This window comes from Ictidomys tridecemlineatus, chromosome 5 (assembly GCF_052094955.1).
Source record: "Ictidomys tridecemlineatus isolate mIctTri1 chromosome 5, mIctTri1.hap1, whole genome shotgun sequence".
Taxonomy (NCBI): domain Eukaryota; kingdom Metazoa; phylum Chordata; class Mammalia; order Rodentia; family Sciuridae; genus Ictidomys; species Ictidomys tridecemlineatus.
Window position 1 is genome coordinate 39603007 of NC_135481.1, and position 283951 is coordinate 39886957.

The 283951-nt window shown below is 44.9% G+C and overlaps 9 protein-coding genes, 2 long non-coding RNA genes and 1 pseudogene across 34 annotated transcripts; 6 read left to right on the forward strand and 6 right to left on the reverse strand.

Moving 5' to 3' along the window:
• Positions 1 to 2124: 2124 nt before the first annotated feature.
• Knstrn (kinetochore localized astrin (SPAG5) binding protein) lies at positions 2125 to 14957 on the reverse strand. The gene is made up of 9 exons (XM_013358874.4): positions 12444 to 14957; positions 12171 to 12265; positions 8296 to 8428; positions 7580 to 7627; positions 6723 to 6828; positions 6458 to 6551; positions 5124 to 5179; positions 4349 to 4423; positions 2125 to 2883 (listed from the first exon to the last, which is right to left on the reverse strand). The coding sequence occupies exons 1-9, from the start codon at positions 12650 to 12652 to the stop codon at positions 2752 to 2754; spliced, it is 948 nt and encodes a 315-aa protein (XP_013214328.1). The 5' UTR covers positions 12653 to 14957; the 3' UTR covers positions 2125 to 2751.
• A 133-nt stretch (positions 14958 to 15090) lies between these two features.
• Disp2 (dispatched RND transporter family member 2) lies at positions 15091 to 29746 on the reverse strand. Its single transcript, XM_005316402.5, has 8 exons — positions 29607 to 29746; positions 23363 to 23692; positions 23060 to 23089; positions 22767 to 22890; positions 22377 to 22492; positions 22078 to 22205; positions 21627 to 21724; positions 15091 to 20253 (listed from the first exon to the last, which is right to left on the reverse strand). Exons 2-8 carry the CDS (start codon positions 23674 to 23676, stop codon positions 17008 to 17010), a joined length of 4056 nt encoding a protein of 1351 aa, XP_005316459.2. The 5' UTR covers positions 23677 to 23692; positions 29607 to 29746; the 3' UTR covers positions 15091 to 17007.
• A 2016-nt stretch (positions 29747 to 31762) lies between these two features.
• Positions 31763 to 36508, reverse strand: LOC120886847 (uncharacterized). The gene is made up of 2 exons (XR_013438833.1): positions 35015 to 36508; positions 31763 to 33960 (listed from the first exon to the last, which is right to left on the reverse strand). It is a non-coding gene; the product is annotated as an uncharacterized LOC120886847 (long non-coding RNA).
• Positions 36509 to 46070: 9562 nt separating this feature from the next.
• Ccdc9b (coiled-coil domain containing 9B) lies at positions 46071 to 55154 on the forward strand. Of its 5 annotated transcripts, none has more exons than XM_040274100.2 (11): positions 46071 to 46227; positions 47020 to 47133; positions 47362 to 47539; positions 48109 to 48258; positions 48349 to 48474; positions 49111 to 49310; positions 49601 to 49659; positions 50203 to 50256; positions 50353 to 50443; positions 51007 to 51049; positions 51133 to 55154. In XM_040274100.2, exons 3-11 carry the CDS (start codon positions 47471 to 47473, stop codon positions 51673 to 51675), a joined length of 1335 nt encoding a protein of 444 aa, XP_040130034.2. In that variant the 5' UTR covers positions 46071 to 46227; positions 47020 to 47133; positions 47362 to 47470; the 3' UTR covers positions 51676 to 55154. The 5 variants fall into 5 exon arrangements, with proteins under 5 accessions (XP_040130034.2, XP_005316457.2, XP_040130033.2 ...); XM_005316400.5 differs by having other exon boundaries at positions 47432 to 47539; XM_040274099.2 differs by having other exon boundaries at positions 47432 to 47539; positions 49111 to 49163.
• Positions 55155 to 60061: 4907 nt separating this feature from the next.
• Inafm2 (InaF motif containing 2) lies at positions 60062 to 63310 on the reverse strand. Its single transcript, XM_013360114.4, has one exon. The coding sequence runs from the start codon at positions 62697 to 62699 to the stop codon at positions 62238 to 62240; it is 462 nt and encodes a 153-aa protein (XP_013215568.2). The 5' UTR covers positions 62700 to 63310; the 3' UTR covers positions 60062 to 62237.
• Positions 63311 to 74639: 11329 nt separating this feature from the next.
• On the forward strand, positions 74640 to 94124 carry Plcb2 (phospholipase C beta 2). Of its 4 annotated transcripts, none has more exons than XM_040276288.2 (32): positions 74646 to 74993; positions 78167 to 78244; positions 78884 to 78952; positions 79584 to 79724; positions 79857 to 79936; positions 80020 to 80073; positions 80177 to 80252; positions 82891 to 82991; positions 83153 to 83319; positions 83424 to 83570; positions 83749 to 83906; positions 84159 to 84241; positions 84514 to 84598; positions 85149 to 85311; positions 85418 to 85530; positions 85651 to 85747; positions 86808 to 86892; positions 87023 to 87147; positions 87626 to 87780; positions 88266 to 88430; positions 89031 to 89130; positions 89652 to 89756; positions 89925 to 90019; positions 90157 to 90235; positions 90469 to 90510; positions 90634 to 90844; positions 90930 to 91095; positions 91186 to 91262; positions 91340 to 91435; positions 91966 to 92023; positions 92606 to 92692; positions 93058 to 94124. In XM_040276288.2, exons 1-32 carry the CDS (start codon positions 74910 to 74912, stop codon positions 93259 to 93261), a joined length of 3546 nt encoding a protein of 1181 aa, XP_040132222.1. In that variant the 5' UTR covers positions 74646 to 74909; the 3' UTR covers positions 93262 to 94124. The 4 variants fall into 4 exon arrangements, 3 of the variants coding, with proteins under 3 accessions (XP_040132222.1, XP_005316455.1, XP_077905940.1); XM_005316398.5 differs by having other exon boundaries at positions 74647 to 74993; positions 90466 to 90510; XM_078049814.1 differs by lacking the exon at positions 90469 to 90510 and having other exon boundaries at positions 74647 to 74993.
• Positions 94125 to 94215: 91 nt separating this feature from the next.
• Ankrd63 (ankyrin repeat domain 63) lies at positions 94216 to 103016 on the forward strand. The gene has a single exon (XM_078049821.1). The coding sequence runs from the start codon at positions 98862 to 98864 to the stop codon at positions 100026 to 100028; it is 1167 nt and encodes a 388-aa protein (XP_077905947.1). The 5' UTR covers positions 94216 to 98861; the 3' UTR covers positions 100029 to 103016.
• A 731-nt stretch (positions 103017 to 103747) lies between these two features.
• On the reverse strand, positions 103748 to 126532 carry Pak6 (p21 (RAC1) activated kinase 6). 5 transcript variants are annotated; one of them, XM_078049818.1, is made up of 10 exons: positions 126407 to 126532; positions 125223 to 125336; positions 114584 to 114792; positions 113088 to 113741; positions 108249 to 108746; positions 107971 to 108104; positions 107552 to 107678; positions 107344 to 107469; positions 106697 to 106831; positions 103748 to 105316 (listed from the first exon to the last, which is right to left on the reverse strand). In XM_078049818.1, exons 3-10 carry the CDS (start codon positions 114785 to 114787, stop codon positions 105149 to 105151), a joined length of 2046 nt encoding a protein of 681 aa, XP_077905944.1. In that variant the 5' UTR covers positions 114788 to 114792; positions 125223 to 125336; positions 126407 to 126532; the 3' UTR covers positions 103748 to 105148. The 5 variants fall into 5 exon arrangements, with proteins under 5 accessions (XP_077905944.1, XP_005316452.2, XP_077905945.1 ...); XM_005316395.5 differs by lacking the exon at positions 126407 to 126532 and adding an exon at positions 125802 to 125946; XM_078049819.1 differs by lacking the exon at positions 126407 to 126532 and adding an exon at positions 125605 to 125786.
• LOC120886887 (uncharacterized) lies at positions 125458 to 135806 on the forward strand. Of its 3 annotated transcripts, XR_013438835.1 has the most exons (4): positions 125458 to 126179; positions 128013 to 128069; positions 128504 to 131877; positions 134665 to 135806. It is a non-coding gene; the product is annotated as an uncharacterized LOC120886887 (long non-coding RNA). The 3 variants fall into 3 exon arrangements; XR_013438834.1 differs by having other exon boundaries at positions 128013 to 131877; XR_013438836.1 differs by lacking the exon at positions 128013 to 128069.
• Bub1b (BUB1 mitotic checkpoint serine/threonine kinase B) lies at positions 133221 to 220030 on the reverse strand. Of its 3 annotated transcripts, XM_078049815.1 has the most exons (24): positions 219786 to 220030; positions 217500 to 217646; positions 212471 to 212530; positions 211702 to 211846; positions 206587 to 206783; positions 198227 to 198396; positions 196445 to 196659; positions 196176 to 196267; positions 186173 to 186402; positions 181708 to 181820; positions 180533 to 180648; positions 179846 to 179895; positions 178802 to 178862; positions 178571 to 178676; positions 168547 to 168821; positions 166441 to 166574; positions 166010 to 166150; positions 165708 to 165808; positions 162432 to 162581; positions 161355 to 161497; positions 159820 to 159991; positions 159002 to 159108; positions 137622 to 137704; positions 133221 to 133314 (listed from the first exon to the last, which is right to left on the reverse strand). In XM_078049815.1, exons 1-23 carry the CDS (start codon positions 219944 to 219946, stop codon positions 137650 to 137652), a joined length of 3141 nt encoding a protein of 1046 aa, XP_077905941.1. In that variant the 5' UTR covers positions 219947 to 220030; the 3' UTR covers positions 133221 to 133314; positions 137622 to 137649. The 3 variants fall into 3 exon arrangements, with proteins under 3 accessions (XP_077905941.1, XP_040132227.2, XP_005316451.3); XM_040276293.2 differs by lacking the exons at positions 133221 to 133314; positions 137622 to 137704 and adding an exon at positions 150905 to 155644 and having other exon boundaries at positions 181708 to 181817; positions 219786 to 220028; XM_005316394.3 differs by lacking the exons at positions 133221 to 133314; positions 137622 to 137704 and adding an exon at positions 150905 to 155644 and having other exon boundaries at positions 219786 to 220028.
• Positions 147965 to 149267, forward strand: LOC101977325 (adiponectin receptor protein 1 pseudogene; annotated as a pseudogene).
• Positions 220031 to 256519: 36489 nt separating the features above from the next.
• On the forward strand, positions 256520 to 277934 carry Bmf (Bcl2 modifying factor). 9 transcript variants are annotated; one of them, XM_078049827.1, is made up of 6 exons: positions 257110 to 257159; positions 257359 to 257439; positions 259292 to 259588; positions 261131 to 261291; positions 267752 to 267796; positions 274039 to 277934. In XM_078049827.1, the coding sequence occupies exons 3-6, from the start codon at positions 259297 to 259299 to the stop codon at positions 274138 to 274140; spliced, it is 600 nt and encodes a 199-aa protein (XP_077905953.1). In that variant the 5' UTR covers positions 257110 to 257159; positions 257359 to 257439; positions 259292 to 259296; the 3' UTR covers positions 274141 to 277934. The 9 variants fall into 9 exon arrangements, with proteins under 9 accessions (XP_077905951.1, XP_077905955.1, XP_077905957.1 ...); XM_078049825.1 differs by lacking the exons at positions 257110 to 257159; positions 257359 to 257439 and adding an exon at positions 256520 to 256653; XM_078049829.1 differs by lacking the exons at positions 257110 to 257159; positions 257359 to 257439 and adding an exon at positions 256660 to 256889 and having other exon boundaries at positions 261165 to 261291.
• The last annotated feature ends 6017 nt before the right edge of the window (positions 277935 to 283951 follow it).

A 283951-nucleotide genomic window follows, 5' to 3' on the forward strand; every position in this document is an offset into this window, starting at 1 on the left:
CTGTATTCTTGCCTAGTTTCCCAAGACTAACCTGAATATCCCCTCAATTTTCTGGTCTACAAATGTTATTTATTCTCTTTTGAGCCATAGTCCACCTCCTTCATTGAGTCTTCCCCAAACTAGCCCATAGTTAACTACCATCAGACTCCATACCACCACAAGTCCATCCAGCATGCTGGGGCTCCCTCTATAGCAAAGAGAGAGAGAGCCCTGAGAACAGCTTGAGCAGAGCTTATATACTTTCCATGGAGAGGGCAGCGAGAGAAGTTACATTTTGTAGTTTGGCAGTTGGGGACAGCTCATTCTGGGAACAAGATTAGCAAACAGTCCACAGTTAGGGACAGCACATTTCTGAGAACAAGATTAGCAAACAGTTCTTAAGATTTCAACAGTGTTTTGTTAAGCATATAGAGAAATGGAGTGACAAGTGCCTATTTTATTAACCTTTCACCATCAGACTCCATACCACCACAAGTCCATAGTTAAGTATTGCCTTTTGTAATGTAGCTGGCATCACCTGCACATTTTGTTTCCCCAAATAGACAAATATAAGCATCCTTGAGGTTAGGACCGTGATGCTACCTTTGTTTCCTAACGCATCTAACACAGTAAAAAGTACAGATCAATATTTGCTGAATTTGGGGCTGGGGATATAGTCAGTGGTGGAGCACTTGTCTAGAATGTAGAAGGCCCTGGTTTCAATCCCCAGTACCACCAAAATAAAATGCCAAATTTATATAATGTATAAATATGGGCTCCAGAGCAGATTATGCACTCGGAACAACTCTTTTGTCGAGACCAGAGGGAACACACACACACACACACACACACACCAAAAAAAAAAAAAAAAAAAAAAAAGGCGGCACAAATGATGCTGGCCAGCAGTGCTAAGTGGAAGCCTGGGATCAAGGTCCCTTGTGATATCAGGTCATGAGACAGGGTCTTTATGTTGGAAAGGATGTATTTGTCAGGATCAGCACACAGATAATTAAATTCCTAGAAGTGAACTAGCAAGGCCTAGCAAGAAGTGAGGATAGCATAAGCAAGTGTCCCACTCTCTCCTTCCAACTATGCTTTTATTTTTGACAGAAATACCAATCACAGCCTGGTGCAGTGGTATAAGCCTTTAGTCCCAGTGAAGGGGGTGGGGATGGGATTGGTGAGGCAGGAGGATCCCAAGTTCAAAACCAGCCTCAGCAATGGCAAGGCATGAAGCAACTGAGTGAGACCCTCTCTCTAAATAAAAAAAATACAAAACAGGGCTGGGGATGTGGCTCAGTGGTTGAGTGACCCTGAGGTCAAGCCCTGGTAACTCCCCCACCCCTGCAAAAAAAGAAATACCAATTATAAATTTGGGTAAATAATCTTTTAAATTATAAATATCCTGAAAGTGGGTAGAAGGAAATTTTTAGCCTTTCTCATTGATGAGGTCCACTCCTCAAAATGAAACAATTATGCAAGGGCAAATAATTGTAGCCCTTTAAGCTAGGGTGACTTGTTACTTGGCTTTACTAGAGGGCTCTGGGACGACTTAAAGATGCTTAATAGGGGATTTGGGGGATGAAATTAGGAGGTGCAGAAAGAATGGGAGATGGCTCAAAAAAGTCTGTCTACTTTGACTAAGCAGGAAATTTGGCTGTACCTTTGGTAAACTTGAGGGCAGTCTATTGTGGACTTTGGGCAACAAACTGTATGATCTGTGGGACAGGGACTGGGCCCAGGGTTAGCTGTGGCAGGCAAGCAGCCTTTGTATAGGAAGAACACTGGCACAAGCCAGGTCAATGGAGCCTGTCACCCTTGGTACAAATGGGGGAACCACTCATTGGTCCTGAAGACAGAGGGCTAGAGTGAGTGCTCAGTGAGTGGAAAAAAAAATATTCTGGGTAAATCAAAATATCCCAAACTTGGGCTGAGGTTGTAGTTCAGCAGTAGAGCACTTGCCTAGCACGTGTGAGGCACTGGGTTCAATCCTCAACACCACATAAAAAACAAATAAAATAAAGGCATTCTGTTCATCTATAACTGAAAAAATTTTTTTAAAAATCTTGAACTTATTATAATAATGTTCAGTTGACATGTTTAGGTTAAAGCTATTTTCATTCCTCAGAATATATATAGTCAGAATATTTATATAAATATTTATTTCCAAAGTAGTACTTAAAAAAAAAAAACAGATGTGATTTAAATTAAAAGCTCCAAGATGTATTGTTTCAGGTAGGTGTTATTCCTTTCTATACCATCACCCCATTTGTTAAGCCAAGAACTTCCAAGTTCACAAATTTACAATGATGTATAAAAGCCCAACCAGGATGGAACAGTGTGTGTTCTAACAAGCACAGCTTATCAGTGATGCCTCAGGGAGCTCCTGTGCTCTACTGTAAAAATAAGGATTTCTTCCTGTAAACCTGAATGTGACCTTCTAGAGTCTCTGGCTGTGGCTGCTTTAGTCTCCTGATTCTAATGGTGTGCTGCTTTGTTGCCTACAAGGTTGAGTCAAGCTTCCAGGTCCATTCTTATAGGCCTCCATTATCTACATGTGATGCTCAGGAGAGTTGACCAATCTGAAGGTGGGGAAAGCTGTTTAAAGGAAGAATCTCCATTCCAGCATAATTTGCCCTTAATCCTACTGCAGAAACTGTTTTCACTCTGGGGATTGTAAGTCTTAGAAGATCATGGCCACGAAGATGTCTTAAGTGACTTTTGCTGAGAATTTTATCCCCAACAGGGAGCCATCTGACCACTTGTCTTTTATTACATTTCTAATAGCTGCTCCATTTCCTCCAGGGCTGTTTTAAAATCATTGACTTGACCATTACATAAGGTTTGCTGTTCTAGAAATCGAACCCTTTCTTCTTCTTTCATCTTCAACTTTACCTTTAAGGCCTGCAAGGAAAGGCATTTCAAAAGAATAAACATACTTAAAACTCTTGACTCATAGGAAACACAATATCCACACCAGAACATTATACTTCTATTCCACTGAAGAAGACCAACAAACATTGCATTTTCTATCTCAGATTTTCTTTATCTGTGCTGGTTTTAGCAATTGTTCTCTGTATTGCAGACTCCTGCATATAAACAGAGCAATGAAATATTTTCCATGAAATATCACCAATGGTTCATTCAAGCAATCTGAAGCAGTTCAGACGCAAAATTTTCTTTTTTATACATTTTTTTAAGTTGGACACAATACCTTTATTTTATTTATTTACTTATTTTTTAATGTAGTGCTGAGGCTCGAACCCAGCGCCTCACATGTGCTAGGCGAGTGCTCTACCGCTGAGCCACAACCCCAGCCCAAGAATCTGGATTTCTTACTACCAGTTTCTTTCTTGAGATATCAAACTTTCACAGCATGGATATCACATAGGTCTCAACTGTCAACTTTGAACAACCTGCTGTGCTGCCCACTGCCTCATGGCCCGGAGATGTGAATATTTCTAAGCATCCACAGGAACAGAAAAAGAAAGTTAGTGGGGAAAAAAATGGGAAGTCAAAATGAAGTCTTGGAATGTAGTTAACAATAATTCACCAGTGCTGGTTTCTTTTTCTGTCCTCCACCCCACCGCCCATATCAGGCATTGAACCCAGTAGTGTTCTACCTGTGAGCTACACTCTAGCCCTTTTTTCCTGCCTTCATTTTGAGATAGGTTTGTACTATGTTGCAGAGGCTGGTCTAGAATTTGTGATCCTCCTGGCTTAGCTTCCTGAATAGTTGGAATTATCAATGCTGGTTTTTTAGTTTTGACAAATGTACAATGGTGATGTAAGCTGTTATTATTATTATTAGGGAAATTGAGTTTTCCAAAATATCTTTTCTGAAAATCTAAAATATTTCAAAATAGTTTATTAAAATAAAGACAGGGGCTGGGATTGTGGCTCAATGGTAGAGTGCTCGCCTAGCACATGCGAGGCCTTGGGTTTAATCCTCAGTACCACATAAAAAAATAAATTAAAAAATAAAGATATTGGGCTGGGGTTGTGACTCAGCGGTACAGCACTTGCCTAGCATGTGCGAGGCCCTGGGTTTGATCCTCAGCATCACATAAAAACAAATAAAATGAAGGTTAAAAAAAAGGTACTGACAACTACAACTAAAAAATAAATATTGAAAAAAAATAAAAATAAAGACAGGCAGTGGTGCACGTCTGCAATCTCAGGGATTTGGGAGGCTGAGGCAGGAGGATCACAAGTTTGAAGTTAGCCTGGGCAGCTCAGTGAGACCCTATCTCAAGAAGAAATTAAAAAGGGACTGGGAATATAGCCCAGTGATAGAGTGCCCCTGGGTTCAATTCCCATATCACAAAAACACAATCTACACCTGCTTCAGGGTGATGGTTGCCCTCACCTGTAACTCCTCCATCTGCTTCTTGGCAGTTTCATTAAAAAGTTTCAATTCATCTTGCAAAGTTTCTAACAGCAACTAAGAGGAAAGTACAATGTAATAAACAAATCTTCATATGAATTAGATGGTGGTTAATGTTCCATTCATTTGTCAATTGCTAAGCACTGAATGCACTTGGCCTGGCTCTCTAATGGGCGTTCCAATGAACTCAGTCCACCATACAGATTTCCCCAACAGGATGTGCTCTGTGCTACATAGGCCTTAGCAACAAAATATGGCAGCCACAGAAGGGCTGACTAATAGCCTGAGGGAGCCAAGGAAGGTTCTGCAGCTAATATTCTATGACTAAGATGACGACTAAGATGACAACTAATCTTCCAAGTGAAAGATCATGCATGTATAAGAGGCTTGAAGTCCAAATGTATTACCTTCCTTTTGCAAGGAAGGAACCAAATAAACCCTGCAAATTCAAATTTAACAGGCTGAAACTCTGTATCACACAGTTCTCAATAAAGGACTAGTGGGGTGAAATTTGGTAAAGTATAGATTGGAGAGATCAGAAAGCTCTCTATATGAGTTCAACCTATCGTGTTTTAAAGTGGTACCTTTTCAATTCAGACTTTCTTATGTTTGTAAGCACAAAGCTACCTTTCAGGTTAAATATGCAATTGAATACACATCCTATTTGCTCTTCTATTATTGTGGATAACCAAAGGCTGCTGAGATCTACAGGGCCCCAAAGTCATACGGCCCTGCCCATTCACACTCACGCCCTCACCATAGAGTCTGTGTGATCCAGAGTAGGTTCCGGCTGTGATGCCAGGGTCTCACTGCCTAAAAGAAATGTATTCAACAAAGTCAGCCTCATTCTGGGAACTGCGCCTTACACAGAACAAAATAAAACTCCCTCCATGGACAAGAATCAGAGTATTTCCAAGGGAACTTTCTCCAAGTGTCTATTTCTATACTTTCTGCTCTGAGTTTTCACCTGGAAAGAGTCACTCATGCCTGCTCTTCAGAGCTGTATTTTACCTCCTTTCTCTTTAGGTCTGCATAAAGAAAAAAGCCAAAAATTCATTCTGTTCTTCTTAGCTCAGTGGAAAAATTTGTTCAGAGGGATGTATAGGTTGGATTTCTGCTTTGTTTACAACACAAAAATTATTCTTAAAAGTCTTTGAAGTCTTAAAATAATAATTTTTGGTAATAGTTCATTCACATATTAGAAATACACAAAAATGTTTATGGTAATGATAAAGATTATCTAAACTGGAGCTGGGAGTGTAGCTCAGTGGTAGAGCATATGCTTGGCAATCCCTAGGCTCTTGGTTCCATCCTCGGCACCCAAACAAAACAGCTGTACCCCCCCACCCCCCAGGTTAAACTTATCCAGTCCCATTTAAAGTTAGCCTTCCTTAGTGCAAGGACTAAGGCTCTTTCCCTGGTATTCTCTGGTTCCTCAACTGAGCCTGAGGCTGTCTTAGTCTTCTTTTTAAATTTTTATTTATTTTTTTATTATTAAAATAGCTTCTTGAGTAGCTGGGATTACAGGCATGTACTATTATTGTGGCTGGTCATCTTATAGTCTTTGGGCAATTCCTTCTTTCATTCTCTTCTTTGCTACAGAGTCTGGTCTTTGCTACTCAAGGGACAGGGTCTGAATAGGAGTCACTTTTTTGGGGGGTACTGGGATTGAACCCAAGGCTTCCTACATCCTAAGCATGTGCTCTATTACTGTGCTATATCTCCAAGCCATGATCACATTAGTCACCATGATATTGCTGATTAGCCAGATTTAGGAACACTAGAATAGTAGTCTCTTTTTCTCTGCTGATTCTCTCCTGAGAAAGGCATTAATTAAGTTCTACTTCTCTTCAAAGAAACACGATTTTTCAGTCTATTTGTGAGGTCATACCTGTTGGCACCAAATGAATAGCAGAGAATATTCAGATAGTAGAAGTAAACTTCTCTCTACAGTCCTGTGAAATTCTATTGGTCAGGCAAAAGTCAACATCAGATAATAATAGAAGCTTTCACGAATCTTTATGCCTTTGCTAAGCAACTCCTGACCAGCTGGGTCACCTGAAGCTATGCTGCCAAAGTCCATTCTCTTACCTGGGTTGAGGCCCTTGCTCTCTAAAATCGCTAAACAATTGTCCTGAAACTTCTCCAGCAGCTCCACCTTCTGAGTCAGGTCCTTCAGCTCTCCCTGTTGGAGTGTCACATAGATCAGGAGCTGTCCTCTGGTAGGTCTTTGCCTGAGCTCGTGGACAAGACAGCAAGAGCCTGGCTTCTTCTCCTTCTGCCCTTCAACAGCTTGCTCCACCCATCATGCGTAGCCCAATGACAGCTGATGACACAGGTCTGGTGGGTCTCTTACCTGAGTCTCAGTCAACTTCTGGTGCAGCTGCTTGTTGACAGCCTCTAATAGCTGATTTTTATCCTTGAGCTCTTCCTCTGACTTTTGCTTACTCAATGGTTTGTAGCTGCCAAAAAAGTTGTACTTTACATGAAGATGCAGAGGGGATGAATATAGGCTAAGGAGTTACTCAAACAGGTATGAGCCCTGTTTTCATTATATAGTAGTATATGACTCAGTGAGTTGCATAACCTCGTTGAGGCTCTGGGTACTCATTTCTAGAGTGAAGATCACACATTTCATAATATTATTGTGAAGAATAAAAGAAAACCCATATATAGTGTTTAGGCCAGATACTAACATATGATAAACATTTAATAAATAGCCACTGTAGTTATCATCAATATTAATCCTTCATTTTGAAATTCTTTCTTACTAGCATTTTGTCTTCAAAACTTTTAAGACATGCCCACCTAATAGATTTGGAATAGAACCTAGGTGCATAGGCTTTTCAGTTTCTCATTATCTGTTTCAAACTATCCTGAAACAGAGATGGGTCCAGGAGTTTACCATGTCCACCTCCACCACTGGAACATTTATTTCACTGTCACTAACCACTCCTATTCCAAACTCCTGTTGGTGGGCCATCAGCAGTGGTCCTGGCATGGAGCACAGAAAGCTCTTGTCTGAGGCTCAAGATGGTGGCACCACCGATTCTTGTACTGACAATGGTTCTCACTGCTGGCTCTGCCTTATCCCTGAAAATTCCACTCGGGTACCTAGACCATAATATATTAAACAAGTCCCATGAGTGACACACAACTGGGAACATGAATTACCCTAAAATAGTGGCCAGGTTTATTTACCCTGTAGCTCACCTCTTCTTCATGTTCCTCTTGATGGCAGTCTCTGCAGCCTTCATCTGCCTAGAGAAGCAAAAAACAAATTAATCCAGGAATCATACTATGTTGCACTGTGTTGTAAACAAGGCAGAACTAAGAGCTTGAACTTCTGAAGAAAGAATCAGAGATTAGGTACAAGGCAAACAGTACAGGCTTAAGAGCCTAAATGCCTATGCTCTTTGGTTTCACACTGAGAAAGTTTTATCATTAGGGAAAGGGTTGCCTTCCTGATTATCTCAACAACCTGACAGACCTGCTCATGCTCCAGATAGTGTGGCCATCCCATGCTAACTAAACTCACCTGGGAAAAGAACACTGGCTAGGGGACAAGCATATATCCTACACTGGGGCTGGACTTTGCTCAGATCAGCAACCTAGGCTAACAGCTAGGCCCCTGCAATACCATTTACATACTCAAAGCAAGTGTGAGAGAGGAAATACATCTTTTCATAATCCTTGCTGTCTCCCTTCAGAACAGATTAACACAGAGAACCCTGACAAACAGGTCAGTGGTGCCACAGGCTATCATTCAGGAGCCTGGTGCTCCTGAACCCCTAGTTTTTAATTCTTAGTACTGAGCAATTTCTAACAAGATGGTTTTTTGTTTTGTCTTTTGTGGTGCTGGGGATTGAACTGGGGCCTTGTGCATACCAGGCAAGGGCTCTACCTGGATACCAATGATCTGTTCTCACCCATTCTCTCGCTTTGGTTTGGTGATTTTTGTAATATCATTATCTGAACCTCCTGAATAAAGATGTCTGGAAACATCGACTTCTTTGGACTTAATAGGTAACAGACTCTTGGTAGTAGCTCGAGTTTGTGTATCTGCAAGGAAAAACGAGAGAGAGGGAAACCAAAGCTTTATGACCCATCAGCTGCAACCCTATAACATACAATTCCATCCCAAGTGTATAAGCCTTTATTTTCATACTGGCCAATCTCAGTTTGTGAAGACTAATTTCAAAGAGCAAGACTTCTGGACTAGTTGTCAATAGAAACCAAAATTCTTTAAATGTGATAATTTAGTGTACTTAACACATCAAACTGAAATGCTGGAGGAAATAAATATGAATGTGGAGACTGATATAAGTAATGGGTTAAATGAAAGGCAGAGTTAGCAGGGCAAAACCCCAGCAGGAAATCATCAAACACCTATGCAGTTATCCCATATTGTTAAGTTCCCAGAGCACTCAGCACATTATCCTACGGCAAAACTCCAGTGGCTTTTCATTAAATTTTTGTCTGTTTTTGTCAAATTTCTTCCTAACCACCCTAAAAGTCACCCGTGTGTCCTCTGAGCCTAGTAGAGCATCTCACATATGAAAAAAGGTCCAAGTACTACTGTTGAAATGAAAGGTTAATAAAATAGGTACTTGTCACTCCGTTTCTCTATATGCTTAACAAAACACTGTTGAAATCTTAAGAACTGTTTGCTAATCTTGTTCTCAGAAATGTGCTGTCCCTAACTGTGGACTGTCTGCTAATCTTGTTCCCAGAATGAGCTGTCCCCAACTGCCAAACTACAAAATGTAACTTCTCTCGCTGCCCTCTCCATGGAAAGTATATAAACTCTGCTCAAGCTGTTCTCAGGGCTCTATCTCTCTTTGCTATAGAGAGAGCCCTAGCATGCTGGTCTCCAAATAAACCCACCCTTCTGCTTTTGCATAAGACAGTCTCTTGTGGTCTCTTACTCCGACGTTTCGCCGGACCCTTACAGAAATAAATGAAATACTTCAGTTTCATGGGCTGTTTCATAGCCCTTCACCTCTAAACTACTGCCTGTCTTCTTTCCTCTTTTTTCTGAGGCCTCTATCACCAGCTCTTTTACTTTATTGATCCTTTGTTAAGTTTAGAGGTTCCCTATTTGGATTCTTTTTGATCTTGCTGGGTTATGGCCAGATAACCATGATATGGTCCTGCCATGAGACACTTGGTTCCTAAAGGGGAGCATATCCCCCACCTAGCCTTAAGCCAGCCCTTCACCACACATTTTCTATAATTTATATTTCATAGCAAATTCAACTAACTTATTCAGGAATTAAGACCCCCCCACACACACACAACATATACATACAGGCTTTCCTCCTTCTCCCCCACGCCTTCTTCTTTTTAGGTGTTGGGGAATGAACCTAGAGCCTTGCACATGCTGGGCAAGCACTCTATCACTATCCTAGCTCTGTCTTTTTTTTTTTTAATTTTTTTTAGTCGTAGATGGACACAATACCTTTATTTTATTTATTTATTTATTAGAGAGAGTGAGAGAGGAGGGAGAGAGGGGGGGAGGGAGGGAGAGAAAGGGAGAGGGGGGGAGGGGGAGGGAGGGAGAGAGGGAGAGAGGGAGAGAGGGAGAGAGGGAGAGAGGGAGAGAGGGAGAGAGGGAGAGAGGGAGAGAGGGAGAGAGAGAGAGAGAGAGAGAGAGAGAGAGAATTTTTAATATTTATTTTTTAGTTCTCGGCGGACACAACATCTTTGTTTGTATGTGGTGCTGAGGATCGAACCAGGGCCGCACGCATGCCAGGCGAGCACGCTACCGCTTGAGCCACATCCCCAGCCCCCCCTTTATTTTATTTGTTTATTTATATGTGGTGTTGAGGATTGAACCCAGTGCCTCATACATGCTAGGCAAGAGCTCTACCACTGAGCCACAATCTCAGCCCCCAGCCCTGTCTTTTCTAAATTATACTAACTTCATTTTGTTCACTGTAAAATGGCCCCTTTAAACTTGACCTAAGTTAAGAGCCATAACAATTACATCAGGTTGAAGAAATGAAGTACAAAGTGCTAGACTGCAGAGATTAGAAAATTTTTTATTTGTATACAAGATTTTATCTGAATAACTTTGGCTGCCTAACAATTCACTTGTCAAAATATCTCCCTAACCACCCTAAAAGTCATCTGTGTGTCCTCTGAGCCTAGTAGAGCATCTCACATATGAAAAAAAATCCAAGTATACTGTTGGAATAAGTGAAATACTTCAGTTTCATGGGCTGTTTCATAGCCCTTTACCTCTAAACTATTGCCTGTCTCTCAGGTTAACACATTATTTATTTAAGGGTGTATTTTTATGGGCACCTAACCTTCACTTCGGTTTTCTTTTTTCCCTGTGGTATTGAAGATCAAACCCAAAGGTACTTTTGAATTCAAGGGTGCTCTACTGATGAACCACATACACAGTCTTTTTTTATTTTTTATTTTGAGACAGGGTCTCTCAAAATTGCCCAGGCTGCCCTTGAACTTATGATCCTTCTAGCTGGGATTACAGACATGTGCCACCATTCCCAGATCTATATTATTGTTTTTATATTTTTAAAAACTTTTCCAGCTCTATTTTTGATACTCATAACCCAAAACAAATACTTATTTTGAGGTATCTGAAGTAAAAAGTAACCTTGAGGCAACATTTATTTTATCCTATTCTCAAGTATTTAAAAAGTTAGAAACATGAGCTGGGAATGTGGCTCAGCCGTAGAGCACTCATCTAGCAAGTGTAAGGCCCTGGGTTCGATCCTCAGTACCACATAAAAATAAATAAAATAAAGGTATTGTGTCCAACTACTTCTAAAAAATAAATGTTTTGTTTTTTTTTTAAGTTAGAAACAATAACAAATCTATCTCATTAAATAGGAAGAGAAAGCAATGAATTATTTGCATCTTGACTGGGAGAAGGCCAGTGACTGCAGCACCCCATGAGAAAGACAGCAAGGCTGTGGTGAGAGACCAGTTCTCCAGCTAAGTGCAGCCTCTGATGATGCCAGGATTACCATCCAGGTGTTGAAGCAGCCAAGACAAAGACAACAACCCTTTAAGGCTTGGAGAAAAGCCTGTTTACTTCAGACATCAATCTTGCCACTGCTTATCAACCAGCTGCATGGAATCATCTGGGAAGGGATCATAAATAGCTACTCCATAATCTCCCACAACAGTTTTCAGGTGTCTGGAGTTTATTCTATGCTATAATTTTTGGATTAGGCAGCTCAACCACTGAAGACCCTATGAGATAACTTTCAACCACAAGCAAAACAACACAAAGTAAGGCAGGAAAGCAATTAAGATTATGTTTTCAGTCATGTCTTTCTCTTTTCCCAAAGTTCTCAAATACTTTGGCTAGGCCTGACCCCTCTCATTTCACTCAACATTTATTGAAAATGGGCTAATGAAAGACACTGTGCAGATATTAATGTAAAAGTACCCTAGCTCTCTCCCGACAAACGTCCCACTCCTCAAATGAGTCTCCTCCCAGACAAGAGATACCAAGTTCGGAAATAAAATGGATATGCCTTAAAAAAAAAAAAATCCTAGTTTAATAATGTTGTACCACAACCAGCAACTTCAATCTAATTGGTGAAAGCGGCAAAGGTGGGGATGGGGTGTTACCGGTCCTACCACGTGGTTCTTCCCCTAGCTCCCATCATAAACCTAGACAACCGGGATCTAGGGGGCTAGCCCACCGAAGGGCCTCCAGGTTCCGCGCCCCACATTCCCAACCATCGATCAGATCCTTGTACTCCCGACTTGACTTCTACGGCGGGTCCACAGTACCTGGGTTGGGGCTGGTGTGTACACCCACCTGCCGACAGGCCGCCGCTCAGCACAGAGGGGGGCTGCACGCTGTACACTGTCTTAACCACACCGGTCATCGTAAGGAGGCGGCACGGCTGGGCCCTGGAAGGTGCAAGGTGAATGTTTTGCAGCGCCGGGCCCCAGCCCGAGCAGGTGGAGGGCAGGGGGAAAGCTTGACGCCGCCAGCCCAGGCTCGGGATCTGGGAAGAAGCGCCTCCACCCGGCGCCACCCCATCCGCCCCCACACCCAGCCCAGTCCCTCGCCCGGGGAGAGACGAACTCAGACGCTCGCCGCTCCCGCTCGCAGTCCTCGTCGCTGTTGTTCAGGAGAGGCTCAGCAGCAACGGCCAAGCAGCCGGTCGGATCTGCCGCCTCGGTTTCAAATGGAAACTTCCGGGAGCTGGGCGGGCGGGGTTGCAAGTCGCTTTCCGTAGGCGGCCCTGATGTGCGGAAGAGTCTGTCCCGCGCCGCGACTTTGGGAGCCGCCATGCTGTACGGAAGGTTCGAGCACAGGTGTGGGAGCCCCGGATCTAGGAGGGGAAAGGGGCGCACTTGGCAGGCCTGAATGGAGCTAATGAACTACGGTGTCATTCTGGGCAGGAGGCGAAAACGTGACCACGTTTAATGTCCACGTCACAAAGCTGTTTATTTGGTCTGTGGACGTTAGGGTTACTGCTAAGAGCATAGGTTATTGGGATGAACACTGAAGGCTCAGTGGGCTGCAATACCTAAAGCACCTATTTGGACTCCTAAATGTAATAACACTAATCCTTATTTAAATGGAGATTGAAAACCACTCCTATTAAACAGGGTAGAGTTCTCTGACGTACATTCATTTTATTCGACGAATGTTCACTGAGCATTAGGACTGAGCTTGACTTTGCCCTTCTGGAGTTTAATTGTGATTAAACTATGAAGAAAAGTATAAAATTTTATGAGAGAAAAGCAGGGAAGCTTAGTTCAAATTTGAGGATCAGGGAACATTCAGGTGGTGTTTGACTCAGGAAGAATGAGAGGGAGTTAATTACATGAACATAGGGGAATGGGAAGAAAAGCTAATGAAGTTTTTTTTTTTTTTTTTTTTTGGTACGAGGGATTGAACTCAGGAACACTCAACCACTGAGCCACATCCCCAGCCCTATTTTGTGTTTTATTTAGGATCTCACTGATTTGCTTAATGCCACTTTTGCTGAGGCTGGCTTTGAACTCACAATCCTCCTGCTTCAGCCTCCCCAGCCGCTGGGATTATAGGTGTGCGTCACTGTGCCTAGCTGAAGCTTACTCTTATTTAATATCAAATTTTATTTTTAAAAACTTACTGTGGGGCTGGGATTGTGGCTCAGCAGTAGAGCGCTCTCCTAGCATGTGTGAGGCCCCGGGTTGATCCTCATCACCACATATAAATAAATAAATAAATAGTGTCCAACTACAACTAAAAAATAAATATTAAAAAATATATTAAAAAAAAAAGCTTACTCTGGCTTTTAATGGAATTCATTCTGGAGAATGGACTAAAGATAGTTGGGAGGTTGGGAGGATATTGCTATGTTCAAGTTAGAGATGATGGCCCCTGGGCCATGGTGGTAGAGCTAGAGCAGATACATGTGCAGCAATTTTGGGAGGCAGAGTCTCAGGCTAGATGGGATTTAGGGAAGGGAGGGAGAAAAGAAGAAGATGTTGAGGATAACTCCTAGGCTTGAATAATTAATTGTGTGGATAGAGTCACAATTTTGTGGAGGCATGTGAGAAGTATTTGAGAGTTTAGTTTTGAACATGGAAAACTCTAAATACCTTTGAGACATTTCACTAGATAGGCAGCTGGAAATACAAGCTTTGAGCCCAGAGGAGATTCTGGGTTGTAGATATACAGTAAGCCCTTCATCCTTGAATTCCATATATATACATTATTTGGAGAAAGAAATTGCATCTGTACTGTATATGTGTACACACACACACACACACACACACATATGCTTTTTTCCTTGTCATTTTCCCCTGTTCCCTAAACAATATAACCTAAGAGTGATTTAATAGCATTTACATTGTATTAGATATTATAAGTAATCTAGAGATAATGTAATGCGTATGGGAGGATTGTGTAGGTTATATGTAAGTACTAAGCCATTTTTAATAAAGGACTTGAGCATCTTTGGATTTTGGTAACCTGGGGTTCCTGGAACCCAAACCCTTGGGATACCAAGGAATGACTGTACTTTTGGGAATTATTAGTATATGGATGTATTTAAAGCCGCTTTTTTCTTTCCTTTTTTTTTTTTTTTTGATGTACGTGTGTGTGTGCGTAGAAATTGAACCCAGGGCTTCATACATGCTATATGTGTGCTGTACCACTGAGCTGCTCCCCCATCCCAAGGCAGAACTTCTGCTCATGTGTTTGTGCTTATGAAGATGGATCATCATGTCTTTCCTGTGCCCTATTATCCCAGATAAGATCAGGGATGTCCTGGTCTGGCTGTGTGATAACAGAGAGACCCAGTCCATGGTGCAGAGAAGCTAGAAAGAACCCTGATGAGCAGATGTAGGGTAGAGAGGCTGAATGCTACTTGGACATATAGAGAGAGGTCCCTTAGACGGACAGATCCAAATTAAGTGCTAGTCATTGCCCCCTCTTCCTATGGCAGGAGTTACTTTCTTTTTCTTCTTCATCCTTGTCTTCTTTTTTTTAGACAGGGTCTTGCTATGTTGCCCAGGCTGGCCTTGAATTGGGCTCAGGTGATCTTCATGTCTCAGCTTCCTGAGTAGCTGGAACAGATGTGCCACTGTTCCTCGTTAGGAGTCATCTTGATTTATTTATTTTGCAAAAAGACAACTTATGTGGTCAGCCCTCCATATTTGTGGGTTCTGCATTTGTGCATTCAATCAACCACAGACTGAAAATATTCCGCATGAAAAAAAAATCACATCAGAACTGAACACATACAGACTTTTCTCTTTTTTTCAACACAGTGTAACAACGACTTACACAGCATATACATTGTATTAGATATTATAAGTAATCTAGAGACAATTTAAAGTATATGAGAGGATATACGCAGATTATAAGCAGATACTACACCATTACACAAGGGACTTGAGCATCCTTGGATTTTGGTATTCTCCATGGATACTGAGGGTGGGTACTAAGGGACAACTGTACTGTCTTCTCTGTCTTCCATAACTCTTACATCTCATTTGAATTTCTGCTCCACTTGTCATGAGCTATTTGGGATGGGAGGTAGGTCTTAATAACTAACACAAGAACACAACAAAATTAAACAAAACACCCTCTGATTTGCCTTCAGTTCTGTCACAGATTGTCTGTTTGGATGTGGAAAAATCTCGTCGTATTTCTGATACTCATTTGTAAAATGGCCTAGTTCTTTGTAATATCATATGCAAAACAAGTGTTCCATAAACATGCTGATGTCCCCTAGTGTTATGAGTTCTTACAGGGATGAAACCTCAGGACAGACTCTGCTTTGGGTAGGGAGAGCCAGGATTTGGTCTGCCCTAGAGAAACTCATTCTTAAGAAGCATGGGACCTGACCTGGGGAGCACCTTCAGGTTCACCCTTCCCCTCCAAAAAAAAGGGCAAGTCTGAATTCCCGGATTAACTGGATTCTGCTCAACCTCATCTACCTTCAGTACCTTTCCTGGCGAGGCCACTCTGCACACTATGACCATGGAAGAGACATGCCTCCGGAGCCTCAGAATCAGATCAGTCATGATGCCACAAGCCTGAAAGACATCTCAGAGGATTTCAGAGGGAAGCACAAAGGAGACAAGGAGGAACCCTAGGATCTGTTCAGAGTACAGCTTTCTCTGCAGATGGAGGCTCAAAGGGGAGGCAGGGTTTCCACAAAGACATCTAAGAAGGCAGATTGGAGGAATGTGCTAGAAGCGAAGGATCAAGACAGCCAAGGGGCCAATGTCTCTGTAGCAGGTAGCTGGATGGAGACTTGGAGTTATGGTAGAATGAGTCAGGATACTGCTCTGCCATTGACAGGTGACATGACCAACCTTACTTAGTCTCAATGTCTTTACCTGCAAATTAGGGGTAAGACCCTAATCAACTGCAGATCGTGCTGTGGTAAAGTAGTGAGAGTCCAAGGAGACTAACAGGTGTGGAAATGGAAAGGATTATTATTGTTTTTGTTTTTAAATGGGGGAGAGCACTGGAGCCTGCTTCCAAAGAGGGAGTCTTGCAATTTGATAATGCTCCAAGACTGATCATCCCACCTTCTCCTGCTTCACTCCCAGCAGCCATCTCTGCCCAGCTTTGGAGAACTTTCTGGTTAAACTGTGAATGTGAGCAGAGCAGGGCAGTTTAGGATAGAGGCCTCAGCCTAATTATGGCCCAGAGAAGCTCCCCCCAAAGTGAGAAGTGTCCTGATGAAGAGTCAATGAGAGGGATGAAACCTAGGAGGTTATGGAGGTTCCCAAGGGCTCTTCTGGTCAGTGAGGTACCCCAAAAGGGTCCCAAAGACAAAGTACCATAGTGTCACTGAACTTCTTGTTGGGAGGGGGGTCGGTCAGCCTCCCCTGATACTCAGAACTGCACACTTGGCCTCTCCCCTTTCCAGAGGAGGAGGTCGTTGTTGGCACTGTGGGAGCAGATGAGCCCAAGGCAGGTCACAAGGAGAGCCTGTATTCCCTTCCAAAGGCACTCCCTGTTGAATCCTCCAGATATAGGGGACAAGTCACAGACAGATCAAGGCTGGAATATCTGGCAGGGTTTAAAATCCATGATGATTTGGAGAATACTTTCACGTTGCAGCCTGGTGCTGCCCCTGCCTTATTTTTACTGACAAGGTTCTGCACTCAGGTCTGGCTTCCTTTGGTCTTCCTTAGCTGCTGTAGCCTGAAGTGTGGGTACTGGGCCTGCGGAGCCAAACATCTGGCAGATCTGGCTGGCTGTTGGGCAGCATCACAGGGCTGCCATCCCCTGGCCCACCGCGGCCCTTCCAGGAGGAGCTGCTCTGGTAGGAGTTGGGCAGTGATGGATCATACACCGTCTCCTTCAGTGCCAGCCACAGAGTGTCACGCTTCCCATTCAGCTGGCCCCGCTCGAGTATTGGCTGGTCAATGTCATCTAGGTCTTCTGGAGAGACACCCATGGAATCTGGTACACGGGCACTGGGCTCAGAGGTGCTTAGGCAGGTGTCATCTGAGACGCTTAGCCCCTCTAGGGTGCTGGTTGAGGAGCAAAAGCCATCAGGAAGATCTTCAGCCTTGAGCCTTGGGGAGTGAGCCGGGGTTTCCAGTGAGGCCTGCAGGGGCTCAACCTTCTGCCCTTGGGAATCCTGCCTGGCCCCAATTTTGGGGCTGGAGCCAGCTTGTTTATAGGGGGAGGAGGTCTGCAGGGCTGGGCACTGACTGAAGACTGCCTGGTGGTCCAGCAGCAGATCCCTCGGAGAGCCAGGGTCTAGTGGAATTCCAGAGCAGCAGTTGCCGTCATGAAGCTGCAGATCCTCTGAGAGTACCGAGGGCCGGTGGGATAGCTTGCTGGTGGCTGTGCTAGTGTCAAAGCTGGGGCTCCGGCGCCGTGCCAGGGGTTGAAGCTCATAATGCTCAGAGCAGGATCCAGGCATACCTCCTAATGGTCGTGTCTTTTCCTCATCAGGGTCCCCACTTCCAGCGTCCCATGGCAGGTGGGCACAGGGCCAGAGGATCTGTCCACAGTTCTTCTCTGGCCCAAAGAAACAGCACAGAGATTGGAAGAAGAAGCTGGCAAAGCCACAGCTGACGAACTTGACCATCATGATGATGATGCCCAGCTTGCGATAGAGCAGCACTGTGGCAGGTAGCATGAGCACTCCAGATGCAAACAGGGCTGCAGTTCCCACTGCTGTGGCACGGCTGGTCTGGCGCAGCGAGAAGGCCACGCGGCTCAAGCGGTCAGGGTGTGGGCACAGGTGATAGGAGATGCAATAGTTGATAGTGAAGTCTACTGAGAGACCCACAGAGGCAGAGAGAAAGAGGGACTCAGCAGTGTTGAGCTGCCACTCAAGTAGAACCAGAAGTCCTACCGTGAGTAGAACAGTGCCTGCCACAGCTGCCACGGAGAACAGGCTGAGTGGAACATTCCAGGTGCCCAGCAACAGTGTGGCAAAGGCCAGTGCCAGAGCCAGGCCCAGCACTACAGCAGGCTCAGTGCTCAGACTGTGCTGCAGGCTGTACAGCTCTAGGCGGCTGGTGAACCAACCACGGCGGAGGCCAGAAGGTGCCCTGCCCAGCTCTGCTGCCAGCCAGCGGCTGATCTCAGTGTAGAAGTGGTGGACCTGGTTGTAGTCTGGACTGTACGGGAAGTTGCTCTGGAACTGCAGGACCAGGGCAGCCAGGTTGCCATGGGCGTCAAAACGGAGTCCCAGGTCTCGGGTGCCATCGGGGCTTTGCTCCTGAGCCATCATCTTGAGGCAGTGCAAGAAAAGCTGAGGGGCCCAGGGAAAGTCTGACTGGCCACAGCAGACATTAGACCCTAGGCGGGCACAAGCCGGGCTCTCTACCCAGTGCTGGAGGGCCTCCATGAAACACAGCGTGGGCCAGCCCTCTGGCTGGATACCAAAGAAGCTCTGGTTGCGGACTCGGTGACAGAGTGCCAGAAGCCAGCGCTGGGCTTCTGGGCTGCTGGCTGAGAAGTCAGGGTCGGTCACTAATGAGCTGTTGCTGCGAGGGTCCAAGGGGTCGCTAGTGTCCACCGGCAGGATTCCCCACACCAAAACCACGGGCAATTGTCCGCCCTCTTCCGGAGGCAGGTGTTCAAACAGAAACTGCTGCTGATACTCTGCGTCAAAGCGCTCGAAGGGATGACTAGGCCTGAACACCTGACCGCCAGCTGGCAGCAGAATGGGGAGCTGCAGGCGGGGACTTACGCCGCCAATGTAGGCGCCCCCTGCAGCCAGCGCCGCGAACCAGCAGATCCAGATGTAGCGGAACTTGATGACGCCACAGGGCAGCAGACGCTGAAAGAGCAGGCGCGAGAGGATGGCAATGGCCCTCCGAAAGCCGCGGAACCGCCGGTGCAACGCTAGCAACAGCCGCCAGGGGTCACTACCGCCCCTCGGGCCTTGCGCCCGGGGTACACAGCCGCGCGCCAGGTAGCGCTCATGGAGTACTGCAGAGGCAGGCAGCCAGACCAGTGTGAGCGCCATGTGCACTAGCACAGCGGTGCCCATGAAGAGGGCGAAGCAGCGCACCGCCGGCAAGCGGCTCAGGTAGCTGCCATAGAAAGCCGCGCTGGTGGTGAGGCCCGAGACCAGCAGCAGGTAGCCGAAGTGGTGCATCGTGCGGCCCACTCGCTGCGCCAGACCCCCAGAGGGCACCTGGCTTTTGCTGAGGCGCCATAGGTCGAAGAAGATGAGTGTGTGGTTGACGCAGACACCGCTAAGCAGGATGAGGGCTGCCAGATTGACAAAAGGGAAGTAGGCCATGCGGAAGGCCACATGGTATAGAAAGAAGGCCACCAGTAGGGAGCCCAGCACCCCCAGCGTAACCATGAGCGTGATGAAGAGTGAGCGCAGGTAGAGGGCAATGCTGAAGAAGATGGCAACCAGGGCCAGCAAGGGGTACACCGTATCCACGGCCAGATAGTGCTTCAGCAGCTCCTGCTTGATGCCCAGGTCCATGCCAGTAATGGAGGTATAGTTGTCAGAGACATCCATGGGGTTGACTAGGCCATCTAGGTAAATGTCCATCATGGAGGCACCCTTTAGGATGGGCAGGAAGAGCAGGCTATACTTGAGGGAGGGAACCTGGTAGTCAGCAGTCTGGGGACTCAGAAAATCCCTATCTAGCAGAAAGTGAAGGAGCTGGTAAATGGCACTGCTCTGGGAGCACTTGGTGGGAATCTGGGCACAGTGTGGGGATTTGTCATGCTCAGGTCCCAGACAAGAGGGCTCCAGGATACCACGATGGTAATAGGGGGCACAGGCCCGCAGCAGGGCCAGTATGCGTGCTGCATCAGCTTGGGTAGTGTCCAGGCAGGAGGAGCGGTTGGAGAGCATAGCAAGATAGTTGCCCAGTGACCAGCTGGGACAGCACTGGTTGGTTGCTGTACGCTGACATAGAGCCCCAAAGCTGGGATGGGAGCGGATCTGTAGGGCACACAGCAGAAGAGAGCTCAGGGGCAGTTCAGGGACCCAGGTTTCCTCAGCCCTGTCCTAGTCCTCTCACCTTTCAGTTTACTGGGCAGACAAAGAAATAGCTTGACAGTCCAACAGAATTTGCTTGTCTCAAGAATTGCTTTTAGCTACTGGCATCTTGGCTTTGTCAAAGGGGAGCCTCAGGGATGCTGCCTGAGGCCTCAGCTTGAGAGGCCCTTCCCTAAGGACCCCAATAAGTCACACACTCGAACTCTGCACTGCCTGGGCCAAGAGTAGGAATGGAGGTAGCATCCACATTATGGAATAGGACCAAGGGGCCAGGAAGCTGGAAGCAAGCAATTGAAAAAGTAGGGGCCTGAACATTCCAGCATCAGGGGTACTGCCAAACCCCAGCCCCTACCTCTCTCCCTGGGCTGCTTAAATCCTCTTAGGGTCAGAGCTGTTTCTTTTTTATGCCTCCTTACCTCTCCCACCCTGTAATTAACATCACAGCAGTTGGTACAGTACAGCCAGTTCCAGCCTGGGAATCAGAGATCCTACTCTGCCACTGTCATGGTGATGACATGTTTGCAGAGCAATTTCTATTGCCAGTCATTATGCTACAGTTTCCCAGATTCTATTTTGTTTAATTGTCCCAATATCCTTATGAAGGAAGTACTATTATTATCCATATTTAACATATATGAGGGCTGAGAGTGTAGCTCAAATAATAGAATATGTGCTTAGCAGGTATGAGGCCCTGGGGTTGAGCCCTAGCACCACAAAAAGAAAACAACAAATATTTGGAGACTGAGGCAATGAGAGGTTAAGTCATGCAGCAAGGAAGCCTTGGAGCTCATCTTAAACTCAGGCAACTAACTCCAGAACATATGTTCTTAACCATTGTCTTTTGGTACTCTAGATATCCTGATGTGAGGCAGGGGACATAGGCTCCTGAGTGGTTTTCACACTGTTTTTAGAAGCAAACCCTCCTACAGATGTTATCATATATGAGCCCCAGTTAACATAATTGGATAGGCACTGCTTGAGTTGATGAGGGCTGAGGCCTTAAAGCTCACGGTCTCAGTCCCCTAGGCCAGGGTCTCCTCTACAGTGCTTAAGGTTCTTTTTCAGGAAATTTTGAAAATCCCCAGGCTTTGCTCAGGTTTTCTTGTGGCAACTGTAGTTTGGCTTTTCTAAAAGCAGTCAGTTCTTCCTTACCCACCTCAAACTGGAGCCTCTCTGCAAGGTTAGAATAATTTTCTAAACAGGGAATGCTCTTCCCTACTCAACTACGGCAGTCCCGGCTTAGCTCATCTTTGGGATCAGGCCCCTCATGTCCTTAGTTCCCCCAAATGCCCCTGGCACCTCCCCAGACAGCTTACCTGCTCCTGTTCCATGCGACACATAGAATGGATGGCATGCAGGTTCCATAGACTGCCCACTGTGGTGGACATGAACACCAGCTTTGCGTTGCTCTTCTCTGTAACACACCCACTTGGAGCTCAGCCCTTTGGGCCCAGGTTTTGGGCCCACCACCAAAGGGAAGATGCTCACCCAGGGCCACTGAAGGATCAGATTCCCAGGAGCCTGAAACCCATGCCTGGCTATTTGATCCTGCCCCTGTACCCTACCCCCCACCCAGCTTGACCCCACTGGCTTAGAGTATCTGGGATCTGCTTCATTCTCCCAACTGTAACCCAGGTTCTTTGACTTGAATGTGGCCAGCTGGCTGCCTTCACTTTCTCTCTGCCCACATTTGTTCTGGGTCTGCCCATCCTACTATGTAGGGCAGGGACCACCATGGATGCCAGGGCTGGCCAGCCTGTTGCTTACCAGGGGGGCCACAGAAGAAGTTCTCCTGCCCTCTGTCCTCAGGGGGCTCCACCATTCTCCGGGCCCGGACCACACTCTCCTGAGCCTTATCCCAGTGTACAGGATTCAAAGTGCTGTGGGAGTTCAAGCTGAAGTAGAGAGAATTTCTTTACTAGGTACCATTGGGAGTGGAAGCTCACGGAGGCCAGAGATCACTCCCCAGGGAGCCCCAGCAAGCACCTCTGACCTGCCTTTTGGAGGTCACTCAATGTTCCCTCCCTAGAGACCAAGTTCTTCCTCCCTTTCCCACCCTCAGTTACCTGTTCAGATCAAGGTCTGGGGAAAGGGAAAGTAGGTTCCTGGGGCCTGTGAGGGCCTGCAGTGCTTTCCACACCTCTAGCTTTCGCCCCACGTCTGTATCCCGAGGCTCAAAGCCCTGCAGGGAGGAGGGCAGAGAAGAGTGGGTAGGCAGAGGAGGAGCTCTCTATCTGGGATGTCCCCAGCTCTGCCCCTTTGGTTTTCTGGAGCAGGGAGGGCCGGCCAGCCTGCCTATGTGGACTGTAGATGTATGACCTCTATACTATTTGTAGCTCTCTCTGGAAGTCAAGAGCTCACCACCATTCCTTCCCTACCCCAACTGGGTCAACTCAGCCCCAGACTGAGCTTCAGTGGCCAGGCCTGGGGCCCCCTCCCTCCTTTTGACCTCTCACCAGTAAAGGGTTCGAGAAGTCAGGCAGCTGGCTTCCCAGTAGTCCAGCCAGGGTGCAGAGGAGGATGACAGCTAAACACACCAGCAGCACGGCCACTGGCCACTCAGCAATCAGCTGGGAATAGCTGGGAAAGAGGGAAGGAACCACATGAGTTGGTGTTAGGTGTGGTAATACGAGGCTGGTGAGCTTAGAATCCACTGAAAAGGGGTGGTAGAACAGAAAGCACATAGAGCAGGGTTAAACTGGACACCAGCCTGGTCACCCCTAGGAATCTGGGGGAGGCCCAGGCCTACCTCTTTGGCATCCGGAAGGTCCGTTCCTGCCTGTGGGAAAAGAAGAAAAGACACTTGTTTACCTGAGTCTTTATGTGGAGTATGTGTGGAGAGAGGTGGGGTGGGAGGGTGTGGAAGAATAGAGGATGGAGTGTAAAGGAAGATGGCATTAATCCTCTTAGAGCTTTCCCACCCCCAAGCTCTAACTTTTTCCTTCTACTCCATCAGAGGCAGTGGACATCCAGACCCCCAGCAATCTGTTCCATTTTTGAGCCCTGTCCTACCTTTCAGTGGCAGCTGACAGGCTGCTGGACCCCTCCTTACCTGACGCTGACCACATGCTGTTGCACAGAAGGTGGCTTCCAGACCCCATCACGCTGTGAGGAGATTGGAGAAGTATTGATGTTGGAGCTATGGGAGCATAAAGCTGCCTGGTCTCCAGTCCCTAATAGAGAACTGCCTTCTTGATATTCTTGCGGTTGCCGCGAATAGGTAAAATGACCAGGGGCTAAGGCACCCGTCGGGTCTAGAGCCTGAAGAGTGGAAGTTGGTGGTGGGGGTCCAGAAGAGCTGGAAGGGTCCTCAAGGGGACAGCTGTGGAGGGAGCAGCTCCTCTCTGGGCTAGCCTCAGGCGCCATGGCCTTGGTCTGGGACCTGGGGAGACAGCAGGCAGGAAAGATAGGGGTAGAGGATGGTAGTGGGTCATTTCATGCTCAGCAAGAATTATTCAGTTAAGGGAAGACAAGGAGACAGAGCTCAGGGTTGTTTTATTTACTAGTCCTGAGGAAAAGTGAGAAGGGTAGAGGCTCAAAGTCTGTATCCCCAGGCTTCTTCTTGGGGTCTGTTCTCTCATTCACTCACCATCCATGAATTCTAAAGACACTGTTGGCAACCTGCCAGACACTGTGCTCAACACTGAATGTGCTGTTACATATATGACATGTATTTTTTGACATGAGGTCCTGCTGTGTAGCTAAGGTTGGCTTCAAACACTACATCCTTCTGTCTCATTCTCCTAAGTAGCTGGGATCACAGGTGCATATTACTGTGCCCAATTTATATACATGATCTTATTTTCTCCTTACAAAAATCCCATAAGGGAAGCATTTTCTTCTTTTATAGATTTGAAAGCAGATTCCATGAGAGTTGAAGATCTGGAACTTGAAGCCACTTCTTCTGACTTGTAGCCCTGTATTCTTCCTGTGGTACTTGTCTGCTCATTCACTTGATAGACATCTGTTGAGCACCTAGCACTCTTGTTCCCATCTTAGAGCCTTTGAACCTTCTCTTCCTTCTGTTATATTGCCCCTCCCACCAATTGCCTGGTGTGTGTGTGTGTGTGTGTGTGTGTGTGTGTGTGTGACCTCATCCTTTTTTAAAAAATTCTGATCTCTGTTCAACTGTTACCTCCTCAGAAAGTCTTCCTTGACTACTCTCTACTTACCAGCTCTCTGTTCTATTACCCTGCTTGATATTTCTTCATAGCATTCACTGCAATTGGCTATTATAGAGTTGTATTTCTTGCCTGTCTCTCATATGTAATGGGAGGGCCAGGAAAAATAGGAACCTGGTACATTGGCTCATCTCCATATCCCTAGTGCCTTAAACAGTGTCTTGCACAAAGAAGGTGCCTGGCTGCTAGGAGTGGTGCTAGGATGAATAAATCCCAGCCCTTACTCTAGGCACTCACAGTAGTGAGATGCCAATAGTCGGACATGTTGGTTTGTGTGAGAAGGAAAAACTCTGTCATGAGCCATGCAGAAAGCAGAAGGTTTGCTCTGCAAGGGTGTGCACAGTTGGAAAAGGAAATTGGGAGCCCCAAGGAATGTGGCAGGGAATCAGTAATAGATTCTTCTTCCAAAATTACTTATCAGGCAATGTTCTGTGCATGGATTTACCCCTTGGTTCAGGGGAGATAGAGTCCCTCCTCAGTGGCAGGACTGCCAGACTTAGGATAGGGAAAGATGGCCAAAGAACAAACTACTTGAAGGCCATGATAGTTCTCAGGGGATTCAGGGTTTGGCACTTTGACAGAACCTATCCTTCCTGGCTTCTCAGCCTTCCAGAGCTTGCATGGCTCCCATGGGAGAGCCAGGTCTATGCTGAGCCAATCTTGGCTTCAAGTCCTACCTGCTGCACTTTGAAGAGGCAATGAACCAGAGTCCTGGCCACAGTGGCAGGTGGACATTGCCCATGGAGGCCAAGTGGAGGAATTGGAAAAAATAAGCAAGCACTGCTTCTTCTTCCAGGATGACTGGCTGCTGGGCAGTCTGGGAGATAGTGACCCTTATGCTAAGGGTAAAATGGGAGAGTAGTGAAGGCAGACTCCTGGATCTATTTCCCGCTGCTTTCCTGAGCTCTGTGGCTTCAGGAAATGCTCACAGTTCTGGAGCACTGGCATCCTTGTCTGTTGAGGATATGATAAGAACATCCACCTTTCAATTTTGATGTGTAATATAACACATGTGAGGTGCCTGGCATAGAGTTTAGAATGTTAGAAGATGCATTTTCTTTCTTGCCCTTTCCCACACTCAGTATTGCAGGGAGCATGTGCTTTAAGAACTATATTTATATTTAATTTGTCCTCTTTTATCATCACATATAATACATTTCCACTTCGGAACTTCTCACACCTTGAGAATTTCATATGCAATTATAAACACTTTCTTCTTTGTTATCCAAAAGCTGCATTGAAATTTGATCTCATGATTTAAATCATTAGTCTTATTTTTTAGTAGCTCAGCATTTAGAGAAATGAGATTTTTTTTTTTTGTACTTGGTATTGAACCTAGGGGCATTTAACCACTGAGCCACATCCCCAGTCCTTTTTTATATTTTATTTAGAGATAGGGTCTCACTAAATTGCTTAGGACCTCACTAAGTTGCTGAGGCTGGCTTTGACCCACAATCCTTCTGTCTCAGCCTCCCAAGCCACTGGGATTACAGGCAAGGGCCACCATGCCAGGCAAGAATAAGAATTTGACTAAAGTTGTTTTAAAGCAAGAACTTGGATGACTACATGAAATTAATGATGTAAACAACCAGTGTTTACATCAGCAATCTTTTATCAGTGCAGATAAAAGACCCTATAGGCCAATTCCTGTGGGACAAAGAGAAGCTAGATAAATGGCCTCCGTTATAAGTGAGGATATTTATTAATTAAAGATTTTTAATTCTATGGCCTTTTGTTTTGAGCACTTGTCATGTGCTCAGCCCTGTGCTTGGATCCTGAAGGCATGAAGATGATCCATTAGCCTTGATTTCCCTCTCCAGAGCAGGGCCTGCTTTCAAGAGGTAAGGAGAGTGGGACAGCAGTATAGATGTGAGGGACTTGTTTCAGCTACACACCCTGTAGAGCACTAAGCACTGGGCTTGTTCTAGGAGCCAGTTCCCCACTTAGAGTGTCCATATTTTTACAGTAGAGTTTGCCAGCATACTAGAGGTGCTGGAGGAGAATGGAATCCCCCTTCTTGTCAAACCTCCTAAACTATGCCCTTTCTTAATTGGTTCCTGTTCAGGGGGGAATCTAGGCTCCTTTCTTAGTTTGCTTCCATTGGGGTCTCCCTGGCCCCAGCTTCCTCCCTTCAACAACTTCTATTCTGACCTAGGATCAGCTGCTCCCAATCATATCCTTCTCAATTGTGTCCACCATTGTCATTGTGCCAGAATTTGAAATCCTCCACATTCTAAGTGCTGTAGAGCTGCACCATTGTTTCAGGACTCCCCATGAAAAGAGTCAAACTCCACTCAAAATGAAGTCTTTCTTCTGCAAGTGCCTGCTGTCCACTGATCTCAGGAGACACAGTAATCTTATAAGAGTTAAGCACTCTTGTCCTTGCATCCCCAGGGGATTTTCATTCTTACCTTCTCAGTTCTGAGACCCTGACTGGGATGAGTAACCTCCTGGTGGAGGGGCCTGCCTAAGCTCCCTAAATGACTGAGACAAGCAGGCAGAGAGGGGGATAGAAAATATTGACATTCACTCCACTTAGGAGGTCCAACATCACAGCAATCAGGGCCTTGCTGACAGGGCCCTAGATACAAAGCCCCAGTTTGGGCGCCCTATAAGGAACATATGTATGTGTGCATTAACCTCATTCCCAAGCCCTCAGAACACAGCCACCTGGACATCCATGTGATCCCACAGAGTGGCCAGGACAGATGAGGGAGCAGCTCACACCACTAGGAAATGAAAAGGTAATTTTATTATTATTATTATTATTATTATTATTAGGTACTGGGGATTGAACCCAGGGGTGCTTAACCTCTGAGCAACATCTCCAGCCCTTTTTATTTTTTTTATTTTGAGATAAGGTCTCATTAAGTTGCTTATTATTAATTTTTGTGGTACTGGGGATTGAACCCAGGAATGCTTTACCACTGAGCTACATCTCTGACCCTTTTTATTTTATTTTGAGACAAGATCTCCCTAAATGGCCAGGACTGGCCTCAAACTTGTGATCCTCCTGCCTCAGTCTCCCAAATTGCTGGGATTATAGTCATGTGCCACCACACCTAGCTAAAAATGCAATTTTAAAAACACAAACAATTATTTCAAAATTTTCTATAGTCAATGGGTTAAAAACTGTTAGGTGTGGCTGGGGGTGTGGCTCAGTGGTAGAGTGCTTGTGTTGCATGTACAAGGCCCTGGGTTCTATCCCTAGCATTGCAAAAAAAAAAAAAAAAAAAAAAAAAAAAAACCAAAACAAACAAACAAAAAAACCAAAAACCAAAACCGCCCAAACTGTGGGTGAAGTAGCACACACCTGTAATTTAATTTATTGGGGAGGCTAAAGAAGGAGGATCCCTTGAGCCCAGGAGTTCCAGGACAGCCTGTGCAAAAAAGCAAGATCCCATCTTAAAAAAAAATCAGGAGAGGGGCTAGAGATGTAGTATTTGGCATGTGGGAAGCTTAAAAAAAAATTGTGCTGTCTCTGTGTGTTTGTGTATGTGTGTGTGTGTGTACGTGCGTGTATCTATGTGTGTGTGTCTGAGTCATCATGTGTCCATCTCCGGGTTCTACTTAGCTCAGCAGGAACATATTTGTATTTCTTCTTCCTTTTTTTTTTTTTTTTTTTTGCAGTACTGGGGATTGAACCCAGGGTGCTTTATCCCTGAGATCTACCCCTAGCCCTTTATTTTATATTTTTCATTTTGAGAAAGGGTCTCTCAGGCCATTGTGATCCTTCTGCCTCAGTCTCCTGAGTTGCTGGGATTACAGCTCTGCGCCACTGCACCAATCATATTTGTATTTATTGAATTGAATTGAACGGAGTCTCTCTGCCTGCATAGAATCTGTGGTCTCAGGGAAATGCAGAGGGGGGTCAGAGGTCTCCGGGAATTGCTGGAAGAGAGCAAGTGATTCTTATTGGGGGGGGGGAGATGAGTGCACCAGACGGGGCTGACTGGACCTTGGCAAAATATACCAGACAGCAAATGTCTCTCCTGCTCCTTCTGGCTCTAGGCCCCTATTCTGTCCTGTCACTGCTTTTTCCTTATCTTTTGGTTAGGCCATAGCTACAGGCAGGTCCCTGATCCTGGAAACACATCCAACCTGTTTCTCACCCTTTTGAAGAAGGTTCTGTGCCTTCTGGACTGATATATTAAGAGGGAAAAATGTTTGTCTCCACTTGTGGGGCTTTCTCTTCCCTCTGAGATACAGAATGTGAATTTTAACTGGTGTAGTCTGGAGACAAATGTGTCTGTCTGCTTTTTGCTCCCAAAGAATATATATATATATATATATATATATATATATTATTTATTTCAGGCAGGAGAGAGAGGCAGTGCCACGTCAGTGGAGAGATTCTGGGGGCAGCAGAGCCAGACAGGGCACAGAAATTGCGCCATCTTGCTACCTGTCTGGGCTGTTCCATCACACATATGGCGGAGGAAGGCAGAGGAGAGGCATCCAGATCTGGGGACAGATTCTCAGCAAGAAAGGGTCCTTCCTGTCCCACTAGTCTGGGGCTGCTTCAGTGGTCATTTAGCCCACCACCTGAGTCTGCGTCTGAGAGCCTTAGCAGCTCCAGTGAACGCCAGTGGCTGCTACAGGCAAGGACTCAAACAGATATGTGCACAGCTGGGGACCATGCAGGGCAGGCAAGCAACTGACATTGACAAACAGGCAAGCAAAAGACGGTGACAGACAAAGACAGTCACTGACGTAGCTGCCGAATGTCTGCTCTCCCCAGGAAACTAGCCTTGGCGAGCCTGTTGTCCACGGTACATGCGCACCCCCATGCACACTGACACGCAGCTGGAGCCCAGGCTGACGTTGTTGCGGACTTGAGGCCTTCTGCGAAGACGCAGAGGCAAAGCCTAAAGGGAGGGGCTCGGGAGGCCAGGGGAAAGGGGGAAACCATGGCTTTAGGGAAAGGTAAGAACAGTGGGTGGGGCAGGTCCTCCAGACAGTGAAGGTGATGGGAGATGGCACTGGGGGATGTCAAAGAGCGAGTAAATTTACCTGGCAGGATGAGGGCATATCGATCCTTCCCCCCTCCCCAGAAGGGGCAAAAGGAAGGGATGGGCAATGAATGGGGCGACAAATGGCGACTAATGAAGATACCTGGAGCAGAGATGCTGAGAAGATCTTCGAGCCGGATCCGCGGAGCTGTTCCTCCCTACCTATTCCGAGGAGCTGCCGTTCGGGGATACGGAATCCCCTTCGGGCCTCTGCTCCTCTTTCGGACACGGGCTGGGAGACCGACTGCTGCAGCTGCTGCGGCTGCTGCCACCGTCCATGCCCGTGGGCGGCGCCGCTGTCCGAGAGCTGGTGCTGAAGCAGCGGCAGCGGCAAGCTGGTGCGCATGCGTCAGCGCCCGCAGACCAGTCGCTGGGCGGGGCCGAGAAAGAGCCCAGCCAATGGGCGCGGGGCTGGTGGGGGGTGCAGGGATGGAGGCTGCCAGCTGCGGCGCCGCAATGGGGACCCAAGGGGGGGCGGTTGTCTAGCAGAATGGCCGTGGGGCTAGGGTGTAGGCCCATCTACGCAGGCCAGGTCTACGTGATTTTAGGGGTCCGGCGGTCTGGCCCTTTCTGGGGACCTCGGACTTCTCATAAGGAACTAAGGAGCGCGACCCGTGCAGAGATCCCCACAATTTGAAACGCAGGTTTCCACCCCCGCGTTTCACGGCATTCTGGCGCAGGACGCTGAGTGGTAGAGAGGTCGAGCGACTAGTCCGCATTCCTCTCGGATCCACTCTGCTCCCCAGTGGGGCTAAGGGTCTGCTTAATTTGGGTCTTCCTTCCTGTCCGTTTGGACCTGGACCTGGGTCTGTGCCCCTCAGCTATGGAACCTGGACTCGGTTATTGAAGTGCGCAATACGGGGAGGAGGGAGGGAGAAGAGAAACGCCCAGAATGCTCAGCTCCCTTTCCTTACAGTCACCACTACTTCCCACCTCAGCCTGGGAGGGACCAGTTAGCCACTCATTCCTGGGCACTTGCCTGTAACCCATAGGGGAATAGCTCTGAGGGATAGATAGAAGAGCACATTTGGAGGTAATGGACCTGAGACAGGTCTGGCTAGAGGGTTGTAACAGAACTAGAATAGATAGCAATATGAAAAGCCTGAAGGCTGGGGAGTGGAGAGGGTCCTGGGCGTGGGATTTGGATAGACAGAAAGGGTTTCACAGCAAGCAGGCTGTCCAGTGCCTGGCTCTGGTGCTGAAAGCATGGGGCTCAGAGAGTCAGAACCCTTGTGGTCAGGCCCATGAGATGACTGATGCCATCTCTTCTTTGCAGCTTGTGATAGAGAAGGGGCGGTGTGCAGAGGAGGGAAGACCTTCTTCCTAATAGGCCTTAGGGAAAACTTCCTGGAGATGGTGGGTTTCTACTGGCTTGGAAGGCTCTGAAAATGTGGAGGTACGAGTCAGGGAGGGCATCCCTGACCTGGGATGTCTGACCCAGACAGAGAACTGCAAAATTCATGAGGTTGGAAAACTGTATATTTTCAGGGAATTGTGAGAAATTCACCTGGCTAATAGGGAGCTTTTGAAGGCTTTAGCTGTGTAGAATGAGGTGTGCAAGCTGGAACCTTGGAATGCCCACAAGATTTGGGTGTATGGGACAGGATAGAGGTGATGGGGCCACATGCAGGACCCTTTATGGTAGGGAGAAGAGTTGAGAAAGAACAAAAAGGAAGTTGACCTTATACAACCACCTGCTATGAGAATCACTGAGCCAAGTTCTAGAGAATACCAGACTGGTTATTCTGTTTTCACAACAGGGAAACCCAGAAACAACTAGACTCTTTGAGTGCCAGTTTGAATGTTGTGTTAGGTTTTCATCACAGTGGCCAAAATACCAACAAGAACAACTTGGAGGAGGAAAAGTTTTCTTTGGGTTCATGATTTCAGAGGTGCAGGCTATGGTTGACCATCTCAATGACGTGAGGCAGAACATCATGGCAGAAGAGCGTGGTGGAGTAAAGCTGTTCAGCTCATGGCAGCTGGGAAGCAGAGAGAGGAGCCAGAGAAAAGCCGTATAATCCCCAAGGGCATGTTCCCAGTGACCAGCTTCCTCCAGCCACACCTTAACTGCTTACAGTTACTACCCAGTAATCCATTCAAATTATTAACCCATCAAATGGATTAGTCCACCGATTAGGTTACAGTTCTCATAATCTAATCATTTCATCTTTGAGAATTCCTGCTTTATCTGTTACATGAGTTGATTGGGAGATGACTCGTATTCAAACCATAACAGATGAGAAGGAAGACAGACTCTTAAAGAATAAAACTTGGCCTCCAGGAGGCTGTTTATTAGGAAGAGAAGATTCTGGTCCATGTCTAGTGCCAGGTCAGGAAGGCAACCTTCTCAGGTTCCTCATCTTGTGTCTTTTTTTCTTGTTTCTTCAGTGGTGTGGACCAGGGGGATGCCCACCAGGTCCTGGGGGGTGGCCTCCCCCATGACAGTGCCCTGGACCATGACCAGGGGGGTGACCACCAGGTCCTGGGGGGTGACCTCCCCCATGACAATGCCCTGGACCATGACCAGGGGGGTGACCACCAGGTCCTGGGGGGTGGCCTCCCCCAGGACAGTGCCCTGGGCCATGACCAGGGGGGTGCCCACCAGGTCCTGGGGGGTGGCCTCCCCCAGGACAGTGCCCTGGACCATGACCAGGTGGGGGACCACCAGGTCCTGGAGGATGGCCGCCATGGCAGTGCCCCTGTGGAAAGCCAAATGACCAATGTCAGAATCTGAGGTCAGTGCCAATCTCTCCTGTAATCAACTCCTCTTCTTTCTCCTTCCCCAGGGATTCTGGATTCCTGGGCACTAGCAAGGAGCTATAGAGGAGGACTGGGTGGTAGGGGTGGCCTTGATGAAGCCCCTTGAATACTGAGCAGACAAGGGGAGGGACCTAGATTTATTGGTTTCCATTCTTGACCTGAGCTATGATTCCACTTCTTGGACTTTGGTTAATTTCATGTGTAACTAAGAAGCAAAATTATCTCATCTTCCCTGAGGGACCCTTGCAGAGTGATTCTAGAAGCTTTTCCATGCTAGAACTGCAGGCTTATTGTACTTAGGAGCAAGGGTGAAGCTCAGGGAGGCTGTAGAGGAGCTGAGGGCTAGGGAGAGATAGGAGCTGAGGAGAAGTACAGCAGCTGGAGGAGGGGCAGTAGACCAAGAGAAGGAAGGAAGATGAAGATGTGCATGTTCTCTACATAGGTAGTGGGTCCTTGTATATGAACAGGATGTATGCTGCATTGACATACATATAACTGTGTTTGGGTACATATACATAAGTGAGTGCATATACTTGCCTGCTGTGCACATAGATGCATGCATGGAGTACATATGTAGGTGGTGTGTTCATGAGAATGGGTGTGTGTGTGAGCCTATGGCATCCTTGAGCAGGGTGCGAGCCCAAGATATCAGGAAGACTAAAAAATAATGTCAAAGTTTTACTCCTCCAAAGTATAGGTATGAAGACACGAAGTGCTGTGAATATACTATATATACAACCAGAGATATGAAAAATTGTGCTCTATATGTGTAATAAGAACTGTAATGCACTCTGTGTCATATATAAATTTTAAAAAATAAATAAAAATAAAAAATGTTTTACTCCTTCTGTTTTCCAGCCAGAAGAAGACTGGAAAAAAGTGTGGTTTTACCTTCTGTCTTGACTACAACTACCTATGAGGCCCTAAAATGAAGGGAATTTCTTTGTTTCTTACCACAGGCCCAGGGAAGGAGAGAGAGACACCATCTTGCTTCTGTGCTAGACACTGAAGGTCTGGGCCCCTGTGGAGCAGGGGTGAAGCTATGCCCCTTTCCAGGGCTTCTGTTTCTTAGGGCATGGTAAAAGTTTGGAAGATCAAGGCTCCAGGGCTTTCCTGTGACTGTTAGAGCAGTTCCTGCTCCATCCAGGCTCAGTGATGCCTGGAAACAGCCACTTCCTACTCTATCTGCTTTTCCTTCTATGGCTCTTTTTGTGGTGGGGCCACAAATCCACACCAGGGAGCTGGTCTGCTGTGGTAGCTGATGTAGGAGAAGAGGGTGAGGGCAGACCAACTTCCTTTCTTGACAGAAGCCTATCTTGGGGGATCTGCAGTGTGGCTGGGGCTTGGGAGCAAGCCATCCATCCAGCAAGGCTGTGGGGGTAGCCAGGAAAGCAGAGCAGGGTAGAACAGGTGGGGAAGCAGCAGGAGAGAGGATGGGCTGCTGGGGCAGGGAGGGAAAGAGAGGAAAGGAGGAGACAGATGGGAAAACAGAGAGGAGAATGCCAAGGAAGGAGGCTGTAGCAGCAGGGGCTGGGTGAACTCGGCAATGCCTCACCCCATGGGGCTGCTGCCCAATCCTGCTCCTGACTTTCATTTCTGGAAAGGGGATCTAGGAAGGAAGGTCTGGAGGGCATGGTAGTTGGTAGTGGGGAAGAAAACAGGGAGAGGATTGGGGAACTTTCTTACCTTTGGACCTGTGGGAGGGGAAGAGAAAAAAAAAAGGAGCAACTTGGATCATTTGTTCTGCAGTTAAAAACCCTGTCTTCTCCCTGGCACTGATCTGTTCTCCTCCCCCAACAAGGCTCTTCAGACTTGGTCATTTGCCTGACAATCATTCCTCCATTCATCCACTCAACCACAGATTCATATTGAAAGTCAATACAAAGTTCCATTGTGAGTCCCTGTGTGCCCCAGACTGGCGGAGTCCTCCCAGGTGGCACAGGGCCAATTAAGAGGCGTGGGTTCTTGTCCACACTCTGTCAGCTATTTGTTCTCCTCGCCTTGGTCAAACATCATGGCATTAGAGAAATGCTCCACTGTGGCAAACTCTGATTCATCCTCTTCTGCTTCTGCCAGGGGCCCCACCTTAGTTCCCTCACATCTCATTTATCTCACCCAGTCTGTGCTTAGCCCCTCAGAGCTATTTGTTGGCTCCTGCTTTAACTTTGTTGGCTCCTCCTTATAACTCACATCTGGACCTTTGCTTATGCCTCCTGCTACTTGGAAATCTCTCTAGCTCAACTCTGCCTTGTTTTCCTGCAGGAAATCTACTTTACTCTGTAGGTCCAGTGGGCTCATTCAGCAATAGTCATCTGAACGGTCTCCAGTGCTCTGAAGCCCTCCTTTGGAAGGAATCACGTACTATTACTTTGTGCCTTTTAGGAGAGCCAGTGGCACAGCTACTGAGAGCTGTGTTCTGGACTCCAGACTGATCTTTCTGTGGTCTCACCCCAAGCAAGACCCTTAATTTCCCTGGGTCTCATGTGTAAAGCACTTGCCTGTTTTCCTCTTGAGGTTCAAGATCTATGAGATGAAGGATGTGTGAACATGTTTCTTAAACTGTGAAGTGCTCTACAGAATATAAGGGCTTGTTTGCATTTTGGAACCCTACTGCCACCTACACACACGCACACAGACACACTTTTTTTTTTTTTTTTGGCAAGCAGTAGATATGTCTGTCTGATTGGCCCTGCCTTCACCACTCTCCTTCCTTCTTTCACCCCATAGCCTCTCACCCATGTTGCTTACCTGGATCCATCTTTATGGGGCAAGAGCAGGGAGTGACACAAGAAATACCTGTGGTTTGACAGATAAAATTTTAGTTTATGGTGATCTATATCTTAAACTCTTTCCTTCTTCTCAGGGATGCACACACAAAGCCTCTCTAAAGGATGAAGGGGTAAGACTACTCCACCTGGCCTAGCATAGCACTCGATGTGGAGATGTCACTCTGGGTGTCAATACAGGCATTGATTGTTTGGAGGGGGTCTATCCACATGGAGAGAGAAGAGAGACAAGAGAAGTACTGTTTCCTTAGATCCACACTCTTACACCTCCCTGAATCCCCAAGATCCACATCCAGACTCATATCATATGTTAGTTCAATTCCACTTGGATCACCTTTGATCATGTTGAGTGCCTGCTATACGCCAGGTCACAGTACTCCTGTCCCTAGAGGTCCCTGAGCATAGGGGTTGGAAGAGCAGGGAAGGGCAGGATGGGTTGGTGGATAGGGATCTTTGGGGGACCCAGAGGATCCTATGATCCATGCCCTACAACACAAGTGAGTGAAAAGCTTTCCTGGGTCCTAGCTGCTTATTTCTGTTTCCTCCCTCCAGAATTGGAAGGCAGTGGGAACTTTGAGGTCTGAGCCAATTTGTCATTCACCAACAAGCTATGCTGTCACTGGATGGAAATGCTGAGGTTTGGCCTCTGCTTATTTGGGGCTGGCATGCAAGTTACAATGGACAACTCTAGGATGGACCCAGTGCACATATAGTACACTTAAGGATCAAATACGTGTCATCAGGGCTCTCTGGTACTCATATGGTTGTTGAGAATATTTGTTATATTTTGAGCAAATTATCACTCACACACACACACACACACACACACACACACACACCCCTAATATAACAGTGCTGGCCCCTTGTAGGAAAGGCTCCTGCATTTTTTTGAGCCACTTTTGTGTGTGTGTGTGTGTGGTGGGGGGGAATTACTTACACATGCAAAGCAGGTGCTCTACTACTGAGCTACCCTCGACTCTGTTGAGCTGCCCGTGGTTCTATTTACTCCCTCAACTTTTGCTTAGTTAGTGATGATGCTGGAAGAGACCCAGGAAGCTGGACTTGTGGGAGGGAGAAGTTATAAAAACCTTAGGGCCAGTTAGGATCTGGGTTAGAAAAAGGAGAAAAGATAGTCCTTAGAATATATCTCACAAATTCAGGTCTGGCTATTTGAGTTGGCAGCTCTGGAAGGGACCTAATGCAATCCCTTTGACTCTTAGCTAAGCCCCTCTATAAGTCATGGCAGAGGCTGTAAGTCAAAATTCAAGTACAGAGTGGAAGTGCAAGGGTTCAGCCCAGGAGTGGGACAAGGCAGACGGGTAGATATGAGGGCTTATACGCAGCCACACAGCACACAGACACATGTTGCACACATGAGAGACAGAGCACACACAGATGTACAACAACAATGATCAAACACATTTACCCAGATAGAGCACAAACAAACAGGCACATGAAGCACTCTCACGGAGAACCCCCACCCCTACCCCCACCCCAGCAAACAAAACCAGGTCCTTACCCAAGAGTGCAGAGCAAGAGCAGGAAGCCTGAGACTCTGTCTGTGCTCAGTGTATTTATATTGGATAGGGAGGGGCTGGCATGGATCAGGTGCACTGAGAGAGTCATGGGCAGAAGGTAAGTGAATGAGAAGGGATGGGCTACTCTGGGCAAAGAGCAGCTGGAAGCAGGATGTGTGGGCAGGGGAGGGGGGAACAGATGGGGAGAATGAGGGACAACCCATTATGAGATTGGTCTGTTAATGAGATGCCATAGAACCAAGGGAGGGGTTCCCAACCCTGGCAAAGACATTCAGCACCTAGTACTGGCTCTAAATATTCGTGGAGCTCCCACTAAATGTCAGGCCATGTGTGAGTGCTTCACATTCCGCAGTTAGCTCCTACAAAGGAGGCAGGATGAGTATCTCCCTCCAGCAGGTCGAGGGGATATAGTGACCCGAGTGGAGGGCCTGGTGGAATTCTTGCCCTGGGTGCTTAGTCCCAAGCCCAAGTTCTCAAATGTGCTGCTCAATCCAGGGTATTAACCTAGGAATAGAAGTCACACATAGAAAAGGAGACTTTCAGGATGGAATCTAGACAAATTGAGAAGGGACCCAGGATTTTGGAACCCAGGCAGTCAGCTTTCTCTGCATTCTGCAAGCCCCTCATGGGAGCCATTCCGTTGACCTTTGTGGCATTGGCTGTGTGCCACAACCCCTTGCTCAGTGTGCTCTGGAAGACAGGCCAGTGGCCCCTGCTACAAGGTCTCCTGTCTCCCTGGATGCTTTCTTCTAATGTATCTTGCTTCCACTGGCCTCTATGCTCTTCAAACGCAGGGACAGTGGTGGCTCTCTTTGTCACCTTTGTATTCCTAGGGATTAACCTTTAGCAATTCTCCTGGCATTAGCAGATGCTCAATAAGTATTTGGTAGTTATACAGGGGGTTGGAGTTAGTTATTGCTGAGTAATGGCTGGCTTCCTTTTCTGTGCTTTATATTTGTGTTTATTTTTTCTCTTTTATTTGCATATTTAATTTTTTTTTCTGCAAGAAGGAAGTGCCCTTCTCTATCTCACAATGTTGTACAAAACAGAGAACATCAAAGACTCCATCCTCAGCAAGGCAAAGGGTCTTGGCTGGCCCCCTGTTTCAATCAAAGAGGACAGAAGCCACGTGAAATCAGAAGCAGCAAGTTAAAGAAGCAATTGTTTCCAGGTTTGCTGTAAAGAGCCTCATGAGCTAGCTGCATGTCAGTGCATTAGATTATTTGTTTGTTTGTTGTACTGGGGATTGGACCCTGGGACACTTTGCCCTTATGCTATATCCCCAGCTTTCTTTTATTTTTTATTTTGAGACAAAGTCTCACTAAGTTGCTTAGGGCCTCACCAAGTTGGTGAAGCTGGCCTTTAATTTGCAATCCTCCTGCTTCAGCCTCCCAGTTGCTGGGATTACAGTCATGAGTCACCATGTCTAGCTGGATTAATTTTTTAAAAAATGCTGAGGATGTAGCTCAATGGTAGAATGCTTGCCTAGCATGTGTGTGGCCTTGGATTTGATCCCCAGCACTGAAACAAACAAACAAACAAAAAAGTAACACATACCCAGAAAATGAAAACATAGATTCTCATAAAGAGTTGTACTGAATATTCATAGAAGCTTTTGGAATGTCTGAAGACTGAGAACTTCTCAAATGTTAATCACTAAGGGAATGAATAAACAAATCATGGCACATTCATTCAATGGAATACTGTTCAATAATAAGAAAGGACAAGCTATTGATTCAGGCTAAAATATGATGAAATCTCAAAATAATTATGCTGAGCAAAAGAAACCAGACATGAGGAATATATATTGCATACATTTGTCTATAAAATTCTAGAAAATGTAAACTTACTGACAGTGACAGCAAACAAATGTTTGCCTAGGAAGAAGGTAGAGGGGGAGGGAGCGGAAGGAGACATTAGAAAGGAATATGAAGAAACTTTGGAGTTGGTAGATATATTCATTATCTTGCCTGTTGATGGTTTCAAGGAGCATTCATATGGCAAAACATCAAACTGCACCTTTTAAATATGTGCAGTTTATGGCCTGTCAATTTGACTTAAATTAGCGCTGTAAATCAAAAGTACCTTAACCTTCATCAGAAAACAACTTGGAAGATAGAGAGGAACAAAGAGTGATTCTTTGTCTCCATGGTGGGAAGAAAAGTATCTGCATGCCAAGCTCTTCTATAGTATCAGTGATCTCAGATCAGCTCTTGGAGGGTTTATGATCTTTTCCATATATATATATGATCTTTTCCTCTTTTCCTCTTTGAGATATTATATATATATGGCAAGGTTCAAAGATGGTAAGACACTTGAGGTGACTCAGTCATTGTGTAGTTAGCTCCAGTCAGGGACTGTGTGAATCTAGACCCTGGGCTCTTCTTCACATTAACTTATCTCCCCTTCTAGGAACTCTTTTCTGAAAAACTCCAGCCTGTCTTGGTAACATCCCAGGCGGAGGACTTTGGTTTATGACTAGGTGGGGTTCTATTACTCCATTTGGCATAATTCATTGCTATTTTGATGGGAGCAAGGACAGGGACAGCTGGTGGGCTGCTGGAGAGGTATAGAGTCCCAGGGGAAATTTTCAAAGGTGTGGTGGTGTCCTCCAGGCTCCCAGCCCCTGCTGGGTCGTGGGGGGGGGGGCACTTCTCATGTCTTCCCACACGCGACCCTCACCAGTGCTCCAAGCCCTCCTTTTCAGGGATTCTTTGGTTTCCCCTTCAGGGACCTTGACACTGTGATCTCCCACCCCCAGCCTCTGGCAGGAAGCTGAAAAGAGAGGCCTATGTTCTCATGAGCCTACAAGAAAGAGGTGTGTGTGGTGGGGGGATGATCAAGACCTCAGACTCCAGTTCTTGTCACCTCTGGAGTCAGGACTTGAGCCATAGCCCAGGTCATGAGGGGTGAGCAGTGGAGGTACTGAGGCCTTAGGTGGAGGAGACAAGCCCTGCCTGGCATGTAGAGAAGACAGGGAAGTTTGGCCTAGGGGCCAGGAGGCCCCAGAGAGGAGAGGAGGATGCCAGAGCATCAGAGTCAGTCTATAACAGATTCATGGCCTTGTTCCCCTCCCCAACCTTAAATTTTGAGGGCTAGTAGATCCTCAGCCATGTGTGTGTCCCTCTAACCTTTGACCCTGTGCTTCACAGATAGTAAGTGCTCAGCATGTGCTTGGACTTATTCCCTGGCAGAGAGAGGTGGCATCTTCCTGCCAGAAAGTCACAGAGTAGAGAAGAAGGGAACTGGGTGGAATAAGAGGAACCATTTGAGGAACTATAAAGAGGGGTGAGGAGCTGGGATCAGGGAGAGGAGAGAGGAGGACAGGAAGAGATTGAAGGTCTCCTGGACAGTGGAGGCAGTGGGTGGAGGTCTTGGGAGGGTGAGGATATGCAGTGAAGGTCTGAAGGCCTTCTCTTCTCTTCTCTTCTTGATCTTCTCTGTGACCTGTCAGCAGAGCCAACCAGACTACCCTGTCTCCTCAGCTGTCCTGCAGAGCAGGGAAGAGGCCAAATAGCCAGGTGCCTTTCCCTGGTTTGGTACGAGGGCAAAGATGGCTGCCCTGGGTCTGGGCTAGAGACCGTGCTGCAGCGCGTTCTTGTTAGTGATTTCAGGCGCAGCAGGGCGCAGTGCACCCACAGAGACCCCTGGACAGGTTGCTGACCCTGATCTCCATAGAGAAGCCAATAACACCAGAACTAGAAGAGATCAAATGACATCACAGGCGTGAGGGCTTTGCCAATGTTAGCTGGGAGTGCAAGGTGTGATTCGGGCCTGTGAAAGCACCGGTGACCTGTTTGACTCTCTGGCCCCATCATTCCTTCCCTTGCTCTGAACCGGGCATCTGCCTTCTGGATATGTCACTATCTTTGGCCTCTGATATCCACTGGCATTTCATGATGGACTCCTGAGACATGCCCTCCAGGGCCCACCCTCCCTCAACATCCTCCTTTCCCACAACATCCTAGTGTCCCTACAACTGTGTTTTTCCAGCATAGGCATTTTGGAGCTAAAACAGGGACAGTTCCAAGCAAACTGGGACAGTTGGTCACTCTGCTTCACTCCCCACTCTCAGGCTGTCTTCTCTCTTCCACAGTGACCAGGGTGACCACTGTGTCCCAGATCTAGCATTTTGGCCTCTGTTATCTCAGCCCTGGTTACCCTCTTCTGCCTAGAAGCATCTATACCAGGAGAAAGCTCCCCAATGCACCCTTTCAGCCACTTTCAGTCCCCTTCTCAGCTTCCTGCCATTCCTCAGTCTTTAAGTGGCTTCTGCCCTCTCTCCATCTCTCAAAACTGTGCCAAACCTTTCTCTCCTACAGGGTGTGACCCCACCCACACCTATGTCCATATGATAGGGCAGGGATAAAGCCCGTCTGTCCCAGCCTAGCTTATTAGTCCCTGCCTGCCCCCTCCAGGCCTAGAAGGAGGAGCATTCTGGGGACATGCAGCCCAGCCCTTTGTGCTCCCTGCTTCCAGAAGGACCCCTAGGACTGAGACCTTAGTGCCATTTGGTTCTGTGCCCACCTACAGCCATGCTAAAGTTCTGATGACTCCTGAACACTCTCCTGCTCACTCCTTCCCTAGACCTTCCTTTGCCCTGCCTGGCCCAAGTAGCTCCCTGCCGTGTCTGAACATCACTCACACCTGTCCCCACAAATTCTTGACTGAACCTTTTTGGCTTCAGCTTCCTAAACTGCCATATGACCTCATCAGCCCCTGTTGTGGAGCTGTCAGTGAGCCCCTGGACTACTTTATCCTCAGTCTGCCCTTCAGTGACCTCCTCAGTCTGGTTTGTACCTTTCTAACCTGATGTCCTCTTTTTAGAAAAGCCACCACCACTTCCCTGCCTCTTCCCATGTATTCTGTCTTGTGCAGGTCATGCAAAGCACACGGTAGGTGCCCTGCTGATGGCATGTGGCAGGTAGGGCCTGACAGGCACAGCATTTAATCTTTGGCAGCAACTCTGAGATGGGTCATAATGTAGGGTTCTGGAAAAATACTGTGAGCCCTCTTTGCATAGATAACAGAGGCCTGAACAAGGGAAACCCTAAGGGGTTCAGTTTCACACCAGTTTCACACTCTTACCACTGAGTCAAGGGCTAGAGAGCACATGGTGGTCCAGCCCTGGGTGTGTCCTACAGAACAAAATGGAGTGGCTCCCAGTTCAACCTGTCTCCTGCCTTCAGATGCCACCCTACTCTGGCATGTGTGTTCTTGGAAAGGTGGGGCCCAGACTTTGTCCTGGCAGCTGGAGCCTCCCAGGGCGGGTCCCTGTAGCCGCACCTCATGCACTCTGAGGTCTTCCCACCCAGGGCCAGGCCTGGTTTGACACACAAACCACTAGTCAAGACTGTTTCTTGAGACAGGAATATCCCTAATAAGGCATAGGGAGAGGAATGGGTATGTAGCAAAGGTACTTTAAGCCCCCTCTCTTGCCCTCCCATTAGGAGATAGTGTGGTAACTGGGCTCTCCAGCTTGTCCATCCTCTTCTTCAACATTCACCCACCCACCAAGAGCTGGCAAGAGACACTAGGGATCACTAAGGATTTAGCCCCCAGCCAAGAAGATGGTTCCTGAGTACTAAGATGTGAATCTGGGGGGCTGGGGATGTGGCTCAAGCGGTAGCGCGCTCGCCTAGCATGCGTGCGGCCCGGGTTCGATCCTCAGCAGCACCACATACCAAAAAAGATGTTGTGTCTGCCGAGAACTAAGAAAAAATAAATAAATGTTAAAATTCTCTCTCTCTCTCTCTCTGTCCCCCTCTCTCTCACTCACTCTTTAAAAAAAAAAAAATAAGATGTGAATCTGGAACAGCCAGAGGGGTTCAGAGGCAGGTGAAACACAGAGACTGCTTCCAGGAGCACCAGCGCTGACTGGAAGAGATGACAGTCAGAATCTGGGACTTGAAAGGGAACAGAGTATGAGGAAGGTAGTAGACAGAGAGGACATCTTGGAGGGATGGAGGGCACAGGAGCCTGGGCTTGCAGAATTTGTGCAGGAGACATGAAGGAAGGCACAGAGAGAACACTGAGGGGGTGCCTCAGGGCCTGCCCTCCAAGGTCTCAAATGATCCCCATAACCCGAAGTCCTCAGTGTGCTCAGGCCCCAAGGGCTGGGGGAGGCAGCCTTTGGGTCCCCCCCCCTTTTTTTATTGGTTGTTCACAACATTACAAAGCTCTTGACATATCATATTTCATACATTAGAATCAAGTGGGTTATGAACTCCCATTTTTACCCCAAATACAGATTGCAGAATCATATCCTTTGGGTCCCCTTGATGAATGCTGAGGGTTGGCTACCATGAAGTTACCTGAAGCCGGAAAAAAAACGACTTTGAGCCTGGCTATGTGTCACACGTTGTTCCAGGTATAGATGTCACCATGTTATTTCATTTTGTCTCCAAATGACTCAATGAGAAATGTGTACTTCGTTTTATAGAGGAAAATCAGAGAGATAAGAGACAGTGTCAGTAAGGAGGGAAGGGATTGAACACCATGCCAGCCTGCCTCATTCTAGGACAGGGATAAGAAGGGCAAGGACTAGAGTGCTGATATTTTATTGTTCAGCTATTCACAGGGACAGCCATTCTGGATGAATATGGCCTGAGTAGCCCTGTCCCCTGCCAGACCTGTGCTCCCAGGTCTGTTAGGTCTTTCTTCCCCAGTAGGCCTCTCGTCCCTTTTCTCCTCAGAGAGAAGGCATCTCACAACCATCTTGTCTCCAGGTTGGCTCTATGTCTGTGTTCTAATCACCATGAATCAGGTCCAGATGCCCTCTGCCACAGGGGTGAGGCTGTCGCCTGAGCTGGCCGGTGGTCTGGGAGGTGGGGAACCCACCAGGAAAGAGCTGTGATCCAGAGACCTGTGCCATGTCCTGGGATGCTGAGATGACTGGCCCAGCTCCACGGAGAGAGGGAGAACAAAGAGCGAGGTCTCAGCCAAAACAGCATTGCAGGGCCATCAGGGAAAGGAGCCCTGGGCAGGGAGGCACCAGCCCTGACTTCCAGGCTCATCTGCAACAAAAACAGGCATGGAGGCCCAGGCAGATGGCTTCACCTCTCTGGGCCTATTTTATCGTAAATAAAATGTGACTTCTACAACTGTGTGGCCTCTCTAGTCTGATGGAGTTGTGAGGTGGGCCGGGGGGCAAGTGGGGTGGTGACTGAGACTTGAGAGATGCTGGGGAGAAACAGGGGAGGATGTGCATCTCCCTCATCCAAAGCCAGGCTTTGTAATGCTGCTTCCCCCTAGTGGTAGCAGGGAGTAACAGACTTGGTCTTCTGGGAACATCACACTGGTCATTTCCCCTGCCTTTCCCTGCTTCCTGTGGACTTCTCCCCAGGACAGAGGGAGAGCATTCTTAGTGGGCTTTGACAGTCATTGGCTCTCAGGGCTGTGTGCATTCTATGTGGACAGAAAGACAGTCATAACCTATGCACAGCATATCCACAGCAATGCTTGGGACAGCACAGGTTAATTCACTCTGCAGGAGCTGATGGAGAGTCTGCAGCATGCAGGGGGCACTGTGCCAGGCCCTGGGGATCCTGAGGACTTGGCACATTATTCTTGCCCTCAGACAACCTCTGTCCAATTGGATAGCAGACAGGGAAAACTGCAGGTTCTAGAGAAAGTGGTAGAATGTGGGGGATGCGCAGAGGCATGACATATTGTATGAGTAACACTTGGAAGCATGTGGCCAGCAACAGTAAGTTCCTGTCTGACTGTGGATTTGCCTGGACACATGGGTCTCCAGCCTGATAGGCTACTAAGCCTTTGCCTCTAGGGTAGGGGTTTCTCTCCCTGCAAGGTCATCCCTCCTAGTAGGGCAACTGGATTTCTACCTGTGCCTGCCCACTCTAGTTGGGAATGGATGCAGCAGGGAATCAAGACCTTGCCTTCATCCTCCTTGGTCCAAATCTCTCCTCCCCAACCCTGCTCTGGGGCCCTGTATTCCAGAGAGTGTAGAGAGCATTAGGTCTCCCTCCCAGGCCAAGCTCTGGGGGTCTCCCAGCTCCAACAACACATTGTGGGGCAGATAATGGGAAGTTGAGGCTTCTGGAGGCTTCTGAGGCTGGGCTGGAACTCAGCCTGTGTGAGGCAGAACATAGAAAGGGTGAGAGAAGCAGCAAGTATGTGTGTGTGTGTGTGTGTGTGTGTGTGTATGTGTGTGTGTGTATGTGTGTGTCACACACACATACACACACACACACACTAGGGTGAGGAGTCTGGCTGCGTCACTGTTGCTGGGAAAGTAGCTGAGTCTGACTCAGTGGGAACATCCGGCAGGAAAGAAGGAAGAGCACAGTGGCATTTGCAAGCAGGATGGGAACTCTGGGGCTGCAGGGATGGGGTGGGGCCAGGGGTGAAGGCCTGAACAGGAAAGGGGCTGAGTGTGATGGAGAAGGGGATGGGCTGAAAGTGTGGTTCCAGGGGAGGAGAGGTGGGCCTCTAGCTGCCTGGGCTGATCTGGGAGGAGAAAGAAGGCAATGGTGCTTTTTGATCCAGACACAGAAGGGACAAGTTGTGGTGAGAGGTTAGGGAAACTGAGGCCTGGTCAATCAGGAATGTGGGGAATGCTGAGGTTTCTGACATTCACTCCAGGGCCTGGGTATTAGTGCCTTGTAACTACTGATACTGAATGAGATGCCAGGCACTCCTAAGACAGAGAGAGCATCCACCCCTCTCCCCAGCACCTCAAGCCTTGGGCCTCTGAGGTCCCAGGATGGGACTGCTCATTAGGCTGGTCCCTGGGCAGAGACACTGGCTTAGGCGTATGAGGTTGATTTAGGAGAGGTTTTCCTCAGAAGGCCTTTGTTCTCCTTTAGAGTTAGAGAGGCTGAAATGGTCAGCATCGGAGAGCAAGGCCAGGAAGGACCCAGTGTGAGGAACTGGAGAAAGGAAGGCTAAGGGCCTTGGAGAAAGGCTCAGCTTTTCATACAGAAGCTTGCCAAGAGTAGCTTTTCTGGGAAATACAGAGAAGACAATGTTCAACCTAAAGGGACCAATGACTAGTGGTAGCATTTTAGGTATGTGTAGTACGTGTTGGCCTAGGAGGCTTGATCATTTTGAGTGATGAGAGCCAGGGGAGGCATCGTAATGGGGGGGTGTGCGGGGGGGGGGTGGGGCTCAGACCACAGAGCTGGATGGACTGGGCTGTGTCCCATAGGCCTCTTTTACTAATGTGAGGCACAAAGGCCTCTGCTATCTACCTGTCTTGTCCACAGTGGGGTCCAGGATGGGGTCCTGTTGGAGCATAGGACCTTGGGTGAAGGCAGGTCCTGGGGGACAAGGCCTCCTGTGTGGGCTTGACCCACCAGAAAGAAGTCTCCGCCAGTCTGTCTGGGGACACTGGGGCAGGGCGGGGAGAGGTGCTGGGCAGGACCAGCTGTCTGCCAGTGCCCTGGTCCTCGCCCTCTGAGAGGGGAAGGGTGGGGGTGGCGGCTGCAGTGTTCCTGGCTGGGAGCCCAGAGGAGTCTTTTGTAATCACAACATGATCTCGTGTGCTGAGCAGCGAAGCCGGCAGGGAGAGGCCGGCAGAGGCCCGGCTCCGGTGGCTCCAGCTTCCCTCCTGCTCTGGTTCCCCCGGGGCTGTTCTGGAATTCTCTTGGTGCTCGCTGTTGCCATGCACTCAGCTGTGAGTGGCACCTTGCCTTTGGCGGGGGGCTTCTTGGGGCTGGGGAGGGCTGAGATACCAGGTAGCTACATTCCAGGGACAGCTGGGCCTGGGAGGAAGAGGACTGAATTGAGGCGGGTAGCGGGCTGGCCAGGGGCACTGGCTACAACAGAGACCCCGCAGCCAGGCAAGGAGGGACCCAGGATCTCGATGCAGGGACATGGTTTGCCCTGGAGGGCTCCCTGGCCGAGGCTAAAACATAGATACCCCTTTTTGCCTTGTCTGCCAGTGGCTCAGGCCTGGAGGGCTGGGCCCGTGGGAGCGGTTCTTTTCTGCGGGTTGGGGTTAGGTCCAGAGAGTGGGGTCCAGAGCCTGAGAGCCCAGGACCAAGCTAGAAGACCCTTTTTATCTGTGGTTTTGGATTGGAAGGCAAACAGCTCCCCCCTCGACCTCCCAAATCTCCTGGCAGCTTCCCAGTCACGGCAGGTTCCACTGCCAGAGCCATTTATAACTCCTATTCCAGGCGCTGCTCGGCAATGAGCTCCCTGGAGAGCCAGGGGGAGGGGCAGCTGCTGCTGGGCACTGTGGTCATGAGTATTAGACCCTCACCTGTACCCTGGAGGAACTGGGATGGAGGCTTGGGGACTTCTATGGACCACCTTCCTAACTCCAACCCTCATGTGTGGCCTGAACTATGAGTCTGGGGCCTGGTTCCCAGGTTGTTAGAATAAGGCTGATTGGGTAAATGTGAAAGGTGGGGTACAGGTGGGGTAGGCCCAGTAGTCAGGAGCGTGGGTTCCCTGCCCTTTGTAGGGGCCTCACAGAACTGAATCCCTGATGAGCAAGCAAGAAGAGAAGGATGCTGAGCTGGATCGCAGGATAGTTGCCCTGCGCAAGAAGAATCAAGCCTTATTACGTAGGTACCAGGTGAGTGGGCTGCGACAGGGCTGAGAGGACCAATTTGGCTGGTGCCCCTGGCTGACCAAAAGGTGGCTATCTGCATGACGGGCTCTCCCTGCAGGCTGGAATGTGTCTCTAGACCCAGGACCAGGGTTGGGGTGAACATGTTCCCTCTCAGAAGCTTGGTCAGGGTCTCAGGCACTTGTGATGTGGTGTCTTTGCCCTCTGGTGTCCCCCTGGTGTCTCTTCATGTAGGCCTGTCAGCATCTGTGTCTCTGTGCATCTGGGGGGCCGTGGCCTGTGTTGACCCCCAGCCCTCCCACAGGAGATCCAGGAAGACCGTCGGCAGGCTGAGCAGGGGGGTATGGCTGTGACTACATCCGAGCTCCTCCGACCTGATGGCCTCACCGTCACCATCAGCCAGATTCCTGGTGTAAGCTCACCCTGGAGATAGGGCAGGATGGCAAGGAAGGAAGTCCAGCCCATGTCAGGGGAGGACAACTGCCTCTGGCCCTCTTCTATTTACCATTCTGGATTCACCCATTAACTCCTCATGCAGTCCAGGTCGAAGCTAAAAGGACACCTAATAGAAGTCTCCCTATAGCCTTTCCCATCCCCACAGCCTGCATCTTTGCCTTAAGCACAGACTTCTGCTAATCCCCAGAGCCAGGTCTAAAAACCCTGCAGGAAGTGGGGGACAGAGAAGTTGGGGTTGAAAGCCAGGAACAGTTTCTAAAGGACAAAGCTGCATTGTCTGAGAGCTCTGGATTTCCCAGCTCAAAGATGACGAGCCATTGTGGCATCTTGAGCCTTGGGTGGCCCTGGGCCCTGGATAACCTAATGCTGTTGGCATGTGAACTCCCCATAGAACCAGCTTCTCTGGGCATTCCAGGGAGGGCCCAGGCTAGAACTCAAGCCTAGGAAATACCTAAAGAACCCAGCACCCAGGTCCTGCCCAGCACTGCTCATGTGGCCTGAAGGCATGGACACCTGATTCTGCAGGAAAAGCGGGTGGTCAGCAGAAACTGGGCAAGGAGCCCCCTCAAACCTGGAGTGGCCCATGAGATGCTTGAGGATGAAGATGATGGGGACCAAACTTTCTTTTTGGGGGAACGAGTGGAGCTGGCCGTGACCATGGAAAATAAAGCCAAGGTGAGCAGGTGTGGGGAGCATCCAGACCTCAGAGTAGGGGCAGTCTCCTGTCCCTGGCCCTTCCATGCTGTCCATCTTCACCTTCTCCAGGCCAAACGGATCGTAAGTGAAAAGCCTGCCAGAGCAAGGAACCAGGGGACAGATCAGCCACTTGGAGCAAGCCAGGGCCACAGCCCCTCCATGCAGATAGCCACCAGCTCAGATTCTTCACGGAAGGTACATTTTCAAGAAAGGATGGGGTCATGAATGTAACAGTCCCCACTTGGGGGAGGCAAAGAAGCTGAGTCAGACTCTCATCAGCAGGATATGACCTAGGTAGCACCTGTGAGAATTTCTGCCCCTCCATCCTTTCTGTGGCCAGTTTCTACTTTTGGTGGATTTGGGGGGAGAGACAGTTGAAGCCAGAGATCCAGCCCCCTCCCTATCTAGTCTGGCTGGTGGCGGCCAGTCGGGAGGGTGTGGAAGACTGGCCATGTGCCAGCTGTGACCTCTAGGTGGCAGCAGCCCCTAGTCCTCGTTCTTGCTCAGAGCCTCTGGATGTCCCTCCCACCCTGGGCCACTCTACACACCTCTGCAAGGACCCTATGTATGGGTGCTGTTGTTAGCCTCATTTTGTAGATGAGAATATGATACACAGAGAGGTTTAGTTACTTTCCCCAAACTCATATCTAACAAGTGGATGGAAATCATGGCCATGGCACATTAGTAGAGATGGAACAAATCTAATTTTTACATGGGAACGTGGAAACCTTGAGAAAAGAGTGGGTTAGTGGACCCTCCAGACAACCACTTCAATCTTTTTCCTGCTTCTTCTCCACCCCACTTCTGGGGCTGAGTGTCTTCTCCTTTCAGGGTGCTCGTGAACCCCGGAGTCCCGGCGTGGTCCCAGGCCTAGCTCCCAGAAGGCCAGTGGGGGAGCCCCCAGAGGTGGGCTGGGACTATGCACAGTGGAAGCAGGAGCGGGAGCAGATTGACCTGGCGCGCCTTGCCCGGCACAGAGATGCACAGGGTGACTGGCGCCGCCCGTGGGACCTGGACAAGACCAAGCCCACGTGGGTGGCAGGGCTGCAAATCTTGCTGGGCTGACATGCTAATGGAGCTGGGGTAGGGCTACGTGTGGGTGCTGCTTGGAGGGAGAGATCCTGCTTGGGCCCTCTGGTAAGGCCCTGGGCTCAGGGCTTATGTGGGTACTGGGTGCCCCCACCTCTCTCTTTGGCCCATCATCTCCCTGCTGCCTTCAGTTCTGGGGCTGGGGCTGGGGGAGGCTGTGTTAGTATGGGGCCTGAAGCAACTTCTGTTCACCCAGCCACCAGCAACCTGACTCCCTCCTCTGTCTACACAGGCTACAGGACTGCAGCAAGCCTAGGGACGAGGGCTCGGCCAGGGCGGGAGGCAGAAGGGGTGAGCCAACCCCACCTCATCCCCTGCACCTTGGCATTTCTCACTCTCCTCCTTTTCTCTGTTTCTTGGTTTCCTACTTCTTTTCAGAGCTGAAAGGAAGCATGGGAGGATATCTTCCTCCTCTCTTGCACCATCAGACCTCCTCGACTGTCCTCTGAGTCCACAGCTTTGCTGGTTCTGGCCCCAAAGTCCCCTGGAGGAGGTTTCGTGGAAGCTTGCCTCCACTGGGGTCTTTCAAGGCCTCAGTCTATACTGGGTGAAAGTCTGACTGGTCCTCCCCTGGCCTATTGCAGAAACAGCCTGTGGATTTCTGGTGCCCTCATGCTATGTACAAGGAGGCTGGGGCCCCCAAAGGCCAATCAGGTCATCTAGCCAGGAAGTGGCAAAACTAGCACAGGAGGCCAGGTGGGGGCTTTTCTGGGGAAGTAGAAAACCCACAACTGGATCAGGACTGGTAACTTCCTGGTACTAGAAGAACTGGTGTTTCTGCTTTTGATCATTAATCGCCCCACCCTTTCCCCCATTTCCTTTGTCCCTCTTTAGGACCCAGGACCCACTGGAAGATACAGCCCCCACCATTGCCACCTGATGGAAAAGGTGAGTTGGGGGAGAAGAAGCAGGATCCCATCAGCTGGTGAGATACCAATTGCTTCAGCCTTCTTCTTTCCTTAATTTGTGGACCATCTCCTGCAGGTCGGGGTGGACAGCTTGGCAGACCCTCCGTGGCGATAGCCACAGTCAGCAAAGCCCGAGGAACAGAAAGGCTGACTGGCAGAGCCCGAAGGTAATAGGTAGCAGGGGACAAAAATCAAAGCAGGCATCTAGTTGTCCTGACTTCTTGGACAGGGCTGGATCCAGGTGCCTGTTCTGTCCCCTGGGCCCCTGCCTCCTTGCTGGCTGCTGTTGCTGCAGGTTAATGAGATACCAGGAGAGACCAGCAGCAGAGGCAGCAGGAACAGAGCCTGGTGCTCAGGGAGGCCACAGTAATTACAGCAGCTCCCTTCCCCTGGGAAGTGAGGAGTGCCTTTCTCAGGCAGTGCAGGCAGGGACATGCCTGGAGTCCCCATAGGAATTCAAGGTGTGCAACTAAGGTACAGCAGGCTTGGCCATAAACAGCAGCTGGGGACCCAGGATGGGGCCAAGGTGGGTAGCATTTAGGGGAAATGGTTGGAGTTGGGGAACAAAGCCAAACTGGGAGGGAAGCATTCTGGAATTTTATTCTGGGTCTGATTTTTCTCTGAGAACCTTGGGCTTTAGCTTCTCTCTGGGCGACATGGGCACTGGCTGGGGTGATGTGAAATGAGGTAAGGGTTCGCATAGGGCCTGCCACATGCTCTGTTCCTACAGGTGGGACATGAAGGAAGATAAAGAGGAGCTGCAGAGTCATGAAGTGGGTACTTGGAGACTGGATGGGGTGGGCTGGGGACATAATCCCTGAGTTTGCCAGCCAGCCAGGCTATTCTCTTGTTTCAGGGAAGCCAGAGCTCCAGAAAGACATCCAGTGCAGAGGAGGAGCGTGAACAGAAGCAGAGCGAGACAGAGCCAGGCCGACTAGAGAGGATTCCTGCAACTAGCCCAACCCTGCCATCCCCAGAGGGGCCACAAGGGGACTCAGCAGCCTCCACAGCCAGTTCAGTCCCTTGCTCTCTGGAAGAAACTGACTTGGCTCCCCTTGACCTCTCTCTAGGAGGAGCCAGCAGTCCTGAGCCTGGAGAGAGCATTTGTATGCTCAGTCCAAGGCCTGAGGCCCAGGAGAGTTCTGTGTCCTGGCCAGATGGCTCTGAGCAGCAGCCCCTGGGATGGAATGCCCAGCAGTCTGGGCTAGATGTCCAGACTTGCTCTGAGCCACAGAAAGGAACCGGGGTTTTAGAGCCCAGAGAGGACAAGTCTAGCAAGGCAGGGGCCCAACAGAGACTGGTATCAAGAAGCAGGGCCCCCAGAGGAACAGGTCAAAGGGGGAGAGGCTCAGGTGTGAGGAGTAGGACAGGAGGTCCTGGCCCTTCAGGAAGATGCTGAGCATAGTGCATGGGAGATGGGGAGCCAGGCTGGGGAGAAGAGGAGGGAAGAACTCAGTTGAGAGTCTTCTGCATGATGGGCATCTGATTGCCAGTGAGCTTGTGCCAGTCTGACTGAGCAGTGTGGCAAACTCTGTGGCAGGGCCATCTTATGAGGGCAAGGAGTTGCCTCCTCCCTGCACAGGATGTACACATCTCTGTGCAGTTTTCATGTACAGGCACAACCCCTGGTGTATTCCTAAGCTGGTGCCTGGTGTCTAAAGCTGGTATCACTGACCTGGGCTGGGCCTACTGCTGCCCAAGCCACAAGTCTTTCCTACCTTTGCAAGACAGCAAAGCTTAGTAGCACCCAGCAATGGACTCTCTTACTCCCCATTGTCCCCTGGGGCCTGGCTGCTCTCTCCAGCTGCAGGCTTTTGTCTCTTCAGGTCCAGGTAGCCTCAAAACTGTCACAGCCAACTCAGGCTCAAGCCCTTTCCCATACCCCTGCCTTTCACCCAGGTGACCCAAGTCCCAGACCCCTGGGATGGCCAAACCAGGGGAATCTTGCCAGCCTCCTGTTTCTCCTGGAAAGGAGGATGAGATCCAGAAAGAGGAAGGTCTTGCAGCTGACAGGGATTGGATTGGGAAGAGAAAGGAAGGTGTCTGAAAAGGTCTTCTCTCTGCAGTGAAATGGGCTGGGCAGGGGACCACCTCCTGTGCCCACAGCAGGTGGGAGAGCTCACTAGCAGGCATGCCCCTCTTCAACACCCAGGTCAGACATCCCATGCACTCTGAATGGAGGCAAGGGCCTGGCCCTGCATCTTGGGGTCCTTTCCTGCCTTCTCTTTCTTTTTCTCTTCCCCCAACCTCACCACCGTGGACTCAGAGACTTGAAAGACAGAACACAATTCCAGCTAAGTACGGACATTAGGACTTGTCTTTCTGACTTAATCTCCATTCCTACCCCTCCCTGGAGGCCCACGTCTGGTGAATTATCCAGGCTCTGCACAAGCTGTGGCTTCCTTTCAATTCAGTGAACATTTCCTGAGCACCCTCTACCAGTAATCTACCCGGTGGGCGACAGTGACTCTGCAACTCAGTCATCCGGCAGCTCTAGGCTGAACAGCGGGAGCTGTTCTTGGCTGTAGGTGCCTGACAGTGCTGGGGGAAGAATGGTGGTAGGAGCCCAAAGAGAACCATTGCATCTATGCTTGGCTGAGGCAGGTGTTCCTCTCTTTTTTATGTGACACACGCCATTTATTCCTGAGTTCATGCCTGGATCTCACCGTGGCCCCTTCTGCTTCCTTCCTCTCTGACCCTACATGGTTATTCCTTTCTGGAGGGTTGTGGGCCTCTCATTGCCTTCTGAGGCTCTAGGGAGACTCCTGATCATATCCAAGGTGACTCCACCATTATATGTGAGGCCTGAACTGGGGGGTCCTAGCTCAGGCTTCCTCACTAGCTTTTGGCTTCACTCCCAGCCCGCCTACTCAGAAAGGGGTATCTCTTCCTGACTGTTTAGAAAACTCTTCTCACATTCTCATGTGAAGAGTCATGCAGATTCTAATGTCAGGTCTGGGGAAAACCTGAGAGCTTGCACCTCTCATAGGCCCCAGGTGAGGCCTCTGCTGTTGGCTCCTGAACCGTACCTTTTAAGTGGCAAGGGTCTGGACTATAAAATATGTTGAGGACTGGGGGCCATAGCCACCTCTAGATTCTAAGAATGGGTTACTGGCTTTGTAGGGATTGGGGGAATGCTACCCTTACCAGGTGGAGGGGGCTTCCTGGCTTCAGAGTACAGTGGGAAACAGAGGCTCCTGGGAAGATACTTTAGAGGGCAGTGTCAACTCCCTGGTACACCAAGAAGCAGCTGGTCAGGAATGTGATGGGATGAAGCTGGTGAAAGCGTTGGTGTGGGGTTGATCAATGGAAGTTTAAAAAGGCTTGGAAACATTCCTATGCATGTGGGGTGTACCTGGGCCAAGGGTGAAGTATCCAAACTCAAGTTTTCCTCTTGCTTTCCTAGTCACAATTATATGACTTTGGAGTGTGGCACAAGTCCTGGAGCCCATGACTCCCAGAGAATGGGACTTGGGTAGAGCAGGTTTAGGCAGAGCCCTTGAATTCAGATGTCTGAAAACTATTGCAATCAAGAATTTGATTTCTGGACTGAGGATGTAGCTCAGGGATAGAGTGTATGTTTAACATACATAGAACCCTGTGTTCAATCCCCAACACAAGAGAGAGAGAGAGAGAGAGAGAGAGAGAGAGAGAGAGAGAGAGAGAATTCAAGAAAGAGAATTTGAATTCTAAGAATCACAATTTGTTCCCAAGCACCAATACTTGTACAGATATGCCTTCAGTTCAGGTTATAGACCAAAGCATGTTTGACCATGGGATGAGGATGTTGAAATTGGGCAGAGCTCTGGTTCAGTTAAAAAGGTTCCTAAGCAGGAGAGAAAGCTGGGCAGATGGGCTATGAGGACATGAGGCAGAATTCTTTCCACAAGGTAATGTCCAGAAAGCTGTTAGGAGGAAGAATGTCCTAAGGGTAAGAGAAAATAGATACTAGTGTTAGATATCTTCATCTAGAAGGTAGTAGTACAGGTAAAAATCACTGAACTTTTCCTGAAACGGGAATTCTCTTCTTTGTGACAAAGGAAGCGACAGTTATAGCGGCCACCCCTCTTGCTCTAGGATAGAACCAGCTATGGAGCAGGAGGGAAGTGTAGTTAGGCAGGAGAGAAGTGTAGTTAGGCAGCCCGCCATAGCCCTCAAGGCCTTGGAGAGCTGACAGTATCCTTTCCTAGCTCCTTTGTTTAATGGCTTGGCTGATGGAGCCTTCGTTTAGGATGCCCTTTTCCTCTCCAACCACCAGACAAGACTACTCTTCAAAAGTGAAAGTCCATCAGAGTCTAGGGATGTGGCTCAGTGATAAGAGGGCTTGCTTAGCATGCTTGAGGCCATGGATTCAACCTCCAGCACTACAAAAAAGAAAAAAGGTTATCAGGAACCCAGGGGTATAGTGCTGGAGGAGTTGAGCAAGGAGGATACACAGAAGTGAGAAGGAGCCAGCAGGGAGAGTTCTCAAAACAAGGAGAGGAGGAGAGGCCAAGGCCTTTTTGTCTGGGGCCCATCTCACTTTGACAAAAGGGGAATACAATAGACCAGACTTCCAGAAAGGTACATGTTTTGATGACAAGCAGTGTGGTGGAGTGGAACAAACACAGGTCTTGCCCTGCAATAGACTGAATCTGAACCCTAGGCCTGTCATCTGTCAGATGGGTGACCTTGGCCAATTGTAACTTCTAAAAGCCTCAGTCTCCTTATCTGAAAAATGAGACTAGTAATATCCACCTTGAAGGATTGTTGAGAAAATTAAAGATAAGAGCATGCAAAATATACCTGGCATGCAGGAGCGACTCAAGTAGCAGTGGCCTGGCACATAGGAGACACACAGTGAATTTGCTGAATAAACAAAATGGCTATTTGGTGTAATCTCTGTCTCCTTTGTTCTCTCTTTCCTTTAACTTTCTCTTTTACCTTCCTCCTCACTGGGAACCAATGGATTCTCAGGCAAATGAGGCATGGTTTGTAACATTTATCCAGTCCTTCAGGACAGTTTTTTTTTTTTTTTTTTTTAAATCCCCTGGGTTGTCTGGTGGAGTTAAAAGCCTCACCAAAAGTCCCTGCTTTTACAGAGTCCTTTGTCCTCATGGACTGGCTCTATCAGTTTCCCCCTTAACTCTGCACATAAGCTCTCTGGCCTACAGTAGTTCCTCTGCTGTTTATATTAGGAACAACTTCATAAATTCATATCACAGTTTTAATTTCTTTAATATTTTCCCCAGAAACTAACCCCCTTGGGGAGTGTGTTCTGTGCCTCACAGAGTTAAAACTCGCCACCCAAAGGAGAAGTATGACTTCATTTTCTTATGGTCAAGGAACAGGTAATTGGGGATCTTTGGAAGCAGGAGATTCCCAGCTATCTAACAAGATGCAAGTCTGGGAGGTCTGATCACCTGTCAACTCCACATCTGACTGTGTCCTCAGGGTCAGGAACAGGAGGAAAGATGATACTAGACCTCATTAAAACAATAACAATAAAAATAAGGAAATGGCAAAATTTCCACATGGCTGTTTTTTTTTTCTTTTGTAGATTAAATTGGGGGTGGGGGTTGGGGGGGGCAAGGTAATAGGAAAAACTAAAGACACCATTTTACTTCTGTCTCTTATGTCATTTATCAGTGTCTACAGATTCTGCCAGCATCTCTTTCTGCACCAGGGTTAGTTATCAGGGTTTATGAGGAAAGGCTGATGGATGACCACTCCTCCCTGCAGGGGTGAACTCAGGGCTGGGAAAGGCAATGAGAGGAGCCAGCAGAAAGCATGGGGCGAAGCTGCTTTCTCTCAACAAGTCTGCTGAGCCTACGTCACAGCTCTCATTAAGCATCCACTTGACGCCAGGGAAGTGAAATAGCACAGACCTGGCACAGAAAGGACAAATGTGGCACCCACTGCTCCTTTTAAGGACTGGCTCGAAAAACGGCAGGCCCCAGAGCAGGAGGTGAGGCAAACACATCAGTACCTTTGAGGGAGAGGGAGGAGGACTCTGCCTCCTTCTTAACAAGCTCTCCAGGGCAAGTTCTCCTGCAACTGTCAAAAAATAATGGAAAGTGTAGGCTCTTTTCCCTTTTCTTACAAACTCCAGGGACACAATATTTCCTCTTCCCCCAGCAGGGCAACTGGCTTCAACAAAGCAAAAGGTCATAAGTCACACTGATGAACAGCTGTCAAAATAGAAATATCCTAACCCTAAGCTACAGACTCAGAGGAAAAGACTGGGATAGCAGTTCTCCAACTTCAGTGTGCATCAGAAACACCTAGAAGGCTGCTTAAAACAGAAGACTGGCCAGGTGCAGTGTGGCACATGTCTATAATCCCAGTCACTTGGAAGGCTGAGGCAGGAGGATCACAAGTTTGAGACCAGCCAGGGTAAAAAGTGAGACCCTGCCTGAAAATGAAAAATATCTAAAGGGTTGGGGATGCAGCTCAGTGGTAAAGTGCCCCTGGCTTCAATCTCCAGTACCAAAACAAACAAATAAAATCCAAAACACCAGAAGGCTGGGATCTACTTCCTGAGTTGCTCATTCAGTTGGTCTGGGATAGGACCTGAGGTGTCATAGTTCTACCAAGTTCTCAGGTGATGTTGTTGGTCTCAGCACTGGTGTCATGTTTACTACATACCCCTTCATATTTATTTCCATGCATCAATTTTACCCAGTGGGCCAGACATTCCTTTGAAATGTGTATACACTATTTTTTTATTCCAAGATGTCAAAGCCCTTTTACATTTCTGACTTCCTTTTGCTCTCATGAGGTTCCCTTTGGCTGGCAGAAAAGAGAAGTCAAGGGGTCTTGACAAATGCCACTGTTGAGTCCCCAGGTTTCCTATCTTGCAGTTCAGGGGTCCCATCCAAGAACACACTGCTTCCCCACTCAGATCCTAGTGATGCCATGAGCTGCCTGCTCAAAAGATTGGCTACTCTGACTAAATACTGCTCAGGACACCAGCAGTGAGCTTAGAGGGCTGGTGGCCTCCAGGTCACAAGTCAGAGAGACATTAACTAATCAATATGAACATTGAGGGAGCAGAGAAAGGTAAATTTAAAAGGAAATCCTTGGTGATTAACACGATTGCTTTTATTGAACCAAGTTTTTTTTTTTTTTTTCTTTTCGGGACTTTTGTGGCTCACTTGGCAAATGTATAAACAAATAAATAGTTCTTGTTTTGATAATAGTGGTTTATGAAAAATATCTCTTAAGATATTAGTTGGAGTCTTATTGTTATTTAACTGAAAACTATTGCAAAAACAGATTAGTTAAATTAAGAAAACAGGGCAGTTTAGCAAGGGAAGACACTTGTGAACATGATTATAAACTGTATGGTAATTTTCTTCACCCATCTTGTAGCTTAACCAACATTTTTAGAACTGAATGAGGCATAGGAAATCTGGCTTGGGTAGAGTGTTCCTCACTGACCAGAGGGGGTTCACATGCACAGTGTACCACATGGAGCCAGGACTATTTCTGACAGAGAATGGACAGCCTTGTAGAGTCTGGGTATGTGGCAAAGGGAAGCTTCTGTTTAATTAACTACTGGAGGGAACAAAAAGCACAACATAGGCTTTCTGGCAACCTTAAACCACAGGCTATATAGTGAAACAGATGTGACCCCAAACAAACAAACAAAAAACTGTTAACAGAGCAGCTATTTTTAGAACTCATCATTAGGACTGGGACAGAGAAAACAATGAATAGGTCACATAGCCTATATTGTGTCCATTAAGCACCACATAGAATATAACAGTAGACTTCTGGCACCAGGATAGTATAGGAAACCCAAGCCTGAGTCCATTGACTTGGAAATAAACTGAGGCCAGAGAGGTCAGCAAGGCTAAAATTTGCAGGGGTCCTCTTGCACCAGGGCTGTGGTTGGTTACACATACCCAAGTGGATTATGCCAGGGATGCCACAATGACATTAGGGCCAATACCATCCAACACAGCGATCAACCAGGTGTTCAATAAACTCTGAGTAGCTACTGTTTTGTGCTTGGAACTAAGTACTAGTAATAATAAATGAGCAAAGCCATTATAGTCCCTTCCTCCACCAAGGGAGGAGGAAAAAAAATGTACAACTCTGGCCCTTTTGTTACTGAATTGCAATTCCAGAAATATCTCCATTCTCTCTAGACAGGAAGGGGAGGACAATTATTACCCTTTTAAATAGCTGTGGTAGCCCTGAAACTTGGGACCTGACCTTTTAGTTCTCCTTAAAGAAACATGTAGGAACAAGTAGATGCTCTGCATTCAGCATTTCAAAACAGGATATAAATACTCAACTAAAAAATACACTATCTTAGAATTCCCCAGTGAAAACTGAAAAACAAGGTAGACAAAAAATCTTTCAAAACCATGGTCTCATACCATGTAGAAATCTTCAGCTGCTAGGAAAACAAATATTTCTTATACTTAACACTTCAGAGAAACACTTTTTTTGCACCTGAATATTGATAGAGGAAAAAAAGGTACTCTCACAAGATCAGCCCAAAGCGTTCTTTGACCCTATACCTTCTAGAACTTCCTTTGCAAAAAAGGATTCTCTCTTCTTTCAAATTTAGGCTGCCAGGCAATAAATGCACATATATGCAAATACCTAGAAATGGTCCTAGTAGCACTAGTGCAAAGGAATAGAAGGAAAATAACCCCATTTGCACAGATCTTTCCTTGGCTTAAAACCTAATGAATGATTTTCTAGCTCATTTCTAACTCTTGCAAAGCAAAAGCTGTTCTGACCACTGCTCCCAGCCAACCAGGCCCTGTCCTAATCTGTCAGTAGACTCCTGCTGTACCTACTACTCTCTCTGTGCCCAATGTGTGAAGCCATGTGCAGCTGCAGAAACCACTTGTCACCATCTGCAGAAAGGAGGGGCTGACTCAAAAGAGCCTGGAAACTCTTTCACTCCCCTTCTGCTCTGCCTTACCAAGCCCTCTCACAGAAAGCCATTGTGTAGGCTGAAGAGGGAAATAAAGGAAGGGCGGACTTTTTCCATGCCTCCCTGCAGACTACAAGGTGATGTAAAAGCACAGTGGCTACCCCCCAACAGCTCTGGTGAAGTACAGGCCTCAGGGGGCCCCACCAACACTGGCTTCTCACTCCGGATTTGTACCGGGTAGCATTGTCTAATAATGAGCTGAGCTCAATTGCTTACCATGTATTTTGCAGCATAACTAATCCCTTATATTTGTGCTTTTCACCCACATGTCTTTTTTGTTTGCTTTTAAGGGGAGGAAAATCTTACCTTTGAAGCAACCTATACCTCTCAGCCACTGGGCTCAGCGGTAGACAAAGCTCTGACCAAGTAGTGAAGCAGCATCAGTTTGTCTTTCCTAGTGTTAACACTTCCTGCCTGAGTTACCTAGGGGCTAGAGGTTTACCAGTGAGAACAGTGATGCCATCAGGCAGCTTATCCTCATCTCAGTACTGTGTCCAAAAAAATGTTTGCAATAAATTTTAATATCCATGCTTACTGGTCCTTTAGCTTTGTCAGACAGGCATCAGCTCAGAGTCCTTTTAAAGCAAAATCTTTTCATCCTTTTTAAGGTTAACAAAAGGTGGTTGAGCTAGATACCACTGTTCTTCTGATCCCATGATTGCTTCTTGACTAAGATGGAGTCTGCCACCCTTCATGAATCAATTTGGTCAAGCCATTGGGCATTGAGCACAGCAAGACAATTGCTTTTTTCTCCTAAACCTATTTATCACCACTCATATGCCACATCTCAGATCACCTCCACTCTTTCCCACAAAGTCGATAAGAAAAATGATCGATTTACACAGGCTTAGGCAGAGTTCTTAGAATGTATTTTTGTTCACCTGAAAAATAAAACTTTTAAAAAATATACAGGACTTTTTGAGTACAGGTATATTTTGAATGGCTGAATTATAAATAACGTCTCTGGTCATGTTCACAGCTAGGGCTGGAGCAAATGTCCCAATTCCAGTGAAGGCTTTAAAGAGTCAGGAGGCCAGCTGGACCCACGAGTGGTCTCACTGGACTCTCTGATCCATCCCAAAGTGAATTTAAACAGTCCAGAAAGCAGGGTTAGGGGGACAGGGGACTAGACTCCAGATGTTCTTCTGAGAGTCCAAAAGGTTCTTGGGAATAAGAGATCAATTTACAAATTATTAAAATATAGGACTAAAAATTCACACAGTAAATATAAATTACAGGCTATTATTGAAGTTATAAAGTGGCATTTTATGTTTCTTACCCCAGTCTCTCACCAAAAATTTAAAAAAGCCTCATAGGCTTCCTAATGACTGAAGTCTTAGTTGGCTGCTAAGAAACCTCCTCTAAGCCCAGGCTGTTACCAGCAGGGAGTTACCAGCCTGCCAGTAGGCTGCAACAGCTCAGTTGCTATTTTCTTGCCCACAACAGGACATGGCTTAAAGCAAGGCTATTGTCCTGTAAACTTGGATAAGCGCTAACTAGAGGGTAGGCCAGAAAAATGGAAAGACAAACTGTTTCAGGACTCAGGTGGATAAGTTTTCTTTTCTAAAGTGCCTCATTTCCCAAAAAGGAAACGCTAAGGGGTCTGATATCTTGTCACTACCCACACTCAACTGCCTAAAAGCAAGTGGCAGAAGGAAATGGAATCCAAATTGAGGAAGTATAATTCTTGCTGCCCCAGAGCCATACATGTGTCATTTCTCTGGATGTTTGTCACCTCCTCTATAAAATTATAGGCTGCGTTTAAATGGGGCTTATCAGGAAAGGTAAACTAATTCAATCTTCCCATAGCTGGTCTCTTAGCTGGCTATCAAAACACAATCTTTAAACACAGTAAGTAAGCACAATCCTGAGTTTGAAGCCTACCTTTCTGATTCTGCAGTCTAACTCAAAACCAGAGAACATGATCAAAGCTCTGGTTTTACAAGATTTTGTCCCAACTGTGGAGCAGCTCTGTTGCTACAGGCTCAGGAAAGAGGGAAGGCAAAGGTGAACAAGACAAGATCTTGAGGAGCAGGGGAAAAATAAATAATTAAATAAAACTCCTGACATTCTACTTACAACAACTTGTTCTTTCAAAAAGAAGGGGAGGGGAAGTTCAGGATTAAAGCACAATGGCACTGCTCTTTCCCTTCCATTGTCTCTGGCACACATCCAGATACTCAGAGCTGCAACAGGAAGCCACTTTGGTGGGGGCACTAGGGTGGGAAGAGGAGGGGATCAGTACATTCTTCACCCTCCCTAAACTGCTTCCACTTCTAAGGTTTTTTTGTCATGTCAACGGTCTAAGAATGATTATACTCTTGTGTAAGAACGCCATAAACCTATCTTTCTGAAATAGGAGGGCAACAGGGAAAGAGTGGGTGATGAAAAAAGCTGTTTGTGCCTTTCTGGCTAGGTGCACTTTGGGGGCCAGCAAATAGCCCTTGCAGGACCCCATCAGTCAGTAGCTACCCAGGGTGTGGGAGGATACATAGAATTCTATGTGATTATAGTTTCTAGTGCATATGTCAACAACTATGTACAGGGATCTATAAATTAAATGCATGTCTGGCCACTGCAACTAGGTTGACGTACCTGAGCTCCACTACTTTTGGTGCCCTCTTCCCTTTTGAGAGCTTCGGCTTATCAAAAAAGAGCCCCTACAGCTCCCTCCTTCTAGGGGTGTGGGGAAGCCCGAGTAACCCTGCATGTAGGATACACCAGAGCAGAAGGGTTCAGTACTAGGATCTCCCCCCCCTCCCCCCCATCCCCCTTATGGCTCAGGGCCCTGGCGCAGCACGGGGTCCTGGGAAGATCAAACCCCGAGTCCCGGCGAATCGGCGAATCGTGGTCCATTGGCTGCGGGCCACCCATTCCCGAGGCGAGCAGGAGATCATCTGGATGAAGGGGGGCGTTCGCTCCCGTAGGGGTCACTCCCGAGGGCTCCCCGCCCTGACCTGCTGCAAAGTCCAGCCTCTGGGCTTGGGGAGGATGGTTCCCCACCGTCCCCGGCGCTGAGGGGTTCAACGACTCCCGGCCGCTGCTGCAGATTCCTCCTCATCCTCGTCAGGCCCCAGCGGCCGCTCGAGCGGCCGGGCCAGGGGGCTGTCAGCAGTGGGGTCCGGGGGTGCAAGCCGCGCCGCCTGCAGCGGGGGCGCGTCGCGCGGCGCCTCGCGGCGGGACGACCTGGTATTGTTGGGCCCTGCGGCCGCCGCCCCCGAAGTCCCGGACGGGCCGGTGGCGTTGGAGCCTCCCGGAGGCTGGCCGGCTGCTCCCCCCGAGGTCCCGGCGCCCACCGGCTGCCAGATGAGGCTGTAGTAGACGGCGAGCACGATGGCGGCCAGCGACACGGAGAGCACGTAGGCGAACACGGTGGCGAGCCGGACCCACTTCTTGTTGGTCTTGGCCGCCATCTTCGCCTTCTTGTCCCCGGTGTAGGTGGCCGGCTTGCCCCGCTCGGCCGGGGCCGCGTCGCGCTCCTTCATGGGGGGGCCCCGGCCTTTGCCCCGGTGCTCCACGGCCCCGGCTGGAGGGGGCCTGGCGGCCTGCGAGGACTGGACAGGGGGCGGCCCGGCGCCCTCGGTTCCCGGCGGCTCCGCGCTCCGCCGCCGCTCCTCACGCCGCCCGCCCGCAGCCCGCCACCGCGTCGCTGCAGCCGCCGCCGGGGCCTGGGCCAGTCACCGCCGCCAGCGCCGCCGCCGCCGCCGGCCCGTCAGCTGCTTCCCCGCCGCCGCCACAGCCACAGCCGCCACAACCGCACGGCTCCGCGTCCCCATCCGCCGCCGCCGCGCGCTCCGCCACCGCCGCCTGCCCGGCCGCCAGCCGCCCGGTCTCCAGTGGCCGCGCGGACAGCGCGCTCGGCTCCAACCCGGCTCCCCCGCCTCGCGCGCCGGCAACAGGGGGCGGGAGAGAGCTGTGCTGGGGGCTGCCTCTTAAAAGGGCGACGCTGGGGTCCGGAAACGCTGCGTGGGGAGGCGGGCTGCGGTCGGGCGCAACGATCCCCCGCCTGGACGCCCAGTTAAGAGAGAATTAAGGGAGGCTGGTTCTTAAAGCAGCGACGCCGCGGCCGCCCCGCGCGGGCTGGTGCGGGGAGGACCCAAGACCGTAGCGCCTCTTTAAAAGGGGAACGACGCTGTTTGGGGCGGAGTGAGGAACTGGCAGAGGGGCGGGGAGGGGCGGTCGGAGCGCCGAACTGTCAACTCTAGCACCTCCCCGCTCCGCCCCAGGCTCCGAAGTGACAGGTGGAATAGCGGCCCGGGTTTCGCGACCCCAGGCCTCAGTTTATTCCTGCGACGCGCGGGTCACACCACTTTCGTGCTCTCGGCTGGCGCATGGCTCCACGTATCTCCGAACTGGTTTCCCAGGCCCCTTCACACCTAAAGAGCAAGATTCACGCCTGGGATAGGCAGCCAAGGAACCTGGAGCGTTCACCGAGGCCACCTCTGGTCGCGTTCCTTCTCCTAGGGGCCGACTGGGCTTGGGGATCCTATTGGCATCTTCCCAATTCCCTGTCCTCTTAGATGCCTTAAGCCAAGTTGCCCAGACTTCCCCAGACCTCCAGGACTGAGTTTGTTTTCCAGATTCTCCTGCCACCCTAGTCTTGAAGTTCACTACAAGTCCCAAGTCCTGCTTTTTGGGTTTTAGACTTCCAGACTTGATTTGAACCCAAGGGGCTTCACTGAACTGATGGAGTGTGGCTTCCAGGTTTTCCCTTCCGTAATCCTCTTTTGGCCTCAGAGCCTCGGTGGTTGTCCTCCCTTTTCCTTGTCCCCTTCCAATGTGAGATTTGTCTTCCCTGGCTCCAGGCCAGGGGCCAAGCAGTGGGGTTTGTGCTTGTTCTTTGGACCCCTTGAGTGCTGACAACCCTTCTCCAAGTTGGGACTCTCATTAGCCCCTTTCTTTGTGCTTCCCTCTATCCTTCCACCTGCTTGTGTCTTTTCCTTCCCCATCCTTGTTCCCTCTCTGTGAGACTTTCTAGAATTTCAGGTTCCCTCCTCCTTGAATTCTATTTCCTGTGTTCTCAGAACTGGCTGTATGGACTGCCTCCTGGATATCTGAATATATGAAGGAGACTGTGCCTGTGTGAGTGTGTATGTGAAAAAGGATTGTGGTCCTGAAGGGGGTCTGTAGAGAACCCTCACTATAGCTCCTGCAAGTGAGAGTCTGACCTGGTTTCTGACCTTGTGGGGTCCCCTCTTTCCTTCCCACTTCCCTTCCTCTCCAGGAACCTTTGACTTCCAGACCCCGGAGTTTCTCTCTATTATTACTGCCCTACCACCTCCTCCCACAGAAGTCAAACAGCTACCAGAGTTGAGTGTGCTGGTGAACTGAGCCTCTATCTGGGCCACTTGGTGAGTGCTGATGGAGGGTAGTTCTACCACTAGCAATGGACAGCTGGGTGCTATTTCAAGGAAAAACCTTTCTTTTTACTTTCTAAGAAATTTCAAGGACAATGGGAACTAGAAGTGTTTATTGCCTTCTGTGGGCTGATGGGGAGGAAATAACCCACTCCTTTCCCAACCTGCTCTCAGGTCAGCCTAAGGTGGTCTTGAAGGCAGCCTGTGCAATTAAAAATTCCTAAGTTAAAATCCATTAATTATCTCTGAAAGTTGTCCTCTCTTGTTTCCCCCTGATCTCTGGCTTTCCTGGCAGAACTGATCATACAACTATCCCAAGGTGAATTATTTTTAAAGATTCCAGGAACAGTCAATACAAAGTTTCCTTCGATCCCCTTTCTGGAATACACTCCATATTGCTTCACCATATTTTTGGTACAAATTAAACTTCATTTTTCTTGCTTGGTTCCCAGCAGAGTAAGAAAACAGCATGTAACTCTACTATACTAAAGAATAATATACTTGAAGCTCTTATTCAATTCCTCTTACCCTATTCTTCTCCAAACTAAACAGTGCCAGATTCTTTAACCTGTCATCAATAAGCCCTATTTATTATCTGGATTTATATAGTGTCTTTTACCCTTGGAACTCAGAATGCTTTCAGATATAATTGAGCCTGATCTCCCTGGTGCCTGAGCCATTAAGAAACCATTAGTGGATTCCTGTTGCAGGCAACTAAATGGCCCCCTAGTGGACTGAAAGTGAATATGCTTCTCTAAGTGCCTCTCCCCCATGAAGGGTAGGCACAAATCAAGAGAATCAAGGCAACTTGGGGACAGACTGGGCCCAAAAGGCCATTTTTGTGACTACCCACACGGACCCTAGAGCCTTATCCACAATATCCCCATAGAGCACTCTCCAGAATTGGCTAAATGACCATCTATATGATGTACCTTGTTGTCTGCTTCCTGAGGCAACTGTTTCAGGGCTTGGAAAGTTCTGACCAATTACAACAGCAACAAGAACCATCACTTAGAATGTGCTAGGCACTATCCCAAGACCTTCATTCCTTGTTTCATGGTCTCATAGCAATTTATCAGGTAGTTACTACTTGTCTTCATTTGGTAGAAGAAACTTTCTAAAAGGCTCAGAACTTATCCAAGATCACAGAAAATTTAAGTCTTTCTTATTCTAGGGCATTAGGTTTTTGATCCCTGCTCTACTCTAATAAGCTCAGCTGAACTTTGTCTCTGTAGTGGATGTTATGGGGTACCACCACCTAGGTTACCCTCAGCATGGAGACACTCATTCCCCCAGCTGCCAGCAGTGTCAGCTACTGATGGCTCATAGCTGAGACTGTCCCTGGAACTTTCCCTTAAGCATCAAAGGATTTGTCTTTTTCTCTTGATTTCTAAGACTAATAAATAGAGCCAATTTATAACAAAACCCTACTGGAAATGTGCAGGGTCCTGCTGGGAATGAAAAAGGCTATGTCCTAAAGTAGCTAACATGGAGTAGCAGGAGCCAGGAGAGGATGTAGAGTGTGGGCTGAACATTAAGTTGAGTTAGGGAGACTTTTCTTCTGCTATGAGAGAACACTCCTGTGAGGCAGGATTTAATACCCTGATAAGGATCCTTGGAGACAGGAGAAAGGCAATGGCCTACCAAAGTGCCATGGAAATGCCAGAAACATGATAACAGAAGGTAGAAGAGGAGCTTGGAAAGCTCAGAGAGCAGTCATGCTATGGTGGGTATTCTGTGTACAGTGAGAAATCACTTAAGTCCTGCAGGAGAGCCCAGTGAATACTATGGTATCAAGCAACTAGGAATGACTATGAGAGGGATACCAGAATCACTGAGCAGCTCCTTGGGCTGTCCTCTGTGGGTCAGTAAGAAGCCCTTCCAGAACTGGCTTCCTGATAGCAGTGGGAATGATAGGACCATGAGATAATAGAAGCTGGATGTTTACATAGCTATTGTAATGAGCAGCAAGTTGGAGAGGCATTGGGGGGTCTTGAATAGTAGAGGTATGGAGATGACTAGCATCTCTGGAGCAATCTCTGTGGGCAGCTGGTAATGGTATTGCTCAACCTATAACCTGGTTTCTCAAACATTTTGCTTTTAGGATCACTTTACACTCTTAAAAATTGAGGTCTCGGGCTGGGGTTGTGGCCTATTGTTAGAGCATGTGTGAGGCACCACATATGAATAAATGAATAAAATAAAGGTCCATCAACAATTAAAAAAATTGTTTCATGGTCTCATAGCAATTTATCAGGTAGTTACTATTTGTCTTCATTTGGTAGAAAAAAATTGAGGTCTCCAGAACCAGTCATGAAGTTGCACCTCTGTGGTCCCAGACAACTTGGGAGATTGAGATGGAAGTATCACATCAGCCCTGGAGTTTGAGACTAGCCTGAGCAAGCCAGCAAGACCCCATCTAAAAAAACAAACAAAAATTGAGGTCTACAATGAGTTTTGTTTAGAGGGATTATACCTATCAATACTTGCCATATTCAAAATAAGAGAGAAATTTGTAAAATATTAATCCATTTAAAATGATAATCTCATTACCTGTTAACAGATAACATGTTTTTATAAAAATGTATATGTTATAAAATTAAAACAATAGCACACAGACTATGAGGTTCTTGTTCTGCTCCCTGGTGGAAGTGTTCTCTTCTGAGAATCAGACTCTCTGAACCCAGAGGGCCTGGAACTATAGAAACGCAGGCAGTGATGGTAAGTGAAGTCCTTTCTATTTCCACCTCTGGTTTCTTGGACCTCAGTATTCCACATGTTGGGACACAACATCATATAATAATTAATTAGGATGCATACTTCATCCTGGAGCCTGTTATCACATCATCTCTGAAAGTTGCTTCAGCTGCACCCCTGAAAGGCTGTTCTATTACAGCTCCATTCAGCTGTGGCTTCTGGTGGTCAAGTACACAGTAGGCCCTGAAGATCCTGATCATACATACACCTACTCTTTGCTATAAAGTAAGACTCTTAGTCTTTTTTTTTTTTGTAGGTGCAGATGGACAGCATGCCTTTATTTTGTTTATTTTATGTGGTGCTAAGGATGGAACCCAGTGCCTCCCACATGCTAGGCAAGCACTTTGCCACTGAGCTTCAGCCCAGCCCCAAACTCTTAGTCTTATGCATTGTTATGTGAGATCCCATGTCAGTGAGTCAAACACTCTTTAAGCCCCCATAGAGTGACCTTTGAATAGAAAAGAAAAGACCATAGCCACAGTATATACCAGTTCAAGTAAGGATGAGTAGCACAGGTGCAATAATCTGTGTGTGTGGAGGGAGTACTAGGGATGATTTAATCCAAGGGCACTCTACCACTGAGCCATACCCTCAGTTCTTTTTTTTTTTTTTTAACATTTATTTTGAGACAACTGATAAGTTGTCCAGGCTAGGCTCAAACTTGCATTCCTCTTGTCTCAACTTCCCAAATGGCTTTTAGACATGCACCACCACATCCAACAAGAACCTCATGGGGTGATGGGAATGGGAAAGACAGTAGAATGAATTGGACATAACTTTGCTATGTTCATATGTGAATACACAACCACTGTAACTCCATATCATGTACAACCACACAATTGGTAAGTTATATGCCATGTATGTACGATATGTTAAAATTCATTCTACTGTCACATATAAAAAGAACAAATTAAAAAAATAATTGAGGTATGGCTGCTTTCTGTTCCTCAGACTCCTTGTGCCAAGAGACCAGCAGGCAAGAAAAGGAAAAACTTCCTGACGGAGGTAATTGATCCTGGTTCTTTGGAAGAGACAGGGCTGCTATTACATAATAGGGTCAGGAAAGACTGTTTGGCACCCAGGGCTTCACTGGGGTCTCTCTCCATGTACACTTGTGCAATTTTGATGGAAAATGGACACATTCTGCAATATAGTTTGAAAGGGCATGGGGATTAGGAGATAAGTGGCCCTACCAAGTGAGTCCCTTAGATCAGCAGAGGGACTAGTTGAAAGTAAAGAAAATGTAGGGCTGGGGGAATAGCTCAGTTGGTAGAGTGTTTGTCTCGCAAGCCCAAGGCCCTAGGTTCAATCCCCAGCACCAAAAAAAAAAAAAAAAAAAAAAAAAAAACAACTTTCAAGAAAATCTAGAATGGATAACAGAGAAAGAGAATGATGAATATCTATCGTGACATGAAAGCTGGCTGCAGCAGTACGCACTATGGTTCATTCCATTTAATTCTTAAGTTTCCCAGAGAAAGACTATCAGCATTCTTGAGGAGCTATTCCCAGGTAGAGTAAACTCATTCTATGAACTGATAGGTCCAAGCTATGCAAAGGGGCGCATAGATAGATACTTGTCCTGCCTTTAGAACTAAGGAACTTTCCCCCAAGTTTCCAGGACTCTCTTGCTGGGCATTTCCTTCAGCTGCCAAAGGGAACTGCCTTGCCTGACTTCATGAACTTTGCTAGAGGTAGTCTGCCTGATCAATGTGGCATTCAAAGGTCCAGCCCCTTTTCCTCAGTTGGAGCTACTTCTGAAGAGTCATCCCAACCCTGTAGCTCCCTGTGGAGGTGTTGTGTGTGTGACCTTAAGCTTGATCAATTTCTTCCTCTGTTCAACCTTGACTTTCCCTACCTCAGATGTGTTTTCTCTGAAAGCATTTCCCCAGAAACTTCCTGCAAGCAATTCTCTGTCTCAAGATGTTCCTTGAGAAACCTAAGTCACCTAAGATTCTAATCTTTGGGACCCAGAGAACAGGTCTTATCCTCCGAAAGGCTGTTCTATTACAGCTCCATTCAGCTGTGGCTTCTGGTGGTCAAGTACACAGTAGGCCCTGAAGATCCTGATCATACATACACCTACTCTTTGCTATAAAGTAAGACTCTTAGTCTTTTTTTTTTTTTTTGTAGGTGCAGATGGACAGCATGCCTTTATTTTGTTTATTTTATGTGGTGCTAAGGATGGAACCCAGTGCCTCCCACCTGCTAGGCAAGCACTTTGCCACTGAGCTTCAGCCCAGCCCCAAACCTTTGTCTTCTTTCTATGCTCTGGTTCACTCCTCTGGTCCAGTAGAATGTTATGTACATCCTGAATCCTGGCTGCTGTCCATCAAATGTCCAGTTTATGTGCTTACTGAAGTAAGGCAACCTAAACAGAACTTTCAGGTGTGGTCTGCAGGCTGAGAACGAAAATGGGACTGAGTTTTCCTTGGTTCTAGAGGGCTGGCTGCACCTGGCACCTGGGGTGAAGATCTATAGAAATCCAGACTAAGGATTCTTCTTTCCCTTTTCCTACCCTCATTCCAAATCCCAGTTTGGAGGGTTCAGGAGCAGCAAGGCATAAGCAGTGTTACTGAGCTTTGCAGGTGATTATGAAGTGATATTAAGATGAAGAATCACTAGCTTGGTATTCACTTCAATCCAGCAACCTGGGAGTCTGTCTGCTTTTATTGGCAGCTTTGTCATTTGACTCAGATGGAGCTGGCTGACAGCAAAAACCCTCAGTTTTATTCACACATGCTTTCGCTAAGCCGCCACTTCTCCACCCTGTCCTTGTACAGTCGGTGCCTTGGAGCCAAGCCCAGATCTCTCAGTGAAACTCTTTCACTTTACCTAGGAGGTCTGGGCTGTTGCTACTTTTGGTCTTGAGTCTATCTCCTGACATATTCCTGTCCTCATTGCTTCCTATTATACACAAAGTCAAGGGGCTTATCCTCTGAGGCTTTTCCCAGGTCCAGATGGAAAGGTGGACCAAGACAGGAATAAGGACAGAAGCAGTTGATCGATACTGAGGACATTTCCTATGTGCTATGAACTGTGCCCACCTTAAGAAAGACATCATCTAATTCATTTCCAACAGGCAGAAAAGATAAGTGATTATGTCCAAGAACCCATGCTGGGTTAGGTGTCATGCCCTTCCTGCCTCTACAACTCTCATCTCTATGTTGGTCATCTTTCAGAGGAAAGGGAGGAAATAAAGGTGACAAGCTTGGCCCTGCAGGTTGGAGAGAGATATTAAGAGCCAGAAATATCTTGAAATTGATGAAAAGTTTATCAGATCAGAGAGCATAGGCACTTTGCCAAGATCACACAGTAAACCTTAGCTCCAGTTGAGACTACAGTCTGGGTATCTTGAGGATGGTATTCAGTGGTCACTCAGCTACACCTCCAGGTATTTTGGATCCAAAATGGCACTGCAAGGGAAATAAACACAGGACTGATTCTCCTCCACTTTGAAGTTCCATATGGTTCCAGGGGTGCTCCTAGTGGGGTTCTCTCCTGCCTGAGGGATCAGGCCCACTGTGCCTGCTACCCAGCCTTGTCCCTGCCTGCACTCACTCTCAGCTCTCAGCATTGCAGAGGGCACTGGGATCCCCAGTTGGACATACCAATGACCAGCTCCATCCTTTCCTTAGCTATGGAGGCTGAGATGGTGTGAAGCTAGTGGGAAGCTGCTTATGATCTCATGCTGATTGGGGACAGTTGGCTTCAAGTCTATAGCTGGGAGCATCCCTGACAGCCTGCCATAGGAAGGTGAGTCTAATCCCTGATCCATACAACTTCTAGTAGGAGAAAAGCAAAATCAAAGAACAATTCAGTGAAGACACTTGGAGAAAGAACAGCATATATTAAGTTGCCCCATGGCTGGGGATGTAGCTCAGTGGTAGAGCACTTGCCTAGCATTCATGAGGCCCTAGGTTTGATCCCCCACACCACAAAAATAAATATATAAAAATAATTGCCTCTTAGTATCTGTGGGGTATTGGCTCCAGGCCCCACTGTGGATACCAAAATCCAGAGATGCCCAAGATCCTTATATATTTGCACATAACCTGACATATCCTCCCATGTGCTTTAAGTCATCTCTAGATTACTGATGAGGCCTAAAACAACATAAGTGCCATGTAAATAGTCATTATACTGTATTGTTTGGGGAATAATGACAAGGAAAACAAGTCTGTACATGTTTAGTTCAGATGCAATTTTTTCCACAATGTTATTTTTGTCTGTGGTTGGTTGAATCCACAGATGCAAAATCTACAGATTTGGAGGACTGACTATATACTGAGGAAGAAGTAGTAAGAAACTGCGCCTCTTCTGCCAGTGTCTGCTAATAAATATAGAATAAACAAACTGGGTGCAGTGCTGCACATCTGTAATCCCAGCGACTCAGGAGGCTGAGACAGGAGGATTGCAAGTTCAAAGCCAGCCTTAGCTATTTAGCAAGGTCCTAAGCAATTTAGTAAGACCATATCTCAAAATAAAAAAAATAAGTAAAATAAAAAGAGCTGGGGATGTGATTCAGTGGTTAAGTGCCCCTGGGTTCAATCCCTGGTATCCCTTAAAATATATATCAGTAAACAAATATTCAAAATAATAATAATAATAATAATATGTAGGCACTGTTAAATACTTTGTATTTCTTATGTTATTTAATCTTTTCAACTCCCTCAGGAGGCATTATTAACTCCGTTTTGCAGATGATAAAGACAGGGTGTAGAAAGATTCAGTATCACAAGATAAACCAGCTGGTAATGGCTGGGTCCTTAGAGTGTGAGTGTAACTGGGAAACAGACCCCAGAGGATGTAGCAACTAAGCCATCTGAATCCCAAAAGAGAAGCTAGCCATGGCCTGGGCACACACACAGCAGGCTCTGGAATCCCACTGTCCTCAGGCCAATTGTGGTATCAAGGAGGAAAATAACCTAATGGGACTCTTCCTTTGTTTGGCTGGTAACCGAGGTACCTGGAGATCTGAGTTCAATTTCTATAACTAAACTTCTCTGTTAAACAAGTTGAGAAACCATAGCCCAGCGTCTTCACACAACACTAACAAGTGAAAAGGAGAACTTGGGACCTGTTCCTGGGAGGCAGCAGTTGAATATCAGTTCTTATGGTCTTCTGTGGCCCGAAGCTCCCAAGCGCTGCAGCATGTGTGTCTCTGGGGATCACAAATGACACAGATCTTCCAGCAACTTCTCTGAAGATCAACTTCCCTGAGAGTTGTCTTTCCTGAGCCCACACCCTTTTCCCCAGGAGTCACCTCCCCATGCCACCCCAGTGTGCCCAGCAGGGGGCATCCTTGCCCTTCCACTGCCCACCCTGGGGGCCATTGCCTGGTGAGTCCTTCACCCATCTTAGCCTAGGAACCTAAAGCCAGTTTCCTAAACGGTATTTATGTGACTTCCCTGATTTTCTCCATACCTACTCTACTATTATTTACATATTTTTCTTTGTCAACATACATAAATCTTTTTTGTTTTTTGTTCTTCTTTGAGACGGTCTCACTGTGTTACCCAGGCTAGCCTCAAAATCCTGAATTCAAGTGATCCTAGTGCTTCAACCTCTTGAGTAGTTGGGACTACAGGTGTGCATCAAGTTGGGTGACTTAAATGTATTTTTAAAAGATAAAAGGCCTTTTTGACAAAGGTCATCTAAGCTGCTCTGCTTGCTGCCTGGACTTCCCACACTCATAGGTCTGGCTTTGCAGGAAATCAGGATATGGGCAGGAGAGGACAAGCCCCCCACCCCCCATGGAAGTCACAGGTGCGGTCATAAGAATGGTCCAGGCAGTGCCACGACTGGGTAAAGACATGTGAGGCTTTTTCTGTGAAGACAGGGCCTGAAATTGAAAGAACCAGAGTGAAGAATCCTGAAATGTTTGAAATGAGGGGAGTAGTTGTCCCTCACTCCCCCAGCCTGAGGGAGTGGGAGGGACTGTCTTTCCAGATAGAAGAGCAGACTGAGGGCAGCAGGGCAAAGAGGGAGGGGCTTTGTGCTGGGGCCAGATCCGCTGCAGGTGACAGGTGCAGGGGCTTTGGGAAAAGGCAGGGATTTCCCTTGCAAAATCCATTCAAACAGAGAAGGAACCTGATCCCAGGGAGAGAATCAGAACATGTGGGGAAACCTAAGGGGCCCCTCAAGACTGGAAAGAGGGAGTAAAGAGAGACCTTGAAGGGTTAGAGCACTGTCACCTGCAGGAGTTTCCAACCTGTTTTCCAGGAGGCTCAGTTGGGCCTTGCTCCAGGTTTCATCCCCCTGGTCTCGATTGCTTTTCTAGGCATTATTCCCATATTAGGAACCCCCTTAGTACTAAGAGATTTTCTGGTTCTTATTCTCACTCAAGTGTCCTCCCTCTGCCCCAGCCCCCACCACCCCTTCTGTGCTGGTCCTGACCTGCAGAGGCAGTTCCTGGGCAGGGCAAGGGTCTCATAATTGTTAGAGGTAGCACTAAGGCCCCTGATGGGACCTAGGGCAGAAAGCCAGGCCTGAGAGGAAGGAAGTCATGGGTAGAGCTCCTTGCCTACTCATAGGGTGATAAGAGGAGTAGGTTAGGCAAGAGGAAGTGGGCTGGGGCTGAGCTGGGCTGGGACTGAACTCCCTGGGACAGGGGCAGTGAGAGAGTCATGCACCCTAAATAGGGCCCAGAGCCGAGCCTCTCCAGTCTGGAGGAGCCATCCTGCCACAGGGGCTGTCACCCAGGCCCCTGGCTATGCAGCAGAGGAAGAACAGCTGGTAGTAGTGCTCAGTGGAAGCTGTAGCAAAGGGCTGCTCCAAGCTGTGTGAGATGGTGGCTGGTGGCTGGTCAGTGAAGGCTGCAGGCCTCACAAGGCCCACAGGGAGTCTTGTGTGAAGGGCACGATTGCCTCACCTGGCCCTCATTTTCATGGAGAGGAAGCACTGAGAAAGAGGAGCTTGGTGTACTGCTAATTTTGCTTAATGTTTTGCTAACTTTGCTTATTCAAAACACTGAATCCCAGCTGGACCCAGACCCCATCCCCACCGCCCACCTCCCAGGGTGATCCCACCCTCTAGGGATAGACCCCTGCTGGACTTCTCTTATGAACTCTCTGCACCCCCTCTTCAGTCCAAGACTGGTCAACACCATCCCCTCCAGGCGACCATATTGCTCTTTTTTTAGTCCTTTGGTCAAATCTGACAAAGGACAACTTCTGGGACTGAGAGGTCCTGGCTCCAGGCGACCAGACCGCATGACCTGCCTCTGGGTTTTAAGCAGCACAGAGAAGGAAGCCATAAGCAGGAAGTGCTGAGGCACAGGGTGAGGGCGGGGGCTTCAAGGAGGGGAGCCCAGCCTCCCTGGGCAGGAGCAGTGACTGCAGTCCCTTGCTGCAGGCAGGGTGGGAGGAGGCTGATTTACAAAGCAGATGCGCCTCTGACTGGAGTTCTGGGCCCTGCACCCAGCCACTGCCATCCCGTGAGCTATAAGAGCACCCAGACATCCAGACCAGCTCTGGGCGGGTGCCATATAAGCCTAGCCTGGCTCCCCCTCCTGTAGGCCTGCCTTTTTTTCTCCTGCCTGCTGTGTCTGCCCAGCCTCTCCAAAGAGGGACTCTTGGCACCATGTCTCTGCTGAACCCTGTCCTGCTGCCCCCCAAGGTGAAGGCCTATCTGAGCCAAGGGGAGCGCTTCATCAAATGGGACGATGTGAGTAGGCAGGGGCCTAGTCTGCTGGGGCACAGGGTGGCGGGGGCCTGGTTGCTAGGGGGCTCTGCCTGGGGTAGATGGTTGGTTTATGTCTGCTAGGACCCAGGCGCCTGTGTGGTTTGGCCAGGCAGCTGACACAACTGCTGGGATAAACAAGCCTAGAGATGAGGGTGCGTGGCCCTGGCAGCTGGGCCAAGGCTCATAGAAGTGGTTTCTTTGGTCTAAATCTGTCTTTCCCAAAGCCTGACGCCCCTCCCCTGCCCAGAGAAGAACAGGGCTTGGTTGCTCCTGGCTTCAGCATCAATAGGAAGAAAGTGTGCCCCAGAGCTTAGAGCCAGAAAAAGAGGTGAGCCAGCACTACCCCCAGCTTAGACACCCTGCTGTTGCTCCAGCAGAGGGCCCAGAGTCCCAAACCTGTCTTTTTCACCCCTCTCTATGGGATGTACTGGCCCTGTCCCATAGGAACGCTGCTCTCCCCTGAGCTGCTGTGGGGTCTCCAAGAAAGCCCCTGGACCCACGTGAGAACTGGAGGCTCCTTCTCCTAGGGGCCTGGGAAGGAATTGACTTCTGCTTCCTCTCATGGGCTCAGCCTTGCTCCATGACGCCAGCAGCATGTCTGCAGGGGAAGGGGAAGGCACTGTTGAGCTGTACCCCTGCTTCCACTGCATCTGCTCCTCCCAAAACTGGGACCTGCTTGCCAGCCTCTGGTCTTCCTGGACCCTAAAAACATTGCCATTGGTCAGGGATTCTCTTGGGCCAGAGAGAATGATAATATAGGGACTCTCCTTCAGGGAAGGGAAGTTGGCTACTGGGCTGGCCAGCCTAAGAGAGTGTTGTTGGTCCTGGAAAAGAAATGATGGTTCATCTCTGGAGGAGAGGGCCTTAAGTCTGGCTTGTCCAGCTTATGGGTGAGATGAGAAGATCTGGGCCTATGCCTTTCATAGGCTGAGGAATCTGGTCTTGGCTATGGGGAGGGGCCCTCGGGTGAGACACTTTCAATTTCCCTAGGAGTGTTGTGGTTCATGTGGCATGGTGGTAGCATGAGGATGGCATGTGCCAGGAGTCTGTGGAATGAGGGAAGTGGCTCAGAATGAAAAGTGATGTGGCTTCTCTCAGTTCCTCTGGACACTGTGCATAACCTGAATGGGAAGAGGGTCACCATGGGTGGGGACCTGCTATGTGCCCTTCTCCCCAACCTGCATCTGGTTGGCCCCTTCCCCTTCCAAAGGTGGAACACTACATATTCCCTGGATCCAGACTTGTTCGAGCAAAAAGTTCCAAGCCTAGTAGCAGGGCACATGCCCCTGTGAAACATGCCCCTTCTCAGACTGCTTTCAGCATAGTTAGCAGATGGTAAGGGTATGTTGTACCATGTTGAAAAAGCACAATGCCTGGGATAATCAAATCCTGACTCCAGTCTCTCCTTTCTAGTCTCTCGCAGTCCCTCCAGACGTAGTGGAGGGACAAGTTCTCCTCCTGGCTGTGTAAACAAACTCAGCTAGCCATGATACTTTCACCCTTAGGTAGTAGTCCAATGGTCATGATGGTCAAAACTTGGTCCTATTTGAGAAACTACTTAGAATCAAAACTCAGACCTTGTTTATCATTGCACCAGGCCCTCCAGGAATGGTTTGGGGCACAGGTAGGGTGGCTGCAGAGCCTCTACATGGGGCAAGTGGTGAGATTCTCTTTTCCTCTTCCTCCTCTTCCTCCAGGACCAGGTGAGGAAGGGGTAACAAAGTTCTTTCTTGAATGGTACTGGCTACTGGCATAAACAGGGTCAGGCATTCTGAGCCTGACAGAGGTTTAAAGCATTTCCCCCCCTCTATTGGACCCTTTTAATAATTCTTGCAAGACCCTCCATTCTGAACTGAGGTTCTCTTGCTTGGGTCCCCTGACATCTCTATTTCAGGCAATTACTTCTTTAGCCCTTTGTGGACCCTTTCCCCTTCCATTCCCCACGGACCCACTCTGGACTCCAACGACACACTTTCCATTCTTGGGGCATAGACTCATTCAACACACCAGCATCTCTCTGATCTGCCTTGCACAAAGTCAGTGCATGTCACCTACTTGGTGTCCTGGTCAGGAGGATGGTCCAGTCCATTATACCCCACAGTTGCAGGAGTCACAAGAGCTCTCCAAAGAGAGCTGAAACTCCTCCCTAAGTTTGAGGTGAGGGGTGAGGTACCTCAACCCTCCCTTGTGGGGGAAGGGACTGGAGCTTATAGCACTGTTTCATTCAAAATTGCCTGTTGCAAAAATCTTTTCCCCAGACTCTAAACACCTCTGATCTGAGAACATTTCTTTGATAATTTCCTTTGTAAATTCTGCATTTGTCTGTAGTAACTACAAAGCCTCATCGGAAACTTCAATTTTAATATATTGTTATATTCACATGCAAAGCCTGTTAAAAGTTAGCCTAGGTGCTCTGTGAATAGAACAGGGACTTAGAAGGTGAGACCATTCATGCATTCATTCACTTGCTCATTCAGCAAATCCCAAGCTCGAGCACCGAGCACCAAGCTCATGGTCTAGCTCAGGCTTATGGCCCTGGAGTCCATCCGTTCCTGGAATTTCCCTAGAAGTGCTTCTAGGTCAGTGAATACTAATGATTATAGCACACTTCAGAGAAGACTTTCCTGAGGGATGAGGTGTAGTCTGATTCTTGAAGGTATTTCAGGCTGAAGTGCTTCAGTTTTGAGGTGGGAAGGCACTTGGTGGCTATGGGGCCATTGACTGGGGACAGTCATGGATGGAGGATGGGTATGTGAGGAGTTAGGAAGCAGTTGGATTGTACAGGGTCTTGGTAGTGGGTTCAGGAATTAGGGTCCTTGATTCTCATTGTGTTAAGTTCTCCTAGGTGGAAGCAGGGAGTCTTGGGGACAGGCATTCTATCCCTTTACTGGAACCGTGATGCTTGAAAACATGATGAGGTGGGGAACAACCAGGACCTTGTTTGGGGTCTAGAGAGAACACTTCTATTTGGGGCTTAGAGAGGAAGCCTCTTGTCTTCTGGAAACGCTATCTCCAGCCCTCAATCCCTCCCATCTTAAGGAAATGCATTCGGATTCCTGGGACAAGCACCTTCTAGGAAGATGAACTCTGAAACCCTTGCCCTGGGCCAGGGAAACTTGGCCTGAGGTCTCAGGACAGACCCCTTCTCTCTGCAGGAAACTGCAGTAGCCTCCCCAGTTATCCTCCGTGTGGATCCCAAGGGCTATTACTTGTACTGGACCTATCAGAGTAAGGTGAGGCAGCCCCTACCTACCAAGCCCCTGGGCTCTTGCTCGTCCAATGAGACCAACCAGACTCTTGATAGTATGGGGTAGAGGCGTGGATGCTGGGGAGTAAAGAATGGCCTGAAAGGGTGGTTCTGGGGGCTTCTATACAGGTAGAGTTGTTCACTCTGGGAGAGAGAATATAGTCATTTTAAACACGGCTGCTGCAACCCAGTTGCTCCAACCTTAACATCCCCTAGAGAGACACAGGGGAAGGAAAAACAGCTGCTACGGAAGGGCTCTGCTTTGCCAGTGGCTCTGGATTACCTAAAGGCTCAGAGGTCAGAGAAGAGCCTTGGTAATCAGGCAGAAGGAAGGAACAGCAGTGTGGAGAGATACTAGGATGCTGAGGAGAAGCTTCAAACCATAGCTTCTGTGCCAGAGAAGGGATAAACTGAGAAGTAGGGAGGAAGGTCTTCATGATAGAAGAACCTAGTTGGTGGGAAGGGAAGGTTGGGGTCCAGGTGGCTTTAAGAAGCCTTGGTATCTAGAGAGGGTAGTTGGCCAAGATTTGAAGGGGTGTGGAAGCTCCTGGTTCTGTTTTTCATTCTCGTTCTGACCTTTTTGTCCCACATTCCTTCTTTGTTCTTACTGGGAGCTCCCTTCCAGGAGATGGAGTTTCTGGATATCACTAACATCCGGGACACCCGCTTTGGGAAGTTTGCCAAGATTCCCAAGGTAGGTGGTCTCAGAGCGGCCTAGGCTCATCATGGTGGCCAGATCCATGGGGCAAGATCAGGAGTCCCTGTGAAGATGAGAAGTCTGATCTCTGGAACAAAGGGAATAGTTCCTGGGCTGGGCAGCAAGGACCCAGCCAGAGCCAAGGAAGGGTGTGGCTGCTCCTGGGCTCACCTGGGCACCATGAGCAGAGATAGTGAGAGTGTGGGAAGAGAGGGGATAGCTCCTGTTCCCAGAGTACCCCAGACTGCCCAGGAGGTATTGCTTACACCTAGCCCCATACTGATTTGTCTATATTTGCCTAATGCTGGTAGGAAAATTAGAGGAAGGGATTAGAGGGAAGCAGGATTCTCTGACTCTGGGAGCTAAGAATCCATCTTCAAACAAAAGTGGCAATCAAAACACAGGACTCACACTGCCTTAGCTAATGTCCTCCTGTGGGCCTCTCATTTTTACCCTTTCTACTCCTTTCTACTAGAGTCAGGCTTTGGGAGATGCCCAGGCCTGGTTCCTAGGATAGGGTAGGATTTTGCTCTAGTGGGCCACAATTCAAGTGGATGAGGGGGAGGGACAGGGAAGGCTCATTGGGGAGGGATGAGAGCATGCCTCCAACCCTCATCACTTGTAACAGAGCCAGAAGCTCCGGGATGTCTTCAACATGGACTTTCCAGATAACCACTTCCTGCTGAAGACACTCACAGTGGTGTCCGGCCCTGACATGGTGGACCTCACCTTCCACAACTTTGTATCCTACAAGGAGAACGTGGGCAAGGTGCACAGAGAATGCCTGGTCTGGGTCTTGACACCTGGGATAGCCTGAACTTCCTGAGAGACATAGGCTATGGTGTGGTTAGGGGCACCCTTGTGGTCATGGGCCTGACCACTGGGTTCTGTGGTCCTACAGGATTGGGCTGAAGATGTACTAGCTCTGGCCAAGCACCCGTTGATGACCAACGCCCCCCGCATCACCTTTCTGGACAAGATGTAAGTGCCTGTCCACCTGGCCTTAGCTCTGGGGCCAGGCATGCCTGCCCCCAACCCTGATGGGCTGCTTTCTGTTCCTCCAGCCTGGTGAAGCTCAAGATGCAACTGACCCCTGAAGGGAAGATTCCTGTGAAGAAGTGAGTCTCCCCAACTCCCTCCCCATACTTCAACCTAGCTCCCCAGGCCTTCTCTTTCCAGCCATGACTCCTCTTTGCCTGGTGCCTTTCTCTGCTTCTTCAGTTTTTTCCAGATGTTTCCTGCTGACCGCAAGCGGGTGGAAGCTGCTCTCAGTGCCTGTCACCTGGCAAAGGGGAAGGTGAGTAGTTATCCACCCGCAGCCCATTCACCAAATTCTCACTCCCACGAGAGAACAACTTGGCTAAGAATGATGGAAAGTGGAACAGTGTAGAAATGGCCTTGCAGTGCCACCAATAACCCCCAATAACAACTAACCCTAAAGCCATTGGTTTCTTATACTAGGCACAGATGTGGGACCAGGGCAAAAAGGATGAGATGCTGGGTTCAGAGCAGGTCAATGTGTATCCCACACCTCTGGATGGCAGAGTTGGGTTGCAGCAGTTGATGGACTGTTAAGGGTCAGCAGTAGAAATGGTCAGTGTGTTTTCAGCCTGAAAGAGTGAGATAAGGTCAGCTGGGGCAGGAGGCTGCCTGCAGCCATCTGACAGCTCAGGAAGAGACTATTCTGCAGGGCTCTGGAGAGAGGACCAGAACCAAGGGTGGAGGCTGTCAGGACACAGACTTCAACTCAAGATAAAAATGAATTTTCCTCTTTCTTTTTCATTAGGTAATTAATTTTTCATTACAAGCTGCAAGCAGATTCACCCCATGAGGTACCTTATGTGAATTACCAAAAGGGATCCCTCCAGGCAGATATGGCTCTGAGTCAGGGTTCAAGCCTGGCCAGGGAAGTAGATCTCAGTCCTCTGTCCCCTTTGGCCATGTAGGTCATTACCTGCACTCCATGGAGTATTTTCTCTTAGTAAGAATTTAGAATATTATAAATAAATAAAATGAAGCCCCTGCTGGTCTCCTCTCTTTATGAAATCAGGAGGAGCTTTTCCCCCACAATCACATAACTGTGGAGTTGGTGACACCCAAGTGCAATCAATCACACTGGATTCAAGAATGGGGTGGGGGAGTGGTGGTCCTCACAGCCTGCACTGCTTGTCTGTGGGTATCAACTCATCCACTCTCCTTTTCTCTTCCTTCCTGAATTAATTCTCACCTTCGCTATGTCCTCCTTATTTATCTGCTTTCCTTCAGTCCCAGTTGAGGCTATTGATCAGTCTTGGCTTGGAGCTGCAGCTGCAGAGGCAGAGAAGAGCTTGGGGAGATCTCGTCAGGCTCTCTTGCTCATTCCTTCTGCTCCAAACTAAGACCAATATTGGCTTTCCAGTGTGATCCTGAAAGACAGGATTAATTTTGTTGTTGTTGTTGTTCTTGGAGGGGAAAGGGGACAAAATACAAAGGCACAGAATCCATGATTACTACTAATTTCTTTTCTGCTTCTACTTTTATAGATTTGCCTCTTATGGACATTTCACATAAATGCAATCATACAGTGTGTAGTCTTTGACATCGGGCTGCATTCAGTTAGCATAATGTTTTCCAGGTTCATCCATGTTGTAGCACGTCAGTACTTCATTCCTTTTTATTATGGAATTGTATTCCATTGGATGTATATATCACATTTTATTTTTTCTCTTCATGAGTTGATGGACATTTTGGTTTTTTCCACTTTGGGGCTATTATGAATAATGCTGCTATGAACACTTGTGTACATGACTTTGTGTGGATTTGTTTTCAATTCTCTTGGCTATATATGTATGGGTGAAATTGTTGGGTCATATGGTAACTCTATATTTAGCATTTTGAGGAACTGCCAGACTGTTATCTAAAGTAACTGCACCATTTTACAATCCCACCAGCATTGTACGAGGGTTCCATCTTTCCCACATCCCACCAACGCTGTTACCGTCTTTTATTTCAGCCATCCTAGTGGGAGTGAAGTGTATCTCATTGTGGTTTTCATTTGCATTTCTCCAATGACTAATGATGTTGAGCATCTTTTCATGTGCTTATTGGTCATTTTTATATCTTCTTTGCAGAAAGATCTATTCATATCCAGTGTCCATCTTTCAATTGAGTTGTCTTGATTGTTGTTATTATCTCTTATCAGATATCTGCTTTGCAGTTTTTTTTTAAATCACATTCTGTGGATTTTCTTTTCACTTTCTTAATGGGGTCTTTTGGAGCACTAAAGTTTTAAATTTTTATGAAGTCCTTTCTTTCTTTCTTTTTTGGTCCCTTATGCTTTTGATGTTCCCAACTATTGTTGAATTATCTATTTCTCCCTGCAGTTCTGTCAGTTTTGGCTTCTTGTATTCCAGAACTCTGTTGTTAGGTACATACATGTTTATATTCAGACTACTTCTTTTTTAATTTTTAGTTTTTAGTTGTAGATGGACACAACATCTTTATTTATTTATTTTTTATGTGGTACTGAGAATCAAACCCAGTGCCTCACACATGCTAGGCAAGTACTCTACCACTGAGCCACAACCCCAGTCCCTCAAACTACTTCTTTTTGTAAAATTTCCTTCCCTTTTTTAAAAAAAGAAAAATATAGCCCTCTGCTCTGGAAAACAGTCACTCACTTCTCACTTCTCCTTGCTCTGGTCATTCTTAGTTCCAATTCTATTCTAGCTAAGGAACTAGCCATTGTCCAAAACCAGAGTCAAAGTAAACTAGCTAAGCATGCTATCTGATCAGTAATCAGGGCTTTTCTCAAAGGTGCTGAGGATGTCAGTTCTCTGTCTGTCTAATTTGAGTACCTTCTCTGATCAAGTCACCTTGCCCAGAGCTGGGCTTAGGTTGTGGGTCTTAGCTCTGAGTAGGTGGGGACAGAGATAATAAAGTGTCTGTTCCCTCAGAATGATGCTATCAATCCTGAGGACTTCCCAGAATCTGTCTACAAGAGTTTTCTCATGAGCCTCTGTCCTCGGCCAGAAATAGACGAGATCTTCACTTCCTAGTGAGCTTCTTGGGCTGGGCCCCTCTTGGGGAGGAGTGGTGGCTGGCAATTGCCTCCTCCCAATTGCCCTTTTGGGAATCAGGAACCTTCACTGGAGAAGTGGGTTATCAAGCATCCAGGCCCAAGGGATATGGACCTGTGCTCTTTTCTCTGGACTGCAGCCATGCTAAGGCCAAACCCTACATGACCAAGGAGCACCTGACCAAATTCATCAACCAGAAACAGCGTGACTCTCGGCTCAATTCCTTGCTGTTCCCACCAGCGAGACCTGAACAGGTGCAGGGCCTCATCGACAAATATGAACCCAGTGGCATCAACGTGCAGAGGGGTGAGGACTAAGGGCCTGCTTCCCCTGGCAGCTGGACTGAGCCCTGGCAGCTGTCCTGCCCTGGCAGCCAGGATGCAGCCCTGATAGCTATCCTCTGTCCCCAGGCCAGCTGTCACCTGAGGGCATGGTCTGGTTTCTCTGTGGGCCAGAGAACAGTGTGCTGGCCCAGGACAAGCTGCTGCTCCACCATGACATGACGCAGCCTCTCAATCATTACTTCATCAACTCCTCACACAACACCTACCTGACAGGTGGGCCCTGGCAACCTGTTGCTGACCTCTCCTTTGACAGGGCCTGCTCCCATTCCCTAGTTCATCTTCAGATGTCATCCACATGCCACTGACCCTGCCAATAAGACAGATCATGATGGGGAGTGGGGGCTTGCCTGCCCTTGAGTGATGCCCCTGCCCCTTCCCCGTCCTGGCTCAGCCGGCCAGTTCTCAGGCCTTTCCTCGGCTGAGATGTACCGCCAGGTGCTGCTGTCTGGCTGCCGCTGTGTGGAGCTGGACTGCTGGAAGGGGAAGCCCCCTGATGAGGAGCCCATTATTACCCATGGCTTCACCATGACCACAGACATCTTGTTCAAGGTGAGACTCTGGGTGGAGGTGGTAGCAGTGGTAGTTGGGAAAAGTCTTTTTGAGGCTAAGAGAATGAAGCTAGACAGGAGGAATTCTGGAAAGTTTCAGATCGGTGTGGAGACTACAGGGACAGAGGGGATGGGGGGCGTCAAGAGAGGCCATCAGTCTTATGTATGTATTGAGACTGGGGAGTGAGGAAAGGTACCATGGGGAGGGGCAGCCAGAACACTGACCTCTCTGCTGAGCCCCCTTCTCCTCCAGGAAGCTATTGAAGCAATTGCAGAAAGTGCCTTTAAGACCTCTCCCTATCCCGTCATCCTGTCATTTGAAAACCATGTGGACTCGTGCGTATCCAGGCCCATGCAGCTTCATTCTCTACCTGGTTCCCAATCTCTGCTTGCAATTGCCTCCCTAGCTGTCCCCGGCCTCTAGCCATCAGTCTGGCTCTCTCCCAGATCTCAACAGTTTCCTGGGAACCCCAGATTCTCCAGTGTGTGGCCCTGCCCCCCCCCGCACCTCCTGGGCCCCTGAACTGGGTCATCTAGGGAAGAAAAAGATGGACAAGAGGGTTGGGGCTGAGCTGTTGAACTCCCATTCTCACTTCTGCTTCCTACAGACCCCGCCAACAGGCTAAGATGGCCGAGTACTGCAGGACGATGTTTGGGGATATGCTGCTCACAGAGCCCTTGGAAAAATTCCCAGTGAGTGAAGTCTGCTGTCAGGCCTCTGGGCCTTGGGACAAATGGGTGCCAGGTTAGGGAAGTGGTGTCTCCAAAGACACTGGGATTCATTTGGCTGGATTGTGAGGCTCGGATCCTGTCATATGTCAAGTGTCAGGCACTGTGCTAAACTCTAAGGTATATTATCGACCAGTTTTTTTTTTTTTTTAACCCTCTAGTGATGGGATGGGCAAGTGACCAGGCCATCACACCAGTGGTTGTTATGGGGGTGCCTGGGGCATACCTGCTCTGGTCTTAGGGGATCAGGGAAGGCTTCCTAGAGGAATGCTGGCTAAGCTGGGACCTGAAGGACACAACAGGTTTAACTCAGTGAAGAGTGGGGAAAGGGTGTTCTAGGTAGATGGAGCAGGTGAAAGAGAACAGCATTGCTGGGAACAGGGATAAGTTTGGCCAGGTAGGAGTTTAATACAAAAGGGCAGGGGTGAGAGGTGACGCAAGGAGAACAGTGGATGGCAGAGGGAACATGGCTTGGCATTGGGGAGCTCAGTGTATACCCCTCCCCTCTACACAGCTGAAACCAGGCATCCCTCTGCCCAGTCCTGAGGACCTCCGGGGTAAGATCCTCATCAAGAATAAGAAAAACCAGTTTTCTGGTTCAGCAGCCCCCAGCAAGGAGCCTAGTGGGGAGGCTGAGGGCAATGGCCTGCCCAGGGCCCCAGTGGGCGAGGACACAGGTAAGTTACGTGAAAAGAGTGGGGTGGGGCCCGGGCATCTGGAGTAGGAGAGGGTCAACACTTGGCGGAGCCTGCCAGTGGGTGCTGACAGAGCTGTGTGTGGCAGTGTGGGCTGGTGAGGAAGGGTCTGAGCTGGAGGAGGAGGAGGTGGAAGTGGAAGAGGAAGAGGAGTCGGGAAGCCTGGATGAAGAAGAGATGAAGAAGATGCAGTCAGATGAGGTGTGTGGGGACATCCCAGCCCCTCTGCCATCTTCTGCTGCACAGCCCTCTGGGTGGGGCACAGAGCTGTAATCTGGCCTCCGTACTATCCTCTTCTCCGCACTCCCCTCTGCTCCCTAGGGCACCGCAGGCCTGGAGGTGACGGCTTATGAAGAGATGTCCAGCCTAGTTAATTACATCCAGCCCACTAAGTTCATCTCTTTCGAGTTCTCTGCCCGTACGTTAGCATGGGGCTGGGGGTGAGGGGAGGACTGGTCAGGTTCAGGAGAAGATGGTCCTCAGACCAGTGCAGCTCGACGGGTGGGATTGGAAGAAGGGGGATTTCCCCTTTCCTTGGATTTGGGGCCCTGTCTATAAATATCCAGTCAAGGAGTCAGGCAAGGCTTATTTAAGTGGCAGTGGCTCCCAGTCTCCCAGCACTGTAGAGAGGAACTTGGCAACAAACAGAATGTTCTGGAGTGTGTTGGTGGCAGGCAGGTTGTTGTGACAGGTCACCTCAGTCAAAGCCTGCCTAGGGCTCCTGCAGTCTTCTCTGGGTTTTGTGGCTTCAGGGTTGAACTGCAGCCAGGGCTGGCCCAAGTCCAGAAGTCCTGGCCCTGGGGGATGAGACATCCCGGGAGCAGGCAGAAAGTAGAGAAAACTGCCCATGCACACTGCTCTGTTTACCCTTCCCATTTTGCATACACTACCCCACCACTGTTTTCCATGATCTTCCTGGGACGTATGCCCAACATGTGCCTCTTGCCCTCTGTGCATGCCCCCAACATGAGCATCTTTTCCGAAGACTTCCGTGCACAGTTGGGCCTCTTCAACATTGACTCCTCATCCCTGATGGCACAGCCTGCACCCCCATCCAAGCACATCCACGGCATACACCATGGTGAACACCTCTCTTCCATGTGTTCAGCTATTGCCTACATGCCTCACTCCCTGTGCACATCACGGCATGTGCTCATGCTTTGCATGTGCACAGACAAGCGTGTACACGCAACATGCTCAGGCATACTCCTGACACACTAGGCTCAGAACAAATACATTCCCCACAGCCTCTTGCATCCACACATGCAGCCCTCTCTCTCTGGGACTGTGACACCTTTCCCATCCCTATGCTTGTCCACTGTGAAGACCTTTTACTCCAACACACAGTTCCCTATACATTTCTTCCAGAGGTCAGTCCCTAAACTCCCAGGTTTCCATGGAAATGCTGGGTTAGAGACATCTCTGTGTTGAAGGGATAGACAAACATGGACTCCCCTTTCCCTTTCTCCTCTTCATAGAGAAGAACCGAAGTTATGTCATCTCCTCCTTCACGGAGCTCAAGGCTTATGAACTGCTCTCCAAGGCCTCTGTGCAGTTTGTGGAGTATCCTTGAGGCTTTAATAAGCTGGGGGTGGGGCGCTCTGAAGGGAGGTTTGGGAACGGGACTCTCTGTGTAGGCTGTTGGGTCCTTTTGGTGGAACAGCCTTGGCTGGGCTCCTATACTCAGAGGCAGCTACAACAAGCGCCAGATGAGTCGCATTTACCCCAAGGGCACTCGCATGGACTCCTCCAACTACATGCCCCAGATGTTCTGGAATGCTGGATGCCAGATGGTTGCCCTCAACTTCCAGACGATGGGTGAGGAACTCCCAGCCCCTGAGAACTCTCTCTGGGGCCTTGCCTATTTCACCTTTGCCCCTCCCTGGGGGTCTTAGGAACAGACTGTGTGTCCAATGCACTTGTTTTGGCTCTGGGAGCATGCCAGAGCACTTGGGGGTGTAAATACATTGGCTCATGCCAATGCGGTTGCTCGTGTGTGAACAAGTATGTGAAGAAACCAAGCGGCTGGCTTGGGTTCTGGACACTCTGCCTGGTTGTGTCTGTGGGAACCCCTGCTTCACCTGCCCCAATGCCCACTGTGAGCTTGCAGCCTGGTGGAATCATTGCTTCTTGCTGACCCCAAGTTGTGGACCCTTCCTGAGAGATCAGATAACCCAAGGAACTAGGCTGAAACCCAATCTCCCCATTCTCAAGACAAGAAGGGCTGGGAAGTGCAGGAGACAGGGCACAGACCAGGGCCAGGCCTTCCTCACTGTGTCTCCTCACTTCCCCCCAGACCTGCCCATGCAGCAGAACATGGCACTGTTCGAGTTCAACGGGCAGAGTGGCTACCTCCTCAAGCATGAGTTCATGCGTCGACTGGACAAGCAGTTCAATCCCTTCTCGGTGGACCGAATTGATGTGGTGGTAGCCACCACCCTTTCTATTACGGCAAGTTCAGAGGTGGACAAGTAGCTGGGAGGGCTGGGGTCTTTAGGAGAATGGCCCAGGAGCCCACCCCTCTACCCCCCAGACCCCTCCCCTAATATCTGGAAGACTTCAACCCAGCCATTTCTTGCAGTAGCAAGTTGCCTTGGAAACTGCCTCCTCCTCAGTACTGGAGGCTGCCTCTTGGTCCCCATGGAAACCATGGGGAAGGGCTGAGGCTGAGGTGGGGGAGGGGAGAGAGTGGGCAGAGCAGGCCAGAGCCCAGGGGGAGGTGGGGTGCACACCTCTTCCCTGAATGCTGGGAGCACCTTGGTCCTCAGAGCTCAGCTGTAACCCTTGATCCACATGGCTGCTTCTCCGTGGCCAGAACTGAATGGGGCTCTTCACAAGAAGGAATTCTTTAGTGTAAGGAGCCAGAGGCCTAGGTACTTAGGGAAGAGCCTGGGTGGGGGATCTGATGCTGGCTTCCCCTGGGTCCCCATTCCCAGGTCATCTCTGGGCAGTTCCTGTCAGAACGCAGTGTGCGCACCTATGTGGAAGTGGAATTGTTTGGTCTTCCAGGGGACCCCAAGAGGCGCTATCGCACCAAGCTGTCACCCAGTCCCAACTCCATCAATCCTGTGTGGAAAGAGGAGCCTTTTGTTTTTGAGAAGGTGAGGGTAGGGCAGGGCAGGGACTGGGGTCTGCCCCTAGTCCTTGACCTCTGTTTATAGATAAGAGGAAATAAAGGGGTCTCCTTGATCTTCCTCCTCCTCTCCCTGCCCCTCACCTGTACCCTCCTGAGTTTCAAGAATCCCAAACTCAGATTTACAAAAGCTTGCTTGGCTGGCAGTTGCGTGTGTGTGTGTGTGTGTGTGTGTGTGTGTGTGTGTGTGTGTTGGTGGGGGGCAGGGGCGTTCATGTGTATATGTTAGAGGCAAAAATGTAAACTCTCAGTTCAGGGCTCAGGAACCTGGGCTCAGGATCCTGGAATCTTTTGCTCCTGTTGAACACCAGTTGCAAAGTTACTAAGAATTTTCTGCCCCAGGCTCTCACAGCCCTGGGCTGCATCTCCAGTCCTTCACTCTGTGAGACCAGTCTTGCATGAACTGTAAGGATATCTATGTACGTGACTGAGGGTGCTCTCTGTCATCACCATATCTGGTAACAGCTACCATGTTCTCACACTGACATTGAAACTTCTGGAGCCAGGGAGGCGGGCAGCTGGATTCCCCTGTCCCCTCCCAGCCTGACCTGTCCTAAACCCTCCCTAGATCTTAATGCCTGAGCTGGCTTCCCTCAGGGTGGCTGTGATGGAGGAAGGCAATAAATTTCTCGGCCACCGCATCATCCCCATCAACGCCCTGAATTCTGGTAAGGAATGTGTTTTCTGTTTTCATTCTTTCCAGGAGTCTGCATCAGGGGCCAACCCACAGGTGGGACAACTTTAGGGAGGAGGCCCTGAGACCCTACCTAGCTTCCTCATGTTATCAGCTCTAAGGAGTGGGATAGGAATGGTATCTCCCCAGGAACCTGACAGGTGGAAACTCTGTCACCTAACAGAATGTTCATAATTTTCTGGAACTACTGGCATAGTTTTCTGAGCATCTGACACTTATGGAGACTTAAAATGTGCTAAGGGCTTATAACACATTTTAACTCAATCCTCACAATAACCACATGAGGCAGACACTATTATCCTATTTTGTAGATGAAAAAAAGTCTCAGAGAGTTAAGTAACCTGCCCAAGGATGCACAGTCAGGGAGGTGTAGTACTAGACTCAGAATTGTCTCTCTGATCTTAAAGCCAGAAGTCTTAAGTGCTGGACTTTTTTGTATGTAGTACTGGACAGGAATGGGCTCTGGCTCACTGTTCACCCCACTCTATCCAACAGGATATCACCATCTGTGCCTGCACAGTGAGAGCAACATGCCCCTCACCATGCCTGCGCTGTTTATCTTCCTGGAGATGAAGGACTATGTACCTGACACTTGGGCAGGTAGGAAGCCCATGACATGCTAGGAGACCCAGATATCCATTCCTTTTCCTCCCATTAACCCAGCCTCAAAAGTGGAGTGGTACAGGGGCTCCTGGGGTAGGCAAGGACAGGGGAGGCTTCCAGGTCCATCTTCACACACACCATGTTGGTAATGCCGTATGCTCCCAGATCTCACCGTTGCCCTCGCCAACCCCATCAAGTTCTTCAATGCCCATGATAAGAAGTCTATGAAGCTCAAGGAGGCCATGGGAGGTGTGCCTGAGGTCTGTGTTGCCTGGATCACTGCCAGGGACCCCCAGGAGCTTTGCCCCCTCTTTGGGAGGTTGGAGTAAAGGTAAAGTACCCGCTTAAGGAAAGAGGGCTATTGAAGCCACCTTTCTAACTCACTCTCCCTATGCAGAAGCCCTTCTCATCCATAAGTCCAGTTGCTCACCAAGTAAATGGAGCATCAGCTGCCCCAGCAAGCAACGGGTCAGCAGGTAGGCACTTTGGGGTCTGATTACCTTTTGGAGGGGCCTCCACCTCTTGGACTGCACCTATAGGCCACAAACGATGGAGATTTTCACCTGGGGAGGGAAGGGCTGAAGCCTCAAGACTGAGAAAGTACACTGCAGGGGTGCCCATACTGCGACCCTCAAGGAGCAGGGAAGAGCCTAGTTGAGCCAAGGGATGCTCAGGGCATCTGCCAGTCCATCCTGTGCTCTTACAGCAGCCACGGCCAGGGCCAGGGAGGAGGCCCCCAAAGAAGCTGTGGGTAAGACCTGCTGAGCTCCTGTGTTCTTGGGTATGAACCCGGGGAGGACTTGGGGCTCCTGGGGGTTCAGCAGGCCCCCAGGGGCGGTCTGAGTGCCTGTGCACCTCATCCGTGCTTCCGCAGAGCCGCAGACCACTAGCCCCGAGGAGCTGCGCGAGCTGAAGGGCATCGTGAAGCTGCAGCGGCGGCACGAGAAGGAGCTTCGGGAGCTGGAGCGGCGAGGCTCGCGGCGCTGGGAGGAGCTGCTGCAGCGCGGTGCGGCGCAGCTGGCCGAGCTCGGGCTGCCCAGCACTTGCAGCAAGCTCCGCCCGGGAAAGGGCTCCCGCAAGAAGAGGTAAGCGCAGCAGCGGCGGGCGGCACGCCTCTCTCCATGAGCCACCACCCGGGACTCAGGGCCTCTTCCCGCATGGCCTCTGCAGGACCCTGCCCTGCGAGGAGACTGGTGGGACCGCCCGGGGTGAGGGCACTGAGGACGCAGACTCACGTGTGCGGGAACTGAAGGACAGGCTGGAGCAGGAACTACAACAGCAGGGCGAGGAACAGTACCTGTGCATTCTGAAACGCAAGGAGCAGCATGTGGCTGAGGTGCCAGGCAGGGGACAGAGCACAGTCCAACCAACCTCACCCACTCCCAATCAAGGGCTTCTCACTGAGTCCATGCTTCCTTCCCCACAGCAAATGGCTAAAATGATGGAGCTGGCCAGAGAGAAACACGCTGCAGAGCTGAAGACCCTCAAGGAGAACTCAGAGATGTATGGCTGCCTCCTTTGCACACCTCTCCCTGCTCTCTGGGCTGCAAAACATCTCCCTCATGCCTGTCTTCCTGCAGTGACACCAAAGAGATGAAGAAAAAGCTGGAGGCCAAGAGGCTAGAGAGAATCCAGGCCATGACCAAAGCTGCCTCTGACAAGATGGCCCAGGAGAGGTGAGCCTTGGAGGGGAGGCCCAACCCTGAGAAGACTCCACTCCCTGTAGGGGAAAAAAAAAAAAAAAAAAAAAACTCCCTACAAGTGGATCCTAATTCACTTCCCGGAGATATGCCTCTTCCTTAGCTCCTGAAGAAGATCCCACCTCTTTCACCTCCAATCAGAAAGTGTCATTAGGCAAAACACAGATGTCAACACTACTTGATCAGAGAGGAGCATTGGAGGGAAAATCAAGCATGCAGAGAGGGAGGTGAAGCCTTGGGACATCAGCCTGTCCATTCTGGCAGCTCTGCTCCCCACCTGTGCTTCCCGTGGATGCCCTGAAGGACATTATGTTTTAAGAGAAAGTTGTCCCACCAGAGAGCCCCAGGGCTCCATGACCCCCTCTATCTCCCTTGGGTTCCCAAGGTTGCTCCTCTGCTTGTTCCTGGCCCTCTGAAGTTCTCATTGCCTATACCCTGAGAGTTCATCCCACCCTCCTTTCCACAGGAGCCTCCTCCCCTTTCTAAAATTCCCATTATACTAACAGGCTGAAGAGAGAGATTAACAACTCCCACATCCAGGAAGTGGTGCAGACCATCAAGCAGGTGTGTAAGGGTTGTGTCCTTCCTAAACACCCTCTTGATAGATGGGGTAACCATAGGCCTTTCCTTTGCCCTTAGGACATGGTGCCACCCAAAACTGTCTGTGCAACCCGGGATGTGAGGGGGCATCCCATCTGGCTTGCGTGTGGAGGCTGGGGTACCAGCTTAAAGGGCTCTGCCTCCAGCTGGCTTCCCTAGGTGAAGATTGTAGGAGCTAGCTGGCCAGGGGAGGTGTATGAGGGGACCTCCCAAAATACCAAGGAGAGGAAAGAGGAAGGAAAGTCCTGCTAAGATTGGACCCAAAGCTTCTCTGGGGATTGCCAACCACAGAGACAGAGCAACCATGGGCCGTGTCCTGAGTTTATACCAGGCTGCATGCCAGGTGCTTCACAGGAGCTATCTCACGTAATCCTTCACAATCCTGTGAGCCAGGTGCTATGAGCTCATTTTACAAATTGATAAAAGTACCCAAAGGTTAAGCAACTTGTCTCAAGTCTTACAGCTATTTAGCTGGGATTAGAGCTGGATTCCAACCCAGGTTGCCTGCCTGTGCCACCCTGATTCCCTGCCTCTCACTAAACCCAGATGACTGATACCCTGGAGCGGCACCAGGAAAAGCTGGAGGAAAAGCAGGCAGCCTGCTTGGAACAGATCCAGGACATGGAAAAGCGGGTAACAGGACCACTGGCTTGGTTCCAGCAGAGATGGATAAGCTCCAGGGTGGGAAGGGGCCCTGTTCCTGGGGGAAACTCTGGGAGAATCAAGGAAAGGGAAATGTAGTTCCTCACCAATGGGTCACAGACTTGTTTTCAAGGGATCCCAAAATGCTTTCAAATGAGGCAGCTCTGCAGATCTCTTTGCTTGATCCCTCTCCTGAGAGACTCCCTGATAGGCTCCACTACCCATCCCCCCAACTCCCAACCTAGTCTTCTGGAAGCTCTGAAGAGACCAGGCATCTCCTTGTTCCACTGTCCAGAGTAGGGAGGGTGGACAGGGCCCCTTCCTGAGCCAGGCTGTGATCCTTGCTGTCCCCACAGTTCAAGCAAGAGGCATTGGCGGAGTATGAGGCCAGGATGAAGGGCCTGGAGGCTGAGGTGAAGGAGTCGGTGAGGGCCTGCCTCAGGGCCTGCATCCCCTCTGAGGCTGAGGACAAGCCTGAGACAGTCTGTGAAGCCTCCAAGGAGCCATGTGGCCAGGACCCACTCACAACCATGGCAGACATCCAGGAAAGCCGCCTCTGATGTCCCCATTCCTTTGGGGGCATTTATCAAGGATGTTCAGACCTTTCTGTAGGATATGGGTCCATCCTCCAGGAGGAAAAAGCTCCAACACCTTAAACTGTAGGAAGCCAGGGTTCCCTTGCATGTTGCAGCCCTCTCCTCAACAGCCAGGCTAGAGGAGAGGCAGGAATCAGGTCCTATCAGAGCAGGGGCCCAGCTGAGGCCTAAAAGTCTTCTCTAAGCTGATTTCCTACTAGATATTCTTTCCCTCACTTCTTGATGAGTGTTATCTATTTGTTGACTATGGACCAGGAGGTGGGATCCCTGGCTACATTTTACCTTTCCTAGTGTGCAACTGGTGCTGTCCCACTTGGAATTCGGTTTTCTCTCTTGGAGGGATGGACCTGCCTACCTGGAACCTCTACTCTTGCATCTGTGGTTCAAGCAGGACCAAACCCCAACCCCTCCTGCCATAATGAGGGCACTAGGCTTCTAGGCCACATCTTGAGTAGGTAGTGTGTGGTCAGCTCCATGAGATAGAGCCTGTTACTACCTTAAGAATCCCTGGAGACAACTGTTTCCAGAAAGTTCCTGCCCTTATCTCCTGCTTTGGGGAACAGGAGGCTGACAGGCAAAAGCTACCTCAGCAGACTGGCCCTCAGCTGCTGAGATACGTGGGGCTGGGGCTGATGTTGAGAATGGAGGTTGGCCTCCAGGGCTCCTACCCTGAACCTGGCTCTCCCCTTTCCCTAGACCTGGGGGTGGGTACTTCCTACCATGCATTCCACTAAGGTTGCCTGACAAGGTCAGCATCATTTTCCCTTCTGAATTTGTGGTTTATTTATTTTTCTCCTTCCTACTCCTACTAAAGAACCATGACCCAACATTTCCTGCCTAAGCCTGGCCTCTGTTCTCCATCTAGGAAATGGGGGATATGGGAGTGGAGTATTCTTGAAATGAAGTTGGCTGAGGAAAAAGAATTCCTTGGAAACTGAACCCAGGGTGAGGTCCCTTCCAAAGCCCAGTGGAATGGCCCTGCCTCTGGGCTTAAAGAGGAGTAACTTCCCCTTCTTGCTGGCCTGATGCCACAATCACTGGAAAATCATGTCACTCCCTCTTCACCCCCACACAGATATGGCACTTCTTGTCTCCACACTCAGGACTGGAACATGAGGGCCTAGTGCAAAAGTGCCTAAAGTTTTAGGCCACCTAGACCTCTTTGGGAAGACCTAGAGTGACCAGATGCATAGCCCTGTGGCAGCTGTATTTGACCCAAAAAAATTGTTGCAGAGGGTCTGTGGGAAGCCACTCTCTCTACAGCACAGTACCAAATCCCAAATGGGACAGGCTATGGCTTGGGAGAAGCAGGGTGGGGGTGATGCTGGGAAGAGGTTGTTTTCTTAACAGAGTTACAGCAGTGCCATTAGTGGTGAGCACCTGTGTCTCTGGAAAGTAAACAGGGGCACCCTCCCCCTTCCCATCTCTCTAAGGGCCTGGCCTCTGGGGTCCTACCTATCCCAGCTGCAGGATAAGAATGGAAGACTGCTCATTCACAGAACCCCTGGCACTGACCAGTCAGCAGACACGCTGGGTACAATGGGGGTAGACACCTATCCTGCAGGGCAAAGCCCTGACTTCAGTCCTCCAGGCAGGCAGCCACCCCATCTCTCCTCTCCTCTCCTCTCACCCCTTGGGGAAGAACCTCTGGATGAGGATCCAGGCCTAGAGGAACTCATTGAGCCAGGCACACAGGCACAGCCAGAGCCAGAGCCAAGATAGCCACAGTCTTAGCAATTGAAGGTGACTGCTCAGGAGAGACTGGTGCCCCTTTGTAGTTAGGAAGCCCAAGAATGGGGAAGGGGATGCAGTCTTTCCTCCTGGGGGGATCTCTGCACAGCTTTTCATGAGGCCAGACCTAGATACCCACTTCCCTGATTTCTATAGTCTATAAAAAAGGGCAGGAGGTAGGCAGGCTGAACATCTGGGCAAATGCAATCTCTGGACCCTAGAGATGAATTAACATCAGGCGATATGCAAAGGAAGAGTTGATGTCCTCCCTTTGGCACTGCAGCAGGTGAAGGGCACTGGGTTCCATCCCTGCTGTACATCTGTGAGGCTAGAGTCAGGTTCCCTTGTCATGTCTGTCTCACCACTGCACAAAGAAAAGGGTCCCTACCTATTGCCCAATCCCCTTGCTGACTCAGTGCCAGATCCCCTGCTGACTCACCCACCCCCTGTACCTCTGGCAGTTCTCTGGATCTCCCAGACACGTGCTACCAGACCCAACCCTGCCAAGCTAGTGCAACGTGACAGGGTGAGGGGGCTGGTGACACTTGAGGAAGAAAGAAGGGGGGGCCTAGGAGAGAGGGCAGTTGCAGACAGAGTGACAGACTTGCAGACTGAGGCTCCTCTGGGAGGAAGACTTTTGCCAACCTGAGGCCTGACAGCGGAGAGGTTGGGCAAGTGGGAGGGGAGGGGGTGTGTGGAGTGCCTGCCTGCCCCCTGCCTGCCTCAGCTCCTTCTTCTGTCAGGCTTCAGCTCTCTAAGCGACAGCTTCTAATTCTGGCTGCTGGTGCCTCTATGCTCTGCAGCAAAGTCTCAGCTTTTTTCAGCTTTGCTATTTCTTTTCTGTTCAGAACATACTGAGCCCATAGGAAAGGAAGTCAGAGCAGAGGCTCCAGGACCTGAGACCTGGCACCACAACCCATCCCACTGTAGGCCTGGCTGGGTCAGCCATGCCATCTGGGGCCAATGGAACAGGCTGTACCTTCCATAGAGAACCAGCTCAGGCAAGGTGAAACCCTAAAAAGTGGCCTTGCTGCAGCTCCTCCTCTTCCCTGGATCTGTCTCCGTCCACCACAGGGAACTGAGGTATAGAAGAAGCTGAGTTGGCTCAAGGAGGCTCAGGAAGGAGGGGCCTGGCTCTTTAGGACCCAGTGCACCTCCTTGGTGCAGGCTTTCTCCTGCTTCTATTCTCCACTTAGGGGGGGGGGAGTACATAGCCTGACCTATCACACATAGATTCCAGAGGTACCCCTTTCCCTGACCCTGGAAGCAGACAGGAAGGAAAAAAGCCATTTTCCTTATGCTGTTGAAAAGGGAAACTGAGTCCTAAAGAGGGGTGGGGGAGGCTTTCCTCTGCTGAGTAAAGAGGGAAAACATCCCTGCCTTACTGAGGCTGGAGAGTCTTGCTTGGTATGGAATGAGGGGAGTACTGGGCTTTAAGGGTTTCCATGCAGTGCTTTTCCATATACTTGTTCCCTGCTCTATTGTGGAGCAGATAGAGCTGGTATTAGCATCCTTTTGCAAACGAAAATGTGAAGGCCTGGGGTCACCCTACTAGCACATTCCTCTAGGCTGGAATTAACTTTGTTATCAAATACTGTGCCCTTTCCATAACGTCATAAAAGAAAACTGGCAGACCCCTGGCCAAAGGCTTTTTTAAAAATGCACAAAGAGTAAGGGGTGCTTTTAGCATGTGCAGAAAACCCCTACTACAGGGCATGGCTGGAGCACAAGGTGAGTGTCCATGGAGCCTGGGACTGAAGAGAGGTTCATGGGCTCAATATCTTCCCAGCAGCACCTGCTCTCCTCACCTCATAACTTGCGAGCACACCTCCTGCACAGCATCTTACCATTGCTCTGCTTGGGTGGCCTTCATTCTTCCCTGAATCTCTTGTCTTTTATGGGACAGGACATCTTAAAGCAGCTCTCAACACCGCCCCCTACAGGTGTTTTCCTGTTTCAGTGCCTTTGCCTCCACAGTCCCCTGTCAGAACTGTCTCCCTCATTTCTTAGGAGCCAAGGACCAATTCTGCTCCCTATCTTCAGAAGACCCAAAGCTCTCCCCTCCCCACAATTCCATCTTATTCAACCCTCAGATGATAACAGGAGCTAGTTATATCCTGGCATTGTCTTCCACTTTAGAGAGGAAGTCTCTTTCTTCCAGAGCCTAGCTTTTACCTCTGTATTTTTCACTGCTCATGAAGCCTCAGTAAATTCAGTACTCGATGCCTGGTTCACTCTTACTTTGCAACTATCCGTTCCAAGCCTACTCACCCTCTCCACACTTCCCAGCGCTCTGAGACACCCTAACTTCCCTCAACCTATGCCTGTGGTGTTCCCCTCCCCGGGGCTGAGCAGTAGTGGGCAGAATGAGAGGAGATGGGGCAGTTTTTCCGCGTATCTAATGGAAGATAGATCTCATGATCTCCTCTTTTCCTTAGAGGTCAGTTAGAGTCAGGGCCAGAATCCTGTGCTTGTGTTTCTCGCTTTCTGCGGGTGGCGGCAGGTGCTGGAGGAGCTGGGAGGTAATGCTGAGGAGTCCTAACGCGACTGCAACACTCTCAGGTCCTAGGGCTTCTGCCCTGGGACGCCACTGCCACGGAGTCTACGCCCTGCCTGCTTCGCTGCAGCCACTGGGAGCTGGCACGCGGGAGCGTTTGTCAAGGTTGGAGACGTCTGAAATTGGAGAGCGCGCCCCCCTCCCTGCTCCAAGTGAGCCTGTGCGGGAGGCACAATTGTGTGTGACGGCGTGATCCGCTGCACTTCGGGTGGCAGTTCCCAGCCACACTGAACTCCCCCATTCCGCGTCCGCAGCACAAGTGCCTCATTTGCCTTTCGCCGCCACCCACAGCTTGTGCATGGTCTAGTTCTGCCCTGTTGTGGTACGGTTTCCTTTCACCAAGGACCGCTGGAGGCAGCTCTCAATTTTCCCCGACGAGCCGCGGTCCCGACAGTTTCTAAGGAGCCTAGGGCACTGACTCCAGTGGAGGCGGAGGGCGGGGAGAGAAGACTGCAACTTTGGGATTGGCCCGGCCGGGTGCATGTGCCCCCCTGCGAACATCCCCCGCCTTCGCCCCGCAACCACCGCAGCATTCCCAGGGGAGCGCGGAGGAGGAGCCGCTCCCCAACTTTACGGCCCACAAAGGGGTGGGGGTCAGGGGCGGTCTCCCCAGCCCGATCTGTCTCTGCCCTGACGGTGCAGCACGCTTCTTGGACAGCGATTGCCATGGAGGCCCCCGAGGCTATAAAGCCAGGTATCCAGGCGGCCGGCTGCTCCCGCGCCGTTGAACCCCCTAAGTAAGAAGCTAGCGCCCCGGCGTGGCCCGGCCCCCGCAAGAGGGGAGGAGGCGGAGGAACGGCGCCAGCAGCTTGAGGAGCGGCGCGCCCCGCCTGGGTTGGAGGCAGGCACGCACGGCGGGCGCCACCGTCTCAGCAGGGGAGCGGGGGCTGCCCGGTGTGCGGGTGAGTGGCGTGGCTCCAAGCCACAAGGGACCAAGGGGGCGTCGGACATCGTAACAACGTCAGGAGACTCAGGAGGGTACCAAGCTTGGGCTTTTGTCTAGTGGTGGACCAGGAGAGGACCCCGGAGTAGCGAGCAACCCACACCTCCAGGGGGGAAACCTGGAGAGGGAGCAGCGAGACGCCAGGCGTTTGGCTCAAGAGCTGCCCGAGCCGCTGATATATCGGGATAGGAACCTCGGGACCTCAGCCTCAGCAGCCCACGCGCGGAGGAAGCGGTACCGGAGCGCGGGCTGGGGCTGTAGCCCCGCGGGGAGCGGGAACAGGGGCGCCCCCGTGCGGACTTGCCGGGCCGCCCCGGCGCGGCGGTCGAGATCATGCTTAAGCCCAAGGACTTATGTCCCCGAGCGGGTACGCGCACCTTCCTGGAGGCCATGCAGGCGGGCAAAGTGCACTTGGCCCGTTTCGTGCTGGACGCACTGGACCGCAGCATCATCGACTGCCGCGCAGAACAGGGTCGCACGCCGCTTATGGTGGCCGTGGGGCTGCCAGATCCCGCGATGCGCGCGCGCTTCGTGCGACTACTGCTTGAGCAGGGTGCGGCGGTGAACCTGCGGGATGAGCGCGGACGCACGGCACTCAGCCTGGCATGTGAGCGAGGCCACCTGGACGCCGTGCAGCTGCTGGTACAGTTCAGCGGCGACCCCGAGGCAGCCGACTCAGCAGGCAACAGCCCTGTGATGTGGGCGGCGGCGTGCGGCCACGGGGCTGTGCTTGAGTTCCTGGTGCGCTCCTTCCGCCGCCTCGGCCTTCGCCTCGACCGCACCAATCGTGCGGGCCTCACAGCCCTACAGCTGGCCGCAGCCCGTGGCCATGGGACCTGTGTGCAGGCCCTCACCGGGCCCTGGGGCCGAGCCGCAGCCGCCGCAGCGGCCCGGGGCTCCAACTCCGACAGTCCCCCTGGCCGCCCGGCCCCCGAACCCAGCCCAGAGCGTCGACGACCCAGCCCCCGCCGCCTACCGCGGCCTCTACTGGCGCGCTTTGCGAGAGCGGCGGGCGGCCACGGCCACGGTCACGGCCACGGCCATGGTGGTGAGCCTGGCTCAACAGGCAAGGGCTCGGGCCGGCACCGGGCACAGGGCAGCGAGCGGCCGGAGCTGGGCCGGAGCATGAGCCTGGCCCTGGGTGCCATGACCGAGGAGGAGGCAGCACGTCTACGGGCGGGGGCCCTGATGGCCCTACCAAACTCACCCCAGTCTTCGGGGGCTGGGAGGTGGCGCTCACATGAGGTGCTGGAGGGAGCGCCCCCAACCTTAGTGCAAGCCCCCATTGGCCTTAGTCCCCACCCGGAGGGCGGCACCGGCTCTGGCCGCTTGGGTTTGCGACGACGTTCCACAGCTCCAGACATCCCTAGCCTGGTCGGGGAGGCTTCAGGGCCTGATAGTGGTCCGGAGTTAGAGGCCAACGCTCTGCCCCACTCGGTGCCTGGGCCGAAGCCTTGGCAAGGGGGCTCAGAGGCTGTGGTGGTGCAGGCTCAGCGATAAAGATGAAGGACTAAGCCCTGCTCCCCTAATCTCTTGTCTGCTCCACTGGGATTTCTCCCTTTTATCCAGGTCCCTTACTTTCCAGCAGCCTGTTCCTGGAGTCCCCCCCCCCCCCATCTGAAAACCTGTCCCCACTGCCAAGGCAAGACTTTCATCAGAAGGAAGGGACCCCTCGTTTGTGCTCTTTGGTATTCCTTGTCTAGATCTCTCACCTTTCCTACTACCTGCCTTTTCTATTATCAGAAGGTGAGATATGGAAGACTGGTTCATAGCTTCAATCTTCTTCCAGGAAGGTGGACCCTCACTCTAACCCCAAAGATTCAGTCTGCCTAGGTTTCTGCCGGGTCCCTTTCCCCTGGTGAGTTTCTCAATACCCTGGTAACCAGGCAAATGTCAAAATTGGCTTTGGAGAACCAAGGCCTAGCCCTCTTTGCCTACTGATGCTGAGGATAATGTGAAAGCTACCAAAATCTCCATTCCTCCTAAATTAGGGAAGGGGGAGGCCCCAGGGCCTCCAGAGTCTTTATGGACACAAGGCTGATTAAGATCTGGCTCTTTAAGATTTTCTGGGATAGAAATTCCTGCATCTTTACAAAGCAGTTTTTTTTTTTAAGGGGGGACAAGAGCACCTCTGATATTAGTCACCACTTGTCCCCTGAGCCAGTTTCTAGGTAACAAACTCCCTCTGCCTCTGTCCTAGGCAGACCTGGGATTCAACTTCTTTCACGGTTTAGGGTAACTGTCCCCCCCAAAATCCTACCCAACTCAACTCTGCCTTCTCAGCTCCAGATGCATTTAAATTTCATCTTTGAAGTTCAAGCCCTGACTCCTCCTGGCCCACCCTTATATCCATTCACTCGAAATGGAAAGGACTTAGCACTTCCCCTCCCCCACGCTTTCCAGCTCCCTGCGATCAGCACGTGGGTGCTCCGGCAGGGTAGAACGGTTGCGAAGGCTTTGCTTAATTGCATTTTTTCCAACCCTCAAAGAACTCTTGTTTTGAGTCTTTGTATATGAAGCATAAAGCAGCAGGTCTGATCCGAGGCTTAAGAACCTGACAATATCTCTTTAAATAGAAGCTCCGCGAGGGGGATAATTGACTGAAGTGTTTGCGACGTTAAACGGCAGCGCGCGGGAGTCGGGAGCCCACACGAGCCGCAGGTCCGGGTTTAAATTACATCAAACTCGGGGGAGAGCTGGAAGGAGCCTGTTAAACGTCTCCTGCTTCTCGCTGGGCTGTTAATGGAGGGCAGGGCCGATGATGGATGGTAGAAGTCGAGACCAAGGACCCCTGCCTTTGCCCCACCGCGTGGGATGCAGGCCCCGCGCAGCTTCCAGCTTTTATTACTGGGCAGATTAGTGAGTCAGAGGCCACCGCGGAGACATGGTTAAGGGCCCTTTCCTGGTTAGGTCCTTTGTCCCCTCCCTCCCTGCCTCCGTCCTCCTACTCTTTGTACCCGCCTAGCCAAGGGCGGGAGGAGGGGGTCAGGAAAATCGCCGAGCCCTACAGCACACTGTGGAAGCGTCAGCAAAGGTGTCAGTGCGCCCAGTCTGCGGGGGGGCGGGGGGCGTCAGGTGGGGCTCTTTTTGTGAACCCCCATGGCTGAGCGTGAGGCTCTTCACCTGTCTACGATGGGATCTTTTCAAGATGTCTTTGTGGAACAGAAGGTTTCTCATCAGTAACTCCAAACGAACCGGTCAAAGAGATAATGACGCTGAAAAACTGGGTCTGGGATTGAGGGGTGGAAAGGGAGTCAGGTGGGGCCTTGTGCAGGTGTCAACGCTAATCCTTACACCTACCCCACCCCCCAGGCTTCTCCAAGGCCGCGCGAGCCCATACACTGGACGTGATTCCCGGTGCCCCCTGGTGGCAGATCTGTCTCGCTGCGTCCTGGCTCGGGGCTCAGCCTTCTGATTTTATTTGGGATCATCACCGCTGTGTACTTTTCCCTCGGTGGGCATTCACCCGTGGAATCCTCTTCCTCTTGTAGAAATTAAATCCGGATACTTGAAGTCACTTCACTGGGACAACGGGGAAAAAACTCACACTGTAGCATGCGCCAGACCCTTCACTAAGACCCCCAAGTTAATCCTCCAAGTTAAGGCTTCCAGTCTTAAGAGCTCCTGTTCTCTTCCCCCCAAAACTGGAGCTACCGACCTTTCCCTTATGGTTTCTGAATCTTGGGACATGCCAATTATGCACTGTTTTCCTATGATATGCCTCTTCTCAGTCCTCTTGTCTGGGTGGTGAGTGAACAAATCAGAGTGTCCAAAAAGCCTGAGTGAGTGAGTCATGGGGGATAATTGGACACCCAAGTGCAAACTGCTTCTTTGTGGATCTTTGCTTGCTCAACTTATGCCCTTTTCAACTGTGTTAATTAATGAAGCTTTCAGTGGTGTGAGATTACAAGTATTTTGACTTAAAAACAGCAAGAGGCCTGGGTCACACATTGTATCAGAGGTACTATCATCTTTTCAGTGCCACTGACTGAGTTTCTGGGTGAATGTCACCTCAGGCCCTCTTTATTGGGTAAACAGCCATGAGGGTTTCACTCTATGGAGTGGCCAAGAGCTTAGTGGTGAAAGTGATGTTTCTAAATAGCCACAGCAGATCCTCCCTGTCTGAACTGTGTCTGCCTGCCTTGCTGTCCTTGCAAACTCCTTTCCAGGTCCGTCTCTGTGCAGAATTTCCATGTCTCACTACACTTAGCCCCTTCAACGTCCTCTCATTGTCAGCCTGGAACCATTGAGGTTGGGGTCCTCTCTAGCTCACTCCACTGTAGAAGAGACTTTGCTAGGTATTTTGCTTTTCCTGTTCTTGTTGCTTTCATCTTTGTGAAGAGTCACCCAGGCCACTAGAATTCAGTACTGATCTGTGTGGGAGACTAAAGGACGTTTGCACACCTTTCTGGAGTGATACTATGTGGCAAAAAGACTAGTGGAATTCAAAAGAATAGTTAATAAACCCAGTGTTATTCCATTGTGAAACTGGCCTCTCTTTGCCTTACCACCCTCTCTTGACTCCCTTTGGAGGGAGGAAGGGTATACTCGCTTCCTGTGGAGGCTCCTGCCTTCATCAACTCCCACCCTGCCCATTCTACTGTGGTAGGCTTCTGAAGGTAGGTCACAGGGGCTGCTTCCAACTGAGCTGGTGGTACTGGGGTTGCAGTCTGGGTGGGAATGCTCTGGGGAGTGGGAGACAGTCTGCATGACCCCTTGTTCCTGGCTAAGCAGTTTCAGTTCCTGGGTTGGGCATAATCTCTGGAAGGAAGGGATGGAATTAATGTTGGAGCCAGAAGTTGAAAGGTAATTTTACCAACCTCCCACTCAGGACTAGATCCAGGTTTCTTGATTTCTAGCCACTTCTCTGCACAGTTTCCTTTGGTTCTGAGAAATTAAACAGGACTGCTTTCTCACTGGCAACAGTTTCAGGCCACTTCCTATGAACAATTTGAGGTCCAGGGCAGAAGAAGGGAAAAGCTGATGCAGAAAGGATCGTCAGCTCTGGGAAGGAACCCTGTCTGTTTCTTGTGTTTCAGTCCCAAAAGCCTTTCACTTCCTGTTGCCCTACTGTACCTTTATTTCTAGAGCCCATAGGTCAACAGGGAAATTGGGTGTCCTGTGGACTCAAGTGACTGCTGGGAAGCCCACCAGATCCCCACTGCAGGGCATTCAGCTCCACGACAGCCTGGCTCCAATACTAGACAGCAGGAAGCCCAGCGGTTTAAACACTCAGTTTAATTTAAAACAGGCACAAGTGCAAACAATTCACAAAAATTTCTAGGGAAGATCCTTTTGTTTTTAAAACTCTGACCCTTAAAAAAAAATGTCCTTGCAATTTCTTTGCCCTAAAGCTGATCACTAGGGGACAGAGGGATCTAAAAATATTATCTGGAAAGGGTCCAGACACCCGGAATTCTTCCCTGGCCTTCCCTGTCTCACAATAGCCTAAAAGGTGGAGAGGGAAGGAGGATAAGGGGGCAAGGGTCTGACGAGGCAGCTGGGGCAGCAGGTTCACACAGATGGGGTGCCCTTCTGATGTGATGGACCCCCAGGAGGTGGTATACCTTCTGTCCCAGCCTAGAGTCTGAAGGACGGGTCCCTGATGACCTGGTTATTGAGATGAAGCTGACAGGAAAACTAAGTTTATCGCCTTACTATTCCTGTCTCTGGCTCTCAGACGCCACAGTATGGAAGAGACTCAGGAATCTTGTGAGTCCCCAGCATTGGTGGACTCAATTCACTGATTGAAAAGAAACATGGGACTTGAGAGGTAGGGAGCCAGGCCAAGAAAGGGGGTCCCTTCAGAGTTGAGCCTAGTGGGAGAAGAGGTTCGGATAGCCCTCCTGAAGCTGGCTGCGGGTAACTGAAGGGACACAGGCCATTGGGTCCTTCCTCCCCTTACATATACACATACTCACACGTGAAGTTCTCTCCAACCTATAGTGAGGCCACTTTTACCGCCAACCCCATTCTTTCTCTTTCACTCAGAAAATGCCCCCTTTCCCCTCCCGTGGCCTAGAAGCAGGCCTTTCACAGTTCTGATAGGCTGTGTGGGGAGAGGCAGTACAGGTGGGGCAGGGAGCAGGTATAGGCAGGACTGTGCCTTTAGGAAGTTAGACCAAGGGAGGAAGTAGGGTTCAGGTAATAAAAACCTTCCCTGTGGCCCTCTGAGACCCCAAGGCTTGAAGGTGGAGCTGAGAACAGCAAGTATCCATGTGAAGATGGGAAGTTGGCCCTCTTGGGTGGCTTGAGATGCTAGTATACAACTACTTTTAAAAAGTCTGCAGCAGCCTTTTCTGCTTGCTGACCACAGAGGCTAGGAGTGCTGGTCTCTGTTTCTTAGAAATATCCCTGTGCAAATAACAAAGGGTAATCTTGCAGGAGGGGGTCTCCATCATCCCAAAGGCAACTGGGGATTCTTTGGGGAGGGAGAGAGACCAAGGGGGCAGGTCCGGCCTGGCCCAGTGGGCAAAGGGGCAATAGGATAGGGGTGGAACTTCACATTCAATCTTTGGAGAGAATACTGAGAGAATGAGGCAGACAAGCCCTGCTGGAGGGCTGGATGCCCAGTGTCCCCTGCCTGTGGGGCACAGGTGGCAGGTGCACTCAGAGTGGGCTCAGCAGGTGGAGGTCTGCTTGCGGTAGAGCTGGATCAGGGGCACCAAGCACTCAGGCAGCCCTGTCTGCAGCAGGAAAGGGTGGTCCAGGAGCTCCTGGGCCGTGGCTCTCTCTTGGGGATCCCGCACCAGCATCCGCTCCAGGAAGTCTCGCAGCACTGGGGATACCTGTGGAGACAGGGCAACCAGGGGAAGTCATGGTTTACAATTACTTTGGAATGACCTGACTGCCTGGCCTATTATTGTTTGAAAGTTTCGAATTCTCTTATTGCTTACTTCCTGGTTCCTCCCAGGCTCAGAGCTTGTTTGATTATCAAATAGGTAAATGAGGATGCATCAGTCCTGGAACTGTGGCCAGTTCACCTGTAATGGGAGTTGCCAAGCAATGGAATTAAGATGTCTGGGACTCTAGGAAGCTGGGTCCATGTACAGCCCACTCCACTGGCTGGCTTCACAAAGCTCTCAGCATTCAGGCCCTGTGACTCTGCAGAAGGAGCAGGGAACTGGCATCAATAATCCAGTCCTGGGTCCAGATCTATCCCTGATCTCAGGCAAGTTGAAATTTTCTCCAGACCTTAGTTTTATCTGCAGAATGGGCTAATGATGAAGAATGCCTCTTTTGTCTGCCACATAAGGCTTAAGTGAAGACTAAAAAAAGAGGACAGAAATTAGGGAGTACTTGAAAAATAGAAAAGTACAAGCTGGGACCTGAAAAGCTTTCTTTGTTGTTCTAAGGCAGGGCTTGGTTCATTTTGAACTGGTATTTGGGGATGTTAGGCTGCTAGAGAAGGCTACCTCCTCTGGGGAATTAGATGTGGAGGAATCCTCTATATGCTTATATTGGGTTACTAGTACAGGTTCCAGTTGTCTTGGAAGATGTTTCCTGTTGGTCCTCCCAGCCGACTGTCTTTGGGGGGGGGGGGGGTCACAAAACTGCTGATTATGGACTTTAACCCTCTGGGACAATTCTTGCTCTAACCACCAGATGGCAGTGCCATTTGGCAGTCCTGTGTTGAACTGCCAGCAGGGGGTGATCACAGGTAAGGTCTGCAGGTTTGGGGATGGATTTGGCAGGAAAGGCTTAAATATAATACACATTTATACTGGTTCTAAGGGGAAAGCTCTATCTCTGGCTGTGGTCAGAATGTGCCATAGGGAGGACAAGCCATTTGCTATGATAGACAGGAACACTGTATCACGGTGTGGGTCCCGACAAATGGGGTAGAAGGGCTGATGCTCAATTAGGCTTCTCTGGTCCCCCTCCACCCGCTGCCCTAGAAAGAAGAGACTCTTTACTTTCTCTGCTTATAGGTGCCTCTGGGCACCTGGCAGTGCCTGCTGCAGGGCACCTTGGCTGCTGTAGCTGGGAAACTGGAATGAACATAGGAGTATGCGTAAATGGGGCTCTGCATCCAGGTGCAGGTTTTGTGTGAGAAAGATACTGAACCCTCTGGTTTTGGTGGAGGGAGAGGATGGGATTATAGGCTGTGGTCCTCTCACCACAGGAAGAATAGGGTCTATGGGGTCACATGTTATACACCAACCTACCTTGTGAGAGTTTTTCAGCTTGGGTGGGGGGTTGTCCCGGAGCCTCTTCATGGCTTGCACTGGGGAGTCACTGAAATAGGGGGGCTCCCCATCCACCATCTCAATCACCATGATGCCCAGAGACCAGATATCCACCTGCAGGGGAAGAATATCCCTGATCCTACTGCTGTAGCCTGGCCCTTGGTGGCAGCATGCTGCATGGGAAGAAGCAGCTGGTCTCAACTCTCCTTGGTGTCTTTGTGCCTATCTCCTTCCTCCCCTGATCAGCTGCCCAGTGGTTTGTTACTTCCTGCATTAGTGGCCAGAGACCATAGGGATAGAACTATAAGCCAGTCTCTGAGAGAGGGCATCATGATTGGGGAAGCCTGGCCACACCCCACTTTGCTGTTGAGCTGGTGGAGGGGGAATAGTTGGAGGATCCACTCCCAGCAGTGAAGTCTAGGTTACAGCAGCTCATCAGAAAGGGTGCCAGTTACTGACTGAGAGGTTACCTGAGAACCAGAGTTACTGTGGCTGTGACTGAGCTCCCAGAAGCAGGGCAGGGAAGACAGCTAGGGTCAGACAGCGTCAGGGCAGAGGAGTTGCATGTTTTCAAGCCTCTTTGGAGTTGCATGTTTTCAAGCCTCATTGGTGGGCGGAATGGTTACCTCAGTGGCATACAGAGACCTTGAGATCACTTCAGGAGCCATCCAGTAGGGGGTTCCCACCAGGGACTTCCTCTTAGGGACATCTTTGCTGATCTGAGCACAGAATCCAAAGTCCGAGAGCTTCACCTGGGGTTGAAAGGGGAGTAGTTGGAGGGCCAGGAGGACCAGGAGGAGAAATGCAAGGGAGGAGCAGGAAGGGAGGGCCTACCCTGCCGTCAAGGGTCAGCAGGATGGAATCACTCTTGATGTCCCGGTGGATGACACCTTGGGCATGCAGGTAGGCCAGGGCCTGCAGCACAGCCTCACACACAGTGGCGATCTGCTCCTCATTCAGCCTGGACAAGGTCAGCAGGGCCACGAGGGAAGAGAATGATAACTTTAGCAGGGCAGCTGGACTAGGAAGAAGGGAATCCTTGGCACAGGGCCCCACATCTCCTAGGCAATGTGTCCAGCAGCCCCCTCAGGCCCCAGCCTACTTTTCTCTTCTCACACCCTTGAAAACCCTGGATCTCAGTTACCTCAAACAGGTAGGGGGTCCCTCAGACAATATGACAGGCACCACAACCCCCCTGCCAACGAAGTGGTGGGGAGAGCCTCCCTCAGGGCCCCAGCTTCCCAGCTGCCCACCTGACTTGGGAGATGATGTCTGTGAGGGCCCCGCCCTGCAGGAACTCCATTAGCACCCACAGCTCCTCGCCCACCAGGTAACTCTTGTACATCTCCACCACGTTGAAGTGCTGGTAGTCCCGCATGATCACCACCTGGGGGTGAAGGGGAACCTGAGTGCTGGCACAGTGCCCCTGAGGCATGACCACCTGACCACTCAGGCCCGCAGATGTCCGGCCTGGTTATGTGCTCACTTATCTCCCAGTTGCCCCCACCCATGTCCCATCCTGTCCTCCCACCTCATTAAAGAGAAGCTCCCTGCGCTGCTGCTTCCTGAGGTCCATCATCTTGACGGCCACCTGGCGGCCAGAGTGCTTCTCTCGGGCTAGGCAAACAATGCCCGTGGAGCCCTCGCCAATCTTCACGTAGCTGTCCAGCAGTAGCCGGGGGTCACCCTGGTCCACCACCATCCTGAGTGCAGCCTTGAACTGCTCATGTGTCACAATGCCCGTGTCCTCACTAGCCAGGGCACCCTTGGCCACTGTGGGGTCCTGGGGCAGGTACAGGTTGCTGGTGCTGATCTGGGCATGCCGGGTGCGGGGGGAGCCCGCCGGGGAAGACCGACCTGGAAGTGGGCCAGTAGCTGGGGCTATGCGGAGGGACTTCTGGGGGCTGCTGGTGTCCGAGGTGGTCAGAGGACTGAAGGTCCCCATGGGTTGTTCTGAGGGCAAGGATTGGGCCTTGGCCACCAGGCTTGGAGGGGAGTCTTTCTGTGGTGGTCGGAAAGCAGAGTTGGGCTGCAAAGAAAAGGAAAGAAACAGGTAGGGACGTGGCTATAGGAGATTTTGGAGCAAGTTTCCCAGAGGCAAGGGGCAGCCACTGTGATCTCTGGATACAGGCAGGGCTTCAGAACAAGCTGAGGAGATATTGTGAGCAAAGATTTTCAAATGAAGCTGAAGCCCAACCAGTCGTACTTAGGAAACAGCCCCATTCCTGCCACACTCCCAAGTGAACAGGCCAACAACATTCTGCTGCTCCTGGGAAGGATCCAAGTCCCTGGGGTGTCGTCCAGCTGGGTATTTCTTCCTAGGTGAATGACAGCTGGGCCCCAGGGAGGCTACTGTGAGGCAAAGTCCTGCTTCTGTGCTCTGGAGCTACTCTGAGAAGTTGGGTTGAGGCTTCCCATGTGGGTGGAAGAGGTCCTGGGCAGGGCCAGCTGTGACTGGGCTCCCAGAAGCAAGGCTAGGGTCTGACAGCTTCAGGGCTCCACTCCCTACAGTTCCTGGCCTTGCCAGGCGGTCAAGCAGGTCAGGTGCCCCTGTAGAGAAGGGTGCTGCCAGCAGAAGGCTATGCTGTGATGGTTTTGCATGCCCATGCCTGCCTGTGCACCAAGGGGGCACCTACCTCTGACAGGCTCAACCTTTGCAGGGCCAGAGCCAGAAAACCTCCCAGAATTGCTTGGACTTACTCTATCCCTGGTGTGCATAGTCAAAGAGTAAGGCCATTCCTTTGCCAGCAACTAACCCTCACACTCTTTCCCTCTTTACAATGAATGAGCGGGACTTTTGGCTGGGGCATCAGCATCTAAGCTTCAGTACTAGTCTGCTTTAGACAAGCCACCCTTTCTAAGCCCAGTATCCTCCCGAAAACTGAAGGGGCTATGTGCAGTGACCTGGGGAGCTAGATAAACTGCAGATTTCTGAGCCTGATTCAGATAGTCCTTAGAGTAGAGATGTATTTTAATGGCCTCAGAAAGCTTCCAGGAGTTGTGGGAAGGGGATTTAGGTAGATATGGGTAGATGTGGGTAGGTGGAGGAGGGTGGGGAAGTCAAGGCAGCACAGCCAGTACAGAGTCTGTGATGTCATATCCTAAAAGCAGAGGTTACATGAGATGTCAAAAGATCAGGGAGAGAAGGGGGGGCCACAGGCCTCATTTTATCACACAATCACCCTTGCCAGCCCCCAGAGGTTCTGTAAAAAGGCTCAGGGCTAAGGAGGTTGTCTGCTGGTCTGCGAATATGGACTTCACTCAGAAAATATGCTCTCTGATCATCTATGTGTGGTGGGGTAGAGCTTGAAGGCCACCTAAAGCTCCTCTTCAGGTTTCTCTAATGGCCCTTGTCCTCTCTCCATGGAATTCCTAATAAAGGCTATAAATGATGTCCTTCACCTCTGGCCTCCAGAACTTCTGCAGAGGCCCATGGACCACAGTTCTGTGGATGTGTGAAGAGACAAGCCACATGGAGGAGCCAGGAAGAGGGTTCCCTCCCTCTCCTCTCTGTCAAGGCCCCTGTGGTGATGCTACTGCTGGTGCTGGCTGAGTTCAGGGACAAAGCCTGCATCTTGGGGCCAGGGGTGGAATGGTGCAGTCAAGAGCCCTATATCAACATAGTTTGGGCTATGGAGGTAGGGCTGGATAGGTCTTCACTTATCAAACCATGCCAAGAAAGGAAAAGGGGAACACATGATGGAATTGTTACGGGCTCTGGATTGATGGTTTCTAGTGTGACTGAGACCTTGTGGAAAGGAAGCTAATTGAAGAGACCTTGACATAGGCTTTGTCCCTGAACTCAGCCAGCACCAGCAATAGCATCACCATAGTGATACTTCCTTTCCCTCCTTGGCCCTTAGGTCTCCCACTGCCAGCTGAGTGGGTTGTACCATAAGTGCTTAAAGGCAGAGGCTATATCTTAACAGTTTTATAAAGCAATAAAGCCATTCATGGAGGGCTTACCACTTTGCTGTGGTCCTGTTGCTGCCATGTTTCCTTGCTGTGAGTATATGGTACATGTAGGTGCTTGATCAATGTTGCCCTTCTGATTCTAAGTGGAACCACTTTTACATCCCCAAAGCTCCTATCTGTCCTTCTCATTTTGCTCTTTAGCCAGTGAGTTATTACAGACTGCTCTGCCAGGGGCTGAGAACAGGAGCCCTGAGGCTGTACTCAGACCTCCCACAGCCATGCCTGGAACACTAGGCCTTAGTAGCCTGACAGCCCAGGGCACCAAGACCTGGCTGTTGCTGTGGGAGCTACCATGAATGTCCAGAGCCAGCTCCTGGGTGTCTAGTGCAGAGGGCTTGTGGCCTGGGGTGGATGGGAGAGCTTAATGTTTCCCATCTGTGTTGCAACTTAAACCACTGTTTCTCAACCAAGGACAGGGAGTGTGTGTGTGTCTGATTTTTCTGTAGTATCTAGAGGCATGTTTGGTTGTCCAACTGGAAGTGGCACTATCATCTAGTGGGTTCCAGCTATGGATGCTGCTACAAAGCACAGGGCAGCTTTCATAACAAAGGACTATCTGCTCTAAATGTCACTAGTGCTTTCAGAGCAGCTCAGAGGTCTGGCTTGAGAGCACTTATCTAGAAAGGTAAGCCTGAAGCACCCAGAAAAAACACTCCTCTGGATTTGGTACTGTGCTATCCCCAAGCCCAAGATGACCACTATCAGCTACTGTGGAGGCACCCAGCACACCCAGCAGTGGTGGCCCATGGTGGTTCTAAGCATGTAGGGACAAACAGGCCTGTGCCTGGCTGTGGGGTATTGGCCGCAACCAACAGATGCAGGTCAGTGCACAGTCTAATTTTGGCACTCCTTTTCTTCAAATCCCTGAAGCCCATCCAGCAGGACTCCCATGAGAGGGATCAAGCTCTGATTCTCACCTCCCTAGTGGTATGCACTATCCTGCTCCTACCTTAGTTTGGAGTGGGGAGATATCTCCCCATGTGCACAGCCTTCCAGAGACCCTTAAGCTCATAAGGATCTGACATGAACACTTCAAACCATGTCCTATGCAGAACCCAAACCACTGTCCTTTGTCCTAGTGAAACAGGAACTGGAGTGCATGAAGCCCAGAACCTTCCCTGGGTGCCTCAGCCGGCAGGAAACTAGAAGTCTGTAGTTCCTGGACACCTCCCAAACCTCCCACCCCCATTCAGGCTGGAACGCATTCATGCCATGGCTAACACGGGAAGCAGGGACTTGTTCCCAAATCTAGTTCCCAAATCTGTCCTAGGAGGCAGGAGTCACACTATATCAGCCACTGTTTCTTTGGCCTGACTGAAAACCCTGTTGCTGTAGCCGCAGCTCATTCTTCCTGATGCTCAGGACCTAGAAGACATCTGGCTGCCAATGGTTATAAAGCTTTGTAGCCAAAAAAGAGTCCAGAGGTCCCAGGACAGCATGCACGGTCCTGAGCAAGTTCTCTGTGTTTCCTTCCTTGACTCATTGGAGACACTAAGTAGGTCCTCTCATTTGCCAAATGGGAAAAGATGTGATTGTGTCTATGGACGGACAATATGCCATAGGGCAGGTAAGAAGCAAAAACATGCTCCAATTTGCCTGCAAAACAGTCACCACTGGGACTCCCTCACTCTTTCCTTTCTCTGTGTTTAAGGCCATCACAAGTGCCAGGAGTCAGTTCTCCTGAGGTTTCCAGATCTGGGAAAATTCAACTCTCTGGATTTTCAGGTAGCATATATGCTAGAGAAGAAATAACTACAGAAATATGAAACAAAACAACTCCTACCCAAAAGAAAAGGCTAAGGAACAAAGGGAACAAGGTAGAGTGGCAGGAGCCCTCCTCACTGGAGGCATTACTGTGCATACTTCTGCCACCTGAGGGAGATGCATCCAGGAAGCCCCTCCGCAGGTCTTGGGGGCATGCTGGGGAAGAGTTCTGAGAAGAGGGAGGCAGATGGGGCAGGAGCACACACCCAGGCAGGAGCCTGGGGGCTTGCTGGGCATCGCAGGTCAAGATGGTCTGCTTTGGGCTTGTGGTTAAAGATGCTACTTTACCAGGGGAGTGTCTGCTTCCTGGAGTGGTCCTCCAAGACCCCACAGGAGTGTCAGCCAGGGTACCCCCACTCTTGTTAGAGGACCTGGCTTACAACCTCCGACTCTCACACGCTAAGCCTTTGGAGGACAAGAGCTCAGTTGGTTCTGGGTACAATCCTCAGCTGAGGTTGACCTAGTTTGTCGATCATTTTGATTCCTCACATTCTTCCTAACCCTGACTCTATATAAAGTAGGAAAGACCAGGCAGGTCCTGTGTTTCTGACACCCATTCCTTGTGGCCATTTGCCAATCCAGGATCCTTGTGCTCCTGAGTAGCCCCAGAAGGAAGCTCCACTTGACCTACCTTGCTCTGTGGTGGAAGGCCTGGCTTGCTGCTGCTTGGAGGTGCCGTGGCAGGAGTGGAGAGGAACATGCTTCGAAATAACCTGCGCTTGAGGCTGTTCTCTTGGGCCTTCGGGCTAGGGCTGCCTTCGCCACCTGGCCTGCCTGTGGCTGAGCCCACCAGGCAAGACTGTGGCCGGGCTTCCTCAGAGCCATGCTTGGCAGTCTTCACGCCCCGCCTCCCTGTAGCCATAGGGGGTGAGGTGCCAGGTGGGGAGCTCTGCAGGCAGGCACCCAGCTGCAGGCAGCGCTGTGAGGCACCCTGGAATTCAGCAGGGCCCAGGGACTGTGCCTTGGTGGCCAACCCGTTAGGCAGGACCCGTGGGCTCTGTGGTTCAGGCCATGGCATCTGCCTGTAACCTGCTGGTGTGCCCCCGTTGCAGCTGAGGTAGAGGCTGTGGGGGTCAGTGCGCTCAGACTGGGGGCTCTGGAGGTACATGTCCGGATCATTGGCCCAGTGCTCATCCCCTAGCAGCCCCAAAGACTGTGCCCGCCGCCGGTTGGTAGGGCTGCGACCACGCAGAGTATTGGAACTGATGACTGACAACTTCTGGATGTCATTGAGCAGCCCTGAGATGTAGCCATCTGTTGGCACCGAGCTGCCCCGTACCACTGTCTGGAGAGTGAAGAGAGAAGAGTGTGAGCAGCCCCTTCAAGGCAGGGAGGGCTGGCCTGGAGACCAGGGTCACAGCCTTCTCTGGGGCCTTGGGGAGGAACACCTATGGACCTCCTTTGTATCATCCATCCATTCATTGGTTTTTCAGTCATTTACTAGGGCCCCAAATGGGTCAGGCCTATGCTGGTGCAGTGTGCAAGGATACAGGGAGAAGGTCTTTGTCAGCAGGACAGGCAGGTGGGTAACCATGGGGTTACAACATGACAAGTAGCGTGGCCTGCTGAGCATGGGGAACTGAGGCGCACAGGGGGAGGGAGCGCCATTCTCTAGTTCTATCTGTGGCCTTCAGAGTCATATGCAAAGCCCCCTGCTTAGAACTCCAGTACCAGTCCAGGGGCCCTTTCCACACTCACTAGCTTCATGGCCTACCCTGACAGCGCCCATGATCCAGACCCCAACCAGGCTCTTAGATATACCCATCTGGACCTCCACAACTGAATTGCCCCAGTCTGTGAAAGCGCCAATCCCTTTGAGGTTATAGGTCCAAATATCGCATGGAACATATTTGTACTAAAGACTATTATCTAAAATTCAAATTTAATTGGCTATCTTATACTTTTATTTGCTAAATCTGGCATCCCTATCACCATGCAAAGGACTCCCCAGACTCTGCCTCCCTGGATCCCCAGGGAGAGAGACTGATTACCAGGAAATTAAGACAGCTGGCTCATCCACGCTGATAACTAGGTGGCTCCTCCAGGTGCCTCTGGGGTTTTACCAGCCGTTTTTCTGCAGAGTGGGAGAGGCTGAACTTGGCCGCCATCCATGCCCACCCCCTTTACCTTCATGGGCTGGAGCTGCACTCGTGTGATGCGTGAAGGGTCCACCACGGGCTTGGGGCGCCTCAGTGTATCCAGGATGTTCTGCCATTGTGGTGGGAGGCCCACAAACTTGCCCTCTTTGGGGTCGAAGGAGGTGTGGACACGGTGTTGGAAGTTCTGTGGGGCTGAGATCTCTGGGCGTTTCTTCTTTTTCTTACGGAACATGGTGCCTGCAAAGGGAGGGTCAGGTTGAGCTTTGGCCCAGGAAGCACGGGGTAGCTGCAGTGGGTGCTGGAGTGCCAGGCACAGAGCTCTCTCCTATTCCCCCAGCAGAACCCATCCCTAGCCCTTTGCTGTCATTCCTACCTCCTCAGGGAAATGGCTGGTTCCCAGCAAAACAGTCTCAGGAACCACAAAAGGGCCATAAATAAGCCAATGCAGACTAGGAACAAGGGAAAGAGGTGTCTATTTGTTGGTCTGTGCCAAGTCTCCTGCTGAGGAGGCAGACTCTGGGGGTGTGTTTTTTAAAATCCAAAGCCCATTACAAATATCATTCTACTGTCAAATAATTAGAAAGAGGGAGGAAAGCTGGCAGACTCATTTTAAGAAGTATGACCCTGATTCTTCGATCAGATAAGAATACAAGAGGAAAATTTGAACCAATCTTACTTAAGAACATAAATATGAAAACCCCTGAACAAAAGTAGCAAATTGAATCCAACTGTATGTTAAAGATTTTGTTTATCACAATCTGTCTGGGTTTGTCCCAGGATGGTTCAACAACAGAAAACCTGTTAATGTGATACACAACATTCATAAAAAGACAACTAACTAGGGCTAGTTGCCCAGATTGGGACCATGCAGCATAGGATCAGGGACCCCCCAAGGGGCTCCCATACTTCCCAGGTACTTTGTCTCAACTCCAGAAAGGCCCTGAGCCAAGGCGATTAGCTTGGGGTGGGTTCAGGTCAGCCATCCTAGAGTAAGCTCTCCTGGGAAGTCAGACAGTCCCGCTTCCCTAGGGATTCCTCTCTGGTCCTCAGAACTCTGACTGCACAAAACCTCAGTTGGTGTCAAGCCAGCATCCCCTCATCTTGCTGATCTGGCATTTGCCTGAGGTCCTACTGAGCCTGCAAAGGATAATGTGACTAGCTCTGAGAGAGAGAAACTGGAAACCTAGGTGGGAAAGTGACTTCCAAAGGGCTCTAGCCTTGCCACATGGAGAGTCCTGAAAGGGAACCACATATTGATGGGAGACAGGGTCAGGGTGCCTACTTGAATGCTTTTGGACCTAAAGTGATTAAAATAGTTCAGTGGATTCAGGAAAGGTCACTTCCAGGTTTTAAGAAAAAATGAAATGTGTTTCCATTTGTGTGTGTGTGTGTGTGTGTGTGTGTGAGAGAGAGAGAGAGAGAGAGAGAGAGAAAATATGGTGCCTCACTATGGGCATTTCCCTGGTCATTTTCACAGATCTAGAGAGTCACAGGTCCAAGAGGGTGCTGGTGTCCACTCAGAAAGACAGAGAACCTGAACAGCCCACCACTTCCCCACTAGAAACCCACCTGGACTCATGGAACACTTCTTGGAATGCCAGTCACTTTTCAGGACCTTGAGGTCCAGGAATCTCCCTAACAGTCTCTAAAGGCAGAGCTATAGATGTGAGACCCCTTATAGCCCAAGGACTTTGGAATGAAATGTACCTTTTTGAGTTGTAAGGAGTCTCCCATGAATTTGAAGAGACTAAGAACAAGTTAATTAGATAATCTGAATCTCAGGATTCTTTGTCTATCAAATGGGGTTCATAGAAGACAGGGTTTAGGGAGTATGAAGTAAGTACAGTCCCATTAGACTGTATCTCTTGCCTCTCTTTACATACCTGCCTCTAAGCTCAAGGCCTCTGGATACCGACACTTGAGGGTGCTGCCAAATCCTCTCCGATTTATCTCTCAAGGGTAATGCTTGATTTCTGGGTTTGGGGATCCGGGGACCTTACCATATCTCCATTATGCAGACTCTCCATGGTTTAGTAAAATCTGAATGCCTACCCTCCAGCTTTTGCTTTTTACTACAGAAGGGTCTTCATCAGCAGGGCTATTCTTGCAGTCTCTTGGACAGACCCTCTATCCCTGGATTAGTTAGCAGAACTTTTTTCCTCCTCCTTAACTCTGTGAAGACTTCTGGAGGTGCAAAGACACACCTAGAGCTGAAGAAGATCTGGCTGAGACTGTGACCTCAGAACAACCCTCTCCACCAACTACCTACCCACAACCAAGTTCTTGGCTCTTGCTGCAGTAACTCATGGGGAGACTATCTTTAGCAAGTGGTCTAAGTGATAAGAGAATTCCCCTCTTGAGTTCACTCTAATAGCCATTTCAGAAGAAAATCTCCCCAGAGTCAGTAGGAAAGACCTGAGGAGAAAGAATAGCCCAGAGTCCTAGGTCCAGGGCTTATGGTGGTGAGGGTGGCAGAAGCAGTCAGTTAAGCTCAGGCTTTGTGGGAATGGATGGAGATTTAGAAACCAGCAGTCATTAACTATTGTGAAATTAGCAACCTAAAGAAAGGCTGCTAGGACCATTTGAAAAGTGGTAAGACCAATAACATGTAGACAACATGATTGTATAAGTAGAACATACAGAAAATTCTATATATGAATTACTGGGATTAAATAAGTAAATTTGGAAAGTCCTTAACTCGAGGTGAACATAAACAAGTCAATTAATTTCTACATCCCAGAAACCAAAAAATAGAAAATGAAATAAAAAGATACCATTTACTATTTTATTTAAAAATATAAAACATAGGAATAAATCTAATGAAAGACTTGTAAAATCTTTACATTGAAAAATACAAAGATTAAAGATATTTAAGAATGTTCGTACACTGGAAGATTCAATACGGCAAGGATGTGTCAATTACTCCCAAATTAACCTACAGATTTATTTCAGTCTCAGCAGATTTTTTTTTTTTTTTTTTTGGGCAGAAATTGACACACTGATTCTAAAATGTGCAGAGAACCAGGAATAGCCAAGGCAATCTTGAGAACAGAGTTGGAGGATTATACTAAATATATATCAAGATTTATTATAAAGCTACCATAATTAATATAGTATAGAATTGGCATAAGGATTGACAAAAAGACTAATGCAAAAGAAGAGAAAATCCAGAAATAGACCCATTCATATGAGGTCACTTGATTTATGATGAAGGTGACACTGCAATATGGTAGAGGATGGATGGTCTTTTCAATAAATGTAGCTGAAGCAATTAGATGTTCATGTGAAGAAAAATGAGTTCATATCATATCCTCAAATTAACTGCAGATGGATTATAGACCTACATATGAAAGGTAAAATAATAAATTTGATGGTAGGAGGGGGCATAGTCTGGCTGTTCCCTCCCCCCAGCCTGGAGTGATTAATTCCATTGGGCCCAAGTTTGGTAGGCTTTCTGAGACCCTTGACTTTCTGGGACCCAAACCTGTCCATATCTATGGGTCCCAGAGACTACCAGGATTTTCTTTGTTCAAGCAGAATTTTTTTTTTTTTTTGTACCAGGGATTGAACCCAGGGGCACTCAACCACTGTGCCACATCCCAGCCCTTTTTATGTTTTATTTTGAGACAGGGTCTTACTAAGTTGCTAAGGCTGGCTTTGAACTTGTGATCCTCCTGCAGCCTTCTAAGGTGCTAGGATTTCAGGTGTGTGCCACCACACCCAGCTCAAAGCAGAATTATTGATGGCATAGGTTAGGAGTAAGGGCTGTTCAGAGGCCCTCAACTGGTCATTTCCAGGGTTCCCTTTTCCAATCCAATTTCCAAGGGTCGTGGGGGTCCTGAGTGAGGCAATTGCTGTATTTACCATGAGGCAATGGCATCAAATCAGGCCTCATGCCAGCCTGTCAACTGTTACCCTCAGTCTCTCTGCTCAGCATCCACACTCCATCCAGCAGAGGAGTTGTCAAAGATACCACTGAGGAGGAAGAATGGAGGAGGAGGGGCTTGCCTCACACTCCCTTCCTTTCCTTCTGACTAGCCTGAAAAAAACAAAACAAAACAAAAAAAAACCCCCCGCTATAAGCCTCAGACTAAGGTAGGAATGGGCAGAGGCAGGGGCCAGCTCAGGCTTGGTTGGCCTTGCTGCTCCTGTCTAATACCTTGCCCAAACCCAGGGGAGGGAGTCTGCTTCCAGGATTGGACCCTGGGCTAGGAATGCACTATTGTATTTGAGGAATGCTTTGAACTTTCCTCTTCTGCGGTTTGCAGACAAATCTTCTGGCTGGCTGACCCAAGACTGGGTTAGAGGGAGATGCTCAGTGCTGAGCAGGAAAGGTCCAGCCCAAACCAGTTTAAGAAGGAAGCTCCCCTGGCACAAGTCCAGCTGTGACTGCTTCCTTCAGCTGGAGCTGGCAGAGGGGAGTCAGGCAGTTCCTTGCAGAGGCTTTCTGGAGGAAATGCTGCCACACCCAGTGAGCCCAAGGACAGAGCTGTGGGGAGAGTTTAGGAGCCACAGTTCTGGGAATGGTGTGTGTGTGTGTGTGTGTGTGTGTGTGTGTGTGTGTGTGTGTGTGTGTGTGTGTGTGTGTGTAGCAATAGACAGAAAGGGCAGGAGCTTTTCTTATGTGCTAGGCCCTTTCTAAGGATTAGTAGCCCCGAGAAGTGGAATTTATTACCCAAGAATCCAGATAAGGGTCAGAGAAGCCAGATAACTTGCCCAAAATCACAGGACATGACTGAGCTAGGCCCAGAATCTGGATTTGATTCCAAAGGTCCTGCCATCCAATCTATATCAACCCTGGAGGCAGTTGGGCTGCTGATCTCTTCCTGGAGGTCTTCATGAGCCAGGAGGGCTGACAGCCTAATGCACTCCTTCATTTGGGCAATGGGAAGACAGGCTGTTACTTCACTAACCTGCCCAGTTCTTTCCTGGCTCAACTGTGAGGTAAAGCCTAGGGGCGCCTGGAGCTGTCTTAACTTGTAGGCGGACCCTTCTTTGTGGAACCAGGATTTTTTTTTTTTTCCCTGCAAGAGATGAATAAAAATGTTCCAAAGGGGTAGTGTCAGGGGCTGTAGAGGTCAAGCCTGGCATATGTGAAAAGCAGAGCCCCTCTGGAAGGTCTCAGAATGAACCAGGCAACCTGTAGGCTTGGCTGAAGGAGTAGTGGGCAGGATCCAGTGACTGATGCTATGTTCCAGTGACTAGGGAGAGCCTGGTTTGGCTTTTCTAGCATCCATGACAGGGGTGAGAAAGAAGCTGTAGGGTGTGTGGGTCACCCTCTCAGACTCTTGCTTCTCCTCCTCCCAGAAGATATCCATGTGCTGGGGCCTGGGATGCTAAGGCTTCCAGAGCTGTGGGGATCACAGACCCAGGGCAGAGGTACAGAGACTTAAGTTCATTTTAAACGTATAGTAGCTTGCACATTCAAATAAGCCTTGCCATTTGAGGCAGACCTCTTGGGAATGCATCTCTCTATTCTAAACATGCTCTGGTATTCCTAGAATTCCCCTTTGGGAACCATCTTTGGGGCCTGTCTTGAATCAATGTCAGCAATTCTCCTAACCTCTTATCTGGGCTTTTCCCAGAAGTGGCAGTGTCTGGACCTGGCTTTGAGTGAGTTTGGGTTGTTTCCACCCAGTGAATCCCTTTCATGGCAAGGATTCTTGGCTCACTAAATGGAGTCAGGAGAATGCACTAAATTTCAGGTATGGTGGTATACACCTATAATCCCAGCAATTCAAAAGGTGAAGCAGGAGGATTGTAAGTTCGAGTCTAGCCTCAGCAACTTAGTGAGACCCTAAACAACTTAGTGAGACCCTGTCTCAAAATAAAAAACAAAAAACGGCTAGAGACGTAGCTCGTGGTAAAGTGCCCCTGGGTTCAATCCCTAGTAACCACTGCCCCCATGCCCAAAAAAAGGGCTGGGAAGGTGTCTTCCAGAAAATAAGTCTAGATGGATTTGTAGCTCCTTTGAAGGGGTAGGCTTTGGTCTTTTGTGTAAGGTCTGGGATGTTGGTAAAGTGTCTGCTATGAATGAGACTGGTGGGATTCCCCACCATTTCCCAGCAACTAAGAGGAGAAGAGGCATCTGCCAACGGGGCTGGTTCCTGGCTCCCAGAAGCGGAGAGAACACCCAGCTCAAGATACCAGTGAGAGTGGGGGAGGCTCAGGGAAGTTTATCAGAGCTCACATTCTGGGCTATGAGGCTCAGTGTGGGACCTTGGGGCTATGACCTTGGTCTATTTTCCTTCTTCTCTAGGCCTCAGCATTTCCATTAATGACAAGAGAATGGACTCATTCACCTCTGCCAGCTTTTCCAGGAATAATGAAGGGGAGCAATAGCTTCTTGCTCAAGGAGCAGTTCTGGATATTTTTAATAATCACCTCTCTAAGAGAGCCTAGCACAAGACTCAGGCTCTGGACTGAGAGTGTCATATGTGATCTCCTGATCACAAACCCACGAGGAAGCACTGTTACTATATCTGTTACACAGGAGAGGAACCTGTAGGCCATACAGACTGAGTGATTTACTCAAGTGCAGCAGCAAGGAAGGGACAGAGTTTGATCCAGACCCTGAGATGAACTTGGCCACAGCCAGCCATCAGCATTCACTACTTCCACCCTGTGTCATTCTGAGGGTGATACTCTAGTGCCTATCCTAGAATCATAGCGCCAAGACAGAGGTAAGCCCCCCTGACCTCGACAGAACTTAGAAAAATATCCATGTTACTACAACCATCCAGTCCCAGAGTGGCCTGCAGAGGAATCTGCCTCTTCCAGAGCTGGGTCTCTTCACCCTGAGATATAGAATAGGGTTGCTTGACTTCTTTTACCTGTCTTGGGAATTGTCATTCTCCCTCCTATGAGGAGGGATGGGCCTCATCAGCCCCCTGGTTGAGAATTTCCTTGAATAAAAGATAGCCTTTCATAGGAATAAACTCATTAACCAGGGATATTTTCCTTTTCCTCAACCTTTACTTTCTGGAATTTGTTTAAATATAAAATTTCATTATTGGGCTGGAGTTGTGGCTCAGTGGTAGATCACCTGCTTGGCATGTGTGAGGCCCTGGGTTCAATCCTCAGCACCACATATAAATAAATAAAGTAAAAAGATCCATTGATGGGGCTGGGGATGTGGCTCAAGCGGTAGTGTGCTCGCCTAGCATGCACGGGGTGCTGGGTTCAAATAAAGATAAAGATAAAGAAAGTTTGTCTGCCGAAAACTAAAAAATAAATATTAAAAAAAATTCTCGGCTGGGGATGTGGCTCAAGTGGTAGCGCGCTCGCCTTGTATGCGTGCGGCCGGGGTTCGATCCTCAGCACCACATACAAACAAAGATGTTGTATCTGCCGAGAAAAGGAAAATAAATATTAAAAAATTCTCTCTCTCTCTCTCTCACTCTTTCTCTAAAAAAAAAAAATTCTCTCTCTCAAAAAAAAAGATCCATTGACTATATATATATATATATATATATATATATATATGTGTGTGTGTGTATGTGTATATATAAATATATTTATATGAATTCATTATTAATTCCTTTACTCAAAAGTATTTATTATGGCTGGGCACAGTGGTGCATACCTATAATTCTAGCTACTCTCAGGCAGGAGCATCACAAGTTCAAGGCCAGACTCAGTGACTTAGTGACACCCTGTCTCAAAACAAAATAAAAAGGGTTAGGGATGTAACTCAATGGTAGAGCACTTACCTAGCATGTGTGAGGACCTGGGTTCAATCCTCAGTACTTTAAAAAAAAAAAAGTATTTATTATGTACCTGCTCTACTCTAGACTCTGGGAGCAAACAAGACAATATTCTTGCTCTCTCTGGGCAGGTTAGTTTGCATCTTCCAAATAGATGTTGCTATAGGCCAGCCTGTGCCACCTTAAGAAATGGTAATACAAACACCATGGGGTTCCTCAGATGGGCTCCTCTGCCCTTGCCTAAATTCTGTCCCTCTGTGGCAATTCCCAATAGGAGCCTGCCCATATTCTGCTTGCATATGTTTATCAGTAGAGAGCTCCTGCCCCTTCCCAAGGCCCCTGCCTTCTGTTCCCTTGGTCCCCTCGCTGCTTTTCCTTTGTGTGGAGCTGGATTCTGTCTCTCCTCAGTCTCCCTCAGGTATAGGTCTGCCATCTGCTCTTCTTCATGTGACATGAGAGGCAAGAAAGACAGCACCCCAGACCTTATCCTGGCTCCAAAAAAATACACCACAGGGAAGGAAATTTCATCTACTTTTCTGCCTGATTGCCACATGCAGGATAGGAGATCTTAGGTGGGGCCATGCCCTCTGCCCCATCACCCATAGACTTTGTAGACTTTCTCCCAGGGCCAGTGTGCTGAAGTGTTGGAAGTCCCCAGAAGACTGGGTAGTACCCAGAGGTTCTGTTGCCCCACTCAAGTGACCCAGGAAGAATGAGGCCTGTGCCAGGATGGTGGGCACTGTGCATACAATCAGCCAAAATTTCTGGGTTCCCTATCCTTACCACAGTTCCCATACCAGAGGACCCAGTGAATCACCAGGGAAGAGATAATGGGGTGTTGTTTAAAATTGTAAAAATACAATGATGAAGCTCATTGAGTGTCTTGTGTCAACACTCCAGCTGAATGACAGGCCAAAGAGCCAGGCTGGCCAGCGGAGGAAGGTCAATATTGACGCAAACTGCCTCTCAGCCCAGCTCTAGCCACTTGGACATTGCTGCAGTCCAGCAGGGGCTCAGGCCAGTCCATCTCTTTGACTTCTGTTTACTGTGTCTTGAATCCTAACCTGTGCCCACCCATCTCTGGGTGTATAGCATTGGGCTTTCTGGGCATGGGGTTGTCTCCAAAGGAAAACTTGAAGAATTACATTCCTTGAAGGGTTTAGGGTCAGGGACCTCCTTAGCCTCTCAGATTGCAACAGTCTTCACATGTAGAGACTCAAGACCTTAATATCTTGCCAGAAAGAATCTCCATAGTCCCTAACTACAAGACTCCCTTTTGTTTTGACAGCCCTTAGCTTTCCATATCTATATTTTGCTTGCCTCCTCACTTTATATACATAAAACCACTGTGAGATAGTTTGAACCTGATTTCTTGGGCCCATTTTAAAGATGGAAGGTGGATAGGAAGAGGAAGCAGGTGACAAGAAAAAGAATATACACACAGAAAGTGCCTGCCCCATACCAGGTTCTGCGCTAGGTGCTTCTTATTAGTACATCTAATGGTAATGGTAGATATTACAGGTTCCATTGTTAAATGAAGAAACCAAGGCTCAGAGAAAAGCAAATATCTAAGATGGTCAGTGTAGAACTGGAATGCAAAGCTCTGACTCCAAGCTCATTCACCATACCCAGAGCCCAGAGAAAGCAAATGACTTATCTTAGATCACACAACTATTTAGAGCGGAGATGAAACCAGAGTCCTTGAGCTGAATGCTCCCTCTACCCCAGACAGCACCCATGATAATGGTATAGTCAGGGTCACCCATGAACATGTGAACACATGTGACATGTACTGAGGGTGTTGCTACTTCTGCCACTAAAGCCAGAAACGGCCCCTTCCTTGGGCCAAAGACCCTGAATTAGGGTCTTACACACTATTCATCTTCCATGAACCCTCTGCCCTTACTTTATTCCTACTGCTTTTTTCTATCACCCTCCAACAGTGTCTTGCCAAATAGCCAGACCATTCTCAAAATCCTCCCAGAGAGGAGGACTCAAGGGTAGTTTAAACTTTTCCAACTGGAGGCCAGTGAGGTGGCCTCTGGGGCTGAAGGACATTTATCATTACAGTTACTCCTCACAACTACCCTATGAGAATGGCAATCCATCCTCATTTTACAGTTGAGGACATTAAAAAATTTGGAGAGAAATAAAACAAATGTGCCAAAGGAGTCACAGGCAGTTAGGATTCAAACTCAGCTCTTTTTGGTTAAAAATGTTCTCAGTCACTGAGAACCAAGAGGAGAATTAACAGCATTGCAATACATACTAAACCAGACACAAAAATGACCACATAGATTGGAGACCCCACCCTGCCCACCACCTAGTAAAACAAACCCAAGGAGCCTAACAAACACCAGATGGGGGTGTGGGGGGATACAGAGAATACACCACCCCAATCTTGGGAACTCTCATGTCTTAGCCCTTGGTGTTCCTAACAGCATCCACACCCTATATGGAAAGTTACTTCCTGGCTATGGGAAGAGCTGGGGCAATTTTAGCATGTCTGGGGGTCTGGGGATCTGGGGAACCAGCTGGCAGACTGCAATGTGCAGAGCAGGGGCATCTCTGCCTGGGACTCCTGAAGTCCCCACCTCTTGCCCTGCTAAGCACAGATGCCGGTCTGCTACCGCACTTTCTGTTTGGAATCCTCTTCTGCAAGCCTGCGTTCAATGCAACTGGCCTGGCTGACGCTGCCTCACCCCAGACAGGCATCAGACCTGATGAAAATCTGAAGCTTGTGCCAGGACAGGGACAGCCATTTGAAGCCCTCATGACCTATCATGGGGCTGAAGTGGTGTGAGTAACTATATGCAACCACTAAGGACTGAGAAATCACAACTAGCAGGGATTAAGCCACTGCCTAACTAGGAGGGAGTCAGTTGCCTGACCACTGTTCCTCCCAGCCTGCCCCTCAGGAAGGTATGGAGAAGGCTCCAGGGCTACATGTTCCTCACTCACCTCCGGGAGGCCTTCCCTGACTCCTCTTCCTTGGGTCTCCTCACCCTTCAGCAGTCAGCTCTCTTGGGCACCGAGGGAAGACCAAGGACCTTCCAGGGCTAGTCCACCGCAGGCCTAAACAGAAACACATAAGAAATAACATTGTGACAAATGTAGTAAGTGTCCCCCAGATTTCGCGACTGGCTGGAGTCTAAGACGTTGCGAACTGCTCCACGCCTCCCCCCCCCTGAGCGATCTGAGGTGCTAGAGGCTGCGGCCGGCTCCCAGCGGGGCTCTGGGAGGAGGGGCAGGTGGGCGTAGCGCAGCTTCCGGGGTGGCCCCTCTCCCCACCGCTGTCGGACCCCGCGCGGCCACCGCCTTGCTGCGCCGAGTTGGCGCGCACGCAGAATAGGTTGCGCTCCGGGGGCGCCGAGCCCGCTGTGCCCGCGCGTAAGGCCACTCTGTCCCGCTCGGGCCAGCCTCGAACTTCGGGGACTGAAAGCCGGGGTAAGGGAGCGCGCTTGAGACAAGGCCTGTCCCTTCACCGCGGCCCGGGCCGGGAGGGGGATCACCGGCCTTTGGCAGCGGCCAAGCACCCACCTGCCGAGCGAGAAGCCCGCGAGCGCTCGGAGAGGCCGCGGGAACCAGGCCCGCCCTCCGCGGGAGGGACCTCGGCGCGGGGAACGGCGAGGAGGGGCCGCGCTTACATGTTTGTGCAGCGCCGCTTCACCTGGCCGCGAGTTTGATTTCAGGGTGTGGCCTCAGGTAGGACATAGCGAACGCAGAACAAGGGAAAAATCGCGCAGGGGTGCAGGGGCAGCAAGGCAAGGAGCCCCGCTGCCGAAGGAACGACCCTTGCCCAGCGCTTTCCCTCCAACCTCTTGGCTCCAGCTCCCACCTACCCTGACACGGCCGCTCCCATAGCTGTCTGCCCGCCACGCAAAGACCCGACCTGGATTATCCGCTGAGCACCGGCTGGTAATTAACTCATTAATTTATCTTCCAGATGCACGCTGTGGAGCCGCAGGCCCACTCTTTGGGACCTAAGAGGTGCCGTGGGTGCCACCCACACATCCTGGAGAGCCCAAGCTGCAATCCTAAAACCTGGCACCTTGGCCTGTCTGCCCCATTCTGAATTGTTCTGGGATAACCGCCTTGTACAGGCAGAAGGGCAGGATTTAAAGGAATGCAATTCCCCATCACACCTTGTTTAGTCCTGTCAATGCTCTGGCCTCTGGATTCCAGGGTGGGAGACTTTGGGGGACTGAAAGCATCATAGGAGCACAGAATCCTGAAACAGAGGAAGGGGTTCATACAAAACCTCTCCGTTTCTGTCCCAGAGCCAGCATCCCATCCTTGTACCCAGCAATGCCCTGGTTTAAGATCAGAATGGCATTTCCGGTGACTCATTCCTGACTTCCCATTTGGGGTAGGTTGGGACAGGTTACCCTGCTTCTTTGGGACAGAGGATAGATTTTATGTTGAGCAAAGGGGTTGGGACCACTTGTCTGTGTCTAATCCAACAAGGAAGTGAGAAGACTCTTATTGTCCTCGACTTGGGCCCCTAGAGAGGGCTGGGTGCTGGCTGAGTGCTGAGGGGATTCTGGCTTGGAAATTCAGTACATCTGGACCCCAAATGGCTGCCTTCAAGTGGTGGCTGGGTAACTGCCAGTGTCAGTGTGGAGATTTTTTTTTGTGTGTGTGTAATTAGGATTGAATTTTGGGGTGCTTAACCACTGAGCTATATCCCCAGTCCCTTTTTGTTTTGAGTCAGGGTTTTATTTTGAGACAGGGTCTCACTAAGTTGCCTACCACCTCTGTAAGTTGCTGTGGCTGACCTTGAGTTTGGGATTCTCCTGCTTCAGCCTTCTGAGTTTCTGGGATTACAGGCACCAATGTGCCCAGTGATTTTTTTTAAAACCCTTATTGGTTACCTCAGATTTAAATTATTGAGGTCACTATTCCCACATAATTTTGTTCACTGATTCTTTTGACTAGGACAATGCTATTTGTGGATAAATCATTACATTGTGGGCCCTATTACTATGCATAGTTTAAGACTTCCACCAAATAGAAGGTGATCCATGGGAATTCACCAGTCACTAACCAGTCTGTACTCTATATCTTTCTACACCAGAAGCTCTGATGCCCTCAGCTTCCCTAGGGAAGGCTTTGTGCCAGGTAACATTTCCTGGTCCTGTGTTCTAAGGAGGGCACCCCAACACAGAGATGAACATTTAATTTCCATTCTTCTTTCCTTACTGTATCTCCTTCTCCTCTCCTCTGTGTCTTTTCCAGGTGTATCCTTTTTTCTTTCTTTTTTAAGTTGTCAATGGACCTTTATTTTATGTATCTATTTGCAGTGCTAAAAATGAAATCCAGTGCCTCACACAAGTTAAGCAAGCACACTGCTATTGAGCCACAACTTCAGCCGGCAAGGTGTATTCTTTTTCTTTTCTCTGACTGGACACTGTTGGCCTGATTCTGTTAGACAAACCATGACCTCTGGTGGCTGCCCAGGAAGCTGACTAGTTAAGGTCCATGCAAGGAGGACAGGGCAGGTGGTACAAGTATGGCTTTCCCCACATATTAGTTATCCAGGAACATGGATGTGGTGGTCTAATACTGACTTTGAGAATTTGGATGTGCTGTATAGAGGGAGGAAGTAGAGATTAGTTGCTAAGAATTCAAAATGAACCACAAACCAAAGTTAGAATGAAATGTATTATGTGATTGAATTTAGAATCAACATCCTAAATTACTTTATCGTGACTCACAAATGCACATGTGAATTATTTTCTTTTAATATAGATGCCTATGTACCAAAACCATAGTTCCAAGCACTACCTTTGAACTATAAAAACTACAGTAAGTGTGAATATTATTAAAAATGAACTGGTATTTAATTTATTTGAATCCAGGATTGGGTATCCCAGAATAACTACTGGATAAGTCCTTCACCTTACATAGAGTAAATCCCAGAACCCCTAGATTCTTCCCACCTTGGGAGAAAACAGTTGGGCTTGGGTATTTAGAGAGGCACAGAGTCCTGAAGGAGACTGACCCAGATTAATATGCCAGATGTGCCAGAGAAAAAAATTCCCATACAAGATATGAGAGTAGACTAGAGAACTCTTGGGCCACCATAGTACCACATTTCTGAACTTCCAGTCCCTTCTACATGTGGTTCAGGTGCACGAGGTTGGATGTTGCCCTACATATTGGGATGACTAGGACATACAGGGTGGGTCCTGAGTGATTAATTCCTATGTGTGACTCTCTCCTCTCTGATCCATATGCAGCTCAGCTCTGTTCAGGAAGAGAGCAGAAGTGTGGTAAGTGTCAGGAGCAGTTTTGGGGACAACACTTCCTCCTGTGTTCCCATGCCTCTCTCTGGCCCCCTTCCATACTGAGCAAAGGGATGGGGCAGGCACATGCCCCTCTGATGAGCCTTGTCTGCTGGCTGAGGGAGTTTTCCAGGCACTGCCATTCTATACACTGGCCTGGAGCCCTGGACGCAGGCACCAAAAACAGACATTTCACCGTAGATGGGGCTTTTGGAGCCTTGCCTGCTCTGGGGCATTGGCTGGCCAGCATGGTCTGCAAGGGCCTCTGGGCAGGCCCAGGGTGGGGCAGCCACTTCCCAGTGTTCTCTCAGACTGTGGTTGTCAGAACTGTTTTAACATCTGAGCACTAGCAGCCAGGGCTGAGAGCCCAAGTTAGGGCCAAAGAGGAAAGATATGGATCAACTTGTGGTTTAGAAATACAAACACATTATCCTCTCTCTGCACCTTTCTGCTCACGACTTGAAAAGCTTCCTGGGGATCAGGAACCTGCTAACAAGCTCTCTTATGTCTTACAGGGCTCCTTCCTCTGGATGCCTCTGCTGTCCTTTGATAATAGTAACAATAATGCCTGCCAATTACTGAACACTTCTGATGGGTCTGATGGGCCCAGCCCTGTGCTAAACTGCACATATTATCTCAATCTTCACAGGGATCCTTGGATATAAGCATTATACTATTGTTATTCTTGTTTTACAGATGAGGAAACTGAGGCACAGAGTGGTTAAGGAACTATCTTAAGATCTCATAATTATTACTATATACAGAATGTTTGTGTACCTCCCAAATTCTTATGTTGAAATTTAATCACCAATGTAAGGGTATTAGGAGGTAGGGCCTTTGGGAGTGATTAGTTCATGAAGGCAGAACTCTCATGAATGGGGTTAGTGTCCTTATAAAAGTGACCCTGGAAAGGTCCCTGGCTCCTTCAGCCATGTGAGGTTATAGTGAAAAGAGCCATTTATGAATCAGGAAGTGGACCTTCACCAGATAACAAATCTGCCAGCATCTTGATCATGGACTTTCCAGCTTCCAGAACTGTAAGAAACAAATTTCTGTTGTTTATAAGTCACCAGTCTATGGTATTCTGTTTACAGCAGCCCATTTGGACTAATTTGGACTAAAGGACTAAGCTAGAATTTGAATCTAAGTATTGAATTTGAATCTTGACTAGCACATGCAAGGCACTGGGTTCGATCCTCAGCACTTCATAAAAATAAATAAAGGTATTGTGTCCAACTACAACTAAATATATATATATATATATATACAATACCTTTCCTTTATTTTGTTTTTATTTTTATGTGGTACCAGGGATAGAACCACATAAAAATATATATTGGCAGGTGCAAAGCTCCAAGGCCTGGCAGGCTTGGCAGGCAGCAACTGCCAGGCCCAAGGAGCCCTTAGGCAGGAGGGAGGTAGTATCGAGACTGTAGCCCATTTGTCTCTGTAGACTTATAGCATGCCGTTAGCCTCAATTTCTTGTCATGCATAACTGGAAAGAGCATCTCCTCCCTTGGGAAGGTGGTGGAGTGATGAAGTCTAGAGCATTAGGGTACAGGGATCCTGAGGACCAGTGGCTCCAAACAAGGTAAGCATAGCTGCTGAAGAGTCATGAAGAAAACTCCTCTCCTCCACCTGTGCACATGCATGAATAAACACATATACACACCTGCCACAGGGAACAATCAAACTCAGTTTGGTATACCACATAGCAAAATCCCAGGATTCTTCCAAAAGACAAGGCTACCACTTGCTAAACCAACCCAACAGGTCAATCCACTTTGGATCCCAGAGAGAAAACCCTGGCCCTGTCTAGGGCCCAGCTAGGTGTTTGGGAAAAATCCATGGGTTCCTGCCTGGCTGCTGGACGGATGTGTCCTGCTCATACTCTGAACCACGACAGAGAGAAACTACTATTCTCAGAATCTCAAGCCTCTCTCTGCCTGCCTCTTAAGTTCTGAACTGTACTAGGTTCTTCATGCTAGTGGGAATAAATGGGACTACCCCATGAAACACAAACTGGTATCAAGGGCCAAGCTTGCCTCATAGTCCCAAAGAGACCTGGTAACTTGGGATGAGCTGCTCAGATGCAGGGATCACTGCAGGCTATGGCACCCTTCACAGATACTTGAGGTACATGCTGAGCTGTACTGGGAAGGTTTGGGGAACAGAAAGAGCCACCTCTGCACTGAGGACAGTCATTTTGTAGACATGATGAAATCATTTAATATCTTCTCACAGAGCCAGGGTTGTGGCTCAGTGGTAGAGTGCTTGCCTAGCATATGTGAAGCACTGGGTTCTATCCCTGGCACCACATAAAAATAAAAACAAATAAAATAAAGGTATTATGTTCATCTACAACTAAAAAAAAAATTTTTTTAAATTACAACTACTCTGCAGCCCCCTGCTCTTAACAGCTTCCAAAGTTCTATCCAAATGTCTTTTGCTGGCATTTTAGCTCTCTGGCTGGCATTATTGCTGGCAGGGGGTAATCCCATTTATTCCCACTGGCATAACAGCTGGAAGCCTCCTTAAAAGGAAACTCTTCATTGTCCTCTTCTCTCCTGAGCCTCCAGTAGCCATTCCAGGTCTGAGGTTGGGGCAGGGCAGTGCCATGGAGCCCGGGGCCTGACTTTCAGGGAGGACAGGAGAGTATTGGGGGAGCAGAAAACCTGTGCCTGACCAGGTAAGAGCCAAGACCCAAGTTTCAGGGGAGGAGAGAGCCCAAGGAAGCATGATTTTGGCTATCCAAGCCCCATCTCCAACCCAATGGGCAGAACACCTTAGCTCTAAATGCACACAAGCTGCAGCTGTGGGCTCTGTGGCCTTCAGGGAACACTGCATCTGCCCTGGATCAGTGTTAGAAGGCATGGCCTGTCTGCCACTTAGTTAGTCTGTGCTAGGCTGCCATCCCCTTTCTGGGTCTTTCCTTCCCCAGCTCTGTTGCACACACCTTAAAGAGCCCTAGACTATGACAGAGGTAGCTGGCCTGTTGGGACATTCCTGTGAAAGCTGACATGGCAGGTCATGGTCACACCACTGTCACACCCTCACCAGTCACCAGTACAATAACCCGTGTAGGGTTGGTGGGTATCTGGGGGCAGCTCCTCCCTGCCACTCTGCCCTTTTCCTCCATAGGAGCTCTGAACATCTGCTTAACCAAGCCTGGTGTTCCTGCTCCTAGGCCTGGTTCCAACCTTCCCTAGGACTGAGACTTCCACATCTTCCCACCTTTCTGGATCCCAGACAGCTTCCTCCAGCAAGATCCACTCTAGTGGAATATAAAAGTCTTCTTGTCCCACCTGAACCTGGTGACAGAGTGAGAGGTAACTGCCCTCCTACATTTGGGAACTGACATTTGATGTTATCTAGTACACATTTAAATTATTGTCTAGGGGGCCTGGGGATGTGGCTCAAGCGGTGGCACGCTCGCCTGGCATGCATGCAGCCTGGGTTCGATCCTCAGCACCATATACAAGCAAAGATGTTGTGTCCATCGAGAACTAAAAAATAAATATTGAAAAATTCTCTCTCTCTCTCTCCCTCCCTCCCTCCCTCCCTCCCTCACTCTCTCTCTCTTTTAAAAAATAAAAAATAAAATAAATAAATTATTGCCTGGGGTTAAAAGTATATACCAGTGAGAAGACCACCTGAGGCAGAGGGCCTCTTGTGTGCCTCCCCACCCTCTTCCCAGACTCTCTCATGTCTAGACACTGTTATTATTCTCTTCTTGGGTTTAAGGCATTACCAGTCTATGGTTAAAATGTAAGATGCTACCTGGGACACAGAACTTGATTTATTTACAAATTAGTTAGATCTGTTTATCAGAAAGTGACCCAGTACTGGGGGACAATTCTGTCCTTGGGGAGCCCTTGGTTAACAAGCATAGGCTGGGTTGGGACTCTATATTAAACAGGGTGCAGGATGGGAGAGCAGAGACAGGAAACATAGAAAAGGGATAGGGCCACTGCTCTCAAGCCATCAAGCTACCTAGCAGTTCTTACCTGCTCCTGTGTGGGGGACCTATTGATGGACAGGCAGCCTGGGCAGTAGAAGAGAACTGGGCACAAATTGGAACCCCTGGTCCTGAACCACCCCTTGCCCCGACAAATTAGCAGTGTCATCTCAGTACTTACTTTCCTTCTCTGGGCCTGTTTCCCTCTGTAAAAATGATGGGATTTGGACTAGACATTCTCAGAGGACTCCCTGTGGCTTGAATGTGCTGTAGCAAGCAATCTGAGATGACCAGTTCCCTTATGGTAGCCTTTCCTCCTCTGAGCTCCTCCCTGCTGACCTGGTACTGTGCTGGGCCATACAAGGAGACTCTGGTGTAACTGGTCCTCTAACTCCCTTTACTCCTGTGCCTTCCTCTGCATAATTCCATATGGAGCCTTATTTGAAACTGAAAGAAAGAAAATGGAGCTGGAGATGCTCCAGGCTAGGGAGCTGAACCACAGAACCAGTCTACCCGGTTTTAACTCTACTGCTGCCATAATCTTCAGGAGCCCCTTCACCAGGCAGGCAGGCAGGCAGGCAACAGGAGACCTTGACCAAGGTGACTGGTTTGTTGCTATTTGCCCTGGGGAGAGTGAGCTGGGTCCTGCTGCACTGAGATCAGAGGCCAGAACAAATGTACCACATACCTGCACTTTCTGCACCTGCTTCTCTGAGCACCAAGAAAAGCCTCCTCAGGTCCTGGGCAGCCTAAGTATGTATGAAGGACAAAAGTCTGCTTCCACCTACTTGGCCTGAATGGACTGAAGCTGTGGGCAAACCAGAGCACAAGTCGATTATGACCAGGGCAGAGACACCTGGATTTGCTGATCAAGGCACCACTTTGGCAGAATAGGTTACCACAGAGAACCCACAGGTGTGCAAAAGTAGTCATCATTGTTCCTCTGTAAATACTTGGGTCTCTGCACTGCCTGATGTGTCATGATGAGGTTTTATAGAAAATGCTGGCCAGCATGGGTGTTCCTTTGTAGGAATGAGGCCCATGTGACCTTTTATGTAGTTATAAGGGTACTTTTTTTTAATATTTATTTTTTAGTTATCAGCAGACACAACATCTTTGTTTTTTTTTTTTTTTTGTATGTGGTGCTGAGGATTGAACCCGGGCCGCACGCATGCCAGGCGAGCGCGCTACCACTTGAGCCACATCCCCAGCCCCCCTTTTTTTTTTAAACATGATTTCGCTCAGAATTTGAAAGCCTGTTATGTTTTGGGTTTCACTTTTTTTTTTTTTTTTTAGACTGAGGGATTGCTTTTCCTAAATTCATAGGACAGATAAACTTTTGGTAAGAAAAGCAAAGAAAGTCTGAGACTGAGCCTTGTGATTACTAGGCATTTCCAAGTCACTTGCCACAGTAGTCAAGGAGCTCTCAGTGCTCTCCAACTCCAGTCCCTCCACATGCAGCACCTCCAAGTTTTGTGCTTTAGATGGGGGTCTTTAGAATATGGTTATTCAAGGAATTGTGGATACCATGTGACAAAAGAGTCCAGGTTCAAACAGGAATGGGACCAGGGCCATACCCAGCCTTTACTATGTGCAGTCCAGTCCAAGTATCCACATTTTGAACTCCAGACCCCCATAAGGGGGTCTAATAGTCTTAAGTAGCCAGGCACATGTCTATAATCCCAGCTACTCGGGAGGCTGAGGCAGGAGGATTCCAAGTTTGAGGCCAGCTTGGGCAACTTAGAACCCCCATCTCAAAAAAAAGATGGGGAAACTGAGGATGTGATGAGTGGTAGAGTGAGCCTGGGTTCACTCCCTAATACTAGAAAAAGAATTAAATCTTTAAATTAATTCCTGAGAGAAACTCAGTGAGTAAACAGTTTGCTACTGGAAGAAAAATGGACCTGGTATTGCAATTCTTCCTAGCTTGGATGGGCATAGATCTACCAGCATTCTGAGAGCTTCGCTTTTCTTGAGGGAAGGGTTCTTCTACAGCTACCTCCTCCAGGAAGCCTTTCCTGATTCTCTTAAACAAGGTCTTTTCCTCATGGCACCTTGCTCCTTCAGTAATCTTAGCAGCACCCATATTGTTTTACTTAATGCTGTTTCAATAACCATATCACATAGGTATTATAATTATCTTTGTTGAACATGTCAGGAAATCAAGACCTAGAGACATGAAGTAACTTATCCAAGTCACCAGGAAGAGGCAACGCCAGGCCTGAGGCTCATCCTGCTGACTACACTGTTAACCCCATCATCCTGTGTCTTACTACATGATGTATCTCCCTGAGCACTCATTTTCCGCTAGGACCTGAAGATTGAAGCTTCTTCCACAAGTGTTTTTCATTCTTTTTTTTTTCCCCCTTTGGTCCATCTGAAGTCTATGTTAAGAATCATCTTCTAGTATTGGTTTAATTTTATAAATTATCTGGACTGGATGAGTCATGGCTGACAATTTCAGTGATGAGTTTGGGGCCCAGAGTGGGCGGAAGGACAAAGCCACCCAGTTACTGATTGTGGCTCTGTGGTTCAGCTTGTTTCTGGTGGGGTTGACCCCATGCTCAGCTTTCCTTTACATTGCTCTATCAAAGGATTATAAGTGTCCCTGGGGCAAGAGTTCTGTCCCATTTATCTATCAGCACTTTTCCCCACCACCCCTCTGGCCACCAGTATTTTGTACTTAATAAACACACAATCCCTATCATGGGCCTGGAAGTCAGGTATCCAGAAAAAGCACTGACTGGATCCCACATCTTGACAAGTGTTGTGGTCTGAATGTGTCCCCCAAAGTTTATGTGTTGGAAAATTAATCCCCAATGCAACAGGGTTAAAGAGGTGAGATCTTCAAGAAGTGTTTGGGTCTTGAGGGCTCTGCCCTCACAAATGAATTAATGTCTTTACATAAAAGTTTATTACAAAATTGAGTTAGGCCCCTCTCTCTTATTTGGGGGCGGGGTTACTGGAGATTGAACCCAGGGGTACTTAACCACTGAGCTACACTGCAGCTCCTTTTTATTTTGAAACAGAGTCTGGCTAAGTTGCTTAGGGCCTCACTCAGTGCTGAGGCTGGCCTTGAACTTTGATTTTCCTGCCTCAGTCTCTGGAGTTGCTGGGATTACAGGTGTGGGCCACTGTACCTGGGGAATTAGGCCCTCTCTTGCTCCCTTCACTCTCTTGCCCTTCCATTGTCTGCCATGGGATGATACAGCATGAGGCCCTTGCCAGATGTGAGCTTCTCAATCTTGGATTTTCTAGTCTCCAGAACTATGACCCAAATAAAGTTCTACTGCATATAAATTACCCAGTCTCATGTTGTAGCAGCACAACAGACTAAAACCCAGGAAAGATAAGATTCCCTTTACCTCATATCTCCCATTTCTCAATTTAGCTCCCTCTGGGCCCTAGGACTGAGTTCCCATGGGGGTAGAGGGTGTGTCCTCACAAGGCACAGCCCTCCAGGACCTCTAGGATGGGCTGCTACCCTGCACTGAGTGGGGTTTCCACAGAGCAGGCCAGAGCCCTCCACTCCTTCCTAGACCACCAGCTAATACCCTGCTGGTTTGTGGTTTGCCTGCTGCTTACGAGCCTCTGCCATTGTGCCCACCAGTTGGATACCATCACTGTGTAGTTCCATGTACCTGGAGGCCTCCCAAGTTTACAGTCACTTTTTTTTTTTGGTACTGGAGATTGAACTCAAGGACATTCAACCACTGAGCCACATCCCTAGCCCTATTTTGTGTATTATTTAGAGACAGGGTCTTACTGAGTTGCTTGGCACCTTGCTATTGCTGAGGCCAGCTTTGAACTTATGATCCTCCTGCCTCAGCCTCCCAAGCTGCTGGGATTATAGGCAGGCACCACAGTACCTGGCTAGAATCACCTTTTGAGAGGAAGAAGGAAATACTGCCACGGCTGGGTCATTTTCCTCATCCTGGAGCCAGGTGTAGGAAATACTTATGGGCTCCTTCTGACCTTGTCCTATGTATTCTTCCAGGATAGGAGACATTGGAGGTTATCCTCAGGAGTGAATAGTACAGAGTGGGCTTTGCCCTGGGTGGAGACCCCATTAGTTGGTATCTACCCTGTGCCTGTCCTGTCTCAAAGAGCTCAGAGAACTCAAAGAATCAATCTGTTATTGAGGACTAGATTGACCCTACTACCCTTCTCAGGGATGAAGCTTCCACACAAATCAGTTTCCAGAAAGGCCTGCTCCTGGTGCCAACCCTTTCCTGGTGCTTTTGTCACTAAAATTCCCAGGGCCTAGTACCAGGACCATTACAAGGAAACCTGCCTAGAGAGGCTACTTGCTTGGCCCACAAGCCCCAGTGCCCCCTAGGTTAGCCCCCAGGCCCATAGGCTAGGGACCACTGAGCTTTGAATTGGTCCTCTACTCCTCGATCCCATTTCCTATCAGAACCAGCTCAGGGAAGACCCTAAGCAGAAATGCAGGAACCTCTGACCTTCTCATGTAATGCCAGGGAAAGAGCAAATGGGAGACTGCACTGCATTAGCCATGCAGCTTTGGGGAACCCATACTTTATAATCCCCAGTTCACTGAGCCTGATGTCCCTGAAGCCCATGTGGCCAGTAAGCCTGCAGGAGAGGTAAGGAGCCTGAGGCCTGTGAGGAGGGAGTACACTCAGCCAGGTAGCCCCCTGACCCTGGCCTGACACTGAGTTTCAGAGTCAGAATCTGTACCAGGTCAAGCTCAGTGAAAGAGCATGACTCAGAGCCTGGGACCCAGCGGACGGACGCTCCATAAATATTTGTGGAATGAATACATGAGGGGTGAGATGAGAGGGGCCTCCTGTAGGGGCATCCTGGTAGCACTGGCTTGGCCTAGCCCATGCAGGAAGTAAATACAGGCACTGCAGAAACAAGCCTCTCTCCTGGTAAGGGGGCCAGAGGCCAGTGTGGATTGGGCTGTTTCAAAATCCACCTAGAGAAGGGTGGCAGGTTGGACAGAGCATGGGACTCCTTAGCCCAAGGACCCATAGCTTCTTCAGGAACATGGAATCAGCCTTCCTGTCCTAGGTGGGAGTAGCCTCAATGCCTCAATCCCCAGTCCCCAGTTCTGGAAGCCACAGCCTATAGCAGCAGCAGGAACCTTACCTTGGCCGCTTCTTCAGGCAGCTGGGCCTCACTCTCTCCCACTGCAGGCTGGCACTTGTCTGGAGCCCAGGAAGCGGCGCTCCCTTCAGGCAGAAGAGGAAAAAAAAAAAAAGGAAAAGAAAAAGAAAACCTCAGTGCTTTTCTTGCCCAGCCTCTTCTCCTGAAGGCTCCTGTTCGGTGTCATCCTGCCTTTGTGGGCACACAGCCTCCCTCCCTCCTGCAGCTTACTCACCGGTGTGCCCAAGAGGCTGCCAGCTGTGTGGGGGAGGTGGGACCCACGCCCCTCTGCCTGACACACACTGGGGCATGCCCTGTGGGTGCCAGGGTTCCCAGATGTGCCCTGGCCAGCACCCTTCTCACTGAAAGTGCCTAGGAGATCAGCAGGGGCCACATAGGTGCTGATTAGCCCTGCATGGGAGAGTGACAGGATTCTTGGTAGGAAATTGTTTCCTTGGTGCCCAGGGCTATCAGGAAGAGGAGGGAACTTGTGGACTAACCAGGCCCCTGGTGGGTTTTGCTCCCATCCTTGGCCAGCCCCACTGGACCACTTCCTACCTTGGCATCTTACTGGGTCTCTGTTCTGTGGATCCAGAGAGGGCCTAGGCCTAACCAGCTGGCAGTTGCTCCTCACCTGCTCAGGCCATGTGCTTGGTGTCCCTCTTCCCAGCACCGTCTAGGGCCTGAACCCACCCACCATCAGTTACGATAAACTGTTATCAAGTCCCCATCCTTAGCTCTTTGCTGGACACAGCTTCTGTCATCAACAGAGAGATGACACACTCTCAGTCACACAGCACTCACTCTCTCACACACATTAGCCCACACCCAGCACAGAGCCACCTACCTGCACAGGCCTGCTTAAGCCAATCCAGCTTCACTCTCCGAATGCCACTGTTACCCTAGAAGTCATTCATTTACAGAAACATCTCATGAGGCGAGTTCAAAGCCAGCCCAAGAGAACTGCAGTTGGTGTGGACAAGACTCCCCTTCCTCTCTTGACACCTCCAGAGGACACACTGGCAGCCTGATCACCATGTCTGCTATTGCACTCTGCCAGCTACAATCTCTTGGCGGGCACCCCTGGCCCCCACCATGACTTCTATATCCTTAGGGAGTAGTGGCAGATTCACAGCAAGACCCATCTTCCTCCAAGCCAAGGTAGGGAGGGGAGAGATAGAAGAGGCGGGACTCAGGTGCAGCTCCAAGTTTTCAGCTCCCAAAATAATTAAATGCAAAAAGAAAGGAAGAAAAGCTCTGGCGGGTGGGTGACTCAGTGGCGGTGGGCCGGCTTAGTCACCTGAATGGCTGCTTGTGGCTCCTGGCACGTCAGGAGGGGAGCAGTGCCCTCCCCCACCTGCTGTGGACAGCAGCTGCTGTCAAAAGGAGCTGGCTGTGGAGCCCTGGCGTGTCCAGGCTGCCTGGCAAGCAGCCGGCAGCTCCCGCCTTGCTCAGGGCCCGGCAGCCAGGGTCTCAGTGTGCCCCTCCTCCACCGTGCACCCCAGCTCACTTTGAGATTTCTCCATTAAATCCTCAGGCAGCAACCTGCTCGTTTGGGGCGCGAGCTGCTTCAACGTTGCTTGGCAATTTTGATATCGTCGGGGGTTGCCATGGGGAGGAGGGTGATGTCATTGACACAAAAAACCCACTGAATTTACAAATCAGCTGGGGCTGGAGCTATTTATAAAAACACATTTTTTTTTCTCTGCCTTCCTTTAAGGAGGGGGAGGGAGAGGAAGTGCTGCCAGCTAGGATCAGGGTGAGCCTCTTGTCCACCCTACACTTCCCCCACATTAGTTGGATCTCTCTGACTCACCCCCAGCCCCCCAAGATTCAGAGATGCTGGACTCAGGTCTGGCAGATGCTGGGCACAGCTGGATTAAGCTTCCTTCTCAGGGTCTCCTTCAATTTTGCTGTGAAGAACAGCAGGGCTCAAGTTGGTGGGGTTGGGGATGGAAAGGTGAGTGGGGGAGGGGAAGGCAGGATGGGGACCAGTGTCCTGGGTTGTCAGGGACCAGAGGCAGCCACTCTATAAGGCCTCTTCATTTCCAGGTCTCTGAGCAGGAAAGGGGATTTTTGCTGGCAAGGTGGCTTGAGCTTCTGGGTATGTGTACCTGTCAGCTCTCTAAAAAGTACCAGGTGAAGCATGGCCTTCATTATGCCCTCCTCTCTGAGCCTTGAGTCCTCTTCACTGGCTCTTTTCTCCTCCACATGTCCAATTGTGTGGGGGCCCAAGCTCCAGTCTACACCCACTGCTCATCTCATCCCTGCACTTACCCAGGACTAAGGCTGTCCTTTCAACTGTTAACCTGGCAAATGCTCACCCAGAGCCTAGGTCACTGCTACGGTACTGCAGGTGCTACCTGGCTGTGGGTTGTGCCTACTCCAAGGCCCACTTCTTTTGACAGCCAGGTGGAAAGTCAGGGACTCTTATTTATTTATTTATTTATTTTGGTGGAAATGTAATTGTCAGGGACTCTTCTTTATACAACTTATTTTTGAAAAACTATTTCTTGATTTTTTTTCCTATACTGAAGTGATGTGATATTTGGTCAAGAGCCCAGACTCTGTTTTCGTGGTATTGAGTTCACATCCCAGGTATAGGATTCACCAGTTGAGTGACCTTCGGCATGCTCTTAAACCTATTGAACCACAATTTCCTCATCCATAAAATGGGGATGATTTCACCTCACAGGACTGTAGGAATTAAATAAACAAAGCTTCTGGCATAGGAATCGCTCACCCTGAGAGCTCAATAAACATTAATTTTCTTCTCTGATGGCCTGACTGTATAATTTATTGTTCATTCTTATCTACCCACCAACTGGTGGCAGGTTAATCCACTAAAACCATAACCCCAGTCACCTCCTGTACAAAGGTCTCAAGCTGCACACATAAGACATTTTGGGTAAATTGCACAGTGTTGGATATCATGGCATTAAATGTAAACACTTCAATTAGTGGTTACATGAAATATTTTCTTATTAGGCTATCGGTTCCTTTTGTATTTCAACAAAACTTTGTGAGTAAACTTAATCATAAACAATTCACTTCTGCTCTATCTCACTAATGATCCAAGAAATGCAAACTAAGATAGAAGGAACTTACCATCCCCTCATCATATGGAGAAAAAAAATTCAATAGGTAGGACAGTGAATTGGTACAATTACTTGGAGGGCATTTTACAATTTTGATGAAAATTTAAAATGTGCATCCACTTGATCCAGTAAATGCACTTCTAGGAATCCACATTAAGAAAGAATTGTAGGCCTGCAGTTGTAGCTCAGTGGTAGAGCACTTGCCTAGCACATGTAAGGCACTGGGTTTAATCCTCAGCACCACATAAAAATAAATAAAATAAAGGTACTGTGTTCATCAACTAAAAAAATAAAATTAAAGAAAGAAAGAAAGAATTGTATATGGGCCCAAAGATATCTGTAAGAAAATATTCATTGTAGTGCTGAGGTTGTGGCTCAGAGGTAGAGTGCTCACCTAGCATGTGTGAGGTACTGGTTTCAATCCTCAGCAACACATAAAAAAATAAAATAAAGATATTGTGCCCACCCATGACTAGAAAAAATATTCATTGTAGTATTATTTATAACTGTAAAAAACTGGAAGCCACCAAAAATGTGCATCAGTAACAATGATAATTGAGAGAAAATACCAAGTTGCTGAAAAATGTGATGGAATAACCATATATTTGCTAAAAATAAAATATATTTATACACCTGTAAGTTTAACAACAAACCGTTCGTGGTAGTTATCCCAGGGGTTGGGGAAAATGAAAGGGATCTTTTATTTGACTTTTAATATATTTGCATTGTTCAAAATTTTCAGTGAATGTTTTTCTATTTATAAAATACAAAACTAAAAATAAGTAACAGTTAAAAACACAAAATTAAAGACTAATATAGAATCCAAAGATCTGTGAAGAGTACTTAAAACTTGCATATTTGAACATTTTCTCCCACAAATTCCAAGGCAATGAAGGGATATGAATAATTCTTTTTCTTTCCTCTTACTTCTAAATTTGAGAAATGGTATGTTTAGAGGGAAGGAAAATACAAAGGTGTGAAGGAGCTAATGGGGCAGCACATAGTTTATTACATTAAATTTGAAACAATAATTTACTCAGATAATAATCACAATTATTCTCTTTAAGAAATACAACATTTCTAAGTTTCTGCCACTTGTTAGGAAGCAGGTGGAAATTCTCAAAGAAACTATCAACAATGTCACAAATCAAGAAAAATCATGCCTTTTCCAGATTTCTGCTACAGTATCTAGCACAAAGAGATAACAGTCAATGCATAAAAGAAACTGAAAACAAAACAAACCACCTCCTCTGGCTCTGTAACTGTCAGTTTCTCTAAATGCCATCCTGGAGAATCAAACCCAGACCAGAAGCCAGGAGAGCATGGGATCGATAAGCATCCAGACTGACTCCAGTTTCCAGAGACTGGACAGCTGGTGCTCACACCACCATCCACCTGCTGCATCCCTCTAGCACATCACTGCTTCTTTACCACTTCTAATAGATTTCAATTCCTGAGTATGATAATCCGTAATTGTTGATTCTTTGATTCCTTTTTTCTTCAAGGACTTCTGGAAACTATTGGTCTGTGTAAACAGCCATGTTGCATGGTTTTGTAATGTGATAAGAGTATCTGCAAATTTGAATCTGTTTTTGTAATAGTATGTACTGAGGGGAATCTATTAGCCATAAGAAGCAGCCTGGTTGCAGATGCAAGTGCTCAGGTAACCATGGTCCTGGGTTAGTAGTGTGCCCTATGCCCTCTATTCCAGCAGAGTCACTTCTGCTAACCCCAGGAGCCTCTGAGCGCTCCAGGTCAGGAAAACCAGTATGGTGCTTTGGCATAAAGCAGTGGCTCATGTAAGCTTTGTTGAATGAATGAACGAACACTGGAAGAGGTTCTATGCTCTAGCCATTCTTAATTAGAACCCATGAATCACAGAGCTGAAAGGGACTCTAGCCACTCCCCTCCCCCTACAGATGCCATATACAGTCTCAAGAGATTAAGTGACTCAGCAAAGCTGCAGAGAATATTAGAGGCAGTCAGGACTGGAATTTAACTTTCCCTTCTCATAGACCCCAGTTGATCCTTTTATTGCCAGTGTAAGCCCATTCTAGCAGCAAGCCCTGAATGTGATGTATCTGTAATTCAGTCAGCGGCAGTGGCAGTGCTGTCACCGCAGACATTTCTGTCTTTGAATTTTGGCTCCCAGGGATCTGCAGCAGTGTGAATCAGCCACAGCAGCATTCTCACATTTTCTCAATGTTCTTTTGCTTTGCTTTCTTCTGGCTTTGTGAATGGACATACACTTGTAGATTCAAGATATTTGTCTTAACTGAACCATTTTGGTGAATCAGGCTCCCTGTCCCATTGCATGGTTTTTAAAAATCTTTTGAGGATGTGTTTGGAAAGGCCATGTTCACAATGAAATACTAAAATTTGCATAAACTAAATGCTTCCCAAGTTTTCTCAAATAACAAAAATGTTTAGAAACAAGTGGAATGCCCAGTGTGCCAGAAAAAAAAATCCCCTTTTACTGACAAATTTTCTAGATCTTTAGCTTTCCCCCCACACTTCCCAACCCCTTTACACAGGTCTTTCTGATGGCTGCGAAGGGCCTGTCTCTACCTGCCCCACACTCCTCAGAGCCTCTCACCACAGGGCCAGGAAGGGAGGTGCTTGCTTTATCCCCCACTACCCAAAGCCAGGGCAGGCTCCTGAAAGGAGGGGCTTGGATTAATGAGCAGGTATTGCCTTTGGAGGCCTGTGTCCTGAGCTCCAGAACTGGCTTTACCAGGAGGGCTAAGATGGGCTGTTAGGAGAGGTGCCTCCAGGGTATCTGCTGTCCTCCAGGGTGTAGGCAGCGGGAAGAAGGCGCAAGGGCCTAGTCAGTGGGGACACTCTAGGTATCCTGCATGCCCTATCCTTTCTGGCTTCCCTTCTTCCCTGTGGAGGAAGCCCAGCAAGGTGTGGACACCTGGCTGGCAGGGGAAGTGTTTGACAGTGGTGTTCTTTCCATCATGCTCCACAGAGGAATGCCTGCAAGCTGCAGATTCAGGAATGCCTGCAGAAACTTTTCTCCCAACAAAGGTAACATAGTAGAGGAAGAGTCCAGGAGAACAGACTACTGCTGCTGACTGGCAGAAAGTTGCTTCCTGGCCACTGCCCTCTGGCCTTGATCAGAAGGCCCAGTATTGGCCCTCTGCCTGAAAACAAAGTGTGCAAGATGAGGCCTTCCAATAGCCTGGTCTGGGCTGCAGATCTTCATGGGTAACAATAAGTAAGGGAAGGGAGGAGAGAAGGGACCACGAGGGATCTAAGGGAAGACAATGACAATTCCCTGAGAGACTGGTTAACATTCTCGTGCCTCCACTCCCACAATGCCTGGGCCTCTGGGGCAACTGAGGAAAGAAAGAAGAGAGGGAAAGAAAGAAGGGGACAAACCCAGTGAAGATGGCAGTAGGCAGGAACCAACCTTCTTGCCCAATCTCTGGTCACAATTAAAAGCACATGGCGCTTAAGTGACAGAGGTGGGAGGTGGGAGGCAGGAGGTGGGAAGCAGACCTTGGATCAGCAAGACCTTTATTTAGTGGCAGTCAATCAGTCAATCACCTGATGTGGCTCAATGGGGCGGGGGATGACTGCTAGCCACCCCATGGTCTGGGTTTTATAGGCAGCCTTAGCAGAGCCAGGCTATGGGAGGAGTCAGTTACTTTTGGTGGGCCCTTTTAGCAGGCAGGGGGTAGGGCCAGGTCATGGGAGGAATTTTGGTGGTGGGATCATTTAGGGAGGGGCAAGAGGACAGGTAGGTAACCACATCCTTCAACAATGTTATTTCAGAAACAAGAAAGAAAACAGGTCAGAATATCACATGGATTAGGAGTGACCCTGGCAAGAGACTCTCCTGTCACTTCCTAATAAGTTTTCCTTCTGGAGAAACAGTATTTTTCAAGCAGATGAACAGAAAATGGATTTTTTTTTTCCAGGACCAGGTATGTAGAATTGTGAAAATACTTGGTTTTAAATGATATGGGGATGGCAACAGAGAAGATCCTTTTGTGAAGTATCCTGTGTATGTCAGGCACAGTGTGGTTGGCTTCTTTCCACCTGTTATTTCACTGACTCCTCAAAGCACCATGAGGTGGGTTGGAGGTAGTAACTTGTCCCCAGTTAGTCAGGACATGGTGAAGCCAGGATTTGGGTTTGAAGCCCTGGTTTTCATTGTGATACTTAATGGCAAAGGGGAATTTTGACTTTCCTGGGTGACAATGCACAAATGGCTCAAAGAGAGCCACTCAGCCAAAGTCTGGCCACAATCTACTGTGACAGGGGCTGTGAGTGCCACTGGAAGGAAAGGGCCTGCCTCTGCTAGAGATGTCATCTCTGGGACAGGAAGGCCAGGGCCTTAAACCTCAGGTGCGAGTCCGCTCTCATTCCATAACAGGTCAGTGACTAGCAGCAGCTCCTGAAGAGGCCTATCCTATGGATGTGTCTTTCCTGGGAGCAGCCCCTACAGGAGGGGTTGGTTTACCTGTCAGAGTAGGGAAAAGGGGGACTACCAAAAATTGACTGCAACTTCTTTAGGAATAGGGTGAATAAGAAAAGTCTTATTAGTGAAATAAGCACCCCTCTAGATTCTGGCTAGGCGACCTTAGAAAGAAGTCTGATTTAAGAGGTATCTGGAATCAACTCAGGCTTTAACAGCAATGTGAGGAGCTGCTCAGAAGCCAGTCAGGAAAGAGCTGCAAACTGGAGCCCAGGTCTGACTTGCAAATGTATCATTTCCAGCAAGGGGATGTGTTGAGCCTTTGCAGTCTCAGCCCCTGTCTACCAGAGCAGCCTTCTTGACAGTCTCGATTTCTGCAATGAGCAAGGGCTACTGATAAACCTGCAGCACAGATGATGCAAAGCAGCTACAGGATGCATGCAGAGCCACCCCCACCCGGCCCCGGCCCCTGCCCCTTGTTTCTACATTGGTTATGGCTAAAGGGGACTTTTCTTTCACATATACTGTAGGTTATGCACTTTGCCAAGCCCTTACTATACATTAACTCATTTAATTCTCACAGAAGTTCAGTTAATAAATCCATTCAACAAATATCTATTGAGTACCAGCTAGATGCTGGGGATAAATAACTCAGTGAACAAGTTTCTGCTACCAAGAAATTTGCAATCTTGGAAGAAACTATTACTGTCCCATTTCCGAGATGAGGAAACTTAAGGCCTCATGATCAGGTCACTAAGTGACAAACAGGATTTTGAAGTCAGGCAATCTGTTTCAGAGTCCAGGAGGCTATTTTGCTACATTTCACTCATTGTATTCCCAGCACTACCCACATGGCAGATACTGTTAGTTGACTTTCTTAAATCCATCCCATCTCTCTTCATTCATTTGATGAATGAAACCCAGTTTTTACCTGTGAACTCAGGAAAAAGCCCAGCCTCAGCTTCAGCCCCAGCCCCAGCAGGTAGATCTTGATAAGTGTAAATCAATCTTGGTAACTTCCTTCCTTTTGCCAGGACTGCTTAGGCCCCAAATATGAGACAATCTGGCCAAAAGCCATGAGAGGAAATTGGCTGGGAGATTTTTTTTTTTTTTTTTGGTAGCTTCAAGTTGCTCTGAAACTAGGGTAGTCAATTGGGTCCCCTATGGGGATCAGCCTAAGGACAAAAGCCAATATGCTAAGAATGGCAAGATAAAAGTGGAAACAACTTGAGTCCCACACGAACCACTGGCTCCAGGGTTCATGGTAGCTTCCAGGACATACTGCCCCACTCTGGTCCTTACTTCCTCTGAGTGTTCTCAGATTATCTGCTCCACTTCTTTGGCTTTTTTTGCTATGGCTTTCCTTGAAGTGTCTGCTTTTGACTGGCTTATTTCTCTCAGCTTCTAATCTGTTATATCTTGTTTCTATAACTAAATTGTAAACTCCCTGAAGGGAGAAAGCATACTTTACATTTCTTTATATCCAGTCATCAATGTGAAGTCCATAGTAGAGCTTAATAAATATTTATTGGTTAATCTTTTTTGTCACATTCCAAGATATATTTGCTGCCCTGGAGGGTATAAACATGTTTCCACAAAGAGTAAAACAGGAGTCAAACGAGTTGCAGCTGGAGGCCTAAGTGAATAAGAATGTCAGACATCTCACTCAACTCTGGCTTCCATTCAACAACAGGGCAGACCAGCTCCAGCTGCTGCCTTTGTGCCTCTCTCTGGGCTGCCTGCTGGGCTGCAGAGTCAAATCAACTGCTTGATCCAAGAGGGACTCTCATGTCTACTTTAACTCTCACAACAAACCCTTTGGAGTAAGAGGTGTCAGCACAAGTTTACAGAGAGATAGCAAAGGCAGACCTGCTCAGATAGGCAGCTGCTAACCAGTAGAACTAGTGTTTGGGCCCAAGTTTTCCACTTCCTGAATTGAGCTCCTAGGGTTCCCTGCATTTCCCCTTTCCTTGTTCCAACTAATCAAGTGATTACCTTTTACTCAGTGGCTCAGGAGAGGAATGCAGCAGAGCATAAAATAGAAATAGTTCTTTGTGTGTGTGTGTGGGGGGGTGTGTTGGGGATTGAATCCAGGGCCTTGCATGCAAGGTAAGCACTCTACCAACTGAGCTATATCCCCAGCCCAAAATAGAAATAGTTCTAAAAGCCTAAGCTCAAGCAGAAAGTCAGTCTCAGGAAGGGACTAATGTCTTGGTGTCAAATAGTCAGTAGGCTCTGCTCCCAAAGCCAGAAAGCCATGTCTTCTGGTTAGGGAGAGGAAGAGAAAGAAGGTGAGAGGAGTAAGATGCATCTTGTGGGCAGCAAAACCCTGCCTGGCAGGTCAGAACTAACAGAACTAGAGAGAAAGTCTCCTGCATTCTGCCCATGGGATAGAGGCAGCATGGCTATGAGCTAGATACTTCAGACTAAAATGTGGACTAAAAACCTGACCAGATGACTTTCTTGATTCTTTGATGTATAGCTGATCCTGAGACTGTTTTAAGGATAAATATTTGTCTTAATGTTACCCTCAAAAGAAACAACTAATTTCCCTTATCTTTAAATACACATTTCTTCCACCTACCTATATCATACAAGCTCAGCTATACTTTATACTGAGAATTAAGTCAAAAGGCAGTAAAGTGGCTGGGGGTGCAGTGCAGTATTAAAGCATGTGCCTAGCATAAGTAAGGCCCTAGGTTCCACCTCCAGCACCATCAAAAAAAGACAGTAAAGGCTGAGCAGTTTGCATCCCTTCCAATGCCAGCAGGGTGCTAAAGATCTCAGCCTCCTTAGCCACTGGCCACCTCCAATGCTGAGGGATGCAGCTCAAGGGCCTATGTCCTCCAGTAGAGCCTACCTGCCTGGCCTTCCTACTATCACAGGGAGATCTGCCCCCTGGAGCTGAGAGACCCCAACCTATCTCCAAGCTGAAGTTACAAGGTATTGAAGTACCAGCCAAATGTCTTCCCATAAATAATGGTTGCTGGGTGCTGTGGCCCACGTCTATAATCCAGTGGCTTGGGAGGCTGAGGCAGTTCAAAGCCATCCTCAGCAACTTAATGAGGCACTAAGCAATTCAGTAAGACTGTCTCTAAATGAAATATAAAAAAGGACTGGGGGTGTGGTTCAGTGGTTAAGTGCCCCTGGGTCCCTGGGTTCAATTCTTGGTACAAAAAAAAAAAAAAAAGTGGCACAAGGCAATGAGGTTCCTGCTAGTAACAGGGAAACTGACAATGGAACTGGCTGACCTGGAACCCCTGCTAGAAGAGTAGGGCAAACTGACAATTACCAAACCAACCAAAGCTGAGGAAGAACAAACATACTCAAGAGTCCCAGGATGAAGAGGAGGTTGTGTGGTACTGATGCTCTCCCTGCAAGTGCACTGTGCCAAGGAGATGGAGGAATTGGTGTATAAGGTCTGGTAGGGATGTGTGAGGGTCATCCCATGATTTGCTCCTTGACTGATTGAAGGACAATGACTACCTGCTCACAGCCATAGAACACATATGCCCTCCTTTCAGGCTTGCTTCAAGATCATCTTCTGCATCTATACAGAAACTTGAAAACTTTTGGACCCATCTGCTTGATTGTGCACTTTGACTTTTTTTGGGAATACTGACCACACTCAAATTTATTTATTTCATAGCTACTCTTCAGGAGAAGGCAGTTTGGGTGATTTTCTTTTTGGGTGCAGTGATCTGCTGCAGCTTTTCCTGGCTCTTCCAACATCATCTTTTGTCAAAATCAGACTTTTTTCAAACAAGACTATTAAGAGATTGTTCAACCGATTATGGGAAGCTTTGTTTCTTGGCTCTAGTACATCTTCTACTGCTTCCCACAGTGTGGACTAACTCAACTCTTTCCATCATCTGTGTCCTAGGCATTTCTGCATCCCTTTGGCATTGATTTGGCATTCTTAAGCACCAGCAGACAAGAGCAAGAATACTGGACACTGGGCTTGAGTGGTGTTGTGCCCACTACTCACTTTCATAGACCCTGGGCAAAAACCTTTCCATTTCCATTCTGCTGGATGGGGAGGGTGGGGATGGTCAACTTTAGCTATCTTCATCCTCAGCAATCACCTTCCTTGTCAAGACAACTGCTGGCCCCTCTCAGAGATAGTCCTTTGGCATTCAGTTGAGATTTTATCCCCTCCTCCAATTATTTTTGGAAAATATGGACTGGGACTCTACAGAAATTGTTTTTTACGGAAGAAAATGTACCTTCCTTACCTTCATCCTCACTTTGTAACCTGACATGTAACACATAAACCATACAATTTTGCAGCACACTTTTAAAAACAATTATAATCTGATCCCATCTTTCTAGGGCCTGGACCTTACACAGTAGGAAGAATTTTAATACACCAAACTTTTAATAGCCTAGCTAATCATGGAAGTGTGTGCAGGCTTCACATAACTTGAGTTTTAATTTTTTTTTTCTTGGTTGAGTAACATAAAATTAAAATGGAGAGGACTTGAGATGTAGCTCAATGGTAGAGCACTTGCCTAGTATGTGTGAGGTCCTGGGTTCAACCCCAGCATTCCAACAACAAGAAACACAAAGGAAAACGATATCTGATGCTCGATACTAAGGTTTAAAAAGAAACCTGCTGGGCTGGGGCTACAGCTCAGTGGTACAGTGCTTGCTTAGCACATGTGAGGCACTGGGCTCAATCCTTAGCATCTGCTATCATCCCTAGGTATCTTGATACAAAGACTATAATGACAGAAGACACTTGGCATTAAAAAAAGAAAAGAAAAAAGCCAGTAAGCCTCCAATCAATTAGCTAGGCTTCCAATCTACCTGAGAAGTTTCCAGGGAATCTCAGACAGACCATTAAAAATTAGAATTAAATCAATAATGGCATCTACAAGTATCTATGCTAAAAGTCTTAGTTTTATCTATAAAGGGGGCACTTGGATTATCCTTGTTTTACAGAGGATGGCTCAGAGAGATTATTCAATGATACAAGCTAGGATCCAAATCCAAGATTCTGGCCTTAAAGGCAGCATTTCTAATTACTGTGCTAGTGTCTGGTTTGAAACCACAGGCAGGGAGCCACCTCAACACTGTAGAGGTTCTAAGTAAGACTGACCCCCTGTAATATAAGTGCTACATGCAAGTCCTAATAAGGGTATACAGAGAACTTGTCCTCAAAGAGCTCACTTAAATTAAAAAGGTGAGATATAGGGCTAGGGCTGTAGCTCAGTGGCAGAGAGCTTGCTGCGCATGTGTGAGGCATTGGTTTTGATCCTCAGAACCACATAAAAATAAACAAACAAAATAAAGGCATTCTGTCCATCTACAACTATTTAAAAAAAAAAAGGTGAGGCATATATATGTACAAGGCAACTACTTACATAACACAGCAAAAGAATGGTACAGGCAGGAGCTATGGGGGAGGCCTGTGTGTACCTTCTTACATCATGGAACCTTAGCCATTGCCCATGTGCTAGGACACATGAGTTGCCTGTCTGACAGCCTTCTCATCTGGTGATGGGTACCCTTGATATGATAGATCTCTTCTAACAATGATAATTGTGTTTCCTCTGCCTAACTCATATTTCTGCCAACCTGACACCCTCTGCTGGATGGGTCTCTTTGATTCACTGAACCACACACTCACTTGCCCTTAGCTATCATATCCTTGGATAAGCTCACCTCAGTGAAACACCATGTCATCTTTTTCAGCTTTTAGTTCACCAATTTTTTTTTCAATTTTGTTTAAAATACAAAAGCAAACAAATAAGCATATATCTTTTGTCCACAAATTTTAATTGATATTTGTTTTTATGAAACGCCATCTTCACTTTACTAATTTCAGAGTGAAGAAATTATATAAAATACATCACACAACTAGGCCAGTAAAATAAAACTACTTTAAAATTGCAGCATACATTGATTTACCTGTTTCAATTAAACGTTAGCCTGAATCAAACATACATAGGAAATAAAGCAAGTATATATTACGGTGAAATATACCTGTGAAAATAACATTTGATTTTGAAAGGTGTAAGTAAGACAATGAAGTATACTGCAATGTAAAGTCAGTACATTGATTACAACATATTAAAGAAACACACAGTGGTATGCTAAAAACGAAACCTTATGATTCTAGCCACATCTAGAGCCTAGTAATAAATTTCTCCTCATGACCAAAGATCTAACATAACAAGTTTCTAAACTTGTGGCTTCTCTTTTACAATATTTCAAGTCAATCCTTATTTCCGAGAACTATGTGCCAATTCCAAGAATACTGCATACAAAATCAATAGCCAGGAATGGTGGCATATTTCTGTAATCCCAGCTACTCAGGAGGCTGAGGCAGGAGGAACATGAATTCAAGGCCAGCCTGGGCAATTTAGTGAGACTATCTAAAAAAAAAAAAATAACAAAAAAGGGCTAGGGCAGTAGCTCAGAGGCAGAGTGCTACCTAGTAAAAAAAAAAACCCAAAAAACAAAAACGCTGGAGATGCAGCTTAGGGTTGAGTAACCCTGGGTTCAATCCCTAGTGCTTAAAAAAAAAAGGGGGGGGGGCTCACAGCAAGGTGCTCTGAAACCTATAGAACAGTCTGTTTGTGCTAATTCCAGGGCTAATTTTTCCAAGGTGTTACTTGGATATTCCCTTAAGGGACCCAAAGGGTGTTATTGGATTGTTAATGTCTGTCTCTCTCTCCCTTCACCTTTTTTTTTTTTTTTAAGCTTTAGGGTAGGGTAAATAGTTTTAAATTTTAATAAAAATTTTAAATTTTAAATAAAACTAAAAATAGTTTTATTCATAGAGGCACTGTTGTAGGCATTAAGGTTAAAATAGGAAATAAAGTAAATCCCTGCCCTTAAGGAACTTAAAATCTGATAGTGGGATTGGAAAAAAAGAAGTGTATACACACACACACACACACACACACACACACACACACAGTGATAGGTGCTATAGAAATAAAAACAGGTAAAAGGGGACAGAAAGTAATAGTGAATGTGTGGGATGCTGTGTAAACAGACTGGTCAGGGAAGGCATCTCTGATACAGTGATTTGAGAAAGCATCCACAGAAGATCAGGGGAAAACAACTCTAGGCAGAAGAGATGGCAAGTAAAAAAGCCATAAAGAGGAAAACAAGCAGGCATGTTTAAGAAATACTAAAGAGGCAGACAGACTATAGTGGAATGAGCAAGGAAAAGGGGTCTGGGAAGAGGTCAAAGAACTAGGATTAAAGCAGATGGTATTTTGTAGGCCATAATCAAGTCTTTGGATTTTGGGTCACTTAAGATGGGAAACCATTGAAGTGTTCTGATTTGGCATAAACGGGCTATGGGAGAAGCAAACTCATAAAAACTTGAGATAATGTAGATGAAAAATGATGTAAATATTTGCTGCATACCATTGGCTCTACACATTCAGATTCAATTAACCCTGATTTAAAATTTTATTTAGAAAAAATTATATGTGTAGCAGCTGGGCTTATAGCTCAGTGGTAGAGTAATTGCCTAGCATGTATGAGGCACTGGGTTCAATCCTCAGCAACACATAAAATAAATAAAGGTAATGTGTCCATTTACAACTAAAAAAATATTTTAAAAAAAATTTGCATGTGTAGTGAACATGTAGACTTTTTCTTGCTATTATTCTCTAAAAATGTTTACGACTATTTATAATGCATTTCTATTATAATAGGTTATAATTACACATTTATAATTATAATTTAGAGATGATTTAAAGTACATAATATAAATAGGCATATGAAAAAAATACTACTACATAATTTTATATAAGGGTTTGAGTGTCTGTGGATCTTGGTATCCATGGGGTGAGGGTGGGGGTCCTAGAACCAATCCTTTGAGGATTCTGAGAGAAGACTAACTGTAACTAAATTGAGTGTATAGTGTTTTTAATTTTTTTTTTTTTTTGGAGGACAATAGGTAGCTATGTTGAATTATTTTATTTTTGGCAGTGGGAATTGAACATAGGGGTGCTTCACCACTGAGCCATATCCCCAGTCCTTTTTATTATTTATTTTGAGACAGGATCTTACTAAGTTGCTTGGGCAAAGAAAGGACTCAGGAAGCAGGTGGCCACTTTAGCCACGGAGAGAGGCCTGAGGAGAAACTAGACAGCTGGACCTTGATTTTGGGAATTCCATTTTCCCGGACTATGAGACAAGATATTTCTGTGGTTTAAGCTGCCAGTTTGTGATATTTTGCTTGCCCTGACAAACTAACACAAATATATAGGCAAAATATTAACAGTAGTGACTGTAAATATTAGGGGGATTATGAATGAATAAAACCTTACTTTTTGTCTGTGGTTTTCTTCTGATTTTTCTCAACTCCTGTTTAATACAAATATGTTCAAACTAAAACACAATTTTAAAGAACACTGATTAGAACTGGGCTTCCTGGTCTATGTTTTTCTTTAGTTTTTACCTTCTCAGGCTGTTGGGTGCTTAGGATGAGCCTGAGTGTGGTCCCTAAATTGGGTTAGGAGAACACCCCAGAGCTAGAAAGAATAAACTCTAGGTCAGGGTGAAGTAGAGTAGAGGATGAACAAAAATCCACATAAGATAAAATGCTACCTTTATCCTATTAAGATTCATAGCTTTTATGTCTTTGGTGGAACCAAGGACCCCAATTAAGGTCAAAGCTCAGCTAGGCACAGTGTTATACATGTGTAATTCCAGTGACAAAGGAAGCTGAAGCAGGAGAATTATTGAGGCCAGCCTCAACAACTGAGCAAGACCCTATCTCAAAATCCAAAGGCTGGAGATTAGCTCAGCGGCAAAGTGCCCCTGGATTGTTCAATCCTGAGAGAGAGAGAGAGAGAGAGAGAGAGAGAGAGAGAGAGAGAGAGAGAGAGAGAGAGAGAGAGAGAGAGAGGTGTGTGTGACAGGGGAAGGTAAATGTAAATCTACATTTACTGTCCAGTCTCAGAGTAATGACTGTGTGTCAACTCAGTGGATTGAGAAATCAAGTGAACAGAGCAGAGAGAAAGGACTTGATTACAGAAAAGATACACATGTATCATTTAACATAATCAGTATGAGAAGCAAATGTGAGAATGTTTAAAGAGCTGTCTTCTGGTTAAGAGCAAATATTTCTAAGTTGATCATCTTTCAGATCCAAGTCATTTCACTGCTTCAACTATATACAGTATGTTTAAATATTTTTAGTTGAGATATACTTAGGATACTCTTCTTTTTAGCAATTTTAGAGCAGTGACTAGAATGAAAAAAAAAAAAAACAAAAACAGGCACCAGCATGTAAGAACATTAGATAATCTTGATATTCCAATATGAAATAGTCAATTAGATGTTTTCATTCCTCTTTTCTACAATTTTCTTCTATATTCCCAAGGTCAGGTATAATTTACAATTCTACTTGGGTGTCCAGTTCTTCATTGAGACCTAGTCTCTCCCAAATTACTCTATGCTTTAAAGTTATCTTTTTATTCTGACCTCCTGCTTCCTTAAATCTTCTAAACAAGAATCTCCTTTTATTCCTTCACTGATCTTTTCTTGATCTAATTCATTCCGCATGTAATAATAGAATAATAATAATTGTGAAAGGTTGCTAAACCCTGTTCCAAGTCTTTTCTTTACCTTTCTAACAACCACATTCCTAAATCAATAGACCCAGTAGCAGCAACACTACTAGGTTATATAAATATACCAAGGGTTGACAGATAAAAATACAAGCCATATATACAAAATATAATTTTGCCACCTGAAATTTAAGGCAATTCGGTGTTTTACCTACTTTTTGATCTAGACCACTTTTACTGGAAAGTCAGAAACACCTAAAAAAATGATTCACTATTCTGTCCTATTATAATCCTATTGTAATTGTTACAGATCTGGGATATGTCAATTTCCGGTCAAATAGCTCCTATCTATAAAATTAAACCACTTTGCAAAAAGTAGATGAAATGTTAGAAGCACAAAATTAACAAATACTATTTTATTATTTATAAAATACATGGTGACCATAAGAGCACATATTACAAATTGGAAAAAAGTACAGGACAAAGTAAAAGCAAAAGGGTTAAATGACAACAAAGTATCCATTCATATGGAATCCATTTAGCATAAAACAGTTCTTTGTTACAGTTAGATAAGGCTAAGAGTAGGTTCACTACTGTGTTAAAAATGCCAGTAACTTAGAAATATACCTCTACTCAAAAGTAGAGAAGTATTGGTAGTGCCTCTAAATGTGTCCTAAGTTAAATTACAGCGTATACAGACCCAGGGTTCCACAATACAACCATTGATTTTAAGCAGAAATCTATGAGAGACCTGACTGCCTATCTTGCTGAAAGAGCAAAGCCCCAGGACTAATTAACTTCCCTACCTTCCATAAAGCTTTGTTCAGGTGACTTTGGAATGTGGTATCAAAAACCCCATTCATTTCTGCTGCAAGTTCCCTCAGAATAGACACTGTGGACTCATCACTGGCATTCAGAATCCGCACAAAGAACTTATTCCACAGTTCACCATCCTTTAGCCTAAAATATATAAAACCATTTCCATCAAGATTAGGCATATGAAAATTAGAATTATTTTTGTTCAACTCAGAGGTACATTTATGCATCAAAATGATTTCAGGTAATAAATAGGAATCTAGGGTTAGGGATAATTCAAAGAGCTCTTTGAAAACCCAGGGAGGAACCACAAAAAGAGCCTACCATAGTGGGAAAAGCTATAATGCACATGAAAGGAAAGCAATTCTCATCCGAATCTATAAATTACCTATGTATATTAAGATATACTTTTCTCCACAAATAGAAAAAAAATTTTGGTTTCCCCTAACTTTCCATAAGTCATTAAAAAGACTATATATAGCTCCACATCCAGTGGTTTTTCATCCTTATAATTCTGAGAATACTAAATTTGAAGCAATCTGATTAAATCTATGATGTTTGTACCTCTGCTTACTATTATTTTTATCAGAACACTTCTATCAGTATAGGGCAGGGCCATACCCCACCTATTTCTGCTTGGTGAGCCATAGCCATCTGACTGAAAATGCCTGATTATCCTCTATGCTGACACTATGTTCCAAGTCTATTTCTAAAATACATGTAAGAGGGCTGGGGATGTCATTGGTAGAGTGCTTACCTAGCATGTGCAAGGCCCTGGATTCAATCCCTAGCACCATGCACACATACAAAGTACATGTAAGAAACAAATATGACTGGTAAAATTCTAAATTAAATAAAGAGAAAAATAAATTCAATGGTTTTAAGAGGGGAAAGTGGAGAAAAGGGATATTAAATTAAATATTCAACATTGATTTTTTTGTCTGAACCAAAGAATGCACCAATAAGTCATACACTGATAAGCTTATACTGAAAAGTTATTAGTCAAGATAAAAAAAAGGTGGAACAGAAGACATTTAGTAAGTTTTATGAGTAGGTTTGAAGAACTAAGGTTCTGAGACCAAGAAACCCATTTTTCTGGGTGTAAATGTGATGTCTATTTTTGAGCTGGGTGTCGGGGTGCATATCTGTAATCCCAGCAGCTCAAGAGGCTGAGGCAGGAGAATTGAGAGTTCCAAGCCAGCCTCAGCAACTTAGCAAGCCCCTAAGCAACTCAGTGAGACCCTGCCTCTAAATAAAATATTATAAAAAGGACTTGGGAATGTGGCTCAGCAGTTAATAACCCCTGGGTTCAATCCCTGGTTTAAAAAAAAAAAAAAAGTGTATATATATATATATATATATATATACACACACACACACACACACACACAATATATATATATATATATATTGACATTTCTTGCTACATATTTGTACACGCACATAACATAATTTGGTCAATTTCATTTCCCAGTTCTCCTTTCTCCTCCTTCCTCCCCCTGGGTACCCTTCCTCTATTCTACTAGTCTCCTTTCTCTTCATGAGACCCACCCTCCTTATTTTCTCTTTTTCTTTCTAGCTTCCACATCAAAGAAGATATATGCCCCTTGACTTTCTGAGTTTGGCTTTTTTTGCTCAAAAGTTCCATATATTTTACAGCAAATATATAATTTCATTCTTTTGTTGTTGTTGTTGTAGATGGACAAATACCTTTGTTTTGTTTATTTTTATGTGGTGCTGAGGATCGAACCCAGGGCCCTGCACGTGCTAGGCGAGCATTCTACCACTGAGCCACAACCTCAGTCCACCATAATTTCATTCTTTATAGGTGAGTATAATGCCACTGTACGTGTGTGTCTCACATTTTCTTTATCCTTCACTGGCTGATGGATACTGAGACTTGGTTCCATAAATTGGTTATTGTAAATTATATTGCTATAAATAGATATGCATGTATTGCTATAATATGCTGACTTTAATTCCTTTTTTTTTTTTTTAAAGAGAGAGAGAATATCTTTTTTTTTTTTTTGGTAGATGGACACAACACAATGCCTTTATTTATTTATTTATTTTTATGTGGTGCTGAGAATTGAACCTGGGTCCCACGCATGCTAGGCGAGAGCTCTACCGCTGAGCCACAATCCCAGCCCCATTAATCCTTTTTTAAAAAAATATTTATTTTTTAGTTGTAATTAGACAACACAATACCTTTATTTTATTTATTTACTTTTATGTGGTACTGATGATGGAACCCAGGGACTTGCACGTGCTAGGCAAGCGCTCTACCACTGAGCCACAACCCCAGCCCCTAACTTTAATTCTCTGGGGTAAATACTGGGAGATATTATTGGGGTCATGTGATGGTTCCATTCAAGTCTTTTAAGAAACCTCCACACTAATTTCCATAATGGTTGTACTAATTTAAAACCACATCAAACATGTAAAAGTGGTCCTTTTCCCCCATGTCTTCACCAACATCTAGCTTTTTTTTTTTTTCCCAGTTTGAGGATCAAAACCAGGGGCTCGTGCATACTACACAAATATGCTATACCACTAAGCTACCTCCCCACACCTATTATTTGTATTCTTGATGATAGTCATTAAAATTGGAGTGAGATGAAATCTCAATGTAGTTTTGATTTGTATTTCCCTGACTGATAAAGATATAAAAGACATTTTTGAATATATCTGTTGACCATTTGTATTTTTTTCTTTTAAGAAATGTCTGTTTAGCTCATTCTAAGCAGCTATTACTAAAATATTATTTGTTTCTTCACCAGGAGATTCAATCTCTGGTTTGGTTCTACCCCCTCATTAAAATAACCCCTGGGTTCAATCCCTGGTACCAAAATAATAATAATAATGATAATAAAATAAAATCATATACTAAAATCAGTATATAATTTAGAAACCTTCAAGAGATGCTTATTAACTTTTGATAGAATGACTATTAAAAAGAAGTTTATGGGGCTGGAGTTGTGGCTCAGAGGCAGAGTGCTCGCCTAGCATGTGTTTAATTCTTAGCACCGCATAAAAATAAAGATATTGAAGTCCAACTATAACTAAAAAATAAATCTTAAAAAAGAGGTTTATGACTAACACCAATTGGTTAAAAAGTTATTCTCCAAAAAACTTCTATTAACACTTTTAAACCAAGAAGCTTCTATACTACTCATCAATATTGATAAACTCAGGTTCAGAATAACTGAAGTCTGAATAGTTCAAGTCTTTATATATATATATGTTTTAGTTGTCAATGGACATTTATTTATATGCAGTGCTGAGAATCAAATCTAATGCCTCACACATGCTAGGCAAGTCTTATTTTTAATTAGCAATCCTTTATCCTGCACCAGTACTTAATAAAAATGGGCTAAAGTTAAATTACTGGAATCATGGCATTTGATTTAAGAAAACTAATGTTACAAAAGCAGAGACAGAGCACCCAAGAGAGAGAAAATAATTTTCACAGGCAAAGACCCTAAAATCACAAATACTTACTCAGAAGTATTTTGGCTAAGTTTCCAGAGGGACCCATCCCAGAAGACCTGTAGGTGCTCCTTGAACAATAGTAAATGTGCTAAATCTGCTATACCAAACAGGTCTACCTGAAATCACAAAAAGTGCCATCAGCTAAAAAATTTCTCTGCCTCATCATGGCAGTTTATTTAGGTAGGAAGTTGAAAGGTATCATACAGCTTAAAACTTATTTTATGACATACAGTTTAGTAGACTATAGGAAAGAGAGAAGCTCCCCAAAGAAGTGATCAATTCTATGGATTATCCTTAAGAATCAAAGATGACAAACTCTCTGGACTATCAAATCAAATGTATAGAACAACACATGTGTGGGCTGCTTGAATCAGCAAATGCCTTGTGTCTAGAGCTCAATCAGAAAAGATTTTTGCATATAATGCCAACATATAAAACACTTCACATTTTTCTAATGTTCTTTTTATATACATTATTGAATTTGATCTACACAATAATTCTAATGTATAAGAGCAGAGACTGTTATGCTTATTTTGTAGAGATCATAGAAAATGACTTATAAAAGATCATATGAATTTTAAGTAGTAGAAGACACGGCCCTAACACTTAGGTTACTAAGTCAGGTGTTTGTATGTGTATGTGTATATTCTTCAGTGCTGTGACAGGAAAATGATACATTTTACTTGACTTGGTGACACAGTATTTGAAAACTAGGTCATCTATTCTAGGAGAGTCCATAGTAGTAAATCTAGCTTTTACAGCTTATCTAGATAAAGAAGAGATTAAGAAACCCTTCCCATATTTCCTCAGGATTGTTTTACACTTACCTGGTAGGGAGAAGAACAGTTAGCCAGGATCTTTTGTCCTTCCAGGATCTGTATAGTCCGAAAGCCATTGAGGGGGAAAACATCTAGCTGCACCCTAAGGTCAACACTGTAGGAAAAGTCCACTATCTTCAAAGCTTGACTGTTCTTATTATAATCATAGGGATCGTAGATTCTAAGCCCAGATTTAAGAGAAAGAGATAATAAAAATAGGCCATGAAAGAAGCTGCATAGCTGATCTTAAAAAAAAAAAAAAAAAATGCAGGTATGTATTAGCCATTCCAACAGCTCCCTCCAGTGGTCAGTAATAAAAATACACACAAAGGAACAAGGACAGTGTCCACTCTTGTGGACTAATTAGTGAGGACAGTGTTAAGACCAGTTTGATGACACTCAGTATATCTAAATCACACTGCATGGCCACTACAGAATAGTTATCAAGCTTTCATTTTATATAGTAAGTACAGGAAAAGTAGAGAGCAGGTTTCTGCCTTACACTGTACAAATCAAAATATACAATAGCAGCTGGGCGTGGTGGCACATTCCTGCAATCCCAGCTACTCAGTAGACTAAGGTAGAAGGAAAGCAAGTTCAAGGCCAGCCTTGGCAACTTGGACCCCGTCTCAAGTTGGTGAGTCAATCTCTATTACTGACGCAGTGTGGGGAGGGGAGGAATAGGATTCTAGCTTTTAGTGTATATTAATGACCTTAATAAGTTAACTGCTTACTAAAACACAGGGTTGAGGGAGAAAAGGCATCTTTAAATCAGGCCACCCTACTCAAATACTATGAGACCAATAATCACTAAAAGGGTGTGCTTATTCTCTGATTCTTTACATAAAACAAAAATCTTGGGCCATCTTTTCCTTGTTTGTGACTCTACATTTTCTATATTTTTTCAGCTCTAAGTATTTTGGCTTCATTTTTTTCTTTTTGCCCTTTGCTCAACCTCCAAATCTTATGACTAAATTGGGTTAACCTTGAAGACTAAGTCCTTTTACTTGGTTTATATTTACACTCTGGTTCTACTAACTTCTTTTGGCTCTTGTCTCAGTTTGGCTTAACTTAAGCTTTGGTCTTTGAAACTGAGCAGTGCCTCTACTGCTGCTATATCTGCACTGTCCCAACTAAAAAAAATTAGTAGACACAATGTAAGTCACATTTTCAAGATATTTATACTTCATATCTTTTCACACAGTTAATTCTTTTATCTGAATTAATATATTTCCTCAATGTGTTTTTCCTTCTCTTTTTTAGTAGATGAACACAATACATTTATTTTATTTATTTATTTTTATATGGTGCTGAACATTGAACCCAGTGCCTCACGTGTGCTAGGTAAGAGTTCTACCACTGAGCTACAATACAGTGTGTTTTTTCTTTATGTTCTTTTAAGCTAATCCTAATGATTACTTTTAGGTAGCAAATATTCTCTGAAAGAAATGTGTTCACTAATATGGCATTCATCAAAAAGCATAAAAAAGGGCAATTACCCATGTCTTAAAAGAAAGCTGACAATTAGAATAAAAAGGACCAACCTGTTTCTTAGAATCAAACTCCTTGGACTCAAGTCCCCATGGACTATTTCTGCTTTGTGTAGTTTTTCCACTATTGTCAAAAGATTATAAATAATCAACACTGTTATTTCATGGGTAATAAATTCACTGTGCTGGAGAAGATCCTGGAAGTAGAAGAGAAAATATGAAATTTTTCCAGTTGGGGCAATTATAGTTATACTTAATACCTTGATAACTGATGCTCTATACTCTTTTTGTTCTCTACTAGAATGCTGACTAAGTCTATGTCCCAGTTTTAACAACAGTATGATCTCCTATAATATTATAAGGATTTAATGAGCTAAAGGAAAGAGTATCAAGGATGAACCGCATCCATAAGAGATGCTCTGTAAATGTTTTAAAATAATTTCATTCCAACCATTTTAGAGAATTCATATTACTATCAAAATCCTCGGCAAAAATTTCTTAAGAGCATGCCAGGGGTGGCTAAGTGGTAGAGCATTTGCTTAACATATGCAAGGTTCTGAGTTCCTAGTACTGGTGGTGTGGGGGGGGACAGGGGAGTCAGGTGCAGGGCAAAGAATAAAATTATATGTTGGTGTCTGGGTTTTAAAATAATCCTAGGAGTGGGGCATAGTGATGCATGCCCAGTGACTTGGGAAACTGAGGGAAGAGAGTCACAAGTTCAAGGCCAGCCTCAGCAATTTAGCCAGGCCCCAAGCAACTTAGTGAGATGCTCTCTCAAAATAAAAAATAAAAAGGGCTGGGAATGTAGCCCAGTAGTAAAGTGTTTCAGGGTTCAATAGTGACCTCCCCCAACCAAATCCTGGGGGATAGGGATACTATATATAAAACAAGAGTGTCCATGAGCTGATGATTAATTATTCTAGTTAGATGACTGGCTTATGGGAATTTACTATATAAATCTATCTTCTTTTTTGGTCAAAATAAAAAGTTTTTTTTAAAAAAAAAACTCGTGAAAAGACAAGTAATCAATGCTTTAAACTTTTAATTCATCTATTGCTAGAACACTGGCAGGAATTTTGTACTACTATCTACTTGAGGACTGTGAATTATGTTTTTAGTATTAATGCAAACCTGCAAGGTGAAACAGTTTACATATTGGTACCAAACAATATAGCCATCTTCATATTGATAACAGCTGCAAAAGTGATCATACTCCTCATTTAAACGTTCCTTTAACTTGAGGTTGATGTAAAAGTCCCATGGGATGGATTGAGAAGATACCTATAAGATATTTTAAAAATAAGAGCAATTAGCTGGGCACAGTGGTGCACACCTGTAATCCCAGTGGATTGGGAGGCTGAGGAAGGAGAATCATGGGTTCAAATCCAGCTTCAACAATGGCAAGGCACTAAGCAACTCAGTGAGACCCTGTCTCTAAATAAAATACAAAATAGGGATGGGGATGTGGCTCAGTGGTTGAGTGCCCCTGAATTCAAAAAAGAAAGGAGCAATCAGAATCTATGCCCATGGCTAGCAAACCAAAACCAATTCCTTCTGTTTCTGATAACCCAACACAAATAATAGTGAACTTTCTTTTTCCTCTTAAAGGAACATCTTAAAAGGCATAAATCTACAATAAGGGACATAATAGCAACAAGATTTTGGAAGCTGGAAAGAGGAGTAAGAGGTTAACATTTCAGTTAGATGACCCTATAGTATATAACTGGTAGCAACAATTACCTATGGAAGTAAGGCTAAGGGCAGAGCTAAAGTAATAGTGGTTGAACTCCATTTAAGAAGAAGCTAGACCCTGAAATCTCCCTCTTGTTCCTTTAGGCCAGCCTAGAAACTGCCACCCAACAATACCCAACCCCTTACCAGACTACAAGTTTGTTTCATTTAAAATATCAAACAATGGAGCTTTGGACTAGAGGACACTAGTTACCAGTGCAGATGGGAATAGAAAACCGGGAAAATGTTTATATATGAAATGTTAAGATGTAACTCTCTACCATTGCCTTCTCTGAACAAATTTCCTTATACAGCTTTCAGAAAACTAGTAGCCAGGCTTATATGCTCTAAACAGGAAATCAGAAGTCTTATTAGGGGGATCTGATTGGCTCAATAGAAAAGATCTAAAGACTGAAGGGTTTTCCAATAAAATGACCCACCTACATCATCCTGCAGTGAGGTACTTAGCTATTAAGGTCCCTCTAAATTCACAGAGGTTTCCATTAGTTTTTAGTGTTCCACACTTAAATCTGAACAGCAAGCCAAAGGCTCAGAGAAAGCCTCTAATATGAAAGAGATGTAAAAAGACAAAAACGGGAGGAAACATGATGCAGGAAGAAAAAAACATTTAAAGTATCATTAATGCTACAAAGAAAATCCTGGGAACAAAAAAAAAAAAAAAAGAAAGAAAGAAAGAAAGAAAAAGAAGTCTTGTAAATTAAACATAAGATCCTATCATGATCCAGAGAGAGGGAAAATTAGTTTCACACAGTCTGGTGGCATACACCTGTAATCCTAGCAACTTGGGAAGCTGAGGTAGAAGGATCTCAAGTTCAAGGGCAGCCTCAGCAACTCAGCAAGATTCTTAGCAACTCTGAGAGACCCTGTCTCAAAATAAAAAAGGACTGGGATGTAGCTCAATGGTAAAGTGTCCCTGGGTTCAATCTGTGTACTTCCCCCCAAAATAAAAAACAATGAAGACTGAAAACAAATTTGACAAAATACAGCTGGAACTCTGTAAGTGCAGGTTCTGCATTGGAAGATCAACTAACCATGGATAGAAAATATTTGGGAGAAAAATTGCACCTATAAACTTTTTTTTTTCTTATTATTCTCTAAACACAGTACAACTATTCACATAGCATTTATATTATGTTGGGTATTATAAGTAATCTAGAGACAAAATATACTGGAGGATATTTTAGGTTATATGCCACTATTACACCATTTTATTTAAGGCACTTGAGCATCCTCAGATTTGGTATCTGTTAAGAGGTCATGGAACCAATCTTCCACAGATATCAAGGGGCAATTAACTATAGAAAGTAAAGTAATTCCAGGCATAATGGGGCATGCCTATAATCCCAGCGACTCAGAATACTGAGGCAGGAGGATCGCAAGTTCAAAGTCAGCCTCAGCAACTTGGTGAGGCCCCAAGTAATGTAGCAAAACCCTGCCTCAAAATAAATAAATAAAATAAATAGATAGATAAATAAATAAATAGGATTGGAAATATAGCTCAGTGATTAAGCATGAGTTCAATCTTTGGTATAAAAATAATAAAACCTAAAGCTCGGAGGTAGAATACTCACCTAGCATGCGTGAGGTCCTGGGTTGGATCCTCAGCATCGCATAAAAATAAACAGATAATAAAAATGTATGTCCAACTACAACTAAAAATAAATATTTTTTTAAAAGTAAAGCAAAAAGACAAGGAGAAAAATAGGAGAAAAAAAGTAATATTTTTTGAGGTCCTGAACAGGAGAATCCATATCCTTCTAAAAATAAAAAATTACTCAAAATTCTTTATTTCTCTCCATTGAGACAATCAGAGAGAATGAGGAGAAGAAATAATTTTTTTTTCCCTTGAAGAAAATTTCTCAGAACTGAAGGAATTTCCAGATTGAAATGGCCACTGAGTGTCTAGCAGCATAGGTGACAAGAGACTTGTACCAGAATATGTAATTTTGACATTTTAGAATATTGAAGACAAACATAAGATCCTATCATGATCCAGAGAGAGGGAAAATTAGTTTCACACAAAACTTCAAGAGCAAAAGACTTCTAAAGCTAGGCTAGATAATGGAGCTCTTCTTTAAAAATTGGAAGAAAAAAACATTTTTTAATAGTATTCAATATCCAGCTAAATTATCAATTAAGGTAAAATTATAATTAAGGAATTTGCTAATATAAGGTTTCAAAAACTCTGTAACCTATCCCTTTTTCAGGAAGCCACTAAAGGACATGCTCCTCCAAAATATGAGGAATTAAAGTAAGAAAGAATTAAAAACAGGATCCAAGAAACTGGGTATCCAATATAAGAAAAAGATGATGTAACTACTGAGGATGGTGGTGAATGAAAATTAAGGTAACACTGCGTGTGTTCAGATTGTCCAGATTGAAAAAGATCAAAAAATTTCAGGATAGATTTCCTCAAAAAGATAAAATTGAGAGAATACTTAACATGTTTGGACCCATTGAGAGATTTACACAATAGTCTCTCATTTCTGGTATCTGGTCCTGGCTCATAAAGGTGACTAAATTCTTAATGACTCACTGACTTTTCAGCAAGGAACCCAAGATTATTAGAAAGATTTGAATGTACTATGGGACAGAGTTATTGCTTTAACCTACATTATCTGCAAGGTAACTAAAATTACAAAGAATCAGTCCCACCTTTATTATGGTTAGCTCTGCAGAGTTTCTTGATGCCACCCAAAATAACTTATAATCTTCACATATCAGGTATTCTTGTTTAATACAGTAATCCTCATTACCTGTTGAGAAGGATTAATTCAATTTAAAAATTACTATGAAAGTAAAGCAATTCCAAGGCATAATGGGGCATGTCAATATCTATAATGCTATTTCTTTTAATCTAGGAACATTTGTAGTACTCAAGCATTAAGGTCAACTACAAATAAGCACTTATTTATATACTGTCATGTGCAAAAAGATATGCACTCAATAATACTTACCTAATTCAATTTCCTTCTCTATTTCCAGTTTAGGCATTGGTCTATCTTCTACAGAAAACTCTGCTGAAGCACTTAACTCTGGTAGGGATTTTAGTAGTTGTCTGCGACTCTGAGGACACCAGGGTGACTGAATGGGGTTTTCTACGGCAAGAAAAAGTTGGGAAAAAAAATCATCTAAAATACTTACTGCTTAAAATGGACATTATAACGGGGGGGCAGGGGGAATTACAAAATCAATACTGCCAATCTGATTATATTCATTTGCCTCAGGTCTTTATGGAACTATGTTCAGTTAGTATTAGTTTCTAGAAATATCACAATTGATAGCAACTTCTCTAGAGAGGAAAAAAATACAGTTAAGTTTGCTGAGATAAATAAGTGTTCATTAAACATGGATCTGGACATTTGCTCATAAAATTAGATGATACTACCTGTAGTCTCATTAGTAAGCTCCAGTTTCTCAGGAATCTGAAGACTTTTGATAGAGGAGGTACTTGAGACTGAGGCAGAAGATCCAGAGAAGCCAGAAGAGTGGGTGACTTCACGACTATCTTCAATAATTGGACTGAAAGAATCACAAGTGATTTTATTGATATCAATTATCTTAGGTATAACAGAATCAACAAAAATAAGCTGGTATATATTATCCCCATATTTCTGATCAACTTTATTTAAAAATCATTTATAATAATTGTTAGCTGTATTTTTAAAGCCCATTATTCTCTCAAATTAAAAAGAAAAAGATACATAATCACAATCTAGGTAACTTCCTCTCTCCTCGTTGATAAGCAAGGGCCAGGATTACATTTCTGGATTTATAATTTACCAAATCTATAGTTAAGAGTTCATTCTACATCTACTCTATTCTACTGAGAAATATTGACCAACACTGACACTAACTTTATTTCTCTTCATCCCTTCTCTGGACACTTTAGTCTTTAATAAGAGAAAGTCAAGAAAAGAAAAAGGAAACTCAACTCACAGAATGTGAACACATACCTGCAAATGAGATTAAAATTTGTCAGGGGAAAAGCTTGAAAATGCAGTTTTAAAAGCATAGATTGGCAAATTTAAGAATATTCCTAAAGCTGAAATTAGTTTATTTAAATTAGCTGACTCTTAAAAACGGATGGATCATAAGACTCAGTCCCTGGCTGTCTGTACTATTCTCTCATACCTACTCCCCAATTCATTTTTACCTATCAAAAAACACTTTTTCTTGGGCTGGGGATGTGGCTCAAGCGCTAGCTCACTCGCCTGGCATACGCGCGGCACTGGGTTCAATCCTCAGCACCACATACAAATAAAGATGTTGTGTCCGCCGAAAACTAAAAAAATAAATATTAAAAAAAATTTCTCTCTCTAAAAAAAACAAAAACAAAAACAAAAAACACTTTTTCTTGCTGGCCATGGTGGCACATGCCTATAATTCCAGCAGCTCAGGAGGTTGAGGCAGGAGGTTGCAAGTTCAAAATCAGCCTCATTTCAAAATACACTCTATTGTCACGTATAGCTAAAAACAAAAAAACAAACAAGAAAATAGCATGCACCCAGTAAGTCAGACGGTTTTTGCAAAGTGGGCAGCACCACCAGCCTATACTCAGCGAGCCAACTTCCAGGCAAAACAACATTCCCACTCCTAAAAGCTATTAGACATACACAAAGGGCCAAATTTGACTTCTATTTAAGAGAACATGGAAGAACGACACGATTTAAGCAATATTTTGGTTAAGAGGTACATACCTGTATCCATCTTCTATTTCCATATAGATTAGGGAAATTTTTTATTAACTGGTTGTCATTAGCTGACAACCTTACGTTTAAACCAAAACATGAAAAATTTGAAGTCCCAGTCAGAAATCCATAAAATCAATTAATTCTGATGTGAATTAATATGATGTATGTCACTTCTTAAAGGAGTGGTGTGATAAAGAAGAACAAACATGGCTTTTGTAGTTGACAGGTCAAGGTAAAAAAAAAAAAAAAAAAGTCAGCCTCAGCAATAGTGATTGTCTAGACCACTTAATGAGACTCTATCTCAACATAAAAAAATTTTAAAAAGGCTAGGGATGTGACTCAGTGGTTAAGTGCCCCTGGGTTCAATCCCTGGTACTAAAAACCAAAAACAATACCAAAGAAACAACAACAACAAACACCTTTTTCTTTAATACATCTCCAGTTGATTATCTGAAATCAACATTAGTTATTCTACCATTATTTTAAATTTAATATTAAGAAAAAATTGTCTCCTCTTTTCTAATCTTATACCTAAATTGTTGCATTTTCTCAAAGGTATTATAATCCTCCTAGATCTCTTAGACTCATAATTATCACAATTTACTTCCTATAACCCTTGTATCCAAATTAATCACTAAGTTGATAATTTATATAGAAAAGCCTTACTCTCATATAAAGCATTTGGCAACTAAGTACCTAGCAGATAAAAAGATAGTGATAATTGATCGCAGTAACTGACAAGCACTCATACAATAAGAAAGCAAACATTCTGATTTGTAAAACCTATAATCGCCCATCACCTCAGTTTCTTGATGCTGAGGGTTTGATTGTAGATGGTGCCACATGCAGTCTGCTGCTCCTCAGAAGTCTTTGCATCTAGATCCTCTTCCTGCAATAGTCTCTCAGGATCAGAAGGGAGATCCTTCAAAGACATTATCTCATGAAAAGGAGTGGATGCAAAATGAGCTGCTCTAGCAAAGTCACAAGTGTCTTCTGGGTTAGGACAAATAGTTACATTCCTGAATCCTGTGATAATGGCATCCTCACTCAAGGGCTCAATTCCAGTAAGTTCATCCTGAAATAAAAACCATATAGTTTAGCTGAAATATATCAATAAACATAAGAATGGTGATGATTACTAACAGAGAATACATAAGTAGCATATCAGGATCTCTAGGTAAAGACAATAAATAAAAGCACATGACAGCTTTTGAAGAAAATGATTTTGAATCACGAACACAAAAAACTATGCCTAATCAAAAAATAGACTGTGATGAGTCTCCATACAAGAAAAAATATTAGCCAATTTTTCACCCAAAGAATTTCACCTAAATAAAGCACTAATATTATTTTTCTTCTGTCATTCACTTAGAAAATATTCTGCCATTTTCTTAATTTTTAAGAGAGGAAACATGTCTTCCTCCGCTATGCCACATACTTAATTTTTATTTTATTCCTTAAAGGTAATTCATGATTTTGATAGAAATGGAAAACTAAGTATCACAATGAACCACTTGAAATACTATTACTCAATCTAATATTTTATTATATAATTAAAACATGACTGTCTTTTAAAACATATGTGGTTTTAAACAGCAACTAGTTTTAAAAGGATATTTTTTTTTTGCAAGTGAATTTTTATTTATATCTATTTTTTCTCATTTCTCTTTTATAAGAAATCTCCCTAAATCAATAATTTATTTATTTATTTTTTTAATTGGTTGTTCAAAACATTACAAAGCTCTTGACATATCATATTTCATACATTAGATTCAAGTGGGTTATGAACTCCCATTTTTACCCCAAATACAGATTGCAGAATCACATGGGTTACACATCCACATTTTTATATAATGCCATATTAGTAACTGTTGTATTCTGCTACCTTTCCTATCCTCTACTATCCCCCCTTTCCCTCCCCTCCAATCTTCTCTCTCTACCCCATCTACTGTAATTCATTTCTCTCCTTGTTTTATTTTTTTCCCCATTCCCCTCACAACCTCTTATATGTAATTTTGTATAACAATGAGGGTCTCCTTCCATTTCCATGCAATTTCCCTTTTCTCTCCCTTTCCCTCCCACCTCATGTCTCTGTTTAATGTTAATCTTTTCCTCCAGTTCTTCCTCCCTGTTCTGTACTTAGTTGCTCTCATTATATCAAAGAAGACATTTGGCATTTGTTTTTTAGGGATTGGCTAGCTTCACTTAGCATAATCTGCTCTAGTGCCATCCATTTCCCTGCAAATTCCATGATTTCATCATTTTTTAGTGCTATGTAGTACTCCATTATGTATAAATGCCACATTTTTTATATCCATTCATCTACTGAAGGGCATCTAGGTTGGTTCCACAGTCTAGCTATTGTGAATTGTGCTGCTATGAACATCGATGTGGCAGTATCCCTGTACTACGTTCTTTTAAGGTCTTCAGGGAATAGTCTGAGAAGGGCAATAGCTGGGTCAAATGGTGGTTCCATTCCCAGTTTTCCCAGGAATCTCCATACTGCTTTCCAAATTGGCCGCACCAATTTGCAGTCCCACCAGCAATGTACAAGAGAACCCTTTTCCCCACATCCTCGCCAGCACTTGTTGTTTGACTTCATAATGGCTGCAAATCTTACTGGAGTGAGATGGTATCTTAGGATGGTTTTGATTTGCATTTTTCTGACTGCTAGAGATGGTGAGCGTTTTTCATGTACTTGTTGATTGATTGTATGTCCTCCTCTGAGAAGTGTCTGTTCAGGTCCTTGGCCCATTTTTATTGTTTAATTTTTTGAGTTCTTTGTATACTCTGGATATCAGGGCTCTATCTGAAGTGTGAGGAGTAAAAATTTGTTCCCATAATGTAGGCTCCCTATTTACCTCTATTATTTCTCTTGCTGAAAAAAAAACTTTTTAGTTTAAGTAAGTCCCATTTGTTGATTCTTGTTATTAACTCTTGTGCTATGGGTGTCCTATTAAGGAATTTGGAGCCCGACCCCACAATATGTAGATCGGAGCCAACTTTTTCTTCTATCAGATGCAGAGTCTCTTATTTGATATCAAGCTCCTTGATCCATTTTGAGTTAACTTTTGTGCATGGCAAGAGGAGGGGATTCAGTTTCATTTTGTTGTATATGGATTTCCAGTTTTCCCAGCACCATTTGTTGAAGATGCTATCCTTCCTCCATTGCATGCTTTTAGCCCCTTTATCAAATATAAGATAGTTGTAACTTTGTGGATTAGTCTCTATGTCCTCTATTCTGTACCATTGGTCCACCCGCATGTTTTGGTACCAGTACCATGCTGTTTTTGTTACTATTGCTCTGTAATATAGTTTGAAATCTGGTATCGCTATACCACCTGATTCACACTTTCTGCTTAGAGTTGCTTTTGCTATTCTGGGTCTTTTATTTTTTCCATATGAATTTCGTGATTGCTTTATCTATTTCTACAAGAAATGCCGTTGGGATTTTGATTGGCATTGCATTAAACCTATAGAAAACTTTTGGTAATATCGCCATTTTGATGATGTTAGGTCTGCCTATCCATGAACAGAGTATATTTTTTCATCTTCTAAGATCTTCTTCTATTTCTCTCTTTAGGGTTCTGTAGTTTTCATTGTATAAATCTTTCACCTCTTTTGTTAGATTGATTCCCAAGTATTTTATATTTTTTGAGGATATTGTGAATGGGGTGTTTTTCCTCATTTCCGTTTCAGAAGTTTTGTCGCTGATATACAGAAATGCCTTTGATTTATGCGTGTTGATTTTATATCCTGCCACTTTGCTGAATTCATTTATTAGTTCTAGTAGTTTTTTTGTAGACCCTTTTGGGTCTTCTAGGTATAGAATCATGTCATCTGCAAATAGTGATAATTTAAGTTCTTCTTTTCCTATTTTTATGCCTTTAATTTCTTTCGTCTACTTGCTCTGGCCAGTGTTTCGAGAACTATATTAAATAGAAGTGGTGATAGAGGGCATACCTATCTTGTTTCAGATTTTAGAGGGAATGCCTTCAATTTTTCTCCATTCAGAATGATGCTAGCCTGAGGCATAGATAGCTTTTACAATGTTGAGGTAAGTTCCTGTTATCCCTAGTTTTTCTAATGTTTTCAACATAAAGGGATGCTGTACTTTGTCAAATGCTTTTTCTGTGTCTATCAAGATGATCATATGGTTCTTATCTTTAAGCCTATTGATGTGGTGAATAACATTTATTGATTTCTGTATATTGAACCATCCTTGCATCCCAGGGATGAATCCTACTTGATCATGGTGCACAATTTTTTTGATGTGTTTTTGTATCCGATTCGCCAGAATTTTATTGAGGAATTTTGCATCTAGGTTCATTAGAGATATTGGTCTGTAGTTTTCTTTCTTTGAGCTATCTTTGTCTGGTTTCTGAATCAGGGTGATGATGGCCTCATAGAATGAATTTGGAAGAGCTCCCTCTTTTGCTATTTCCTGAAATAACTTGAAAAGTATTGGTATTAATTCTTCTTTAAAGGTTTTGTAAAATCCTGCTGTATAATTCTGCTGTATAAAAGCCCATCCGGTCCTGGGCTTTTCTTGGTTGGTAGTCTTTTGATTGCTTCTTCTATTTCATCCATTGATATTGGTCTGTTCAAATTGTGTGTATCCTCCTGACTCAGTCTGGGCAAATCATATGACTTAAGAAATTTATCGATGTCTTCACTATCTTCTATTTTATTGGAATATAGGTTTTCAAAATAATTCCTAATGATCTTCTGTATTTCTGTAGTATCTGTTGTGATGTTGCCTTTTTCATCCCGTATGTTAGTAATTTGAGTTCTCTCTCTTCTTCTCTTCGTTAGCATGGCTAAGGGTCTGTGGATCTTATTTATTTTTTCGAAGAACCAACTTTTAGTTTTGTCAATTTTTTCAATAGTTTCTTTTGTTTCCATTTCGTTGATTTCTGCTCTGATTTTAATTATTTCTTGCATTCTGCTACACTTGCTGTTGTTTTGCTCTTCCTTTTCTAGGGCTTTGAGATGAAGTGTGAGCTCATTTATTTGTTGGTTTTTTTCTTTTTTTGAGGAATGATCTCCAGGCGATGCATTTCCCTCTTAAAACTGCTTTCATTGTGTCCCATAGATTACAATATGTTGTGTCTGTATTTTCATTTATCTCTAAGAATTTTTTTATTTCCTCCTTTATGTCTTCTGTAACCCATTGATCATTCAGTAACATATTGTTCATTTTCCATGTGATGAAGGATTTTTCCTTCCTTCTTTTATCATTGATTTCCAGTTTCATTCCATTATGATCAGATAAAATGCATGGTATTATATCCAACCCTTTATATTTACTGAGGGTTGCCCTATGGCATAATATATGGTCTATTTTTGAGAAGGATCCATGTGCTGCTGAGAAAAAAGTATATCCACTTGATGATGGTTGATATATTCTATATATGTCAGTTAAGTCTAGGTTATTGATTGTGATATTGAGTTCTATAATTTCTTTTTTTTTTTTTTTAATTTTTAATGTTTTATTGTTTAGTTCTCGGCGGACACAACATCTTTGTTGGTATGTGGTGCTGAGGATCGAACCCAGGCCGCACGCATGTCAGGCGAGCGCGCTACCGCTTGAGCCACATCCCCAGCCCTCTATAATTTCTTTATTCAACTTTTGTTTGGAGGATCTGTCCAATGGTGAGAGAGGTGTGTTGAAGTCACCCATAATTATTGTGTTTTTGTCTATTTGATTCTTGAACTTGAGAATTTGTTTTACAAACGTTGCAGCACCATATTTTGGTGGATAAATATTGATAATTGTTATGTCTTTGGTGAATGGTTCCTTTTAACAGTATATAATGTCCTTCCTTATCCCTTTTGATTAACTTAGTCTTGAAGTCGATTTTATTCGATATGAGGATGACCACCCCTGCTTGCTTACAAGGACCGTGTGCGTGGTATATTTTTTCCCAAACTTTCACCTTCAGCCTGTGTATGTCTTTTCCAATAATGTGTGTCTCCTGGAGGCAGCATATTGTTGGATTTGTTTTTTTAATCCATGTTACCAGCCTATGTCATTTTATTGGAGAGTTTAAGCCATTAACGTTTAGAGTTACTATTGATATATGGTTTGTACTTCCAGCCATGTTTGATTATTTATCTTTTTTTTTTTAATTTAGTTTGTTTCTCCATGATTAGCTTTCCCCCCCGCCCTCTGTCTTTACTGAGGCACTTCCCACTGATGGTTTTGGTTATTGTTTTTCATTTCTTCCTCGTGTAGTGTTTTGCTCAAGATGCTTTGCAATGCTGGTTTTCTGGCTGCAAATTTTTTTAACTTTTGTTTATCATGAAAGATTTTTATTTCGTTGTCGTACCTGAAGCTTAATTTTGCTGGATACAGAATTCTTGGTTGGCATCCATTGTCTTTCAGTGTTTGAAATACGTTGTTCCAGGATCTTCTCGGTTTCAGCGTCTGTGATAAAAATCTGTTGTTAATCTTATTGGTTTACCCCTGAATATAATCAGCCTCCTTTCTCTTGTAGCTTTTAATATTTTCTCTTTGTTCTGAATATTGGATATCTTCATACCAATGTGTCTTGGCGTTGGTCTACTGTGATTTTGTATGCTCGGTGTCCTGTATGCATCTAAAATTTGTATATCCGTTTCCTTTTTTATTTCTGGAAAGATTTCTGTAATTATTTCATTCAGCAGGTTGCTCATTCCCTTGGTTTGAACCTCTATACCTCTTAAGTTTGGTATTTTTATGTTATCCCATATCTCCTGGATGTTTTTCTCGTGATTTTTTACCAGGCTTTCTGTGTTGGCTAGACTCTTTTCAAGATGATATATTTTGTCTTCATTATCTGACGTTCTGGTTTCTACTTGCTCCACTCTGTTAGTGATACTCTCATTTGAGGTTTTAATTTGGTTTATAGTTTCCTTCATTTCTAGAATTATTGTATGAATTTTTTTTTATAATCTCTATCTCCTGATGAAGATGCTTAACAACTTCTTTTATGTGTTTATGTAATTCATTTTCAATGTGTTCTTTCACTGTTTGAATTTGCTGTCTCATATCCTCTTCAAGGTTCCATTCCATCTGTCTAAGGTATTCCTTGAGTTCTTTATTTGACCATTTTTCTGATGCCTCTAGGTCCTCCTGAATATTTAGGCTGTCCTGCATTATTTGTACTCCTTTTCTTCCTTGCTTTTTCATGGTGCTCATGTTACTCCTTGTTATGTTTGACTGCTGAGTTACTGTTTATTCCTATAAATTTATTTGATGCTGTCGCCGCTGGTTTCAATGAAGTTATCTCCTCTGCCACATTCTGGTGACATCAGTTCTCTGCCATGGTGGTATCCCATGCAAATGGCGACAGTTCGTTCCCTTTGCTGGGTGACCAATGCAAAGGGTGGGTCCTGAGGGGCTCTCCCAAGCCCCGTTTCAATCCTGTGGCCTCTGCTTATGAAGGCTCGGTTGGCATTAACCTCCATAGGTTCAGAAGGGCTGACCAGTTGTTTCAGTGGGATCGTTTAGTGCTGAGTCACAGCAGTTTGTCTGCGAGAAGCAGGCGAACGGGAGCTTGAATTCAGCCGATCCGGGGCCCAGACTGTTCGCCCCAGATCCACGTCCGCTCAGCATTGCCTAGTGATCTTGAGCAAACAATATTTAGACGGTTTACGACTCCCAATGCACGCGAAGCTGAAGAGGTCAGAGACTTGATCTCTCCGCACCCGCCACCATCTTTTTCTATGACCAGGTTCAAGATGGCTCTCCCCTCTGGCCGTGCCTCGAGCCACCTGGTGGAGCAGCGAGGTTTACACAGACTAGCAGGAGAGAGAGAGAGAGAGCTTAAAATGATATTCAATGAAAAAATATCCGTCCTACATGTAATCACCTATCCAACCCCTATTCCTACTCCCCCAAAGGCAGCCACTATTACCAAACAAATCTGGTAGTATATATGCAGAAGCATATTCTTTGTATCTATGAAAGAAGTTGTAAAAAAGATTACAGTATATATGCTATTATGCATTGTTCCATCTTATACTATTCGCATTTTTTCTAAGCTATTAAAAATTCTTTAAAAACATGATGGTCACATTATAGGATTATTAGAAATTAACTGAGGCCTTCAAGTTATTCTCTATTTTCAACCAGTAAAAAAACTATTTTCAAATATGCCTATACATAAATCTTTTTGAACATTTTAATATTCCTAGGATTGATTCCTAAAAGAATTATTAGGACAAAAGGTTATAAACACTTAAGGTTCTTTATATATATTGTTTAGCTGTCCTAAAAGGGATCATACCACTTTATATATTTACCTGTAGTATACAAAAAGTACCTTTTCTTTGTATTAACCCCTGTGGATATTAGATATTAGTTTTTACATCATTACCACTTTGACATATTCTTTGAATTTTTGACTTTAAGTTAAATAAATTAAATAAGTAAAAGATACATCCTGAATAAATGTAGCTTAAGAAATAAGATAAAACTGATGTCTATAGTCCAAGTACACATTTTATGCAAATACTACTTATGATCCTATTAGTTTAGACATTTTAAATATGACTGTTTTAAGGGATAAAACTTATGGTAGGTACCTATTAATAAAATTCAAGTACAACATTATAAGACAAAAAAGCAAGATGAAGACTATTAGACTCCTTTAATAATTCAGTCTATCCTGAACAACTAATTCTAGATCCACTGAATCTAAATCCAGCTTCATTATCTCCAGTGGTATTCTCCAGGACACAGTATATATTTTTTGCATCATGGTCTTTTTCACAGCAGGCAAGGAACTAACTATTAGAACTATTTGGGAAAGTATTTAAAACAGTGACATATACATGCTTAGACTTCTTTCCTGGAAATTCCAGTTCCATATAACTAAAATGGAGCCTGAATATGTTTTGCCATAAAAATCTCCCTAGCTTTTTCTGCATTGCTGGAAATATTCTACATCTTAGGTATAAAACGGCATAGATATTCACATATATAAAAATTCATCTAGCTGGGCAATTAATATTTATGCACTTTTACTGAGTATAAAATATACCTCAATCATGCTTAAAATTTTTTTCCAAATGTTCCATTCCCTTGGATGTAGAGAATATACTGCTTTAAATCACTAAAGCTACTGATAACATCTCCCTGTAAAAGTCTTCAGATTAAACACATTCAATTCTCTTCAAGCTTATAACAAGTTTCCAGATGCTGGTTTGAAAAGGATTAGTTTTCTTCCTTAAAATATTGGTGAAATGCCAATGATAACAGTTATTTACTTTGACTTACAGGGTCTTTTATTCTTAGTTGTAGGTGGACACAATACCTTTATTTATTTTTATGTGATGCTGAGGATCAACCAAGTGTTTCACACATGCTAAGCAAGTGCTCTACCCTGAGCCACAACCCCAACCCCTTACAGGGTCATTTTACCCCAAGTATTATCATGTCATAAGCCCATAGTGATTAAAATAGAACATTACAAAAGTAAAATGGCTGGTCTACATAACTTTTCCATTGCCATAAAAGGCATTTTATTATACTTTATTTTTGGTACTGGGGATTGAACCCAGAGGTGCTTTACCACTGAGCTACATCATGACTCCTTTTTGAGACAGGGTTTTGCTGTTGCCGAGGTTGCCCCTGAACTTGAAATACTCTTGCCTCAGCTTCCTAAATTGCTGAGATTATAGGCAGGTGCCACAGTGCCCAGCTCATTTTATATATATAAAAAAAGAAGAAACAACCTTTGCCATGTTGGCTAAAAAAAAATTAAAAGTGTAAAACTGCTCTCAAATCAATGTTTTCCCCACTTTAAAAATTTAAGATATGATTTACATCCAGAAAATTCACCCTTTTATAGTATATATTGCAACGGTTTTTAGTACATTGACAGGTTGTATAACCATTACCACCACTTAACTCCAGAACATTTTCATCCCTCAAAAAGAAACCCCGTATCTATTAACAGTCACAGTCCCCTCTTTCTCTAATTCCCTAAAAATCCCCAATATACTTTTACCTATTCTGGATATTTCATGTAAATGCAAACATATATAATATGTGGTTTTCTTTGTGCCCGACTTCCTTTAGCTTATGTTTTTTGTTTGGTTTGATAACTGGTAATTGAACCCAAGGGTGCTTAACCACTGAGCCACATCCCCAGACCTTTTTATTTTTGTATTTAGAAACAGGGTCTCACTAGATTGCTCAAAGCCTCATTAAATTGCTGAGGCTGGCTTCAAACCTGTGATCCTCCTGCCTCAGGCTCCTGAGCCTCTGGGATTACAGGCATTCACCAACCATGTTTTCAAGGTTCATCTTGTTGTGACATGTATCAGTACACCATTACCTTTCATTAGCAAATAGTATTTCACTGCATATGGTATTTTGCTTATCCTTTGATGGACATTTGGGTTGTTCCCACTATCATGAATAATGTTTCTATGAACATTTGTGTACAAGCTTTCTGTGTCAACATATTTTTTATTCTCATGGGTATATATTTAGGAGGGGAGTTGCTAGGTTAACTCTATGTCTAATATTTCAAGAAACTGCCAGTTTTCCAAAGTAACTGCTATTTTACATTCCCAACAACAACATGAAAGTTCTGATTTCTGTATATCCTCGATCCAGGACACTTGTTATTATCTGTCGTTTTTATTATAGCCATCTTAGTGAGTGTTTAATCATTGTGTTTCTGATGTGCATTTTCCTGGTGACTAATGATGCTAAGCATCTTTTCATGTACTTTGTTCAAGCTGGTGATTTTAATTTTAACCTAAACTTTTGGAAGTTTTAAATGAAAACAGTACACTGGGTCCATTTATATTAAGGATATTTCTTACACAAACATCTGGAGAGACATCCTCATTTAAGGTGATGCTTTCTGTAGTTTTCAGTACTGCAAGGGGTCTTCGTTGGGATAAGCCCTTTGGGAGCTCTTCAGGAGAACTGGAAAAAGACATACTGCATTTAGAAATTTTTTTGTTTATTTACAGACAACAGTAACCACTAATTTATTCTCATTTATAATAACAGAAAGTTTAAGTTAAAAACAACAACAAAAAGCAACAAACCTTTCATTCTTTTTTTCTGAAAGAAGAGATTCGTCAAAAATGGAGAAAGGTATACTGGGACCTATAGAAAAAAAGAGACTAGATATATACTCTTAGGAGTATATGCTTTACTCTTCAAGGCAACTAGAGGAATTAATATTTTGTGTTGTTAAGCTTCAAACACATAAAAGTAAAGATCATTTAATAATTTATTATCAAAATACAGATGATCTTGATTCACCTATTTCCCTAACCAATGCTACTACTCCTCTAAAACCTACCCTAACAGGATGATTTTGAAGCAAATCCAAGACATAATATCATTTCAATATGGTTTTTCTAAAAAAGGCTCTTTTCAAATGCCAAATCTTAAGGTGTGCTAACTATATAATAATTTTTGAATATACAGTATCTATTTAGAAGTTCTACATTTTACCCATTATCTTTAAAAAAATTTTTAAAGTGGGTTTGAATTGAGAATGCAGAGTAAGATTCATATACTGTGACTAATGCCTCTTTTATTGTATAGGGCTCTTCAGATACTTTTTAGTTGAAGAAATTGGCTTGTTTGCCACATAATGCTGGATTTTTGCAAATTATATCTCCCTCTGTTGTTTAACATGTTCCTCTATGCTTTGTATTTCCTATAAATTGGTTGTTAGAATTAAAAGTTCAATTAGATTTGGTTTATTTTTTATAAAACTACTCGCAAATGAATATTCATGTTGCTACCACATTTAACATATTTAAATAGAAAAAGTCCAAGACATAAAATAGTCAAACTTTTTTTCCTTCAAAAAGACACTGTCCTTAGTCTTGGCTGCTGGATACTACTGATAAGTTACTAAATGTAACTTCAGTGGAAACTTATATTATTTTGTACTAATATAAATTTGAAATTATATTTAAACCAAATTCCATAATTCAAAAATACAACAATACTCTCTCTATTCCCCCTCTGTCTTCTTTCAACCCCTTTACCATAATTAAGAAAATATTTACCATTTGTTATATAATCCATTTGGTATCAACAACATCTTCATGAGGCTGTCAAATATAACTCACCTTTAGAGTGAAGTTGTTCTTGACAAATGCTTTCTGCAAGTGAAGTTTCCCTATGAAAAAAATTTGTTTTAAAAAGTGTTCAGTACCCACAGTAAGAATTATTTAATTTTTTAATTGTCTATAATCCTCGTCACTATAAGATAAAAAAATTACTTCTGCCACTCTCAATCCCAATTCTCTTGAAGAAGTCATTAGAAATGTTATGGAAATACACTTGATTATAGGTGTTAAATTAAACTAATAGTTAAGCAGATCACAATTGGTAAGCTATGATTTTTATAAAACAAACACAAAAATAAAGCACAAGAAGAGAGACATACTAGTGTTAGCAATAATTCTCTTGTTGGTTGAAAAGAGTGATTAAAAAATAATTATTTGTTTCTATAAGAAAAATGTATTTTTTATGGAAACAAGTTAGTACCAATCATCCCTCAGTGTCATAGCTTATGCTGAGACAGAAACTTAGATACATCATGATACAAAGCTATTAGTTAAGGAGACTTAAAGTCACTAGAGAATGTCAAAGGTTGGTTCCAATCCTCCCTTAAGGATTAGATGTGTAGCTCAGTTGTAGAGTCTTTGCTTAGCATGTGTGAGGCCTGGGTTCACAAAAAAAAGGAAAAAAGAAAAAAAAAATTTTAAAAAGCTCTTCTATAAGCACTATCCCTTTTACCAATATGGTCTTACCTAGGACAAGAGTTTCGAGGACAAACAGAACTGCATAGAGCCATTCTGGGTATTTCCTGAAACCGGGAAGCAATTTTCAATTCAGCTTCCTTCTTTGTAGTTATCTTCTCTTCTTGCTATTTGTATTAAAATAAACAAAATAAGTAATTCTCTCAACCAGAAAATGATATATTTTCTCAAGCTCTAGTCCAACATTACATACTCTTACCCTAGATATCCACTAACCATATGAAAAGTATGTATCACAAAAGTTCTTTCCAATAATTCATGTTTTTAGTATAAACTTGTATTGTTGTACTCAATTGACCAATTCCAAGAATACACTAAATTTGTTAACCCCATCCTAATGGAACATAACTGGAATAAAAAGCTAAAAATCAAAATTAATGAAATAATTTGTTTATCATATAACAAATAAGTCACATCACTTATTTCATATGTCATAAATCCCATTTGAAATCACCTGGTTTAATTACTTTCCTGCTCAACTTTGCTGCTACTAATCACTAAGAAACCACCAAAAACTGAGGGGCAGTAGGGAAAACTTAGAAACCTTCTGCACTTCTGTACTGTTTAGATTATTTCAGGATAAACATGTAGCTTGGTGGTAGAGCACTTTGTCTAGCATGTCCTAGGGTCTGGGTCTAATCCCTAGCACTTTTGGGGAAAAAAGGCTAAATTTATTTCAAAAAGCATTAGTTTTGTGTATTTAAAAAAAGGATATTGTGCTGGGGTTGTAGCTCAGCAATAGAGTGCTTGCCTAGCATGTGCAAGGCCCTGGGTTCGATCCTCAGCACCACATAAAAATAATAAAATAAAGGTATTGTTTTCAACTACAACTAAAAAATAAATATTAAAAAAAAAAAAAAAAAAGGTGGTGGGGGTGGAGTTGTGGCTCAGTGGCAGAGCACTTGCCCAGTATCTGTGAAGTACTGGGTTCAATCCTCAGAATCACATATAAATAAATAAAAAATAAAAGTACATCAACAGCTAAAAAGTATTAAAAAAAAAAAAAAAGAGGGCTGGGGCTGAGGCTCAGTGGTTGAGTGCTCACTAGCATGCATGAGGCACTGGGTTAGATCCTTAGCACCACATAAAAACGAAAATAATATGTCCACCTAAAACCAAAAATACATACATAATAAATATTTTTTTTTTAAAAAAAAGGATATTACCTGATCACATGCTCTTTCTTGCCGAGTAGTTTGGATTTCTTTTAGCTTTTTCTCCATCTCTTCAATCTGTTTCTGCATTTGTGCTCTTGTCTCTGCACTGGTCAACAGCTCTACTACAAACAGTGAAGTTGGCTGAGGCATTACTCCTTGTAACAATTTATTCTATCAAAAACTACCTTTGGGGTACATGTCCTCAACACACATTAATACAGATGAAAATGATATAAGTGGATTACTTAATTTATATAGCAAATAATAGATAAATGCTTAAAGTACAACTTGAAAACTTAGGTTTTGGTGGTAAATAATACAAAGTTCTTGGTTATGTGATACTAACATTCAAATTTGAGATAAACATACAAATGAAAACAAGTAACTTAGCAAGGCAATATGCAACTTAGCAAGACCCTGCCTCAAAATAAAAAGAAACTACGATGTGTGTTTGAGTAAAGGGATGAAGGTCAGTGACTATTTAAGACCTGTGATCAAGAAAGATCATTCTGACAAAATGACATGATAAAGCTAAAACTTTTTTTCTCCCTTTGGTACTGGGGATGGAACACAGGGGTACTTTACCACTAAGCCATATTCCCAGATCTTTTTATTTTTCATTTTGAGTCAGGGTCTTACTAAATTGCTGAGGCTGGCCTCAAAATTTCAATCCTCCTGCCTCAGCCTCCCAAGTCAATGGGATTACAGGCATGTGCCACTGCCCCCAGTGAAAAAGCTAGAATATTTAAAAGGAGAAAATGGTCTGTAAATAGCCATGACAAGAAAGAACAATCTTAGCCAGGCACAGTGGCGCATGCCTGTAATTCCAGTGGTTTAGGAGGCTGAGGCAGGCGAATTGTGAGTTCAAAGCCAGCCTCAGCAAAAGAGAGGTGCTAAGCAACTCAGTGAGACCCTGTCTCTAAATAAAATACAAAAAAGGGCTGGGGATGTGGCTCAGTGGTTGAATGCCCCGAGTTCAATCCCCAGTACCAAATTAAAAAAAAAAAAAAAAGGAAAAAGAAAAAAAAAGAACAATTTTTCTAAGCCCTGGCTGTAGTTACATTTCTCATATGCCTCTATTACAGTAAATAGCCAACAAGTCTTGGATGTTAGTCCTATTTCAAAAGTAACAAGAATTCATATTCAAAGGCATGAGGTTTTTATAAGGGAATGCACTATATACTCAGGTGGGAAAATACAAATTCAAGAACTAGATTCAGAGACCAGCTAAGGAAGTAGATTTTAAAAAACCTTTTATCTATTCAAATCTAACTTATTATAAGCATAATACCACCATGTTTTAGCTAACTAAGAAATATACTCTCACCTTACTTCTGTATACCTGATATGAATTAGATATTTCCATTAAGATAAACCCAGTTTTATTTAGATACTGATTTCTTTCTCTAGTTCATATTTAGCTACCCTCCTACCCTATTTCTTTGTTGGAATGGTTTTTTTTTTTTCTTTTTTCTTTTAAGGTTCTATGGATCAAGTCCAGAGCATCACAATTCCCAAGCAAGCTCTCTCTACCACTGAGCTACAAATCTAGCTCTATTCCTATATATTTGTAGATGGGCACAATAACTTTGTTTTTATGTGGTGCTGAGGATGAAACCCACTGCCTCACAGTAATAGGCAAGTGCTCTACCACCAAGCTACAACCTCAGCTCCTCTGTTCCTATTTTTAAAAAACCTTACTCAGCTAGCTCCTTGTTTTGCAATCATCTCCCCTTCCTTCCTAGACACATTTTTCAGTATTTCAACCAGAGTACCTTTGTGAATCTTGGAAATGCACTAGGAAATGTAATAAATGAAGGTAATTCCAAGCATACTAAGTCTCCTTCATAGCATTTTGTATCTAACTCGTTACCTGAAACTCAGAAAGATTTTTTCCTCAAGTTATAGAAGTGATAGGCTAGGGGCAATGGCACTCGTCTCCTCCTTTTCTATATCCTTCTTATTCTTCCTCATGTCCTCATGTTCTATTCTGCCTATCTTTTTTTCTTTTCCTTTTTTTAGGGGGGTTAGAGTAGGGTGAAGAAATGCACCCTAGGGATTGAACCCAGACCATTCTGCTCTATATCTTGCTTCTAAATACTATAGGTACCAGAACAGGAAGTGTTTTCCATTTCCAAGAAATTCCCACTTTCTCAATTTATAATAAAGATTCCTTCAATTTAGAAAGAAAATATCTTTAAGAGATAATAAAAATAACTATTGTAAGTGACTGAGGTAAGACAAAATTGTTAAATAAGTCCTTGGAGAAGGTGGTAAAAGACCACTGTAATGAAAACTATAGAACATTGAAGAAAAAAACTGAAGAAGGACTCAGAAGATGAAAAGACCTCCCAGACATTAAGAATGTAAAAATGACCATACAGCCAAAAGTAATACATATTTAAAGCAATTCCCATCAAAATATCAATGACATTCTTCACAGAACTAGGAAAAACAGATCTAAAATTCATTTGGAAAAATAAAAGACCCAGAATAGCCAAAACAATTCTAAGCCACCCCCAACAACAATAAAAAAACACAAGTGCTGGAGGCATCACACTACCAGACTTCAAATTACACTACAGAGCTATAATAACAAAAACTGCATGTTACTGACATGAAAAATTGACACATAGATCAATGGTACAGAAAAGATGACACAGAAATAAACCTAGGAATTAAACCAGAAAGCTATGCTACTTCTAGAAGAAAATGTAGGGCCAACACTCCAGTATACAGGCACAGGCAATGTCTTTTTCTACAGGACCCCTAAAACTGAGGAATTAATGCCAAAAGTGAATAAATGGTATGTCATCAAATTTTAAAAAGTTTCTGCACATCACAGGAAATAATTAGGAATGTAAAGAGAGAATGTACAGAATGGGAGAAAATCTTTGCTAGCTACTCTCTGACAGAAGATTAATATCCAGAAGATATAAACTTCACACTAAAAAAAACAAACAAAAAAAAACCTCAAAACAAAAAACAAATAATAAATGGGCAAATGAACTAAACAGACACTTCTCAAAAGAAATATACATATGGCCAACAAATATATGAAAAAAAAAATGTTGACCATCATTAGCAATTAGGGAAATGCAAATCAAAACTACACTGAGACTTCATCTCACATCATTCAGAGTGGCATTCATTAAGAATACAAATAATAAATACTGGAGAAGATGAAGGAAAAAAGGAACACTTTTACACGATTGGTGGGATTGTAAATTAGTACAGCCACTATGGAAATCAGTATGGAGGTTCCTCAAAAGACTAGGCATGGAACCACCATATGACCCAGTTATACCATTCCTCAGAATTTATCATAAAGAATTTAAATCATCATATATTATAGTGACACATGCATACCCAGATTTATAGTAGCCCAGTTCACAATAGCCAAACTATGGTATTAGTCTACGTGCCCATCAAAGGATGAATGGATAAAGATAATGTGGTATATATCCACAATGGAGTTTTATTCAGCCATAAAGAAAAATAAAATTATGTCATTTGCAGAAAAATGGATGGAATTAGAGACCATTATGTTAAGCAAAGTAACTCAGAAGGTGTAAGGACATGTTTTATCTCATGTGCCAAAGCTACAGAAGAAAAAGAAATATGGGGGTGGATCTCATGCAAATCAAAGGAAAATTAATAGAGGAAAGGAAATAAGGATGGGAAACAGGGAAAGGGAAAGTGTTGGGAAGTGATATTGGCTAAATTATATTGCTATATTGTGTGTCTGTATGAATATGTAACAACAAATACCATTGTTATGTACAACTATAATATACCAATTAAAATATGTGGAAAAAATTTTAAGAAACATTTTAGCAGAGTTAAAGGAAAACAAAACAAAACAAAAAAGTCCTTGGAGTATCAAGGGTACAGTGAAATATTTCAGGACGCATTAAGAAAAGTACTTGGGGGCTGGGGATGTGGCTCAAGCGGTAGCGCGCTCGCCTAGCATGCGTGCGGCCCGGGTTCGATCCTCAGCAGCACCACATACCAACAAAGATGTTGTGTCCGCCGAGAACTAAAAAAAAATAAATAAATGTTAAAATTCTCTCCCTCTGTCCCCCTCTCTCTCTCACTCTCTTTAAAAAAAAAAAAATGTGAATTAGATTTAAAAAAAAAAAAAAAAAAAAAAAAGAAAAGTACTTAATGGAAAGGCAAGACACGCACATGTGTGCATGTCAGGGATCATAGCTGATTATATTGTAGAATATGAATTGTTCCTGCATTCAGAGCTTCTTCTCCTTTATTCCTGAGCACAGACTCAGTTTTCTTCATTGTGTTTTTGTGACAGGCAGCAATGGAAGTGGAGCACATATAAAGAGAGAAACTATACAACCACAGAAATAGCACATAAAGCTATAAAGTGGACAATTTTCCTCAGATTTAATAAATTAGTTCAACTCTCCTACAAATAAATTACTTTCACAAGTTTAAATTAGTTCAACACACACACCTTCCCTCTGCTCTTTCAATTTTTTCCGAAAAACTTCAGCTCGAATTTCTTCAAAGGAGAATTCCTCGACTCCTGCATAAATCTTCTCCTTACAATACATCATCTTCTCTTTCTTTTCCTCAGACTCTTGCTGATGGCTTTGAACTCTTTGCAGAAGATCTCTTTCTTCCTTTCCAGGCTTTCTGGTGCTTAGAATGTGGTTTATACTGGGTTCAATTTTACATGGTGTCCTAAAGAAGCAAAATAATTTAATTACTCAAAGTCAAAATAAATTATTTCTTATAAATTTTAAGTTCTAATTTTAATATGTTAATCACAAGAAATAATAAGATTGAGAAAGGAGGCTGAAAACAACTTATAAAAATTATTTTTAATTATGTTCTGAGCCTGGGATACATATAGCTCAGTGGTAGAACATCTGCTTAGCATGTGTAAGGTGCTGGGTTCAATCCCTAACACCAGGAAAAAATTATGTTTTGAGAACTAATTCAGCTATGAGGAAGGAAATTAGTAGTAGAGTTAGGGTGATCAAGCAGCTTATATTGCTTATAGGTAAAAATAAAATTTAATACCACATGTTATTCAGACCTGGTAGATATAAAGAAGCTAATCTCTGCAATGTAGTTATTTTTCAGTTTCACATCCAAAAGAATTAGAATTACAGATACAGCATTAGGGAACTGATGATATAAAATTCAAGGTTTTCAGCTGAGAGAGAAGAATGAAAATGGCAGGATAGGCTTGAATAAAATGAAATATAATTACACCTCATTCAGGTTAGCAGACAGATGCTCTCAACCCTGGGCATGGATACTTTTTTTTCCCCCCCAAACAACTAAAGATATCTGGTCCTTCCTAGAATCAGTGAATTCCCTAGCAATTAGGGAAATGCAAATCAAAACTACACTGAGACTTCATCTCACATCACAGTAAGTGTGAAACATATTATTGATAGAGTTTGAGCATCTACAAGTTTTAAGAGCTTCTCCAAAAAATTTGTACAACCTGATAAAGAACTTTTATGAAAAACTCAAACTAATACCACATTTCCACTTGGGAGGATCACAAATTCAAGGACAGACTGGGCAACTTAGCAAGAACTTGTATAAAAATAAAAACAAAATTTTGAAAAAGCTGGGGGTGTAATTCAGTGGTAGAATGCTTACAGAGCATTATGCCCAGGGTTCAATTCCCAATACTGAAAAAAAAAAAAAAAAAAGCCAGAATGCTTTCTCTGTCAGATCACAAACAAGACCAGGATGTTCATTCTTGCTACTTGATCATTGTTCTGGAATTTCTAACTAAGGCAATTAGGCAAGAAAAAGAAAAGGAGTTTAGATAAGAAAGTAAGAACAAAACTACACTTGCAGACGACATGATCTTATACACAGAAAATCCTAAGGATCTACTAAAAATCAATTGTAGGGCTGGGGTTGTGGCTCAGTGGCAGAGCACTTGCCTAGCATGTGTGAGGCACTGGGTTCATTTCTCAGCACTACATATAAATAAACGAATAAAAGTCCATACATCTAAAATAAAATAAAATAAATAAAGATATAGTGTCCATCTACAATAACAAAAAACTTTTTAAAAAATCAATTGTGTTGCTGGGTGTGATGGGGCACACCTCTAGTTTCAGTTTTTCAGCTATTAGGGAAGCTGAGGCAGGAAGATTGCTTGAGCTTAGGAGTTTAAGACCAGCCCCTGGGCAATGTAGCAAGACCACATCTCTACCTCTATATACACCAAAAAAATAAAACACCATCAGTATTTTATATACTTGCAATAAACCATCTAAAATGAAATTAATAATTATATTTACAACTTCATAGAATAAAACTTCAGAATTTAAAGAAGTGTGAACAGACATTTCACCAAAAAAAAAAGAGAAATGGCAAATAAGCATGTGAAAAGTTGCTTAACATAATAAATCAGGGAATTGCAAATTAAAACTTTAATGAGATATCACTACACACCTATTAGAATAGCTAAAATCAAAAATATTCACAAAACTAAATGCTGTCAGGATATAAAATTTACTAGTATAAATGCAAAATGATACATTTTCCACTTTCACTTTGGAATAGTGAAAGTGAAATTGGCACTATTTCTAACAAAGCTAAAGTTAGTTGACTTATACAATATAACTAAATGAAATGAAATTATGTTGTACACAAAAACTTGCACATGAATGTTTTTAGCAACCTATTCATAATTTCTAAAACAGAAGCAACCAAGATGTCCTCTAGTAGATGAATGAATAAACAAACTGCAGTACATTCATACAATGAAATATCATTCAGCACTAAAAAGAAATGAGCTGTTGAGCCACAGAATGACACCAAGGAGCCTTAAATTAATATTGTTAAGTGAAAGAAGCCAGTCTGAAAAGGGCAAATATTATATGATTCTATTTATGAGACTTTCCGGAAAAGGCAAAAAAACAAGAGGCCAGCTAAGGAAGTGGATATTAAAAGATCTTTCATCTACTCAAATCCAACCCATTATAAGCATAATACCACCATGTTTTAGCTAACTAAGAATACACTTTCACCTTACTTCTGTATACCTGGTATGAACAAGATATTTCCATTAAGATAAACCCAGTTTTATTTAGATACTGATTTCTTTCTCTAGTTCATATTTAGCTACCCTCCTACCCTATTTCTTTGTTGGAATTTTTTTTTTTTTTTTAAGGTTCTATGGATCAAGTCCAGGATATCACAATTCCCAACCAAGCTTTCTCTACCACTGAGCTACAAATCTAGCTCTATTCTTTTATTTATATATATGTAGTTGTAGATGGGCACAATAACTTTATTTGTTTTTATGTGGTGCTGAGGATCAAACCCAGTGCCTCACAGTGCTAGGCAAGTGCTCTACCACCGAGCTACAATAAAAAAATCAGTACTTCACATTGATTAAGGGGAGAGATGAAGATGGAGCACAAGAAATTCTGATTACAATGAAATAATTTTGTATATACTACAATGATTGATACGTGACATTATGCATGTGTCAAAACTCATAGTAAGTGTGAAACATATTAAAATGAATCTTAATGTAAGCAAATCCACTGGAGTCAATAATTAAAACAAATATATGACACTAATGCAGGATGTTAATAAGAGGGAAAACTGTAAAGAATCGAGTGGGGATGAGTACGTGAGAACTCTGGTACTTTCTACTCAATTTTTCTATAAAATTAAAACCACTATAAAAAATAAAGTCTTTTGGTGGTGCATGCCTATAATCCCAGTGACTCAGGAGGCCAAGGCAGGAGGATCATAAGTTTGAGGACACTCTCAGCAACTTAGTGAGGCCTGAGCAATTTACTGAGACCCCATCTCAAAATAAAAAATTTAAAAGGCTGGGGATGTGGCTCAATGGTTAAGCACTCCTGGGTTCAATCTCCAGCATCAAAAACATTTTTCAAAAAAACAATTTAGAAATAAACCCATACATTATAGCTGATTTTCAGCAAGGAAACCAAGACCACTCAATGAAGAAGAAGCCAGGAACGGCCGCACAGGCCTATAATCCTAGCAGCTTGGGATGCTGAGAAGGAAGAATCACGAGTTCAAAGCCACCTCAGGAACTTAGAGACGTCCTAAGGACTTAGTGAGACCCTGTCTCAAAATAAAAAATAAGAAAAGGGCTGGGAATGTGGCTCAGTGATTAAGCAATCCTGGGTTCAACCCCTAGCACCAAAATTAATAAAAATAAAAAAACTTTAGGGCTTCAAAAGATAAAAGACAATGGAAAATCAACAATGAAGAGACAAATAACCCAATTAAAAAAATAGCCAAAGAACTTAAATACACTTTTCTCCAATGAAGATACACAAATTTTGCCATAAAAAGAGGCTCAACACAATTTGTCATTATACAAATGCAACTCAAAACCATACTGAGATAACACTTCACACCCACTAAGATGACAATAACCAAAGAGACAGATAACAAATATTGGCAAGAATGTAGAGAAATTGAAGTGCCCATACATTATGGGACTGTGGAAATGTAAAATCCTGCAGCCTGTTTGGAAAACAGTGACAATTGCTCAAAATGTTAAAAATGCAGTTACCATATTACCCTGGAATTCCTTTTCTAGGTAATAATTCCTTTTCATTTCTACCCAAGAGTAATGAAAATATGGCCACACAATGATATACACACAAGTATTCACAACAACATTATTTTCTTTTTTCTTTCCTTGCCTTTCTTTTTTTCCTATTTGGTACTGGGGATTAAATCCAGGGGTATACACTGAGATACATCCCTGACCCTTTTAATTTTGAAACAAATCTCACTAAGCTGGTCAGAGCCTCAATAAATTACTGACCTCAAACTTGGAATCGTTCTGCCTCAGCCTTCTGAGTTGCTGGGATTACAGGTGTGTGACACGATACACAGCTTTATCATTATTCTTAACAGCCAAATGTGAAAACAACTCAAACGTCCATTAAACTAATGATTGGATAAAAATATTATATATCCATACAATAGAATATTGCTTAGCAATAAAAATGAAGTTTTGATACATGTTACAACATGGCTGAACCTTAAAAACATTAATTACACTGAATGACAAAAGCTAATTACAAAAGATCACATATCTTACGATTCAATGTATATAAAATGTCCAGAATTGGCAAATCTATAGACATAGAAAACAGATTAGTGGTTGTTGGGGCTGAGAATGGAATGCCTAGGGTGGTGGTGAAGAATGGGGAATAGGAATTTTTTTTGAAGTGATAAAAATGCTCTAAAATGGATTGTAGAAAGAGCTGCACAACTATGAATACACTAAAAGTCACAGGACTGCATACTTTCAAAGGGTAAATTGTATGGTAGATAAATTATATCTCAAGCCATTTTTAAAAATGTTTTTAGGGGGTGGGGTCATGGCTCAGTGGTAGAGTGTTTACCTAGCAAACAAGAGGCACTGGGTTCAAACCTCAGCACCATATAAAAATGAAATAAAGATATTTTGTCCACCTACAACTAAAAAAAAAAAAAGTTTTTAAAAGTAATAGTAAATATATAAAGTTGCAAGTCAATGATATAGAGGAATAGGGATAGAGGGAAAATAAAAAAGAAGAAAAAGGCCATTAAAAAGGTGAGATGGTTGGGCTGGGATTGTGGCTCAGTGGTAAAGTGCTCGCCTAGCACGGGCGGGTCCCAGGTTCAATTCTTAGCACCACATAAAAATAAAGGCATTGTGTTATGTCCATCTACCAAAAAAAAAAAGGTGAGATGGTTGGGCATTATGGCACAGGCCCATAATCCCAGCTACTCAAGAAACTGAGGTAGGAGGATCACAGTCTAAGGCCAGCCTGGGTAACAGGGTCTGAGTGAGACCCTGTCTCAAAACAAAAATAAAGAGAAAAAGCACTGGGGATATAGTTCAGTAGTAGAGCGCTTGACTAGCATTCAAGAGGCCGTGGGTCCAATCCCCAGCACAGGGGAAAAACAAAACAAAACAAAACCCCCAAAGGCGAGATGGGGGCTTAGGCATAAATCAGTGGTAGAATGCTTGCCTATCATCAGTGAGACCCTGTGTTTGATTCCCAGAACCAAAAAGAAAAAAAAAAAAAAAAAAAAAGGCAAGATAAAGTAACTAGATATTTACAGAGGTCCTATTTATTATTTTGTAGTCACACAATTTTGGTAATCTTGGTTCCTTTTCTGTTATATCACATAGTCTTTTCACAAGATTAAAATACAAAGGAGTTGGAGGTTTAGCTCTTTGGTAGAATCTGTACTTAGCATGTGCAAGGCCCTTTAACCTCCAGCCCTGAAAAACAAAAAAAGAATAAATTAAATACTAATTATTAAAATAAAGTATAAGCCAGGTATGGTGGCTCACACCTATAATCCCAGCACTCCAGAGGTTGAAGCAGGAGGACTGTCAAGTTCAAAGCCAGCCTCAGTAACTATAGAGACCCTGTCTCTAAATAAAATATAAAAAAGGTCTGGAGATGTGGCTCAGTAGCTAAGCACCCCTAGGCTCAATCACCAGTACCAAAAAAAAATTTTTTTTAAATAACTTAAAGAGTAAAAAGTTAAAGGAGTAGGGAATCAGACTAGAAGCTTTATATAGGATACAGAATATTGAAAAGAATATGTAGTTCTAAAGAACAGGCAGTCAGGAAACATGAATTCTAGACTTGGACCTGCCACTAAATTAAATGTTATCAAAAAATTGATTTTATATAATATTGTAGCAAAAACCCCACCAACACTTTTCTGTTTCATAACAACTTCTTACATAAGTGGTTTATGTTTCCAAAACTGAAACAGGTATACAAAAAGAATTGATTATATAAATTTTAAACCTATCCAGAAAACTTTTCAACATTTGGATTTGGTTTAAATCAAATTGTATTCTATATTTTTCAATTCATACAATAAAAATTTAAGGGGAATAATAGTCAAGAAAAGTCAGTTTCCTAAATGCAATGTAGTATCCTGGATTGATACCAGAAACAGGAAAAGGACGTAACTGGAAAAAAAACTATTGAGATCTGAAGACTTTTCTGGAGTTTAGGTGATAATATTATACCAATGTCAATTTCTTAGTTCTAACAAACCATGGCTTTGTAAAATGCTAATAGAAAGGAAAATTAGATGAAGGGGATACAGAAATTTTCTGCATTATCTTTGCTCCTTTCTGTAAATCTAAAATCATTCCAAAAGTTAAAAGTTTATTAAAAGAAAAAATTTGTAATCCCAGAGGCTTGGGAAGCTGAGGCAGGAGGACTACCAGCCTTAGCAATTTACAAGGTTCTAAGCAACTTAGAAAAACTCTTCTCAAAAAAAAAAAAAAAAAAAAAAAAAAGGAAGAAAAAAGTCAACAGGAGAAATTTAAACTTAATTTTAAATAAAATTAAGGAAATAAAACAGATATTGGTATTTAAGTAATTCTTGCAATTAAATGATCTCTAGAACTGAATTATATTTCCAGTAGTACTGTTTTATAACTTCATACATCCACCATTCAATAAACATTAGATGAAAGGAAATGCTTCACAAGAGTTTTCTTGAAGGGTATAACATCTAGAATTTTTTTTTTTTTGAGAGAGAGAGAGAGAGAGAATTTTTTTTTAATATTTATTTTTCAGTTCTCGGCAGACACAACATCTTTGTTTGTATGTGGTGCTGAGGATCAAACCCAGACTGCACTCATGCATGCCAGGCAAGCGCGCTACCACTTGAGCCACATCCCCAGCCCAAGGGTATAACATTTAAACACAGTCCTAGGAGGAAAAAGAATTAGCCACAGGGGAGAGGGGTACGGTGGCCTTGTTCATGTTAATTGTAAAACAATTCTACAAGTCAGGAGTGTACAGTCTAGTTTGACCACTTATAGGAGGGGAAAAGTGGAGATGTTAGCAGAGATTAAATCATGAAGGATTTTGTAAATGAAGTTTTTATAATTTTTAGAAGTATGAATTGAAAAATAACTTAAAACAAGATTTGAATTTGGTTTGGAACAAAGTTTTCTGACTAGCATTAAAATTTATTATATAATGTCAACTCATTTTTGAATAGCTATTTCAGTTTAGAAAACGTAAAAACCACTGATATATTAAGTTATTATCAAACAAAACTATTGTGGGTTTTTTGTTTATAATTATATAATGAATGCTGATTTGGGGTTTCATCCAAAAGTTATGGGGAGCTAGTAAGAGATTCTGATCAGGGAAACAACATGATCAAATACACACTATAGAACTTTAACAGCATAGAGAGAATGGGTAGAGAGGAATAAGACAAAGATTGGGATTTTAGTTACTGCTATGATTTGGATAAGTGTCTCCCCAAAACTCATGTGTTAAAAATTTGGTCCTGGGTACATAGCACTGTTGAGAGGTGGCAGAATCTTTAGGAGGTGGGGCTTAGTGGGAAATTTTCAGTTCATCAGGAGTGTGCCTTTGAAGGGGATAATGGGATCCCAGTTCCTTCCTCTCTGGCCATGAGGTGAAAAATATGCTCTGCCACTCTCTTACACCATAATGTGCTGACTTGCAACAGGCCCAAAGCACCAGGGCCTATCAGTTATGGGCAGAAACTTGCAAAACTGTGAGCCAAAATAAACCTTTTCTTTTTATAAGCTGACTGTCTCCATGTATGGTATAGTGTTAGAAAGCTAACTGATATAGTTAAATTGCAGAAATCCCAGCAAAGAATGATAAGGACTCAAAACTCACAAAGAAGACTGCTAAATTTGAATGCAGAAGAATTAAAATTAGTTGGGCATAGTGGTTAAGGCCTGTAATTACAGAGTCTTGGGAGGCTGAGGCAGGAGGATTGTAAGAGGTCAGCCTTAGCAACTTAGGGAGACCCTTAGTAACTCAGCAAAACCCTGTTTCAAAACGGCTGGGGATGTGGCTCAGTAGTTAACTGCCCCGGATTTAATCCTCAGTGTGTCTCTCTCTCTCTCTCTCTCTCTCTCTCTCTCACACACACACTCTCATACACACACACACACACACACACACACACACACACACACACACACACACTTACTTAAAGATAAATGGGCATGATGGTATACATCTATAATCCCAGCTACTTGGGAGGCTGAGGCAGGAGGATCAAAAATTTCAGGCTAATCTGGTGCAAGAACCTATCTCAAAATATATTTCAAAAAAAGGGCCAGGCTGTGGCTCAGTGATAGGGCGCTTGCCTAGCATGAATGAGGCGCTGAGTTTGATCCCCAGCACCACATAAAAATAAATAAATAAAAAAGGTATTGTGTCCATCTACAATTAAAAAAAAATATTAAAAAAAGGGGGGGCTGTATGCAGCTCAGTGGCAAAATGGTTAACTAGTATGCACAAGAACCTGAGTGTGATCCCCAGCACCACACACACACACACAAAAACCACACACACAACCTAGTGAAAAAGAAAAAAAGAAAAGCCATGTAGTTAGGTCCAATAAGACACCAAAGAAAAAGAATTTAAATAAAGTTTAACATTTTCTATACCATTATTAACTTTGACATTGTTGGGAAAACATATAAAGGTAGCAGCACCCCAGAGAAAAACCCCAGCATGGCGTCTAACGACCCTCTTTCTCCTCTTTGTTTCTTTCACTGGCGCAAAACGTTCCTTAGCCCCAATTAGAATTAACTTCTTGGGCTCTAGAACTGACATCTGGAAGAGCTTGCCAATAAACGGGCGACCTGTTATCCACCTCAGCCCTGCGACATCTCCTTAGACCTATATAAACACACAGCCTTTTGTAATAAAGCGGAAACCTCTTTTGTGATCTGTGTCATGTGGTACGGGGTCTTCCAGTCTTACAGACATAATTCATGTCTCTACAAAGTAACTTGAAACATTAGAAAAATTAAACATCCAAAAATGTATGTCATCAATTTCTATAAAGGCTCACATGAATTTCTTAAAAATTGTTTCCTGTATCATGACTCTTCATTAGGCAGAATATGCGTCAAAACTTATTTCTGCATTTCTACAGTACCTAGTATGAAATGGCAATTATAAATTAGTTATAAGGCACCTTTCACACAGAATTGAACCTAGCATCAGGATTCAACAATGCTAAGTACTGAACTAGATCTTAGACTGACTTGATTATATCCACCACCTATCATGTTTCTTCTTACAAAAGAAATGCTAAGGGTTAGGAAGAAGGGAAAAAAATATATGCAAAAGGAAAAAGCAGGATAAAAAGTACAATTACCACAACTTCCAATTACAATCAATAACAAATAATATCTCACTAAAATAACAGTGATTACCCTCATTATAACAATGTAAACAAACTAACCTGATGTTTATACCCTAATAAAAATATTACTAAGAGTTTTTTAGCCCTAATACATTCAAAGTAGTATAAACAAAAGGTATACACAAAACTTTGTCTATTTTCATTTTCACAAAGAAAATGCTGAGGATTTGAACTAGGATAGGTGTCTCTGCCCACTCTTAATCATTTCCACTTCAAAGTATCTTGGAAACCAAACTCACATAACTGGCTGTTGTGCAGTCTCTTCCACATATGGAGTAAAACTGGGAACAACAGGGGGTACAGTTGTCACAGAAGCTATATTGCCATGAGGCTGGAGATAAAAAAAAAAAAAAACTAAAATTACCATACTTTTTACATTCTGCCAAAAAAAATATGCAGATTCTACTTAAATATTCAAGAGGAATTAAGAGATGCTAAAAATATTCCTCTATTCTAAACCTGAAGTCTATGTTATGTTAGCATATACATTTGATCTATGAGTCCTTACCCTGTATTCCAAGGGCCTGTCTGTGTTCCAAGGGCCTGCATGTAGTTCATTCTCTTTAGCTCTGGGGACAGGTGGTGCCATCCATGGCTGGATCATGGGCTTAAACAACTCTGCTCTAGAAGCCTGATCAGCATTTTCATCAAAAACAGTAATTCTACGATTATTTTGCATCTGCTGAGGAACTGGAATTTGGAATCCTCTGTTCTGGCTTGGAGCTAGGTGAAAAACAGAAAAACTTCACAAAGAATTTTTAAATATCAGCTTAGCTACAAGATAAGGTAGGTATACCTATTCTTTCCCAAATCAAGGAAAATACTCTACACTATCATAGAATCAAAAGAAGATTTTTTTAAAAAAGTAATTATTTTAGCCAGGTGCAGTGACATAAGTCTATTATCCCAACAATTTTGGAGGCTGAGTCAGGAGGTATTGTAAATTCAAGGCCAATCTGGGAAACTTAGCAAGACCCTATCTCAAAATAAAACTTTAAAAAAGGGCTAGGATTACTGTATCTCAGTAATAAAGTACCCCTGGGTTCAATCCCAGGGGTGATTGAACCCAAGGGTGCTTAGAAACTGAGCCATATCCCCAATCCTTTTTATGTTTTGAGACAGGGTCTGAGTTGCTGCTGGAAGCCTTCACTAAGTTGCTAAGGCTAGATCTGAACTTGCAATCCTCCTGTCTCAGCCTCCCAGGTAGGTGGTATTACAGGTGTTCGCCACCATGTCTGGCTAAAAAATCAATTATTTTGAAAAAACTTAATAAATTGAATTAGTAACAGTTTTATCCACTCTGTTTTTGTTACTTATCATTGCCCTATTTTCTCCTCCTTCCTACAACTTCTAATCTTTTACTTATAGTACAAAAAAAAAAAGAAAGAAATTCTACATTTTCCTGAGGCATCATTTTAACACTGTCTAGTTTTCAAAAACTATTCTTGGTACTCCAAAAGAAAACTATTCCAATTCTTCATTTTTCAGCTCTCCATTTTCTCTCAGTAATAATCAGCCAAGATTTACTAGAGGACACAAATGCAGCTCATTTATTTGAGATTGCTATTGTAAGACTAGTTATTATTTTAAGCTTCACCATGATCATCCCCCCCCCAATGTTTTTTTATTGGCACATTATATTTCACCATTATCTGACGAAATATATTTTGGCACTACACACGCTCTATATCCTAATTCTAGGATCTCTGACCGACATCCTGATTATTAATAAATTAATATCAGGAATGGGATTAAGGACCAAATAATAGTCTGGCCTACATATTTAACTATTTTAAATTTGGTTTATGAAAGCTTACTTTCAGTACTTTCTGGTCAATTTTGCTGTGACTTTTAAAAAAGTCATTGTTGATTAAAAAGGAAAAAAAAACTTGCTGATCATCTTGGGTATATAAAAAGTATTCAATTTTGGCCTAAAAGTCTAAAAAGAAAGGATTCTTAATGATGTAAATATTATTCTCTGAAGTTTCGGTGCACGTAGGCTTTACTTTGACAACGTTTGCTATATTACTACTTCTTTCAACTAATAACTCTTACTCAGAAAATGATGCTCTGTAAATATCAGGACTTTATTAACTAATACACAAAAATGCTTCTATTTATTTTATTGAACATTATAATATTAGCTCTCCTTTGACTTCCTTGTATTTGCTACCTCGTAATCAGAAAAACTAGGACAGTGTGCATGTATATAATTATGCATTATCTTCTTACTTAATTTACCTACCACAAGAGACTAAAGGTTTTCCAAAATAACACTTAACAAACTTACCCTTGAGAGCACCTCCTACACGGTTGATTGGAGCTCTTGCTGTCTTTTTCCCTTTGCTTTTGAGTTCAGCTAGTGTACTTCGTTGTGGTACTGAAGGTCCCAAAACTTCCTCCTCCTCTTCTTTCTCAAGTGCTAAAAGAGTTTGTCGTGATACTCGAGCTTGGAATTGCCTAAAGTAAGAGAAATTATCTTTTAGTAGATGTAACCACTATCCACTAGACTCAAAATTTCTAATTTGCTAAAACAAACAAAGGAAAAGAACAGAATATGGGGTAAGAAATATAGAAATACTCCAAACAAATTCCTAGAGTTTGGAGTCCTCTGTTCTGGCTTGGAGCTAGGAGAAAAACAGAAAAATTTCACATGGAATCTTTAATTATCAGCTTAGCTACAAGATAAAGTACGCCTATTCTTTCCCAAATCAAGGAAAATACTCCACTATCATAGAATCAAAAGAAGATTTTTAAAAAATCTACTCCAAACTCTTAGGAATAAAGAGAAGTCCCTTGAGATCAAAGGATCACTTGGCTAGAATGATTTAGGTCTTTTAAAAGTCCATGTTTTTTTGAAATCCTAGTGACTTGGGAGGCTGAAGCAGGAGGATCAAGAGTTCAAAGTCAGCCTCAGCAACTTAGCAAGGCCCTAAGCAACTCAGCGAGAACTGTTTCTAAATAAAATACAAAAAAGGGCTGGGGATGTGGTCCAGTTAAGTGTCCCTGGTATGGGGGGGGGGGGAACTCCACAAAAAAGTCCACGTTTGATCCAGGTGTGGTGGCAATCACTTGTAATTTCAGCTGCTCAAGAGGCTAAAGCAAGAGGATTAAAAGGGCCAGGCAACTTAGCAAAATCCTGTCTTAACATAAAAAGAGGTAGAGAATATAGTTCAGTGGTAGAGCACTTGCCTAGTATGTGCAAGGACCTGGGTTCAGTCCCCAGCACTGTGAAAATTAGTAAAAAAAAAAAAAAAAAATTAAAATTCTAAGTTTGACCAATTAAAAATACTCTGAAAATCATCATTATAGGTTGATCAGGATCAGAATAGGGTGACTAAGATAAATAAAAGTCATAAAGTTTCCCATCAAATTTTTATTATAACTTTTTTTGTTTTTGTTTTTGTGGTGCTGGGGATTGAATCCAGGGCCTTGTGCATGTGAGGCAAGCACTCTACCAACTGAGCTATATTCCCAGCCCTATTATAACAATTTTTAAAATTTACTTTACTAAAGCTGGTAGAAGTTTGAAAACTAAATATCCTGTGCTGCTGCCATTTAAGTATTATCAGAAAGGTAAACGAACAAATATAAAGAAGAACTTGCAAGTGCTGACTGGGATGAAATAAGGTCACTATAGCCTCTCTCTTTCACACTGATTAGGATGAAAACTCTAGACAACACAGAAAAAGAGCAACTAACTGAGGATTCCAAAAAGTAAACAAAAGCAAGTAGATTATGGAAAGGAGTTTAAAACTTAAATAATTTAAGCAGAGTTTTTTCCCGTTTTGTTTTCTTCCATTTTCTCTTATGGTTTAGAACTGTCGCAATGATGGTGTAGTAATCTAAAACTCCTAAGAAAAACGCCATTTTTCTAGGTAGAAGAGTGAGAAAAAGGGAGTCTGAGGACCAAAAAGCACAGGAAAAATTCTGAAGAGGAATAAGCAAAAGAAGGGGATCTCCTAACTCAGTACATGAATTGGTACAAGCCCTGGGCTCACTCTACGAATGCACAGAAAATGCTCTGAGAACTGAACTATAATATAAACTACTACCCACTAGTCCCTGAGCATTACAGTAACCCCTGAGCAGGACATGGGATAGAACAAAAACACCCTAACAAATGTCTTGAAAACTGAACTGACATCTCAACCACCATTGACAAAGTGAGAAAGAACTTTTGAAACCTGAAGTTTGGTTTTCTACTAAGACAAAAACAAAAATTCTCCAGAGAATATCAATCAACAGGACTCATAACACAGTATCAGAATAAATGTCTGGGACACAATCCATAATTATGTGACACATGAAGAACCAGGAAATTGTGGCCAGTTCTCAAAGGAAAAGACAAATAATAACCAACATGGAGATGACCCACATGTTGGGTGTTTTCAGAAAATTTAAAGCAGTATTACAGCTATGCTCCATGAGTTGAACATTTGAAATAAATGAAAACATAAAATTTTTAAAACAGAAACTATAAAAGAACAGGATGTGGTGGCACATGACAGTAATTCCAACTACTCAAGAGGCTGAGAAGATCACAAGTTTGAGGCAAACTTTGGCAATTTAGTGAGGTCCTGTTTCAGGCTGGGGATATAACTCAGTTGTAGAGCACCCTGGATTCAATACCCAATATTGCAAAAATTAAAACAAAGGTAATAAAAAGACTGATACTCAGAAGAGGCAAGAGGATTGCAAGTTGGTGGGCATCCCAGATAATTTAGTGAAACCCTGTGTCTCAAAACTTTTAAAAATATAAAAAAGGCTGGTGGTGTAGCTCAGTGACAGAGCAATTGCCTGGCAAGGGGATGGAATGTAGCTTGGTGGTAGACCTATTGCCTAGCATGCATGAAGCCCTCGATTCAATCCCCAGTACTGATGGGGTGGTGTGTGTGTAAAATCAAAATTGTTGGAACAGAAATTCAAAAAGAAAAAGGAGAAAAGTATTTTTTTAAGTAAGGCCGAGCCAGGGACAGTGATAAAACCCAGTAGTTTGGGAGACTGAGGCAAGAAGATCTCAAGTTCAAACCAGCCTTAGCAACTAAGCAAGACCCTAAGCAACTTAGCAAGACCTTTTCAAAATAAAATAAAAAGGGTTAGGGGTGGCTCAGTAGTTAAGCATCCCTGAGTTCAATCCCTAGTACATAAAAAAAATAGATATTTTTATTTTTAATTTAAAAAAATTTATGTGGCTCCATGGTTCTATCCCCAGTACCAAAATAAATAAATAAATAAATAAATAGTAGTAGTAGCAGACAAAAGGTCAATAAAGTAAATTAAAATTAAATACTAATAATCCAAAAGAAGTAGGAAACAATCTATAGAGGAAACAAACAAAATGAATAAGAAAATGGTAGACCTAAATCCAATACTATTCATAATTCTATTAAATGGTCTAAACATACCAAAAAAAGAGACATATTTTGAGATAAGGAAAAAACAAGACTCAACTATTTGCTCTACAGAAGAAACCCATTTAAAACATAAAGACCCAAATAAAAGGAAAGCCATTTAAAAACCTGTAGCACAAATATTCATAGAAGCATTATTTCATAATATCCGAAAAGTAGAAACAACCCAAATGCCCACTAATGGATACACAAAATGTAGTACATCCATAAAATATCAATCAGAAATCAAAAGAAATTAATTAATACATGCCACAACTATGTTAATCTATGACGATCCTTGAAAATATGCTAAATAAAAGCCAGTTGCTAAAGACTATGTATTACAGGATTCCATTTATGTGAAATGTCTAGAACAGACAAATCCATAGACAAAGAGCAGATTAGCAATTATCTAGAACTTAGGAGACTAGGAATGGGGAATGACTATTAAGGATTGGGTATTAAGAATATTCTAGGGCTGAGGGTTATAGCTCAGTGGTAGAACATTGCCAAGCATGAGGAAGGCCCTGGGTTTGAGCCCTAGCACCCCTGGCCACACAGAGAAAAGTTCTAAAAATCTAGTTGTGGCTGCACAACTCTAAAGCTTTCGAAAAACTAGAAAGAAAAATATATGTCATGCAAACAAAAAGAAAGGTGGAATGGCTTTGTTTTTTATTTTGGTTTTGGAGATTTGAGTCCATGGCCTTATACAGCTAAGCACAATACCACTGAGTTACACCCAGCTTTGGAATGGCTGTAATAAATACCAGACCAAGTAGACTTCAGAATAAAGGAGTACAATCAGGGATAAAGGCATCATTATATAATGGAAAAAGGGCCAATTCTAAATGTGTATGTACTTAACAATATAACTTCACATTATATTAAGCAGAGTTAATAGGACTGAAAGAAGAAAAAAGGCAAAAATCACAATTAAAAAGACTTTAAAAGTCCTCCCAGGCCAGGAACATGCTGGTCATCACAGGGATTGAGAGGCTCAGGCAGGAGGATCATAAGTTCCAGGTCAGTGTCAGCAATTTAGTAAGGTTCTAAGCAATTTAGCAAGACCAGGTCTCAAAAAGTAAAAAGGGCTGGGGATGTAGCTCAGTGGTAAAGCACCCAGGGGTTCAATCCCCAGTACCAAAAACAAAACAAAACAAAACAAAAACAAAAACTCCTCCCTGTAATTATTAGAACAAGTAAAGAGAAAAGCAAAGATACAAAAGGTTAGATCAGATCACCAATCAACTTGACTTAAATAACATTTACAAAACAAACATTTTTTTGAATGTATATGGAACATTCACCAAGATAGACCATATCCTAGATGATGAAATAAACCATAACAAATTTATTTTTTTTATTTTTTATTTATTTTTTATTGGTTGTTCAAAAGATTAAAAAGCTCATGATATATCATCTTTCATATATTTGACTCAATTGGGTTATGAACTCCCATTTTTTACCCCAAATACAAATTGCAGAATCACATCGGTTACACACTCTCATTTTTACATAATGGCATATTAGTGACTTGTATTCTGCTACCTTTCCTATCCTCTACTATCCCCCCTCCCCTCCCCTCCCATCTTCCCTCTCTACCTCCTCTGCTGTTGTTCAATTCTCTCCCTTGTTTCCCTCCCCCTTTCCCCTCACAACCTCTTATATGTAATTTTGTGTAACATTGAGGGTCTTCTACCATTTCCATATGCTTTCCCTTCTCTCCTCCCACTTGTCTTTGTTTAATGTTAATCTTTTCCTCATGCTCTTCCTCCCTGTTCTGTTCTTAGTTGCTCTCTTTATATCAAAGAAGACATTTGGCATTTGTTTTTTAAGGATTGGCTAGCTTCACTTAGCATAATCTGCTCTAATGCCATCTATTTCCCTCCAAATTCTATGATTTTGTCATTTTTTAGTGCTGTGTAATACTCCATTGTGTATAGATGTCACATTTTTTTTATCCATTCATCTATTGAAGGTCATCTAGGTTGGTTCCACAGTCTAGCTATTGTGAATTATGCCGCTATGATCATTGATGTGGCAGTATCCCTATAGTACGCTCTTTTAAGATCCTCAGGGAATAGTCGGAGAAGGGCGATAGCTGGGTCAAATAGTGGTTCCATTCCCAGCTTTCCCAGGAATCTCCATACTGCTTTCCAAATTGGCCTCACCAATTTGCAGTCCCCACCAGCAGTGTACAAGTGTACTCTTTTCCCCACATCCTCGCCAACACTTATTGTTGTTTGACTTCATAATGGCTGCCAATCTTACTGGAGTGAGATGGTATCTTAGGGTGGTTTTGATTTGCATTTCTCTGACTGCTAGAGATGGTGAGTATTTTTTCATGTACTTGTTGATTGATTGTATGTCCTCCTCTGAGAAGTATCTGTTCAGGTCCTTGGTATCTTATTGTTTAATTTTTTGAGTTCTTTGTATATTCTGGATATTAGGGCTCAATCTGAAGTGTGAGGGGTAAAAATTTGTTCCCAGGATGTAGGCTCTCTATTTACCTCTCTTATTGTTTCTCTTGCTCAGAAAAAACTTTTTAGTTTAAGTAAGCCCCATTTGTTTATTCTTGTTATTAACTCTTGGGCTATGGGCATCCTATTAAGGAATTTAGAGCCCGACCCCACAGTATGTAGATCGTAGCCAACTTTTTCTTCTATCAGACGCAGTGTCTCTGATTTGATATCAAGCTCCTTGATCCATTTTGAGTTAACTTTTGTGCATGGTGAGAGAAAGGGATTCAGATTCATTTTGTTGCATATAGATTTCCAATTTTCCCAGCACCATTTGTTGAAGATGCTATCCTTCATCCATTGCATGTTTTTAGCCCCTTTATCAAATATAAGAAAGTTGTAATTTTGTGGATTGGTTTCTGTGTCCTCTATTCTGTACCATTGGTCCACCTGCCTGTTTTGGTACCAGTACCACGCTGTTTTTGTTACTATTGCTTTGTAGTACAGTTTGAACTCTGGTATCACTATACCTCCAGATTCACACTTCCTGCTTAGAATTGCTTTTGCTATTCTGGGTCTTTTATTTTTCCATATGAATTTCATGATTGCTTTATCTATTTCTACAAGAAATGCCGTTGGGATTTTGATTGGCATCGAATTAAACCTGTAGAGAACTTTGGGTAATATCGCCATTTTGATGATGTTAGTTCTGCCTATCCATGAACAGGGTAGATTTTTCCATCTTCTGAGGTCTTCTTCTCTCTCTCTCTTTAGGGTTCTGTAGTTTCCATTGTATAAATCTTTCACCTCTTTTGTTAGGTTGATTCCCAAGTATCTTATTTTCTTTGAGGATATTGTGAATGGAGTGGTTTTCCTCATTTCCATTTCAGAAGTTTTGTTGCTGATACACGCCTTTGATTTATGCGTGTTGATTTTATATCCTGCCACTTTGCTGAATTCATTTATTAACTCTAGCAGTTTCTTTGTAGACCCTTTTGGGTCTGTTAAATATATTATCATGTCATCTGCAAATAGCGATAATTTAAGTTCTTCTTTTCCTATTTTTATGCCTTTAATTTCTTTTGTCTGTCTAATTGCTCTGGCTAGTATTTCAAGAACTAAATTGAATAGAAGTGGTGATAGAGGGCTTCCCTGTCTTGTTCATAACAAATTTAAAAGAATTAAAATCATACAAATTATGTTCTCTGATCACAATGGAATTAAACTAGAAATCAATAACAGGCAGCTATGTGAAAACCCCAAAAACATTTCCTAATTAAATAACATTTCTAAATAAACCATAAGTTAAAAAGGAGACACAAAAGAAGTTAGAAAATCTTTTCAGTGAAAATGAAAACATGACATATTAAAACTCGTGAGATGCAGCTGAGGGAAATTTAGAGCATATTAAAGGCTTTTATGAGAAAAGAAGGATTAGAATCAATGATCTAAGCTTTTACCTGAAAATAGAAAAAGAAGAAATAGTTGTACCAAGCAAGAAGAAAGAAAAGAACAGAAAATCAGAATGAGAAAAACAGTGATCCCAGAAGCAGGTTATGAGACACAATCAATAAAATTGATAAACTTCTATTGGAGTGAGAAAAAAGAGAAGATACAAATTACCACTATCAGGAATGAAAGAGAATATTACATCACCTGGTAGACATTTAAAGGATAATAAAGTAATATTATAAACAACTCTGTGCCCACAAACTCAAGAACTTAGATGAAATAAACCAATTCTTTAAAGATTAGGAAAAAAATCTTCTAAAGTTCACTAAAAGAAATCATACCTAAATAAAGTGAAAAAATATGTTTATGTACAATCCTAATAAAAATTCCAGAAAGGTGAATCTAAAACTCCAGACATGGTGGCACACACCTATAATCCCTGTGGTTCAGGGAGGACTCAGGCAGGAGGACTGAGTTCAAAGCCAGCCTCAGCAACTTAGAGAGGCCCTAAGCAATTTAGGGAGATCCTGTCTCTAAATAAAATATAAAAGGGGCTGGGTTTGTGGGTCAGTGGTTAAGTGCTCCTGGGTTCGATCCCCAGTCCAAAAAAAAAAAAAAAGAAAAGAAATTACACTTTTATTCTTTAAGAGTTAAAAGAATAAACAGGCAAGACTACAGCTGGAAGAAAATATTTATAAATCAAAACATGTCTGACAAAAGGTTTGCATTTAGAATATATAAGGAAATTTTACAACACAAAAGCATTATTATAAATCAAAGAAGAGAGACTCAAAAATCTACATACTATATGACTCCATTTATATGACATTCTAGAAACAGCAAAACTATAGGGCTGGAGAATAGATAAGTGTTTGCTAGTATTCAGGTTAAGATTAGGTATTAACAACTACAAAGGAATAGCATCAGGGAATTCTCTTGGGGGGTATGGAACTATTCTATATCCTTTTTAAAAAAATTTTTTTTTATTTTTTAGTGTAGTTAGACACAATACCTTTATCTCACTTATTTATTTTTATGTGGTGGTGAGGATTGAGCTCAGAGTCTCAAACACATGAGGCAAGCGCCCTACCACTGAGCCACAACCCCAGCCCCTATTCTATATCTTAATTGTGGTGACAGTTAAATGTATATTCATTTGTGAAAACTCATAAAACCATATACCAAAGAATGGATTTTACTGTAAAAAAAATGTCTAAAAAAAATGAATAGTAGCTAAATAAATTTAACTTGCCAATACATCAGGGAGCATTTTATTCAGAAGCAAAAAGACCATTTATTTCTTAATTTAAAAAAGAGTTAAGACAAGCTGCAGAAAAGCACTTTACCTATGTTGGGACTGCAATCTTTCTAGTGGTTCAGCCTTCCGTGTAATCCCTTCCTGGAATATTGCATCTGCTTTCTTAAAGTTTTCTCTAGCTTCATATTCTTCAGCCCATGAAATGTAGAACTGAGCAAGCGAAATGCCAATCCCTTGGTTGTGCAAATAACTATACACATCCAAAGGCTCATTGCATAAATGCCCCTGAAACAAATTAAAAGTGTTAACAGTTAACCAATTTCTTCCATTTATAAAATGCCTATTACGTGCCAACCACTGAAAATACTATGTGAATTCCCGCATTGAAGAAATACATTTACTACAATATAAATTTGGTAAGGACAATACTTGAAGGCCCCAAAAGAGAAAAAAGAAAGAAATTAATTTGTAAGAAAAAGGAATGGGGAGGAAAGACTTTAAGAAGCAGTGATATTTAGGCTGGGCATGGTGATTCGGGAAGCCGAGGCAGAAGGATCACAAGTTCAAAGCCAGCCTCAGCAGCTTAGTGAGACCCTGTCTCAAAATAAAAAATTAAAAGGAGGGCTGGGGTTGTGGCTCAGTGGTAGAGCACTTGCCTTGCACACATGAGGCACTGGGTTCGATCCTCAGCACCACATAAAAATTAAAAAATAAAATGAAGATACTGTATCCATCTACAAATAAAAAATATATATTAAAAAATAAAATAAAAATGACATGGAATATGGCTCAGTGGTAAAGCATATCTAGGTTCAATCCCCAATACAAAAAAAGAAAGATTGTGCTAGGGTTTTGGCTCAGCAGGAGAGTGCTTGCCTAGCAAGTGTGAGGCCCTGGGTTTGATCCTCAGCACCACATAAAAATAAATAAATTAAAATAAATGTATTGTGTTCAACTACAACTAAAAAATAAATATTAAAAAAAAAAGACCAAAAGCTTATAAGCAAAAGAATGAATGATTTGGTCAAATCTGCATTTAAGAAGGTACTTTATGTCAGGTTAGGTGGCACACACCTATCATCCAAGTTACTTGAGAGGCTGACGCATGAGGATACCAAGTTCCAGACCAGTACGGGCAACTTAAACTATCTCAAAATAAAATAACAAAGTCTAGGGATGCAGCTCAGTGGCAGAGCACTTGCCTAGTGAAGTCCTGGATTCAAATTCAGTACCATCGAAAGGAAAAAAAAAAAAAACATAACTTTGTACATGCAGATACAATTCTAGTAGCAAAGAAGAAAAATAAAAACTCCAACATTTTTATATTTCATTTTAACATAATCATTTTATAGTTTTGATCATAACAAAGTCTTATTTCATTCCACTAACACTGTACCATTCTTTTTTTTGTGGGGGATGGGGATTGAACTCAGAGACACTTGACCACTGAGCCACATCCCCAGCCCTATTTTGTATTTTATTTAGAGACAGGGTCTTAGCACTGTTGCTTAGCACCTCACAGTTGCTGAGGCTGGCTTTTAACTCATGATTCTCCTGTATCATCCTCCCAAACCACTAGGATTACAGGCATGCACCATTGTGCCCAGTCATTCTTTTTTTTTTTTAAATCTGAACTTTTTTGGCAATAAGTTCAATATCACTTAACATAAACAATACTTACAATAGCAAATTTACATTCAGAATAGTCTATTTGCCTGATGTCATAAAGACACAATTTGTCAGTACACTAAGCAATCACAAAATAGTTTCCTAAGTCATAGTTTGAGTATACACTACCAGAAAAGAACAGAAACACTATTGCAAGTCTGGATTTCCTAAAAGCAGACACTGAAATAGAGGTTGGCATGTAAGCATGCTTACAGAGTAATGTGGTTGGGATCAACATCTGGGAAGAAGTGAGGATACAGAAGGTACTGGGCTGCAAAGCAGACAGGTTGACCACATGAGGAGTTAAGTCTGGAGTTAGGATGGCTCTACAGGGTTTTCTCCAGTTGGGATGGGGAGATCAAGTCTTTGTATCTCTACATGGAGCAGTCCAGGGTTATAGGCCCCAGTGAGTGGGCATGACCTGGGGTGAGGCAGGGCTCTTCATTAGGGGAAATTCCAAAAGAGAGCTAACAGCTGTGAATAGTCAGCCAACAGCACTCCCAGCAGTTGGGGAAGGAAGTCCTTTGGTTCTGAAGGGTTATCTGGGCAGCTGGGTCTAGTACACAATACCAAAACAATTATAAACAAGTAAAAGTAGAGGTATAAAAGTAGAGTATACCTATATATACCTCTACTTTTAGACTCTACACCAAGCAGCTAAAGTATACATAGCAGAATATTCTTTCATCATTAATTTTCCCATGATGTTGTTTATTCTCTATTGTTGTTGTTGTTATTATTTTAGGTACTAGGGATCTAAGCCAGGGGTGCTTTACCACTGATGCATTTCCCCAGATCTTTTTATTTTTTATTTTGAGACATGGTCTTACTAAGTTGCTTAGACTGGCTTTGAATTGTGATCCTCTTGTCTCAGCCTCCAAATCACTGGGATTATAAGTATATGACACCATGCCCACCTCTTCTAAATTATTTTTAAACGAATGTATAGAGTTCCATTTAGAAGACACTCCATAATTTAATTATTCACTATTACTGGATATTTCAACAACTTTTGCCCAATTATAAATAATTCTAAAATATCTTCATAAATACAACCTTTCACTTTTGACTTTAGTCCCTTAGGATAAATTCCTAAACTATGTGTAAAGTAACAAGTTTCTAAGAGGATTATTAAAATTTAAAATGCTAAAATTTAGTAAGTCACAAAAATACTAATTTCACCATATTCTTATCAACATTAGAAACTAAAGACAGTCTCTAATTTCATATAAAAATGGTATTTTAAGCTGGGTGTAGTGGTACACACCTACAAACTCAGCTACTCAGAAGGCTAAGGCAGGAGAATTCTAAGTTAGAGGTCACCCTGGGAAACTTAGTGAGAAACTGTCTCAAAATAAAAGGACTAAGAGCTGGGCATGGTGGTACACACCTATAATCCCAGCTACTAGGGAGCTGAGGCAATTCCAGGCCAGCCTGTACAACTTAGCAAGACCCTTTTCTCAAAATTTTTTAAAATGTTTAAAAGGGGAGGGGATGTAGCTCATTAGTAAAGTGCTTGCCTTATATGTGTGAGGCCTTGGGTTTGATCCCCAGTACCTCGGGGGAAAAAAGGAATTTCAGCATTCTAATGTAGGAGTTTTTCATTAAAGAGACTGCCATTTCTGATTCTTTGCTAGAAGTCTGCTTTCATGTCTAGTTTTTCTGGATTATCTAACCTAAATTAAGTCCTACTAATATGTGTTCCCACAGACTCAGTACTTTTCCTTTTGTAACACTTAGAATGTTTCAAAATCTGTCTTCTCCAATAAACCAGGTTCCTCAAAGGCAAAAAACAAACAAACAAACAAAAAAAAAACACTCAGTCTCTGTCCAGGGTTTAATAAGAATGTTGAATAAATGAAATGTTCCCCTTATATTTCTGAAAAAAAAAAACAATAATATTACAGGGCTGGGGATGTGGCTCAAGCGGTAGCGCGCTCGCCTGGCATGCGTGCGGCCCGGGTTCGATCCTCAGCACCACATACCAACAAAGATGTTGTGTCCGCCGAGAACTAAAAAATAAATATTAAAAAAAAACAATATTACATAGCTTAGTTTTGCAGTAATTTAGTAAATGGGGTTTCCTTATTTATCCAAATTAGTGATTTTTTTTCCTCATATGTGTAAGTTATAATTCAGAGTATTATCAGTTAAGATACAGTCCCTGATACCTGTCACTATATAAAGCTTAAGCTGGGCATAGTGGTATATACCAGGCAACTTGTCAATGTCCTGCAGAAATCAAGATATATTAAGCCTTCAAGATTCACTTAATTTCCTATACTTGTAATTTTGGAAATTTAATAATACTCCTCAAGAGAGATATTTTAAGCTGGGTGCCATGAAGCATGCTTGTAATTCCAGCCACTCAGCAGGTTAAAGCATGAGGAATTCAAGTTCAAGGCCAGCCTAGACAACTTAGTAAGACCTTATATCAAATAAAAAAATAAAAAAGACTCAGGATATAGCTCAGAGGTAGAGCACTTGCCTAGCATGTAAGAGACCCTTGGGTTCAATCGTCAGTACACAGGAAAAAAAAAGATTTTAGACAGAAATTTTATCAATTTCCAATATTTTATTACAGTATCTAAATATTTATTGCTTCCTTTTACCTAATTTCTTTTAGGATAAAAGCAAAGAAATCAAGATCTAAGAAAAATTGTCATTATCTTATGAAAAATGTTTTCATGAAACAAACTCTCAAGAGCATTCTAGAAATAAAAGAAATATATGTCAAGTAAGATGGTACAATGTGGTCAGTGGACATTTCTGGCCATAGCAATATACAAGGCGAAAGTCCAAAACCAACACAACACTAAAACATCACTTTTTAAAATATTTTTTTAGATACATGGACACAATATTTTTGTTTATTTTTATGTAGTCCTGAGGATTGAACCCACTGCCTCACATGTGCGAGGCAAGCGCTCTGTCACTGAGCCACAACTCCAATCCAAAAGACATCACTTTTTTAATGGTAATGATTTTCATAAAGGAGAGAAAGGGATACCAGAATCACCCAGGAAGCTTTTGGGGAAAAAGTACAATTGTACTCCCAAGTATTTCCTGCATATCCTTCTCCAGTACAGCTGCATGACCCAATTTTGTTTAGAATAAACAAGCAAATAACTCAAACCCATTGAGAGATCTACATACTTTATTATCAGTCTTAAAAGGTTGTGTGATCAGGGCTGTGGTTGTGGCTCAGTAGTACAGCACATGCCTAGCACATGTGAAGCACTGGGTTCCATCCTCAGCACCACAAAAATACATAAATAAATAAATAAAAATAGATGTTGCTAGATCCATCTACAGCTAAAAAAGGAGGACGGGTGTGATCAGGGGTACAAAACCTCATTATGCTACATTTAAGTCCATCTTTAAGTGGAACCAATTTTACACATACCAGACATTTGTTAAATGTTTACTGTCTCCTAAATGGCTCATGTTTTACCACTGTTTTTGTATACTATAAACCTCTAGAGACAATCTCTTGGTTTAATATTTTAAACTCAGTGCCTTGAGAAAGACTTACCAATTTAAGCCAGAGATTGAGAAATCGAGGATCACTATAGTAACGTTTTTCTCCTTGTAGTGCTTCTACAGCTCTTTCTAATAATGTTGACATGTTACTCTCCTTCCCACCTTGAGGATAGTTTTGTTCTGTCCAATTAATATACCTGAATAGAAAGAAAAGGAAAAGAACATTTAAAAAAAAAATGTAGTTGTAGATGGACGTGATAAGAACCCAGTGCCTCACATGTGCTAGGCAAGTGCACTGCCACTGAACTACAGCCTCAGCCCCATTGAAAAGAACATATTTCAAGTTGAATGTATACTTTTGTTCTGGCTCCAATACTAATTCTTGATTTTTTTTTAAGCAAAAATATCTAAAATGTTGAAGGTATGTTTCTTGAGAGATCCTCAAAGGCACATCCTAAGACTACAATTCCCCAAGTATCCCTAATATGTGCTTCTGGGAAATACTGGGGATAGGGACAGAAAGGTATAGCTCAAAGTTGCATACCTTAAATTGTACATTTCTTCAATATTAAGGGGAACTGGGAGGGTAGCTCAGTGGTAGAGCACTTGCCTAATGTGTGAAGTCCTGGGTTCTATCCCCATCACCAATAAACAAAAACCCTCAGGAAGACACACTATGACTATTCTGGGTCTCTGTGCCCCCATACCACTTTCTATTCTGACTATTCACTTTCCATTCCTTATACCCCAATTTTAGAAATATAGTCATAAGAACTTCATCTAATATTTCTGTCACCTTTTTTAAAAATAAAAGCACCTACCTATCCCAAACATCCAGAGGGTCATTTCCAGCATAAAATCGAATTTCAGATTCAAATGCCCTGAAATTTAAGCAAAACATGTTAACACGTGTAATATACATAACAGACAATTAACAAGTGTTGCTTCCATGATCTAGATAACTGTACTAGAATATGAGGGTTTGTTAAACAGAAAGAATAGAAATAACAAAGATGATGACAGGCACAGTGACACACACCTTTAATCCCAGAGACTCTGGAGGCTGAGGCACAAGGAATGTAAACTCCATGCCAGTCTCAGCAATTTAGTGAGACCCTATCTCTATATAATAAAAAAACTTTTAAAAAGAGCTGGAGATGTATGTAGTTCAGTAGTTAAATCAGCAGTCCCTGGGTTCAATCATCAATACCACAAAAAAACAAATCAGAAATTCCCCAAAGTGATCTATGGATTTAAGAAAATCTAGCAAAATCTTAGCAGACTCTTTACTAGAAATTAACAAAATAATTTTAAAATTTGTTAGGAAAAAGCTACACTTGTAATCCCAATGATTTTAGAGACTGAGGCAGGAGAAGCACAAGTTTGAGACCTACCTGGGCTAAAACTTGGTGAAATAGAACAGTCTCAAAATAAATAAGGGGCGGGGGGGGGGGGGGGGGGCCCGGGGGGCTATTGATTAGCACAGTAGGAAAGCATCCCTGGGTTCAATCCCCAGTGCTTCAATAAATAAATAAACAGATACATACATAAATAACATTTGTCAAAAGCTACAAAGTCAACATCAATGCAACATAACAGAGTCCAGAAACAACCCACACATATGTGGTCAATATGTTTTTTTCCCCCAAGTACTGGGGATTGAACTCAGGGACTTGTACATAACTAGGCAAGTACTCCATCACTGAGCTATATCCTCAATCCTCAAATGATTTTTAAAATTTTTTTAGTTGTAAATGAACACAATACATTTATTTATTTATTCACTTACTTACTTACTTACTTATTTATTTATATGTGGTGCTGAGGATTAAACCCAGTGCTTCACACATGCTAGGCAAAGAGCTCTACCACTGAGCCACAACCTCAGCCCCAGTCAAATGATTTTTGACAAGGTCCCCAAAGCAATTCAATAAGGGAAAAAAACTTTCTTTAACAAATGGAGGTAGAACAACCAGACAGCTTCCATATCAGGATAAAAACCTTTTACTCCAACATATACCATACACAGGGATAAATTTAGCATGAATCATAAAATTAAACATAAAAGTTAAGACAATGAAATAAGGCTAATAATTATGACTTTGAAGGAGAAAAACATAACAGGACACAAAAAGCACTAGCCCATAAAAAACACGAATTGAACTTCATCAAAATTAAAAATTTTGTGGTTAAAAAATGAACAGAAAATTTAGAACTAGGAAAAAACAACTGCAGCACATATTTGATAAAGGACTTATATAGAGTACATAAAGAACTCCATTACTCAGGAGGCTGAGGCAAGAAAGTTTGAGGCAGTCCTCTGCAACTTAGACACTGATTCAAAATAAAAAATATAAAAGACTGGAAATGTAGCTCAGTGGGAGAGCCCCCCTTGGTTCAATCTCTAGTGACTCTCTCATAAATTAATAATTTAAAAACTGGGCAAAATGTCTGAACAGATGGTGAACAGACTCACTAACACTAATCACCAGGGAAATGCAAAGTATAGCCATAGTGAAATACTACACATCACTATGATGGCTAAAATGAAAGACTGATAACACCAAATACTGTCTAGGGATGTAGCTCAATGGTACATGCCACTGGGTTTAATCCCCAATTCAAATAAATAAATAAATAAAAATCTGAGCATTTTACTGCATGTACATTATACTTAAAAGAAATCTCCAGAGGGCTGGGATTGTGGCTCAGTGGTAGAGTGCTTACCTGGCATATGTAAGGCACTAGGTTCAATTCTCAGTACCAATACAAATAAATAAAATTTTAAAATGTCATCAACAAGTAATAAAAACATTTTTAAAAAAAAGAAAGAAAGAAAGAAATCTCCAGGACTGGGGATATATAGCTCAGTTGGTAGAGTGCTTGCCTCATATGCACAAGGCCCCGGTTCAATCCCACCACACAAAAAAAGCACCACATAAAAAAAAGAAATCTCCAGCGGGGCACAGTGGTGCAAGCCTATAATCCCAGTGGCTTGGTTTGGGAGGCTGAGGCAAGAGGAGGATCAAGAGTTCATGAAATGAGATGGACATCATTACCCTAAGTACATGTATGAAGACGTGAATGGTGTGAATATACTTTGTATGCAACCAGAGATTTGAAAAATTGTGCTCTTTATGTGTAATATGAATTATAATGCATTCTGCTGTCATATAACAAATTAGAATAAAAAATTAAAAAACAAAAACAAACAAGCAAAAAACCTGTTCTGGGCTAGGGATGTGGCTCAAGCGGTAGAGCGCTTGCCTGGCATGCACGGGGTACTCGGTTCAATCCTCAGCATGACGTAAAAATAAAGATGTTGTGTCCATCGAAAACTAAAAATAAATATTAAAAAATTCTCTCTCTTAAAAAAAAAAAAAAGTAACAGCCTTTGAGACAGGAGTCCCCTGTATTTCTCCTTTGCTAGCAAAGCAATAAACCTTCTTTTTCCTTTTTCTCAAAAAAAAAAAAAAAAGTCAGTCCTCAGCAACTTAGTGAGGTCCTAAGCAACTCAGCAAGACCCTGTCTCTAAATATAAAAAAGATCTGGGGATGTAGCTCAGTGCTAAAGCACCTCTGAATTCAATCCTTGATACCAGAAAAAAAAAAAAAAAAAAGAAATCTCCAGGGCTGGTTCAGTGTTAGAGCACATAACACATGCTTAGCATTCGGAAGGCCCCCAAAAATAAAAATTAAAAGAATCACCAGTCCATAATGACCAACTAAATAAAATTAGGATGAGAGCAATGAGTTGAACCATTCATGTGAGTTTTGATACTATTAACCAAAATGGAGAAGGAAAAGGAGAGAAGAGAGAGTGCTTCCTACATTAACTGAAACATTTATCTAATTACCAATAATAATTCTTGACTTACAATAGTGTTACACTCCAATAAACATGAGCTGAAAATATCTACCAAGCATCATAGTTTAGCAACACAATGCACAGTAGAGTATAGGTTGTGACTGACTGGGAGCTGCAGCTCACTATTGCTGCCCAGCATCAGAATATAGTTGTACTGCATACACAGAGGCCGTGAAAATATCTAAGTATGGTTTCAACTGAACACATATTGTTTCACACCATAATAGAGTTGAAGAATCATAAGTCAAACCATCATAAGTCAAGGAACATCTGTTTATGTTATAGACAGACAAAAGGAGAGTTAGAAGACAAGGAAGAATTGTCAATCGTTAAGCAATCCTAGAAGATATGAATATGTAATGATACAGAGGGCAAACAACAGAGACTTATGTGAGAAACAGTTGAAAGTCTTCAAGAAAAAAGGGAGAGTAATTAGAGAAGCGGAAAAACTAGGATAATGTCACAGAAACCAGGGAAGAACATAAAGAATAAAATACCACCATTTCTGAAACAAAAAAACATAAAACATAATGCTTTTAAGGATCCAATGAAAGGCAGGGAAGATGGTACATTCGTGGCCTATAATCCCTGTGACTAGGGCCAATGAGGCAGGAGAATGTGTTCAAGGCCATCCTGGGCAACACAGAAAACCCCAACTCAAACAAATAAAAAAGACCAAAGAAATGAATAAGGATGCTCATTACATTATACCCAAAATTCTAATTAGCCAGTTGGCAGAACTGGTAAAAACAGATATTCTAGTTTAACTTTAAAAACCAAACAAAAAAGCACATTTATCAAAGCATGTATTAGTAGACAAAAGAAAAACCCATAGGTCTTTTGAGTAATGTAAGAGTATTTTTTAGCTTTTATTTTTCCAGAGTTTGTCATTCTTGAGAAATTTTCTAATGAGTTACACATAAAAGATAACAGATTTGCTGGGCACGGTGGCACACACTTGTAATCCCAATAGCTTGGGTGGCTGAGACAGGAGAATCATAAGTTCAAAGCAAGCCTCAGCAATGTTGAGGCGCTAAGCAACTCAATGAGATCCTGTCTCTAAATACAAAATAGGGCTGGGGATGTGGCTCATGGTTGAGTACCCCTGAGTTCAATCCCCAGTACCAAAAATAAATAAATAAATGACACTTCCTCTTAAAAAAAAAAAAAAAGATAGCAGATTCAAGCCATGTGTGCTAGAGCACACCTGTAATTCCAGTGAATCTATAAACTGAGGAGGCTCTCGAGTTCAAGGCCCACCTGGGAAACTGAGGGAAAAAACCTAAGTAAAGTAACTTAGTGATCCCCTGTCTCAAAAAATAAAAATGATTGGGGAAGTGGCTTAGTAGTAAAGCATCCCTGGGTTCAAAATCCCAGTACAAAAAAAAGGAGATTCTGGCTGGGGGTTGAACTCACTGGTAGGAAATTTATCTAACATAATGGAATTCTTGGGTTGGATCCCCAATATTACAAAAAAAAAAAAAAAGTAGAGTCATTATTACTCAGAATCCAAGGAAGCAATCTCTTTGATTGATTGCCATCAACGAATTAATTCTGTTTAAGAGTCCAGAATGGTATAATACTTATAGGAAACTTTGTAACATTTTGCTTACTTTATGTTTTTCATTGCCCCCATATAAATTTTATTTTTGTTGATAACAGAGTTTGGGTGATCCACAACCAAATGAAATCCTATAGCCCTTATCTGCACCCCCCCAGTTATTTATTTTTATGTGGTGCTGAGGATTAAACCCATTGCCTCACACCTGCTAGGCCATCGGTCTACCACTGAGCCCCCTTGTTCTTAATAAGTCCTTGAGAAGCTCTTTCAAGAGCTATTGTATAATAAGAAAGTTATTGGGGAACATATTCTTCAACCACCAAATTTTTAAAAATACTCCTTATGACATCCTTCATGGATCCACACCTGTATCACAGTTACGGATGAATAATAACAGATTGAGCCCAAAGCATTTTACATACCATTTCTGCTGCTGAAGAGTTGTGTTACAGGCAGATTCTTGCTGTGCCAGAGCTTCCTGAAGAGTGGACATAATTCGTCCCTGCCTTAAGGGTTGTACATTTTCTTTACTCAGCTCCCATTCATCTCCTTCCAGGGACATGGCTTCACTGAGAAGGAGGAAACAAAAGTAAGTCTGAAACCAACACTGATTTATTATAGCAGTAGAATATAAATGTTTTCTGATAGGTGAGTATTCATTATCTTTGGGTTGAATATGATGAGCTAGCACATTAGTAGTGTCATAGTGTTACACTTCTAAGCTTCTGAGCTTGTCACCTGGTGTCCAAGTTTATGGCTGTAATATTGCCTAATGGAAGAGGGAACTTGGCAAGGGTTCTGTAGATAGTATTGCAAAAATAAAGTTTATATGGGCACAATGGCACTAGCCTGTAATTCCAGTGGTGACTGAGGCAGGAGGATCACAAGTTTGAAGTCAGCCTGAGCAACTTAGGAAGACCCTGTCTCAAAATAAAAAAGGGCTGGTGATGTACAGTGCTTGCCTAGCATAAATGAAGCCTTGGGTTCAATGCCCACTCCTGGGGGGGGGGGGGAGGAACAGAGTGGGCTCAGTGGCAGAGCTTGCCTAGCACACACAAAGCCAAGTTCATTCCCCAGTACTACCAAAAAAAAAAAAAAAGTGGATTATTCTACCTCAATGTCCCAAACTGAGCTAGGCCTGTCCTCTCCCTCTTCCTGCTTTTTCCAAGACCTGCTCCTCCTAGTCTTCCTTCATCTCAAATAAATGGCAATTCCATTTTTCCAGTTGCTTAAGCCAAAAATTAGAACTAGCCTTGTTGCCCAGCTCACTGCTGTCAATCATTAAATCCTGTAGTCTCTACCTTGAAAATACATGCAGAAATCAATTCTTAACAATCAATAAATTCTTAACATCTCCAGTTTTCAGTCTTGCTCAAATCACCCTCTTCTCTTTCCAGGATTATTTCAATAAGGTCTTAATTGGTTTCCCTGCTTCCATCTTTTCTGCCTTTAGTCTATTCAACACTGAAGCTAAAGTGTTCCATTCAAACCCAAGTCAAAACCAAGCTCAAAATCTTCCAAGGAACCTGGTGCTGCGACGCAACCTGGGAGGCTTATCGGAAATCAAGTTGCAGGCCAGCCTCAGCAACTTAGCGAAAAATCTGTCTCAAATTGTTTTTCTAATTAAAAAATCAAAAGGGCTGGGTGATAGAGCACCCCTGGGTTCAATCCCTAGTATAGCAAACAAACAAAAAACCTTCCAGTGATTTTCTATTACAATCATAGCAAAACCCAAGCCTTTAAAATTCCTGCATCTTCACCTCTTGGGGTTGATTTCCTTCTCTACTATCCTGGTTTACTGTGCTACAATGACACTGGCTTTGTACAGGGCAGCTTCTTCCCCTAACTCTCATCTGGGGCCTTTGTATTTCACCCAGATATAGGCATGACTACTGTTGAAATTTCCTTCAAGGAGGCGGCCTTGGTTCAAACTTATTTTAAAAATTTTGCTAACTCCCACTCCCATACTCCCTATCTTTTTATTGTTTTTGTTTTTCTGTTTTGTTTTTTAGTACTACCCACCAACTAATTTTTTAATTTCTCTTGTTTGTCTGTCTTGCCCACCATCATCCCTACCCAGAACTTAAGCTTCCTGAGGGTTGGGATTTTTATTTCTTTTGTTTACTGGTTGCACGCAGTGCCTAGTAAGTGGTCAGTAAACATTTGTTTCGGTTAAGAACTCTCGACGTTGCGCTTATCCAGGTATTGTGAATTCCATAAGGTAAAGGCATACTTAATCCCAGCCTAGAACTGGTATATTTTCTTATAAAAGAAAAGCAACAAATGTGCAGGCAAGGGCTTTTTAGATCTCTATGCTATTGGCAAAATGATAACATCTAGTATTAGTTATCTGGAAGCAGTTACTTTACAAATACTTTTGAGTCCTCCCAGGAACCCGTAAGGTGGCATTAATATGTGCATTTTCCCTATCTAAGACGTGTCCGAGGCAAACAGCTAGCGAACGGCCAAACTGAGACACACAAATCATAAGCTCCTGTGTGGACCCGACTGAGGCCGCACAGACGCCTTCGCTTTGAAGCTGGACGCCAGAGGATTCTCACGTGTGCTCGGACCGAAGCTTCGCCACCCGCTGCGTTGAATCCAACAGGGAGGCGGCTCCGTGGGTCCTCAACGCCGAGCCTCTGCACCTGCCAGGCACCCTCGGATCTCGCAGAAAGAGCTCCCAGCAGCTTTTCTCCGATACCTACCTAAGAGCTACCCCCTCCTTCGTCGCCGCCATCCGGCGTTCCCCGCTCATGCTCTCGCTCTCGATCGATCTTTCCTCAGGACCGCCAACCGTCTGGGCTTCCTTCAGAAACCTACTCCTAGAGCTACCCAAGGGACCAGGGGTGCTCCAGGACAAAAGCATTCACCGAACTCCCTCACAAACCGACCGTCTCACGTCCTCATTCTTAGCCGCCAAGTTTCAAATTTAACGGTCCTACGCGGCTAACGTGGCCACGCCCCTCTACTCTTCTGGGCTCGCGCCTCTCTCCCAAGGCATTACGGGACTTGTAGTTCATCCCGGATATAGCTCGCGTGGTCGCAGTGCACAACGGGAGTTGTAGTTTACAAGATCCATAGCTGCCCAGGTGCAGCAGGCACTACAAATTGTTGCAGGTGAGCTCTGCATCCGAGCTCTAAGGTGGACCTCTGAACCGAGTGAGGGATACTTTAAGCACCAGAATTTCTTTGACGTTTGGGAAGTGTCTTTGAGTAAATGCATTTGGCCAAACTCTCAGGTGCTGCAGCCTAGTTCTGTAATTCAAGGTGCTGTGGCTCATTTTGTTTTTTTTTTTTTAACTTTACATTAATACTGTTTTCGCATTACATTTCCTTCCCCTAAGGTGTCACCTCTACAACTCAATTTGCACCACTTCTTCTAAACTATCTTGGAAGAGTACCATTTGTTCTTTTGATTTCAGTCTTTCTTGTAGCCTAGTCAGAAGTTTCATAAACTATGGTACAACAGATCACAATCAGAATGAATCCCTTGATTATTGTGTTAAGGGGAAACAGAAATAGGTAAGAAAGAGAGTCAGAAGAGCAGAGGGTGAAGTATATCTATAGTACACATCTACCTCTTCTGTATTTACCACTGTCCGGTGAGTTTTCCCACTCAGGTCTTACCTCTTTGGAACTCTATGCAGGCCCATCAAAACTTACCAGTCCCGTGTCTCTCACTTAACCACCATAATGAAACATAGAAATTAAATCACACTGAAATGTGATTAACAGTTAATGCTATTGTGTGGTATTTTCCACATCATGTTCTAAGATGCCAAGAGATATTACAGGGGAATAAGTGTTTTATATTCAATTGTTTCTGAAATGTGTAGTTAAATGAACAGCTCCCTAGGCCCCTTAATATGCCAAAGTGCACCATGAATCTCCAAGGGAAGGATATAGTAGCTTCCTATTGCCTCTGTAACAACACAAACTTAATAATTGAAAATGATGCAAATTTATTATCTTATATTTTGATAGATCCAGAATTTGACATGGGTCTCATAGGGCCAACCAAGGTATTGGAAGAACTTTTTATTTTCTGGAGGCCCTTTGGGAAAATTTGTTTCCAGTTTTTTGTTTGTTTGTTTTTTGGTACTGAGGATTGAACTCAGAGGTGTTTAACCACTGAGCACATCCCCAGCCCTTTTTATTTTTTATTTTGAACCAGAGTCTCACTAAGTTGCTTAGGGCCTCGTTAAATTTCTTAGGCTGGCTTTGAACTTGTGATCTTCCTGCTTTAGCCTCTTGAACCACTGGGATTACAGGTGTGCGCCACTATGCCCAGTTTGTTTGTTTCCAGTTTTTTGAGGCATCTACTGGCATCCTGTCTCATGGCTCCCTTCTTCCTTCTTCAAAGCCAGGCTCTCATTGTTACATCTCTCTCTGACACAGTAAAATTTCTTTGCTTTATAAGGGCTCATATGATTAGATTGGGCTTACTGGGGATAATAGAGGACAACCTTTCCATATTCAGGTCCTGGACCTTAACCATATCTGCCAGGTCCTTGCCGCATAAGGTAACAGATTTATTGGTTCTGTGGATTAGGACATGGACATTTTGGGGAACCATTGTTATATTGTGTGCATGTACAAATTTGTAGCATCAGATTCCACTGTTATGTATTTTTACAATACACCAATAAAAAAGTACAAAAAATAGCTATAAAATATAAAAATAGTGCCTCTTAGATGGATCTAGATATTGGTCTATGATCTTGCACTTTGTCTTTTGGAGATATGTGCATTCTAGATTGTACAAAGGCTGATTTCACTACTTTTATCATCATGGATCATACAAAAATCAAGCTTTAGCAGGCCAAACACTCCAGAGATGAAAACCTCTGGGTCTCCAGGGAACACTTGGATTGATTGCTTGTTTGCTATGCAACCACAGAAGGAGGAGGGACTATTTCGGGATAGGATGAAGCTCAAGGAGGACAGAATTAGGGATGATGGGCCTGAGCCTAGGACCAGAAAGGATACTGAATCTGGAAAAGCAGCATCACCATGCTGGCTAAACCCTAGCAGAAGATCGGCCAATCAGAACAGCATCTACATGTTGAATTTACCAATGATTAGGTGTCTTAAGGTTGAAGAACCAATGAGAAGGAAGTATAATTAACCAAACCAACTTGTATTATCAAGAGAAAGGGAAGAAGAGGGTTAAAAGAAGCATTGGCCCAGGACTGGGGGCTGCTTGCTGCTGACCAGTTGCATCTCACAGTAGCTGTTTCTGACAGGGTACTAGGGAACTCTCCAAGGACCTGGGTTTCTCTTTCTCCAGTTCAATGGAAACTCCTTTCTAGACTATATACTGCTTCTTTTCTGCAGAAGCACCCTACTTTTTATGGTCTTCTGAAAGTGTTGGAAATAGCCTGACCTAGAATTTTCACCCTGATACATGTAACAAATGTACATGCTGAATGGGGAGATACCAGTTATCAACTTTTCTGCATCTGGCAGAAGAGAACCTAAAAGTCAGAATAGACCACAAGCTGAGAACATAAGCAATTATATGGCAGGGCTGTTGAGAAACAAGGTAAGATGCAGAGTTAATAAGTTATCTAGGTATTAGGAAGTGCAAAATTTGTCTGTTTTACCCTAGCATTATCCTAGCTAGTACTGTGTTCTAAGCAGATCTTGGAGAATTTTAGAGAGTTCCCCACTTTTGGTGATTGTGCTTGTTTTACACAAGAAACAAAGTGGCAGTGAGATTCACTCATGGAGGAAGAATAGAGTAGGCTTTGGATGCTGTCAGCTTCTTGTTGCAAGTCCAGTGCTCAGGGCACCAGCAACCTCATTTCTAAAGTAAGGGATTCAACCAGTACTCCCATGGGTAAGGTGTGACCCACACATTGATGGGTGGGGCCTCGGCAGGCAATTTTGTTTGTCTTTGAGGAAGAAGAATGGTGAAGGTAGGAGGTTTGCCATAGGTTTGGAGGGAGCTGGAATGGGGAGGCCACATGATATTCATCTTGGAAAGTGACCTTCTTTGGCCTGGTCCCAAGGATTTGTTGCCTTGTGGAGAGAGTCCTGTAGACAACTGTCATAGGAACCAGTACTGTATGAAGTGGCCTCCAGCAGTACTGACTTCATGCCCAGGTGCTAAGGGCATGGTATCTCAAGGATTGGCCATTCTGAGAGCACCAGGAGGTCACCTCTGGGGCAGGACATTAGCAACCCATAGCAGGTACCAATAGAGGTGAAATGATCTCCACTGGCCTCAAAGGGGACAGAATTGAGGATAAGGGGGCAGTGCCTAGGACCAGAAGAGACTATCAAAAAAGGGGGCTGGAACAGGAAGGAATCACAATGCCCGTACTCTGGAAAACACTCAGAGCCCTTGAGAAGGGTTAGAAAGGGGTCTCATTCAGGGCCACATATAAAGATGTATAAATTTTGCTGCACCCAAGGCTGCCTAGACAAAGATATAAATGGTGACCTGTTCCTGCTTTTTCCATTAAGAGGGGGGACCTTCAAATGTTCGTCTGCCTAGAGAGGCTTTATCTTTCTAATTCACACGAAGCACTGTGTGTGTCAGTTGTGGCCCTGAGACTGAAGGTCCTGTGGAAGAGCTAGTGGAATTTTCATTACTAGTGTTCATGTGACTCCATAGCTCTGAGGCCTGAAGAAACCAGTCACTTACTGCTCTGTCTGTATTGAAGGGGTTGTGGGGATGGCTCCTGGAGGAAGCAATCGGTGTGGGATGGATGGAGTGCCTGAGGGGTGGACCTGTTCAGGATCCCCTTGCATTTCTGTCAGGCAGGCTTTCTTGCACCCTGGCTCAGACATAGCCTGGTGTAGACCATGCAAAGTTGGCTTCTGACATTCTGAGGGGCCCAGCTGCAAGAGGCATTCTTGCAGATCTGAGCCCTGAGTTGAGGAGGTAACTACAGCCTATGGATGGGAGGGATGAACCTCTTCTGCCTCTATGTACAATAGGGTCTTCCCTGTGACAGCTGCCACAAGTGATCATGTTCGGTGTTGGATCTGCTCTGGGCACACATCTCACTGTTGGCCCAAGCCAGCCTGTCAGTTCCATAGCTCCCCTGCTGGAAACACAGGGCGCCAAAGCATGCAAACATCCCAGCCTCTCTCTCCTTTCCAAGGAAAAGCCAGAGATCAGACACCCCCAGGCTGGGAGGGAGCCAAATGATTACAATTTAATTTGGCTGAATATGGGAGCTAAATTGCCCACAGATATAAGTAAGATGATTCAGAGAAGAATTAAGTGAGTTACAAGCTATTTTACCCTTGTTTGTGCCTCGACCCTTGTTCTTAAATACTGTCCTTTTTTTATTTTTTATTTTTTTATTTTTATTTTTTTAAAGAGAGTGAGAGAGGAGAGAGAGAGATAGAGAGAGAATTTTTTTTAATATTTATTTTTTTTAGTTCTCGGGGGACACAACATCTTTGTTGGTATGTGGTGCTGAGTATCGAACCCGGGCCGCACGCATGCCAGGCAAGCGCGCTACCGCTTGAGCCACATACCCAGCCCCTGTCCTTTTTTTTTTAGGGAAGAAACAACCTGGAGATTTAGTTTCCAGCTGAAATTGGTCAACATTCTTCCTTTACAAAACAAGATTGGGGGGCTGGGGATGTGGCTCAAGTGGTAGCGCGCTCGCCTGGCATGCGTGTGGCCCGGGTTCGATCTTCAGCACCGCATACAAACAAAGATGTTGTGTCTGCCGATAACTAAAAAATAAAAGTTAAAAATTCTCTTCTCTCTCTCTCTAAAAAAAAAAAGATTGGGAGACCACTGAAAGAGCTGAACTGGGGCCCCTTCAAGAGCAATTCAGAGGTGTTGGTAAAGATGGCACCCAGAGTGCTTCTCTTCCGTGAGCTCAGGAAAGATGGCGCCCGGAGCACTTCTCTTCTCAGGTCCATGACGCACTGAAGGCCCGGGAACCATCCTGAATGGCGTGAACTTTGAATGGTGCACCTCTAATCCCTAAAGTGGCTCGAACTCTCAGCCAATGAAGAGGTAACAGCCCACTCGCCTTGCTCCTTAACATTCTGTGTTAAGCCCATAAATATCAATACCCTGTTCGTGTTCATTCTCTTACTCTCTCTTACCCTCTCTTACCCCCTCTCTCCCTCCCTCCCTCTCCTCCCCCCACCCTCCTCTCTTCTTCTCTGTGACTGGCCGTTACAGTCCTGCTAATAAAATCTCCCACAGGTAAATGGTAGTTGAGTTTACGGCTTGTTGAGTTTACGGCGCGTTTCCATCCACCTTTACAAGAAGAACCTTCATGATTCAGAATCTCCGGCCTACTCCAGGGCTTGAGCATGCCACAGACAAATAACTCAGTTTTTTGAACTTGTGAATCACACAAGCTTCCCTTCAGGACATGTTGCCTCTTGGCAGTGTCAATGCCTTTCTTCTAACATAGGCTCCCAGGCCAAAGCAGGGAGAAAAGAATTCAGAGCTAGGTAGTCGGGAAAAATCTCATCTCAGAAAATGTCATCTCTTAACAACCAAAGACAAAAGAAAGGACTGAACACCTCCCGGATCATTCTGGGCCTGTTTCTGATTTTCCATTCAGTCCCCTTTTAAGGAATTATACAAGGTGGTGGGCATTCCAAGACAGAGGCAGGGATGTTTGCTAGCTTTGGCCCCTCTGTGTTTCCAGCAGGGGAGCTATGGAACTGACAGGCTGGCTTGGGCCAACAGTGAGATGTGTGCCCAGGGCAGATCCACCACTGAATGTGATCACCTATGGCAGCTGTCACAGGGAAGACCCTGCTGCACATAAAAGCAGGAGAGGTTCATCCCTCCCATCCATAGGCTGCAGTTATGTACTCAACTTAATTTAAAAAATAAATAAATAAATAAATAAATAAATAGGAATTGGACTAGCAGCCAAAGAAGCTAGGTCCAGGAACCCTAGCTCTTCCAGGACCAGTTTTCCCCTCACCTGAACATATCAGCCATGGGCCAGGGTGTGTCAGTTTTTATTCCTCATCAAATTCCCAGCATCTGGCCCAGGGCAGCAGCTCAATAAATACTGGTTAACTGACTAAGGGAACGGAACATCTGAGGGTAGGTAACAAGTAACCTTGTTAGAGCAAACACATAAGGATGCCCTTCATTAGTACAATAAACATTTCTTGAATGTTTTACGTCCCGTATCAGGGACATAAATGTGAAAAAAAGCACATGTCCTATGTTCAAGAAAATCTATAACTTAGCTTATGAGCTGTACCCTTTCAGTGTGCTTGGACTCTAAAGAAGATGTGGCCCCTCCCCCAACTGTGCCTGCAGGTCCTAGAGAAAGGGAGGTCAGACAGTGCTGCCTAGAGGGGTATTGAAAAACAAGTAGGGGTTACTAAAAGGAGAGGAAATGAGAGTGCATCAGGCTTCTGGGGGGAGTGCCAGTAGTCGGTGGGAGTCTCCAGGAGTTGTAGGGACAGGGCAGGAGCTGCCCCTGGGGAACACAAGGTGGGAAGCCAAACCCAGCCCCCTCTGCCTGTGGTGTGGTCAAGGGCGGCAGACTAGGTGTAATCTGGAAGCTGGGCTCCTCCTGCTGAGCTTTCAAGTCTCCTGGCTTGGGAGCCACCTATTTCTTTCACCTCTGGGATTGGCTTGCAGATTCCTTCCTCCTGCCTCAGATGAGAAGGGGGCAGGGCACAGAACGGGCACAGTCCCATCTGGATGTATTCCATTCCTCATCCCAGCACAGCTCTCAGAAGCCAAATTGTTTTCATTTATTTGCTTTATCCTGACTAGGGCATTGAGGCTGCCAGGACCAGGGAGAACCAGCCCAGCTGGTCTGACTGGTTGGCCTGCACCACTTAAGCAGCCCCTGCCTCTTCTGGAGGGCTCTTGTTCTCCCCTCTTCCTCTGCTTGCTGCCTCCAGTGTGGATATTGGCTGGGGTATGCCTGGCTCCTGGCCCTGGCTCCTCCTGAACTAGTGTTCATCATCTAGAACCTTTCTGCACTCTTGCCCCTTGAGGATACCATGAAGAGTTCTGTGATGTTTTAACTTCTGCATCCTTCTTCATCTCCTAAACCCATTTGCAGGCAGGTAGCCCTATTGTCAGACATTTACCCAAGGTCTTATGAGTGAAGGAGTGCTCATCATTGCAAAGAACACTTCTCTCCAAGGGATCATACCCCAAGGCACCCCCCACATAGTTTTACTCCCCAGAGGGCATTGGAGGGTATTTCTGGTTGTTTTGGACACTGGGGAACTCATAGGGATGGGACAGGATGTCCTACAAAGTGGAGGACATCCCCACACAATGAATTATCCCATCCAAAAAGGCAGTAAACCCTCTCCCCAAATCTGGGCCCACATTATTCAAGGAAGTATAATTTCTGTAAGTTCTACAACTGTGTTTCTCAAAACATTATTGTGTAGGGATCTTTTAAAAATGCAGATCTTGAGTCCCGTAGGGTAAGATTGGAGATTCTGCATTGCTACAAGATTGTGGATATTGTTCAGGCTATTAGTTTGAGGACCACACAAGGCTCTGTGGGCACAGGTATGCTTGTAATCTTTAAGGGAGGAACATTGTATTTTTAGGTATTCTATCTGCAAAATTTGTTGATATGTTGCTAAACATTTTACAAAGAACAGAACAATCCCTTTATGGGGCTTCAAAAATGACACTCCAAAGTATGATACTTTGGCATGCTGAGCACTTTGAATTAAAGGAAAGTGAAAGGCCTCAGAAGCTGCCCCAGAATCAAGGTCTTTCTAGACTTCCACTGTTTCTACTCCCTCCAAATGCTAGGAGAGGACTTTCTCTGAAAATATTTATCTACTTAAAGACCCAAATCTGCATAAGAGAGCACAATTGCTTTTGACCACTCCCCTCCCTGAAATTTCAGAGGAGATTAAACTCACAGTGCAGGAAAACACCACTGAGGAATGTTGTTACCACACCTAGACAGACTTTGTCACAAACTCTTGTAGGTTCTTAAGTCCAATTCAATTTACAAAGAGAACCATTAACTTTTGTCTGTACTTTGGACCCATTCATTCCCCTAAAGTTTCTAAAATTGCCCAACCTCCTCTGTTTGAGGGTATTCAAGTTTCAACCATCTTGCCCTGCTTTAAGCTTCATATTTTGTGTGACTCCCATGTACAAGTGCATGTTAATGTATTTGAATGTCTTCTCCCAATCTGTTAGTTTACTTCAGCAGACTTGAATCTTTCAGAGGGGAAGCAAAAATCCCTTCACCTCTACACTCAATGAAGAATTATCTAGGACAAATTATCAGTAATGCTAAGGTTAAGAAACCCTGGCTTAGATGAAATTTTTAAATGATGTGAAATTTATTTGAGGTAATCTTAGTTCATTGCAAGTTGGTGACTGTAGTTACAATGCAGTGAACACGTCATCGACTGAGGCTTGAAGTACCTCTGAGCAGAAATAAATTCAGCCCTTAGAACTTGGAAGCACTGGATCTTGATCCTGGTAAATAAACTGTGGTAGTAGGTATGTCTTAGTCAATTTTCTAATGTAACAGAATATTTGAGACTGTGTAATAAGGAAAGAGGCCAAATTGACTCATGGTTCTAGAGACTTCGAAGTCCAAGATCAAGGTGGTTGCACCTGGTGGAGGCCTCATGCTGCTTCATTTCTGGGTGGAAAAGCAAATGGGAGGGCTTGGAAGAGACAAAATACTAGGAGCAGCCTTGCTTGGTGGATCACAGCACGCCCTTGCTGTAACTGGCACCCTAGGAGTGGGAACTCACTGCCTTGAAAATTAACCCAGTCCTTCAAGAAAGGCATTAATTCCTCTTAACGACCTAATTACCTCCTAAAAGCCCTACTTCCCAACACTGCCACAAGGGCAGTCAAATTTCAAGATGAATTTTGGAGAGGACAAATTGCATTCAAACCACAGCAAGATGTTGTACTTCATAAGTGTCATACTTATTCATGGTCTCTCACCTCATGCAATTTAAGAGCAAATTTTTAAGAAAATTCTATGAGAGAGCAGGGTTGCAGGTAGGAGGATAGGATGAATAGCACATAGCAGATGCGGTTATGGTGCATATTTTAGTTCTGGCACCTCTCTTTTCATTGAAATTGGTATGTGCACAAAGATGGGCCATGCCTACAACAATGAAAAAAGAGATGTATAGACCAAAATATTGTCATTCATCTAATGTAACTGGAGTTCTAGAAACAAGTGAATTATCCATGTCAAGTGACTAATAATAAATGAATACTTTATACTCATGGCAAAAAAAAATATCTGTGAGGGGAGAGAACATGCCAGGTTATACAAAAAGAAAAAAATAAGCACCTTGGAAAGAATGCCACTTGCCTTGGGGAAGACTTTTTCCCTCTGAGTGCCATGGTGAAAGGGGATCTGAAGGCATGGGGGACAGGTTCTTCCCTTTTTAGCTTAGCTTTAGCTGTGCAGGGACTCTGAGGACTTCCCATGGAGTATCACAATGGAGACTGATGGCTGCAGGCCACGCCTTGACAACCTGCTGCCCAGAGGATCTCTCATCAGGTCCTTTGATTGATCCACTTGGAGCAAGGCATTAGCCTTGTTCCTTCCATGCTTGGCCTCCTGTACCTCTGCAACACATGACCTTTATCATTTATTCATTCATATCCAGCGATTTTACACATAAAAATGTCGATAGCATTTTCTTTTTAATTTTTAAAATTAATTATTTATTTAGTTTTTTTTCCGGCAGACACAATATCTTTGTTTGTATGTGGTGCTGAGGATCGAACCCGGGCCACACGCATGCCAGGTGAGCGTGCTACCGCTTGAGCCACATCCCCAGCCCCACGATAGCATTTTCTTTCTTTCTTTTTTTTTTTTTCTGGTACAAGGGATTGAACCCAGGGGCACTTAACCATTGAGCCACAACTCCAGCCCATTTTTGTATTTTATTTAGAGACAGGGTCTTGTTAAGTTACTGAGACTTGCTTTGAATTCGTGATCTTCCTGAATCTCAGCCTTCCAAGCTACTGGGATTACAGGCATGTGCCACTGCACCCAGCTGCTGATAGCGTTTTCTTTGGCATCTTTCTGTTTGCTCAAAATTCCCCACTGTCCTTATGTGCCCCCCGCCATGTTCCACTTGCTCAGGCTCACTACCTTCTGTTTCCTGAAGAATTTCAATTCATCCCAAAGAACCTGGACAGTACACTTTGTTTCAGATTTTCTTTTTTCCTGTCCACATCAAAACTTACCTATGGACTGTGGATATAGCTCAGGTAATAGAGTGCTTGCCTTGCATGTACAAGGCCCTAGGTTCCACCTCCAGCAACACACACTCACACACACACACACACACAAAAACAAACAAACAAAAAAAAACAAACCTTACCTATGTTCTACACCCTCAAGACACTTCTCTCTGAAACTAGATAGTAATAAACTCAGAGATATCTCCTCAGTTGTGCAGATGGATTTTCTTGTATGGTTATGTACATTATAGCAGGGAAAGCTGTATAGCTAATGCCTCAATCTAAATAAATAATCCCAGAGGTTGGGAGTTCTGTGATTCATGGGAAATTAAAAATCACCAAAATGTCAGAGTGAGAAGGGATCTTGGAGACCCTTTTGATGCAACTTCCCAGTTGACAGGACTGTGGTTCAGTGAAGTTATTTATACAAGGTCACACAGTATATGGGGGTAGCACAACCCAACTCGCATTGCCTTAGTTAGTCAATCAGTCACTCAGTCATAGTTAGTCAATCAGTCACTCAGTCAACAAATCCTTATTGAACATTTTGTTATTTCATGTCATGCACTAACTGGGAAGGGGTCACAAATGTGACAAGATTCTTGTATTTAGCTAGAGAGAAAAGAGAAATAAAAAGGGGGGTGATCTCATGAAAATAGAAGGGAGATCAGTAGAGGAGAAGTAGGTAGGTTTTCAAGGGGGAGAGAGGAAGAAAGAGAAAGGGGAAACCTGGGAATAAAACTGACCAAATTAGGGGCTGGGGTTCTGGCTCAGTGCCAGAGTGCCTGCCTCACACATGTGAGGCACTGGGTTTGATCCTCAGCACCTCATAAAAATAAATAAACAAAATAAAGATATCACATCCATCTATAACTTAAAATAAATTTTTAAAAATTTGATCAAATTATGCTGTAAGCATGTATAAATATACCACAATGAATCCCACTTTTATGTATAATTATAATGAACCAAAGAAAAAAAATACGTGTAAATAGATAGAAAGACCAGAAGAATAAATGTTAGGGAATAGGGTGAGGGAGTTAGGGAGGGACAGGGAAGTACTTGGAAATGAATTGGAGTAAATTATGTGCATATATGAACATGTCACAGAAAACCACACTATTACATATAATTATAATGCACTAACAATAACACTTTTTTTTTTTTTTAGTTCTCGGCGGATACAACATCTCTGTATGTGGTGCTGAGGATCGAACCCGGACCGCATGCATGCCAGGCCAGCGCGCTACCGCTTGAGCCACATCCCGAGCCCCTAACAATAACACTTTTAAAATAAAAATTCTTGTTCTCAAGTACATCCTAGTCTTGTGGGAGAAAACACTATAGTGTGGAAAAATAATTGCAATACAATGAGGTCAGCGATTCAGCAGAAATATCATATGAAGTAGGGGCACCTTGGGGAGGGAGGGTGAAATTCTTCTCCAAGACTTCTGATTGTGTTTAGGGTTTGTCTCTATACATGTGGACTGGATAAGTGTTACCAAAGTGGGGAATTGGTAATGAAGCAGTTGTGAGAATGTGGATCCCAAAACCTATCATTGACTGAAATCACTCCTCTCTATCATCTTGTCTCCGTTACCTGTTCACTACCATGTTGGGCACAGGTTGCATCCCCAGCCCTAGGAAGCTTCACAGTTGTTGATATTCATGGCCTATTCTAGACCAATTCCCCTTGCTCTCCTTTGTTAACAGGATGATTATTTGGGGTGGCAATGTTCCCTTTCCAAGCAATGAATCATAGCTTGCCCAATCCAGTCATGAAAATTCTGTTCCCCAATTTCTCAGCTTCCTTTGAATCTAGGAGTGGCCCTGTGATTCTGTTAGATCCAAATAGAAGTCTGGAGAGGTTGTATGACAATTTTTCTTGCATGTTATCTTGGAGATGGCTATGATATCTGGAGCTTGACCACTTCTGACCCTGGGGTAAAAGCAGAAAGACAACAGCCAGTATACTAAGTAAAATCAGAATAGAAAGGTAGATCCAACCTGGAATCACTACCCTCAGACTTCTTATTATAAGGGGGAAGTATGTGTTAGGCTTTCTGTTACTGAAGCAAATTCATTGCTAATGGAAATACCATCTATATCACTTAGGATTCTAATAGGAACCAATGAGTCACTGTAAGTGAGCTAAATGAAGGGATCATTTACATTGGTAAGAGCTGGGTTAAGGGGAACAAACATGGATAGTGAAGTACCTTGGGACCTGCAGTAGTGGGAAAATGTTGCCCTTTACTCTTATAGGGCAAAAGAAGAAAGTAGTTCCTAGAAGCCATTGAGAAGCTATAGTGAAGGCAGAACTGACAAAAGTTGTGTCAGGAATGCAGCTTCTGGTAAGCATAGACTACAAGGATTACATACCCCACTTGCATATGTTATATAAAGGGATAACTCCAGGCAAACCCAGTCATGTGGGCATTTTAACTTTGGGGGTGGTGCTCACTGGACCCTACTCCTGCTGGCCCTCCATCACTCTGGCGGGAGGGGTCACACTCCAAGCCAACTTCCACTATTCTCAGCAGCCAAGTGGGCTGGCCTTCCTTCTTGTTCTGCTTCTTAGGGACTGAATCACCAGGCACACAACCCTGCCTACTGGTCTTTGAGGGTGGCTCAAAAACTGATTGAGAAGTCTTCCTTATACCCATTCTCACCCCAGGCAGGGGATGTGCTTCCCTTTCCTTTATTCCTGCTATTTTTGCTGCAATGGTTTGGATGTGTCCCCAAAGATCCATAAAAAGCTTGACACTATTAGCAGGTAGTGGAACCTTTAGGAGGGGGGACTAGTATAAGGCCCTTAGGTCATTTGGAGTTTGGCCTTGAAGTGGATTGTGGGATCACAGACCCTTCCTTGTTCTCTTTTTGGCTTCCTGGATGATGAGGTGAGCAGTTTTGCTCCACCATGTGCTCCCATCATGATGTGCTGCTCCACCACAGACCAAAAGCAACAGGATCGATCAATCATGGAGCCTCTATATATATGAGCCATAATAAAACTAACTATCTCTTTCTCTCTCTCTCTCTCTCTCTCTCTCTCTCTCTCTCTCTCTCTCTCTCTCTCTTTCTCTCTCTCTCTCTCCCCCCCTTCTACTAGGGATTAAACTGGTGATAAAGAGGTACTTTACCACCAAGCTATATCCATAGAACTTTTAATTTTTTAAATTTAATGTCTTGCTAATCTGTCCAGGCAAGCTTTGAATTTGCGATCCTCCTACTTCATTCAGCCTCTTAAGTAGCTGAAAACACAGGCACATGCCACCATGCCCAGCACACTTTTTCATCTGTTATAAGTGCATTCTCCTGGGTAGTTTGTTACCGTAATGGAAAGTTGGCAAAGGATTACAAGCAGGATTCTATAAGGATTAAAAAAGCAATCCTTATTGGGGAATCTCAAGTTCAGAGCTAGGAGAGCACTGTCGAGTATTTCGAAGAGCACAGTCCAGAGGTTGAGCTTAGTAGTTTTTCTTACCATAAAAAAATTGTGTTGCTGGAAGTGGTGGCACACAACTGTAATCCCAGTTATTTGGGAGGCTGAGGCAGAAGGATTGCGAGTTTGAGGCCAGTGTCCACAATTTAGTGAGACCCGGTCTCAAAATGAAAATAAAGGCTCAGGAGTCTGAGACAAGAGGATTATGAGTTCAAAGATAGCCTTAGCAAAAAATCCAAGGTGCTAAGCAACTCAGTGAGACCTGTCTCTAAACAAAATACAAAATAGGGCTGGGGATGTGGCTCAGTGATCAAGTGCCCTAAATTCAATCCCTGGTACCCTTCTGCCAAAAGAAGAAGGAGGAGGAGGAGAAGGAGGAGGAGGAGGAGGAGGAGGAGAGGAGAAAGGGAAATTAGAAATTAAAAAAAAAAGAGCTGGAGATATAGCTCAGAGGCAAAACATCCCTCGGTTCAATCCCCAGTATCACCACCAATACCCTCCCCCCTGCAAAAAAATAAAAAAGAAAAGAAAATATGTTGGCCACAAGAAAGCCCTTTCAGCATGGCATGGTGTCACGTATCTGAAGTTCTAGCTATTTGGGAGGCTGAGGCAGAAGGATCACAAATTCAAGGCCACTCTGGGCAACTTAGATCTTGTCTCAAAAAAGCGGGGCAGGGACTTGGGGATACAGCTCAGTGATATAATGCTTGCCTAGCATGCGCAAGGCCTTGGGCTTCATTCTCAGTGCCAAAGAAAAAGAAAAAAAAAAAAGAAGAAGAAGAAGAAAAGCAAGGCCTTCCAGCTCTGAAATCCCTCATGATTCTCTAATGATTCCTTCCAGGTAGGTACTGAGCCTGATTTAGCCCTGCATTAAGAAAGTGTTAGATTTAAAGTTGTACCAAAATCTATACCCATCAAAGCAAGCCTTGTTTAAAAGAAGCAAGCAAGGTTCCATGCTTCGAATGACAAGAATCAAGCCAGTCATGCTCTCACTTGCCACTTGGCTCTTTGCTTGCATCACCAGTCCAAGAGGGCCCACACCTGAAGTGGTCCTTGTGCACCTCCCCTGATGTACTTCAGGCTCATTTCTCTGAGGCATGCCATAGCCAATCATGGGTGTCTTTGGCCCACAGGAAAGCATCCACATTGGCGGTACTAAGACTGAGGTCTCTTCCCCTCAATAATTCCCATCAGAATGGAGAGAAGAAAAGTGAGGACCCCAGCAGCATAGACACCTGGGTCACATGGACACTGGCTTCATACCACTTCTCTGAGTTTTTGTGTCCTCTAGCTCTCTCTTTTGCCAAATAACATTAGACAATAAATTTGTCTGAAGACGATAAATCTTCAGATTTGAAATTTACCAAAATCATGCACTTTTTGACTGAAACAAGGAAAATCCATTCACCATGGTTTATCCACAGGTTTAGGGAACTTCTCACTTTCTCCCTCATACTTTATTGTCTGGATTTTTTTAATTTAAAATATTTATTTTTTAGGTGTAGATAGACACAACACAATGCCTTTATTTTTATGTAGTGCTGAGGATCGAAACCGGGTGCCGCCTGTGTTAGGCAAGTGCTCTACCTCTGAGCCACAATCCCAGCCCTATATTGCCTGGATTTTTAAAAATTAATTAATTTATTTATTTTAATTAGGTATATATGACAGCAGAATGCATTTTGATTCATTGTACATAATTGCAGCACAACTTTTCATTTCTCTGGTTGTACAAGATGTAGCGTCACACCATACGTGCAGCCATTGATGTACCTAGGATAATGGTGTCTATCTCATTCCACCATCTTTCCCGCCTTCATGCCCCTCCCTGCCCCCTCCCCTTTTGGGAGCGTTTGAGTAGCTCAAACACTTTGCCCTCCCCATCAAATTTCCTTCATTTCCCCATACCATGCCCCCACCCCCATCCTGAATCAGCATCCACTTAGAATATTTGGCCTTTGGTTTTTGGAATTGGCTTACTTGGCTTAGCATGATTTTCTCCAACTCCACCCATTTACCTGCAAATGCCATAATTTTATTCTCTTTTAATGCAGAATAATATTCCATTGTGTAAATATACCACAGTTTCTTTATCCATTCATCCATTGAAGGGCATCTAGTTTGCTTCCACAGTTCAGCTGTTGTGAAGTGAGCTGCTATAAACACTGATATGGCTGCATCACTATAGTATGCTGATTTTAAGACCTTTAGGTATAGACTGAGGAGTAGGATAGCTGGGTCAATTGGCGGTTCCATTCCAAGTTTTCTAAGGAATCTCCATACTGCTTTCCAGATTGGTTGCACCAATTTGCAGCCCCACCAGCAATGTCCAAGTGTGACTTTTCCCCCATATCCTCAACAACATTTATTGTTATCTGTATTTTTTTAACATTTATTTTTTGGTTGTAGGTGAAAACAATATCTTTATTTTATTTTTATGTGGTGCTGAGGATCGAACCCAGTGCCTCATGTGTGCTAGACAAGTGCTCTATCTCTGAGCCAAAACCCCAGCCCTTGTTGTCTGTGTTCTTTATAACTGCCATTCTCACTGATGTGGGATAAAATCTTAGAGTAGTTTTGATTTGCATTTCTCTAATTATTAGAGATGTTGAACATTTTTTCATGTATTTGTTGATCGAATTTATATCTTCTTCTGAGAAGTGTCTGTTCAGCTTCTTGGCCCATTTATTAATTGGGTTGTTTGTTCTTTTGGTGGTTTTTTTTTTGTTTTTTGTTTTTAAATAAGCACTCTACTGACTAAACTATATTCTCAGCCCTGGTCTGTAATCTTTTTTTTAAATTTTTTAATTTATTTTTTAGTTTTTGGCAGACACAACATCTTTGTATGTGGTGCTGAGGATACAACCCGGGCCGCATGCATGCCAGGCGAGCGCGCTACCACTTGAGCCAAATTTCCAGCCCCTGTTCTTTTGGTGTTAAGTATTTTGATTTCTTTATATATTCTGGAGATTAGTGCTACAGATATAGTAACAAAAATGGCATGGTATTGGCACCAAAATAGATAAGTAGATCAATGGTACAGAATACAAGACACAGAGACAAAACATAAATACAGTTAAATATACTAGACAAAGGCACCAAAAATATACTTTGGAGAAAAGATAGCCCCTTCAACAAATGATGCTGGGAAAACTGGAAATCCATATGCAGCAAAATGAAAACAAATCCCTATCTCTCACCATGCACAAAACTCAACTCAAAGTGGATCAAGGACTTAGGAATTAGACCAGAGACCCTGCTCCTAATAGAGGAAAAAATAGGCCCAAATCTTCAACAAGTTGGATTAGGCCCTGACTTCCTTAACACGAATCCTAAAGCACAAGAAATAAAATCAAGAATTAATACATGGGATGGACTCAAACTAAAAATCTTCTTCTCGGCAATAGAAACAACGAGGTGAAGAGAGAGCCTACATTTTGAGAGCAAATTATTGCCTGGATTATAAGCAAAACCAAGACAGGCATCTAATCTTGGTCATCTTGGAATCCCTGACAGCCTTGTTAGTCAAAATATGGTTTGCACTGTAACAAAATCTCAAGGTGATTCACTAAGACTTTGGTGGCTCAGTACTGGACTGTCAGTACAGTGCTCTTTAAATGTTCTACAAGCCAGGTAAGGAGGCTTGGTTAGAGGAAATGCACTATTGAAATGATATGTTTTGCAGGTTAATTTTTATTGTTCTTGTTGAACCATAAGCTTTTCAGTAGGGATGACATGGATGTAATACACATCTCCCCAGTTGCCATTGCTTATGGAGGACAAAGCTAGCTTGCTGCCCTGGGAATCTCTGTTTGACCCAAGTCAACTTAAATTATTCTTCTTCTTCTTCTTTTTTTTTTTTTTTTTTTGTACCAGGGATTGAACCCAGGTGTGCTTAACCACTGAGCCACATCCCCAGTCCTTTTTTATATAGTTTATTTTAGAGACAGGGTCTCTCTGAGTTGTTTAGTGCCTCCTAAATTGCTGAGACTGGCTTTGAATTTGCAATCCTCCTGCCTTAGCCTCCCAAGCCTCTGGGATTACAGGCATGTGCTTCTGTGCCCAGTTCAGTCACTTTGAATTCTTTTCCCGATGAATAGAAGTCAGCAGAGAAAGAGAGAGATGCAGGCAGTTTGGGGATCAGCTGTCCCTAGGAAAAAGGAACCTCAGGACAAGAGTATTTATGATAATCTGAGCTGGAGTTTTGACTTTAATTTAGTTCACATGGAAACAATTTTTTTTTTCCCCAGCAATGGTAGCTCCTTTTCTGTCTCTTCCTAGTTCCAGTCCACAGCCACCTTATCCTCTCTTACGTCCTCCTGTGTCATGGCCAAGGCCTCAGGGACACCTGAGCCCTTCATTATACATTCCACACAGCTGTGGCTTTCTAGCAAACATAAAGGGCAAAGATAAGGCATCTGGCACATGGTTCTGTTATTCCTCATGAGAAGTTGCAGTGTTTGAGCAATATCATTTCAAAGGTCTCAGACCCCAGGCTAAAGCATATCCAGATCTGGTACTCTAAAGATAGCCAATGCCATGAAAACCACAGAAAGAAAAATAGGGGCATACTCTGGAGAGAAGGTACAAACCACAGTGTGATTCAAGGAAGGTCCTCCTCTGAAGTGACATTTGTGAAAAGACATAAAGGTGCCAAGGAAATAGCCATGTGAATAGCTATGAGAAAATTATTCCAGGGACATAGGGAACAACAAGTACAAAGGCCCTGAGGTAGAAGCATGTCCAGTTATTGGAGGCTGAGCATATGTTTTATCTTGATGAATGTTTTCATGTTCCATGAAAAGAATATACTTTTTGCAATTGCTGGCATACTGATCAATAAATGTCAATTAGGTTAGGTTGGTTGATAGTGTTGTTCAAATTTTCAATATCCTTACTGCTTTTTGTCTTTTACTTCTTCCTGTACTGAGAGAAGAATATTAAAATATCCATCTATAATGTGGATTTATTTCTCCCTTTAGTTTTGTCAACTTTTTTTGCTTCACATGTTTTCTTTTTCTTTTCTTTTTTTGTACCAGGAATTGAGCCCAAGGGTGCTTACACTGAGCCACATTTCCAGCCTTTTTTATTTTTTATTTTGAGATAGGTCCCGCTAAGTTGCTTAGGGCCTTGCTAAATTGCTGAGGCTGGCTTTAAACTTTCAATCCTCCTGTCTCAGCCTCCTGTGCGGCTGGGATTCCAGGCATGTGTCACCATTCCTGGTTCCACTATTGGCTTTTTAGCTATATTTCTCTGTTTTAATTTTAGTGATTGCAATATGACTTTTTGTTACCATTTATTTTATATGTACATTATGCTACTTGACAAATAATATAAGGAACTTACAACATTATGCTTTAGTTTATCTTTTCCCATCTTTTAACTATTGCTGTTACTTGTTGTACTTCTATGTATATGTAATAATCCCCACACATGGTAATTATTTATGTTTTAAAAGATCAATTGCAGTTTTTGAATAAATTAATAAAATCAGGGGCTGGGGACATAGCCCACTGAAAATGAGTGTCCTTTCATATGCAAGGCCCTGGGTTTGAGCCCCAACACTAAAAGAAATTTTTTAAAAAAAGAAAGAAAGAAAAGAAAAGAAAGAAAGAAAATAGAAAATGGTCTTTTATTATTTATTTAATTTTATTTTTATTTATTTATTTTTTTGAGATGGAGTCTCACTATGTTGCCCAGGTATATTTGGAATTACTCCTGCCTCAGCTTCCCAAGTAGCTGGGACAATAAGTATGGACTACAGGTATGTACTGTCATGCTTGGCTTTATTTTCCTTTTGTAAGGACATTAGTCACATTGAATCAGGGCCCATCTATATGAGCTCATTTTAATTTAATTACCTCTTTAAAGGCGCCATCTCCAAACATGGTCACATTCTGAAATATTGTGGGTTAGGGCTTCAACATATGGAGGGGCAGTGTGCAGGACACATTTGGTTTATCACCAGAGGTATAGAGAGATTAGGAAATGTTCATAAGGTCTCACAGCTAGTAAATGGTGGACTCAGGATTTGAATTAAGCAGATCTAATTCATAATCTACTTTATTAACCATATTCTATATGGTCTCCTAATGACATTCCTACCTTGGTATAGTTTAGCCTCCACATGAAAAAGCATACGATGCATAGTTGTAATCCCTTATCTGAACCATTAGAGCCAGATAATATGGTGTTATAGTTTGAATCTAAAATGCCCCCTGAGGCTCATGTCCTGAAGGCTTGGTCCCCAATGCAGCAATGTTTGGAGGTGGGACTTTGGGAAGTAATTGGATCATGAAGACTCTAACCTTGATTGGTGGATTAATTTATTGATGGGTTCATAACCCAAATGGACTATTGGGAAGGTGGTGGACACTGTAGGAAGTAGGACTTAATTTAAGGAAGTGAGTGCCTTTGGGGACAATATCTTGTCCCTGGCCCTTTCTTCCTTTTTTTTCTCTCTCTCTTCTTCCCAGCTATCAGGAGGTAAATAGCTTTCCTCCACCATGCCCTTCTGTCATGATGTTCTGCCTCACCTCAGGCCCAAAGCAATAGAGCCAGATGATCAGGGACTAAAACTTACAACCATTAGCCAAAATAAATCTTTCCTCCTTTAAATTGTTTTTCTCAGGGCTGGGGATGTGGCTCAAGCGGTAGCGCGCTCGCCTGGTATGCGTGCGACCTGGGTTCGATCCTCAGCACCACATACCAACAAAGATGTTGTGTCCGCCGAGAACTAAAAAAAAAAATAAATTTTAAAAATTCTCTCTCTCTCACTCTCTCTTAAAAAAAAAAAGAATTTAACCTTTATTTAAAAAAAATTGTTTTTCTCAGGTAATTTTGTTAAAGCAACAAAAAACTGACCAATACATAGGGTCATGTGCCATGTCTTTTGCTATTATGTCCTTCAAGGTCTGGGATACCACTCCAAAAATAAATACTAATTTGACATAAAAATAGTAATATAATAGAAAAAATATTTTCTATTCTATTGAACCCAGGTGCACTTTATTGCTGAGCTACATTCCCAGCTCTTTTTATTTTTTATTTAGAGACAAGTTCTCACTAAGTTGCTTAGGACCTTGCTAAGTTGCTGAGGCTGGCTTTGAACTTGTGGTCTTCCTGCCTGAGCTGATGGGATTACACTATACCTGGCAATAGAAAAATATTCTACTAGAACCGAAACAATAGATAGTAATAGGAAAAATCACCCTAAATGGGATAGAAACCATGAATAGTTTTTTTTTCTAACTTTCACATTATTTTAAGTAGGCTTTAATGCCAAATGTGTTATGCAAGTGTGCATGTTGTTTTGTTTTTCAGAGCTTTGGGATTTCAGAATTGTGAATAAGGGATTGTGGATAAACATTTGCAATTCTCATCCTCATGACTGCAACTGTCCACCTTGGTAAATTTTGTACCTTTCTCACTTATTCTACTTAATCTCTATGAGCTGGGTGTGGTTGTGCACACCTATAATCCTAGGGTCAGGAGGGGGTTAGGGCTTCAACATTGCTAATTGGAGGATTGCTAATTTAAAGTCAGCCTCAGCAATTTACTGAGACCCTAAGCAATTTAGCAAGACCCTGTCTCTAAATAAAACATAAAAAGGTCTCAGAGGTTAAGCACCCCTGGATTCAATTCTTGGTGCCCAAACACACACACACACACACACACACACACACACACACACACACATACACACACACACATACACACACGTCCCTTATGGGACACTGAACTACAACCCTTGTCCCATAGTGGTTCGACCAAACATGTATCATGTGAAGTTCCGTCTTCCCCATGTTCCGCGAAGACGGTGGAATTTGGGTTTCCTCTGTGTGTAGCGGGCTGGCTGCGGAATAAAGCTAAGAAACAGAAAACCATGAAGAAACCACAGGACACAGGAAGTAATTTTAGAAAGCAGGGGTAGGAAGGCTGTCCCATCTTAGGAATGGAACTTCCACACTGGAAAGAGAGTAAGAGCCTGCACTTGCTTTATTTATTTGTGTGAAACATCAAAGATTTTCCATGGAATGTTCTTTGCCAAATAAGGTAGAAGGTGGGCTGTCTAGTTCCCATTGAGTTATGCCCAACTCTAGAGCTTCAAGAGCTGTCCCACTAGTAGAGTGAGGGCAGAGATCTCATGCCTAGGACAGTCTACACAGAACTGCCAGAATTATTCCCAAGGGGACACTAAGTCCCCCATGGCTTGATACTGAATAAAAGACTATTCAAGTAGCTTTACAGGTGGCGTCCCATAAACTCTCCCATAGAGAAGAAAATGGAGGAAGTAAAAGGAACAGGTTTTGGTCCATGGTCACAGGAGGAAAAACCCCTGGATTCTTGGGGTGAGCTACAGCTGAACATGACTCCAGAGAAAATGGAGCCATACGGAAGGCGATAGCCTTTCTCTAAGGCTTTCCACTGGCAGGAAGGGACTCCAGTTATGGGATCTGCAGGACTTTAGGCCATGCGAGCATAGAGGTTTAGCATCCCTTTTCAAGTCATTCCAATAGACAATACTGTGAAGAGAAACAGTAATTGTAACAATGCCCATCTGGATGGCTCTGACCTGAGGATCACCCAGGATCCAGAGACCTTGCCGATAGTTGCACTCTGACAGTTGGACTCTACCCTCAGGAGTCTAGGTGACTCAAAGGCTAAGATTTCCACAAGAATGGCATTGAGGCCAGAGGTCAGAGCAGTCCAGACTTCCCTTTAACTCACAAGGCTCAGGCCCAGCTGTGGATGCTATAGAACATACTTTCCCCTCCCATTTCCTCCACCACTGCTTGGCTTCTGAGGCAGAGCTCTGAGTGACAGCTCATTAGATTCAGAGAGCCAGTGGAAATCCAAACTTGAGAACAATCTCCCTAGTTTTGTCCTAGATCCAGGGCTGGTCAGCAATGGCTAGAGAACAAAGAGCTCTGCAGACATGGGAAGAAAACAGCATGAAACTTTGATGATATACTTTAAAAGCAGGTGTAATGGATGAGGGCCAAGTTCCCCCACACCACTGGGTCTCCCCCCTGCCTATCCTCTTGGAGATTTCCTTAAAAGGCTCTTCACTGTTGGCATGCCCCTGCGTATCTGCCCCACAGTAGCTCTGTTGCAGATGCTCTTGGGTGAGGTGGGGAGACTGCCAAAGGTGTATGCACCCAGCTTACTAAACTTAGGGAGTTTTTCCTAGGCTTAAGGAGTTCTCTGCAGCCTGAGGATCCGCTGAGACTGAGGCAGAGAGTAACTGAGCCATAGTCTCCCCTAGATCAAGAAGGTGAAGAAGGAATTGGGAGAGCAGAGAGATAAGGGGAGGGCATTAGGTCTCTAAAGCACTGGTTTCTGGCCTTCACTTTAGGGAGCTCTCAGAGCAGTAGCTGCTTCTGGACTGCAGCCCTGCCCTGCCTTGCCCTGCCATCCTGCCATCTGCTTCCCACAGGTCAGCTTGTAATATTGGGGTTGATTGCAATCATTTACTGGGTACCCTAAATGATTCATTGTTCATATTTTCTTCTGAGCATATGTAATTGTATGCAAATAAGTACACCATCTGTGGCTATCCCAAGAGGCCTGATGTTATTTTTATTCAGATTCTCAAACTGGAAATTTGGGGATTTTGTGGGCATTCCAGAAGTCTAGGGGCTTTAAAAGGATAGAACCATTTCCTTTTTTGAAGACAACAGCTCATTTTTCCTCTACTTTCAAATATTCAGATAGTCAGCCCTAGACCGTGTGAGAAAATGCAGAAATGTGAACTCAGATCAAAAAAAGAAAGCCTAGCTGGGTGTGGTGATGCAAGTCTGTAATCCCAGCAGTTGGGAAGGCAGGGGCAGGAGGATTACAAGTTCAGGGCAACCTCAGCAATTTAGTGAGGCCCTGAGCAATTTAGAAAGACCCTGTCTCAAAATAAAAAATAAAAAGGTCTGGGGATGTGGCTCAGTGGTTTAAGTGCCCTGGGTTATATAACCCAGGGCACTTAAACCACTGAGTTATATATATAAAATATATATATTTTGTTTTATATATAAAATAAAAATGAAACCCTAGAAGGAAGCCCCAAGCTTTCAGGGATGGGAATGGGTACATTCTATGAGACAGGGGTCATGGGATTGTCCTATTAGTTTTTATAATAACAATTTTAGAATGCTAAACAAAAATGATGGAAGGCTATTGTTTTGGACTCCTGTACTAGGATCCTATAGACCAGACAATACCACAATGGAGTCACTCATAGGGGCTGGGTTTGTGGCTCAGTGGTAAAGTGCGAGGTGCTGAGTGCGATCCTCAGAATCACAGAAAAATAGATAAATAAAATAAAGGTATTGTGTCCAACTACAACCAAAAAAAAAAAAAAAAAAGGAGTCACTCATGTTTAGTGCCATATAATCAAACTGCAACCTTAAGGAAGCAGATAGATCACAAAGTAGACCAGTATTTCCTGAAAACAAGATTTCAGTGTACCTGAGTCAGCTAATAATGAAGTCCCCTTACTTTAACACTTGCACAAAAAGTAACCTGAAGTCATCTGATGTTAGCCAGTCAGGTTTTTTCCTATTGTTTCATTGTTCCTACCTTACAAAACCTGCTGTTCTGCTGTTGTCCAGTGGGAGCTCTCATTCTAGTTGTAGAACTCATGAATCACAAATAAAAGCCAACTAGGTCTATAACTAAATTTGTTGTAATTTTGTTCTTTGACAAGAATAAAAATCAACTTTAAAAAAATCAACCTTATATTCTGCTACTTGAGTTTCTTAGTTATGTACTGAGAATATAGATTGTAGCAAGAAGTGAATTAAAACTATAAATTTACTGAAGCCCTGGCTGGGGAATTCTCAGAGAAGTATTTAACATGTAAATGTTATCATGTTTTTAATTAGCAATAGTTCTAAAAGATACATAGACTGAATTTCAGGGACACTGGTGGCTCTGGGGGTTCACAGCAGAGGCTAGGGCAGCTGACTGATCACACCCTCCTTCCCTTTTTAAAAAAGGGAAGGGAAACTAATATATCCTAAGCATCTACATGGTTGGCCCCATGCTAAGGCCTTTACAATTGTTATCCTGTTTATTCCACACACCCCTCACTTTTTTTTTTTTGTTCTGGTACTGGGGATTGAACTCAGCAGCATTCTACCTCTGAGGTATGTTCCCAGTCTTTTAAAAAACATTTTATGTTGCTGGGTGTCACCACATTTTATGTTGCTGGGCGTACACCTATAATTCTAGCGGTTCAGCAGGCTGAGGCAGGAGGATCTCGAGTTCAAAGCCAGCCTCAGCAAAAAAGTAAGGCACTAAGCAACTCAGTGAGATCCTGTCTCTTGAGTAAAATACAAAAAAGGGCTGGGGATGTGGCTCAATGGTCAATTGCCCTTGAGTTCAATCCCTGGTACCAAAACCAAAAAACAAACAAACAAACAAACAAAAACAACAATCCCCAAATAAAAATCATTTTATGCTGAGACAAGGTCTCGCTAAATTGCTGAGGCTGCTCTAGAATTTGTGTTCCTCCTGCTTTAGCCTTGCGAGTTGCTGGGATTACAGGCATGCACCACTGCACCCAGCTTAATCCCTCCTCCTTTTTTTTTTTTTTTTTTTTAACAGAAAAAGAAACTGGAACTCTAAAAAGTTAAGGAAATTATAAGATGCACAGAAGGATTTTCACCTGTGTCTGAGGATTCCAAATCCACCCTTCTTTTATGACTGGCTACTTTTCAAAAATAGTATATAGCAGAGGAATTGCCGCAGTCTGGCTGGGCACAATTCAGGAGCCACTTGTCAAAAGAAACTAACTTTATTTTTAGAACTACAAACGCCAAGCAAAACAGCTCCTCAGGAAAAAAACCCTCAGAGCCCAACTGCCACCACCGGCTTCCACAAGCCTCTCACCCACACAAGCCTCACCACCTCCTACAATCCTCCTGCTCTTGAGGCTGATTGGCTGGGTTGTGTGGGCGGAGTCAAAGAAGTCCTCCAATGAGCAGCTCCGTGGTCTGAAAGGGCAGGGAAACAGCCCAATGAGCAGCTCCGTAGAGGAGCCAATCAGCTAGATGTTGCTGGGGCCGCTGTGAGCCAATCATCAGCCGGCAGCTGGAAGTTTGCTGGTGCCCCTTTGGCTGTGGCTCTCAACAAGGAATGCTTCTCTTTTACTGACAAACTGATGGCTATTCCTTGTCATTGTGGGTGAAAATCCATGGTTTCCAAAGACCAAAACTTGCATTTATATAGGATGGCACACAGGCTCTAGGTTATCCCAGCTTCCATGGCACTTTCCTAACTCTGCTGAACTCCAGATCTCAGGTTCTCTGTCTGAGAAACTGGTCTGGACATTGGAGGCACAAGGATATACCAAGTTGGGCAGGGTGTATGGCCAGGGCTGGGGAATGGTGAAGAATCTTGGGGCAATCTGGTTCAGGCTCCTGAGGTACACAATTGGTCTGATAAAGGATTTTCCTTGTTTCATGAATAAGTAAAGGATTTGGGTGACACAAGACCCTCTTGCCCTCAAGAGGGAAGTAATCACAGCATAATTACAAATGAACACCAGGCACAAGCTCTCAGTGTCTTTTCTCTGGGATGGCAGGACATGCTGGTGTCTAAGGGGTGGGAGCAGGGTACGTTTTTCTAGAACCCTTGGCTCAGTCAGGTCAGAAGAAGCTCTGTTTTCCTCCTGGGTCTCTCTTCTGGTAAAGCAGTATTATAGTCTAGTTATTAGGTGTCCCCCAAAAGCTCATGTGTGAGGCAATGCAAGGAGGTTTACAGATGAAATGATTGGGTTATAAGAGGTTTAACAATCAGTGCATTAATCCCCTGATAGGGATTAACTGGGTGATAACTGTAGACAGGTAGGGTGTGGCTGGAGGAGGTGGGTCCCTGGGGGTGGGATTTCGGGGATATATACTTTGTCCTTGTTGAGAAGAGCTCTCTGCTTCCTGATGTCTTGAGCTGCTTCCCTCCACCATACCCCTCACCATAATGTTCAGCATCTCCTCAAGCCCCAAGGAATGGAGCTGGTCATCTATGGACTAAGATCTCTGAAACTAAGAGCCCCCAAATAAACTTTTACTCTAAAATTATTTTGTCGGGTCTTTTGTTCACAGCAGTGAAAAAGCTGACTAAAACAGGTAGATTTGAAGGGGAACATGATGGAAAAGGGGGGTATTTTAGGGCTTCATTTGTATCCTGCATTAAAAAGCCTACTAACTTTAATGTTTGAAGGTTCTACTCTTTTTTTTTTTTTTTTTTCAGTGCTGGGGATCATACCCAGGGCTTCATAGAAACTAAGCAAGGGCTCAATGTCCAGCCCTATTTTATTTTAAAACGACATCTATACTGAATTCCTCAGGCTGGCCTAGAATTTGCGATTCTCCTGCCTCAACTTCCTGAGAAGCTGGGATTCCAGGCCTGCGCCACTGCACCCAGCTCATACAATTTATCTTGTATGTGCTGGGTTTGACTCTCCAGCTAAAACACACACCCTCTGAAAACAGGGCCAATCATTTTTTCATTCGTTTTATGGACTTTCTTTCCCTATCTTATGGTTGTCACACAGTGCTGAACACATAGTAATAGCTACCATTTGTTGAGCATCTATTATGTACAAAAGCATACTACTAGGTATGTTGTTCACTTAATTACAATTTCTACTTCCCAACAATCATATGTGGAGGATGCTATAATTATCTCCATCTGATAGGTGATATAACTAAATTCAGAGAGGTTAATTTAATATACCCAAATCACCAGCAGGTGCATATACTAGGAATTGAATCTCTATTTGTCTGACTCCAAAGTCTTATTTTTACCCTGTTGTACTGGTTCTTTACTGAGTCACAGCATTATCTCATAGTTATCTGTGACCAACTAATTAAGTCCCCCAAGGAGTCCTGGCTCCTTCTTCAGTGGCCCCTGGGCATAATTAGAGTGGAGGAAGGGTGGGACAGGCAACTGAGAGGGCAGGCAAGAAATATGTCATATACACCCCTGGCCTCCCCAACCCTCCTGTGTGGTTTGGGACACATAGTATGTACTCAATAAATACTTAATGTAAAGGAAAAGTTTCTTTTTAGAGAGGAAAGTAGTAATTATTTCAGTTAACCATTGGCAATGTGTACAACTAGAAATGAACTCTGTTGTCAAGGAATGAAAAGAGATAAAATGAAAGAAGACCCCCAAAAAAAGAGATTAAAAATTTTTTAAAAATTATATTTCAAAGATAAAAGCAAAAACATTGTTGTAAGTACCAAAGAAATGGAATGGGAGTGGTAGAACATTTGCCTAGCATTCTTAAAGCTCTGGGTTCAATTCCCAAGGCTGCAATGAAAAAGAGAATCTAGATGGCTGGGAATGTAGTTTAGTAGTAGAACACTTGCCTGCAAAGCATGCTTGAGGCCCTGAGTTTGATCCCCAGCACAGCAACAAATCAAACAATTAAGCAAAGACTTCCTTCCTGTAGACAAGGAAATTTATAAACTGCAGGGAGGCTTTCCAAGAAACGAATTCCAAAACAACATCAAGATTCTTTTCTTTTCACCTCTGAGAACTTACCTAATTCAAAGCCACTGTAAAGGGCATAGTCTGTGACCTGTTTTGGAGCTGATATAAACTGGAGAAATAATTTCTTCCCAAAACCAATAAGAACAGATGCCAAGAGTTTATACGGGGGTCAGTTTTCTATTTGGGGTACCAGCAATTGAACTCAGGGGCACTTAACCACTGAGCCCATCCTCAGCCCTTTTTTGTATTTTATTTAGAGACAGGGCCTCATGAAATCGCTAAGTCTGGCTTTGAACTTGTGATCCTCCTGTCTCAGCCTCCTGAACCCCTAGGATTACAGGTATGCACCACCATGCCTGGCTCAGAGGTCAGTTTTGTATATTTTATACACTCATTGTAAGAGAGGTCAGGATTGAAAATAAATTATCCTATTCTGCAACATTTTTTTGTCATTTTTCTCCAGTTGCAAAATCCAGGATTGATTTTGACATTTAGTTTCTTTATTGTGAGTTCATGTCTCATCAGATGATGTGGGTAGTCCATGAAACCTAGAGTAGCCTCAACTTCTTCTGGGGGAAGAAAGTCCCTTGAGATCTTCTTTTTGAGTCCTTGAGATCTTTTTTTTAGAGATTTATACATCTAGAACAGGCTTAATGACATCAAACTCTTAGGAAAGAGCCTGAAAATAGCATGGGTTTGAACCCAGCATAGCAACAAATGAAACAATTATATTCCAGTTGGACATTTCTTTAAACAAAGTAAAACTGTATTGATAAGGCTGGATTGGTTCTAAAATAACACTTGATACTTGCTCAAATCACTGATCTGGGTGCCCTAACCCCTGCCATGGAGTAAATCAGGCTGGGTGTGCCAAGAGCAATCAGAGAGCTGGGCAATACCCATGTAACAGTCACTGGTTTAGTGTAGATCTTTCTCTGGGTAAAGGATAGTGATAAGTCCACTTGTACAACCACTTAAAATGTCTCTTGTACTCAAGCAAACAATTTTGGAATAGAGATGATAATATTAAAAGCAGCAGCCTCTCAGACAGCTGTGGTGGCACATGCCTATAATCCCAATGACTATGGAGGCTGAGGCAGGAGGATCACGGTTTGAGGCCAGCCTCAGCTACTTAGTGAGACCCTGTCTCAAAATAAAAAACACAAAAAGGTTTGGGAATGTAGCTCAGTGGGAAAGCATCCCTGGATTCAATCCTCAGTATCCCCCCCTCCCCCAAATATACACACAAACAGACTCTCTACCTGGGATGACTTCTACTGAAATGTGGAGTATTTTGAGTTGATAAAGGGCTAACTGTTGTTGCTGTGGGCCAAGGTGAGGGCATTGAAAGGTGTCAGACGCAAGAGGAAACCAGGGTAGAAAGAGAGATTAAGAGATACAGAGAGAGTGCTGCATGGGGGAAAGAGAGAAGGAAGTTGGCAGAGAGGGAAAGTCTATGATGAACAGAAGAAGAACTATAGTGTGGAGGATCTAATCCTCAGTCCAGCACATTCCATGGCAGAACAGGGAGGAAAGCAAAGCCCAGTGCAGCATGTTTGCCAATCTACCCCCCTCAGAAACCACCAAAGAGAGACATCCTGGCTGTGTTGCCAGCTTCAAGGGCCTTCCCCTTGCTGGTCCACTTGACAGCCAGACACGGAGGCACTGATCCTTGAAAGGTAGATGTGAAGTAAGGGTAGCTGCCTGGGTCTCCCTTCCTTGCTTGTTTCCTGTGCCCAAGAGGCCTTTTCTCTGAGCCCACAGGGTCCCTAGATCCTTAGTGGGGAAAGCCCCTTCAGCCAGAGTCCCCTCCACCATCTGGCAGTTTTCCAAAAAGAATTGAGGAATCCTATACAAATCCTATCTGGGTGACAGACCACAGTCCCTTACCCATTGACACACATTAACCTAAGCCCACAGGGCCAACGTGGAGACCAGAAGATAGGGCAGTGTGCTGAATGGAGGAAGGGGTGGAAGTGGGAACTGAAAATGTGCCCCTGTGATGATGCTGGAGCTCTGGGTCGCTTCCTGCGGGTGATGCAATAGCTTCTGCCACAGGTGGTGTGTGGTGGCTGCGGTGGGAGTGTTTGAGGAGTGTTTGCGACTGAGAGGCTGGAATTTACCTCAGCTGGGCTGCCTCAGGTTTGACCTTCCTGTTCTGGGCACAGTGAAGATGGTGGGTTACTGGATGGGGGAAAGGGAGAGAACCAGGTCTGGGGGGAGGAACTGGGTGTGGTTGTAAGGCAGTAGATACTGGGGATGCCAGCACCGGCTTTCATGCTTCAAGTTGTTAGGCTTTCCTGTCCTTGGAGAAGTGAACTTAGTTTTCCTTAAATGTAAAGTGCTACTGATGGGGATAACTCCATCTTAGGTTGGATTCGAAAGATGGAATGAAACACCTTTTATAATACTGGGTCTGGTGCTTAGAAGTGTTCAACAGATGGAAATTGGAACCTGGGCAGGACCTGGGCAGGATTGGGATAAAAGGCTCGTGTCAGTCTCAAATCCTAACCTGCTGAGCCACACCATTCATCCAAGTTCTGCCATCTCTGAGTCCACAGGAGTAACAACGTAAGCATGAGTAAGTGAGTGTTGGTGGCAGAGCTCGGAGCTGAACCCAGATCTCCTGACACGCAGTCTGGATCTCTGTCTACTCTGATGATAGGTGGGCTTTGAGAGCAGGGAAGAAGTGGAGCATCAGATATTTCCAGATCTCTTGGTATAAGAAAAGGCAAGACCATCTGGGAGGAGACCATCTGGGAGAAGGCTGGCAAGACCAACCTTTCCTGGGAAGGTTGCTTTTCCTTTGCTTGTCCAGGTCCAACTCTATCTGCCATAACCTGTTTCTGACTCCAATGTCTTTTTGAACTTGTAGTATTCATGTGAAAAATTCATGTTTGGGAAGAAGGGTGCTGACATGCTCAAAGGTCTCCCTAGGTGTTGTATCTATACCTCCAATCTTGGCATGGAGACTAACACAGTATATGTTTCATGGACTTGCATGGCTGGGTGATTGAGCCCCTCCCTCATTATCAGAGAAAGACCCTCTCCCAAGTCTAGAACAGTGGGGGAAAGGGGTTGGCTGGGAAGCATGCTGATCTAATTGATCTTCTCAGCCCAGGGTCTTTTGAGCACCAGGTTCAACACCTGGAAGACTTTAAGCCTAGAAGGGACCGGTCTCCAGCTCTTCTGGGTAGCAGGTTTTCTTGATAACAATTGGTTATTCTCTGACCTCAGCTGGAAATTTCTGAGATTTCATACTACTTTTGTATCTTTGTCCCGGAAAGAAGCTGCCATCTTGGCGGTAATGGAGTGAAAGGAAGTTGACTTTGATTGGATTTTTCGATCTCTTGGTGAGATGAAGCCAATTTCTTTTTCATGGGCTTGGCATGTGTGGGAGTGCAGCCAAGGATACTGCTCAGACAGCTGGTTTGGAGTTTTGAGTTTTTCTGTAAATTTATTTTCACAGATTTAATGAGTGTCATCATGTGGCAACGCAGAAGGAGTGGTTGAGGGTACCAGGAGTAAGTGGCATCACTCTTACCTCTTAGGAGGATTCTCTCTACTGGTGACAAGAAACTAAGGTAGTCCAGGCATCTTGAGGGGCAAGAACAAGATAGAGACAGGGCACTTACTGGAAATTCCCCACTGTAGTTTTCTTCCCACTTTGTAACACAGAGCTAATTGTACTTTTTATTTTTTTTTAATTTTAATTTTTTGTTTTTTTAGTTGTAGTTGGACACAATATCTTTATTTATTTTTTTGTGGTGCTGAGGATTGAACCCAGTGCCTCACACGTGCAAGGTGAGCACTGTACCATTGAGCTACAGCCCCAGCCCCTAATTGTACTTTTTAAATGTGAAAATGTTCACTCAGCAAATATTTACTGAGTGGTCCCCAAAACAAAAAATATTTGCTGAATGTCATAATCCAAAGAATCTTGAACTTCACACTTCACACTTTAGATTGTCCTGGGCTCTAGCCTGGCAGCCTTAGTCCTTAGTTTCTGGATCCCAGTTGTTCTGCTTAGTACCTGTTTTTTTTTTTTTTTTTTCCTATTTGAATCCCACTGAATTGGTGATTGGCACATAGTGACCTTATTAACTGGAAGATCAGGTCTCCCCACTTGCCCAGTTAGTAGAAGCCAGTCTGTTTTCTGTTCTAGTTTATACTTTGTGTCTGTATGTACAGCTGTCTGTCTTACTCCCTCTCATACACACTGTGCAATTCAGAAAAGAGGAACTATCTTTTGCAGACAGATGGAATGATGCAGAGATAAATTCCCTGTTTAGGGCAAGTCTGGTGAGGGAAGGACGCCATACCTTCCAAGTTCCCAGTCTTTCTTACATACATGATCCTTCCTAGAGGGAGTTAAGAGGTAAGAGGGTCAAGCATCATGGGCTCCCCAAGACCCCCACTTTACCCATAAATCAGTTTCCAATCCACCCCCTCCCTGGGGATTGAGTTACAAACCTCAGTAACCCCAGGGCATCCTGCCTGGTAATTCGTATTATTCAGCTGTCAGCTGGGTTTTTTAAAAACCACTCTTCCTAGTGATCCAGTTACTGGCTTTTCAGAGCCTATTCCTTGTCTCTGAGAGAAATCCTATAGCCAGGTGAAACAATGGAGAAGGCTCCTGACTTTCTACAGGGAGCTGGCTTTTCTCTTTGGTTAGGAGCAGGCTTCCCTTAACTCTTTACACCCCTCTCAGATTGTTAGGAAGATCCACCAACCTCTAAGTTTCTGTGCTGATGTTTTTTAGAGCAACTCTGCCTTCCTCTGGGGTCCTTTCTTGTAGAGCTGGCATTGGTCAAGAGAGAAAGCATATTAAAGCAGATAAGAGAAAGGGGAAATTCTCCAAAATGTAGGTTTTTGTGGCTATAATGTGCATTTGCTCCTAGCCTGTTCAAAAGCTGGGGTTCAGGAGTTGGGGATGTGGCTCAAGCGGTAGCGCGCTCGCCTGGCATGGGTGCCGCCCGGGTTCAATCCTCAGCACCACATACCAACAAAGATGTTGTGTCTGTCGAGAACTAAAAAATAAATATTAAAAATTCTCTCTCTCTCCTCTCTCACTCTCTTTTTTAAAAAAAAAAAAGCTGGGGTTCATCTATTTGCAGGGTGCTGCTGTTAATCAGAGGGCTTTGAGCTCAGCAATCTAGTCAGCAGATTTTGACACTGATGAGTCCCTGTGTTGGAAGGACAGAAAAGGCATGGACGGGGAGGAGTCTGCTTTGACACTGATGAGAGGTGGGGGTGAGGCTCCTGACCTCCCTGACCCCTTTATCCCTTTTCTGACAGCCCTTCTCTGGTCCCTCCAGCTCAGAAGCCTGGGCCTCCTGCTGCTTGACCTCAGAGGCAGAGAGCACAGGAGGCCAAGCTACAGGTGTCCTTCAGAACCAGCCCGAGGGAGCAGGCTGGAAAGGCATGGGAGAGAGGTCTTAAAAGCAAGATCCTGGCTAGTGTGACCCTCCCCCTATCTCCCACAATTCCCAGGCCCACTAAGATGACCTCTTCCTGCTTCCCAGGCCCTCTTCCCCTAAAATGGTGATTTTTAACTTTGTATGCATATATGTGTTTCTAGGACCTTGAGCGTGGGAGGCAAATAAGTGCTCTACCACTGAGCTACACTCCCAGCCCTTTAAAAAATTATTTTATTGACACAGGATCTTACTAAATTGCTCAGGCTGGCCTGGAACTTGCAATCCTCCTGTCTCAGCCTCCCAACTGGCTGGTATTATAGGCCTGTGCCACCAAGACCAGCTGATTTTTAAACTTTTATGAGGGCTCAGGGAAATTGTTGTAAATTATAATATTTGTGTGTACCCACAAACACATTTTAGTCATTTTTAGGGGTTCAGAGACCCTGAATCTCAGAACTCTGTTGAGCCTAGTAAGTTTGTGGATCCTAGTTAAAAACCATGCTCTCCCAGCTTCCTTTTCTTGTGACTCAGTTCTAGCCTACAGGGCTGTGATGAAACAGAGGACTTTAACATCAGGTGGATCAGGAAAGCTAACATGAGCCCTACCCCTCAGGTCCCACTCAGAGGGCAGATTTGAAGCCACTTTGTCTTTCGGTTCCACTTTGACCCCAACGAATGCTCATGGGCACCACTGGCCAGCCTGGGGCACAGGTCCAGGCCAATGAGAAGGATGGAGGGAAGGAAGAGAAGGAGGTCTGTATGTGGGAAATAGTGGTAGGCTCCCAGTGCCCTTCCTAGCAGCTGGATTTGGCCCTCTCATCTCCCCATATGTGGCATGAGTACAAGGTCACCCTGACCAGCTCTGATAGTCCCTCTTAGCCAAGATTCCTGGTAAAATAATGTACCTCCTTTTGGCTCTAACACCTCTTGCTGGACATCTATCAACTCCTGGGTGGAGTGGGCTGCTGGCCAAAATTGACTATCCCCCTTTTCCTTTTCTCTGTTCTCTGTCCTTTGAGGACATTATTTTCCTACTCCAGCAACCACAGCTCTTAGTATTCCTGCTTCATTCTTTATCAGGTACATTCTGAAGGAGCTAGGGAAAGAATGGATGGGAAAACTGTACAAGGAGACCTCAAGTGCCAACCAGCTGATGGTCCTGGCTTGACCTAACTTGAATCTGTCCGAGTTTATAACCCAGAGAGAGCAGGTTGGTGATCAGATCACTTCACAACCCCATTGCCCCAGTGGGTCAGGTCCTTATCATGGCTTATCTAGGCTTTGCAGGGATTGATTCTCCTTACTTTTTTTCTTGAGGAGCTAGGTATTGAACCCAGGACCTCACATATGCTAGGCAAGCACCCTACTTAGCTATACCCCCAGACCTTTCATGTTTATTTTGAGACAGGGTTTCACTTATTTGCCCAGGCTGGGCTTGAACTTGCAATCCTCCTGTCTCAGTCTCCCGAAGAGCTGATGGCATGCAGCACTACAACTGGTTTCACATCACTGATTTCTGCACTTTGTTTATCTTGCCTGAAATTCTGGTTTGGTCAAATCACTCATCTTCTATAAAATCTATTCTCTCTCTCCATTATAAAAGACAGATTCCTCAGCTTGGTATTCCACGGACACCTCTGTAATCTAACTTGAACCTACCTACCGATGCCCATTCTTCCTAAATCACTGTGCACCTGATGATCCATTTATCTAACCTGCTTCTGCTTTCTGGACAGGATCTCCTGTTTAGGACTTTATTCTGCCTGGTTTTGTTTTGTTTTGCTTTTTTGTAACTGGGGATTGAACCCGGGCCTTGCACAGGTTACACAAGCATGCTACAACTGAGCTACACCCACACCCCAAGCCCTTTTATTTTGAGACAGGGTCTCCCTAAGTTGCCCATACTTGCCTGAAACTTGGGATCTTCCTGCCTCAGCCTCCCCACTTAGTTGGAATGACAGTTGTGTGCACCACTGCACCAGGCTGGGCTGTTTGATCTTGTTTTCCTTATCGAAAAATTTCCCCATTCTTCAAGGCCCAACTCAAAAGCCCTGAAGCTGACCCCAGTCTTTGCACCCTGAACTTTTCTGCATCCCTCAGCAATCATTGTCCCTGGAATGAGTACAACTCATGCTACTACCTATTATTTCCAGGTGGACTGTAAATTTCCTGAAGGCAGGCAGGCAGTTCAGTACCTGGCATAGAGTTGGTGCTCAATAAATATTCAGTAGTCCTTAGACCGGACGTTTTGCGCTCCTGGCAACACCAGCACTGTCTGTACATGCAGCCATATAGAGAGTTGTGTGTCAACAGCCCAAGGACCCCAGCCTCTCTTATGCTCTGCCAGATACTTATTTTGCCAGTGTTCTCACCCAGTAAAAAAGAGGACATAGGGGCCCGAGTTTGATTCGAATGTCATTCAAATAACAACGCCAGATACACGTGTTCTCAGGCTTTGGGGTTGTAGTCTTCTGGCAGGCGGGAGGACTCTTTTCCAGTTGCTCGGGATCCACCAAGACCCGCAACTTGTGCCCACGGGACACTGCCGGTAGTGTCTCAAAGCTTCCGCCGCCTCAATTCCCTTTCTAGAGGTGCCCGTACGCGAAGAGAAGACAAAAGTCACTTTGGCGCCCCCTCACCCCACCTAAGAGAACTCAGGGACTCTCTAATGCTTCTCAAGCTTGCGTTAGGAACGGAATCCACAAGGACGACGGCGTTTCAACTGCGCTTCTGACGGCGGTCAGAAATTTGTTCGGCCCCTTACAATGTTTCCAAGGGAAGCTTCTACATTTGTGGCCGTCCCTGGCAGCCGCCCAGCCCGGGACTTGGGGCTCCACTCGCCATTGGCCAGTGTTTGGCGTGACGCGCTGGGAGGCGGGGCCTCATCAGCTGTTTGCGGGATGCCCCGAGCGGGCGTATTTTGGAAACAATACCGCGCGGTGCGCAGTGGCCTCCTCCGGCGCCCGCCAGAGTCCGCAGCCGCCGCCGGCCCTGCCAGCGGCTCCCGCCTCCCGCCTCCCGCCTCCTGCCAGAGCCCGGTGAGCGACCGGGCGGCCGGGGGCTGGGCGGAGTTGGATCGCACCTCTTCAGGGAAGTGGGAGCGGAGTCTCGCTGCTCGCGGGGGCCCGGGAAGGTCTGGGCTCTGGGCATCTGGGGTGACCATGAGGAACTGGGGCGCTAGGGTGCGGGAATTAGATGCAGAACTCACATCTGGGCGCATTGCTCCAAGTGGAAACTTTGGGTAGCATTTGGAACTCTAAGGAGTTGGGTGCAGGTGAGCAGGGGATCCTTGGGTGCACTGCTAAGCACACCTGGGCGCCTAAGAACGACCAGCCTCTGGGTCTGACTTCGGGTAGTTAGGGAGTTATGGGGTGTCCTACCTCCCTGCGGAGTCTGAAGGCTCCTCTCCTTAACAGCTGGGCTTTCCCCCTCCTTCCCAATCGAGTCTGGGCGCCAAGCCCCCAAGTGTTCATCACGCTGGACCCTGGCGCAGAGCCCTGGCATCACGACTCGGAGGCCGAGACTCTCTCCTGGAGTCACCCAGGTGTGTGTGTGTGTGTGTGTGTGTGTGTGTGTGTGTGTGTGTGTGTGTATTCGTTCGTTCTGCGGTTTTATCTGCTGTTGAGGCTCGGGGTGTCTGGCGACTGCCTTCTCCTACGAAGAGGAGGAGTCTATGTTCAGCATCCCTGTTGGAGCCCTTAGGCGCTGGGATGGCTCCAACTGAGTTTAGTTCCCTTTGCTAGGAATAAAAGATTCCCTAGCAGTATTCTGAGGAAGTGCCCTCGTCCTACATCTGGACATCACTACTCATACTCAGGAAAGAGGTCTCTTTACTCTTTCCCAGTTTACACTTGACCTTGCCCAGCACCCCTTTGGAGACTCCCACGGACTGGAAAGCCACCTGCAGTTCTTGGGGAGAGTGGGAGGGGTCCCTGGGGGCTTGCGGAGCCACACCCTCTGGCTGCACCTCCCCCACTGTCCAGTCTAGGCAAGAGTTGAACTTTGGGGCTTTGCTGGAAGGGGGAGGGGAGGTGATAGGCTTCAAAGGAAACACCAAGACAATGACTCCTGCTTGTGATTGGCGCTGGAAGAGTCTCTTCTTAGGTTGGGATTGCCGGTCTGCAGAGAGGAGTTGGAGGGTAGGAGGGGAGCTCCTTCCAGGTGACAGCACTAGGTCCTTTCATCAGGGAACTTTGTTTCCTGTTGCTGATAATCAGAACCCCCTCCACCCACCACCCCCGACCTTGAGAAACATGTCCAAAGATACCAGCTTTGTCATTCTAGCAGTCATTCCTCAATCTCTAGGGAAGAGGGCAGAGACAGGACCATAAGTAGCTCAGGGACTAGATGAGGTAAAGGGAGGTTTGGAGCAAGCACCTTAAAGAGATTGAGCTTGGGAAAGGCAGGATTTCTGAATTCTACTGAGATTCCTTCACCAACTCATAAACTTGTTCTTCAAAGGCAAGACACTGGGATGGGGGCAGAACTCTAATAGTGACAGACAAGGACAAGGACAAACTTCATCTCAGCACCTCTTAACCAACCCTTCAGGTGGTTGCTGCTGACTGCCCCAGGGTCCCTAGGCGCTGGCGCCAGCGTGTGTGTTTGTGTGTGTGTGTGTATGTGTGTGTGTGTGTGTGTGTGTGTGTGTGTGTGTAGAGGGCTAGGTCAGAAGCTCAAGCTGCTCGGTGGCAGACTTCCATGAGCCATCAGGTGGAGCAAGAGGAACTTCTTTATCACCAAGAAACTCACATCAACAACCCAAATAGTATAGGCAGTGAGTGAGGTCACAGAGTGAGGGCCAAATTTCACTTCCTTCTATGAGACACGTTGCATCAATCTCAGGTTCAGCACAGGCAGGAATGGGAGGCTGTTCCTGAGGATTTGAAGTTGCAGAGACTAGTGAGTAGACTAAGCTGGGGGAGGCTGAACAATTTGCCAGAGGCTGGACCCAACGTAGAGGCCAGCCTAAGGTGGTCAAATACCTCTTCTCTGTTCCAGGAAAGCTGAGAGGACAGCTGCAGTGACTAACTTGGGTCTTTATCTCCTCTCCCAGGACACACACTCACCACACAGCAGAGCCTGTTTGTTGTGTTGTGCAAGCAGGGGGTGGAGACTTGTGTGGATGGGCAGTTGGGCGGGGACTTAGCAGGTTTGGAGGGAACCTGTCTCAGGATTGCTGGCTTTTGTTTTTGCTGCTGAGTCTGGAGCTCAACTCAGACTAAGATGAGATCTTGGAGGTTACTCTTTAGGGTAGTCGTTGTGTGTGTGTGAGTTGTGAGCACTATTTGTATGGTGAGTCATGGCCCCTTCTATGCTCCCATAGTCACTTATGGAAACTAGTATTATGTATGTTTTCCCAGGCATTCTGCATGCTGCCAGTACCTGATCCTACCTCTGCTATTGCTTAAACCCTCAGAGTCAAACTTTGTGACCAGCCTAGGTCAGAGAGATTGGGGGAATGGCTCAGGTGGTCCCTAACATTGAGGCAGTCTACATGAAGGGAGTGGATGTCACTCTTGGCAATGCTTTATTACCAGTGGTACATGTCATCAGTATCTGGCCCAACTCCCCCAAATGAGAAGGGGAAGCAGGAAAAGAAGAAGGGGGAGGAAGCCCTGCTAGGTGTGGACTGGATGAGACAGCATCTCACATGACTACCTTGCTCCCTGACAGAGGAGATGGAGCCGCCTCAGTGTGTGGAGGAGCTGGAAGATGATGTGTTCCAGCCAGAGGATGGGGAGCCAGGGACCCAGCCTGGGAGCTTGCTCTCTGCTGACTTGTTTGCCCAGAGCCAGCTGGACTGCCCCCTCAGCAGGCTTCAGCTCTTCCCTCTCACCCACTGCTGTGGTCCTGGGCTTCGACCTACCAGCCAGGAAGACAAGGCCACTCAGACCCTCAGCCCAGCCTCCCCAAGCCAGGGTGTCATGCTGCCTTGTGGAGTGACTGAAGAACCCCAGCGACTCTTTTATGGTAGGTGCTCTTAGCCTCAGGGCTCCTCCCATAGATATTGGGGGAAAAGAGGGGACTTTCCCTTCCCAAACATGGCCTCTGCTATTTCCTTCCCCAAACTGATGAGTGGGGGTTGTTGATTCCTCGACTTTCAACCTTCTGTCTTGCTGCTTGTTATTGCTTCTCACCTGTGTTCATGCTCCCCAAAAGGCAAATTGCTTTGTCCTTCTTTTGGCTCTTTTGTGCTTTCTCCTTTTATATTTTATACACTTGAGTGACAGCCTTTTAAATGCTGACAGTGATTCACCTTCCATAAAGTAGCTAATGCTGCCCTTGAGGGATCTGTGACTTGCTGTTGACACTCAAGAAAAAAACCCAGCCAGTTGTGGTAGAGGAAGGTTCTTGAAGGCAGAAGGTGGCCTCCAGTTGTCACTTGGGACTTTCTGTACTTGGGAGGGGAACTGGAGAAAGAGGTTGGGCCTGCCTGGGCTCAGTGCCAGCAGAGGGGCTGTTTCCAAGGCTAAATCAGACAAGACCCCTTCATTTGTGGGCCTAAATGGTTTGTTTTATGAGGACTATGCCCTTCTCTGGCAAAAGGGCAGGGTTACTATTCAGTCTTTTTTCTTCTTTTAGTACACTGGTTTGTGGAGGGAGGGTAAAGGTTCAGAGGCCATCCTGCTGTGTCTGCCCAAGCAGATTAAGGAGGCTATGCAGTTATTCCCAGAAACTGTCTGTTAGGGCACTTCTGGCAAAGCGATTCTGGAGGGAGCCTGAGAAGTTGGATCAGGCCAGTGGCTGGGGAAGAGGGAGAAGGGGGAGAAGGCAGTTGGGCTGGCGCCCCTAGTGGAGGCTCTAGTGCCAGCACTTGGTGAGTGTCATGCTCTGGCCTAGAGGGCTCTCCTGAGGCTGTTTCTAGAGAGGAACTTGGCTCTTCTGAGGGCCTCAGGAGTTTTCTCTGACTCACTTTTGTGTCACCACCCACTGCTATAGATATTGAGCTGAGCTTTCTTCCACTACGCTAAAAAAATCAAGAAAAAAAGCAAAATACTTTTTTTTTTTTTTCTTCTCTGTGTATCTTGGTTTGTTCAGCCCAGGAGCTCTGAAGAGCTTCAACCTGCTACTATGACTAATGAATTGTGGTCAAGTGTAGCTTGATAAATAAGGACAGAAGGTTGGCATGTTCATTCACACACACTACCAACCTGCCCTATGTCATGGCATTTACAGGAAGTGGAGAACTAAAGAGAAGATTGGGACCGTTCGTTTTTCTTCTCCTGGCATCAACATATTGTGTGTGTGTGCATGCAGTGGATTGAACCAGGGCCTCCATGAGCTAAGGACCACTGAACTCTACCCCTATCCTCTCTGTCACTTTTCTGTGCTTGGGCAGCAGGCAAGGCAGGCTGTCCAAGCTTGGCAGAGTTCCCTGATAAAGGCAGGCAGTTCTTCTCTATTCTCATCCTAGGGTTTACCCTCAGCCCAAGTCTCGGCCAGAAAGGGCAGGCTTGGGGAGGATGCGATAGTACTGGAGAATGCTAAGATGTGGGTCCTCTCTCTTTGCAGGCAATGCTGGCTACCGGCTTCCTCTCCCTGCTAGTTTCCCTGCAGGCTTGCCCCTTGGAGAGCAGCCCCCTGAAGGTCAGTGGCAACATCGAGCAGAGGTACAGATCGCCCGAAAACTTCAGTGCATTGCAGACCAGTTCCACCGGCTTCATATGCAGCAAGTAGGCATGGGGGATGGGGAGGGGTCATGAGTCTACTGGGGCTGGGGGCCAGTGCCTGCCTCTGTTCTCTTGTCAGGAACTTGGTCTTTGCCAGGCCTGGAGGATATGTTCCAGAGTTTTGGCCTTAGCCATTGTCATTCCTATGAACTGGGTGAGCCTGACTGGATGAGCACTCTTGCCCTCATCTCTGAGCCCTAATTTGGTTTATCTGCATACTCTCAGCTCTTGCATGATCCAGAAGAGCAGAGAGATGCTGTGATTTGTCCATGCCAATGGGATGGCTTTCTGCACTGTGACTTGATAGACTATCTCTTTTCCAGGGAGGGTTGGGGGCTTGTCTCTTATATACCTGAGGGAAAGATTTTCAGGGTGCTGCAGTGAAACTGGGCAGTTGGGTGGGGGGGGCTGTGTGTGTGCCTGGCTGAGGAAACGGGTAATCAGGCCAGGGGATGGGGCCTGAGTGGGGGAAAGCAGTGGAACCGGTTGAAACCTGACACTTTCCAGCTGGGGAGCCACTCCTCACTGTCTGTGTCTGGGAACCCGGGCCTGGGACTCTGGAGAGTGTACCTCGGAGAGTCTCCCCAGACTGGCCGCCGGCTGGGCGCGCTTTGCCGGGTGCTTGGCCGGCAGCCTGGCACCAGCCCCGCCAGGGCGGAGCATCGCGTGTCAGCCGAGCATGTGGCAGAGTCCATCAACAAAGGCGGCGGCTGGCAGGCTCGTGCTGGAAGAGCCCTCCGTGCCATGGACTGGAGGCTGCCCTGCTCAACAGCCGCTGTCTGCACTGGGTCCCCAGGCACTTAACCCTTCCTCTCCAGGCTGGCTTTTTGAGAGGTTGCCAAGGTAGAGAGAGGAGCCCGAGACTGGATCCGTGTTGGTACAGCCACTGCTGAAGCAAAGCCACACCACCTGTAAATGAATACATTTCCTATCTCTGGGGCTGTGTCCTGTCCCAGCAGGCTCTGTGTGTGTGTGTGTGTGTGTGTGTGTGTGTGTGTGTGTGTGTGTGTATGCCTGTGGCCATGTGTCTGTCTGGATCAAGGAAATAAATAGCTACCATGATTGGACAGACCCTGAGTTTAGATGGGTAACTTCAGGTGACCAGAAGAATTATTGGTAGTAGTAAGGACCAAATCGTTAGCAGCCCAAGGGGGAAAAGGAATTGACTTGGGGGTTTCTTGAGAAAAAGTTATTGAGGGTTAGATATAGTTATGCCCTCTGCCAAGGAGTGGTGTTTTGTTTTGTTTTGTTCTTGTGGTACTGGGGTTTGAACTCAGGGCCTCATCCAAGGATCCAACACACACATTTTTGGCGGGGTCCATACAGGGGTACTGGGGATTGAACCCAGGCATACTCTACCACTGAGCTATACCCCCAGGCTTTAAAAAAAAATCTTTATATTTATTCATTTATTTCTGTGTGGTGCTGAGGATCAAAGCCAGGGCCCGCGCATGCAAGGCAAGTGCTCTACCACTGAGCTACAACCCCAGCACCTCCCCAGGCCTTTTTATTTTATATTTTGAGGCAGGGTCTTGCCAAGTTGCCCAGGATGACCTCAAACTTGGAAGATCAGTCTCAACCTCCAGAATAGCTAGTATTTATAGGTGTTCACCAACATGCCCAGCTTCTACCCCTTAAATTTTTTTTTTGTTCTGAGATAGGGTCTTCTTAAGTTGCTTAGGCTGGCCTTGAATGTGTGATCCTCCAGCTTCTGCCTCCTGAGTAGCTGGGATTATAGGTGTGCCAAGGAGTTCTGAGGGAAATTTGGGGCTAGACATGGTCTTGGTAGGTTATCTCAGCCCTTAGTGATCAGGAAGCAAAGGCAGCCCTGTGCTTAGATTATAAGGCAGCCTGGCTACCTCCTCTAGCCCTAGTTCCAGGTTCCAGTCCCTATTCCCTCCTTTGATTGTTTTGTGGAAACTTGGCTTAGAATTTCCCCTTCAGTCTATGTGTGGACTCCCTCTGATTCTTGCTTTTAGTCTCTTGGCCTCTTTACTGCCCATTCACTCCACCCTGGTTGTACAGGCCCAAAGCTGAGCCCAGCTTCTGGTCCTGGTACCAGTGTGGGTAGGAGGATACAGTGGCCATGGACATCTGGAAGGCAGCTCATGTGATTCACAGTAATCTGACCTCTTTCAACAGTACACTGGTGAGCCCTGATAGCCTTAGGAGCAGGCTGGTAGGTCTCTCTTACCCAGCTGGACCCTGGTGTAGGAAAAGGAGGCCCTTATCCTGAGGTCTGACCCTGCTTTTTGCTGGCATTGTTTCTCCCACTTCAGGGCTGCTTCTTTGAAGGTGCAGGTCAGTTCCAGAGAGAGTGCTGTCCTCTCAGCCAGAACTATCCCAGCTGAGGAGAAGGAAAATGGGTGAAGAACTGCATGAGGGTTTCCCCTGCCCTGTACCTCGCCTCACATTGGCTCTCAAGTTCCTCATATTCTGTACTTCTATCTGTGAGCTCCCTTGGCCAGAAAGTCTGAGCCTCAAGACTGGACAGTAAGGCTTTTCTAGGCCAAAGACCTGGTTTCCCCCAATTTTCCATTACAAAGAAATAGGCTTTTTGTCTTCTCCTAGGAGAATTCTCCCAGGTCCTTTTACTTTTAACCCTCTCCTTCCCACTAAGGACCAGGGTGATAGCCACAGGCAGGTGGAGCACTAGCACTCTGGGACCTTTTAGCAGCTGGGCCCTTTTAAGTTAATCATTTTCTGAACTTGATTCTTACGTAAACTATGATATGATATTTCATATCTAGAAAGTATCGTTATTACTCTTACATTTTGATCCTTTATCTTTTTTCCCTATTTCCTTTCCTCATTTTTGCAGGCAGAGACACTGAGGCACGGGGAAGCCAGTTGTTGAAGATTAACTCTCTAGGCTTCAGGTACAAAGTCAGAAGGCCCGGGTTAAATAACAGCTCTGTCATCTACTAGCCTTCAGGAAGTCACTGGCCTTGCTGAACCAATTTCCTCTTCTGTGAATTAGAGCTAAAATCACAGAATTTTATTGAAGATTAAGTGAGAAAACACTTATGAAAGTTTGGGGCACATAGTAGATATCCTTGAATTGCTTGTTTCTTTCTGTCTATAATCCTGATCATTCCCCACCTTCGTTCTTTTCAGTTCACAGTTCATTACCCCCTCTACCTGCCAAGCTGATCCCTGAGCAGAGCTGCTCTCCCTCAACACCACTCCCTCCACCTGCCCTATCCAGAGAAATCAGTGTCCAAGCTGCTTGGTTATGAATCTTGGCCTCATCTCTTTTTCCTCTGAGAATGAGTTATTCCCTATTGTTGTAGACTGAATTTGGAGACCTGAGAGGGGTTACCCAACAGGCAGCAAGAAGTTAAGGAAGCCCAACCACCTCCTTTCCCCCCAGATCTAGGACAGTGTCATGGGACCAGAAAATGGCCATTGGACATCAGTCTTATAGGAAGTGTGAACTCCATTTTGTCTCTGGTTATTAGATACCAGTTATTCTTTTTTGTCTGCACCAGGGGAAACCTCCCTTGGAGATATGGAACAGAGGAAGAGAGAATGTTGATGAAGTAGGTTGGTATTATATCAAATTGGAGTATATCAACATGATCTCAGATGAAACAGATTCAAGATTCCCCTGGGTGTCAGTTGATACATGCCTTGCAACTTCTAAGTATGTTTCCTGAGGAGTGTTCATAGTGGAAGGCTAGACTGGTTACCCAAGTGATTGGTTCAGGGTAGTTCCTCTGGACCTACAAGAAGAATCTAGAGGCAAAAATCTCTTAGGGTTTCCAAAGCAGTGAGAAAGTTAGAGACAATATGTGTGGAAATCAACATTTTCTAGTTTTGCCGCATGCCCTGCTTCCTTTAGCTGCATCAGGAGGGAAGGTTCCTCAATTTGTTCCTCTTGGGCTGACAGGCTACAATAGGGATTTCTGGAGTTTTGCTGACAATGAGGAACTTCCACCTGGGTTTTGTGAAGGTGGCATCTGAGTGTTCCCATGTCCATCCAGTTTTTGCATGGAAGAAGGAGGCAGAGATTCCCTTCCTAAGAGCTCAACAGACTTCCCTGACTAGAAAGTCTGAGCCTCAGTTTCTTTTCATTCTTCATCCTGTGATCTCCAGCATGGGTCTAGAGAGAGAGACAGGAACTGATTTCCCTCCCTTTGGGAAAGTTTCCTGTCCTAGTGCCCCATCTTGAAATCTGTGATGATATTTCTGGGCAATGTTAAGAGGACATGAATCCTTGAAAAAGTAACTGAGTTAGGTCAGTGAGTGAGTAAAGCTACAAGAGGATTGGAATTCTTCAGACTGGAAATGACTTTTTCACTTGGACCAGGAGTGGCTCCATTCAGAAAAATTAGATTCGGAAATTCCCCAAATAGTAATTAGACTTTTTGGAAAATGAAATCCAAGAAAACTTTCAGCCACTCAGTTGAAACCATCTTCAGTTGTGATATCACAGGAAGGATCCAGGACTTGTAGGCAGGGCTAGATCTGGGCTAAAATCCCAGCTTTGCCACTTAAACATTCTGTCTTAACAGGCAAATCACTTAACCCCTCCAAACCTCCGGTGCCAATGCTTACCTTGCAGAGTTGCTGTGAAAGGTCTTTGGGAACTGAAATGCAAATGACTAGGGCTGGGGATATAGCTCATTTGGTAAAGCACCTGCCTAGCATGTGTAAGGTCCTAGTTCAGTCCCCATCACTTCAAGCAACAACAAAAAAAAACTATTAAAGAATAGACAAATTGAACTCTTAGAAATATGTTAAAAGATGAGTTTGGGAGTTTTACTTGGACCTGGCTTTATAGTTCTTGGAAGCTGTCTTGAATGTTGTTACCCAAGTTGGTGTTTGCATGTTCATTAACTGGCCGCATCTCTGCCTAGCAACCTTCATTCTTTGTTCAGGGCGCCCCTGACTGGATGTTCTCCATGTTGGTAAGTGATTTTATGGAGGTCAGGACCATGGCTTAAAGAGGTTGCTGGGGCTCTAGATGGGACAGTCCTGGGCAGGAGCCCCAGAAATTTGCCCTTCTTACTCTAGTAAGAAGTGCCCCTAGGACACCAGTCTCAGGAGTGGGAGGTCTATCCTGGACAGTGCTGAGGTACAGTGAGGCTGGGGCAGGGTTATGGAGAGCAGGCGTGCGTGAGAGCTGCTGCCGGGGCTTGGGGGCCCTGTTTGCTCTGTGGCTGGCTCTGTTTATATCACTTGCTATATTTAGCTTCTGAGTCATCAGCGTGGCAGACTAGAGGCTGAGTTCCCCACACATTCTGCACCTGACTGCTCTCCCTTCCAGGAGAAGGGCCTTGTAGTTCCGGACAGTTCATCCCTCTCTGCCCACCAAGGCAGACAGTGGGGATAGGGTTGGCTTTTTTTTTTTTTTTTTTTTTTTTTTGCTGAGGGAGGGTTATGGGAGGAGGGGATTGGGGGGCACAAAGAAGGATAAAGAAGAGTATCTGGTTTGCCTTTTGATACAAATCTGGCAGCCAAGAGGGCATATTCCATGACCAGCACAAGAACAGTCAGTGTGTGTGCTGAGGGGAGGGTTCCAACCTTTATCCCCACCAGTTTGCCTTGTCCTGTCTAGTGAACTGACCCCAGACGGGATGAGAACAGCCAGCTGCCAAGGCCTCAACTTGGTAGTCAGTGTGCCCTCCTTTTTGACCAGGGCACACAACACTGTTCCAAGGCACAAAACACTTTCCTCCTGAACTCTTATTCCTCCTAAAGTTGCCCAGTCTTCTGATGGAGCTGCTCTGAGACTGAGGGAAACAAAATACAAAGCAGTTCTGGGGGAAACTGGGTAAGGGTCTCAGTACTTCCTACGTCTAGGCTGTGGAGGTATAGAACAAGGGTCTGGGGACTGGAGTGGTGCAGCACAGTACTGCCCCCCACCCTTCCCTCATCTCCCAATAGCTGGAGCCAGACCACTCCAGTAATGCTGTAGAAAGCCCTTCTGTCTGCAACTGAGAGCAGGGCCCCCAGGTTGCCCTTTCTTCCTTGGAGAAATGATTGACATTGGGATGGTGGCTTCAACATCTTGTTAGCACTGCTGGCTGGGCTGAGGAAGCTCTTGGCAAGGAGTGTTTTATTCCTCTTCCATTTTGCCACATTGCTAGTTACTTGGGTGTCTAAGTCAGAGGCAGTCTGGAACAGAGGGCCCCCTGGGCCCACAGGTTTCCCCCTGGTTGTCAGAAGTCCTGGCTCAGCGTGGCAGCCTGGGATTCAGAGCCTAATTGCCTCTGGCTACTGTGGCCATTCCAAGTGGTAAGTTCTGGATCTCCCCGGGATTTCATCAGTCTGTTCAGGGTGGTGCTCCTGAGGCTGGCCCTGTGAGCAAAGTGTGTCCAGGGAAGTGCCTGGCAAGATAAAGTGGATGCCAGGTTTTCCTTGTGCTCACCAGGAAAAGGCACTCTGCCCAGGGCTTAATTTAACATTTTCTCCGTAATCACCAAAGCAATAATATCTCCTTATTCCTGTTTTATAGGAAACCGAGACTCAGAGAAGTGAAGTAGCAAGCCTAAGTTACCCAGTAAGTGGCAGAGCCAGGACCCATACAGACTTGATTGATTCTACAACCATGATATTCCCATCTCCCCATACCTGCTTCTCAGCAAACACTGCCAGGAAGCAAGAATACAATGGAGCTCTCATTTATTGCCCCAAGCCATCCTCCCTCAGATAATACTTAGTTCTGTGTTCTTGCTTTCTTCCCCATCTGATTGTAAAATAATTGAGAGTGAGGTTTATATCTGAATCATCTGGATCCCTCATAGCTCTAGCTCAGTTGGGTGCTTGATCAAAGCCTGCTAGACTGAACAAAAACATCTTCCCAACTTCTCCCAAGTGGAATTTTCCCAGAGTTGCCCTGATCCTGTTCCTGTTATCAGCTACAAGGCTCTTTCCTTCAGCCTTGATCTGGAGGGATTTCGGGTGTGACAGGGGAAAGGGAAGAGGTAGGAAAACTTGACTTCATAGAGTACAGATCCCCTTGTGAAGTAGAGTGTGTACAGTTCTGCATTTTGAAGAAAATGAGGGTAGTTTCAGAACACAGTCTGAAGTTCTGATTTTATACCAGTCTTGCTTTATTTCTGTTTGATCTTCAGCTAGCTCTGCCTCTGAGAGGTTTATTTTTTTCTGGTCTACAGCATCCTTTCTAAATAGTTAATGGTCTGGAAAGGATGTCTTTAAACATACCAGGGGAGCAATTCAGGAGTGATTCTCCTTGAAAAGGAAATACTGTATTCATGATGTGAATAAATAGGTGGAGTATTTTAGCAAAAGAGCATGGTTTTGGAGTCAGAAGCCAGGGGTTTGAATAACTTACTTAACCCATGTGGGGTGACTTTTGGAGCCTTTTCTTATCCATCTGTAATATGGGGTCCATACTGTTTGCCCTTCCTATGTCCCAGATCCTTGTGGGGATCAAATGAGAAGATAGGAAAGCACTCTTGTCCTAAGATGGTATAATTTGCTGTTTGGTAAATTTGCATTTTGTGTGTAAGGTCCTTTTAAAATGGTGTGCAGCTTGGATCTGCTTTTTCCTGATTCTTTGGGTGACTTAGCTCTGCTGGAGCATCTGGAACACCGGTGACACATGAAGCCCCCAGAGGGTGTGAATTGGATCTGAATGGGAGAGGCAAAAGAAGATTATTATCCAGGGAGGCCCTGGAACACACTTTGTGCTAAATGTGCAGACCGTGTGGGATGAACAGAGGTTGATTTGTGTAATCCAACCTTGTAAGATACCACAGCCAACTCTTTTTTTTTCCCCCTTAACCCTTTTACTAGTGGGCCTCTACCAGGGGAGAGGCCATGGCTATCATATAAAATGCATCTTTTGACCTGGCCAGACATCAGTTGTTCCTGGCCTCACACAAATGTGTTATCCTGCAGGGCTGATTCTTCTGCAGTCTGTGCAGCAGGTGCCTGTTGAGTACCTACAATGTGTCCTCCATGTTACCCACTATATGGGGTGAGAGATGGAGTGTTAGATTGTAGTGCTTTGTACACAGTAGGGATTTAAACACTTGTCAATGGATGCCTACATCCGCTGACCACAGCAGGAAAGTGAGGCTGAGCCAGAGAAGACCTGTGGGTCCCTGGTACCTGCTTAGGCTCTCTTAGCTGAGGAAAAGACATTTTGTATGTGAGTGGTACTGGAGATGGAACCCAAGACCTCTCACAAGCTATTCAAGCCACATCCTCAGCCCTTTTTATCTTGAGAAAGGGTCTCCCTAAGTTTCCCAGGCTGACCTCCAACTTGCGGATGCTACTGCTTCAGTCTCCTGGGTAGTTGGAATTGCTGCCATACCTGGCTTGAGGACAACTATTTTATCCCCCATGATTGGCCTCTTCCCAGGGGTATTCTTTCTATTTTTTCCCTCTATGCCTTGGTGTTAGGCTCTGTGTGAGTTTTGAGGACTCAGAGGAAGCTTTCTGTCCCCTACTCCCAGCCTCCTGCCTCTGGGCCATCCTGACTGTGCATTCTGGAAACCCCCTTCTGTAAGGGGCACTCATGCTGATGTGAAAGAGCCAGACCTTACTCCAGGTGTTTGTCCTCATTGATCTCAGATTGTGTGCTGGGCACCATGCCACATACCCGAATCAGAGGCTGAGCACACTCTTTCCTGGTTCCCCCTTCCTTCTCCCTTCTTCTCCACGACCTCCTCTGGAAGGACTCATTCTCTCTGGTGTTTTGGTATCTTTGTTCCTTCATCCTGTTAGGTGAAGGCTGATTTCCTTCCTCCTTACTGTTTTTCTCTCTGGCCTCCCTTCAAGTCCTTTTTATTTTCTTTCTAATCAGGTTCTTTTGTTCAACTTTTAGAAAATATTTTATTAATTGTTGTTCTTTGTCATCAGTGCATTCTTTGATTCTCTTGGTGTGAGGCAGCTTGGTTTCCTTTGGGGGGCTGCTCTGTGGCAGGAGATGGCCAAGAGGGGTATGTACAATACTGCTTGTGCCCAGGGAGGCTCCTGGGTCTGTGATTGGGTCTCCAGGCCCACCCAGGACCTACCAGGCCAACAGGATCCATTCATTGGCACTCTGCATTATAATCCTGAAGGTAATCATGATGACAAATTCCTTAACGTTGGAAAGCACCTTGGTGGTTTCCAAAGACTTGACTGTGGCCTGGCTGGCAAAGCCACCTAGATAGGACTCAGCTCCAGCTTTGTCTCTAGGGCAAGGCATTACTTTGCTGGAAAGATTTAAAAGGGAATGAAGAAGATGCTCCATTTTGAAGTGTTTTCTTCTAGGCTGTAGGATTATAAGCAATTTTAACTCCCCCTCTGCAATTTTCTATATTTTTAAATTTTTCTACAATCAGCATATATTGCTTTTATGATTAAAATATGCAATGAATGTTGCTTCTTTTTTTTGTTTTGTTTTTAATTTTTAATTTTTTTGGTCTTGGAGATTGAACCCAGGGTCACTTTACCATAGAGCTACATCCCCAGGCCTTTGTGTTTTTTATTTTGAAACAGGTCTGGCTAAGTTGCTGAACATCTCGCTAAGTTGTCCAGGCTGGCCTCAAACTTGTGATCCTCCTGCATCCTCAGTTCCTGGTATTACAGATGTGTGCCACCGCAACTGGCATTACTGCTGATTTTTAAAATGTCACTCAGGGAGCTTGTTCAATGTACAAATCACTGGGCCCCTTTCCTGGAGAGTGACCCTGGTGGTCTGGGTAGGATCTATAATAGTACCTCAGCTGGTTTGTGAGTTTGGAAACCATGAATCTTACAGGATACCTGCAGTTTCCTTTTGAATCAAGTGAGTTCTAACAAATAGTCAGTGGGAGGTACCAGCTTAAAGCAAGGCCCTCTGATTCCTGGCCTGAGGACTGTCACAGGTGGAGGCATAGAAGCAAGTTCTTCCCAAAGGCTGGCCTGCATGGCCAACTCCTACGACTGCATCTTCTAGTGTCCCCACAAACTTCAGCCTACTGTCTGACAGTACTTACTGGCCCACAGTTGCTTCTGGTCCTCCAAACTCCTTCAAAGGATGGGGGTAAGGGTGTTGCCTTTCTCATCCCCAGAGACATGAAGACCCAGGAAGTTATATCTATGTAGCAGGTGGCCTCCATTAGTGGAATATGGGAGATACTGAGGCACACAGAGATGGGATTTGTCTAGACCTCAAATCTCTTTCCCTTGGCTATTCAGCTGTTTTGAGATGATCCAGTGAAGGAAAGGATAGAAGATCTGCTTTGGTGTAAGATAGATGATGGCACTTGGAGCAGAGTGATAATAGGTAGGGATATTGCTCTAGTGATGGATGGTCTAGATTCAATCCTGTCCCTATTATTTAGTAGGTATGGGATGTTTAAGATACCTAACTCTCTGGTTATCTCATCTGTAATGGTTGGTAATATATACCAGTTTCATCAGGTCTTTATAGGACCAGATGTGTACAGAGGAGTGTTTCTCATACGAAAGTATGCCTCAAAATGCGTGGGTATCTTGTTTAAAATGCACATTCTGGGGTTGGGGATATAGCTCAGTTGGTAGAGTGCTTGCCTTGCATGTATACAAGGCCCTGGGTTCAATCCCCAGCACCACAGGGGGAAAAAATGCACATTCTGATCTAGCGGGCCTGTTCTAGTAAGCTCCCAGATATTACCAAGGTTGCTGGCCCATGGACCATGTTTTTTTTTTTTTTTTTTTTTTTTGGTACTGGGAATTGAATCTGGAGTGCTCTATCACCAAGCTACCCCCAGCTCTTTTCTGTTTTTTATTTGGAGACAGAGTTTTTGCTAAATTGCTAAGGCTGGCCTTGACTTTGGGATTCTTCTGTCTCTGCCTCCTGAGTCACTTAGAACTACAGGCGTGCACACCGTGGCCAACCATGAACCACACTTTGAGAAGCAGGGATGTAGAGCACTCAGCGCAAAGCCTGGTACACAGTCCATGTCACTGTTACAGTTACAGTCATGGTTGTTACTGCTACTCAGCCTTTTCAAACAGGCACCTGAGGAGCAAGAATGCCAGCAGACTGGCCTCTCCAAGGATCTGTCTTTTCCTGGATTCTCCTTCTGTTCCACCACATGACCTTTGCACCTGTCCTGAGCAGCAGCTGGGGAGGGGATACAGGAGGAGGGGGTCCTCTGCCCAGCTGCTATAGGCCCGAGTTCCAGGTTTGCAGCTGAGTCCATTTTCACGCTGCTTTACTCCAACCAGATTTTGTTAAGCCGGGTGTGTTTCCTCTTTTTACTCATCTTTGTTTACAAAACACGAGGAAGCTATCAGTCTCCCAGCCGCCTGCCAGGCCTCTCTGTGGCACACCCCACTTCCCTTCCCCTGAGAGCAGGCGCTATGCCTCCACTTGCTGGGTTGTTTTCCAGTGTCTTTTCTGCAGGGGAAAGAGGAATGTTCTAGCCATGGATGTGAGGTGTTCTCTGTTCACCTGGGTTGTCAGAGCCCTGAGGTCAGCCTCAGTGGACACCACTTTTATATGAGTCTAAGCAGGGAGAAGGGAAGCCTCTTCATGGTTCCCTGGGGAAAGGTCAGGGAGACTGGGACTGGACATAACTTCAGACTCTGGGAGTCTGGGAAACCTGGGCTCAAGGTTCCAGTTATCACATTGGCTTCTTCTATCTTTTTCTCATCTGACCAGAAATTGCCTGGTGGGGACCAGTGGTAGCTGTGGCTAAAGACTATCTAAGAGAGGGCTCCAGCTCCCCTGGACTCTTCACATAAACTTGCTTGCAGACTGGGTCATCTAAGGAATCTAAGGCCAGCCTGTGCTGGCCCCTTTCTGCATATTAGGTTTTTATTCCCCTGTCCACTGAGAACCCTGTGGAGAGGCCCCAGCCTGGTCCTCCTCCCCTGGTAGACAAGGAGAGAACAAAGACTGCCTCTCCCAGCACCCCCCTCATCCCCTCTGGGCCTCTGCTGGCCCCTGGGAAGTGGTACCTGTATGGGTAGGACACTAGCCACAAACCTGTGAGCCACTGACCCTTGAACTTTGCCCCCAACTTCTCAGCCTGACAGTAGGACCTGGGATAACCTCCAGAGCGTGGTGTGCATTCTTTGTTTTTGTTTTGTTTTCAAGTATGTTCTTGCTTAACGTTTAATTGGCTCCAGTCAGTAGGAAAGCGCTCCAAGAGGGATTATTTATGGCTTACTGTCAAGAGCAGCTATAAAAAGGGCAGCACGGAGCTGGAGATGCTGGGAAGGGGGAGAGGGCGGACACACAAGTGTGTGTCTGTGTGTGTGTGTGTGTGTGTGTTTGCACTGGATGAAATCAGATTTTTGCTGCCTCAGCAGTGTGGTTTAAATTGAAGATTAACCCTTTGACCTTCACAGTGTCAAATCACTTGCAGATGGAGGCTCCCCCCTTCTTTCTCCCCTTGTTCTCTGTGTTACTTTAGAGTAGGGGGTGGGGGGGAGCACTTCTTCTCTTTCTCTCTGAAGCAAGTTTGTTGTTCATGCAGCTGAGGTTTTGGGGGCTCAAGAGCCAAACTGATTAAAAGCAGCACTTGGCTAAACTCTGGAAAATCCTGCGAGCAGGGGAAAGAGTCTAATCCTCTTGTGCACAGTGCACATAGAGCCAGTCGTTTCTTTTGAATGTTAAAACTGTAATTGTTTTTGGAGAACCCAACCATCTCCTCCTCATCCCCTGTCTGTTGCTGCCCCCCCGCCCCCCCTTCCTCCAGTTTGCTGGACTGTTGGGATTAAAGTGTGGCCCTGAGGCATGGAGATCTGAACTTTTATTGGAAATGGTCTAGGTGGTGTTTGGCAGTTATGGTGATTTTTTTTTCCCCCTTCCAGCACCAGCAGAACCGAAATCGTGTGTGGTGGCAGATTCTCCTCTTCCTGCACAACCTGGCATTAAATGGAGATGAGAACAGGGACCGGGCAGGTCCTAGGTGAGGCTGGGCTGCCTGCTTCGCATGGGGCACCAGGAATGCAGTCTGGAGCAGAAGGACGTCGGGAAGGACCGACACTGTGTCTTGTGAAGTTGTTTTTGTTATTTTTAAGTTTTTCCTCTATGTGTACATATGACATACCCCATCCGGACCTTCTGTCCCTATTCAGGGCCTTGACCTTGAATGGGGACCTTTGTCAAACACTGTTGATGGAGAGGCTCGTGTGTCTGTGATGCTGGGAACTCCCAAGGGCTCTGACAAGTAGATTCTTCACTCAGAGTTATCAGAGAGGACCAGTTAGTGGACTATTCTCCAGGAACTCAGTTAAGAAGTAGGATGCTAGATTAGACCTCCAGTTCCACCAACCTATCAGCCTTCCATCATGCATGGGAGCCTTGTTCCTCATGGTCATACTGTTCTAACCCAACAGGGTCTTGGCCAGGGCCTTTCCAGCTATGGACGGCAATGTAACTAGTCCAGCCAGCCGGCTCCACATCTGGGTTCTTATTGGGCCCAGCCAGTGTCCACCCTGAGGACTCAGGGATTCTTGCCCCAGAACTTGTCCCCTCCATCAGACTCAGGGAGGGTTGAGCTTCTCCAAGGACCCCTTGAAGGTGCTGCAGAATGAACCAAGCATTTTGACCTCAGATCTGATTTGATCCCACTTGGAGGCTCCAGGATTGGTCCTGAGGCACAGAACCACTGCTACTTCTACTGCCTGGGTGTCAGCCACAGATGGTCCCAGCAACCACTCAACTTGCTGTGCCCAGCGGCCTGTGCCTTTGTCAGCTCTGTTTTCCAAAGACCCTGCCAACTGGACTGTATTCCATCAAATATCAGCACTGTGGCACAAAAAGGGGCAGGTTTTCAGTGGGGCTGGGAAATGTGGCAGCCATCCCACAGATAAAAGTCAGCTCCAGAGGCCCCAGACCCCTTGGTTTCCTTGGAAACAACATACCTCCTCCCTCTCATCCCCATTCCTTTTTCACACCTAGTGGGATAGAGGAAAAAGCCAGGACAAGTGGCTTTGTCAGTGAAAAGTGACTTTTAGAGTCATAGACAGTGATCAGAGTGTGGAACTGTCAAAGCTGGGTACACATTTCCCGTCTTCCTTCAGCTTCCAGCCAAGCCAGGAGGGCAAGCTCTGGAACTCAGCAGGATCACAGCTGCCTCTGAACTTCTTCCCTTCTCTCCCTGCTGTGGCACTAATGGAGGGAATTTAAAGCAGCTGGTCTGGCAGCTCTGATAGCAGACACAGGGAATCTGTTAACCTAGAAATTAAATTATAATTTTTGCATATGTAAGAGAAGACAACATTGGTGCTAAAGTTAAAGCAAGACCCAAAGAAAGGATGACTTCCCTGGGCATAGAAGACCCCGTGACAACTCAAGAATACTGGTGGAGTCCAGAGTAGACTCTCAAATCTGAACGAGCCCAAGCTCCTCTAGTTCTGCAGAGAAGAGATACTCAGTACTGTTGAAGGACAACTGATCTTCTGGATGTACAGTTGGGCGGGTTGTTCACTGTGCAAGGGCACCTGCAGAGGGAGCTGATAGAGGCTGAAATCCAGCCTATACTCTGCTCTCTAACCTGTGTGCTCTGATGTGGGGCTGCATCTGCTCAGAGTTAGGGGTGCCTTTCCTAATTTGCACAAAGGTACCAGGTACACTCACAGTGGTCCTGAGAGGGACCTCATGACTGTGTGTATAAGCCTCTGTTATGTTCTGCTCAGATGATCTGGAGATATTACCTCTTCCTGGCCAGGATCATTTTCTCAGGGTGTGTACCATGGTTTGTCTGCTAAGATTGGTTCCTGCTTATAAGGAGCCCAGGGAATGGATAAGAGGACATGCTGGCCATTGTGAAATCTAGCCTTCTCTGCATGTCTCCATACTGTTTTGGGACATGTATAGGACATACGTTGTTTTCCCCCTCCTGGAACAAGGCTGTGACAGGCAGGCTGCTGGTGTGTTTGAGTGGTACACACACACACACACACAGGATTATTTACACCTGCAGCTTTTAACCCCTCTTGGCAGATTTCCACCTGAGCTAAGAGAAACAATGTCCAGACCTTGGTGCTGAGGCCAGACCATCAGCTTCAGACCTGGCCATGCCCAGGCTGGATGCCTGGTGGCCTGTCCTGAGAACTGAGCCGAGTTTTACAAGTCCACCTGAACATCAAGCCAGGCAGACATTGGTCTCACTGTGTGGTCTCCATCTAAGCCATGCCAGGAATGCCCTCACTATCCTAGGGCAGCCAGGGCAAAATTTAAACCCCCTTTTATTTCCCCTGCCTCTCAAAAATCCCAAACTAGAATGGGGATGTGGCTTAGTGAGATGAGGGAGGCCCCTGAAGGGGGGGGGGGCGGAATATATATAGGTTCCTCCTGGCTGGCTGGCTTAGTAACCCGGACTGGCCTCTTTTCCTCTCCTGGAGAATTGGCTTTATATTCCCCAAGTCCAGCCTTAGGAGATGCCCCTTGCCTGGGCCCCTCTGGCTCCATCCCCCACCCCAAGAGCCTAACTGTCTCTAGTGAGGGGGTAAGGTTTTAGAGGGAGGGAGAGTCGACCTGGGTCCTGACCTGTAAGGCTGAAGGCAAGTGGGACTTTTGTGTAGTGCTAAGGGTGGGGTTGGGAGAGAGGCTGGAAACCTCTTCAGTGTGGAAATGCCTTGGAGGGAGGAAGTCTAATATTCAGGGTCCAAACAGCCCCTCGAATTCAGAACCCCCAGGAGGAGTTTCTAGAAGGCTATGCACAGATGGAGATGGGGGAGGCCAGACGCTAACTCCCTGGGTGAGGTTGCAGGACTCAGCTTGGACTGCCTTGCCTGCTTCAGAGACTGGGCCGCTGCAGAGCTGCCCCTGGTTGCCTTTTCTTGCTCCATCTGAGGTAGAAAGATCACCTCTCAGTGACATCCCTCGCCCCCGCCTCAGGGGAGTGGGTTGATAGCCAGAGCTATGAGACAAGGTTATTTGGAGGGCTGACCTATCTTGCTGCCTCTGGCATTTCAGCTGGTGCCAGGGCATGACAAGGAGGGGGTCATTTAGGATGATCCAGCCAGGGACCCTGTCAGCCCAAAGCTTTTGAGAAAATGAAGCCACGGTCACTGTTCTAACCAGCAAGGAACACACTACCCCAATGAGAGCTTTTCTGGGGGCTTGATGGGGAGGCAAGGAAGGGAGAATGCAGAGTAGCACAAGTCCTCAGTCACTGCACTCTTCTGGGCTTCTGCAAATTAGTGCTATTGCAGCCAGCCCTGGCTGGAGAAAGCTGCAGAGTCTCTCTGTGTAAAGATGAGGACCCTTGGAGGCAGGCCATTCTGGCCAGATACCTGGCAGGAAGGAGTTAACTCATCAACCTTCAAAGCTCCCTGGGGTTACCCTGGGGACTGAGCCTTGAGAGAACCCCAGAGAAAGCCGAGTTCCCCATAGCTGGGCCAGCCTCCTCCAAAGGTGCTGTGCATATGTTGGGCCCCAGCTGGCACCCCTTTCAGTGTGCAGATGATAGTGCCTTTCCCCAATCTGGGAGCATTGCCTAGGGGTCCACCCCATCCCTGGATCCACAGGGACTGTCAGGGGGAGACCCAGTGAGATGTAGCATTTTATTCATCCCCAGGTAGTTGCCCTGGGGTCTGGGCACTCTGCTCTGAGGAGGGGAAAAGAGAGGGGTACCTGTTATTTTTTAACTTGTACAGAGCATCTGACTTTCTGTTCTTCACATGCATATATGTGTTTGTGTGTATATCTTTTTCCTTCATCAATTGGTACCATTTTTAATAAAACCATTTAAAGCAAAGCTGGCCTTTCTTTTTTGAGATGTGGTAAAATGCAAGCGGATACCAAGCGTGGTGGTGCACACCTGTAATTCCAAAGACTCGGGAGGCTGAGGCAGGAGGATCACAAGTTCAAAGCCAACCTCAGCAACTTAGTGAGGCCCTGTCTTAAAAAAAAGGAAGGGGGTGCTGGATATGTGGCTCAGTGGTCAAACACCCCTGGGTTCAATCCCTCGTTAGGCCCCCCATCAAAAAAAAATGCAAGGGAAGCATTGGAGAATTAAAGACTACTGAGTGGTTTCTCAATTGTATCAAGAGTTACCCAAAGACTCTGTGCTTTTGTCATGATTTCCTTTGCCCTTTTGGAATGGAGAAGAGCAAAGTCTGACTGCAAAGAAAGCAGCACAACAGAGGTCCCATAAGATGGAAAGATGGAGCTTTCATCAAACCTGTATTTGGATCCTGGTTGGGTTCCACTCTCTGCCAGCTGAATGATCTTGAGCAAGTTTGTAACCTTCTCTGAGCTTTCAGTTCTTCCATGTAAAATCCAGCTGTGCCTGCCTTGCAAGATTAAAGGGGATGTGTCAAAGGGTCTGCCCACTGCTGACACTCAACAATGGCAGCCTGAATTGTGGAAAGGACCTCTAGCACCCTTTCCATGCCCACCTACCCTCCTTCAAACTGGGCTTTGGTTTTCCTTTCTCCATGTAGCATCTCAGGACTTCCTGGCTTGCATTTCTCTATGAATTATCAATGTGTCTGACTCAAAAGAATAATTTAAAGCTCTTGACAGAATTCTGTAAGCCCTTGGGAAAAACTACTCCTGGTCCTATCAGCAGCAAGTTGTGAGCAAGAGGGCCAGTCTAGGACTCCAGCTCCTACCTCCACAGATGGTTGCAGTCTGGAACCATCTTGTCTAATCTCTTGTTTTACAAATGAGTAAACTGAGGCCCAAAAAGGAGCTGTAATTTTCTGTCTGGGCTATTTATTTATTGGTACCGTGGATTGAACCCAGGGTCTTGTATATGCTAGGCATGCACTCTACGACTGAGCTTCCTCCCCAACCACATTTGAGCTCTTTATTTATTTATTTATTTATTTGCAGTGCTAGGGATTGAACCCATGGCCAGGCAAGTGCTCTACTGCTGAGCTACACCCCCAGCCCTGGACTCTAAATAGCTGAGTCAGCCAGGACATGTGGTGCACACCTGTAATTCCAGCTTCTCTGGAGCCTGAGGTAGGAGGATCACAAGTTCCAGGCCAGCTAGTGAGACCCTAATCTCAAAATAAAAAAATAAAAGGGGGATGTAGTTCAGTGGTAGAAAACCCCTGAGTTCAATCCCCAGTACCCCAATCAATCAATCAATAGCTGAGTCAGGCTGAGTGGTATCAACCCATCCATCTGTGCAATTTGAAAATTGCGCTGCTCTTGCTCAGCTCTTTGAGGAAGCCAAACTTGTCTATTTTTAATGCCAAACAACTGCCTCTTCTCCTGTAAAACATGGCACTGCTAGCCACTCTATATTTGGATAGTGAAGTTTATTTTTACTGGAGTGTGGCAGAAGTAGGGCCTGGTGCCACATCCGGATGTTATTCTACATTTCACATGCTAAGTTGTAGCTGGGTCCATTAAGCAGCTCCTATAAGGAGTAGGTGTCTGGTGATGGTCAGGTCTTTCATGCAAGTCATCTGCTCCTACTTTGAGTAGCAACCTGAGAACTCACCCTTGTCTACCCTCTCCTTCTTCCTGTCTCTGATCTGTACAGAGGAAGCACAGTGTGAAAGTGAGGGCACAGTGGCCCAAGTTTGAACCAGGCTGTGCTTCCCCCTAGTTGTGTGGCATTGGGAAGGTCACATAATTTTCCTGTGCCTTGATTTCCTCCATTGTAACATAATAGCACCTCGACATAGGGTTGTTATGAGGGTTAAATGTGCGAGCACGTGTAAAGTACTTAGAAACAGTATTGGGGACATAAGTTTTCAATAAATGTTAGTTATTTTTTTTGTAGTGCTGGGGACTGAAACCAGGGCCTTGTACATGTGAGGCAAGCACTCTACCAACTGGGCTATATCCCTAGCCCCAATGTTGGTTATTAATAATATTACTTTGATCATTGTAGGCAATGGATCAATAGGCTGTGACTACTCTTACTTGGAAATGTCTCCATAGAGAAGAGCACCTATCTCTAGCACCTAGGAAGATAGGTGCTCTTCTCTATGGCATTGTCTTTTTTTTTTTTTTTTTTTTTTTTTTTGGTACTCTGGATTGAATCCAGGGGTGCTCTAATACTGAACTACATCCTCAGTCCTGTTTATTTTTTAGTTTAAGACAGAATCTCACTAAGTTGTTCAGGCTGGTCTTCAATTTGTAATCCTCCTGCCTCAGCCTCCTGAGTCACGGGGGGATTACAGGTGTGCACCACCACACTTAGTTGCATTGTCTTAATGTAAATCTTCTTGCCTGGACACCTGCAAAGGCTCCTAACTGGTCTCTTGTCAGCCTTGCCACCTTCCACAGTGACACTTGCTCACCTGCCACCTTCTCTGCTGGAGGGGGAGGGGTGGTTCTAAAGCAACTCTGATCCCATCAACCCCACTGGAAAACTTGCTCTACTGGATTATTCCTTAGCCTGCTGCTCTAGGCACCTACTCATCATATTAGAATTATTTATTTGTGTTCTATACAACAAACTACCCCCAATTTATTGCCTTAAAATAACAAACATCTATTATCTCATAATTTCTGTGCATCAGAGATTCAGGAAAGGTGGCAGTATGATGAGATGCTATTATTAGGGTAAAGATTTCTGGGCTGGAGAGTAGCTCAGTGGCAAAATGCTTGCTGAGGCTGCATGGGTTCAATCCCTAGTAAAATAAATAGTTCCTGAAGCACCTATTTACATTGCATGAAGTCTACTGTACACTTCAGCTGAGAGGGAAGAGGAAGAGAGAGATTGATTGATACATAGTGATGCAACACAGCACTCCCGTCCTTCATTCCATAAGCAACTGGTGCCTGGAGGGAGTGTGTAAGGGAACACGCACGATAGCCCTTCCCTGGCCTCACAGCACACCAGCATCTGATCACACTCAAAGATAAGTTTCTCTGGTCCAGTGGGGTTTAAATGCCAACCAGGGTTTTCCTCTGCTGCTCAACTGATACAACAGAAGGAAAAGCTGGCTGGCTGGGATGTCCTGAGAAGTGGGTCTGCTTGTTGAACTTCATGGGTACTCCATGGAAAGGATTTTCAAGGACAATTTTCACTTTGTGCGATTTCTGCCTCACAGGAGGTCTTGGAACCAATGCCTGTGTGAAATGAGACTTCTTTGGATCACTAACCCCAACCACTCTGCCCTTAATCCTCTGCTTCCTGGGAGAAATGTTTGCCATCCCAACTGGGAAGGCTCAGTGTGGAAGTAGAATTGGAATTGCCCTAAAGAGGGTGGTAAGAGTAAGTGGTGTTAGTGATGGCCTGACCAGTGTAATTCAAAGGCCCCCTGGCTCTGTGCCACCCTGCAGTTGAATGAATACCAACTCTGTCTGAGAAGACAAGGTCCACTGAATGAGTCAATGGCACTGGCTGCGGGGGTAAGCCACCACCCTAAACCCAGTGCAAGGATTCAAAAGAAACAGGCCAGAGTCCTTGTCTTGAAAATTGTATCCTGTGAGAAGTCCAGGTGGTTTGGGATAGTGGAAAACCCGCTTAGCTAGGACAAAGGAGACTTAAATTTTTAAGCTGACTCTATTACTGACTGGCTAAATGACTTGGGGAAAAGAAGTGACTTTACTTCTCTGATCTTGAATGTCTTCATCTGTCAGCATATCTGTTCACCATTTTATCCAGAAGGTTTTTTTTTTTTTTTTCAGTGTTGAGTTCTTTTGCTTCTCCTGAAACAATAGATCGATCTCTCCTCAAGAAAAGGCACAGAACATGCACAAACTTAAGAATTTGTGTGTAAAAATTTAGGCAATTAATTGAATGTCTAAATCTGTCACATGGTCATGAAATTTAATGACTACTGGTTTTATGCAAAGCAATAAGAGAAAGAATAAGCATTGAAATAAACTTAGAAACCTAAGCAAGCTCATGACTTTCTTCATATTTTAAGGAGCTGCCTCTGTGTCCTGTGAGGGAGAATGGTGCAATCTCTGGAGACTCATGTTTATCGTACTCTATTCCTGATTTCAGAGACCCACGCTTCCCGTCAGCACACTCAAAGACTGAAGCTGTGACAATGGTCTAGTTCTTTTGGAGGCCACAACCCTAGTGCAAACAGGGTATTTGTGTCTACTGTTTTCTTTGTAGCCCTTCTATCTTAGTTTAAAAAGGGCAGTGAACCTGGGTGCCTTCTCACAAACTCTACAGGGGGCTTCTCTGATCAAGGAGTCTCCAGGTTCGTGCTGAATGAGCTGGTGGAAGCAATTAGACATTGGAGGTGTAGGAGAATGTGGTTAGTAGCCATGGGACATCCAGAGCAGAGGCCCAGGAGATATGTACAACCCTGATAAAAGCTTCTTGGTTTTTTACCTGAGTGAGCCCAGGGTTCTGCCCCATGATTTTATCTTTGAAGTGGAGAGAGTTCAGTGCCTAGTGGCAACCTCATTGCTAACACACCATTACATTTGCCAAAATGCCCTCAAGTCCCAGGCACTCATTGCAAAGATACTGGAAACATACACACACACTCAAGTGGGCTGGGTACTATTCTAAATGGCAGCCCCAGAAAAATCCATTAGGCCCTGAATCTTATAGGGCTGGGGTTGTGAGGCTTTCAGTACTAACCCAATGTTTGCAGCACATGGGCATTCCAGATGCATAATTTTGATGATTCCTCCCTAAAATGCAGAAAAGAACTGGGGATATATCATCAATTAGGGAAACTGAAAACCACCTGTATGACAGGATTTTATACCATTAAGGACCAGCAAATATCCCTTTTCCTTTTCACAACAGTTGGTCACTATTTTCTTGACCACCAATGGACATTGTCATGTGAGCAGCTCTCTGCTTTTAGTTTGGATTGACTGAAGGCCCCTGGTGGGCAGTGACTGGTCTGTCTGATTCACCAGAAGAACTATCTAGCAAAGAACTTGACTCTGACACGAGGCTCAGAAATCTTTGGAAGGAAGGAGTGAGGAGTCATGAGGGAAGATTAATGAATGCTGATAGCGTCAAGTCCAGCAAGGTATGCCATCCACTGCTGTGGTCACTTTGGAACTCCTCCTGAGCAGTCCTGCTGGATCAGTCTTTGAGTGGCAAAATGAGCCTTGTTTCCTTTCCTCCTGCCTCCAAAGTCTAAAGGTCAGAGTCTGCAAACTTTTAGGAAATTTGACTAGCTCACTTCAATAAGTCTTGGTGCAGGGATTTCTGGGCTGAGGTGGGGTTGGGGAAAGGGCACGCTGGCCTCTGGGGCAGGTAAGCTTTGAAGAGTGCTGGATAGTGGGCAACCTGCCTTGCTTTGTGTGGGCCATGAACAAAGTCTAAGCTTACCAAGTGTCCGTAGGGCCAAGCACTTTGGTGAAAGATGGTGCAAGTGGGCTCCTGGTGCCTGAGGGTGCAGCCAGGCAGGCTGCAGCTTCCCTCTGGCAATGCCTGCCAACCACCTCCCTCCCACTCCTGAGAGGGAGGGACAAGGGGGATGTGTGGTTCTATCTGGCCTCCCTCCTTTTGGGTTCACCCAGAAGGGGGAGGGGGATGAGGGGGGAGGGGGATGAGTAGGAGGGGGGAGGGGGATGAGTAGGAGGGGTGGGGTACCACTGGAAACTGGACCAGCCTGCGATGTTTAGATGTGGGGACCTAAGGAAGTACTATGGAAAATCTTACACAAGGGAGACCTTGGACATTGCTCTTGCTTCCAGTTGCTTTGGTGTGCCTCTCATCTCAAGGCTGGCTGTAGGAGTACATGTGTCCCTTTGCAAGCTCTTTTTTTAAAATTTTTATTTTGTAAGTGCTTTGCTCTACTGTGAACCACAAACAGAAGCTCTCCCTCTGGAAGCCCAGGAGCTCGAAACAAAGAGTTAACCTCTCTCTCTGGTGTC

Bases quoted from the DNA above. Each gene is read 5' to 3' on its own strand.
- Plcb2 (XM_005316398.5), top strand. From the start codon at position 74,910: ATGTCTCTGCTGAACCCTGTCCTGCTGCCCCCCAAGGTGAAGGCCTAT. The intron at 82,992-83,152 runs GTGAGCTTCTTG...TCTGGACTGCAG, and splicing joins GACGAGATCTTCACTTCCTA to CCATGCTAAGGCCAAACCCT. The intron at 90,845-90,929 runs GTAAGCGCAGCA...TGGCCTCTGCAG, and splicing joins AAGGGCTCCCGCAAGAAGAG to GACCCTGCCCTGCGAGGAGA.
- Bub1b (XM_005316394.3), bottom strand. From the start codon at position 219,946: ATGCTTTTGTCCTGGAGCACCCCTGGTCCCTTGGGTAGCTCTAGGAGT. The intron at 211,847-212,470 runs GTAGGTGCTTTT...CTTTCTATTCAG, and splicing joins CCTCTGGATGTTTGGGATAG to GTATATTAATTGGACAGAAC. The intron at 186,403-196,175 runs GTGAGTTTGGTT...TTGCTTCTTTAG, and splicing joins ACTGCACAACAGCCAGTTAT to GACACCATGTAAAATTGAAC.
- Bmf (XM_078049822.1), top strand. From the start codon at position 256,811: ATGCAGAACTCACATCTGGGCGCATTGCTCCAAGTGGAAACTTTGGGT. The intron at 259,589-261,130 runs GTAGGTGCTCTT...CTCTCTTTGCAG, and splicing joins ACCCCAGCGACTCTTTTATG to GCAATGCTGGCTACCGGCTT. The intron at 267,797-274,038 runs GTAAGTGGCAGA...TCCCCCTTCCAG, and splicing joins TAGCAAGCCTAAGTTACCCA to CACCAGCAGAACCGAAATCG.
- Inafm2 (XM_013360114.4), bottom strand. From the start codon at position 62,699: ATGAAGGAGCGCGACGCGGCCCCGGCCGAGCGGGGCAAGCCGGCCACC.
- Knstrn (XM_013358874.4), bottom strand. From the start codon at position 12,652: ATGGCGGCTCCCAAAGTCGCGGCGCGGGACAGACTCTTCCGCACATCA. The intron at 12,266-12,443 runs GTTCGTCTCTCC...TGCACCTTCCAG, and splicing joins CGGGAGCGGCGAGCGTCTGA to GGCCCAGCCGTGCCGCCTCC. The intron at 7,628-8,295 runs GTGAGAACAGAT...TTGCTTCTCTAG, and splicing joins AAACCAAAGCGAGAGAATGG to GCAGATGAAGGCTGCAGAGA.
- Pak6 (XM_078049818.1), bottom strand. From the start codon at position 114,787: ATGTTCCGTAAGAAAAAGAAGAAACGCCCAGAGATCTCAGCCCCACAG. The intron at 113,742-114,583 runs GTAAAGGGGGTG...TTCACTCTCCAG, and splicing joins TGCAGCTCCAGCCCATGAAG to ACAGTGGTACGGGGCAGCTC. The intron at 108,105-108,248 runs GTGGGAGGACAG...CTTCACCCCCAG, and splicing joins GGGAGCTTCTCTTTAATGAG to GTGGTGATCATGCGGGACTA.
- Ankrd63 (XM_078049821.1), top strand. From the start codon at position 98,862: ATGCTTAAGCCCAAGGACTTATGTCCCCGAGCGGGTACGCGCACCTTC.
- Ccdc9b (XM_005316400.5), top strand. From the start codon at position 46,084: ATGATCTCGTGTGCTGAGCAGCGAAGCCGGCAGGGAGAGGCCGGCAGA. The intron at 47,540-48,108 runs GTAAGCTCACCC...CTGATTCTGCAG, and splicing joins CCATCAGCCAGATTCCTGGT to GAAAAGCGGGTGGTCAGCAG. The intron at 48,259-48,348 runs GTGAGCAGGTGT...CACCTTCTCCAG, and splicing joins CCATGGAAAATAAAGCCAAG to GCCAAACGGATCGTAAGTGA.
- Disp2 (XM_005316402.5), bottom strand. From the start codon at position 23,676: ATGGCGCCTGAGGCTAGCCCAGAGAGGAGCTGCTCCCTCCACAGCTGT. The intron at 22,891-23,059 runs GTAGGCCTGGGC...CCTCTTTCCCAG, and splicing joins ACCTTCCGGATGCCAAAGAG to CTATTCCCAGCTGATTGCTG. The intron at 21,725-22,077 runs GTAAGCAACAGG...GGTGTGTTACAG, and splicing joins CTTCTTCTGTGGCCCCCCTG to AGAAGAGCAACGCAAAGCTG.